A 288358-nucleotide genomic window follows, 5' to 3' on the forward strand; every position below is an offset into this window, starting at 1 on the left:
TGCGTCAAGCTGTAGGTACGCAGGTGAGGGGGGGGGGGGTGTAAAAAGTACGCCTGCGTACAGGGAGGGGGGGAGGGGTCAAGTTTTGACGGATTTTTGCGTACCTACTAAATGGATGGCGCCTTACACAGCTGAACCTGATCGCAACAGCGATCATCCCAGCGGTGACGTGGCGCTGTCCATGGTACCCAAGAGCTGTCCGTGGTGGTGTCATTGGACCCACTCGTGGGTTCTGAGATGTACCGGTGGTGTCTACAATTAGCACCCTGGATCTCCCAATGGTATCCTGGATCTAAATATGGTATCCTGTATCTCCACATGGTATCCTGGATCTCCACGTGGTATCCTGGATTTCCACATGGCGTCCTGGATCTCCACGTGGTATCCTGTATCTCCACGTGATATCCTGGATTTACACGTCACATCCTGGATCTCCACGTGATATCCTGGATTTGCACGTGATATCCTGGATTTACACGTGGTATCCTGGATCTCCACATGGCGTCCTGGATGTCCACATGGCGTCCTGGATTTACACGTGATATCCTGGATTTACACGTGATATCCTGGATTTACACGTGGTATCCTGGATCTCCAAATGGGGTCTTGGGTCTCCACATGGCGTCCTGGATCACCACATGGCGTCCTGGATGTCCACATGGCGTCCTGGATCTCCACGTGGTATCCTGGATCTCCACGTGGTATCCTGGATCTCCACGTGGTATCCTGGATCTCCACGTGGTATCCTGGATCGCCACGTGGTATCCTGGATTTACACGTGGTATCCTGAATTTACACGTGGTATCCTGGATTTACACGTGGTATCCTGGATCTCTACGTGGTATCCTGGATTTCCACGTGGCGTCCTGGATCTCCACATGGCGTCCTGGATGTCCACATGGCGTCCTGGATCTCCACGTGGTATCCTGGATTTCCACGTGGTATCCTGGATTTCCACGTGGTATCCTGGATTTACACGTGGTATCCTGGATCTCCACGTGGTATCCTGGATCTCCACGTGGTATCCTGGATCTCCACGTGGTATCCTGGATTTACACATGGTATCCTGGATCTCCACGTGGTATCCTGTATCTCCACGTGGTATCCTGGATCTCCACGTGGTATCCTGGATCTCCACGTGGTATCCTGGATTTACACGTGGTATCCTGGATCTCCACGTGGTATCCTGGATTTACACGTGGTATCCTGGATCTCCACGTGGTATCCTGGATCTCCATGTGGTATCCTGGATTTACACGTGGTATCCTGGATCTCCACGTGGTATCTTGGATTTACACGTGGTATCCTGGATCTCCACGTGGTATCCTGGATGTCCACGTGGTATCCTGGATCTCCACGTGGTATCCTGTATCTCCACGTGGTATCCTGGATTTACACGTGGTATCCTGTATCTCCACGTGGTATGCTGGATCTCCACATGATCTGTTCCTGTACAGCTTCTTTTGTGGTTCTTCAATCGCTGCTGCTACTGCTGTTACCCATGGTTACCGACTCTACCCATGGTCCTCTGGCACTACCCATGCTGACCCTGCGATATCACTGCCCGCTCCACCACCCCCACTACCCCCACCCCCCTTGCCCCCCCCCCCCCCCCCCACACCTTGGACGCGAGGTCACAGAACTCTCCGCTGCTGGACAGGGGCGAGCGAGTGAGAGCTGCGGACACTCCGTTGGCGAGGAGTGGCTTGGGCCCCTGGGAGGAGACGAGGGGGGTGCCGGCGGCACCTCGGGAGCCCCACACCACCTCGCCTCGTGCCTTCTTTCGGCTCATGCTGCCCGGTGCGTGTGTGTGTGTGGGGGGGGGGGGAGGGGGAGGGGGGCTCTCAGAGCATGGGTGGGGAGGTGAGTGGGAGGGGGGGAAGGTCTGTCGTCGTATCTGTTGACAGGGAACACGCCTGTGTCTGACTGCCTGCCTGTGTGTGTGTGTGTGTACAAAACACGCGCGCACACGTGCACAGCAAATACCCTCGGTTAACGGGAGGGGGAAGTGGAATAGGTTCATGAAAGGTGGGATTACGAATATCGAAAGGACGCAATGAATCGCAAGCGATTTACAGAAGTTTAACACGTTGTAGTAGTAGCAGCAGCAGTGCTTACGCGACCAATATTATCCATCATAGATGACAGGATCGCCCGGCCTTTCTCGTTATCCTGCGCCTCCACCACCACCACCACCACAGACTACTACTACTACTACCATTGTAAACCCGTGATAGAGGATTTTGGGGTTAGATCGCGTCAATATAAAAGTGTCGTCAAACCCGCCACCACCCGACACGGGCCAATTCGTTCAGGGTTTTGTCACGGGAAACAAAACGTGCCAATTAGTTGGTTTTGTGTGTTTTTGTTTTGTTTTACACCAGAGGAATCAGATGAGCTATAAAGCTCTTTGATTCAACGGATGGTCCAGCGTTAAGAAATGCGACGACGTGTTGGCGAAACGACGTTGAAAGGGGAAGCCGTACATCGGATCTGTTGTTGCTGTGAGTGAGTGGCACGGCGACTGAGGTTTGCACGAACTGCACACAAAGACAAAGATCCCCCGTATAGCCTGAACAGACTGTTGGGGCAAGTGCTGTTAGCGAGTAGCAACTACGAAGGCCGCCACGGCGCACGAGGGGGGTGGGTGGCCAGCACCACGCCCGGCCGCCTTTGTCTCCCTAGTGGCGATGTTTACACACCGCACCAGGTACTCATTTGAGGCTGGGTCGACCTAGGGTAGGCCCAGGACCGGTTCAGATAATCGTCACTGATGGTGTTGGCCGTGAGCGGGAATCAAACTCGGGTAGCCAGGTTCGTAGTGCAACGCGCTAACCGCTACACTACCACTCCTCCCACACATTTAACACACATACATGCATAGATACATCGACATGCAAACACTACACACACACACATATAACCGCATGAACATGTTATACACAGCTGATATGCATTGTACATGATCACACTTAGTGATTTCATCTGATAAGCACAAACTGGCAAATATTTACGCAGGCACAAATGCACACATACAGGCATACATAAATATGCATACCGTCAAACACAACACGCAACACACACAACCACGCAGCACACAGCTGATTATACATTGTACGTGATAACCCTAAGTGATGTCATCTCCATCTATCGTGCCTCGTTCGGTGATAATAATAGCTCCGATATAGCTCCAATTGCATGGGCAACGTATAATGGCCAGCCACTTACTGCCAATTGCACACATTACTTTGTCATCATTAAACGGCAGGCCACACAAATATAGGGGCGCTTCGAGGAAATATGTGAACACTTCTGAGAATTTGCAACGATAATAACCGCGAGAAATGTGCGTGCTTCCTGGGGTGCCCTAGAAACCACCTAGAAGAAGATTCCAGGCCACGCGTTGACAACGATGGCGATCAAGTGGGAGAGATCCCTTTTACTTTTTTGAAGCTCTGAACGTTGCATTCGTTATCACGTTGCAGCGTATTAGCTAGCGTCCGTTCTTTTTTCATTGAAAACGATGGTCCCGTGGAGGTGTTAAACATTTTTTTGAAGCACCCTGTGTATACCAGGGCATGAACCAGGGTCGGCTCAAAGCCAAACCAATATTCGTCTGACCTAACGGCCTCATGAAATATCGCATAAACACACACACACACGAAAAAAAGACCCCCCCATCACAACACGAAGAGCACAAGCACGTGACGGCCGATTAGATAGAAAATACAGTTATCGCTGAAACATGTTTTTTTATTTCTTGTATATTATGTCGGTAAAATATATGTATATTTTTAAAAGATTAATTTAAGAGACCGCTGCTAATGCATTTGCAGTGTGGTGTGTGAATAACACTGCCGTTTAAACCTGAGCACAATAATAAAATCAACACTGCGTTTTTGTGGCCTCAACAAAGGGAACGACACATATAATTGGCGACGTTTCGGGTAATGCCCCCTTTCTTCATAGCACATGCCGTATTAGATTTAAAAGTAACTGACGAATAAAATCCACAGACTGACACAAATGCGCACAGCACCAACACAGGGAACGCATTCGCGAAGAGCTAAAAGACAAAGATTTCCCCGTGTAGCCTCGATCAGACTGTTGGGGCAAGTGCTCTGAGCGAGCACCCATGAAGGCCGGCACGGGTAGTGGGTGACCAGCGCCACGCCCGGCCGCCTTTGTCTCACCCATTGGAGATGGGTTTTTTTACACACACATTTAAAGACTCAGTCGACCGCGGCAGAAGGCATCACCGACCGGTTCAGATGCTCGCTGTCGCAGATGTTGGCCGTGAGCGGGCATCGAACTCGGATCGTCGGGTTCCCTTCGCGCCGCAGAGCGCTAACCGCCGCGCCACCGCTCCTCATGTACGTGCCCCCCCCCCCCCCCCCCACCACGGAGCCATGGGGCAGTGTTTGAATTACATTGTGTGTGTATATATTATTATGCATGTGCGTACGTTTGAATGTGTTAGCTCTGAACGGACCGCAATTGCCCTCCACTGCCCCGGCTTTTCGCCGCCGTTAACAAGCAACAGCAGCAGCAGCGGTGGTAGAAGTGATGGTGGTGGTGGTCATACATCAGCTGCTTATTGATCGCTTGTATTACACGTACAACGCAACCAGCACGCACACACACAATGTAATGAATTGGTTTAACGAGCGCACCTGAAACGAGACGAGTGGAGGTCGCCTCCGTCTGCGAGCGTCTCTCCTCTCCTCCCGCTCCCCCTCGTCCCCGCTATTTATTGGACTCTGCGTCTCCCCGCTCGATCTCCCTCCTCTCTCTGCACCTCCCACCCCTCCTCTCTCTCTCTCCCATTCCCCCCCCCTTCTCTCTCTCTCGCTCCCACATTCTCTCTCTCTCTCCCTGTGTCTCTCGCTCCTTACCTACACCCATTCACATCTGTCCACCACCTCCCCATTCTCTGTCTCCCTCTACTTCTGCACACACTCCCCCCTGGATCTGCTCTTTTTTTTTTTTAAATCCCTCGAAGTAGGGAGCTCTCCGTCGCCCTGGGGAGATGTCCATGGTATAATGTCTGTGGTATCAAGGTGAGATGTATATGAAATCAATACATGTTCCGTGGGTACCAGCGAGCTAACCATGGTACTAAGCAGCAGCCCATGGGACGAGGGAGCTGGTCATGGTATCAGGGAGTTCGGGAGCTGACCATGGAATCATTGAGCTGCCAATGGTACTAGGGAGCTTACTGTGGTATCATTGATATGTCCATGGTGCTAAGGAGCGGACCGTGGTACTAGGGAGCCGACCATAGTACTAGGGAGCCGACCATAGTATCATTGAGCTGACCAGGGCACTGAGGAGCTAACCATAGTATCATTGAGCTGACCAGAGCACTAGGGAGCTGACCAGGGCACTAGGGAGCTGACCAGGGCACTAGGGAGCTGTCCACGGGACTCAGGAGCTGTCCACGGGACTCAGGAGCTGACCAGGGCACTAGGGAGCTGTCCATGGTACTCAGGAGCTGACCAGGGCACTAGTGAGCTGTCCATGGTACTCAGGAGCTGACCAGGGCACTAGGGAGCTGTCCACGGTACTTGGGAGCTGTCCATGGGACTCAGGAGCTGACCAGGGCATTAGGGAGCTGTCCATGGTACTCAGGAGCTGACCAGGTCACTAGGGAGCTGTCCACGGTACTCAGGAGCTGACCAGGGCACTAGGGAGCTGTCCATGGTACTCAGGAGCTGACCAGGGCACTAGGGAGCTGTCCACGGTACTCAGGAGCTGACCATGGTACTCGGGAGCTGACCATAGTATAACTGAGCTGACCAGGGTACTAGGGAGCTGTCCATAGTACTGGGCAGCTGACCATGGCACTGAGGAGCTAACTATATAATCATTGAGCTGACCATGTTACTAGGGAGCTGTGCATTGTATCAATGAGCTATCCATGGAAATCGGAAGCTGACCATGACATCAATGAGCAATGGTAAACGGGAGCTATCCATGGTATTAAAAAGCTGACCGGAGTATCCTTGAGCTGTTCATGGTACCAAGATGTCCATGCTGTAAACAATCCTCTCCATGGTATGCAGGAGGTGCCCCGCGGAATAAGGAAGGTGTACATGGTGTCGGGGAACTGTTTGTGGTAACCAGGCATCTGTCCACTGTATCAACGAACTGCCTATGGTATCAGGCGAGTGTTTATGATATCAAAACGGTGTCTGTGGTTACGCAGGAGCTCTCTACGGTAAATGGAGCTGTCGTGCACAGTATTAAGGAATAGCTCAACGGTATCGTAGATGTGTTTGTCGTATCTGTGATCCCCTCGCCTCCTCCCTTCGTCTCTATTTACACGATGATAAGATAAGGCGCTATTTTAGTTTGTGTGTGTGTGTGGTTTTGCGATCTCACAGTCAACAAGAGGGGAACTCACCCAGCACGGCAACCTAATGCCGACGATGCATTTGCAGAAATTAAACCGATTCAACGATTACTCCGGAAGGCAAGACGCCCCCAGACGTGTGCTCATTGCCAATAACAGTGACACATATCTGGTTTCACACACACACAGACACCCACCCACACATACCCACTGACATAGACCAAGGTCCCCCGGTATAATTTTTTTTAATAGACCAAGGTCCCCCGGTATAATTTTTTTTAACAGACTGTTGGTGCAAATGCTGCTATCGAGACTTCGGGAAGGCCGGAACCGCACGGAAAGAAGATGTGGTGACCAACACCACGCCCGGCCGCCTTTGTCTCCCCAGTGCTGATGTTCATACACCATACCAGGTACTCATTTGAGTACAGTACTATCTGCTGCAAAAAAAATATCCTCCGTATAGCCTGAACAGACTGTTGGGGCAAGTGCTGTTAGCGAGCACCTATGAAGGCCGGCACGGCACACGAGGGGGTGGGTGGCCAGCACCACGGCCGGCCGCCTTTGTCTCCCCAGTGGCGATGTTTACACACCGCACCAGGTACTCATTTGAAGCTGAGTCGACCTAGAGGAGGCCAAGGACCGGTTAAAATAATCGTCACCGGCGTTGGCCGTGAGCGGGAATCGAACCGGGGTCGCCAGGTTCGTAGCGCGTGTAACATGAATGTTACACACACGCACGTAATTAATAAAAAACTAGACAATTCTCTTCGTACCAAATTTCAGAAAACATACGATATCTCGAACGTATTTGAAAGAGCAATCACATCCGCTACGTTCCAAGTGCAGAGCGGGATCTGTTGAAGAATGCCAGCGAGGACATACGGCTGCCCAATCGTAAACAACACAGACAATACAACTCAATTTCTTCTGGCAATATTCCAAGTATGATAGATGTGTCATTTTATATATATAATGTAGGGTTTTTCGAGGCCAATACCGTGATTCAGAAATTGATTATTCTTCGCTGGCTCAGATCGCGTGCTCGAGTACAATTGTTGTGTCGTATAACCGTCCTCCACCCGACGCGGACAAATCATAGAGCTGTCACGTGATTAACAAACGTGCAGATTCATCACCGCTTCAGCAGCTCCCACGTGTTAACATCCGCATTGCTCCCCAACATATCCTGAAGCATCCGTACGGCGGGTATGTATGGTATATACACACGTACATATACTCACACAGAGACCCATAGACTCACACAGAGACCCATAGACACACACAGAGACCCATAGACTCACACAGAGACCCATAGACTCACACAAAGACCCATAGACTCACACAGAGACGCACAGACTCACACGGAGACCCATAGACTCACACGGAGACCCATAGACTCACACGGAGACCCATAGACTCACACGGAGACCCATAGACTCACACGGAGACCCATAGACTCACACAGACACCTATAGACTCACACGGAGACCCACAGTTTTGCTGTCCTCCCGCACCTCCGATTAGCGCGGGTGGCTACGTACGGTGCGAAAGAATTTCGACGTACACACGTACACACGTACACACGTGCACACGTACACACACGTACACACGTACACACGCGTACACACACGTACACACACGCGTGCATAGGGGCCCACCCCAAGAGCTCACCGCTCTTGTGCTCCACCTGGTGGACTCATCCGGTTGCGCATCCACCCGACTGGGTCCACCGGGGGGGCGGTGGGGGGGGGGGGGGGGCACGACGGGGGGGGGTAGGTCACGAAGTTTTAAAAAAACAACAAACACAGTACCAAAATATGATAATAGGTTTTCCCCTTTATTTTCTGGCACCAATGCAGATGTTAAGATGTTAAAACACCAAACTGAAATCTTTTACAAGGAATCATGTCTGCATTAGACCAGAGGACGCCAAAAGGCCTTTCGGCGTCCTCTGGTCTAGCACCGTTTTGAGACGAGGCTCAAAAGAAAGCCGTCTCTGGTGTGGACCAATCAGTTTCGAAGACAATGCATCATCATAGATTATCAGAGTGTGTTTTTTTTTGTTTGCATTCTGACCACAAGCGTTGTGGTTAATGCAGAACGTGATTCCTCGTAAATCAAAAAAAATATTTCAGTTTGGTGTTTTAACATCTTAACACAACTGTTTTGTTGCCAGAAAAAAGGGGAAAACCTATTCTCACCAAGACATCCAACTCCGTGGCTTCATCGAAAAAAACCAAAAAGAACACCGCAGGGAGTACAAAATATAGGAAAAGTAAATTATTCACTTTAAAAAAATACTTTTTAAAGTAATTTTTTTTAAGTAATTTTTTTTTTACCCGGCAAAGCCCACTGAGCTTATTCGTTCGTGTTTTTTTTTCTTTTTCTCAGACGCGACCTGGCAAGTCTCGATGGCATCAATGAGCCGCAAGGAGAGCCCCTGCCAACGATTTCCCGAGCTCTGTGGTCCTCTTGAGGTGGCATCGGCCGACGAATGCGCGTCTATGTGCGTGCGGGAGGAAGCCGGGGCACCCGGGAAAAGTAAACGGAAAAAGAAAACCCCCACGCGCTGCGAGGGGGTAACGCTCGATCCCGTACAGGTGGAACAGGTTGGAGTTCCACGTTGGATCCCGCGAACATCTTAATCCGGTCGTGCGGAAGGAGAGGAAGGGAGTTTCACGACACCCTCTGTTGGTGATCCACAAATCCGCTCGCTTCTACGTCCACAGTGCTGGGTTAGAGGCAGCCCATGTGCAGCAGCAGCAGCAGCGTAGCCACCACCACCACCACCCGGCTAAAATAATATAAAACAATATACTATGCTATTACTACCACTACATTTTTAAGTTACCAGGTAAGGCCCACTGAGCTATGTAGCTATTTTTCACAAGTGACCTGGCCACACATTATAGCGCAATGAAGTGGCTTATCATCATCATCATCTGTAATTTTATAGAACCAGCCAAATACTCTAAACTCAGGTTTCTGAACGTGCAGGGACAAACCGGAGGACCCGGAGAAAAATCCACACGACCACGGAGAGAGAGAGACACGCAAACTCCAAAAATACAGCAGCAGGCGTCAGGGTCGGGATCGAGATCGAACCCACGACATCCTGCATACCAGGCGAGGTAGTTAACATCTCCTAGCCACCGTGATGATGATGATGATGAGAGAGAGAGACGCAGATTACAAATACACAGCAGGCGTCAGGGTCGGGATGGAACCCACGAACCTCCTGCTGTATACCAGACGAGGTAGTTAACATCTCCTAGCCACCATGATGATAATGATGATGAGAGAGAGAGACGCAGATTCCAAATACACAGCAGGCGTCAGGGTCGGGATTGAACCCACGAACCTCCTGCATACCAGGCGAGGTAGTCAACATCTCCTAGCCACCGTGATGATGATGATGAGAGAGAGAGAGACGTAGATTCCAAATACAGCAGCAGGCGTCAGGGTCGGGATTGAACCCACGAACCTCCTGCTGTATACCAGGCGAGGTAGTTAACATCTCCTAGCCACCGTGATGATGATGATGATGAGAGAGAGAGACGCAGATTCCAAATACACAGCAGGCGTCAGGGTCGGGATGGAACCCACGAACCTCCTGTTGTATACCAGGCGAGGTAGTTAACATCTCCTAGCCACCATGATGATGATGAGAGAGAGAGAGACGCAGATTCCAAATACACAGCAGGCGTCAGGGTCGGGATTGAACCCACGAACCTCCTGCTGCATACCAGGCGAGGTAGTTAACATATCCTAGCCACCGTGATGATGACGATGATGAGAGAGAGAGACGCAGATTCCAAATACACAGCAGGCGTCAGGGTGGGGATGGAACCCACGAACCTCCTGCTGTATACCAGGCGAGGTAGTTAACATCTCCTAGCCACCGTGGCAATGATGTAGGAGAGATGGGGTTTGGAACACTGAGCAGCATTTGCATCCAGACGTGGGTTCTCAGTGCTTGCAAGAGGACACTCGCAATGAAGGACGGCGTGGGCGGGTAGCGGGCTGGAGAGCTGTGCATGCAGGCTTGCGAGACAGACTGCGCACGAGATACAACTTGATATGGAGCTTTCGTGACTGTAGGAATTACCAAAGTGTACACGAGATGCCCTAGATTAGTGGCTCTTAACTGCAGCCTTGTGTCCCTTTGGTTCCCGATCGTAATGTTAATAGATACATAGGCGTGGACGAGACAAAGTAAATTTGTATTTAAAGCTTTCGTGACTGCAGTAATTCATATTCTTGGTTCTTTCGGTAAAGTCAATAGGTCTCTGTATGAGGGAAACAATTAAATAATATATATTGTTTTATATATTATATATTTATTATTTCATTGTTTCCCTTCAACGTGACTTTACCGAAAGAACCAAGAATATGAGACAAAGTAAGTTGTGACCCACGTGTCCCGTGGCTTGATTTGTGTGTTTGCGATGATTTTTTTTACCTTCGAACAAAAATCTGCCCACGTCTCGCTACGCGACCAGAGAGGGCGTCTCGCGTCGCCCTGCGTGATGCACCCCAGGCCGAGAGGAACCACTGCCTCCTTCGATGGTTGCGGGATGACGGGACGAGTCGTTAAAGAGTTAAACGCGAAACTCTGACACCACTTCGAGTGTAACTTCCCTTTAGAGCAGGGGTGGGGAACGTGCGGCCCGCGGGCCGTGTGAGTCCCCGCGAAATCATTTGGGTCTCTGGCCCTGCCAAGGCAACCGCAGGCGAGACTCGAAATTCAACAAATCTAGGGAGAGCAAAACCTGGAAAAGCAGTTGCGAGTAGCGACAACATCGTCAATAGCCGGCTAACATCATCACCACGCCTCGCCAAAGAGAAGCAAGTCCCAGCCCCATCGCATTAGGGGCGAGTTCATTAAATGTTTGACCACAATTTTGCATGGCCCGCGAATGATGTTATATAAATATCCAAATGTCCCTTGGCAGAAAAAAAGGTTTCCCACCCCTGGGTTAGAGTCAAGTCCTCCACAAACATCGCGCTATCGAGCGCGGGTAAGACCCCGGTGTTCCTGAGAAGGCCGTGCCCACCACCGTGACCCATTCATCAATTCGTTCATTCATCCGACGCACGCATTTCTATTTGACACAACAAAAAAATGTGGGGGGAGGGGGTGGAGGGGGGAGGGTGGAGGGGGGTACGCGCGGTCAAATGCGCGCTCGACGATACCTCGTCAACAGGAGTCTCTGGGGGCGTTCGTTATCATCAGTCGACACCTCCCGGCATGCACGTGGACAACTCACGTGGTCGAACGATGCCCGTTGGGGTACCCGCGGACGCCTGGACTCGCGATCCAGAGAATTCGGCGAGTCGGTTGTAAATAATGGCGGTGGTGGTGGGTGGGGGGGCGGGGTGGGGGGCAGGCGAGTTTTTATTGCCCACCCCTCCCTCCGAATGGGGGGCAAGGTCCCGCGCCTCCGATGAGCACGGATGCCGACGCACGGCCGCGAAAGAAGTCCAACGCAGGCAGGCGCTGGTTTCTCTGATCCCACGCGCGGCCACCGAACGCCTCTGTCCGCCCACCACCAGCGGTGTCGTTTGGTTCCACCGCTGTTCGGTCTATGTTCGGCAGGTAGCGTGCGGGTGATGGGGCAGGAGCGTGGGTCCACTCCAGCCTCTGCCGTGGCAAGATGCCCGAGCAACCGAGGTAGCGGCAAGAAAGGGTGACCCAGATCGGGGTTCTTCATTCGCAAGGAGCGCCCCCCCCCACCCCCGCGGGTCACTGGCAGTTAACCTGGTGGACTTTCGTGCGGGGCCCCTGACGTGCGCGTCACCCAAACAATGCACGGGATCCGTGTGTGCGAGGGGGAAACACTCTATCCCAGCGTTCTTCATTTGCAAGGCCACCCCTGGTGACCTTTCGTGCAGGGCGCCTGACGTGCGTCCCCCCAAACAATACACAAATGATGACAACACCCCACCCCTCCCACCCCCCCGTCATCATCATCATCATGATCGTGCTGCTGAAAATCTGCGAAGGCAACCGGTCTCTACCCACCGTTGCCCCTCCCGTAAATGCAACCGGTCTCTCCAGCTGGTGCCCGCCCGTCGGCGAGCGCTGTGTGGACTCACGGTGAAGCTGATTCCGACGGTGGCCGTGAAGGAGCCGGGGATGAACTTGCCCTGGTCGAACTGCACGAGCAGGGACGTCTTGCCCACACTGCTGTCGCCCACAAGGATGGTCTGTAGGGGGCAGCGCACACCTCCGATTAGCGCGGTTGGCGACGCACGGTGCGAAGGAAGTTCAAAATATAGACTCACACAGAGACACATAGACTCACACAGAGACACATAGACTCACACAGAGACAGATAGACTCACACAGAGACACATAGACTCACACAGAGACACATAGACTCACACAGAGACACATAGACTCACACAGAGACACAGAGACTCACACAGAGACATATAGACTCACTACAGAGACACAGACTCACACCGAGACACATAGACTCACACAGAGACACATAGACTCACACAGAGACACATAGACTCACACAGAGATACATAGACTCATACATAGACACATAGACTCACACATAGACACATAGACTCACACATAGACACATAGACTCACACAAAGACACATAGACTCACACAGAGACACATAGACTCACACAGAGACACATAGACTCACACATAGACACAGACTCACACAGAGACACATAGATTCACACATAGACCCATAGACTCACACATAGACACATAGACTCACACATAGACACATAGACTAACACAGAGACACATAGACTCACACAGATACACATAGACTCACATAGAGACTCATAGACTCACACATAGACACAGACTCACACAGAGACACATAGACTCACACAAAGACACGTAGACTCACACATAGACTCACACAGAGATACATAGACTCACACAGAGACACATAGACTCACACAGAGACACATAGACTCACACAGAGATACATAGACTCACACATAGACACATAGACTCACACATAGACACATAGACTCACACATAGACACATAGACTCACACAAAGACACATAGACTCACACAGAGACACATAGACTCACACAGAGACTCATAGACTCACACATAGACACAGACTCACACAGAGACACATAGACTCACACAAAGACACGTAGACTCACACATAGACTCACACAGAGATACATAGACTCACACAGAGACCCACAGACTCACACATAGACACATAGACTCATACAGAGACACATAGACACACAGAGACCCATAGACTCACACACAGACACATAGACTCATACAGAGACACATAGACTCACATAAAGACCCATAGACTCACACATAGACACATAGACTCACACAGAGACACATAGACTCACACAGAGACCCATAGACTCACACATAGACACATAGACTCACACAGAGACACATTGACTCACACAGAGACCCATAGACTCACACAGAGACCCATAGACTCACACAGAGACCCATAGTCTGTTGTCCTTCCCCCGCACCTCCGATTAGCACGGTTGGCTACGTACGGTGCGAAAGAAGTTCAACATACATAGATAGACATACACGGGTGCAGCTGGGCAATGGCGGGAGGAAGGGTTAGGGTGAAGACTCCCAGTGGGGGCGCCACGGTGGCTAGGAGATGTTAACTACCTCGCCTGGTACACAGGAGGTCGTGGGTTCTATCTCTCTAGCATCATCATCATCACGGTGGCTAGGAGATGTTAACTATCTCGCCTGGTACACAGGAGGTCGTGGGTTTGATCCCAACCCTGACGCCTGCTGCTGTATATTTGGAGTTTGCGTGTCTCTCTCTCATCAACATCACGGTGGCTAGGAGATGTTAACTACCTCGCCTGGTATACAGGAGGTCGTGGGTTTGATCCCAACCCTGACGCCTGCTGCTGTATATTTGGAGTTTGCGTGTCTCTCCCTCTCATCATCATCACGGTGGCTAGGAGATGTTAACTACCTCGCCTGGTGTACAGGAGGTCGTGGATTTGATCCCAACCCTGACGCCTGGCTGCTGTATATTTGGAGTTTGCGTGTCTCTCTCTCTCTCCCCGTAGTCGCGTGGATTTTTCCCGGGGTCCTCCGGTTTTTTCCCTCCACGTTTAGAAACGACGTCACGCGTTTAGAGTTATTTGGCCGCTATAAATTTACACGGGATGATTACGAGCCCACTTCGTTGAGCGATCATTTGCGATCACCAGATCGATTCTGAGAAGAGCTATATAGCTCAGCTGCGCCTTACCTGGTAAAATAAAAGTATGATAATTGTTTTTTTACCCTTTTATCTTGCAACAAAACTGACACCTTCTTTTTACAAGGAGTCATGTTTACATTGACCACAATACCTGCGGTCGGAACGCAAACATAAAACAACAACTCTGATAATGTATGTGGCATTGTCCTTGAAATTAATTGGTCCACACCCGAGACAGCTTTCTTTAGAGCCTCGTCTCACATTGGTGTTGGACAAGAAGATGCCAAAAGGCGCACAACTCAAAGACAATGCCACCATCAGAGTATGAGAGCTCGAGGGTAAGGTTTCCAATGGTGAAAATAAAAGTAGTTTAATAGTTGGAATAGTCTAGGCAGGGCAAAAGTCACGGTCTTCACAGTGGCCAACACCGCCACACCACAAATACAAAAACCACCCCGTATAGCCTTCACACACTTTTGGGGGCAAGTGCTGTGAGCGAGCAGCACCTAAATGAAGGCGATGTTAAAGGCCTAATGGGGGCCCGGTACCGCTGCAGAACTTCGCTTGCGAGCGGGACTCCAACTCGGCTCGCCCGGGTCTCGCAGCTCAGCGCGCTAACCGCAGCGCCACCGCTCCCTGCGTTCACTCAACCCTCCATCTCACGCTCGCTGGCTCGGCTTTTGCACAAAATCGATTCGCCTCCCGCCGTCGCCCCTATCCAGCGACCCCACGAACCCCTGACAAGCCCCGTCATCGAAACAACCGCCGCTTGAAAAATCCCAACACGAGCGCATTCGGTCAGGCGCGCGTGCGTGAGTGCTTATTGTTGCTGGCCCCGTGGCGTTTTGTGGCCTGGCAGGCCCTGCGGTTCTGCAGCCGTTTGATTTCTCGAGTCGAGAGGTCCCCAGCAGCGGACGTGTACTGCAGAGAGGGTGTTGAGACAGTACTTGATGCGCCGTATCTGTCAATGCGATCGGCCTTGCTCTGTAGCTTGAATGCCATTAAAATTAATTGCTTGTAAATTTAGCAATAAGCTGGCTTTTACCCCACCCCTCCGCTTCTCCTCCCACCCCCCAGATAATTATATTATTGTTAATATTATCGATAGCAGCTATTAAAATATAGCAGCACTATCGGGTATTAGCACAGCGAATGGGATGCTGAGACGCTGTCATCCAGCAGTGGATTGACCGTGGCTGATGATGACGATGTTGATGTGTTTACAGAATCAGTACAGTTCCGTACGTTGCATCGATTCCAAATGAGTTCATCACAATCGATTCCACTCGTCCGCGGCAGTAGAGAGGAATCGATTTCTCTCTAACGCAGTTAAATCGATTCAGCACCACCCCCAGAGTGGACATCGACACAAATTACATTAGCGGGCCAGCACATTGTAAATCATAGCCCGAATGCGCGCGCGGACTCTAAATACATACAGCGGACACGCACGCCCGAGACCCATCCCCATCCAATACCTTGTGAATTTGCTCCTCGTTATAAACGGGGGGTTGTTGGGCATTGCAGCCGGGTTCGGGTTCGAGTCCAGACCCTGGCGAGTCACCCGCGTCTCCCGGCATGACGCTGGCTGGCTCCCAGCGTTGGATAATTCGAGATTCCAGAGAGTGGGTGGGGTGTGCTCAGCAAGCACGTGCGTCCATGAACGCGTGCATGACGGCTGGAGTCGATTTGCGAGTGGGCGGGCGAGTGGGGTGACTGGGGTGGGGTGGACCGACGGACGGCAGATATGGGAGGAGTGAATGAATGGTATTGGGTTGAATGAGTTTCATTTGTGGTTTGGGAATGGATGGGTGGGTTGGGTGAATGAATCGATGGGGACATGATTGAATCGATGGGTGGGTGCATTATTGCGTGAATTATTGGAGGAGCGAATGAGTAGATGGGTGAATGTGTTCGGTTATTGATGGATGGATGGGTGAATTAATTAATGGATACATGATTGAATCGGTGGGTGGGTGCATTATTGTGTGAATTATTGGAGTGAATGAGTAGATGGGTGAATGTGTTAGGTTATTGACGGATGGGTGAATTTATTGACGTGGGTAAATTCATATTCAATTGGGTGAAATTAATCAGTAAATTGATTCATTCACTGACGAATTAATAATTGAATTAACTGATCGATTTTTACAAGTGTTTACTATTGAACAAATCGATAAGTACACGAACGGCGTCGTGAAAGGATATACCGAGTAAACATGCAGACAAAATATAAAATATAACAATTGGTTTGACCCTTTCTACCAATGAAATAGAAGGTATAAAGATGTTAAAACACCAAAAATAATCCTCCTTTTCAAGGAATCCTGTCTGCATTAACTACACACACAGTACATGTGGTGAACATGCAAATAAAAAAAAAACATGCTTTAATCATATACTTGCATTCCCTTTGAAACTGATTGGTCCACACCAGAGACGCCTTTCTCTCAAGGAATCCTGCAGACAGGTATTCCTTGAAAAAGAATCCTGTTTGTTGTTTCAACATCGTAAACAAAAAAAGGGTAAAAACCTATTGTTATATTTTGACACTTCCAAGAAAGGTCGCAATTTTTTTTTAAATAATATTTTTTTTACACAGAACCGCCCCGCCACCTCGCGGCTATAAACGCTACACCCCCCCCCCAGACCACGTGAAGGCGGCCCGTCGAATTGAACCACGGAAGTTCGATCCCCAGCCACGGCGAACATCGGTGGCGAGTGGAAGACGCGAACCGGGTTCTGTCTGTGCGTGATGCCCAAAGTCTACGAGCGCGGAATACGCCCGTGGGTCTTATGCACGTAGCTACGTCAGACTTTGGGTTCGGAATAAGGGGCCGTCCATAAATGACGTCACGCACTTGGGGGGGGGGGGTCAGACATTTGTGATGATGTGTGACAAGGGGGGAGGGGGGGTTTGAGAAATGTGACGTCACATCAAAATGCGCAACTTTAAATAAATATAGAATTGTTATAACAACACTAATTGTTATAAGAACACTACCTACAACATCAGAGTGCAGCGCCACATTAAATACGCAATTCAATGGCAATAGTTTAAAGCGAAACATGTTTTATTTTCAAAATGGAAATATATATTTTTTTGGGGGGGGGGTCGGGGGCAGAGCTTTGTGACGTCATATTTGAGGGGGGTCTGACTTTTTGTGACGCCGTGTGACGAGGGGGGGGGGTCAAAAATCCTCCAAAATCGCGTGACGTCATTTATGGACGGCCGCTAAGCTGCATGCTAGTCTCTGCGTCCTTTATCAATGGGTCTTATGTAATCGATGTTAGTGTCGCGTGAGCTTATGGGTTCAGTGCTGCTTAAGCTATCCCAGTCTATGGGTCCCTGTGTAGGTCTACGGGTTCGCTTGTAAGCTATGCATGTTCGATATGGGCGATTCCTTCCTGCAAAATGTTATTGTTCAAATGGAAGTGTTATGGATCCTTTGTAAGTGCTGTACAGTGTGTGAGTCGTGTCAATCTATGTAAGTCTATTATGCCTTTGTAAGTGTGGGCTCTTTATAAGCCGATGCGGCTCATTTAAGCTATGTAAATCCGACATACTATACGCCCGTGGGTCTGCATGTAAATACAGTGAAACCTTTGATTGCGAGCATAATTCATTCCGGAAACGTGTTTGTAAATCCAAAGCACTCGTATATCAAAGCACTCCTATATCGGGTTAAACTAAAACTGAACTTCTTATTTTACTACGCTATTTATTTTATTTTACCAGGTAAGGCCCACTGAGCTATAGAGAGACTTGGCCGTCACGAATGATAGCTCGAGGAAAGTGGGCTCATCATCATCATAGTCATCATCGTCATCATCATCGTCATCATCATCGTCGTCATCATCATCGTTATCATCATGGTCATCATCATCGTCATCATCATCGTCATCATCGTCATCATCATCGTCATCATCATCGTCATCATCGTCGTCATCGTCATCATCTTCATCATCATCGTCGTCATCATCATCATCGTCATCATCATCGTCATCATCATCATCGCGTGGACATTTAGAGCAGTAGCCAAATAACTCTAAACGAGTGATGTTCATTCTACACGCGGAGAAAAATCCACGCAACAACGGAGAGAGAGAGACACGCAAACTCCAAATATACAGCAGCAGGCGTCGTTAGTGTCGGATCGAACCAACAACCTCCTGTACACCAGGCGAGGTAGTTAACATCTCCTAGCTACCGTGATGATGATGATGAGAGAGAGACACGCAAACTCTAAATATACAGCAGGCGTCGGGATCGAACCTACGACCTCCTGTAAACCAGGCGAGGTAGTTAACATCTCCTAGCCACCGTGATGATGATGATGAGAGAGAGACACGCAAACTCCAAATATACTGCAGCAGGCGTCGGGATCGAACCCACGACCTCCTGTACACCAGGCGAGGTAGTTAACATCTCCTAGCCACCGTGATGATGATGATGACAGAGAGACACGCAAACTCCAAATATACAGCAGCAGGCGTCGGGATCGAACCCACGACCTCCTGTAAACGAGGCGAGGTAGTTAACATCTCCTAGCCACCGTGATGATGATGATGAGAGAGAGACACGCAAACTCCAAATATACAGCAGCAGGCGTCGGGATCGAACCCACGACCTCCTGTACACCAGGCGAGGTAGTTAACATCTCCTAGCCATCGTGGCGCCCCCTAATATCGCTGGCTGGAACAGAGGCGTTTGCGGCAAGGGCTCAAAGAAAACTCGCGCCCATTGTTCACAACTTCCGCGCCGGGCGGCGTAATGGAACCCGGGCGCCTTCTCTGCATTGCGAGCCGAGGAGCGCCTCGCAATGAATCGCACCCCAGGTGCCCGAAGCGAGGTGGAAGGCAGTGTTCTTCGCTCATCTTCAGACATCGGCAGTGTGAGTGAGGAGGGGCAGCCACACATTTGAAAACCCATTTGGGGGTTTGCGACAGCACCACTGAGGATGATGATGTGGGGTGGTGTTGACGCTCTTTGTGCATTGTGTGGGGGGGGGGGGGGTGGAGGCTGCACGCCAGAGGCCGCACTAAAGGCCGCCAGTGGACCCGCGCGGGGGCCTTGCAAATGAAGAACGCTGGGATAGCGTGTTGCACCCTCGCACGTACGGGTCAGGTGTATGTATTGTCGGGTGGAGGCCGGGCGTCATGGGCCGCACTAAAAGCCACCAGGGGCCCGTCAGTGGGCCCGCGCGGGGGCCTTGCAAATGAAGAACGCTGGGATAGCGTGTTGCACCCTCGCACGTACGGGTCAGACGTATGTATTGTCGGGTGGAGGCCGGACGTCATGGGCCGCACCAAAGGCCGCCAGGGGACGCCAGTGGCCTGCGCTGGCTTGCAAATGAATAACATGCGTCCAGTGTTGGAGGCAGACACTTCTAATAATAACAGCAACAATAACAATCGTGACTTAAAGCTTGCGTGACCGCAGAAGTTCATATTCGCTGGGTCTTTCGGTAAAGTCACGTAGATAGGTTCAAAATAAAAATAATAATAATAATTAAAAATAAAAAACCAAAAAAAACTCACGACGTTTCGATCGCAACACAAGTGATCGTCATCAGGAGCAACGTTGTTGGTTTTTTTATTTTGTTTATTTTATTACACCCTGCCCAAGCAGCTTTCTCGCTATTTTTTCACCTGATGGCGATTGCTGACGTTGCGATCGAAACGCCGTGACATATTTGTATTCTTCTTTTCTATCTACGTGGCTTTACCGAAAGACCCAAAGAACATGAATATTGTATTCTTCTTTGAAACCTCTGTGCGTGACTTGAGCCGAAAGACCCAAACAACGACAACAACAACGACAACAACAACAACAACGACAATAACAACGACAACAACGACAACAACAACAACAACGACAACAACGACAACGACAACAACAACAACAACGACAACAACGACAACAACAACAACAACGACAACAACAACGACAACAACGACAACAACAACAATAACGACAACAACAACGACAACAGCAATAACGACAACAACAACAACAACGACAACAACAACAACGACAACAATGACAACAACAACAATAACGACAACAACAACGACAACAACGACAACAACAACGACAACAACAACGACAACAACGACAACAACACAACGACAACAACAACAACAACGACAACAATGACAACAACAACAACAATAACGACAACAACAACGACAACAACGACAACAACAACGACAACAACAACGACAACAACGACAACAACACAACGACAACAACAACGACAACGACAACAACAACAACGACAACAACAACAACGACAACAACAACAACGACAACAACAACAACAACGACAACAACGACAACAACAACAACGACAACAACGACAACAACAACGGCAACAACGACAACAACAACAACGACAACAACAACGACAACAACGACAACAACAACAACAACGACAAGAACAACAACGACAACAACAACGACAACAACGACAACAACAACAACGACAAGAACAACAACAACGACAACAACAACGACAACAACGACAACAACAACAACGACAAGGACAACAACAACGACAACAACAACGACAACAACGACAACAACAACAACGACAACAACAACAACGACAACAACGACAACAACAACAACGACAACAACGACAACAACAACAACAATAACGACAACAACAACGACAACAACAACGACAACAACAACAACAACGACAAGAACAACAACGACAACAACGACAACAACAACGACAACAACAACGACAACAACGACAACAACAACAACGACAACAACAACAATAACGACAACAACAACGACAACAACAACGACAACAACAACAACAACGACAGCAACAACAACAATAACGACAACAACAACAATAACGACAACAACAACGACAACAACAACGACAACAACAACGACAACAACAACGACAACAACAACAATAACGACGACGACAACAACAACAATAACGACAACAACAACGACGACAACAACAACAACAATGACAACAACAACAACAACAATAACGACAACAACAACAACGACAACGACAACAACAACAACGACAACAACAACGACAACAACAACAACGACAACAACAACAACAACGACAACAACAACGACAACAACAACAATAACGACAACGACAACAACAACGACAACAACGACAACAATAACGACAACAATAACGACAACAACAACAACGACAACAACGACAACAACAACGACAACAACAACAACGACAACAACAACGACAACAACAACAACAACGACAACAACAACAACAACAATAACGACAACAACAACGACAACAACAACAATAACGACAACAATAACGACAACAACAACGACAACAACGACAACAACGACAACAACTCAGCACCCCAGGGCATCGTGCGGTGTTGGGATGATTGCTCAATAAATATCCCGTCGACTTTGCGCAATCATCTCGGGGGGAGGGATGTGGTGGTGGTGGGGTGATGGGGGATATGGTGGGGGGGGGTATGGTGGGGGGTATGGTGGGGGTATGGTGGGGGGTATGGTGAGGTGGCGGGTATGGTGGGGGGTGTGGTGGGTGGGTATGGTGGGGGGGGGGGTGGTGGGGGGGTTAGGCGGTCCCAGGTGAGTGGGTGAGGTGAGTGGCTGTTGGGATTGCGAGAGAAGTGGGTGGGGGCATGAGGGGGGGGGTGTGGTGGGGGGGTGATGGTGGTGGTGGAGGGGTGGTGGTGGTGGTGGAGGTGTGGTGGTGGTGGTGGAGGGGTGGTGGTGGTGGGGGGGTGATGGTGGTGGTGGAGGGGTGGTGGTGGAGGGGTGGTGGTGGTGGGGGGGGGGGTGGTGGTGGTGTGGTGGTGGTGGAGGGGTGATGGTGGTGGGGTGGTGGTGGTGGTGGTGGGGGGAGGGTGGTGGGGGGGGGGTGGTGGTGGGGGGTGGTGGTGGGGGGGGTGGTGGGGGGGTGGTGGGGGGGTGGCGGTCATCGCGCTCCGCTACCAAGCCTGCGACCCCAGCTCCACTCCCGCTCACGGCCACCAAACCACCATTGAGGGGTTATTTGAACCGGTGCTGGGGCATCCTCCCCTAGGTTGACTTAGCCTCAAATATCACACGAGCGCCGCGGTGCCATCTCTAAACATCGCCACGAGGGAGACAAAGACGGCCGGCCCGCCATTCCGGGGCAAGTGCTCGTTCGACAGCACTTGCCCCGACAGCCTGCTGAGGCCACACGGGACACCTTTATCTTTGGTGTTGGCAAGGTGCATTGCTGTGACGTAGGCGTGTGGGAGGCTGGTGCGTGGATGTGTGGTGGGTGGATGAGTGGTGGGTGGGTGAGTGGTGGGTGGATGAGTGGTGGGTGGGTGAGTGGTGGGTGGATGAGTGGTGGGTGGATGTGTGGTGGGTGGATGAGTGGTGGGTGGATGAGTGGTGGGTGGATGTGTGGTAGGTGGATGAGTGGTGGGTGGATGAGTGGTGGGTGGATGAGTGGTGGGTGGATGAGTGGTGGGTGGGTGTGTGGTGGGTGGATGAGTGGTGGGTGGATGAGTGGTGGGTGGATGAGTGGTGGGTGGATGAGTGGTGGGTGGATGAGTGGTGGGTGGGTGAGTGGTGGGTGGATGTGTGGTGGGTGGATGAGTGGTGGGTGGATGCGTGGTGGGTGGATGAGTGGTGGGTGGATGAGTGGTGGGTGGGTGAGTGGTGGGTGGATGCGTGGTGGGTGGATGAGTGGTGGGTGGATGATTGGTGGGTGGATGTGTGGTGGGTGGATGAGTGGTGGGTGAATGAGGGGTGGGTGGATGTGTGGTGGGTGGATGAGTGGTGGGTGGGTGAGTGGTGGGTGGCTGAGTGGTGGGTGGATGAGTGGTGGGTGGCTGAGTGGTGGGTGGATGAGTGGTGGGTGGATGTGTGGTGGGTGGATGAGTGGTGGGTGGATGTGTGGTGGGTGGATGAGTGGTGGGTGGATGAGTGGTGGGTGGATGTGTGGTGGGTGGATGAGTGGTGGGTGGATGTGTGGTGGGTGGATGAGTGGTGGGTGGCTGAGTGGTGGGTGGATGTGTGGTGGGTGGCTGAGTGGTGGGTGGCTGAGTGGTGGGTGGATGAGTGGTGGGTGGCTGAGTGGTGGGTGGATGTGTGGTGGGTGGCTGAGTGGTGGGTGGCTGAGTGGTGGGTGGATGAGTGGTGGGTGGATGAGTGGTGGGTGGATGTATGGTGGGTGGATGAGTGGTGGGTGGATGAGTGGTGGGTGGATGTGTGGTGGGTGGATGAGTGGTGGGTGGATGAGTGGTGGGTGGATGTGTGGTGGGTGGCTGAGTGGTGGGTGAATGAGTGGTGGGTGGATGAATGGTGCGTGCCTCTGCTGCGATCATCTGACGTGGCCCATGGATTGCACACGTGTGTGTGTGTGAGTGTGTGTGAGTGTGTGAGTGTGTGTGAGTGTGTGTGAGTGTGTGTGCGTGAGTGAGTGTGTGAGTGTGTGTGTGCGTGTGTGTGTGTGCGTGTGTGTGTGAGTTTGTGTGAGTGTGTGTGCGTGTGTGAGTGTGTGAGTGTGTGTGCGTGTGTGTGTGTGAGTGTGTGTGCGTGAGTGTGTGTGAGTGTGTGTGTGAGTGTGTGAGTGTGTGTGTGCGTGTGTGTGTGTGAGTGAGTGTGTGAGTGTGTGTGTGAGTTTGTGAGTGTGTGTGCGTGTGTGTGAGTGTGTGTGAGTGAGTGTGTGAGTGTATGCGTGTGATTGTGTGTGAGTGTGTGTGAGTGTGTGAGTGTGTGTGAGTGTGTGAGGGTGTGTGTGCGTGTGTGTGTGTGAGTGAGTGTGTGAGTGTGTGTGTGAGTGTGTGAGTGTGTGTGCGTGTGTGTGTGAGTGTGTGAGTGTGTGTGTGCGTGTGTGTGTGAGTGTGTGCGTGTGTGTGTGTGAGTGTGTGAGTGTGTGTGTGAGTGTGTGTGAGTGTGTGTATGCGTGTGTGTGTGAGTGAGTGTGTGTATGCGTGTGATTGTGTGTGAGTGTGTGTATGTGTGCGTGAGTGTGTGTGAGTGTGTGTGCGAGTGTGTGTGTGTGTGAGTGTGTGAGTGTGTGTGCGTGTGAGTGTGTGTGTGTGCAAAACAACCCCCTACCTCCTCGTGGTGCCGGACGACAACTCTGTCGTGGACAGTGCTGTGGGGGGAGGGCCAATTCCGATTGGCTCCTCCCCTCATGGCGTCTGTGTCCACCACAGTGGCTAAACGGGGGCTCTGGACGCGTGCGAGGGGCTGGTAACCCCTCCACCTTCAATTAATTACCACTAAACCATGAATGAAATATGTAACTAATAAGCTTGTGCCGGAGGCCCCGGGGGGACAGGCGTCTATGACGTCTCCTGGCCAAACCCGAATTGGCGGAGCCAGGGGATTGAATCTCTACCCTCGGGGCTCCTCCAGAAACAACGAAAAGTCACAACGGATGGCCACGTGGAATGTTCGAACGTTCACTGCGGAGGAGAGGCTGTCACTACTCTGTCGGGAGCTGGACCGGTACCGCCTGGATCTCTGTCGCATTCAGGAGGTCCGGTGGACTGCTTCTGGCTCCTGCCACCATGAGGGATGGACAGTCCTCTACTCGGGGCAGCAGACTGCCAAACAACAGTGTGTGGCTCTTTTGAACAAAAGAATGAAGGGGGCGTGGGAGCGTGGCGGTGAGGTGTGGGAAGCTGTAAGCCCCAGGCTACTTTGGGCTCGCCTTCCCATCAACCGGAGGCGAGGAGTGTTGGTCGTGGTTACTTATGCCCCCACCGAAGACGAACATCCGTGGAGAGATGCAGGCAAAGCCGATGAGTCAGATGACTTCTATGACCTCCTGTCACAGGTGCTGGCTAAAGTGGCCCCTCGGGATAGAGTTATCTTGTTGGGTGACTTCAATGCCCGAGTTGGTCATGAGGCTGTCACCTGGTCTGGAGTGATTGGAGGGCATGGGCCAGATCAGCTCAATAACAACGGTAGGAGGCTGCTAGATTTTTGTGCAGCCCATGGGCTTGTAATTACCAACACGCTGTTCTGGCATCGGCGCATCCACACAACATCATGGATGCATGCCGGGTCCAAGCAAGAACATCTGCTGGACTACATAGTGACGGACCAGCAGATGCGAGCCAATGTCCTTGACACCAGGACCTACAGTGGAGCTGATCTGCCCCCTGACCATCGACTAGTCATCTGTAAGATGCCCCTGCCATTCTTCCGCTCCGATGGTGGGTTTATACCCAGGACCCCATTCCAACCTAAAGTGGCCTGGTCTCAGTTATCTGATGAAAGTTGTAAGCGAGAATTTCATCATCGCTTGCGGTTGGGGTTGGCTCGTCCCCCACTCCTCCTGATGTCGAGGGATAAAATGGGCGAGGTTTAGGACTGTGACTCATGCAACTGCAATGGCTGCTTTGGGCACGCGGTCCAGACCTCCCCAGAGACCCTGGCTGACAGAGGAGGTGTTCAGGGTGGTTGAGAAAAAGCGACAGGCCCACTGTCATCGGCTACAGAATCCCACGTCAGAGAATGAGGAGGCTTACCGCAGGCTTCGCTCGGAGGTTCGGAGAGCCGTGAGGCGCTGCAAGGATGGGTGGTGGTCGTGGGTTGCTGAGGAGATGGAGTCTGCCTCAGTGGCCCGCGATCACAAATCTCTATTTAACTCCATTAAAAAGTAACCTGCAGCGCGACACCTATTACCATCATTAGGGGAAAAAACGGTGATCCAATCTTCGACCCCCAGAAACAGGTTTGCAGATTTGCTGAGCATTTCTGTGAGGTCCTGGTGGAGGGGAATTCCCTCAGCCAGGAAAACATCGTGGCACAAAGTAAGGATGACCCTGCTGAGGCTGCGGTGCCTCAAATATTGGAATAAGTCACCCCCTGTGAGTTGCTGGCTGAAGTGCCATCTGTTGAGGAAGTACTGAAGGCGATCCGGAGTCTGAGACCAGGAAAGGCAGCGGGCAGAGATGATCTCCCAAGCCAAATGCTGAGGGAGGGTGGCGTTTGTGCACAGACTGCCCTACATGACATCATAACAACAGTCTGGACCACTGGACGGGTTCCGCAGGATTGGAAGGATGCTCTGGTGGTCCCCCTCTTTAAGAAGGGGGACCGCACAGACTGTAACAACTAAAGGGGCATCTCACTCCTCAGTGTGCCGGGAAAGGTCCTGGCAAGGATTATTCAACATCGCCTTGCCAGGCACGCTGAGTAGAGGCTTGTGGAGCCCCAATGCGGTTTCAGGAAAGGGCGGTCCTGCACAGATGCCATATTTTCTGTCCGTCTGCTACAGCAGAGGTCTAGGGAATTCCAGCAAGACCTACATCTCTACTTTATTGCCCTGGTCAAGGCCTATGATACCATCAGTAGGCTTGGGCTCTTGGTTGTTCTTCGTGCTTTTGGAGTCCCTGACCCTCTGCTCACGATCATTAAGGACCATCATGATGGTGAGCGGGCCCGGGTAAAACTACGTGGCCGGGAGTCATAGCCATTCCCTGTACACCTTGGGGTGCGACAGGGATGTCCTCTGACTCCCACATTAATTAACATCTATTTTGACTACGTAATTCGTGAAGCCTTCAATAGCTGTACCGGGGGAATCTCCCTATGGTACAGATATAATGGGAGGTTGATTGATGCCCGGGTGCGGTCAAGGGATGGCTCCCTATTGCTCAACCACGTTATGTATGCCGATGATTTGGTAATAGCTGCTCATTCAGAGGAGGAGTTGGAGACGCTGCTGCTGAGACTGGAGCGTGCCACTAAGAGATGGGGCCTTACCATCAGGCCCACTAAAACTAAGCACCTGCCTGGGTATTTTGTACCATCGGACACTCTACCCCCACAACTCCCAATCGGTGATGGGGCAGTTGTGGAGAGAGTGGAGAGTTTCCCATACCTGGGCAGTGTGCTTATGACCGGCTCCAATTTAACAGCAGAGGTCTCACTCCGAATGAGTTGAGCGGCAATATATTTTCATCGGTTGCGTAACGCTGTGTGGAAGCTACCTGGTCTGTCGCTCCGCACTAAGCTTCAGGTCTTCTCGGCCACGGTCATTCCCTCCCTTCTCTACGCTTGAGAAACGTGGACCCCCCTAATGGAACATAATCGCCGGTTAGAAACATTTAGGGTAGCCTGCCTACGATCCATCCTGGGTTTAACCAGGCTGGATTGTGTGAGGAGCTCACAAATCTTTGAAAGATCTGGACAGGGTCCCATCGGTGAGCTCCTCCGGCAGGCAAGGCTTCGTTGGCTGGGTCGTGTAGCCCGCATGCCCAGCCACCGCATGCCGAAACAGCTTTTGTTCGGCCGGATCGAGGGGGCTAGACGGGCGCGGCACGGGCTAGAGAAGAGATGGAGTGATGTGGTACAGGAGGACGTGGAGCTGAGTGGACTTGCCGATGACTGGTACCAGCGGTGTCAAGATCGGCCTCTGTGGAGGAGGCACGTGAAGGACGCTGCTGGGCAGTTGGAGGCAGTCGCCCTCCAACAACAACGGAGGGCGGAGGAGCGACGCTCACAACAACGAGCGGAACGCCGGGTGGCTAAAGCACAGCAGGTTGGCACAGTAGGGGGCACAGGTGGTGCATCAGCCAGTCATCTCAGTCAGGCGACCCGTGGCACTTGGGTCTGCTCCGTGACCTCCTGCCAGCGGGCGTTCGACACTTCACGTGGCCTCAAGGTGCACATGGCCTGGCACAAACGTCGTGGTGACGTCACCGCCACTTAGTGGCGAATGGCGGTTGTTGGTGCTGGTGGTGGTGCTGGTGCTGGTGGTGGTGCTGGTAGTGCTGGTGGTGGTGCCAGTGGTGCTGGTGCTGGTGGTGCTGGTGGTGGTGCTGGTGTGATCTTTGTCTTCGCTACGAAATGTTCGTGACAATTCTCTGCGACACCGACGTCTCACGCGTGGCACCGCCGCGATAAGTCGACGGATCGCCCCATCTCCGATCGTTCGTCGCCGGGGGGAAGGGGGGAAGGGTGGAATGGGGGGGGGGGGGGTCCCAGCATTGCCAAGCAATCAATGCTCACGCCAAATCTGGGCCGTTGACCGTGCTGTCCGTTCACGAAAGACTCGTCGTGTTGGCTGAAACATTCTTCAAGGGAGTACCGCAGAGCCTGGACAAATGTTGGTAGCACCGGCTGCTGCTGGTGCTGCTGCTGATGATGATGATGCTTCTGATGCCTTTACAGCTTTCGGTGTGATTTATAGGCGAATGTGCGAGATGCGGGAGCTAAAGGGTGCAAAAAGAAACTGAACTTTTAAAAAATATATATATAAAACGAAGCCTCCTCAACCCTGAGCACCAGTGACTCAAGTTGGTCTCGGATATAGGTTGGGCGTCTGGCCGGGTCCCAGCGAATTCCATTCAGTCGTCTCACACCCGCCCACCACCCACCCACCCATTCATCCACCACCCATCCACCAACACATCCACCCATTCACCCATCCATCCACCCATTCATCCACCACCCATCCACCAACACATCCACCCATTCACCCATCCATCCACCCATTCATCCACCACCCATCTACCAACACATCCACCCATCCAACACCCATCCATCCACCCATTCACCCACCACCCATCCATCCACCACCCACCCACCCACACATCACCCATCCACCACCCACCTATCCACCACCCACCTATCCACCACCCATCCACCACCCAGCCCCCCAATCCCTTCCCCTGGGCGATTCCCGGGTCGCGGCGTCGAGGAGGTACCACGAGGTTCGTTTGTGGATCGTCACCGGGCTCACGGCCACACCGCAGTGCCACCACCACCACCGCCACCACCGCCACCGCCACCACCACCACCGCCACCACCGCCACCACCACCGCCACCACCACCACCGCCACCACCACCACCACCACCGCCACCACCACTGCCACCACCGCCACCACTGCCACCGCCACCACCGCCACCACCACCGCCACCACCGCCCCGTATCGCGTGAGATGTTTGGCGATCTCGCCCTCGTGTGCCGGAGAGCCGGCGGGTTCGATCCCGACCCTGGCGATGCCTGTTGTAAATATATAAACAGGGTGCTTCAACAACAACAAGAAAGAAATACACAACTTAGTGGGCTTCACCTGGTCAAATAAAACAATAGTTTAGCTTAGTTTTTGTTTTTGTGTGTTCGTTTGGAATGCCCGAATCTCAGAGGCGTCGTAGCAAGCGAAGTTTGGTGCCAGGTTTCGGAGCATTCTGTGGAAGTGGAATGCCGGCTGTGCATAGGATTCGGGCTGTGTGTTGGCGAGTCCAGGTGATGGAGATGTCAAGAGTTCGTGATGATGGTGACGACGTAGGCGCGATGGCTCTTTGCGTCGATGGAAAGAGACTTTGTGGTCACCCTAAAGACAAATATCCCCCCCCCCGTGTAGCCTCAACAGACTCTTGGGGCAAGTGCTGTTAGCGAGCGCATCTGAAGGCCGGCACGGCACACACAATGGGGGTGAGTGACCAACCCCACGCCCGGCCGCCTTTGTCTCCCCCAGTGGCGATGTTAACTACACACCGCACCGGGTACTCATTTGAGGCTGAGTCGACCTAGGGGAGGCCCAGGACCGGTTCAGATAATCCTTCACCGGTGTTTGGCCGTGAGCGGGAATCGAATTCGGGGCGCGCCGGGTTCGAAGCGCAGCGTAGCGCTAACCGCTACACCACCGCTCCTCACTCTGCACACGCAGACACACACGCAGACACGCAGACACACAGACACACACAGACACACATACGCAGACACACACGCACACGGGCGACTAAATTTATTCCCTGGCCTCATTTGGCACTCGGCACACAAAGCGGCGTCGTCTCGCCAAGAGATTGAACCAAACAGCAGGGGTGGGGTATAGGCTAAGTACAGGTAGGTAGGGTTGTTTTGCATTCTTTGAAAAAACAACAATCACAACCAATATCTCTCTCGCGCGCGTGAGCCCACTCACTTGCCAGCGGGATAATTGCATCGATATCCGCGCCCTGATGACTCACCATCACACTCATCATCATCATCATGCATAATGTCAATGTTAATTTATATTTGCTTAATTATCACCTTCGAATAAACCCAACACAACCCCGAGCAGAGGGCCCGTCGAGTCAAGTGGCCAAGTTGGCACTGGTTGTCCAGCACGAGCCACCTTGCATGTTGATGGAGTCCACGAGAGGGACAGGGGGGGGGGGGGTGAGCGAGAGGGGAGAAAGACGAACAATGTTGGTACGATGGACGCTTAGTCGCTGGGGCATTACGTAATCGTTATTTGTACGTACACTGGACGAGGAATCCGATGAGCGGCGAAGCTCTTTGGGTGTGATGTGGAAACATCGCCGCTGGGGAGACAAAGGCGGGCGGGCGTGGTTTCTGGCCATCCACCCCCTCGTGTACCACGGTGCCTTGCTTGACAGGTGCTGCTTGCTAACAGCACTTGCCCCAACAGTCGGTTAAAGGCTACACGGGAGGGGGGGGATCATTGTCTATGCGGTTAGTGAGTAAGTGGTCTGTGGGTCTCCATGTCAGTCTGTGGGTCTCTATGTAAGCCTGTGGGTCTCTATGTGAGTCTGTGGGTCTCTATGTGAGGCTGTGGGTCGCTATGTGAGTCTGTGGGTCTCCATGTCAGTATGTGGGTCTCTGTGTGAGGCTTGTATGTGTGTGAGTCTGTGGGTCTCTATGTGAGTCTGTGGGTCTCTATGTGAGTCTGTGGGTCTCTATGTGAGTCTGTGGGTCGCTATGTGAGTCTGTGGGTCTCTATGTGAGTCTGTGGGTCTCCATGTCAGTATGTGGGTCTCTATGTGAGGCTTGTATGTGTGTGAGTCTGTGGGTCTCTATGTAAGTATCTGGGTCTCTATGTGAGTCTGTGGGTCTCTATGTAAGGCTTGTATGTGTGTCTGTGGGTCTCTATGTGAGTCTGTGGGTCTCTATGTGAGTCTGTGGGGCTCCATGTCAGTATGTGGGTCTCTACGTGAGGCTTGTATGTGTGTCTGTGGGTCTCTATGTGAGTCTGTGGGTCTCCATGTCAGTATGTGGGTCTCTATGTGAGGCATGTATGTGTGTGAGTCTGTGGGTCTCTATGTGAGTCTGTGGGTCTCTATGTGGGTCTCTATGTAAGCCTGTGGGTCTCTATGTGAGTCTGTGGGTATAGATGTCAGTATGTGGGTCTCTATGTGAGGCTGGTATGTGTGTGAGTCTGTGGGTCTCTATGTGAGTCTGTGGGTCTCTATGTCAGTATGTGGGTCTGTATGTGAGGCTTGTATGTGTGTGAGTGTGTGGGTCTCTATGTGAGTCTGTGGGTCTCTATGTCAGTCTGTGCGTCTCTATGTCAGTCTGTGGGTCTCTATGTCAGTCTGTGCATCTCTATGTCAGTCTGTGGGTTTTTATGTGAGGCTTGTATGTTTGTGAGTCTGTGGGTCTCTTTGTAAGCCTGGGGGTCTGTATGTGAGTCTTTGGGTCTCTATGTGAGTCTGTGGGACTCTATGTTAGTCTATGGGTCTCTATGTGAGTCTGTGGGTCTCTATGTAAGCCTGTGGGTCTGTATGTGAGTCTGTGGGTCTCTATGTGAGTCTGTGGGTCTCTATTTGAGTCTGTGGGTCTATGTGAGACTTTTATGTGTGTGTGCGGGTGGCATGCGCCTCACACACACTCAGTCAGAGACGAGGTAGTCAATCGCTTTATTATCTCTCGCGTCCATGCCACCAACTCCGGCCCCCTCTCTCTCTCACGACACCGCTGTCGTACGATCCCGGACCAGACACGACCCTGTACCGCGTTGCACCGACGGCGTCGTCGGGGACAGCCAATCGCTGTCCGGCAGCGCAATGACGACGGCGACGACGAGACAACTCCCAGAACCGGTAGCCCGGAGCTCTCGCTCTCCGCTGCTTTTATTCCCCTCGGCGCGGCTTGGCTCCGCCCTGGCCACGCCTCCTCCCTTCACGAACCCTCCAGAGGTTTTCAGGGGCTGCCACACGAGGTCTATCGTGATTCTTCTTTTTTTCTCATCGTCCTATTCCTTGATCTTCTTTTAGTGACGTTCTGGTCCACTCAGTAGGGACGGGTGGATGTGGTGGAGATGGGGGGGGGGTGCAGTAGTTTTCCACTTGGCTGGTGTCACCACAGCGAGGGATGATCGTGAACACGACAGTCAAACCAGTTCGCGAATTTGAAAATAAAAAGTGGAGCCAAAACTTAATGAATGAATTTTGTGCAGACTCTGACAGATCGGGTTGAGATGATGAACTCACTGAACTTCAGAAGCCGGCTGATTAATCAAAACTGGGTCTCTATGTCAGTCTGTGGGTCTCTGTGTGAGTCTGTGGGTCTCGATGTCAGGGTGTGGGTCTCTATGTCAGTCTGTGGGTCTCTATGTGAGTCTGTGGGTCTCTATGTGAGTCTTTGGGTCTCTATGTGAGTATGTAGGTCTGTATGTGAGTCTGTGGGTCTGTTTGTGAGTCTGTGGGTCTCTATGTGAGCATGTGGGTCTCTATGTGAGTCTCTGGGTCTCTATATAAGACTGTGGGTCTGTATGTGAGTCTGTGGGTCTCTATGTGAGTCTGTGGGTCTCTATGTGAGTCTGTGGGTCTCAATGTCAGTATGCGGGACTCTATGAGAGTCTATGGGTCTCTATATGAGGCTGTGGGTCTCTATGTGAGTCTGTGGGTCTGTATATGAGTCTGTGGGTCTCTATGTGAGTCTGTGGGTCTCTATGTGAGTCTGTGGGTCTCTATGTCAGGATGTGGGTCTCTATGTGAGTATGTGGGTCTCTATGTGAGTCTGTGGGTCTCAATGTCAGTATGCGGGTCTCTATGAGAGTCTATGGGTCTCTATGTGAGTCGGTGGGTCTCTATGTGAGTCTGTGGGTCTGTATATGAGTCTGTGGGTCTCTATGTGAGTCTGTGGGTCTCTATGTGAGTCTGTGGGTCTCTGCGTAAGCATGCGGGTCTCTATGTAAGCCAGTGGGTCTGTATGTGAGTCTGTGGGGACTCTATGTGAGTGTGTGGGTCTCTATGTGAGTCTGTGGGTCTTCATGTCAGTATGTGGGTCTCTATGTGAGGCTTGTATGTGTGTGAGTCTGTGGGTCTCTATGTGAGTCTGTGGGTCTCTATGCGAGTCTGTGGGTGTCTATGTGAGGCTTGTATGTGTGTGAGTTTGTGGGTCTGTATATGAGTCTGTGGGTCTCTATGTGAGTCTGTGGGTCTCTATGTGAGTCTGTGGGTCTCTACGTGAGCATGCGGGTCTCTATGTAAGCCAGTGGGTCTTTATGTGAGTCTGTGGGTCTCTATGTGAGTCTGTGGGTCTCTATGTGAGTCTGTGGGTCTCAATGTCAGTATGCGGGTCTCTATGAGAGTCTATGGGTCTCTATGTGAGGCTGTGGGTCTCTATGTGAGTCTGTGGGTCTGTATATGAGTCTGTTGGTCTCTATGTGAGTCTGTGGGTCTCTATGTGAGTCTGTGGGTGTCTATGTCAGGATGTGGGTCTCTATGTGAGTATGTGGGTCTCTATGTGAGTCTGTGGGTCTCAATGTCAGTATGTGGGTCTCTATGAGAGTCTATGGGTCTCTATGTGAGTCTGTGGGTCTCTATGTGAGTCTGTGGGTCTGTATATGAGTCTGTGGGTCTCTATGTGAGTCTGTGGGTCTATATGTGAGTCTGTGGGTCTCTACGTAAGCATGCGGGTCTCTATGTAAGCCAGTGGGTCTGTATGTGAGTCTGTGGGTCTTCATGTCAGTATGTGGGTCTCTATGTGAGGCTTGTATGTGTGTGAGTCTGTGGGTTTCTATGTGAGTCTGTGGGTCTCCATGTCAGTATGTGGGTCTCTATGTGAGGCTTGTATGTATGTGAGTCTGTGGGTCTCTATGTGAGTCTGTGGGTCTCTATGTGAGTCTGTGGGTCTCCATGTCAGTATGTGGGTCTCTATGTGAGGCTTGTATGTGTGTGAGTCTGTGGGTCTCTATGTGAGTCTGTGGGTCTCCATGTCAGTATGTGGGTCTCTATGTGAGGCTTGTATGTGTGTGAGTCTGTTGGTCTCTATGTGAGTCTGTGGGTCTCTATGTGAGTCTGTGGGTTTCTATGTGAGTCTGTGGGTCTCCATATCAGTATGTGGGTCTCTATGTGAGGCTTGTATTTGTGTGAATCTGTGGGTCTCTATGTGAGTCTGTGGCTCTCCATGTCAGTATGTGGATCTCTATGTGAGGCTTGTATGTGTGTGAGTCTGTGGGACTCTATTTGAGTCTGTGAGTCTCTATGTGAGTCTGTGGGTCTCCATATCAGTATGTGGGTCTCTATGTGAGGCTTGTATGTGTGTGAGTCTGTGGGTCTCTATGTGAGTCTGTGGGTCTCTATGTGAGGCTTGTATGTGTGTGAGTCTGTGGGTCTCCATGTCAGTATGTGGGTCTCTATGTGAGGCATGTATGTGTGTGAGTCTGTGGGTCTCTATGTGAGTCTGTGGGTCTCTATGTGAAGCTTGTATGTGTGTGAGTCTGTGGGTCTCTATGTGAGTCTGTGGGTCTCTATGTGAGGCTTGTATGTGTGTGAGTCTGTGGGTCTCTATGTGAGTCTGTGGGTCTTCATGTCAGTATGTGGGTCTCTATGTAAGCATGTGGGTCTCTATGTGAGTCTGTAGGTCTCCATGTCAGTATGTGGGTCTCTATGTGAGGCTTATATGTGTGTGAGTCTGTGGACCTCTATGTGAGTCTGTGGGTCTCTATGTGAGGCTTGTATGTGTGTCTGTGGGTCTCTATGTGAGGCTGTGGACCTCCATGTCAGTATGTGGGTCTCTATGTCAGGCATGTATGTGTGTGAGTCTGTGGGTCTCTATGTGAGTCTGTGGGTCTCTATGTGGGTCTCTATGTAAGCCTGTGGGTCTCTATGTGAGTCTGTAGGTCTCTATGTCAGTATGTGGGTCTGTATATGAGTCTGTGGGTCTCTATGTGAGTCTGTGGGTCTATATGTGAGTCTGTGGGTCTCTACGTAAGCATGCGGGTCTCTATGTAAGCCAGTGGGTCTGTATGTGAGTCTGTGGGTCTTCATGTCAGTATGTGGGTCTCTATGTGAGGCTTGTATGTGTGTGAGTCTGTGGGTTTCTATGTGAGTCTGTGGGTCTCCATGTCAGTATGTGGGTCTCTATGTGAGGCTTGTATGTATGTGAGTCTGTGGGTCTCTATGTGAGTCTGTGGGTCTCTATGTGAGTCTGTGGGTCTCCATGTCAGTATGTGGGTCTCTATGTGAGGCTTGTATGTGTGTGAGTCTGTGGGTCTCTATGTGAGTCTGTGGGTCTCCATGTCAGTATGTGGGTCTCTATGTGAGGCTTGTATGTGTGTGAGTCTGTTGGTCTCTATGTGAGTCTGTGGGTCTCTATGTGAGTCTGTGGGTTTCTATGTGAGTCTGTGGGTCTCCATATCAGTATGTGGGTCTCTATGTGAGGCTTGTATTTGTGTGAATCTGTGGGTCTCTATGTGAGTCTGTGGCTCTCCATGTCAGTATGTGGATCTCTATGTGAGGCTTGTATGTGTGTGAGTCTGTGGGACTCTATTTGAGTCTGTGAGTCTCTATGTGAGTCTGTGGGTCTCCATATCAGTATGTGGGTCTCTATGTGAGGCTTGTATGTGTGTGAGTCTGTGGGTCTCTATGTGAGTCTGTGGGTCTCTATGTGAGGCTTGTATGTGTGTGAGTCTGTGGGTCTCCATGTCAGTATGTGGGTCTCTATGTGAGGCATGTATGTGTGTGAGTCTGTGGGTCTCTATGTGAGTCTGTGGGTCTCTATGTGAAGCTTGTATGTGTGTGAGTCTGTGGGTCTCTATGTGAGTCTGTGGGTCTCTATGTGAGGCTTGTATGTGTGTGAGTCTGTGGGTCTCTATGTGAGTCTGTGGGTCTTCATGTCAGTATGTGGGTCTCTATGTAAGCATGTGGGTCTCTATGTGAGTCTGTAGGTCTCCATGTCAGTATGTGGGTCTCTATGTGAGGCTTATATGTGTGTGAGTCTGTGGACCTCTATGTGAGTCTGTGGGTCTCTATGTCAGGCTTGTATGTGTGTCTGTGGGTCTCTATGTGAGGCTGTGGACCTCCATGTCAGTATGTGGGTCTCTATGTGAGGCATGTATGTGTGTGAGTCTGTGGGTCTCTATGTGAGTCTGTGGGTCTCTATGTGGGTCTCTATGTAAGCCTGTGGGTCTCTATGTGAGTCTGTAGGTCTCTATGTCAGTATGTGGGTCTCTATGTGAGGCTGGTATGTGTGTGAGTCTGTGGGTCTCTATGTGAGTATGTGGGTATCCATGTCAGTATGTGGGTCTCTATGTGAGGCGTGTATGTGTGTGAGTCTGTGGGTCTCTATGTGAGTCTGTGGGTCTCTATGTCAGTCTGTGCGTCTCTATGTCAGTCTGTGGGTCTCTATGTGAGGCTTGTATGTGTGTGAGTCTGTGGGTCTCTATGTGAGTCTGTGGGTCTCTATGTCAGTCTGTGCGTCTCTATGTCAGTCTGTGGGTTTCTTTGTGAGGCTTGTATGTGTGTGAGTCTGTGGGTCTCTATGTGAGTCTGTGGGTCTCTATTTAAGCCTGTGGGTCTGTATGTGAGTCTGTGGGTCTCTATGTGAGTCTGTGGGTCTCTATGTGAGTCTGTGGGTCTCTATGTGAGTCTGTGGGTCTCTATGTAAGTCTGTGGGTCTGTATGTGAGTCTGTGGGTCTCTATGTGAGTCTGTGGGTCTCTATGTGAGTCTGTGGGTCTCTATGTGAGGCTTTTATGTGTGTGTGCGGGTGGCATGCGTCTCACACACACTCAGTCAGAGACGAGGTAGTCGCAGGGGGCACCGTCCTTCGCTTTATTATCTCTCACGTCCACGCCACCAACTCTGGCCCCCTCTCTCTCTCTCACAACCCTGCTGTCGTACGATCCCAGACCAGACACGACCCTGTACCGCGTTGCACCGACGGCGTTGACCGGGACAGCCAATCGCTGTTCGGCAGTGCAATGACGACGACGACGACGAGACGAGACCACTCCCAGAACCGGCAGCCCGGAGCTCTCGCTCTCCGCTGCTTTTATTCCCCTCGGCGCGGCTTGGCTCCGCCCTGGCCACGCCTCCTTTCTCGAACCCTCCAGAGGGTTCCTGGGGCTTCCACACGAGGTCTATCGTGATTCTTCTTTTTTTCTCATCGTGCTATACTTTAATCTTCTTTTAGTGACGTTCTGGGCCACTCAGTAGGAACGGGTGGATGTGGTGTAGACGGGGGGGGGGGGGGGGGGTGCAGTAGTTTTCCACTTGGCTCGTGTCACCACAGCGAGGGATGATCGTCAACACGACAGTCAAACCAGTTCGCGAATTTGAAAATAAAAAGTGGAGCCAAAACTTAATGAATGAATTTTGTGTAGACTCTGACAGATCGGGTTGAGATGATGAACTTACTGAACTTCAGAAGCCAGTTGATTAATCAAAACTGGGTCTCTATGTCAGTCTGTGGGTCTCTGTGTGAGTCTGTGGGTCTCTATGTGAGTCTTTGGGTCTCTATGTGAGTCTGTAGGTCTGTATGTGAGTCTGTGGGTCTGTATGTGAGTCTGTGGGTCTCTATGTGAGCCTGTGGGTCTCTATGTGAGTCTCTGGGTCTCTATGTAAGACTGTGGGTCTGTATGTGAGTCTGTGGGTCTCTATGTGAGCCTGTGGGTCTCTATGTGAGTCTCTGGGTCTCTATGTAAGACTGTGGGTCTGTATGTGAGTCTGTGGGTCTCTATGTGAGTCTGTGGGTCTCTATGTGAGTCTGTGGGTCTCAATGTCAGTATACGGGTCTCTATGAGAGTCTATAGGTCTCTATGTGAGGCTGTGGGTCTCTATGTGAGTCTGTATATGAGTCTGTGGGTCTCTATGTGAGTCTGTCGGTCTCTATGTGAGTCTGTGGGTCTCTATGTCAGGATGTGGGTCTCTATGTGAGTATGTGGGTCTCTATGTGAGTCTGTGGGTCTCAATGTCAGTATGCGGGTCTCTATGAGAGTCTATGGGTCTCTATGTGAGTCTGTGGGTCTCTATGTGAGTCTGTGCGTCTGTATATGAGTCTGTGGGTCTCTATGTGAGTCTGTGGGTCTCTATGTGAGTCTGTGGGTCTCTACATAAGCATGCGGGTCTCTATGTAAGCCAGTGGGTCTGTATGTGAGTCTGTGGGGACTCTATGTGAGTCTGTGGGTCTCTATGTGAGTCTGTGGGTCTTCATGTCAGTATGTGGGTCTCTATGTGAGGCTTGTATGTGTGTGAGTCTGTGGGTCTCTATGTGAGTCTGTGGGTCTCTATGTGAGTCTGTGGGTCTCTATGTGAGGCTTTTATGTGTGTGTGCTGGTGGCATCCGTCTCACACACACTCAGTCAGAGACGAGGTAGTCGCAGGGGGCACCGTCCTTTGCTTTATTATCTCTTGCGTCCACGCCACCAACTCGCTCCCCCTCTCTCTCTCTCTCACCACCCCGCTGTCGTACGATCCCGGACCATACACGACCCTGTACCGCGTTGCACCGACGGCGTCGACGGGGACAGCCAATCGCTGTCCGGCAGCGCAGTGACGACAGCGACGACGAGACGAGACCACTCCCAGAACCGGCAGCCCGGAGCTCTCGCTCTCCGCTGCTTTTATTCCCCTCGGCGCGGCTTGGCTCTGCCCTGGCCACGCCTCCCTTCTCCAACCCTCCAGAGGGTTTCAGGGGCTGCCACACGAGGTCTATCGTGATTCTTCTTCTGTTTTTTCTCATCGTCCTATTCATGAATCTTCTTTTAGTGACGTTCTGGTCCACTCAGTAGGGACGGGTGGATGTGGTGGAGAGGGGGGGGGGGTGCAGTAGTTTTCCACTTGGCTCGTGTCACCACAGCGAGGGATGATCGTGAACACGACAGTCAAACCAGTTCGCGAATTTGAAAATAAAAAGTGGAGCCAAAACTTAATGAATGAATTTTGTGCAGACTCTGACAGATCAGGTTGAGATGATGAACTCACTGAACTTCAGAAGCCGGCTGATTAATCAAAACTGGGTCTCTATGTCAGTCTGTGGGTCTCTATGTAAGTCTGTGGGTCTCGATGTGAGTCTGTGGGTCTCTATGTGAGTCTGTAGGTCTCTATGTCAGTATGTGGGTCTGTATGTGGGTCTGTGGGTTTCTATGTGAGTCTGTGGGTCTCTATGTGAGTCTGTGGGTCTCTATGTAAGCCTGTGGGTCTCTATGTGAGTCTGTAGGTCTCTATGTCAGTATGTGGGTCTGTATGTGGGTCTGTGGGTTTCTATGTGAGTCTGTGGGGCTCTATGTGAGTCTTTGGGTCTCTATGTGAGTCTGTGGGTCTCCATGTCAGTATGTGGGTCTCTATGTGAGTCTGTGGGTCTCTATCTCAGTATGTGGGATTCTATGTGCGTCTGTGGGTCTCTATGTGAGTGTGTGGGTCTCTACGTGAGTCTGTGAGTCTCAAAAGAATGTCTTTTGTGTTGACTCTGGCAGATCGGGCTGAGATCATGAACTATCTCAAGTTCAGAAGCCGGCTGATTAATCAAAACTGGGTCTCTACGTGAGTCTGTGGGTCTCTATGTCAGGATGTGGGCCTCTATGTGAGTCTGTGGGTTTCTATATGAGTCTGTGGGTCTCTATGTGAGTCTGTGGGTCTCTATGTGAGTCTGTGGGTCTCAATGTCAGTATGCGGGTCTCTATTAGTGTCTGTGGGTCTCTATGTGAGTCTGTGGGTCTCTAAGTGAGTCTTTGGGTCTGTATGTGAGTCTGTGGGTCTCTATGTGAGTCTGTGGGTTTCTACGTCAGTATTCGGGTCTAAATGAGAGTCTATGGGTCTCTATGTGAGTCTGTGGGTCTCTATGTGAGTCTGTGGGTCTCTATATGAGTCTGTGGGTCTCTATGTCAGGATGTGGGTCTCTATGTGAGTCTGTGGGTCTCTATGTGAGTCTGTGGGTTTCTATGTGAGTCTGTGGGTCTCAATGTCAGTATGCGGGTCTCTATGAGAGTCTGTGGGTCTCTATGTGAGTCTGTGGTCTCTATGTGAGTCTGTGGGTCTGTGTGTGAGTCTGCGGGTCTCTATGTCAGTATTCGGGTCTCTATGACAGTCTGTGGGTCTCTATGTGAGTCTGTGGGTCTCTATGTGAGTCTGTGGGTCTCTATATGAGTCTGTGGGTCTCTATGTCAGGTTGTGGGTCTCTATGTGAGTCTGTGGGTCTCTATGTGAGTCTGTGGGTCTCTATGTGAGTCTGTGGGTCTCAATGTCAGTATGCGGGTCTCTATGAGAGTCTGTGGGTCTCTATGTGAGTCTGTGGTCTCTATGTGAGTTTTTGGGTCTGTGTGTGAGTCTGTGGGTCTCTATGTGAGTCTGTGGGTCTCTACGTCAGAATTCGGGTCTAAATGAGAGTCTATGGGTCTCTATGTGAGTCTGTGGGTCTCTATGTGAGTCTGTGGGTCTCTATATGAGTCTGTGAGTCTCTATGTCAGGATGTGGGTCTCTATGTGAGTCTGTGGGTCTCTATGTGAGTCTGTGGGTTTCTATGTGAGTCTGTGGGTCTCAATGTCAGTATGCGCATCTCTATGAGAGTCTGTGGGTCTCTATGTGAGTCTGTGGTCTCTATGTGAGTCTGTGGGTCTGTGTGTGAGTCTGCGGGTCTCTACGTCAGTATTCGGGTCTCTATGACAGTCTGTGGGTCTCTATGTGAGTCTGTGGGTCTCTATGTGAGTCTGTGGGTCTCTATATGAGTCTGTGGGTCTCTATGTCAGGTTGTGGGTCTCTATGTGAGTCTGTGGGTCTCTATGTGAGTCTGTGGGTCTCTATGTGAGTCTGTGGGTCTCAATGTCAGTATGCGGGTCTCTATGAGAGTCTGTGGGTCTCTATGTGAGTCTGTGGTCTCTATGTGAGTTTGTGGGTCTCTATGTGCGTCTGTGGGTCTCTATGTGAGTCCGTCGGTCTCTATGTGAGTCTGTGGGTCTCTATGTCAGGATGTGGGTCTCTATGTGAGTATGTGGGTCTCTATGTGAGTCTGTGGGTCTCAATGTCAGTATGCGGGTCTCTATGAGAGTCTATGGGTCTCTATGTGAGTCTCTGGGTCTCTATGTAAGACTGTGGGTCTGTATGTGAGTCTGTGGGTCTCTATGTGAGCCTGTGGGTCTCTATGTGAGTCTGTGGGTCTCTATGTCAGGATGTGGGTCTCTATGTGAGTCTGTGGGTCTGTATATGAGTCTGTGGGTCTCTATGTGAGTCTGTGGGTCTCTATGTGAGCCTGTGGGTCTCTATGTGAGTCTCTGGGTCTCTATGTAAGACTGTGGGTCTGTATGTGAGTCTGTGGGTCTCTATGTGAGCCTGTGGGTCTCTATGTGAGTCTCTGGGTCTCTATGTAAGACTGTGGGTCTGTATGTGAGTCTGTGGGTCTCTATGTGAGTCTGTGGGTCTCTATGTGAGTCTGTGGGTCTCAATGTCAGTATACGGGTCTCTATGAGAGTCTATAGGTCTCTATGTGAGGCTGTGGGTCTCTATGTGAGTCTGTATATGAGTCTGTGGGTCTCTATGTGAGTCTGTCAGTCTCTATGTGAGTCTGTGGGTCTCTATGTCAGGATGTGGGTCTCTATGTGAGTATGTGGGTCTCTATGTGAGTCTGTGGGTCTCAATGTCAGTATGCGGGTCTCTATGAGAGTCTATGGGTCTCTATGTGAGTCTGTGGGTCTCTATGTGAGTCTGTGGGTCTGTATATGAGACTGTGGGTCTCTATGTGAGTCTGTGGGTCTCTATGTGAGTCTGTGGGTCTCTACGTAAGCATGCGGGTCTCTATGTAAGCCAGTGGGTCTGTATGTGAGTCTCTGGGGACTCTATGTGAGTCTGTGGGTCTCTATGTGAGTCTGTGGGTCTTCATGTCAGTATGTGGGTCTCTATGTGAGGCTTGTATGTGTGTGAGTCTGTGGGTCTCTATGTGAGTCTGTGGGTCTCTATGTGAGTCTGTGGGTCTCTATGTGAGGCTTTTATGTGTGTGTGCTGGTGGCATCCGTCTCACACACACTCAGTCAGAGACGAGGTAGTCTCAGGGGGCACCGTCCTTCGCTTTATTATCTCTTGCGTCCATGCCACCAACTCGCTCCCCCTCTCTCTCTCTCTCACGACCCCGCTGTCGTACGATCCCGGACCATACACGACCCTGTACCGCGTTGCACCGACGGCGTCGACGGGGACAGCCAATCGCTGTCCGGCAGCGCAGTGACGACGGCGACGACGAGACGAGACCACTCCCAGAACCGGCAGCCCGGAGTTCTCGCTCTCCGCTGCTTTTATTCCCCTCGGCGCGGCTTGGCTCTGCCCTGGCCACGCCTCCCTTCTCCAACCCTCCAGAGGGTTTCAGGGGCTGCCACACGAGGTCTATCGTGATTCTTCTTCTGTTTTTTCTCATCGTCCTATTCATGAATCTTCTTTTAGTGACGTTCTGGTCCACTCAGTAGGGACGGGTGGATGTGGTGGAGAGGGGGGGGGGGTGCAGTAGTTTTCCACTTGGCTCGTGTCACCACAGCGAGGGATGATCGTGAACACGACAGTCAAACCAGTTCGCGAATTTGAAAATAAAAAGTGGAGCCAAAACTTAATGAATGAATTTTGTGCAGACTCTGACAGATCAGGTTGAGATGATGAACTCACTGAACTTCAGAAGCCGGCTGATTAATCAAAACTGGGTCTCTATGTCAGTCTGTGGGTCTCTATGTAAGTCTGTGGGTCTCGATGTGAGTCTGTGGGTCTCTATGTGAGTCTGTAGGTCTCTATGTCAGTATGTGGGTCTGTATGTGGGTCTGTGGGTTTCTATGTGAGTCTGTGGGTCTCTATGTGAGTCTGTGGGTCTCTATGTAAGCCTGTGGGTCTCTATGTGAGTCTGTAGGTCTCTATGTCAGTATGTGGGTCTGTATGTGGGTCTGTGGGTTTCTATGTGAGTCTGTGGGGCTCTATGTGAGTCTTTGGGTCTCTATGTGAGTCTGTGGGTCTCTATCTCAGTATGTGGGTTTCTATGTGCGTCTGTGGGTCTCTATGTGAGTGTGTGGGTCTCTACGTGAGTCTGTGAGTCTCAAAAGAATGTCTTTTGTGTTGACTCTGGCGGATCGGGCTGAGATCATGAACTAGCTCAAGTTCAGAAGCCGGCTGATTAATCAAAACTGGGTCTCTACGTGAGTCTGTGGGTCTCTATGTCAGGATGTGGGTCTCTATGTGAGTCTGTGGGTCTCTATGTGAGTCTGCGGGTCTCTATTAGTGTCTGTGGGTCTCAATGTCAGTATGCGGGTCTCTATTAGTGTCTGTGGGTCTCTATGTGAGTCTGTGGGTCTCTAAGTGAGTCTTTGGGTCTGTATGTGAGTCTGTGGGTCTCTATGTGAGTCTGTGGGTCTCTACGTCAGTATTCGGGTCTAAATGAGAGTCTATGGGTCTCTATATGAGTCTGTGGGTCTCTATGTGAGTCTGTGGGTCTCTTTATGAGTCTGTGGGTCTCTATGTCAGGATGTGGGTCTCTATGTGAGTCTGTGGGTCTCTATGTGAGTCTGTGGGTTTCTATGTGAGTCTGTGGGTCTCAATGTCAGTATGCGGGTCTCTATGAGAGTCTGTGGGTCTCTATGTGAGTCTGTGGTCTCTATGTGAGTCTGTGGGTCTGTGTGTGAGTCTGCGGGTCTCTACGTCAGTATTCGGGTCTCTATGACAGTCTGTGGGTCTCTATGTGAGTCTGTGGGACTCTATGTGAGTCTGTGGGTCTCTATATGAGTCTGTGGGTCTCTATGTCAGGTTGTGGGTCTCTATGTGAGTCTGTGGGCCTCTATGTGAGTCTGTGGGTCTCTATGTGAGTCTGTGGGTCTCAATGTCAGTATGCGGGTCTCTATGAGAGTCTGTGGGTCTCTATGTGAGTCTGTGGTCTCTATGTGAGTTTGTGGGTCTGTGTGTGAGTCTGTGGGTCTCTATGTGATTCTGTGGGTCTCTACGTCAGTATTCGGGTCTAAATGAGAGTCTATGGGTCTCTATGTGAGTCTGTGGGTCTCTATGTGAGTCTGTGGGTCTCTATGTGAGTCTGTGGGTCTCAATGTCAGTATGCGGGTCTCTATGTAAGCCTGTGGGTCTCTATGTGAGTCTGTAGGTCTCTATGTCAGTATGTGGGTCTGTATGTGGGTCTGTGGGTTTCTATGTGAGTCTGTGGGGCTCTATGTGAGTCTTTGGGTGTCTATGTGAGTCTGTGGGTCTCCATGTCAGTATGTGGGTCTCTATGTGAGTCTGTGGGTCTCTATCTCAGCATGTGGGTTTCTATGTGCGTCTGTGGATCTCTATGTGAGTGTGTCGGTCTCTACGTGAGTCTGTGAGTCTCAAAAGAATGTCTTTTGTGTTGACTCTGGCAGATCGGGCTGAGATCATGAACTAGCTCAAGTTCAGAAGCCGGCTGATTAATCAAAACTGGGTCTCTACGTGAGTCTGTGGGTCTCTATGTCAGGATGTGGGTCTCTATGTGAGTCTGTGGGTTTCTATGTGAGTCTGTGGGTCTCTATGTGAGTCTGTGGGTCTCTATGTGAGTCTGTGGGTCTCAATGTCAGTATGCGGGTCTCTATTAGTGTCTGTGGGTCTCTATGTGAGTCTGTGGGTCTCTAAGTGAGTCTTTGGGTCTGTATGTGAGTCTGTGGGTCTCTATGTGAGTCTGTGGGTCTCTACGTCAGTATTCGGGTCTAAATGAGAGTCTATGGGTCTCTATATGAGTCTGTGGGTCTCTATGTAAGTCTGTGGGTCTCTATATGAGTCTGTGGGTCTCTATGTCAGGATGTGGGTCTCTATGTGAGTCTGTGGGTCTCTATGTGAGTCTGTGGGTTTCTATGTGAGTCTGTGGGTCTCAATGTCAGTATGCGGGTCTCTATGAGAGTCTGTGGGTCTCTATGTGAGTCTGTGGTCTCTATGTGAGTCTGTGGGTCTGTGTGTGAGTCTGCGGGTCTCTACGTCAGTATTCGGGTCTCTATGACAGTCTGTGGGTCTCTATGTGAGTCTGTGGGTCTCTATGTGAGTCTGTGGGTCTCTATATGAGTCTGTGGGTCTCTATGTCAGGTTGTGGGTCTCTATGTGAGTCTGTGGGTCTCTATGTGAGTCTGTGGGTCTCTATGTGAGTTTGTGGGTCTCAATGTCAGTATGCGGGTCTCTATGAGAGTCTGTGGGTCTCTATGTGAGTCTGTGGTCTCTATGTGAGTTTGTGGGTCTGTGTGTGAGTCTGTGGGTCTCTATGTGAGTCTGTGGGTCTCTACGTCAGTATTCGGGTCTAAATGAGAGTCTATGGGTCTCTATGTGAGTCTGTGGGTCTCTATGTGAGTCTGTGGGTCTCTATATGAGTCTGTGGGTCTCTATGTCAGGGTGTGGGTCTCTATGTGAGTCTGTGGGTCTCTATGTGAGTCTGTGGGTTTCTATGTGAGTCTGTGGGTCTCAATGTCAGTATGCGGGTCTCTATGAGAGTCTGTGGGTCTCTATGTAAGTCTGTGGTCTCTATGTGAGTCTGTGGGTCTGTGTGTGAGTCTGCGGGACTCTACGTCAGTATTCGGGTCTCTATGACAGTCTGTGGGTCTCTATGTGAGTCTGTGGGTCTCTATGTGAGTCTGTGGGTCTCTATATGAGTCTGTGGGTCTCTATGTCAGGTTGTGGGTCTCTATGTGAGTCTGTCGGTCTCTATGTGAGTCTGTGGGTCTCTATGTGAGTCTGTGGGTCTCAATGTCAGTATGCGGGTCTCTATGAGAGTCTGTGGGTCTCTATGTGAGTCTGTGGTCTCTATGTGAGTTTGTGGGTCTGTGTGTGAGTCTGTGGGTCTCTATGTGAGTCTGTGGGTCTCTACATCAGTATTCCGGTCTATATGACAGTCTGTGGGTCTCTATGTCAGTCTGTGGGTCTCTATTTGAGTCTGTAGGTCTCTATGTGAGTCTGTGGGTCTGTATAAGTCTGTGGGTCTCAATGTCAGGGTGTGTGTCTCTATGTCAGTCTGTGGGAATCTATGAGAGTCTGTGGGTCTCTATGTGAGTCTGTGGTCTCTATGTGAGTCTGTGGGTCTCTACGTCAGTATTCGGGTCTCTATGACAGTCTGTGGGTCTCTATGTCAGTCTGTGGGTCTCTATGTGAGTCTGTGGGTCTCTATGTGAGTCTGTGGGTCTCAATGTCAGTATGCGGGTCTCTATGAGAGTCTGTGGGTCTCTATGTGAGTCTGTGGGTCTCTAAGTGAGTCTGTGGGTCTGTATGTGAGTCTGTGGGTCTCTATGTGAGTCTGTGGGTCTGTACGTCAGTATTCGGGTCTCTATGAGAGTCTGTGGGTCTCTATGTGAGTCTGTGGGTCTCTATGTGAGTATGTGGGTCTCTATATGAGTCTGTGGGTCTCTATGTCAGGATGTGGGTCTCTATGTGAGTCTGTGGGTCTCTATGTGAGTATGTGGGTCTCTATGTGAGTCTGTGGGTCTCAATGCCAGTATGCAGGTCTCTATGAGAGTCTGTGGGTCTCTATGTGAGTCTGTGGTCTCTATGTGAGTCTGTGGGTCTGTGTGTGAGTCTGTGGGTCTCTATGTGAGTCTGTGGGTCTCTACGTCAGTATTCGGGTCTCTATGACAGTCTGTGGGTCTCTATGTCAGTCTGTGGGTCTCTATGTGAGTCTGTAGGTCTCTATGCCAGTATGTGGATCTGTATGTGAGTCTGTGGGTTTCTATGTGAGTCTGTGGGACTCTATGTGAGTCTGTGGGTCTCGATGTAAGCCTGTGGTTCTGTATGTGAGTCTGTGGGGCTCTATGTGAGTCTTTGGGTCTCTATGTGAGTCTGTGGGTCTCCATGTCAGTATCTGGGTCTCTATGTGAGTATGTGGGTCTCTATGTCAGTATGTGGGTCTCTATGTGCGTCTGTGGGTCTCTATGTGAGTGTGTGGGTCTCTATGTGAGTCTGTGGGTATGTATAAGTCTGTGGGTCTCAATGTCAGGGTGTGGGTCTCTATGTCAGTCTGTGGGTCTCTATGTGAGTCTGTGGGTCTCTATGTGAGTCGTTGGGTCTCCATGTCAGTATATGAGTCTCGATGTGAGGCTTGTATGTGTGTGAGTCTGTGGGTTTCTATGTCAGAATGTGGGTCTGTATGTGAGTCTGTGGGTCTCTATGTGAGTCTGTGGGTCTGTATGTGAGTCTGTGGGTCTCTATGTGAGTCAGTGGGTTTCCATGTCAGTTTGTGGGTCTCTATGTGAGTCTGTGGGTCTCTATGTGAGTCTGTGGGTCTCAATGTCAGTATGCGGGTCTCTATGAGAGTCTGTGGGTCTCTATGTGAGTCTGTGGTCTCTATGTGAGTTTGTGGGTCTGTGTGTGAGTCTGTGGGTCTCTATTTGAGTCTGTGGGTCTCTACATCAGTATTCGGGTCTCTATGACAGTCTGTGGGTCTCTATGTCAGTCTGTGGGTCTCTATGTGAGTCTGTAGGTGTCTATGTGAGTCTGTGGGTCTGTATAAGTCTGTCGGTCTCAATGTCAGGGTGTGGGTCTCTATGTCAGTCTGTGGGAATCTATGTGAGTCTGTGGGTCTCTATGTGAGTCTTTGGGTCTCCATGTCAGTATGCGGGTCTCTATGAGAGTATGTGGGTCTCTATGTGTGTCTGTGGGTCTCTAAGTGAGTCTGTGGGTCTGTATGTGAGTCTGTGGGTCTCTATGTGAGTCAGTGCGTCTGTACGTCAGTATTCGGGTCTCTATGAGAGTCTTTGGGTCTCTATGTGAGTCTGTGGGTCTCTATGTGATTCTGTGGGTCTCTATGTCAGGATGTGGGTCTCTATGTGAGTCTGTGGGTCTCTGTGTGAGTCTGTGGGTCTCTATGTGAGTCTGTGGGTCTCAATGTCAGTATGCGGGTCTCTATGAGAGTCTGTGGGTCTCTATGTGAGTTTGTGGTCTCTATGTGAGTCTGTTGGTCTGTGTTTGAGTCTGTGGGTTTCTACGTCAGTATTCGGGTCTCTATGACAGTCTGTGGGTCTCTATGTCAGTCTGTGGGTCTCTATGTGAGTCTGTGGGTCTCTATGTGAGTCTGTGGGTTTCAATGTCAGTATGCGGGTCTCTATGAGAGTCTGTGGGTCTCTATGTGAGTCTGTGGGTCTCTAAGTGAGTCTGTGGGTCTGTATGTGAGTCTGTGGGTCTCTATGTGAGTCTGTGGGTCTGTACGTCAGTATTCGGGTCTCTATGAGAGTCTGTGGGTCTCTATGTGAGTCTGTGGGTCTCTATGTGAGTATGTGGGTTTCTATATGAGTCTGTGGGTCTCTATGTCAGGATGTGGTTATCTACGTGAGTTTGTGGGTCTCTATGTGAGTCTGTGGGTCTCTATGTGAGTCTGTGGGTCTCAATGCCAGTATGCGGGTCTCTATGAGAGTCTGTGGGTCTCTATGTGAGTCTGTGGTCTCTATGTGAGTCTGTGGGTCTGTGTGTGAGTCTGTGGGTCTCTATATGAGTCTGTGGGTCTCTACGTCAGTATTCGGGTCTCTATGACAGTCTGTGGGTCTCTATGTCAGTCTGTGGGTCGCTATGTGAGACTGTAGGTCTCTATGTCAGTATGTGGGTCTGTATGTGAGTCTGTGGGTTTATATGTGAGTTTGTGGGACTCTATGTGAGTCTGTGGGTCTCTATGTAATCCTGTGGGTCTGTATGTAAGTCTGTGGGGCTCCATGTCAGTATCTGGGTCTCTATGTGAGTCTGTGGGTCTCTATGTCAGTATGTGGGTCTCTATGTGCGTCTTTGGGTCTCTATGTGAGTGTGTGGGTCTCTATGTGAGTCTGTGGGTATGTATAAGTCTGTGGGTCTCAATGTCAGGGTGTGGGTCTCTATGTCAGTCTGTGGGTAGCTATGTGAGTCTGTGGGTCTCTATGTGAGTCTTTGGGTCTCCATGTCAGTATGTGAGTCTCGATGTGAGGCTTGTATGTGTGTGAGTCTGTGGGTTTCTATGTCAGGATGTGGGTCTGTATGTGAGTCTCCATGTCAGTACGTGGGTCTCTATGTGCTTCTGTGGGTCTCTATGTGAGTCTGTGGGTCTGTATGTGAGTATGTGGGTCTCTATGTGAGTCAGTGGGTTTCCATGTCAGTTTGTGGGTCTTTATGTGAGTCTGTGGGTGTCTATGTGAGTCAGTGGGTCTCCATTTAAGTTTGTGGGTCTCTATGTGAGTCTGTGGATCTCTATGTCAGTATGTGGGTCTCTATGTGAGTCTGTGGGTCTCAATGTCAGTATGCGGGTCTCTATGAGAGTCTGTGGGTCTCTATGTCAGTCTGTGGTCTCTATGTGAGTCTGTGGGTCTGTGTGTGAGTCTGTGGGTCTCTATGTGAGTCTGTGGGTCTCTACGTCAGTATTCGGGTCTCTATGTCTGTCTGTGGGTCTCTATATCAGTCTGTGGGTCTCTATGTGAGTCTGTGGGTCTCTATGTGAGTCTGTGGGTATGTATAAGTCTGTGGGTCTCAATGTCAGGGTGTGGGTCTCTATGTCAGTCTGTGGGTCTCTATGTGAGTCTGTGGGTCTCTATGTGAGTCTTTGGGTCTCCATGTCAGTATGTGGGTTTCGATGTGAGGCTTGTATTTGTGTGAGTCTGTGGGTTTCTATGTCAGGATGTGGGTCTGTATGTGAGTCTCCATGTCAGTACGTGGGTCTCTTTGTGCGTCTGTGGGTCTCTATGTGAGTCTGTGGGTCTGTATGTGAGTCTGTGGGTCTCTATGTGAGTCAGTGGGTCTCCATGTCAGTTTGTGGGTCTCTATGTGAGTCTGTGGGTCTCTATGTCAGTATGTGGGTCTCTATGTGCGTCTGTGGGTCTCTATGTGAGTCTGTGGGTCTCTACGTGAGTCTGTGAGTCTCTAAAGAATGTCTTTTGTCTTGACTCTGGCGGATCGGGCTGAGATCATGAACTAGCTCAAGTTCAGAAGCCGGCTGATTATTCAAAACTGGGTCTCTACGTGAGTCTGTGGGTCTCTATGTGAGTCTGTGGGTCTTTATGTCAGTATGCGGGTCTCTATGAGAGTCTGTGGGTCTCTATGTGAGTCTGTGGGTCTCTATGTGAGTCTGTGGGTCTGTATGTGATTCTGTGGGTCTCTATGTGAGTCTGTGGGTCTCTACGTCAATATTCGGGTCTTTATGGGAGTCTGTCGGTCTTTATGTGAGTCTGTGGGTCTCTATGTGAGTCTGTGGGTCTCTATATGAGTCTGTGGGTCTCTATGTCAGGATGTGGGTCTCTATGTGAGTCTGTGGGTCTCTATGTGAGTCTGTGGGTCTCAATGTGAGTCTGTGGCTCTCAATGTCAGTTTGCGGGTTCTCTATGAGAGTCTGTGGGTCTCTATGTGAGTCTGTGGGTCTCTATGTAAGTCTGTGGGTCTGTATGTGAGTCTGTGGGTCTCTATGTGAGTCTGTGGGTCTCTACGTCAGTATTCGGGTCTCTATGACAGTCTGTGGGTCTCTATGTCAGTCTGTGGGTCTGTATAAGAGTCTGTGGGTCTCAATGTCAGGGTATGGGTCTCTATGTCAGGCTGTGGGTCTCTATGTGAGTCTGTGGGTCTCTATGTGAGTCTGTGGGTCTCTATGTGAGTCTGTGGGTCTGTATGTGAGTCTGTGGGTCTCTATGTGAGTCTGTGGGTCTCTACGTCAATATTCGGGTCTTTATGGGAGTCTGTCGGTCTCTATGTGAGTCTGTGGGTCTCTATGTGAGTCTGTGGGTCTCTATATGAGTCTGTGGGTCTCTATGTCAGGATGTGGGTCTCTATGTGAGTCTGTGGGTCTCTATGTGAGTCTGTGGGTCTCAATGTGAGTCTGTGGATCTCAATGTCAGTTTGCGGGTTCTCTATGAGAGTCTGTGGGTCTCTATGTGAGTCTGTGGGTCTCTATGTAAGTCTGTGGGTCTGTATGTGAGTCTGTGGGTCTCTATGTGAGTCTGTGGGTCTCTACGTCAGTATTCGGGTCTCTATGACAGTCTGTGGGTCTCTATGTGAGTCTGTGGGTCTGTATAAGAGTCTGTGGGTCTCAATGTCAGGGTATGGGTCTCTATGTCAGGCTGTGGGTCTCTATGTGAGTCTGTGGGTCTCTATGTGAGTCTGTGGGTCTCCATGTCAGTATGTGGGTCTCTATGTGAAGCTTGTATGTATGTGCGTCTGTGGGTCTCTATGTAAACCTGTGGGTCTCCATGTCAGTATGTGGGTCTCTATGTGAGTCTGTGTGTCTCTATGTGAGTCTGTGGGTCTCCATGTCAGTATGTGGGTCTCTATGTGAAGCTTGTATGTATGTGCGTCTGTGGGTCTCTATGTAAACCTGTGGGTCTCCATGTTAGTATGTGGGTCTCTATGTGAGACTTGTATGTATGTGAGTCTGTGGGTCTCTATGTGAGTCTGTGGGTCTCCATGTCAGTATGTAGGTCTCTATGTGAGGCTTGTATGTGTGTGAGTCTGGGTCTGTATGTGAGTCTGTGGGTCTCCATGTCAGTCTGTGGGTCTCTATGTGAGGCTTGTATGTGTGTGAGTCTGTGGGTCTCTATGTGAGTCTGTGGGTCTCCATGTCAGTATGAGGGTCTCTATGTGAGGCTTGTATATGTGTGAGTCTGTGGGTCTCTATGTAAGCCTGTGGGTCTGTATGTGAGTCTGTGGGTCTCTATGTGAGTGTGTGGGTCTCCATGTCTGTATGTGGGTCTCTATGTGAGGTTTGTATGTGTGTGAGTCTGTGGGTCTCTATGTAAGCCTGTGGGTCTCTATGTAAGCCTGTAGGTCTCTATGTGAGTCTGTGGGTCTCTATGTGAGTTTGTGGTTCTCTATGTGAGTGTTTGGGTCTCCATGTCAGTATGTGGGTCTCTATGTGATGCTTGTATGTGTGTGAGGCTTGTATGTGTGTGAGTCTGTGGGTCTCTATGTAAGCCTGTGGGTCTCTATGTAAAGTCTGTGGGTCTCTATGTGAGTCTGTGGGTGTCTACGTGAGTCTGTGGGTCTCTATGTGAGTCTGTGGGTCTCTATGTGAGGCTTGTATGTGTGTGTGCGGGTGGCATGCGTCTCACACACACTCAGTCAGAGACGAGGTAGTCGCAGGGGGCACCGTCCTTCGCTTTATTATCTCTCACGTCCACGCCACCAACTCTGGCCCCCTCTCTCTCTCTCACAACCCTGCTGTCGTACGATCCCAGACCAGACACGACCCTGTACCGCGTTGCACCGACGGCGTCGACCGGGACAGCCAATCGCTGTCCGGCAGTGCAATGACGACGACGACGACGAGACGAGACCACTCCCAGAACCGGCAGCCCGGAGCTCTCGCTCCCCGCTGCTTTTATTCCCCTCGGCGCGGCTTGGCTCCGCCCTGGCCACGCCTCCTCCCTTCTCGAACCCTCCAGAGGGTTCCAGGGGCTTCCACACGAGGTCTACCGTGACCGTTGCCCCAGTTCCTCCGCCCTGCCGGCACAACCGCCAAAATGCTCAGCGGCGTGTGCACTAAGTGTCCATCTGCAGTTGCAGCCGCTGTACAGGAGTCAGCGCTGTGTCACTACACATATGTAGTGACTGACTCGGAGACACTAAGAGTAGGATGGCACTCTGGTTTATTAACACGGCCTGACAGTAACGCTTAGTAACTAAAGTTCCCAGTCAGGACAGCTGGTAGACTGCCGCACTGGTGATGCCGAGATGGTGAAGACGGAGATGACGGTGAAGACTCCAGCAGCAGCAGCAGCACAACGGGGATCCCACTCCGCATGACAGCCCCGGGGTCCCCTCCCGGAGCCCCTCTTATACTGTCAGCGTGGCCTACCTACATGACTTTACCGAAAGAACCACAGAGTAATGTTCTCTTGTCGAACACTGGTGGAGACACGAGGCCATTACAAGGAGGCTGTAGCTGTGGTGTAGGCCAAGGAGTTTCAAAGACAATGCCTGCATTATTATTATCAACGCGCGTTTGTTTGGCATGCTTTACCACAAGCGTGTGTGGGTAATACAGACCTCACGCCTTGCGATAGGCGCCTGGGTCTCTATGTGAGTCTGTGGGTCTCTATGTGAGTCTGTGGGTCTCCATGTCAGTGTGTGGGTCTCTTTTGAATATCTTAACACCTCCTGCATTATTATTATTATGACTTTTAAAATGTCCCTTCCCACCAAACAGCTTCCCGATATGGGTTCTTAAGTTGGGTGACACGGCAACAGCATCAGCGCAGCCATTGGCAGCTGAACCGGTTTAATGATGATATTATTGGAGTTGATTTGTGGATTGATCGGTTGCGATTGGCAGGTTTGATTAAATAATGGGGGGGAAAAAATAATTATTGGCTTTTGCTTTTCCGGAATCTTCATAATACTGTGGCAATAATAAAAAAAAATGTTGCAGTAGATAAGATTGTTCTTATTCTTATATTTTGTTTTTCTACCTACGTAAACTTTACCGAAAGAACCAAAGACCATGGATTCCTGCAGTCACGAAAAGCTTCAAATCAAGATTTTCTTATTCCTCTAGTTTTCTTATTGTTCTTTAACATTCTTGTTTCTTATTCGTTTTCTTCGTCTTCTTTTCCTCTTATTCTTTTAATTATTTTTTTATCTTTTTATTCTTCCTCTTTTTAGTCTTCGTCTTCTTTTCTTGATCTTGTTTTACTTCTTATTCTTCTTCTATAATTATTCTTCTTTTAAATTATTATTATTTTTCTTGTTGTTCTTTTAATCATTCTCATTTTTCTTGTTCTTCTTCTGTTTTTTCTCATCGTCCTATTCATTAATCTTCTTTTAGTGACGTTCTGGGCCACTCAGTAGGGACGGGTGGATGTGGTGGAGAGGAGGGGGGGGGGGTGCAGTAGTTTTCCACTTGGCTCTTGTCACCACAGCGAGAGATGATCGTGAACACGACAGTCAAACCAGTTCTCGATATTGAAAATAAAAAGTGGAGCCAAAACGTAAAGAATTAATTTTGTGTAGACTCTGACAGATCGGGTTGAGATCATGAACTCACTGAACTTCAGGAGCCAGCTGATTAATCAAAACTGGGTCTCGATGTGAGTCTGTGGGTCTCGATGTCAGGGTATGGGTCTCTATGTCAGTCTGTGGGTCTCTGTGTGAGTCTGTGGGTCTCTATGTGAGGCTGTGGGTCTCAATGTCAGTATGTGTGTCTCTATGCGAGTCTGTGGATCTCTATGTGAGTCTTTGGGTCGCTATGTGAGTATGTAGGCCTGTATGTGAGTCTGTGGGTCTGTATGTGAGTCTGTGGGACTTTATGTGAGTCTGTGGGTCTCTATGTGAGTCTGTGAGTGTCTTTGAGTCTGTGGGTCTCTATGCGTGTCTGTGGGTCTCTATGTGAGTCTGTGAGTTTCTATGTGAGTCTGTGGGTCTCTATGTCAGTATGTGGGTCTGTATGTGAGTCTGTGGGTCTCTATGTCAGTATGTGGGTCTGTATGTGAGTCTGTGGGTCTCTATGTGAGTCTTTGAGTGTCTTTGAGTCTGTGGGTCTCTATGCGTGTCTGTGGGTCTCTATGTGAGTATGTGGGTCTCTATGTGAGTCTGTGGGTCTCTATGCCAGTCTGTGGGTCTCTATGTCAGTATGTGTGTCTCTATGTGAGTGTGTGGGTCTCTATGTGAGTCTGTGGGTCTCTATGTGAGTCTGTGTGTCTCTATGTGAGTCTGTGGGTCTCTATGCGAGTCCATGGGTCTCTATGTGAGTCTGTGGGTATCAATGCGAGTCTGTGTGTCTCTATGTGAGTCTGTGGGTCTCTATGTACGTCTGTGGGTCTCTATGTGTGTCTGTGAGTCTCTATGTGAGTCTGTGGGTCTGTATAAGAGTCTGTGGGTCTCGATGTAAGTCTATGGGTCTGTATGTGAGTCTGTGGGTCTCTATGTGAGTCTGTGTGTCTCTATGTGAGTCTGTGGGTTTACGTAAGTCTGTGGGTCTCTATTCTATGTGAGTCTGTGGGTCTCTATGTGAGTCTGTGGGTCTCTATGTGAGTCTGTGGGTTTCTATGTTAGGATGTGGGTCTCGATGTTAGGATGTGGGTCTCTATGTGAGTTTGTGGGTCTCTATAAGAGTCTGTGGGTCTGTATGTGAGTCTGTGCGTCTCTATGTGAGTCTGTAGGTCTCTATGTGAGTCTATGGGTCTCTATGAGAGTCTGTGGGTCTGTGAGTCTGTGGGTCTCTATGTGAGTCTGTGGGTCTCTATGTGAGTATGTGGGTCTGTATGCGAGTCTGTGGGTCTCTATGCGAGTCTGTGGGTCTCTATGTGAGTCTGTGTGTCTCTATGCGAGTCTGTGGGTCTCTATGCGAGTCTATGGGTCTCTATGTGAGTCTGTGGGTCTCAATGCGAGTCTGTGTGTCTCTATTTGAGTCTGTGGGACTACGTAAGTCTGTGGGTCTCTATGTGAGTCTGTGGGTCTCTAAGTGAGTCTGTGGGTTTCTATGTTAGGATGTGGGTCTCTATGTGAGTTTGTGGGTCTCTATGAGAGTCTGTGGGTCTGTATGTGAGACTGTGCGTCTCTATGTGAGTCTGTGGGTCTCTATGTGAGTCTATGGGTCTCTATGTGAGTCTGTGGGTCTCTATGTAAGTATGTAGGTTCTCTATGCGAGTCTGTGGGTCTCTATGTGAGTCTGCGGGTCTCAATCTCAGTATGCGGGTCTCTATGTGAGTCTGTGGGTCTCTATGTGAGTCTGTGGGGCTCTATGCGAGTCTGTGGGTCTCTTTGTAAGTCTGTGGGTCTGTATGTGAGTCTGTGAGTCTCTATGCGAGTCTGTGGGTCTCTATGTGAGTCTGTGGGTCTCTATGTGAGTCTGTGGGTCTGTATGCGAGTCTGTGGGTCTCTATGTGAGTCTTTGGGTCTCTATGTGAGTCTGTGGGTCTCTATGTGAGTCTGTGGGTCTCTATGTCAGTATGTGTGTCTCTATGTGAGTCTGTGGGTCTCTATGCGAGTCTGTGGGTCTCTATGTGAGTCTGTGTGTCTCTATGCGAGTCTGTGGGTCTCTATGCGAGTCTATGGGTGTCTATGTGAGTCTGTGGGTCTCAATGCGAGTCTGTGTGTCTCTATTTGAGTCTGTGGGTCTACGTAAGTCTGTGGGTCTCTATGTGAGTCTGTGGGTCTCTAAGTGAGTCTGTGGGTTTCTATGTTAGGATGTGGGTCTCTATGTGAGTTTGTGGGTCTCTATGAGAGTCTGTGGGTCTGTATGTGAGTCTGTGGGTCTCTATGTGAGTCTGTGGGTCTCTATGTGAGTCTATGGGTCTCTATGTGAGTCTATGTGTCTCTATGTGAGTCTGTGGGTCTCTATGTAAGTATGTGGGTTCTCTATGCGAGTCTGTGGGTCTCTATGTGACTCTGCGCGTCTCAATGTCAGTATGCGGGTCTCTATGTGAGTCTGTGGGTCTCTATGTGAGTCTGTGGGTCTGTATAAGAGTCTGTGGGTCTCGATGTAAGTCTATGGGTCTGTATGTGAGTCTGTGGGTCTCTATGTGAGTCTGTGTGTCTCTATGTGAGTCTGTGGGTTTACGTAAGTCTGTGGGTCTCTATTCTATGTGAGTCTGTGGGTCTCTATGTGAGTCTGTGGGTCTCTATGTGAGTCTGTGGGTTTCTATGTTAGGATGTGGGTCTCGATGTTAGGATGTGGGTCTCTATGTGAGTTTGTGGGTCTCTATAAGAGTCTGTGGGTCTGTATGTGTGTCTGTGGGTCTCTATGTGAGTCTGTAGGTCTCTATGTGAGTCTATGGGTCTCTATGAGAGTCTGTGGGTCTCTATGTGAGTCTGTGGGTCTCTATGTGAGTCTGTGCGTCTCTATGTGAGTCTGTGGGTCTGTATGCGAGTCTGTGGGTCTCTATGTGAGTCTATGGATCTCTATGTGAGTCTGTGGGTCTCTATGTGAGTCTGTGGGTCTCTATGTCAGTATGTGTGTCTCTATGTGAGTCTGTGGGTCTCTATGCGAGTCTGTGGGTCTCAATGTGAGTCTGTGTGTCTCTATGCGAGTCTGTGGGTCTCTATGCGAGTCTATGGGTCTTTATGTGAGTCTGTGGGTCTCAATGCGAGTTTGTGTGTCTCTATTTGAGTCTGTGGGTCTACGTAAGTCTGTGGGTCTCTATGTGAGTCTGTGGGTTTCTAAGTGAGTCTGTGGGTTTCTATGTTAGGATGTGGGTCTCTATGTGAGTTTGTGGGTCTCTATGAGAGTCTGTGGGACTGTATGTGAGTCTGTGGGTCTCTATGTGAGTCTGTGGGTCTCTATGTGAGTCTATGGGTCTCCATGTGAGTCTATGGGTCTCTATGTGAGTCTGTGGGTCTCTATGTAAGTATGTGGGTTCTCTATGCGAGTCTGTGGGTCTCTATGTGAGTCTGCGGGTCTCAATGTCAGTATGCGGGTCTCTATGTGAGTCTGTGGGTCTCTATGTGAGTCTGTGGGTCTCTATGCGAGTCTGTGGGTCTCTATGTAAGTCTGTGGGTCTGTATGTGAGTCTGTGAGTCTCTATGCGAGTCTGTGGGTCTCTATGTGTGTCTGTGGGTCTCTATGTGAGTCTGTGGGTCTGTATGCGAGTCTGTGGGTCTCTATGTGAGTCTATGGGTCTCTATGTGAGTCTGTGGGTCTCTATGTGAGTCTGTGGGTCTCTATGTGAGTCTATGGGTCTCTATGTGAGTCTATGGGTCTCTATGTGAGTCTGTGGGTCTCTATGTAAGTATGTGGGTTCTCTATGCGAGTCTGTGGGTCTCTATGTGAGTCTGCGGGTCTCAATCTCAGTATGCGGGTCTCTATGTGAGTCTGTGGGTCTCTATGTGAGTCTGTGGGGCTCTATGCGAGTCTGTGGGTCTCTTTGTAAGTCTGTGGGTCTGTATGTGAGTCTGTGAGTCTCTATGCGAGTCTGTGGGTCTCTATGTGAGTCTGTGGGTCTCTATGTGAGTCTGTGGGTCTGTATGCGAGTCTGTGGGTCTCTATGTGAGTCTATGGGTCTCTATGTGAGTCTGTGGGTCTCTATGTGAGTCTGTGGGTCTCTATGTCAGTATGTGTGTCTCTATGTGAGTCTGTGGGTCTCTATGCGAGTCTGTGGGTCTCTATGTGAGTCTGTGTGTCTCTATGCGAGTCTGTGGGTCTCTATGCGAGTCTATGGGTCTCTATGTGAGTCTGTGGGTCTCAATGCGAGTCTGTGTGTCTCTATTTGAGTCTGTGGGTCTACGTAAGTCTGTGGGTCTCTATGTGAGTCTGTGGGTCTCTAAGTGAGTCTGTGGGTTTCTATGTTAGGATGTGGGTCTCTATGTGAGTTTGTGGGTCTCTATGAGAGTCTGTGGGTCTGTATGTGAGTCTGTGGGTCTCTATGTGAGTCTGTGGGTCTCTATGTGAGTCTATGGGTCTCTATGTGAGTCTATGTGTCTCTATGTGAGTCTGTGGGTCTCTATGTAAGTATGTGGGTTCTCTATGCGAGTCTGTGGGTCTCTATGTGACTCTGCGCGTCTCAATGTCAGTATGCGGGTCTCTATGTGAGTCTGTGGGTCTCTATGTGAGTCTGTGGGTCTGTATAAGAGTCTGTGGGTCTCGATGTAAGTCTATGGGTCTGTATGTGAGTCTGTGGGTCTCTATGTGAGTCTGTGTGTCTCTATGTGAGTCTGTGGGTTTACGTAAGTCTGTGGGTCTCTATTCTATGTGAGTCTGTGGGTCTCTATGTGAGTCTGTGGGTCTCTATGTGAGTCTGTGGGTTTCTATGTTAGGATGTGGGTCTCGATGTTAGGATGTGGGTCTCTATGTGAGTTTGTGGGTCTCTATAAGAGTCTGTGGGTCTGTATGTGTGTCTGTGGGTCTCTATGTGAGTCTGTAGGTCTCTATGTGAGTCTATGGGTCTCTATGAGAGTCTGTGGGTCTCTATGTGAGTCTGTGGGTCTCTATGTGAGTCTGTGCGTCTCTATGTGAGTCTGTGGGTCTGTATGCGAGTCTGTGGGTCTCTATGTGAGTCTATGGATCTCTATGTGAGTCTGTGGGTCTCTATGTGAGTCTGTGGGTCTCTATGTCAGTATGTGTGTCTCTATGTGAGTCTGTGGGTCTCTATGCGAGTCTGTGGGTCTCTATGTGAGTCTGTGTGTCTCTATGCGAGTCTGTGGGTCTCTATGCGAGTCTATGGGTCTCTATGTGAGTCTGTGGGTCTCAATGCGAGTTTGTGTGTCTCTATTTGAGTCTGTGGGTCTACGTAAGTCTGTGGGTCTCTATGTGAGTCTGTGGGTTTCTAAGTGAGTCTGTGGGTTTCTATGTTAGGATGTGGGTCTCTATGTGAGTTTGTGGGTCTCTATGAGAGTCTGTGGGTCTGTATGTGAGTCTGTGGGTCTCTATGTGAGTCTGTGGGTCTCTATGTGAGTCTATGGGTCTCCATGTGAGTCTATGGGTCTCTATGTGAGTCTGTGGGTCTCTATGTAAGTATGTGGGTTCTCTATGCGAGTCTGTGGGTCTCTATGTGAGTCTGTGGGTCTCAATGTCAGTATGCGGGTCTCTATGTGAGTCTATGGGTCTCTATGTGAGTCTATGGGTCTCTATGTAAGTATGTGGGTTCTCTATGCGAGTCTGTGGGTCTCTATGTGAGTCTGCGGGTCTCAATCTCAGTATGCGGGTCTCTATGTGAGTCTGTGGGTCTCTATGTGAGTCTGTGGGGCTCTATGCGAGTCTGTGGGTCTCTTTGTAAGTCTGTGGGTCTGTATGTGAGTCTGTGAGTCTCTATGCGAGTCTGTGGGTCTCTATGTGAGTCTGTGGGTCTCTATGTGAGTCTGTGGGTCTGTATGCGAGTCTGTGGGTCTCTATGTGAGTCTATGGGTCTCTATGTGAGTCTGTGGGTCTCTATGTGAGTCTGTGGGTCTCTATGTCAGTATGTGTGTCTCTATGTGAGTCTGTGGGTCTCTATGCGAGTCTGTGGGTCTCTATGTGAGTCTGTGTGTCTCTATGCGAGTCTATGGGTCTCTATGCGAGTCTATGGGTCTCTATGTGAGTCTGTGGGTCTCAATGCGAGTCTGTGTGTCTCTATTTGAGTCTGTGGGTCTACGTAAGTCTGTGGGTCTCTATGTGAGTCTGTGGGTCTCTAAGTGAGTCTGTGGGTTTCTATGTTAGGATGTGGGTCTCTATGTGAGTTTGTGGGTCTCTATGAGAGTCTGTGGGTCTGTATGTGAGTCTGTGGGTCTCTATGTGAGTCTGTGGGTCTCTATGTGAGTCTATGGGTCTCTATGTGAGTCTATGTGTCTCTATGTGATTCTGTGGGTCTTTATGTAAGTATGTGGGTTCTCTATGCGAGTCTGTGGGTCTCTATGTGACTCTGCGCGTCTCACTGTCAGTATGCGGGTCTCTATGTGAGTCTGTGGGTCTCTATGTGAGTCTGTGGGTCTGTATAAGAGTCTGTGGGTCTCGATGTAAGTCTATGGGTCTGTATGTGAGTCTGTGGGTCTCTATGTGAGTCTGTGTGTCTCTATGTGAGTCTGTGGGTTTACGTAAGTCTGTGGGTCTCTATTCTATGTGAGTCTGTGGGTCTCTATGTGAGTCTGTGGGTCTCTATGTGAGTCTGTGGGTTTCTATGTTAGGATGTGGGTCTCGATGTTAGGATGTGGGTCTCTATGTGAGTTTGTGGGTCTCTATAAGAGTCTGTGGGTCTGTATGTGTGTCTGTGGGTCTCTATGTGAGTCTGTAGGTCTCTATGTGAGTCTATGGGTCTCTATGAGAGTCTGTGGGTCTCTATGTGAGTCTGTGGGTCTTTATGTGAGTCTGTGGGTCTCTATGTGAGTCTGTGGGTCTGTATGCGAGTCTGTGGGTCTCTATGTGAGTCTATGGATCTCTATGTGAGTCTGTGGGTCTCTATGTGAGTCTGTGGGTCTCTATGTCAGTATGTGTGTCTCTATGTGAGTCTGTGGGTCTCTATGCGAGTCTGTGGGTCTCTACGTGAGTCTGTGTGTCTCTATGCGAGTCTGTGGGTCTCTATGCGAGTCTATGGGTCTCTATGTGAGTCTGTGGGTCTCAATGCGAGTTTGTGTGTCTCTATTTGAGTCTGTGGGTCTACGTAAGTCTGTGGGTCTCTATGTGAGTCTGTGGGTTTCTAAGTGAGTCTGTGGGTTTCTATGTTAGGATGTGGGTCTCTATGTGAGTTTGTGGGTCTCTATGAGAGTCTGTGGGTCTCCATGTGAGTCTATGGGTCTCTATGTGAGTCTGTGGGTCTCTATGTAAGTATGTGGGTTCTCTATGCGAGTCTGTGGGTCTCTATGTGAGTCTGCGGGTCTCAATGTCAGTATGCGGGTCTCTATGTGAGTCTGTGGGTCTCTATGTGAGTCTGTGCGTCTCTATGCGAGTCTGTGGGTCTCTATGTAAGTCTGTGGGTCTGTATGTGAGTCTGTGAGTCTCTATGCGAGTCTGTGGGTCTCTATTTGTGTCTGTGGGTCTCTATGTGAGTCTGTGGGTCTGTATGCGAGTCTGTGGGTCTCTATGTGAGTCTATGGGTCTCTATGTAAGTCTGTGGGTCTCTATGTGAGTCTGTGGGTCTCTATGTCAGTATGTGTGTCTCTATGTGAGTCTGTGGGTCTCTATGCGAGTCTGTGGGTCTCTATGTGAGTCTGTGTGTCTCTATGCGAGTCTGTGGGTCTCTATGCGAGTCTATGGGTCTCTATGTGAGTCTGTGGGTCTCAATGCGAGTCTGTGTGTCTCTATTTGAGTCTGTGGGTCTACGTAAGTCTGTAGATCTCTATGTGAGTCTGTGGGTCTCTAAGTGAGTCTGTGGGTTTCTATGTTAGGATGTGGGTCTCTATGTGAGTTTGTGGGTCTTTATGAGAGTCTGTGGGTCTGTATGTGAGTCTGTGGGTCTCTATGTAAGTATGTGGGTTCTCTATGCTAGTCTGTGGGTCGCTATGTGAGTCTGCGGGTCTCAATGTCAGTATGCGGGTCTCTATGTGAGTCTGTGGGTCTCTATGTGAGTCTGTGGGTCTCTATGCGAGTCTGTGGGTCTCTATGTAAGTCTGTGGGTCTGTATGTGAGTCTGTGAGTCTCTATGCGAGTCTGTGGGTCTCTATGTAAGTCTGTGGGTCTGTATGTGAGTCTGTGGGTCTCAATGTCAGTATGTGTGTCTCTATGCGAGTCTGTGGATCTCTATGTGAGTCTTTGGGTCACTATGTGAGTATGTAGGCCTGTATGTGAGTCTGTGGGTCTGTATGTGAGTCTGTGGGACTTTATGTGAGTCTGTGGGCGCTCTATGTGAGTCTGTGAGTGTCTTTGAGTCTGTGGGTCTCTATGCGTGTCTGTGGGTCTCTATGTGAGTCTGTGGGTCTCTATGTGAGTCTGTGGGTCTCTATGTCAGTATGTGGGTCTGTATGTGAGTCTGTGGGTCTCTATGTCAGTATGTGGGTCTGTATGTGAGTCTGTGGGTCTCTATGTGAGTCTGTGAGTGTCTTTGAGTCTGTGGGTCTCTATGCTTATCTGTGGGTCTCTATGTGAGTCTGTGGGTCTCTATGTGAGTCTGTGGGTCTCTATGCGAGTCTGTGGGTCTCTATGTCAGTATGTGTGTCTCTATGTGAGTGTGTGGGTCTCTATGTGAGTCTGTGGGTCTCTATGTGAGTCTGTGTGTCTCTATGTGAGTCTGTGGGTCTCTACGTGAGTCTGGGGGTCTCTATGTAAGTCTGTGGGTCTCTATGTGTGTCTGTGAGTCTCTATGTGAGTCTGTGGGTCTGTATAAGAGTCTGTGGGTCTCGATGTAAGTCTATGGGTCTGTATGCGAGTCTGTGGGTCTCTATGTGAGTCTGTGTGTCTCTATGTGAGTCTGTGGGTTTACGTAAGTCTGTGGGTCTCTATGTGAGTCTGTGGGTATCTATGTGAGTCTGTGGGTCTCTATGTGAGTCTGTGGGTTTCTATGTTAAGATGTGGGTCTCGATGTTAGGATGTGGGTCTCTATGTGAGTTTGTGGGTCTCTATGAGAGTCTGTGGGTCTGTATGTAAGTCTGTGGGTCTCTATGTGAGTCTGTAGGTCTCTATGTGAGTCTATGGGTCTCTATGAGAGTCTGTGGGTCTGTGAGTCTGTGGGTCTCTATGTGAGTCTGTGGGTCTCTATGTGAGTCTGTGGGTCTGTATGCGAGTCTGTGGGTCTCTATGTGAGTCTATGGGTCTCTATGTGAGTCTGTGGGTCTCTATGTGAGTCTGTGGGTCTCTATGTCAGTATGTGTGTCTCTATGTGAGTCTGTGGGTCTCTATGCGAGTCTGTAGGTCTCTATATGAGTCTGTGGGTCTCTATGTGAGTCTGTGTGTCTCTATGCCAGTCTGTGGGTCTCTATGCGAGTCTATGGGTCTCTATGTGAGTCTGTGGGTCTCAATGCGAGTCTGTGTGTCTCTATTTGAGTCTGTGGGTCTACGTAATTCTGTGGGTCTCTATGTGAGTCTGTGGGTCTCTAAGTGAGTCTGTGGGTTTCTATGGTAGGATGTGGGTCTCTATGTGAGTTTGTGGGTCTCTATGAGAGTCTGTGGGTCTGTATGTGAGTCTGTGGGTCTCTATGTGAGTCTGTGGGTCTCTATGTAAGTATGTGGGTTCTCTATGCGAGTCTGTGGGTCTCTATGTGAGTCTGCGGGTCTCAATGTCAGTATGCGGGTCTCTATGTGAGTCTGTGGGTCTCTATGTGAGTCTGTGGGTCTCTATGCGAGTCTGTGGGTCTCTATGTAAGTCTGTGGGTCTGTATGTGAGTCTGTGAGTCTCTATGCGAGTCTGTGGGTCTCTATGTAAGTCTGTGGGTCTGTATGTGAGTCTGTGGGTCTCTATGTAAGTCTGTGGGTCTCTATGTGTGTTTTTGGGTCTCTATGTGAGTCTGTGGGTCTGTATAAGAGTCTGTGGGTCTCGATGTAAGTCTGTGGGTCTGTATGTGAGTCTGTGGTTCTCTATGTGAGTCTGTGTGTCTCTATGTGAATCTGTGGGTCTACGTAAGTCTGTGGGTTTCTATGTGAGTCTGTGGGTCTCTATGTGAGTCTGTGGGTATCTATGTTAGGATGTGGGTCTCTATGTTAGTTTGTGGGTCTCTATAAGAGTCTGTGGGTCTGTATGTGAGTCTGTGAGTCTCTATGTGAGTCTGTGGGTCTCTATGTGAGTCTATGGGTCTCTATGTGAGTCTATGGGTCTCTATGAGAGTCTGTTGGTCTGTGAGTCTGTGGGTCTCTATGTAAATATGTGGGTCTCTATGTGAGTCTCCATGTCAGTATGTGGTTCTCTATGTGCGTCTGTGGGTCTCTATGTGAGTCTGTGTGTCTCTATGTGAGTCTCTGGGGCTCCATGTGAGCCTGTTGGTCTGTATGTGAGTCTGTGGGTCTCTATGTGAGTCTGTGGGACTCCATGTCAGTGTGTGGGTCTCTATTTGAGTCTGTGAGTCTCTATGTCAGGATCTGGGTCTGTATGTGAGTCTGTGGGTCTCAATGTCAGGGTGTGGGTCTCTATGTGAGTCTGTGGGTCTCTATGTGAGTCTGTGGGTCTGTGAGTCTGTGGGTCTCTGCACTAGTCTGTGGATCTCAATGTCAATATATGGGTCTGTGTCTGTGGGTCTCCGTGCGGGTCTGTGGGTCTCTTAATCGTGCCGCTGGTGCATTGGGCTCACGCAATCACCTCGCTCTGGTTAAGAACCCGGTCACTAATCAAGTGCACAGTCTCTCTCCCCGTGATCGCGTGGATTTTTCTCTCCGGGCTCTCCACTGTTTGTCCCCTCCACATTTACAAACAGCACCATCACGTTTTTCGAGATGTTTGGCTGCCTCTTCACATTGCCACACGATGTGCCGCATCGAACGAGCAATCATTTATGATGGCCAGGTAGCTTCTGATAAATGTCTACATAGCTCAGTCGTTGGGGGGGAGGGGGGGGGCCTTAGTTGGTAAAATAAAAAATAAAGTTTTAATGGTTGCGAGTTGCCACCTATGAAGGCCGGCACGGCGCAACAGGGGTTTGGGTGTCCGGCACCACAAACGGCCGCCTTTGTCTCTCCAGCACACAGCGACACCACGCATTCGTTTTGAGGCCGAGTCGACCTAGGGGAGGGCCCAGGACCGGTTCAGATCTCCCGTCACTGGCGTTAAGCCGTGAGCGGGAATCGAACTCGGGTCGCCGGGTTTCGTAGTGAAAGCGCGCTAAGCGCTGCGCCACCGCTCCTCACTACGGACCACACACACACACAGACAAAGATCCCCCGTGTAGCCTGTAACAGACTGTAGGGGCAAGTGCTGTTAGCAAGCAGCACCTGTGAAGGCCGGAACGGCGCACAAAGGGGTGGGTGGCCAGCAACCACGCCCGGCCGCCTTTGTCTCCCCAGTGGCGATGTTTACACCGCACCAGGTCCTCATTTGAGACCGAGTCGACCTAGGGGAGGCCCAGAACTACTAACCACACACGCGCGCGCGCTCGCACACACACACACACACACGCGGGAGACGCCGGGAATAATATATGATTATTTATTAAATTTATATCAATTTTACAGCGAATACAACATGTACAACGCGTGAAAGCCTTCTCGGCGGGATTAATCCTAAAGCAGCACGACAAGATATAAAAGTACATTTACTCTAGCGGTGAGGACCACTCCGCATACAGTATGGAGGGGGTCAGAACGGCCACAACTCACACGCAGGAGACATCCTCATCTCCCCCCCCACCACCACCACCACCACCCCACCACCACCAGCAGCGCAAATCTCGCCGGCCGCCCGGATGGTGAAGCACGGCCGGGGACGCGGGAGCTACGGAGCGCCCGCTAAGCTCGCGCCCGTGTCCGACGTTTCGCTGCGCGTGCGCCCGTGGGCGGGGGACGCTTTCCTTCCGGCTCCCGACGTTTCGCCGCCGCCCCCCCCCCCCGCCCGGGGCTGGGGGGGGGGGCAGCTTCAGCTCCCCCCGCGCCCCGGGGGGGGCGGCGGCGGGCACGGGCGGCGAAACGTCGGAGCGGGGCCAAATCGGCGAGTTCCCCGCCCCGGCGGCGCTCTCGCGCGGCCAGAGCGCCGCCGCGGGGTGCCGACACAGCACTGGGGCAGGGGGCAGGGCCGTGCCCGCGTAGGGCCCCCTGGGCACGGCCGAGGGTGGGCGGCAGGGCAGCGATGGCGAGGAGGGGAAGGATGGGGGGAGGTGAGGGTGGGGGGGAACCGACGGCCATCCAGTCGCGGGCCACGCCAAGTAAGCAGCAAGAAGAGTGGCTCCCAAGAGCCATAATAATGCTAGGTGGGAAGGGAGTGGTGGTGGTGGTGCAGCATTGCCGGTGCCCACGTGAGCCACGCCACTCCAACGCCTTCGCCCGAGCAAAGGGCCGGAGCGCTCGGCACTCGTCCGACGGCGGCGGTGCCATCGGGCTGCGACAGGGTGAAACGAATCCGCGCGGCAAGGGGGCCCACGGGTGCCGCGTCAATGCCAGCATTCCCTGTATGGGCAACGCAGCGCTCCATTGCTCTGTATGGCGGGCCTAACACACGAGCAAAATCCATCATTCACTCCGCCGCGGATGATTCGTTTCCTCCCGTGACTAGCGCCAGCGCGCTTTGCACGGACGGCGCGTCGGCGATCAACAACCTCATCGCCGTTGAATCGCTCGCCAGCCTGGGGCCCCCCCCCTAATGCCCGGGTTGTTGGCTGAAGTCGTAAGAGCTTGTTTTTTGTTTGTTTTTTAACGCTTCTCAGACTTCGACAGGTTTGTAAAGCGTTAACAGTGCAATCACTCCGTTGTGGGGGGGGGGGGGGGGGGGTAGGGTAGGGTGGGGGGGTCCGTTGTCTTACACAAAGACAAAGGCTCTATCCCCCACCACTGGAAAGCCTCAACAGACTGTTGGGGTAAGTGCTGTGTGTGTCATCTCGTGGTGGACGGGGGGGGGGGGTGTATGTGGGGGGAAGTTCCAGCTTATCGGTGACCTAACAAACCCTGCCCATTTTGACCGATGCTCCGCAATCGACCCGACGAACGGACGTCGAAAGCACGACTCTCCGTACGCGCGTCTGTCTCCACGCACGAATAAATACACTCGAGCCCACCCAGCCTGGCGGCTTTTCCAGACCGGCGACACTAACGGCACAAACACACGCACACGCGCACACGCACACACACACACAACCGCCATTCGCCACTAAGTGGCGGTGACGTCACCACGACGCTTGTGCCAGGCCATGTGCACCTTGAGGCCACGTGAAGTGTCGAACGCCCGCTGGCAGGAGGTCACGGGGCAGACCCAGCAGGTGCCACGGGTCGACTGACTGAGATGACTGAGCTGATGCACCAACTGTGCCCCCTACTGTGCCAACCTGCTGTGCTTTAGCCACCCGGCGTTCCGCTCGTTGTTGTGAGCGTCGCTCCTCCGCCCTCCGTTGTTGTTGGAGGGCGACTGCCTCCAACTGCCCAGCAGCGTCCTTCACGAGCCTCCTCCACAGAGGCCGATCTTGACACCGCTGGTACCAATCATCGGCAAGTCCACTCAGCTCCACGTCCTCATGTACCACATCACTCCATCTCTTCTCTAGCCCGTGCCGCCCGTTTAGCCCCCTCGATCCGGCCGAACAAAAGCTGTTTCGGCATGCGGTGGCTGGGCATGCGGGCCACATGACCCAGCCATCGCAGCCTTGCCTGCCGGAGGAGCTCACCGATGGGACCTTGCCCAGATCTTTCAAGGATTTGTGAGCTCCTCACACAATCCAGCCTGGTTAAACCCAGGATGGATCGTAGGCAGGCCAGCCTAAATGTTTCTAACCGGCGAAGATGTTCCATTAGGGGGGGGGGGGGTCCACGTTTCGCAAGCGTAGAGAAGGGAGGGAATGACCGTGGCCGAGAAGACCTGAAGCACACACACACGCACGCGCACACACACACACACACGCCCACACCCGAGCAACGCGCGTATCGTAAGGCAAGCCAAAAATTACTCCGCGCATCGATTCTCCCCGACCCTTCCTCGGCTCCGTCGGCAGTAGCGTCTGCCGACAGTTTAACAACAAACAAAAAACTCGGGACACGTCAAACTCGGCACCCCGTTCCGTTGAACCCTCCCCCCCACCGCCCCCGCCTCATGCACCACCACCACCACCACCCCGCATCTCTCGAGATGCAAGCGGCCTCACTGGGATCCGGGGGCGGGGGGGGAGACCCCAACTCCGGGCTTCCGACTTTGGCTTCGTGCCGGGAACGTGGGATTCGACTGGAGCACGGCGGAGCTCACCGTAATATAATGCCCCTCTAGCTCTCTCTCTCTCTCTCTCCGCCTCTCTCTCCGGTCGGCGAATAACCGGAAACGCATAAACGACGACGACGACGACGACAAACAACGCGACCACAAACGATAAACTGCACAAGCGTTCTCTCCCAAAGTGGTTCCGAACCCGCACGTGCGCGCGCGACGATACAATCGTTCCATCGTTCAGTCCCCCCACACCGCCACCACCACCGCCATCGTCGCCCGTGAACACAAACGACAACGCAAACGCGCGATTCGCCTCGATGTACGCGGCCTTCGCTAAACACTTTTGTGTGGGGGGGGTGTCGTGGGGGGGGTGTCGGGGGGGGGGTGTGGGGGGGTGGAGAGGGTGGCGCAGACCGCTCGGCACAATCTGGCCGCCACCGTACATTCATTTAATCGACCTCTGACCTTCACTCGCTCGGGGTGCGGGGGTGGGGGGTAGGGGGGGGTGGAAGAGGGGGCGGGGGGGGGGATGCGTGACCACGTGACCACGTGACCACGTGACCACGACAGCGCGCGCGGGGGGAGGGGGGGACGGCTCGGACCGGTGCCCATTTGCCAAACGGGAAGAAACATCTCGGAAGCGAAGCCGGGCGGTCGCGGCGAGGACGCCGGGCGTCTTGCCAGCGGCGTCGTCATGGGGGACCTGTGTGTGTGTGTGTGGGGGGGGTGCTGCCGATGGGCTACAGGGCGGTGGGCACCTGCACCAGGGCTCCGCCCCCCCGCCCCCCCCCCCGGCTCCCGGGGGGGCCAGTGACGAGGGGGGAGGGGGGGGGCCTGGGCAGTTCCGTTTCCTTGCCACGGGATTCCGATGGCGGCCGAGCGATGGGACTCGCGCTACGCCCTGCCCCCCACCCAACGTTGTTTCCACCAGGCGAAATCTCAACACCCTCATCGATCGTCGTAGACGGCAAGACGGGACCCCCACAGCAGCCCCCCCCCCCAACACCAGTCCCCCCCCCCCCCTACGCGCCACCGATGCCGCCAGAGTTTTTTTGTTTGTTTCCCCCCCCCCCCCCGCCGGGGCTCCAATTAAATAAAAAATATACATGTAGGGAAAGAAAAAAAGAAAGAGAGAAAAATTTCGCCTTGCGAAAATTAAGTCGCGCACAACGTCGGGACGGAGCTTGATGCTTCGCCGCTAAGCGAGACCTGTTGGCGCGACGGAGGTGCGCACTGGTGACCGCGTAACCAACGTCGCGGGTGGCGGTGCGCGTTTTGTTATCGCGATGGGGGGAGGGGTGGAGGTCAATGCAAGTTGACCCCCACCCTACCCCTCCCACCGCGATCGATTCTCAGCCAGGGTGGTGGAGGCTTCGGTGCCTCCGGCTCAAGGGAGCCCTGGGGCCGGTCCCAAGCGCCGCAACTCTGGCCACCCGCCTTGGCTGCGTTATTAGAATCTTGACGTCAAAATTGGAATCTTGGGGAAAAAGAAAAAAAATTCCCGCGGCAGCGGCCGAGACCGATTCAGGCGGCGGGAACGGCTCCGGCGTTCCCCCCCACCCCCCTCCCTCCCGTGTCCGTTCGCCACCGACGTCAAACACCGCTCCGGCGAGACGAGTTTACGCGTGGGGGGGGGGGCAGGGGCGGCGGCGGGGGGGGCGGGTTGTCTGCTTCTCGCCTTCCAAGCTTCGGGTCGCCGCCACGCCCCAAGGTCTCCGCCTCTCGCGAGTTCGTCTCGGGTCGCACGGAGCGGCAACCGCGCGCGGCGCCGGCTGGGTCAAGTCGCTCTCCCGCCACCCCCCGCCCCCCCCCCCCCGTTCGGGAAGGTTCCCAATGGTCAGCGCGTTCAGGTCGGGGGTTAATGCCGGGGGAGACGAACACACGTGACCCACACTGGGTAGCGAGGCCGCGACACGATAGCCCGAAGAGAAACCGCAAACGTATTTCACGCGTTTTCTTGAACGGGGCCGTGCGTGCCGGACTCCGCCGTGGCGACTGGCTGGGGGAGGTGGGTGGGGGGGGGGCACGGGGAAGTGGAGGAGGAGGAAGGGGGGGGGGTTGGAGGAGCAGCGGGGAATGTTCAATCTCGTCACGGTACAATTACGCAAATAATATTAACCACTTTTCCCGTATCTTAAGTTTCGTGCTCGCGCTTCTAAACAAGTGCTGAACGTTAACGGACGACACGGCGATTACACGGACGCACAAAGACAAAGACCCACCCCCCCCCCCCTGAACAGCCTCAACAGGCTGTACAGGGGGCTGCTAGCGAGCACTTACGAAGGCCGGAACGGCGCACAAAGGGGGTGGGTGGCCAGCAACCACGCCCGGCCGCCTTTGTCTCCCCAGTCGCGATGTTTACTACACACCGCACCGGGTACTCATTTGGAGGCCGAGTCGACCTAGGGGAGGATTCCAAGAGCCCGGTTTCAGAAAATCGTCACCGGTGTCGGCCGTGAGCGGGAATCGAACTCGGGGTCGCTGGGTTCGTAGCGCGGCATAGCGCTAACCGCCGCGCCACCGCTCCCCGCGTACAGACGCACGTGCGCGCACACACACACGTGGCAGGGATGGCCGAGAGCGTGGGGGACAAATAGCGGGCAGTGAGAAATAAACCCGGCAGACATGTACCTATAGTAATAGGTTTTACCCTTTTGACTGGCACAAAAACTGACACCTTTATTCAAGGCATCGTGTTTGCAATAACCACAACACAAGCAGTCAAAATGCAAACAAAAGAGACAACTCTGATAATAATATTGGCACTGTCCTTGAATTTGATTGGTCCACACCCGAGACGGCTTTTCTTAGAGCCCAGTCTCCACTGGTGTTGGACCAAAAGACGCCAACACCAGTGGAGACTAGGCACTAAGAAAAGCCGTCTCGGGTGTGGACCAATCAAATTCAAGGACAGTGCCAATATTATTATTGTAGTTGTCTCTTTTGTTTGCATTTTGACTGCTTGTGTTGTGGTTATTGCAAACATGATGCCTTGAATAAAGGTGTCAGTTTTTGTGCCAGTCAAAAGGGTAAAACCTATTACTATATCTTGTTACTGGCAAAGGAGGTCTCATAATGTAAAAAACATGTACCTACTTCCTATATTTCCTGACGTAACTAGCACAGCGTACACCTCATTTCTCTCTCGCTTGTGTTGTTGTTGTAGTAGTAACTTTGTGTTTGTTTGTTTATCGTTTTTTTTGTTCCCACCGCTGGAGCGGAGCTCCGTCGAGAGCGCGCGCGCGCGAGAGGTGGTGCCGCGGGGGACGTAAAAACCGGACCGCCCCACCTCTCCCCACCACCACCACCACGCCTTCTGTAAGCCTCGACAAGCCGCACAACGCACACGCACGTGCACGCTAGCTGCCAACAACTACAACCGGGGTTTCGCGAGTTCGGGAACGGGCGGCGGTGCCGGCGGCGACGATTCTGCAATCCCCCCCCCGCCCCTCCCCCCGCGAGCGTGCGGCCGCTAGCTCGCTCGCTCGCTGTCCGATTCCGGTGAGAGGTGTTTAGCGTGGCGGCGGTGGCGGCGGGCCAGCAGCTGACCGAGCATGACGATGAACATGTTACGCGGCGGAGGGGGGAGGAGGAGGAGCGGAGGTGCAGCGATGATTGCGAGGACAGGACGTGACGCTCACTCACAGGACGCCCAGAGGGCACGACGCTACCCCGGGGGGGGGGGGGGGGTTGGTGGTGGCGATGATTTGGGGGGGGGGGGTGAGGTCGTCACGCCGAACAACAACAACGACGACAACAGACAAACGAACAACGAACCACAACAACGCCGCTAGCGGCGGCGGCGGCGGCACCAGCAGGCGCCGGTCACGACCCGGAATTCGGAGAGAAGAGGGGGAAGGAAGGAACAAAAGAAATCCGATCGTCCGATAAACGAGCGCGGTCGGCTACCTACGGCGCGAGCGGAAGTTCGACTCGCCTACGTCCGTCGCCAAGCATGCACGGTCCGCTCGCTACCGCAGGAGGTGGAGGTGGCGGGGGGGCCGAAAATGCGTTAAAAGACGACAACAGTGACACGAGAAGATAAAAGGGCAACGAAAAACAGACGGTGACGGAACTTTACACTCCCCGCCACCCCCGCCACCCTCGCCCCCCGTCTCTCACTGCCAAGAACTTCCCGAGGATCGGCACGCACGAACTCCTCCCGGGGGTACACGGCGGACAGAGAGGAGAATCCCTCGGTGCGTAGCGGGCGAGATGCGGTCCTCGCTCAGCCAACAGAGGAGTGCAGGTTGGGGAGCGCAGCTGAGCGGAGGTTGCCCACAAACGAAGGTGGTGGGGGGGGGAATCGGAACGGGCGCCGTGTCGATTCTCTCAGCCGTCGGCGAAAAGGAAAAATAATCAGTCCCCGGGCGGTCCGAATGCAGAAAAGCAAAACAGCGGAGGAATTACCTAGAACGCAATTCCCACGGAGCGCCGCCGCCGTCGCCCGTAATGAGAGCGTCGCGCGGCCTGCGAGCGCTCAACCGGGGCCCATCCATCCCCCCCCCCACACACCCCGCCTGTAGGGGGGTGGGCGAGGGGTCGGCTACCGGGTTCCACTCGGCGAGGGCACGGCTGGGACGTGGCCCGAGTGGCCCCCCGTCGGCGCCGGCGTTAACTCGCCACGCCGGCCGCATCGCCACCGCGGCCTCCCACGCATCGCCACCGCGACGCGATTCAACGTCGCCCCGATGATGCCCGCGGTCGCCCCCTGTCCCCACCCTCCCTCGCGACGACAAACCAACAAACACAAAAATACACCGGCAAAGCGCCGTGCGAAGAAGCGCGAAAGGACGAGGTGGTGGGTGGGTGTGGGGGGGTGGGGCGACGAGGAGGAGGGGGGGGGGAGACAGTGGAGCGATGCTCCTCAGAGCCCGACTTAAACAATCGGGGATTGCCACCACAACCTTTCCACAGGAAAGTATATTAAAAATAAAACAGCGCGGCTCTCTGTCCATCGTCTCGAGAGCTCGTCGTCCACCTCACCCCCATCCCCCCTCGTCGTCCACCCGACCCCAATCCCCCATCGTCGTCCACCTCACCCCCATCCCCCCTCGTCGTCCACCTCACCCCCATACCCCCATCGTCGTCCACCTCACCCCCATCCCCCCCATCGTCGTCCACCTCACCCCCATCGTCGTCCACCTCACCCCCATCCCCCCCTCGTCCACCTCACCCCCATCCCCCCTCGTCGTCCACCTCACCCCCATACCCCCATCGTCGTCCACCTTACCCCCACCCCCCCATCGTCGTCCACCTCACCCCATCGTCGTCCACCTCACCCCCATCCCCCCCTCGTCCACCTCACCCCCATCCCCCATCGTCGTCCACCCGACCCCAATCCCCCATCGTCGTCCACCTCACCCCCATCCCCCCCTCGTCGTCCACCTCACCCCCATCCCCCCATCGTCGTCCACCTCACCCCCATCCCCCCCATCGTCGTCCACCTCACCCCCCATCGTCGTCCACCTCACCCCCATCCCCCTCTCGTCGGGCCGCCCGCCGGTAACCGCCAGCGCGCTCGCGGTCTCAGCGTGGCGACGGCCGCGACTCGCTGGCCCCGACTCGCTGGCCCCGACTCGCTCCCCCCGCCCCGCTCCCCCCGCCCCGCTCCCCCCGCCCCGCTCCCCCCGCCCCGCTCCCCCCGCCCCGCTCCCCCCGCCCCGCTCCCCCCGACTCGCTCCCCCCGACTCGCTGGCCCCGCCCCGCTCCCCCCGCCCCGCTCCCCCCGCCCCGCTCCCCCCGCCCCGCTCCCCCCGCCCCGCTCCCCCCGCCCCGCTCCCCCCGCCCCGCTCCCCCCGCCCCGCTCCCCCCGCCCCGCTCCCCCCGCCCCGCTCCCCCCGCCCCGCTCCCCCCGACTCGCTCCCCCCGACCCGCTCCCCCCGACCCGCTCCCCCCGACCCGCTCCCCCCGCCTCCTCCCTGCGGCAGGCCCACGTGACGCGGCCGGTAGTTTTCCACGGGGCGGGGAGTGGGTGGGGGGGATATCAGGTGTGCGCCGCTTGCGGGCGTCACACCCAGGTGAGGAGGGGGGGGGGTGAGGAGGGGGGGGCGGGTTTTGGTGCCATCTTGGCAGCCGACGAGAGCGAGCGAGAGAGGCCGCCGGCATCGCTTGAAAGCGGCGTCGGCGGCGCTTGGCGGGCAGTCACCCCCCCCCCCCTCACCCCCCCCACCTCACCCCCCCCCCCCCCGCCGGGAGAGACTCACGCCGCCGGGCGATGCCAATTGTGGGGGCGGTGAACCGTGGGAGTCGCGACGACGTTTCGCAATCCGCGACGACGCCCGACCGCGGGGGCACGGGTTGCCCCGCCGTCGTGAGTACGGTTCGACGGGCCGCTCGGCACGTGGAACCTTGCGACGCGGTGGGGGTGGGGTGGGGGGGGGCGACGGGAGACGGTTGGCTTCGGGGGGGGGGGGGGGGGTCGGGCGTGGTGCCGGGCGACGGCTATCCGGGGTGGGTTCAGGTGATCGCTCGGGGTTCACGCAAAGGGTTCAAAGCGCTCGGGGTTCCACGTGAAGGGGGGTTTCACGTGAAGGGGGAGTTCCACGTGAAGGGGGAGTTCCACGTGAAGGGGGGTCCACGTGAAGGGGGGCTCCACGTGAAGGGGGGTTCCACGTGAAGGGGGGTTTCACGTGAAGGGGGGTTCCACGTGACGGGGGGTTTCACGTGAAGGGGGGTTTCACGTGAAGGGGGGTCCACGTGAAGGGGGGTCCGCACGCTCGCCCTTCGAAACGGCCGGGTCCGCGGGAGCGGTCACGGATCATGCGAGCGAACCTCGGCCAGGCTCGCAGAGTTTTTACATTTTTCACTCCGCGGTTGAAAACCTCGTCACCCCCTCCCACCCTCCCCCCACCCCACAATGGCGGCAGTAGCAGCGGCGAGTCGGCAGTGGCGGCCGCCAGGTTTCTTATCGGTCGCCCCCCCATCCCCCCTCCCACGGCTAATGCTCACGGAGCAAAGAAACTAAAGAGCCGACCCCCCCCCCCCGCCCCTATCAACTACAACACACAGCGGGCGCACAACGCAAACACAACCCACGGCCGGCGGCGTCTCACCGGGACGGCCGTCTCAGCCGGGACGGCCGTCTCACCGGGACGGCCGTCTCACCGGGACGGCCGTCTCACCGGGACGGCCGTCTCAGCCGGGACGGCCGTCTCACCGGGACGGCCGTCTCACCGGGACGGCCGTCTCACCGGGACAGCTGTCCTCACATCGCTCGCCACCGCTGCATCGCCGCCGGAGGCCCGGACCGATTGAATCCACGACGCGCTGCAGCTTCCTGTGCACCCTTCCCCCGCCACCCCCCACCCCCCCACCCGGCGAGAGAGAGAGGGGGCGGGGGGGGGGCAACGTGGGCCCCAAGGGGCGGGCGACGGATGAACGCGGGCGACGATGGCGACGAGGAGAACCGTGATGACGCTAGGGCGGGCGGGAGGCCGATCCATCGGCCGTTGCGGCCGACGAGCAGACGAGACGGGCTTGACGACGGCCAGACGAGTCGGCGGCGGCGGGGGTGGCGGCGGTGGGGGCGGGGGGGACGAGAAGCCGACGCCAGACGGACGATCGGTCCCGCCGGGGGCGAGACGGACAAGAGACGACGGCTGGGCGGGGCTGGGCGGGGCTGGGCGGGGCTGCCGGTCGACGGCTCACAGCGAGCCGTGCTTGGCCTCGTACTTGCCCACGATGTTGCGGAAGCGGCCCAGGTCGCGCTTCAGCTCGGCCATCTCCTGCCGCAGCACCGAGTTCTCCTTCTCGAGGAAGGCGGCGCGCACCGCGATCTGGTTCTCCTTGAGCCGCCGGGCGTCGCGCGACCGCTTGGCCGCCACGTTGTTCTTCCTGCGGCGGGCCCAGTACCTGTCGTCCTGCACGCGCGAAACGACGCACGCGCGCAACGTGGTGCGTGGTGCGTGGTGCGTGGTGCGTGGTGCGTGGTGCGTGGTGCGTGGTGCGTGGTGCGTGGTGCGTGGTGCGTGCCGTGTGCGAGCATGGGGTACATACGGAGGGGGGGCAGAGCGGGGTGGGGGTGGGGGGAGAGAGAGCGCGTGAATAGCCACGCGCCGCACACGGACAAACGGGTCCCCCCCCCCCCCCCCGCCCGCGATGGACGTGGGGATCCCACGGATGCGGGGGGAGAGAGCGGGGGCGGGAGAGGAGAGAGGAAGCGGAGGCAGGTTTTGTAACGGCCCGAATCCAATTGAGGGTTGGTCACGTTTATGACGATGATTATTGTTGTCGTTGAAATTCCATTCGTTTTTTTTTTTCCCCATCGAGTGCGTTGCGTTTTAATTTGCCGTGCCGGTCCGCGATCACCGTGACGCATCGGCCGCCAGGCACGGGTCTCGCAGGCCGGGGGCCGGCCATCGACAACGGAAGGCGCCGTTGTGCTTTCAAACAGGCGGTGACGCTCCGGCTGTCCGCCTGACGCCGCTGCTTGTTGTTGTTGCAACTAGCAGCGAAACGTCACGACACTCGAATTGCAAATGTTGCAGTGGGTTCCACACAACCGGTGTGCGCCCGAACGAATTGACCCACGTTTTGTTTACGCGTCAAACCTTGGCAACCGACTGCGTCGGGGGAGTGGTGGCCGGTTTAACGACGCATTTTATATTGACGCGATCCAACCCAAAAACCGCCATTATGGGGGCGGATATCGTCTGCCAGTAGGGGAGGGGGACGATGATTACTCCTTTGTGAGATTCCCCAATGGGAGCATTTAGCGGCGTGCATTCACATATATTTATAAAAACGAAAAGAGGTCTCAAATTTGGCAAACACGTGGAATGCGTGACGCCGGCATGCGATGGGCCCCACCCTGCTTCGAAGGACACCACGGCGAATCTTTAACGGTGGACGACGTTGCGTTAACGAGCGCGCGGACGCGGACGCGGCCCACCCCGACGGATTCGAACCGCGAGAGGAAACCTCCGCCCACTAGCGAAGACGCGCACCTCCGGAAAAACAGATCGGCCGCTGCCAATGAAAGTTACACGCTGCGCGCATGCACACGCACCAAAATTTATTGCGTCACGATCCAGAGAACGCAAAACCGCGCGCCCTCCGATTGCCGCTGGTTTGGCAACGTACGGCGCGAAGGAGGATCAAAAGTGCATCACGCGCACGCGCACTGGAAGCTCTCCTTTTTCCATGATAATTAGGGTAAAGCAATTATGAGGTACACCCCCCCATGTGGGCCAGAGTACACAAATCTAATGCTCACGGAGCAAAATTGTGACCACGGCCACAATTGTAGCCGTGGTCACAAACGTCAACGGAGAAAACGGATCGTAAGTCGCGACTCTCGCTCTGCTGAGGGCGGCTGCTAGGGGTTACGTAATTATCCCCAGCTGGACCAGCCAATCAGATGCAAGGGACAAACACGACAACACGGCCGCCGTGATGTCACACGTACGACACGACCGCCGTGATGTCACGCGTACGACACGACCGCCGTGATGTCACGCGTACGACACGGCCGCCGTGATGTCACACGTACGACACGGCCGCCGTGATGTCACACGTACGACACTACCGCCGTGATGTCACACGTACGACACGACCGCCGTGATGTCACGCGTACGACACGACCGCCGTGATGTCACGCGTACGACACGGCCGCCGTGATGTCACACGTACGACACTACCGCCGTGATGTCACACGTACGACACTACCGCCGTGATGTCACACGTACGACACTAACGCCGTGATGTCACGCGTACGACACGACCGCCGTGATGTCACGCGTACGACACAGCCGCCGTGATGTCACACGTACGACACGACCGCCGTGATGTCACACGTACGACACGACCGCCGTGATGTCACACGTACGACACGACCGCCGTGATGTCACACGTACGACACTACCGCCGTGATGTCACACGTACGACACTACCGCCGTGATGTCACACGTACGACACTACCGCCATGATGTCACATACGACACGACCGCCGTGATGTCACACATACGACACGACCGCCGTGATGTCACACATACGACATGACCGCCGTGATGTCACACGTACGACACTACCGCTGTGATGTCGCACGTACGACACTAACGCCGTGATGTCACACGTACGACACGACCGCCGTGATGTCACGCGTACGACACGACCGCCGTGATGTCACACGTACGACACTAACGCCGTGATGTCACACATACGACACTACCGCCGTGATGTCACGCGTACGACACTAACGCCGTGATGTCGCACGTACGACACTACCGCCGTGATGTCACGCGTACGACACTAACGCCGTGATGTCACGCATACGACACTAACGCCGTGATGTCACACGTACGACACGACCGCCGTGATGTCACACGTACGACACTACCGCCGTGATGTCACACGTACGACACGACCGCCGTGATGTCACGCGTACGACACGACCGCCGTGATGTCACGCGTACGACACGGCCGCCGTGATGTCACACGTACGACACTACCGCCGTGATGTCACACGTACGACACTACCGCCGTGATGTCACACGTACGACACTAACGCCGTGATGTCACGCGTACGACACGACCGCCGTGATGTCACGCGTACGACACAGCCGCCGTGATGTCACACGTACGACACGACCGCCGTGATGTCACACGTACGACACGACCGCCGTGATGTCACACGTACGACACGACCGCCGTGATGTCACACGTACGACACTACCGCCGTGATGTCACACGTACGACACTACCGCCGTGATGTCACACGTACGACACTACCGCCATGATGTCACATACGACACGACCGCCGTGATGTCACACATACGACACGACCGCCGTGATGTCACACATACGACATGACCGCCGTGATGTCACACGTACGACACTACCGCTGTGATGTCGCACGTACGACACTAACGCCGTGATGTCACACGTACGACACGACCGCCGTGATGTCACGCGTACGACACGACCGCCGTGATGTCACACGTACGACACTAACGCCGTGATGTCACACATACGACACTACCGCCGTGATGTCACGCGTACGACACTAACGCCGTGATGTCGCACGTACGACACTACCGCCGTGATGTCACGCGTACGACACTAACGCCGTGATGTCACGCATACGACACTAACGCCGTGATGTCACACGTACGACACGACCGCCGTGATGTCACACGTACGACACGACCGCCGTGATGTCACATGTACGACACGACCGCCGTGATGTCGCACGTACGACACTACCGCCGTGATGTCACACGTACGACACTACCGCCGTGATGTCACACGTACGACACTAACGCCGTGATGTCACACGTACGACACTACCGCCGTGATGTCACACGTACGACACTACCGCCGTGATGTCACGCGTACGACACTAACGCCGTGATGTCGCACGTACGACACGACCGCCGTGATGTCACACGTACGACACTACCGCCGTGATGTCACACGTACGACACTACCGCCGTGATGTCACGCGTACGACACGACCGCCGTGATGTCACACGTACGACACGACCGCCGTGATGTCACACGTACGACACGACCGCCGTGATGTCACACGTACGACGCGACCGCCGTGATGTCACACGTACGACACTACCGCCGTGATGTCACGCGTACGACACGACCGCCGTGATGTCACGCGTACGACACGACCGCCGTGATGTCACACGTACGACACTACCGCCGTGATGTCACACGTACGACACGACCGCCGTGATGTCACACGTACGACACGACCGCCGTGATGTCACACGTACGACACGACCGCCGTGATGTCACATGTACGACACGACCGCCGTGATGTCGCACGTACGACACTACCGCCGTGATGTCACACGTACGACACTACCGCCGTGATGTCACACGTACGACACTAACGCCGTGATGTCACACGTACGACACTACCGCCGTGATGTCACACGTACGACACTACCGCCGTGATGTCACGCGTACGACACTAACGCCGTGATGTCGCACGTACGACACGACCGCCGTGATGTCACACGTACGACACTACCGCCGTGATGTCACACGTACGACACTACCGCCGTGATGTCACGCGTACGACACGACCGCCGTGATGTCACACGTACGACACGACCGCCGTGATGTCACACGTACGACACGACCGCCGTGATGTCACACGTACGACGCGACCGCCGTGATGTCACACGTACGACACTACCGCCGTGATGTCACGCGTACGACACGACCGCCGTGATGTCACGCGTACGACACGACCGCCGTGATGTCACACGTACGACACTACCGCCGTGATGTCACACGTACGACACGACCGCCGTGATGTCACACGTACGACACGACCGCCGTGATGTCACACGTACGACACTACCACCGTGATGTCACACGTACGACACGACCGCCATTGCGTCCCCCAGGCAACATGGCTGGCGGGATGGCATTGTTAATTTGCGTCGGCCAGTCTGTGGCTAAGGCTTAGTGTATTCACGTAATCCACGTCGACTGCGGTTATTAAAGTTATAAAAAGTTTGTTTCGTTATTAACCGTGTTACTTTGTAAACAATTATCGGACACAATCAACCCGTAAGACTTCACCTGCTTCTTTTTTCCCCAAGCATTACGACATTTCTAGGGTTGCCGCAAGCCATCCCCGCATGCTCCGGCCTCCGGAATCTCAGCGGTTCTGGATCGGTGGACCGCATCATGGTCACGGTGAACCCTCAGGGAGAGAGAGAGAGACCTTTGGGCCTCAAGATCTCAGTGGACAATGTCTCCGATGGGGCCGTTACGAACCGCTGAAAACATTTCGATAGGCTGGCATTTTGGCTCCGAATAGCTCCTCCTGTTAGACGAACACAGGCAGTTGCCGGTTCCGTGGGGCGGGATTAGTTAGGCCCTCTCATGGAGGAAGGCACACAACCAACTATCTGCTCAGATCTGTCTGTCTGTCCGACCTACCGACAGACAGACAGAGAGAGAGAGAGAGAGAATGACAGATGGAACAAGAGCCCGAGAGAAATACACACGGACAGGCAATGCCGACGGCGAGAACAACAGACAGGCAGAATGAGAGGCAGACTGGCCGATAGGCATCGAGACAGAGAAACAGGCAGACTGACAGTCCGACAGCCCGTTTGACTGTCTCTCTGTCGGTGCGTGTCCATCCCTCAGTACGTCTGTCTGTCCGTCCGCCTCTCCATGTTACCATCTCACGTGTCGTGTGTGCCCGTGGTGTGTTGGTCGGCCTGTCCGTCTAATCTGTCTGATCCCGGTGGACCTCAAGGTGAGAAGAGGGCCGAGGATGGGTGACCACCGGGCAGACCCAGCGACAGGCCGACAAGGGGACAGGGCAAGCCCAGCCAAACCGCTAAGACTTGGCGGACAGACTGACCGATTTCACCGACGGACAGACTGGTCTGTCTGTCTGTCAATCATTCCGTCTGTCTGTCCGACCTGTCTGAGCGGCTGGCCCGGCAAACAAGACACACAGAGCGACTTGCAAGCCATCCGTCTGTCTGTCTGTCTGCCCGCCAGTCCGTGCGGCTGGCCGGCAAACAAGACGGGCAGGCATACCGACCGCAGGCGGTCCCGTCTGCCTGTCGGCCGGGCCCGTTCCGTCTGTCGCTCGGTCTACCCAGCAGCCGACACCCTCACCCCTCTTCTCACCTTGAGGTCGACGGGGATCAGGTTCTTCTTGGCCTTCTTCACGATGGGCTGCGGCTTGAGCTCCTCCTCGCTGAACTTGCGCCTCCGCGGGTCAAACATCTCCTGGCCCGGCACGGAGGAGAGCGCGAGGTCGACGGGGTCCGGGTCGTAGCCGATGGACACCTCGATGCTCTCGGGGTCGATGGGACTGGGCGTGTTGCGAGGCTCGCCTGGCGAAAACAGCGACACACGCGCGCCGAGAGAGGCAAGGTCGTCATCGTCGTCATCGTAACAGGCGATCATTTTCGTCGCCGCGGCCGCGGCGGCGATCGTCTTCGTTGTCTGTGTCCACGTGCGTAGTACTCAAATTGCAAATGTTGTAGTGGGTTGACTCTCCAACACAACAACCGGCGTTGTGCTGCGCTAGTGACGACGTGGCACGTTTTGTTGCACGTGACGCAGCCTTACCCATTGGACGCCCCCTTACTCATTGGACGCCGAACTTATTTCGCACCGTAAGTTGCGCCAACCACGTTAATCGGAGGTGCGGGGGAAGGTCAACAAACTGAACACAACAAAAAGCAGTTCTAAAGAAATGAGTTTGTCGATCTCGATGATGATTTTAAAGTGGCACAGCTCCCAGTGGCTTCCGAACATCGAAAGGGAAGAGCGTTCCAGACGGCCGCCGAAGCGCATCTGAAGGCGCCGCGCGATGCGGCGACCCCCACCGTCTTTGTCCGGTGGCCAGTCGCAAGACACTGCTTCGAGGATGACGACGACGACGACGACGGTAATAATTACATTTCGATTTAAAGCTTTCGTGACTGCAGTAATTCATATTCTTAGCTCTTTCGGTAAAGTCACGTTGAAGGGAAACAATAAAATAATAAAATATATCCACATATACAAGCACAGAGACAATTTCAACCGAGAAGATGGATTCTGGCTTAGCAATCATTGGAAGGATTTGATAAACCATTTCAGGTCTTAATTGATTGTTCACGCTTACGGTGGCTTTCAGACAGCATACATTAATTTTTCGTCCCCCCCCTCCTCTTTTCAGAACATAAATGGACTCGTCCTTCTAAATAAACTGCCAAATCGCTGCGCGTGACGCTGACGGTTTTTTATAAATAAATACACCGTTTAAAATAAATAAATTAATGCAAACCGACACACCTGATGATGACCGTTTGTGTTATGGTCGAAACGTCGTGAGAATTTGTATTGTTTTATATATTTTATTATTTTTATTGTTTCCCTTAGCTCTTTCGGTAAAGTCACGTTGAAGGGAAACAATAAAATAATATAAAAAAATTATCACGACGTTTCGACCATAACACAAACAGTCATCAATGATGACCGTTTTTTATTGTTTAATATATGTATTTTATTATTTTATTGTTTCCCATCAACGTGACTTTTCCGAAAGAGCTAAGAATATGAATTACTGCAGTCACGAAAGCTTTAAATCAAGACGATAATAATTTACACGGAGGGTTTCGCGACCACTATCATCCACAATAGTTGCTTTTGGGGGGTGAGATCGTGTAAATGTAATGCGTCGTTAAGCCCGTCACCGCCTGACACGGCCAATTGGTAAAGTTTGTCACGTAAACAGAACCTGGACAATTTGTTACGAGTACAGCAACACCGGTTGTGCGCTGGAGAGCCAAGCCACAACATTTACAATCTTGAGTACGACGTTTCACCAGTAACAGGAGCACTTCTCCACAAATCTGGCTGTCTGCCTACAAAAGCCAACAATGGCACACACGAGGGGGGTAAGGTGGGTGGGTGGCCGGCACCAGAATGAGTCGATCTTTTGAGTTAGACCCACGGAGTGATCTGGGCGGGCCACATTTGTTTGTGTCGTTAAAGCAGCGGTCCCCAAACTTTTTTGGCACCAGGGACCGGTTTCGTGGAAGACAATTTTTGTTCACGGACCGGGGGACGTGGGGGGGGGGGTTCATCATTGGGTCTTTCCCCCTTTTCAAAGAAGCTCTCCAGCTACGTTTGTGTTTGTTACTCATTGTGGCTACTAGGGGTTAGAGCTTGTGGGCTTACTCACTGTGGTTACTAGGGGTTAGAGCTTGTGGGCTTACTCACTGTGGCTACTAGGGGTTAGAGCTTGTGGGCTTACTCATTGTGGCTACTAGGGGTTAGAGCTTGTGAGCTTACTCATTGTGGCTACTAGGGGGTTAGAGCTTGTGGGCTTACTCATTGTGGCTACTACCAGGGGTTAGAGCTTGTGGGCTTACTCATTGTGGCTACTACCAGGGGTTAGAGCTTGTGGGCTTACTCATTGTGGCTACTACCAGGGGTTAGAGCTTGTGGGCTTACTCATTTTGGCTACTAGGGGTTAGAGCTTGTGGGCTTACTCATTGTGGCTACTAGGGGTTAGAGCTTGTGGGCTTACTCATTTTGGCTACTAGGGGTTAGAGCTTGTGGGCTTACTCATTTTGGCTACTAGGGGTTAGAGCTTGTGGGCTTACTCATTGTGGCTACTGGGGGTTAGAGCTTGTGGGCTTACTCATTGTGGCTACTAGGGGTTAGAGCTTGTGGGCTTACCAACACTGTGACTGAGTGCGCAGTGCTGGAAAGAGGCGCGGACGGGAGTGGTGAATAATAAAATAATGGGGGGCGGGCCACGTGATCGAACTCACCGCCCTCACCTCCTGCTGCTGTGCGGCCCTGGTTCATAACAGGCCACGGACCGGTACCGGTCTGTGGCCCGGGGGTTGGGGACCCCCCTGCGTTAAAGAACCCTCCACACCACACAGCAAAGGCAATCCAATTTAAATGCGTCAAGTGATTTCGCAAGATTTTTTTACGACACGTCGGCAGCTTTATTTATTTGCTCAGGCAATATTTATTTACTTACTTAAATGTTCCCCCCCCCCGCCTCTTTTTTATTCACCCCTTCCTCCCGGCTCTACTCTCACACGACGCAGGAAGTCGGGATTCCACGGGTGATTTGATTTTTTTTAAAATCCCGGACCTCCTGCATCCCACGTGTCCTGGCCGACGTCCGACGCAGCGGCGCACGGAGAGCCGCGCGTACCCCAGCCGCTCGAAGCCGCCGGCGGATGGAACGATTGCCCCTTTGACCGGCGCCGGTCGAGCGAGCCAAACCGATGGCAAAAAAAACCGGACGCGTCGTTACCACGCCCCACCTGGTTAACCGCCGCATCTGGCTGTGCAGTGTTCAATTCGTTTGGCTTTGCAGGGTGGCAGAGGGTTCTTGAAGACACCAATCTGGCCGCCCCCCCGGATAACCACGGCGGTCGAAGCCCCCCCCACCCCCACAACCACCTCGACCCCCCCCACCACCACCCCCCACCACCACCCCCCCCACACACAACCCCCACAAAAAAATCCAACCGCGAATCGTCACGTTGGCTGCGGAAAACCCTAACTGTGTGGTCGAGTCGCGCGGGCATTCAGTCGCGTGAGATTTTTGCCATTCGGGCTGCTCCTGCTGCTGATGCTGCTGCTGCACCAAACGCATGGGGGAAGTACGGGGAGGTGGGGGGGGGGAGACGTGTGCGCCGCACGTGACCTCGACCGGCATCTGGCGCAGGAAGGAGGAAACCGGCGGAGGGTGCCGCGGTTATGGCCGGGGCGGGGCCCGGCGCTGCCAAAAAAAAAACCGCGGATGCGCTGGGACGCCCCTTGGTGGCGTTGCAGTCCGCCTTGGCAGGTCCAACCGCTTCGCTGCGCTGTTTTTTGTTGCTTCGTTAACCCCGAGCCTAGCGGGCGCACGGGGGCGCCGCGGTGGCGAGATGTTAGCTACCTCGCCTGGATTGCAGGAGGTCGTCGGTTCGATCCCAACCCCCGACACCTGCTGGATATTTGGAGTTTGCGCGCGTCTCTCGCTCTCGCTCGCTCTCCCCGTGGCCGCGTGGATTTTTATCCGCGTCCTCCGGTTCTTCAACCTCCGCAATGAGAATCAGCGTCGGCGCGTTTTTAGAACATTCGGAGAGCTGTAAAAACATCTCAGCGGGCCTTTACCTGGTCAAATAAAAATGCCGTTACAGTTTATTTGGCTACGGGAGGAGGAAACCGCGGAAGCCAGGCGGGGACACGCGTGCCGAATAGTTGGAGAAAATCCAAACTCCGCGCGGAAAATTTAAAAAAAAATCCCGAGTTGGAATTCGAACACGGGGAAATGACCTGTTGTAAAATCGCGCGAGCGGTTAGCAGCCGCTCCTCTGCCTGCCCTTGCCACCCTTAAACAGCAAAACCTTGGATTGCGAGCATAATTAGTTCCGGAAACCGTGTTTGTAATCCGAAGCACTCGTACATCAGTCGTGATCACGTGACGCTCGGCAGTACAAAGCGTGCACACGTATCGCAAGACCCTCGCTCGTTTATCAAACTAATATTTAGTTACAAATGTTTGCTCGTCTTGCAAAACACTCGCAGACCAAGTTGCTCGCGATCCAAGCTTTTACTTTGTATATACGTCGAGTGGAGCGTTGCTGAAACGTGTTAGACCCAGCAGACCCACCCAGCCCACCCAGCGCTGGTGACAAAACACGTTCGCTTGTCTCTCTCGAAATAGCATGAATACAAAATGATTCATCTCACCGGAAAACGCAAGCATTTTTTTCTTAAACGCAGCTATACATTTTGGGGTGTCGGGCGAGTACGGGGCGGTAATTTAGATTTTAGGCTTAGGGTGGTCTAATCCGTGGTAATTAACAAAAGTTCATTTTTGAAGTTAAATGTCAAAACATTCATTCGCGTCCGACACAGAACGTGACGGTAAAACGTTCATCACAAAGCTTTCTGGGTTAGGTGGCGCGAGCGGAAATGTGCCGTGACCCTCCAACACCCGACGAAGCGAGGAAAAAGTTTCGTCGCGTAAACAACGCGCCAATTAGTTACCACCTCAGCCCACCGGCGGTGCTTTGGAGGGTAAATCCACAACACTCGCAATTTGAATATAAAGTTGTTGTCGTCCGCCGTCCGCCGTCCGGATCGACACGGCATTTGCGTCGCAGCCCCGCGGGGAACAACCGCGTGGACCGTCACGGACCGGCACGGGACCCCACTCCGAGAACCACTTTGCTCAAACGCCAGCGGATCCTAACCCTGGGGTGCATCACGTGCAGAGCTGCGCGAGACGCCCTCTCTGGCGGGGTAGCGAGACATGCCCAGAAATTTTTGTTTGGAAGCTAAATAAACTAAAACCGTGGATCGCGAGTAACCTGGCCTGCGAGTGTTTTGCAAGACGAGCAAACATTTGGTACGTAAATATTAATTTGATAAACGAGCGAGGGTCTTGCGATACGAGTGGTAGAAGTACGTGTGCACGTTTTGTGTACTGACGAGCGTCACGTGATCACAACTGATGTACGAGTGCTTTGGATTACAAACACGGTTTCCGGAACTAATTATGCTCGCGATGCAAGGTTTTTACTGCAATCGAAAACACAAATTAAGCACGGTGGCACGTAAAGTTACCACTTTACTTCGTTTCGTCAAACCCCTGCGTATTTAATTCACGTTTTTTTTACATTTTTAAACGATTGCAAGGCTGCAGAAAAAGGTTAAGAATCGCTGATCCGCTGCGGATGAATTGAGCAACGTCTGTCTGCTCACTATTTACTTGGAATCCAGTGACGCCATTCCGAACTGCCTCTCACACCTCGCACCGTCACTACGGCTCCCGCGCCTATTCTTGGGGTCTTTTGGTAACGTCACGTACATGGGTTCAAAGATCGCAACGCAAGCGGTCGTGTTGCCATCGAAACGGCGCGGTTTTCTGTGCGTTACTTTTGTTATTTTCATTCGAACCCATCCACGTGAATTTACCGAAAGGCCCCAAGAAATATGAATTCCTGCAGTCACGAAAGCTTCAGGTCAAGGGCCCCACCCCCCACCCCGTTCTGAAAAGGCGCCTCATGGTTAAACCCTCCGAATGAGAATCTCTCATTCATCCTGGAGAAATCCGATCAGCTGCGAGGCTCTTTCCTCACCCCTCTCTCTGTCTAGTGTCACCTTCCGACTGCATTCATGCGCCTGTCCAAATCCCCTCCCCTTCCACCTCCCTTCCCCCTCCCCGGATGCTAAATTCTGGAACTCATCCATGGCCCAGCGGTCTACCCCCCCCCCCCCAGCCAGCCCCCGATATTGCAGAGATTCGCGGTTCGATTCCAGCGGCAGCCCCGGTTAATACTGCGGTGCTGCGCATCAACCGTAATACTTGCTGCTGCTGCTGCGCGCCGTCTGCTGAACTCACGGTGGAGGTTACAAATCCGGCGGTGTCGTTCGCCACGGGGTGGAGGCGGCCATTGGAAGTGAAAAAGTCTCAAAAATGAAAATTTGAACAAAAAAGAAACTCTAGATTTGAAGCTTTCTTGACTGCAAGAATTCACGCTCTTTGGTTTTATTCGGTAAAGCCACGTAGGTAAAAAAAAAACAATTAAAACACGACGCTTCAATGAAGCGCATGTCGTCCCGACAGTTCGGTGCCTTCACCTGAAGAAGGTCACTTGTGTTGTGACGGAAACGCCGTGATTCAAATGTTTCTTTTAATTTGTTTTTTTTTTACCTACGTGACTTTACCGAGTAAAACCAAAGAGTATAAAAAAAAAATAAAACTCACCGGAGGGCGAGCAACGGCGGTCGTCCAGAACAGGACCCGAAGCAAAACGCCCCGAGATCCACAACCAGGGAGCGGGCAACGCGGGCGACTCCGCGGCTCACTCCGGGCGCACCTATCTGGCACGACCACCTTGAAAGTGAAATCGCAAGTTGTTGCTCTGCATCTACATCGGCTGGCCGTCATGGCCCGCGCAACTCGACAATTCACACCAGCAAAGTTCCTCCCAAGTGAGATTGGCGCAGCTCGCAACCATCGCTCCCCAACAAAAGCTCGCGAATTAAGTGGGAAAAAAATGGATCTCCTTGCCTGCTCAAATGATCATCGTGGCACTGGTGCTCTCGCTTTGTGGTTCACAGCCCTGCACACCCAGTGGAAGACATTGCTCATTACCTATGGTGGGGCAGGGGGGGGGGGGGTCGATGTTTAGCTTCCCCCGAACAAAGCGGTCATCATTTTATCGACCCCCCCCCCCCCCCCGGGAGGGATGATGATGATGATGGGCCGAGTCAACCACCTACCAAACCAGGATGTGAACTTGCGACCTCCCCCATTGCAAGCCGCTCGCTCCAAACCACTGAGCCACTCCTTCCCCCCGGGTCACAGCAACGGTCGCCACGGTGGCTCGGAGATGTTAACGACCTCGCCCCGTACACAGGAGGTCACGAGCTTCATCCTGACCCTGAAGACGCCTGCTGTATATTTGGAGTTTGCGTGTCTCTCTCTCTCTCTCACCGTCTTTTCCCTCCACATTTAGAATCAACGTCAACGCGTTCAGAGTTATTTGGCCGCCAAACGTTTCCACGTGAAGATAAGCCGCGAACTGTGTTGAGCGATCATGTGTGATGGGCAAGGGTCGCCTCTGAAGAACTACTACGTAGCTAGGTGGGTCTTCTTACCATGTAATACAGGCAGTCCCCGACTTACGATAGTCCCCGACTTACGGTAGTCCCGACTTATGGAAATCCCCGACTTACGACGACCCCCGGCTTACGACGGTCTCCGACTTACGATAGTCACCGACTTACGGTAGTCTCCGACTTACGGTAGTCCCCGACTTACGATGGTCCCCGACTTACGACATTTCGATCTTACGATGGCGATACGACAAAATTGTTAAATATTTTTTATTTCGCGCGGCAGGCAAACGCAGCAGCGTACGACGAGGTACGAATCTTGGCGAGTACAGTACAATATGATACGTTACGATACGTACAATGCATGTATGGTGCGTAGCTTAAGCGATTTCATGTTAGGGTTACCACGATACGTTCAATGCACGTTAAAAGTTTTTTTTTAGCAGATAGGAGGATTGTTTCCTGAAAAAAGACTTTCTATTAAATTGCAGTTCATATAGGTAGGCTAAGAATTTACCTTGTTTTTTTTTTACTTTACATTTGACTGCAATACAGTATTGTCATTAATACATACATACCGAATATAGTTTATACAGTACGGTACTGTAAATTGCTCTGTTTAGCTCAATTATCACCATTCTTTAAGACCCCTGGGTAGGCTAGGTCATTTTCGACTTACGATGGGGTCGTCGTAACGCATCTCCGTCGTAAGTCGGGGACTACCCTGTATCGTAAGTCGGGGACTACCTGTATTAACAACATAGTCTAGTATGAGTTCCAAGCTGCCCGTCGCGTCATTTGGCTGCCCCGTGTGGACAACCGCTGACTGACCCACGCTGCCAATGAGCGAGCCTGGTGGTGGTGGTTGTTGTTGTTGTGGTTTTATTTGCTCGCACGGTTTTTTATTTCCAACGGGGCCCGTCACCGCCGTCGCTCTTGGCGGCTTAACAACTGCGGTCAGAGTCCACAGGGGCGCCGCCCCCCACAGGGGCACCGCCCCCCACAGGGCCGCCAATGAAGCTGCCTCGCCAGGGTCCCAACCCCCCATCCCGCTCACTCACCTACAGCCCCATCAACCAACACACACACACACACCTACAGCTCCATCAACCAACACACACACCTACAGCTCCATCAACCAACACACACACCTACAGCTCCATCAACCAACACACACACCTACAGCTCCATCAACCAACACACACACACCTACAGCTCCATCAACCAACACACACACAGCTCCATCAACCAACACACACACCTACAGCCCCATCAACCAACACACACACACACACACCTACAGCTCCATCAACCACCATCACCTACAGCCCCATCAACCGACACACACACACCTACAGCCCCATCAACCACCATCACCTACAGCCCCATCAACCAACACACACACCTACAGCCCCATCAACCACCACACACACCTACAGCCCCATCAACCACCATTACCTACAGCCCCATCAACCAACACACACACACCTACAGCTCCATCAACCACCATCACCTACAGCCCCATCAACCAACACACACACCTACAGCCCCATCAACCACCATTACCTACAGCCCCATGAACCAACACACACACACACCTACAGCCCCATCAACCACCATCACATACAGCCCCATCAACCAACACACACACCTACAGCCCCATCAACCACCATTACCTACAGCCCCATCAACCAACACACACACACACACACACCTACAGCTCCATCAACCACCATCACCTACAGCCCCATCAACCAACACACACACACACCGACAGCTCCATCAACCACCATCACCTACAGCCCCATCAACCAACACACACACACCTACAGCTCCATCAACCACCATCACCTACAGCCCCATCAACCACCATCACCTACAGCCCCATCAACCAACACACACACACACCTACAGCTCAATCAACCAACACACACACCTACAGCCCCATCAACCACCATCACCTACAGCCCCATCAACCAACACACACACCTACAGCTCCATCAACCACCATCACCCAACACTCACACCTACAGCCCCATCAACCACCATCACCTACAGCCCCATCAACCAACACACACACACACCTACAGCTCCATCAACCACCATCACCTACAACCCCATCAACCAACACACACACCTACAGCTCCATCAACCACCATCACCCAACACTCACCTACAGCCCCATCAACCACCATCACCTACAGCTCCATCAACCAACACACACACCTACAGCCCCATCAACCAACACACACACCTACAGCCCCATCAACCAACACACACCTACAGCCCCATCAACCAACACACACACCTACAGCAACCACCATCACCTACAGCCCCATCAACCAACACACACACCTACAGCCCCATCAACCACCATCACCCGACACACACACAAACCTACAGCCCCATCAACCAACACACACCTACAGCCCCATCATCCACCATCACCTACAGCTCCATCAACCAACACACACACCTACAGCCCCATCAACCAACACACACACACCTACAGCCCCATCAACCAACACAGACACACACCTACAGCCCCATTAACCACCATCACCCAACACACACACACCTACAGCCCCATCAACCAACAAACACACACCTACAGCCCCATCAACCACCATCGCCCAACACACACACACACCTACAGCCCCATCAACCACCATCACCCGACACACACACACACACCTACAGCTCCATGGACAACATTACCCGCCCAACCCCAACATCACCACCCACGAAACCCAAGCATCAGCACCTCCACAGACGGTAAACAGGGCTACGGCCCGTAGCCCATCACCAACTAGCACCTCCCTGCATCCGCGCGCAGTCTCCGAAGCCGCCGTGAACACAACACACACACACGTGCCAACACGAATTGCCCTCCGTCAGCAGCAAAGACTTCAAAAGCTGCCCTCGCTTTGGGCGGCGCGCAGTGCTTACACACAGCTGTATCGTCAGCACGCGTGGCCAGCAATAGGGTAGCACGGTTGTGATGCAGGGCAATGGGCAGCAATAGGGCAGCACGGTTGTGATGCAGGGCGATGGGCAGCAATAGGGTAGCACGGTTGTGATGCAGCGCTATGTGTATCAATAGGGTAGCACGGTTGTGATGCAGGGCTATGTGCATCAGTAGGGTAGCACGGTTGTGATGCAGGGCTATGGGCAGCAATAGGGCAGCACGGTTGTGATGCAGGGCTATGTGTATCAGCAGGGCAGCACGGTTGTGATGCAGGGCTATGGGCAGCAGTAGGGCAGCACGGTTGTGATGCAGGGCTATGGGCTTCATACTTGGGGGTGGAGGTGGGGAAATGGGGGCGCGAGGGGGGGGGGTGTGTCCTTGTAGACCTGTGCGAGCTGCGTTGTGATTGGCCGCCCGGACCCAGCTGGAACCGCTCTCAGCCAATGGGTGTGAAGCGAAGGGGGGCTTTAGTGGTTGAGGTGGTGATGGTGGGGATGTCAAGGAGGGGTTGGCATTGACCAGCAAGATGAATCCCAACTGGGGCGATGCCTCTGCGCGTGCGAAACATTTGGGCGGGTGGGCGGGTGGGGGTTTGACGCAAACACGGGAATCGGTGCGGCGAAACTCGGGGGGGGGGGGTGGGGGCGGGGGGACGTACCGATGCGGACCGTGCACGTGCGTCTAAAACAAATTTTTGTTTTACAAACACGCGCCAGCCGGGCAAACGTGTCGCGATGCCACGCTTCGCTCGACGTCCGGGAGACCGTCGGCAGCGACAACCCTCGGCGAAAGCCGTCAGGCCGTGAATCGCTCCCACCGCCGCCGGACGAACGCCCCCCGTCACGTCGACACGTCGACACGCTCGCCTCGACCATTCGGGGAGTGTCCCCCCGCCCCCCACCCTCTCATCGGTGCCGAGTGGCACGGAGCCTGGGGCCAGTGTTTTTTTGTGTGCGTGTTTGTGTGTTTGTGTGTGTGCGTGGACAGGCCCGAAGTGCTGACGATGAACGCCGGGGAAGTCGAAAACCCCGGGTTTTGGGCCACGCCGCACGAGACAAAAAACACTGCCACTCTACCCTTGCAGATACCGCTTGCGAATTGAATGGCTCGTGGCATTGACGACGTTTCGGCCTCTCACACCTCCTCGCCGTTAACGTCGCGACACCGGGGAGTCATCGTCGTCACGGCAATTACCAACGTAACGGAGGGCGCGCGCGACGAGGTGTTTTATTTAATAATCTCGCGTGCGCTAGGTGCCAGGATCGTAATTTTGTGTTCTCATCTCCGCATGAAACGAGAGTTTGGCGCGGGCCATCACGTCCAGCGGCGGATCGACCGCTGGACGGTGGCGCTTCATCGGATTCATCCGGCGGTGGATTGACCGCGGCCCCCCCCCCCCCAAAACACCCCACCCCAGCACCCCCCACCTCCACCCACCTCCCTCTCCCCCCACGGAATACCCACGCCCCCCTCGCCACCGCACACCGCCACCACCACCGCACACCGCCACCACCACCGCACACCGCCACCACCACCGCACACCGCCACCACCACCGCACACCGCCACCACCACCGCACACCGCCACCACCACCCCATAACACCACCACCACCCCATAACACCACCACCACCCCATAACACCACCACCACCCCATAACACCACCACCACCCCATAACACCACCACCACCCCATAACACCACCACCACCCCATAACACCACCACCCCATACCACCACCGGCAAATTCCTGGCACAGCCTTCGACTCGGCAGTGCCACCCCTCTCGCTCCTCCTCCTCCATCCTCCTCCGTCAGTTTGTCGATCACGTGACCACGGTGGGGCCGTGGGGGGGGGGGGTCAAGTTCAGGTTCTGACAGCCAAGGAAACCTCCTCCCCCGCGCCAACGGAACGAGGAATCGGTCCCCGCCTCGCGCGCAGCGGCGGCCTCTCCCATCACGGGAGGAGGCCTTCGCATCGGACAGGGGGCGCTTTCAGATGCATGGCATGCGCGCGTTTTGATCTTCTTTCGAACCGAATGTAACCGTGCTAACCGGAAGTGCACGGCGCCCGTGCGGCCGTCTGGAACGCCCTTCCTTCCGATATCGTGAAGGAAGGGCGCTTTGAAATCGTCTGGATTTGCAAACGCATTCGTCGAGAACTGCTTTTTTGCGTTTTAGTTTTGTCGCCCTTCCACGCACCTCCGGTTAGAGCACGGTCGGCTACGTACGGTGCGAGAGAAGTTCAAGGCGCGTACGCGCACGCACAAACAGCCGCACTCGCTCCCACCCCCCCCCCCCCCGCTGTTCTGCGTGGATGTCCTGCTGGGACTCCGGTTTCGCCCCGTAGTTACGACGATGACAGCGCCACGATGGAACGACCTAAAACAATTCTAGATTTGAAGCTTTCCAGCGCAGTCTTCGAGGCAGTCTGGTCCCTTCTGTGGCCAAAACGTCGTGATTTTTGTTGTTTTATTGTTTTTTAGCTACGTGACTTTACCGAATGGAACCAAAGAGTACGGACCCAAGACAAACACAAAAAACCAAAACCGCTAAAATGCGAACCGGGCCTCGCATCGGCCCCAAGCAACATCCCAACGCGGCGAAATGATTCCCTGCAAATTCACCCGCGGTCGCGTTTTAACGCACTGCGCCAAAACAATCCAAGACTCAACCCCCCCCCCCGCCCCCGCCACACTTCACCCATCCAAGTACAAAAGACTTGGCAGGACCCTCCTGTAAGCGAGTCTTGGGAACCACCAGAGGCTTTCCCCAGGTAAAGCAACGAGCGTAGCCCAGGTAAATAAAACAATTCGGAATTGTCCGTAAAGGGATGGGGGTGGGGGGGTAGAGGGTGGTCACGACCCGGGTTCGGTTCCCGCTCAAGGCCACCACCAACGCCGTTGACGGATTATCTGAACCAGCCCCGGTGTGGTGTGGAAACAGCCGCCACCGGCGGGGATATTTGCCGGGCCACTGACCTCTGTCGTGTGTGCTGTGCCAGCCCTAATTAGATGCTGCTGCTGCTGGTACGCGTGAGTGGCACTCGGTCTCAAAAGTCTATTGAGCCTCCAATATGAGTGCAACTTGAGGGTTTAATGGTGCGTTGCTGCGAGGGGGGGGGGGGCAAAGGGTTAACGTCCAACAAGCTCAATGTTATCCAAAATAGAAGTTATTGGGTGAGATCGTGTGAATAGAAATGTGTCGTGAAACCCGCCACCCACCCGACACAGCCAATGGGGGAGGGGTTTGTCACGTGAACAAAACGTGGCCGGTCCGTGACGAGTAGAGCACACGCCGGCTGTGTGTTGGAGAGTAAACCCACGACAACATTCACAATTATAGTGTAGTGTATAAAGTAGTGTATAGTGTAGTGTATAGTGTATAGTAGTGTATAGTGTAGTGTATAGTGTAGTGTATAGTAGTGTATAGTGTAGTGTATAGTGTAATGTATAGTGTATAGTGTAATGTATAGTGTATAGTAGTGTATAGTGTAGTGTGTAGTGTAGTGTATAGTGTAGTGTATAGTGTAGTAGTGTAGTGTACAGTAGTGTAGTGTACAGTAGTGTAGTGTACAGTAGTGTAGTGTATAGTAGTGTAGTGTACAGTATAGTGTAGTGTACAGTATAGTGTAGTGTACAGTATAGTGTAGTGTATAGTGTAGTGTATAGTAGTGTAAAGTAGCGTAGTGTACAGTAGTGTAGTGTATAGTAGTGTAGTGTATAGTAGTGTAGTGTATAGTAGTGTAGTGTAAAGTAGCGTAGTGTACAGTAGCGTAGTGTATAGTAGCGTAGTGTATAGTGGTGTAGTGTATAGTGTAGTGTAGTGTATAGTGGTGTAGTGTGTAGTGTAGTGTATAGTGTAGTGTATAGTAGTGTAGTGTATAGGAGTGTAGTCCATAGTGTAGTGTATAGTAGTGTATAGTGTAGTGTATAGTAGTGTATAGTGTACAGTGTAGTGTAGAGTGCAGTAGCGTAGTGTACAGTAGTGTAGTGTATAGTAGTGTAGTGTATAGTAGTGTAGTGTAAAGTAGCGTAGTGTACAGTAGTGTAGTGTATAGTAGTGTAGTGTATAGTGTAGTGTAGTGTATAGTGTAGTGTAGTGTATAGTGTAGTGTATAGGAGTATAGTGCATAGTGTAGTGTATAGTAGTGTATAGTGTAGTGTATAGTGTACAGTGTAGTGTAGAGTGCAGTGTACAGTGTAGTGTAGAGTGCAGTGTGTAGTGCAGTGTACAGTGTAGTGTATAGTGTAGTGTATAGTAGTGTATGGCGTAGTTGTATAGTAGTGTAGTGTATAGTGTAGTGTACAGTGTAGTAAATCCACTACAACATTTAAAATCCGAGTAAGCCGTGACGTTTTCGCCGGTAACTACAACAACCACAACCAGCAGCAGCAGAAGCAGCATCAGGCAGACAGCCACAGAGTTGGGGAGAAAATACTCCTGCTGTTTCGGTCTTAAATCGACACGGGCTGGGATTGCGAGCCAATCTGGGTGCGAAGGGCTAAAAAGGGGGGGGGGTGGGGTTTGTTAATGTTTGCATATAAATTACAATGGATATCCATTACCGGTTGGCTTATATCCATAGGGAAATAACCCAACCGGTAGTGTTGGTCGCGTAAGCCGACGGTGGCGTTCAGGCTCAAGACCACAAAGCCCCCCCCGATGAGGATCAAGGTTTCTGGTGCCGCCCACGACGACCGATGCAAGTTGGGAACCGCCATTTCTTATTTGTCATTACAATTATTATTGTTATCGTAATTTTTATCTCCTTGTGCTTTCGTTCTCCGTGCAAATTTGAAGACCCCCCCCCGGTGGCGGAAATCTCTCTCCTCTTTCTCTCTCTCGCTCTTCTCCTCTCTATCTCTCTCTAGCTCTCTCTCTCTAGCTCTCTCTCTCTCTCTCTCTAGCTCTCTCTCTCTCTAGCTCTCTCTCTCTCTCTAGCTCTCTCTCTCTCTAGCTCTCTCTCTCTCTAGCTCTCTCTCTCTCTAGCTCTCTCTCTCTCTCTAGCTCTCTCTCTCTCTAGCTCTCTCTCTCTCTAGCTCTCTCTCTCTCTAGCTCTCTCTCTCTCTCTAGCTCTCTCTCTCTCTCTAGCTCTCTCTCTCTCTCTAGCTCTCTCTCTCTCTCTAGCTCTCTCTCTCTCTCTAGCTCTCTCTCTCTCTCTAGCTCTCTCTCTCTAGCTCTCTCTCTCTAGCTCTCTCTCTCTCTCTCTAGCTCTCTCTCTCTCTCTAGCTCTCTCTCTCTCTAGCTCTCTCTCTGCAGCCCGAAGTTGAACCCGGACAGCGTGACCTTTACGGAAGCGGTGAGAGGACACCTGGTCACGGCGGACATCGCACTCGCCGGCACCAGGCTGAGGCTCGTCAAGCCGTGACAGGGAGTCGTTCTTCGCGGGCGCACTGCGGGACGCACTGGGGGAGGCCGCCGCGGACGGGGTGATCACCGTCGTGGGCGGGGATTTTAACTGCACCCTAAACCCGGCCCTCGACCGCAACGGCGTTGAACCCCACCCGGAGGCCGCGAGGGCACTGGCCGAAATCGTGAACAGACAGCGGTTACTTGACGCGTGGCGCCTCCAACATCCCGCGCAGCGCCAATACACGTGGTGCAGGTGCGGCGCTCAGGGGCGGATCAGCCTCGCGAGGCTCGACCGACTCTGCATCAGCCCGGACGGGGCCAACCTGCTCGGCGAGAGTCGGGTGGTCCCGACGGGTTTCTCTGACCACCACATGGTCACCGCACGGCTGCATCCCCCCCCTGGTCGAGCGGCGCAGCCCGTACTGGCGACTCGACCTGCGTTTACTGGAGAACGCCGATTTCCAGGCGGCCTTCAGGGCCCTCTGGAGGGAGTGGGAAACGCGCAGGGGGGCCTTTGAGTCCCCCCCTACAATGGTGGGATAACGGGAAGGCCCAGGGGTGGCGACGCTGTGCCGGCATTTCGCGAGCCAGCACGCGGCGGTCGGGCGGGAGGGGGAGGACCGACTGCGGAACGAGCTGCTGGCGCTGGAGGCGGAGCTGGGCTCCCCCCAGGCCAGGGCAACCCACCACGCACTCCTGGAGCAGCAGCGGCTGCTCAGGGCAGTATCGGACCAGGCAGCCTATGAGGCTTTCGTAAAGCAGAGGATGCAGCATCTCGTCCAGATGGACGCGCCGACAAAACTCTTCTTCAGGCAAGGGGGACGGCCGAGTACCAGGAACGTCATCTCCAGGTTACAGGCCCCCGGCGGAGAGACTCACACCAGCGACGCGGGCATCGCAGGGGTCGTCCAGGGCTTCTTTGGGGCACTGACCACCGCGGAGGGCGTCCAAGGGGAAGCCCTGAACGAACTGCTGGAGGGCGTCCCCACACTGACCCCCCCCCCCGCGAGGGAGCAGCTGGAGGGAGCGCTCACCCTCCGGGAGCTGGAGGTGCCAGTGAGGGGCCTCGCTGCGGGGAAGACGCCGGGGATCGACGGCCTGCCGGCCGAGTTCTTTAAGATCTTCTGGAGCGAACTCGGGCCTTCCCTGAGCAAGGTCCTGAACGCGAGCCTAGCGGCGGGAGAGATGCCGCACAGCAGCAGGAGGGCGGTGGTGACGCTGCTGCCCAAGAAGGGGGACCTCGGCTGCATCGCCAACTGGCGGCCGGTGTCCGTCCTCTGCACGGACTACAAAATAGTGGCCAGGGCGCTGGTCAACCGGCTGAAGAGCGCGGCCGGGAAGGTGATAGTCTGACCAGACGTACTGCGTTCCGGGACGCTCCATCCACGACAACATAGCCGTGGTACGGGACGTGGTGGAATTGGCGACGGCCCACGGGATAGAAACGGGCCTCCTCTTCCTGGATCAGGAAAAGGCGTTTGATCGGATGGACCACGGGTACCTGTACGCAGTGCTCAAAGCCTTTGGGTTTGGCGAACAGTTCGTGGAGTACATAAGGCTTCTTTACACAAATGCGTCGAGCCTGATGAAGGTGAACAATAAACTCAGAGCCCCTCTGGCGGTCACGAGGGGTATCAGGCAAGGGTGCCCACTCTCGGGACTGCTGTATGCGCTCTGCAACGAGCCGCTCCTGTGCAGGCTGAGGCGCACCCTGTCTGGCCTCCAGATCCCGGGGCCGGGAACCGCCGAGGTCCGGCTCTCGGCGTACGCGGACGACCTCTGTGTGGTGATTAACGATGCGCGCGACGTGGAGGCGGTCCGCGGGGCGGTCCGCCTCTATGAAGGCGCCTCCCTCTGCGAGGCTGAACTGGGCGAAGTGCGAGGCGCTGGCCCTGGGGCCAAGGGTTGCGGTGCGCGCCCTGGCGCTCCCGGGAGGTGTGGAGTGGGGAACGGGGGGCGTCAAGTACCTCGGGGTGCACCTGGGCGACCCCGCCACCGGGGCGAAGAACTGGGCCGAGGTGGCAGACAAAATCGCGGAGAAACTGAAAACGTGGGCCAGGCTCTCTCCACAGATGTCGTATAGGGGTAGAGTCCTCGTGGTGAACAACCTGGCGGCGGCTCTGTTATGGCACAAAGCAAAAGTGCTCCACCCGCCGGAGTGGCTGATGGTTCGAACGCAGAGCGCCTTCACCTCCTTCGTTTGGCACGGGCGGCACTGGCAGAGGCCGGGCCGTCCTCTGTCTGCCGGTGGAGGAGGGAGGCCAGGGCCTTGTCAGTGTCGCCAGCCGGGTGATGGCTTTCAGAATCCAACACATACAGCGTCTGGTGTACGGGGAGGGGGAGCAGCCCTGGCGGTCCCTGGCCCTCGGCCTGCTTAGACAGGCCGGGCGGCTGGGGTACGGCCAGGAGCTCTTCCTGACCGACATGGGGCTCGTCGACCAGGCCCCGCTATCGACCTACTACCGCAGCCTCCTCGACGCGTGGCGCAGCATCGAGTGGGCTAGGCTCCCCGAGGGGTACGGCGCGGCCCTCTTTGTGAGGGAGCCGCTGTTTGCTAACCATCTTTTCCACGGACTGAGCGCGGAACGCACCCTGGCCCTGCGGTTCGTGGCGGGGGGCGTCAGGACGGTCGGCGACCTGCTGAACCCCGGCCGGCGGTCGTGGCAGACGGCGCTGGCGATCGCGGAGGCGGCCGGGCTCCGCACCGTGCTCGCGGGTGCCGGGGTGCTCCGGGTAGTCCTGCGGACGATGCGGGGACTCGCGGTGAGACTGGAGGATGCGGGCGGCGGGGAGGGCCCTTCCTTCCCCCCGCTGGCTCTCTCCTGCCACGCCCCCCCCGGCCGCGAGGACGCCGGGAAGCTGTTGAAGCTGGAGGGGTGCAGGGGCGTGCCGTTGAAAGGCGCGCACAAGAAGAGCGTCTACGCCGTCCGTGTCAGGGCCCTGCTCATCGGGGACCTGGGCGACCTGGCGGACACGAAGTGGAGAGGGCACTTCGCGGCGCTGTGCGACGACCCCCCCCCCCAGTGGCGGGACCTTTACCGCCCCCCCACGACCAAGCGATGCGGAGACCTACAGTGGAGGCTGGTGCACCAGACTCTGCCAACCGCGGTGTGGGTGAGCCGGGTCGCGCCGGGGGCCTCGAACAAGTGTGCATTTTGCGAACAGACGGAGGACATCGTTCACCAGTACCTCCAATGCAAGAGGCTGGCGCCGTTGTTTCGTTTTATAGCGCGGACATTCAAGAGGCTGGACATCCCACTCCGGGAGAACAGTTTCGTGTACGGGGTGACGGGGGAGACGAGCGACAAACGAGACGTCGCGAACTTCGTGTGTGCTCAGGCCAAATTGGCCATATACACGACGCGCAAACGGAAGCTGGAGGGAGACGGCGGTGGCGGAGGGGTGCTGGCGGCAACCCAGGCCCTGGTGGAGGCGCGGCTCGGACTTGAGTTCGCATATTACAGGCACACCGGCGGGAAGGGCGAATTCCTGGCGAAGTGGGGGCGCGCGAGGACCGCCCTGTGGCGAGTTGAACGGGGCGCGCTTGTCTTCATGTTTGACCCCCTCCCCGACCCCCACCCCGACCCCCCCCCCCTGCCCCCCCCTGCCCCCCCCCCTGACCCCCCCCCCACCACGCGCCTGGCGTGGATGATGCCTGAGCGCGTACGATGGACACGGGAGTTTTCTTTCCACTGATTTGCTGTGGGTGACGGCGTGCGTGCCGCCGCCCAGTGTGGTTTTTGGTTTCCCCCAATGAGTCGCAGGCTGAGTTGTATTACTACACCAAGGCTTCGCTGCACGTACAGCAGGAAGCCTGAATAAAGGTGACTAAAAGTCAAAAGTCTCTCTCTCTCTAGCTCTCTCTCTCTCTCTAGCTCTCTCTCTCTCTCTAGCTCTCTCTCTCTCTCTCTCTAGCTCTCTCTCTCTCTAGCTCTCTCTCTCTCTCTAGCTCTCTCTCTCTCTCTAGCTCTCTCTCTCTCTAGCTCTCTCTCTCTCTAGCTCTCTCTCTCTCTAGCTCTCTCTCTCTCTAGCTCTCTCTCTCTCTCTAGCTCTCTCTCTCTCTCTAGCTCTCTCTCTCTCTAGCTCTCTCTCTCTCTCTAGCTCTCTCTAGCTCTCTCTCTAGCTCTCTCTCTAGCTCTCTAGCTCTCTCTCGCTCTAGCTCTCTCTCTCTCGCTCTAGCTCTCTCTCTCTAGCTCTCTAGCGAGCGGCACGACCCTCCGGCGTCGCTCGAACAGCCACGCGTGGAAGCGGGGGGAAGCGGGCAAGGCGGAACTACCGCCGAGAGAAGGTGGGGAGGGGGGGGGGGACACCTGGCACACGCAACGGTGCCGGCTGCGAGCGTCCGACGTCCATGAAGGGGGTCGGGGCCGGCTTGTACCGTCGGACACGCCGTGCCAAAACCCTCTTTGCACATCGGGTGTGCGCTTACGCGCAGTGGGTGGGGGAAGGGCGGCTGTTGATGGTGTAAAGTGACGGCGGATCCACAAATATAAATAAATAACCACGTGACAGCAAGCGCGTGCCTCCCCCCGGCAAAACACCCCCAACCTCCCCCCTGCCCGCCCCACGCCGCCGCCCTCAAATCTCACGCAGGTGAATCCACGTGGGGCCGAGACGAGACAGGAGGGAGGGAGGAGGAGGAGACAGCGAGCGAGAGCGATAGAAGCGACGGTGGTGGGGAGAGAGGAGGAGGAGGGAGGGAGGGGGGGGGCGAGAGTGGATGAGAGGAGGAGATGGAGGAGAGCCGGGGAGGGGGGCGAGGGCAGAACTGAGAGGAGAAAGGCGGGAGCCGCCAGAAAGCCGTGGGGGGGGGGAGGGAGTGGGTCACAGGGCCCCTCCCCGCCCGTCTCTGTCCCACACCCCACACGTGCCACGAGAGCGGTGTGGAAATTTCCAAGAGCGCAGCGGAGGCTGCGTTTGTTCCTCCGCCGCCGCCGCCGCCGCCGCTAGCGGCTTTAGAGCTGGGACGACGGTGGCACACGGGCGGGGGGACACGACGGCTCTCGCCGCCGCCGCTGTTGCTTCGCTCGCACGCGCAGCGCTAATCGAACCAGACGTGGTGTCAAAACAACAAGTCAAAAAAAAAACGGGCTTTGTAGCTCATCGGATTTACCCTCTGCACAGGCACACACACACACACCACCCAACTATAAATATATAGTCTGCAGATTCTGCGTGAACGCTCTCGCCTAACCACTCTCGCTCGCTCGCTCGCCGTCTGTCCATTCCCCCCCCCTCCTCCTCCTCTTCTCTCTCTCGCTCGAGAGAGAGAGAAGAGGAGAGAAAAGAAGATGAGTTGCCGGCCCAGGAAAATCGAACGAGCAATGACTTTTTTGTTGTTGTTGCTGGCTGCTGCTGCTGTTGTTGCTGCTGCTGTTGCTGCTGCAGCTGTTGTTGCTGCTGTTGTTGCTGCTGCTGTTGTTGCTGCTGGCTGTTGTTGTTGCTGCTGCTAGCTGTTGTTGCTGCTGCAACTGTTGTTGCTGCTGCTGTTGCTGCTGCTGGCTGCTGCTACTGTTGTTGCTGCAACTGTTGTTGTTGCTGCAACTGTTGTTGTTGCTGCTGCAACTGTTGTTGTTGCTGCTGCAACTGTTGTTGTTGCTGCTGCAACTGTTGTTGTTGCTGCTGCAACTGTTGTTGTTGCTGCTGCAACTGTTGTTGTTGCTGCTGCAACTGTTGTTGCTGCTGCAACTGTTGTTGTTGCTGCAACTGTTGTTGTTGCTGCTGCAACTGTTGTTGTTGCTGCTGCAACTGTTGTTGCTGCTGCAACTGTTGTTGTTGCTGCAACTGTTGTTGCTGCTGCAACTGTTGTTGCTACTGTTGTTGCTGCTGCTACTGTTGTTGCTGCTGCTACTGTTGCTGCTGCTACTGTTGCTGCAACTGTTGTTGCTGCAACTGTTGTTGTTGCTGCAACTGTTGTTGCTGCTGCAACTGTTGTTGTTGCTGCTGCTGCAACTGTTGTTGCTGCTGCTGCTGCAACTGTTGTTGCTGCTGCTGCAACTGTTGTTGTTGCTGCAACTGTTGTTGTTGCTGCAACTGTTGTTGTTGCTGCTGCAACTGTTGTTGTTGCTGCTGCAACTGTTGCTGCTGCAACTGTTGTTGCTACTGTTGTTGCTGCTACTGTTGTTGCTGCTGCTGTTGTTGTTGCTGCAACTGTTGTTGTTGCTGCAACTGTTGTTGTTGCTGCAACTGTTGTTGCTGCTGCTGCAACTGTTGTTGCTGCTGCTGCAACTGTTGTTGCTGCTGCTGCAACTGTTGCTGCTGCTGCTGCAACTGTTGCTGCAACTGTTGTTGCTGCTGCAACTGTTGTTGCTGCTGCAACTGTTGTTGCTGCTGCAACTGTTGTTGCAACTGTTGTTGTTGCTGCAACTGTTGTTGTTGCTGCAACTGTTGTTGTTGCTGCTGCAACTGTTGTTGTTGCTGCTGCAACTGTTGTTGTTGCTGCTGCAACTGTTGTTGTTGCTGCTGCAACTGTTGTTGCTACTGTTGTTGCTGCTACTGTTGTTGCTGCTACTGTTGTTGCTGCTGCTGCAACTGTTGTTGCTGCTGCAACTGTTGTTGCTGCTGCTGCAACTGTTGTTGCTGCTGCTGCAACTGTTGTTGCTGCTGCTGCAACTGTTGTTGCTGCTGCAACTGTTGTTGCTGCTGCTGCAACTGTTGTTGTTGCTGCAACTGTTGTTGTTGCTGCAACTGTTGTTGTTGCTGCTGCAACTGTTGTTGTTGCTGCTGCAACTGTTGTTGTTGCTGCTGCAACTGTTGTTGTTGCTGCTGCAACTGTTGTTGTTGCTGCTGCAACTGTTGTTGTTGCTGCTGCAACTGTTGTTGTTGCTGCTGCAACTGTTGTTGCTGCAACTGTTGTTGCTACTGTTGTTGCTGCTGCTACTGTTGTTGCTGCTACTGTTGTTGCTGCTGCTACTGTTGCTGCTACTGTTGCTGCTACTGTTGTTGTTGCTGCAACTGTTGTTGCTGCAACTGTTGTTGTTGCTGCAACTGTTGTTGTTGCTGCAACTGTTGTTGTAGCTGCAACTGTTGTTGTTGCTGCAACTGTTGTTGTTGCTGCAACTGTTGTTGCTGCTGCTGCAACTGTTGTTGCTGCTGCTGCAACTGTTGTTGCTGCTGCTGCAACTGTTGTTGCTGCTGCTGCAACTGTTGCTGCTGCTGCAACTGTTGCTGCAACTGTTGTTGCTGCTGCAACTGTTGTTGCTGCTGCAACTGTTGTTGCTGCTGCAACTGTTGCTGCAACTGTTGCTGCAACTGTTGTTGTTGCAACTGTTGTTGCTGCAACTGTTGTTGCAACTGTTGTTGCTGCTGCAACTGCTGCTGCAACTGTTGTTGCTGGCTGTTTTTGCTGCTGCAACTGTTGTTGTTACTGCAACTGCTGTTGTTGCTATTGTTGCTGGCTGTTGTTGCTGCTGCAACTGTTGTTGTTACTGCAACTGCTGTTGTTGCTATTGTTGCTGACTGTTGTTGTTGCTACAACTGCTGTTGCTGTTGCTGCAACTGTTGTTGTTGCTGCAACTGTTGTTGTTGCTGCAACTGTTTTTGCTGCTGCAACTGTTGTTGCTGCTGCTGCAACTGTTGTTGCTGCTGCTGCAACTGTTGTTGCTGCTGCTGCAACTGTTGTTGCTGCTGCTGCAACTGTTGTTGCTGCTGCTGCTGCAACTGTTGTTGCTGCCGCATTCGTTCGCCAAAGACGCGGCCACCGTCAGAGTTTCTTGTTGCTTGTTACCACGAGAGTGGCGGATAAGGGGAGATGAGAGCGAGCGAGACGATGGGACGCTTGGGGGTGGGTGGGGGTCTGGGGGGCGGGGGTCTGGGAGGCGGGGGTCTGGGGGGGGGGTCTGTGGGGGGGAGTCTGGGGGGGGGGTCTGGGAGTCTGGGGAGTCGCGGGGGTGCAGTACAGAGGGGGGTGGTTGGTAGTAGTGGCGGTGGCAGTGGTGGTGGGAGCTATTATTTATTTATTATGTCTATTTTTTGACATTATTATTGTGTCTCACCCCTCCCCTCCGTCTCCTATTCCTCCCCACCCCCAAGTTTTGTTTTGTTTTGCGGGAAGTGTGCTGGAAGAGGATGTGCGTAAACCGACGGAAGTGGCCGCGACAGCCCCCCCCCCCCATCTGGACCCTCCCCCCATCTCGACCCCCCCTCCATCTCGACCCCCCCTCCATCTCGACACCCCTCCATCTCGACCCCCCCCTCACCCCCATCTCGACCCCCCCCTCCCCCCCATCTCGACCCCCCCCCTCCCATCTCGACCCCCACTCCCCCCCCATTTGGATAAATGTGACGATGCACCGATGGGGAATTAAAGATAGGACAATTCTCCCCGGCAGTGGCGTGGCGACTGTGGTCATCCACAACGTGGAACGTCGCAATGCCCCCGCATGATGATGGTGATAGTGATGATGGTGATGATGATGATGGTAATGATGGTAATGATGGTAATGATGGTGATGATGGTGATGATGATGATGGTGATGATGGTGATGATGATGATGGTGGCGATGGTGGTGATGATGGTGATGGTGGCGATGGTGGTGATGATGATGATAGTGATGATGATGGTGATGATGATGATGATTGTGGTGATGATGGTAATGATGATGGTGATAGTGATGGTGATAGTGATGATGATGGTGATGATGGTGATAGTGATGGTGATGATGATGGTGATGATGATGATGGTGATGATGATGATTGTGGTGATGATGATGATGGTGGTGATGGTGATGGTGATGATGATGATTGTGATACTCTCCGCCGTACGCTGGCGCAGTTTGCCTAGGCTTCACCCCACCTTGAATGTGAAATTGAAGCCGCTGCTCTGCATCTGCATCGGCCGCGTTTTGTGTTGGGTGTTGATGTCCTTGCCCCGGCACCTGCGGTTAGCGCGGCTGGCTATGTACGGTGTGGAAGAAGTTCAACATACATAGACTCACACAGAGACCCATAGACTCACACATAGACCCATAGACTCACACATAGACCCATAGACTCACACAGAGACCCATAGACTCACACAGAGACCCATAGACTCACTACAGAGACCCATAGTCTCACTACAGAGACCCATAGACTCACTACAGAGACCCATAGACTCACACAGAGACCCATAGTCTCACTACAGAGACCCATAGACTCACACAGAGACCCATAGACTCACACAGAGACCCATAGACTCACACAGAGACCCATAGACTCACACAGAGACCCAGTGTCACACAGACCCATAGACTCACACAGAGACCCATAGACTCACACAGAGACCCATAGACTCACACAGAGACCCATAGACTCACACAGAGACCCATAGACTCACACAGAGACCCATAGACTCACACAGAGACCCATAGACTCACACAGAGACCCATAAACTCACACAGAGACCCATAAACTCACACAGAGACCCATAGACTCACAGAGACCCATAGACTTACAGAGACCCATAGACTCACACAGACCCATATACTCACACAGAGACCCATAGACTTACACAGAGACACATAGACTCACACAGAGACACATAGACTCACTACAGAGACCCATAGACTCACACAGAGACCCATAGACTCACTACAGAGACCCATAGACTCACACAGAAAACCATAGACTCACTACAGAGACCTATAGACTCACTACAGAGACCCATAGACTCACACAGAGACCCATAGACTCACTACAGAGACACGTAGACTCACACAGAGACCCATAGACTCACACAGAGACACATAGACTCACACAGATACCCATAGACTCACTAGAGACCCAGACTCACTACAGAGACCCATAGACTCACACAGAGACCCATCGTTTGTCCTTCCCCGGCACCTCCCGATTAGCACAACCATCTCTGTACGGTGCTAAAGATGTTTAACATACACACGTGCTGAAGCGCAACCCCTGTCGATGCCACCGCTTGCGACTTGCCCACCACGGCCTGTGCTGGGGCAAAGCATGCCCACACCTCCACCCACCCACACCTCCACCCACCCACACCTCCACCCACCCACACCTCCACCCACCCACACCTCCACCCACCCACACCTCCACCCACCCACACCTCCACCCACCCACACCTCCACCCACCCACACGGTCAATAGCGCGACCTCTCCGCTGTCCACCAAAGCACTGGCACGGGCGTGTCGCAAGGAAGCCCCCTATCCATGCCATCCTCTCTCGAATATCCACCAATCAGTGGCAATGTGGACAATGTGGGCAATGTGGGCAACCCCTCCCCCCCCACGTCCATGCCATCCTCTCTCGATTGTCCACCAATCAGTGGACAATGTGGGCAACCCCCCCCTCCCCCACGTCCATGCCATCCATTCAATTGTCCACCAATCAGTGGCAATGTGGGCACCCCCCACGTCCATGCCAACCATTCAATTGTCCACCAATCAGTGGACAATGTGGGCAACCCCCCCCCCCACGTCCATGCCATCCATTCAATTGTCCATCAATCAGTGGACAATGCGGGCACCCCGCACGTCCATGCCATCCATTCAATTGTCCACCAATCAGTGGACAATGTGGGCAACCCCCCCCACGTCCATGCCATCCATTCAATTGTCCACCAATCAGTGGCAATGTGGGCACCCCCCATGTCCATGCCATCCATTCAATTGTCCACCAATCAGTGGACAATGTGGGCAACCCCCCCCCCCCCACGTCCATGCCATCCATTCAATTGTCCACCAACAGTGGCAATGTGGGCACCCCCCATGTCCATGCCATCCATTCAATTGTCCACCAATCAGTGGCAATGTGGGCACCCCCCATGTCCATGCCAACCATTCAATTGTCCACCAATCAGTGGACAATGCGGGCAACCCCCCCCCCCCCCTCCCCGACCGCCCCCCTCCCAACGTTCATGGCCACCGCCGTCCATCGCCGAGTGTCCACCAAAATGAGCAGGACCAGACGTGCGTGGCTGGCAACATCGCACGCAATGCCAATGGGTTTGCAGGCCGCTGCAACAACCCCCCCCACTACCCCACCATCATCCCTGCACACCACCACCCCCCCCACAATCCTCTCTCTTTATGCCAAGCAGGTCCCTGGCAGAAAGCGGGGGCCGTGGGTAGCGAGGGGCGGGTGCGGCGGCTGTGGAAGGGGGGAGCGAGAGGAGGAGGAGAGAGAGGAGGGGGGGGGCGGCTTCTGCTGGTAGAGTTGAAGGGGGGGGGGGGCAGGCTGGAGCTGTGGTGGTGTATGTGTGTGGGGGGGTAGGGCTCGCGTCGTTCGTGTGTGTTGGAGGAGGGGGGGAGCGAATACTATGTTCTAGGCGCGCTGCCAAGCAGGAAGGCTGGGAGTCGAGCCAGCCCCGCGGCTTTTGAGTGCGGTGAAGTCATCCAAAAAACGGGAACATTCCGTTCCCTCGCAAACCAATCACCCATGTGACTTGGCCGGGCGCCAAGTCTCGGGGCTTCCGAGAGAGCGCTCGCTCTCTCCTCTCTCGCTCTATCTCGGGCGCTCTCTCTCCTCTCTCTCTCGCTCTCCTCCTCCTCTCTATCGCTCTCCTCTCGCTCTCCTTCTCTCTCTCTCTCGGGCGCACTCTCCTCTCTCTCCTCTCTCGCTCGCTCTCCTCCTCCTCCATCGCTCTCCTCTCGCTCTCTCCCCTCTCTCCTCCCCCCTCTCTCTCCCCACAGCGCGCCCGTGTAACCGGGCATAGGAGGCACCGCTTATTGCTCTGCCATCCGATTCTAAAACACGCGCATGCTATGATGATGCGCTATGCCTGGCCATGCAAATGCTGTGCCATCCAATTATACAACACGCTCATGCTGTGATGCACGCTATGCCTGGCCATGCTGCACCAGGCTATGCCAGCCTATTCTACAACATGCTTATAGTAGGATACACTATGGCCTGGCTACACAATGATATGCAATGTTATGCCAGGCTATGCCATACGACAATATGCGAAAACAATGCCACACTATGCAAGGCGACGCTATGCCATGCTTTGTGATTCGATGCCATGCTGTGGGTGCTGTGGCACACGTGACGCCAGGCTATGATGCAATGCTACACCATGCAATGTCACAGCATTCTGCGACACGTGACGCCAGGCTATGCAATGCTACAGCATTCTGCGACACCAGGCTATGATGCAATGCTACAGCATGCAATGCCACAGCATTCTGCGACACGTGACGCCAGGCTATGCAATGCTACAGCATTCTGCGACACCAGGCTATGATGCAATGCTACAGCATGCAATATCACAGCGTTCTGCTACACGTGACGCCAGGCTATGCAATGCTACAGCATTCTGCGACACCAGGCTATGATGCAATGCTACATCATGCAATATCACAGCGTTCTGCTACTCGTGACGCCAGGATATGCAATGCTACAGCATTCTGCGACACGAGACGCCAGGCTATGATGCAATGCTACAGCATGCAATATCACAGCGTTCTGCTACACGTGACGCCAGGCTATGCAATGCTACAGCATTCTGCGACACCAGGCTATGATGCAATGCTACATCATGCAATATCACAGCGTTCTGCTACACGTGACGCCAGGCTATGCAATGCTACAGCATTCTGCGACACGTGACGCCAGGCTATGATGCAATGCTACAGCAGGCAATATCACAGCGTTCTGCGACACGTCACCCCAGGCTATGATGCAATGCTACAGCATGCAATATCACAGCGTTCTGCGACACGTGACGCCAGGCTATGCAATGCGACACATGCTATAACCATGACACACACTATGCACCGCTATGCTATGCTCATCTTGTATGCATCCTGGCGGGGTGCCTGGGAGGGTCGGGGGTCACAAGTGGTACCCAGACATTGACGCTACGACCACCCCCTTCCAAGGCGTACACCGATGAGCGCGGAAGAGTAGGCCAAGCGCCCTTCGGCGCTATCAATCAATTGCAGGCCCCGCGCCATCGCCTCGACCACTGGTCCGGCCGTCTCAAGGGACGTCCCTCCGAACGTCGGGGGGGGGGGGGGGCCCATGACGTTCTGCGCGCGAGACGGTGGGCGGGCCAACGAGCGAGCGGGCGAGCGAGGGGATAGGTGGGCGAGCGAGGGGATAGGTGGGCGAGCGAGCGAGGGGTGGGCGAGCGAGTGACAGGTGGGCGACCCGAGGGATAGGTGGGCGAGCGAGGGATGGGCGAGCGAGCGAGGGGTGGGCGAGCGAGGGGTGAGCGAGCGAGGGACGGGCGGGCGAGTGACGGGTGGGCGAGCGATGGGCGAGCGAGCGGGCGATGCGCGAGCGATGGGCGGGCGAGCGGGGGGTGAATGCGACGATCGCCTCTTCCGACGACTCCGGCACGGTTTTCGCAAAAATGTCCCGGCGTCTCACTGCGGCCGCCACCCCCACCCACCTCCTCCTCCAATCGACCATCCACTCCCCCACCCCCCCCCACCCAAAACAAAACAACTCACACCGCTGGGGTAGACGTGCCACTCCCAGCCAGCCTCACACCTACGCAGACGGGGGGCCCCCAGCGATTGTGAGCGAGTCGACTTGCTGGGGCCGCGTGGTGACGTGTTGTGTGCGCCAAGGGGCAAGGCACCGTCCGTCGCTCGCTCGCTGGCTTCGCGTTCTCTCGCGCGTCAGAACGGTCCCATTTTTGGTTGCAGAAGTTTTAGGAAGATGCCACTTTTAGCCAAGGGAGGGAGGCGGTGGGGGTTGGGGGTTGGGGGTTGGGGTGGTCACAGTCGGGTGGGGTGGGGGTGGTGGCGGTGCTTCTGCGGTTAAGAGCGAGGTTCCACGAACTGAACCTCCACCCGCCACTCAAAGGGGGCTCTCTCGGTGTCGGTGGTTTGATTGGATTGGGGGAGGTGGGTGGTGGTGGTGGGGGGGGTGGTGGTGGTGGGGGGGTGGTTATGTTTCGGAGATATGAGATATAAGAGATATAAGAGATATATGAGATATAAGAGATATAAGAGATATATGAGATATATGAGATATAAGAGATATATGAGATATAAGAGATATAAGAGATATATGAGATATATGAGATATGAGATATATGCGTTCCCGCGATTTCTTAATGACGACCAAAGCGGCCCGCGTCACGTGTTGACGATGACGCAACGGTGCTGGTGGCGGCGGTGGTGGTGGCAGTGGCGGTGGTGGTGGTGATGGTGGTGGAGAGAGTGGTTGGCGTGGTGATGGTGGTGGTGAGAGTGGTTGGCGTGGTGGTGGTGAGAGTGGTTGGCGTGGTGGTGAGAGTGGTTGGCGTGGTGGTGATGGTGAGAGTGGTTGGCGTGGTGGTGGTGGTAAGAGTGGTTGGCGTGGTGGTGGTGGTGAGAGTGGTTGGCGTGGTGGTGGTGGTGAGAGTGGTTGGCGTGGTGGTGGTGGTGAGAGTGGTTGGCGTGGTGGTGGTGGTGAGAGTGGTGGTGGTGGTGGCAGTGGCGGTGGTGGGGGTGGTGGTGGCAATGGCAGTGGTGGTGATGGTGGTGGTGGTGGCAGTGGCGGTGGTGATGGTAGTGGTGAGAGTGGTTGGCGTGGTGGTGGTGGTGGTGAGAGTGGTTGGCGTGGTGGTGGTGGTGGTGGTGGCAGTGGCGGTGGTGGGGGTGGTGGCAGAGGCGGTGGCAACAGTGGTTGTGGGGATGGTGGCGGTAGTGGAAGGGGAGGTAGCCGTGGTGGCAGCGGTGGTGGCGGCTGGCAGAACAACAAAAACTACCGCATGGCAGCGTGCCAAGCTCAGCGTCACTTTCCTTGCATGCGATCACCAACCTTGATATTGCTTGCTGTACAAGTGCAATTGTTAATGACAACATTAATTTTGTAGGAATGCTGGTCATAATTAAGAGGTTGCATTGGGCGGTGGTGCAAAAACATCGTCGTCACGATCACCACCATCATCATCATCATCAGCAACCAGGGTCTATCCACAGCTGGATGAAGGCCTCCCCCCACCGCCCCCCTCCCCACGCAAGCCGCCGCCCCACCATCTCGCACGCTCGGCTCGCCATCCTGCGAAGCAGGCGGTCCGACCTAGCGCCCACGGGCTGTGTACACAGCACCAACGACGGACTTTCGCCGGCAGTTTTTTGTACGGAGGGACCGAATTTTTTATTTTTTTTTAATTTGCCGCCGCCCCTGCCGTCCGCGGTGCCACGGGCGCACACGCGCAGCGCTGTGTGGGCCACTGCTCAGACGGTGCTCGCAGAGGCAACGATAACGGCAACGCCAAGGGAAGCGACTGGCCTAGCGAGCGAGCGAGCTACCAGGCGAGTGAGTGGGTGGGTGGGGGGTGTGGTGAGCGAGTGAGCGAGCGAGCGAGCGATGAATTGAGCGAGCTGATGAGCGAGCGAATGATCAAGCGCACGAACAAGTGATGAACTATAACGAGTGATCAATTAGAGTGATCAATTAGAGCGAGCGAGTCAGTGAGTGAGCACGAGAATGAGCAAATAATCATCAACGGGCGAGTCATCAAGTTTGTGAGCGAGCGAGCTAGCGATCGAGTGAGCGATTGTACAAGGACAACCGGCCCCGAGCACTAAATCCGCTCATCGTCGTATTATTCCCCCCCTTCGACAGCTCACACACACACACGCACTCGCTAGTACACGCCGTTCCAATTCCCCAATGCATCCCCCTCCTCATCATCCCCCCCCCCGCCACCGCCACCCTCTCCGAAAGCACAGCACCCCCCACTGCCCCCTTTCTCAGAACACATCTAACTCCCGCCGCCGCCGCCGCCATCCAATCACCCCAGCTTCCACCTGAGCAGCGATTTGGGTGGGCGGGCGGGCGGGCTGGCTGGCTGGCTGGCTGCAGGGCAAAAAAGTATGGCCCATCACGCTTTTTCACCAGCAAGCTGCTGGCGGCGTGCCAGAGTTGCTAGGACGGCGTGTGCTCTGCTGTCGAGGACAAAAGGTTGTGGTGGCAGCGGCGGCGGCGGCGGCGGCGTTAGCTTTAATATTTATTATTTTGATCACTCGCTATCGCGATGCGTGCCGCACGCTGCTTGCGAGCTTTCGGCCGTGACACGCACTGGACCAATCGGGACGTCGCGCCGGGGGCCGGTTGCGAAATTAGCGAAGGCGCGAGATTGTTCAAGCCACCACAACCGCCGCAACCGCTGCCACGTCCGCCCGGCAGTGTAAATTGGTTCAAGTGATGGGCATGTTGCGCGTGTGGGGGGGGGGGGTAAAAGTGTTGGTGCGAAGCACCCCTTCTTCCAAGACGCCTTGGCCAGCGTGGAAGAGTAGGCCAAAATACCTCTGTCCCCCCGCCCTAGAGCTGTCTAGCCGGAGGCCCTTTCCGACGGCGGTGGAGCGAGCGAGCGAGCAAATTTTCGGCGACTGCCCCTTTAGCTCTCGCTCCCCGTACGCGCCCCTTACGACTCGCACGAGAGTGAAAGAGCGCCCGAGTAGGGGGAGGGGGGGGGAGGGGTGATGGGGAAAATAAAAATAAACAAATAAATAAACAACAGAAAACACGGCGGACGCCGGCACGGCCCGGCTGTGTTTGTGCTCTGAAATAATAATAACACTAATAAGTAGAATAATTTAGTTTTTTTTTTTTTTACAAATAAAACGACTACTCCGACCAGGGCGGGGCGCTAAACTACAGGACACGTGCACTCTCACCACCGTCCGATAGCCGGATCTCGCTCGGGTACCTCCCCGGTGGGGGGGGGGGGGGGGAGGTGTAGCGGGGTGGTGGCTCGTTGCTCTCGGACGGACGGAAAGTGCCGGGCGGCGTGGCCAAGCAGCGGCACAACAGAGATGGGGGAGGGGGGGGGGGAGATCGTCTTCATATCGATAGTCTCTGCTGCACCCCCATGGTCTGGAGCTCCCGTTCCTCCCCCCACCCCTCAGCCCCCCCGCCCCCCAACAATCCGTGCTGTTGGGCTCCCTGTCACCTTCCTTTGTATTCCCCGCTTCCGCCTGGGACTGACCCTGCCTATATGGCTCTCTGTAAAATATACTACACGCACGCACGCATGCACGCTCGCTCCCCGTGTCACGGGCGAATGGGCAGACGCAAAGAGAGTCCAGGCCGACGGGGTGGACGGGGCTGGCGAGAGGAAAGACCGTACGTGATGGGACAGACGGACTGGCGAGTGGACAGGCTGGAATTGATGGCCAGGCCGATTGGTCGGGAGGAGGAGCGGGGGGGGGGGGCGTGATGATGACTACCCACACTCGACACACACCCGACGCACGGTGGCTTTTTGGAAGAGCAACAGCAGATGCAAGCAAAACAACAACAACAACAAAAACAACAACAACAACAGTAGAAGATCTGCTTGGCTCTTTCGGTAAAGTCACCACGTAGAAGGGAAATAATAAAATAATAAAACATAATAAAATAAAATTCTCACGACGTTTCGGCCACAACACAAGTAGCCTTCCTCAGGTGAAGAGACAGAACTGTCGGCAAGACAGCGCTTCGATGAACACCGCTAAGCTTGGCAGCATCTTTTAAGCTTGGGTGGGAGGAGCAGAGCGCCTTGACAAAGGAGTTTACATATCAACAGGAGAATTTAGCATTGAAGTGGCTGTGTTAATGTGTTGTATTAGCAGGGTGTTAAAGTCAGAAATTAGCATGTAACTGGGAGATTAGCATGATGTTAGTGTGAGGGATTAGCATGTAACTGGTCACGGAAGTAGCTATGTTAAAGTCAGGATTTACATATCAACAGAGGCATTTAGTATATTGACGCTAAATAACTGCAACTACCCAACTATCATACAATAAACCGATGTGAAAGAACTAAGTATAAACTACATCAATATAATCAATGTACTCAATATATTCTCCAATAAGCTGAGCTATTAACATAAAGTAACTGGGTATACACTACACTATATAATGAATACCATATAGTAAACTGATAAAAAACGAAAATATAAACTACATCAATATTATCAATAAACTCAATATACTCTCCAATCAGCTGAGCTACTAACAATAAGTCATTATACATTACAATCCTACGTCGAAAAAAGTGGCGTTTTTTTATATTTTTTCCTCAACGTTAGCACCACGGAAAGCGGCGAGCTTTGTTCAGACGGACGAGTCCATCTATGCTCGGAACGGAGGAGGGGGGGAGAGAGAGAAACAGCCACGATGCGCTGCTCTGTCCTGTGTTGCGTTACAACTATGTTATAAACTAGACTACTATACATTACAATGTTATACCTTCCAATCTAAACTACATTGTATAATATCGTATATACACAGCCCAATGTAATCTCGAACATTATGCATTATATTGATATGCCTCCAACTAAACTTTTTTCTACATTACACGACTATACACCGTAATATACACTGCCATAGACAAACCCCACCATTGAATTATACAATGTGTTACTATATACTACCCTATACTTTAGACTATAAAAATGTAATATTACACTATGTATTATTCTACCAACCCTACTGTATACCACACTGCTGTATATTCACCATACAATTACGATACTATATATTGCCTTATGGATTATGTTAAACATTACACTGTTATACTATTTATTATTATATAACATGCTATAAACCATAGCATTGACCGTCGTGTGAAAGGTATTAAGAGGCAGTGTCAGCGAATGGACTGCGGTCTGAAAGTCACCGTAAAATACAATAAATCAAGAACCGAAATGGTTTATCACACCCTGATAATCTATCACATTAACACAGCTACTTCAATGCTAAATTATTCTGTTGATATGTAAACTCCTTTGTCAAGGCGCTCTGGCTCCTCCCACCCAGCTTAAAATACGCTGCCAAGCTTAGCAGTATATTCTTGGTTCTTTCGGTAAAGTCACCACGTAGAAGGTGAAACAATAAATAATAAAAATATAAAACAATAAAATTCTCACGACGTTCCGACTGCAACACAAGCAATCATCATCAGGTGTGAAAATTTTGTTCAAATTTTCTTGCTGTGGTTTTCACACCTGATGATGATTGCTTGTGTTGCGGTCGAAACGTCGCGAGATTTGTATTGCTTTGTATTTTTATTATTTTATTGTTTCCCTTCTACGTGGTGACTTTACCGGAAGAACCAAGAAGATGAATCCCTGCAGTCACGGAAGCTTTAAATCAAAATTTAACAGAAGAAGATGTTTATGTTTTTTTTTCTTTTAGCCCGGGATGAGCGCGGCCAAGGAATTTGTACAAAACACATGGCAGGTCGTAAGCGAGGAAAATCCATGTCACCTGGGGCACAACGCTCATTTGCCTGGCTCGGGCTATTCGGAGGGAGGGAGTGGCGGCGGCCCCTGGTTCGAAATGCGTTTTGACCCCGAGTGCTTGCCGGGGGAAACGCTCGCGAGAACGAAACCGACAGCTGGAGATGCGGAGGGGCGGAAACTGCTGACGGGGGACGCGGTGGGACAGAGACGCAGGGGGACCTGATGAGACAGACGGTGATGTGACGAGGCGGGGCAAGGCCACGCAAGCGAGATAGAGGAATGCAGAGAGGATAGGCAGAGACGGGCAGAGGGAGTGGAGAGTAAATGCAAGGACGTGGTGGACACGATGGGACGGACGGACGGAGGACAAAGCGCGGACATTAAGAGACAAACAAAACGTCACCGTGTCAGCCGCAGCACGGCACCGCGTGCGTACCCCAATCCCTCCGGGCCGAGCGGCCTCTGTCGCCACTACCAACGGCCACCGGTTGAGTAACTTAAGGTCACACTCATTACACACACACACACGCGGAAAGTTGCTCGCCACAAATGAACCACAAAGACCTCGCTGGTCTCGTCAAGGAGCTATGAACCGCCGTCGCGCGAACTTCCCCGCTCACCCTCGCAGCGGCGGCGGCGGCATTTGGCTCGGCCGTCGAACAAAGAGGGCGGCCGACGCACCGCGCGGCGCGTTCAGACGCGCTTCCGCGGCCGTCTGGAACGCTCTTTCCTCCCGATATTAGGAAGCCACTGGAGCTGCGCACTTTGAAATCATCGTCATCGACATGTAGATTGACAAACTTCTATCTGTAGAGCTGCTCGTCGGTGCGTTCAGTTTGTTTGCCGTCCTTCCCAAAGCGCCTCCGACGACCGCCGTCAGGCACGTCAGGCACGTCAGGCACGTCAGGCACGTCAGGCGCGTCAGGCACGTCAGGCACGTCAGGCACGTCAGGCACGTCAGGCACGTCAGGCACGTCAGGCACGTCAGGCGCGTCAGGTCCGTGCCCGCCGCGCGGCCGCATCGACCGGGGGGCCCCTCCGCATCCGAGCAGCCGCTTACCCCTGGCCGCGGCTTGCGGCGGCGGTGGCGCCGTGCGGCTGCTGAGGTCCACCACGGACGGGGAGCGAACCGGCGGGTCGAGCTGCCCGGATCCTCGACCCTGAATCTGGGGGGGGGGGGGGGGGGGAGAGGAGGTTAAGGGAAATGCCCAGCGACCGTTACGAGAGGCCAGCGGCAACACCGGCGGCCGCCGATCGACGCCAAGTGGCGGTGACGCCGCCGCGGCGGAGCCCGCGCCGGGCTAGGTGCACTTCAGAATCTGAATATTTATTTATAAACTGGGGGAAAGCGATGGGCTATGCCCAGCAGTTTCACAGATTGTCCAGTAGACTTTGAGGCTGGAGCGAGAAGCGTCGAAGGCTCTCGCCGTTGAGAGCAGGGGGAGCTCACGGGACAGGCCCAGCAGGGGCCGTGGGTTTGACCGACTGAGGTGACCACCTGACCGACTGAGGTGACCACCTGTGCCTCCCCCACTGCGCCAACTCGCTGCGTTTTCGCCGCCCGGCGCTCCGCTCGTTGTTGCGAGCGTCGCTCCTCTGATACTGCTGGAGGGCGACTGCCTCCGACTGCCTCCGACTGCCTCAGACTGCCTCCGACTGCCTCCGACTGCCTCCGACTGCCTCAGACTGCCTCCGACTGCCTCCGACTGCCTCCGACTGCCTCAGACTGCCTCAGACTGCCTCAGACTGCCTCAGACTGCCTCAGACTGCCCCCGACTGCCCAGTAGCGTCCTTCACGAGCCTCCTCCTCCTCCGCAGAGGCCGATTTTGACACCGCTGGTGCCGGTTCATCGGCAAGTCCACTCAGCTCCACATTCCTCCTGTACCACCCATGAGCCCATTTCCTCCCTGGTCCATTCCCGGAACCCATTAACACATCAGACAAAGACCCTTTAAACAAACTGTTAGGGGCAAGTGACATTCGCGAGCACCGATTTTGTTGAATCTCAAGCAGCCAGACTATGGCAACCAAGGCAACTGTAGGAGTCATTATAAATTGCCCGAGGCTTGAATACAGACCGGGGGAGGTACCATTTGGGGTTGTTAGGGTTCAACTTTTACTGGCCGAGGCAACATTAGGACTCCCTTATGAATTCAATGTTTTTGTCTTTCAGGCTTACACAGGCCTAGGGGCCAGGGGGTTCGGGCACACGACCCTTCAACAGGGAGAAGAACTGAAAAGATAAAATTTGCCTTTGACCAAAACGGCCGCGTCTCGCGCAGAGACACTCGTACGCACAAACACAGCGGCAGGCGTGTGGACACGACAACGACAACAACAACAACACATTCCGAATTAAACAAACTAAATAGGCGATGGAATACATTTCGTTTCGTTACTCTTGGACAACGCAATCCGTGAGTGACTGTGCGGGACATTTTGTCGTCCGTCACCAAGACATTTCCAGAGCGTGACCAGCCGCCACCCCCCCCCCCCCCCCCCGCCGCCCCCCCAATTACCTGCCGTATTTAAATCAATTATCTTTGCGCGAAATATCGTTTGAGATTTTCCTTCTAACAACGGGGGGAGGGGGGGGGGTGGGGGGGGGCTCGTAGGCTTGACGACCTCGGCTCCGGGCCAACGCGGAGGATTCTCGGGGCTCAAATCGCTGCCCGCGTCTCCAAAAACAGCCAGGCCAAGGGAGAGGCTTCACGGCCTCCTCAACGTTTATTTGCCCGAAGCTCTAAAAGGTCAAATGCGAGGACGCGTTAACGGCGTGGAACACGAAGACACGGCGGAGGGAGCTTCTACGCGGCAGCAGCCCACCTCGCCTCCTCGCAGCTCTCCTATCGCTGCGACCCGCGGGCTAGCGGTTCCCGAGGACCTCGCACGTTGACTCCTCCACCCGCGTTGGGGGGGGGGGGGGGAAATCGCGTTCCACCAGGTCACCGACACGTTCTTCTGGTCTGGAAGGGATTTTTCTCCGGGGTCCTCCGGGAGACAAAGGCGGCCGGGCGTGGTGCTGGACACCTCCGCGTGCCGTGCCGGTCTTCACCGGGTGCTCGCTACCAGCACTTGCCCCGACAAGTCTGTTACTACAGGCTATACGGGGGACCATGGTTGTGTGCGTGTGTGGAGTTTGTATTCTCTCCCCCGGTCTTCATGGGTTTCTTCCGGCTACTCTGGTCTCCTCCATAGCTAAAGAGCCCCCCCACCACCACCACCACCACCCCCAACACCACCCCCACCCCTACCACCCCCACCACCACCCCCACCACCCCCACCACCACCCCCACCACCACCCCCACCACCACCACCCCCACCACACCCACGTCCACATTTAGAATCAATATCGCGCGTTCGGAGTTATTTAGCCCGCAGTACATTTCCCCGCGATCGTGATGGCGATGACCACGGCGACGACGCGCTATCGTTCTGAGAGGGAGCTACGCGGCTCCGTGCGCGTACGTCCACACGCACGCACGGTTTAACTTCTTGATTTAAAGCTTTCGTGACTGCAGTAATTCATATTCTTAGCTCTTTCGGTAAAGTCACGTTGAAGGGAAACAATAAAATAATAAAATATATATATAAAACAATTTTATTGTTTTATATATATTTTCCCTTCAACGTGACTTTACCGAAAGAGCTAAGAATACGGTTTAACTTCTTTCGCACCGTGCGCAGCCAACCGTGCTAGTCGGAGGTGCGGGCTAATCGAAAGGTAAAACCCAAAATAAAAACAACAACAACCCCGTTTAGTTTTACAGTTGCATAGTTTTGTAAAACGCGTTCGAGGGCGCCCCCCCCCCCCATCCCATCCCCCTTGCCCCACGGATGGTGAAAAAACGCGGGCGCCCACCTCCGCGTGCATTCCGGCGGGCGTCACGACCGTGGCATTGGCGGAGGGCAGGCCTGCTCCTCCTCCTCCTCCTCCTCCTCCTCCTCCTCCACCGCCTCCTCCGCCTCCTCCACCGCCGCCGCCGACCGGCAGGAGCATGGTCACGGTGCCGGGCTGCAGCGACGACGGCGGAATGGTCGAGGACAGCGACGACGGCAGTGGCTGCGGGATGGCGGACGACGACGACGACGACGACGATGACGATGATGACGCCGGCGGTAGCGGCAGAGGTGACTGAGTCGCCGGCGCCGGCTGTTGCTGCTGCTGCTGCGGCACGAGGGCGGCCGGGACGGCGGCCGACGAGCCCGGAGCGGGCGGGATGCCGTTCTCGGACAGGAACTCGTCCAGGTCCATGTACTCGAGCTGGAAGTTGTCCATGTAGGGCAGCGTCTTGTCCCACAGCGTCGGGCCCAGGAACGCGGAGGCCATCATGTTGCTGCCCGTCGCCTCGTCCTCAATGCTCTTCTCCTTGTCCTTGCCTGAGCGCAACAACGCACGGACAAAGGTCAAAGGTTTTCTCCCGCCACCCCGCCCCGCCCCCCCCCCCTCCCCCACCGTGGAAAAAACATTTTAATAAATAATACGTACAAAAAATATATTAAATAATAATAATAATATCACGGCCGCGTAGCTTTCACGCTGGGTGGTGGCGCAGTGGTCACGCTCGTCTCGACTCGCAGCAAGGAGCGGCCTGGGCCTCACTGGCGGGGCCAGGGGGGGGGGGGTTGGCACGGGCCCCCCCAAATGATCCCATCGAAATCCCTAATTTCGATCGGATCATTGGGGGGGTTTTTAGTAATAAATCGGCATTTTGCGACCCCCACTACCACTGTGTAAGCATATTATTACGTGGCCAGGCACTCTACGAGATGATAGGATAATAGCCCAGTCCATAATTGGCAATAAGTAACGGCAAAGCGGTTTATAAGCGACTCACAGAATTGCGCGCGGTCGCGTCTACAGAGTCCACGACTTCCCTGAAGGCATCGACACCTTCAGCGAGCGCGATGCCGATCACTAACAACGCGGTTCGCAATTGGACCCCTCGGTCGATGCGCTGCCCCATCGCCGCACACGCGTCGAATACAAATCAAGGGACAAGTCCTCACTTACTAACAAGTCCTCACTTACTAACAACTCCTTACTTACTAACAACTCCTTACTCACTAACAGCGCCTTACTCACAACTCCTACTCACTAACAAGTCCTTACTTCCTAACAACTCCTTACTTACTAACTCCTTACAAGTCCTTACTAACTAACAACTCCGACTCACTAACAAGTCCTTACTAACTAACAACTCCTCTATCGTTTTTCATTGCTGGAGGGGGGTTGCCCCCCCCCCCCCACACCTACCTAAAAAATCCTGGCTCCGCCTAGCTGGGTTCGATTCCCGACTTGGGTGCCTCCCTTCCTCCCCGTGATACCGTGCCGGCCTTTGTAGGCGCTCGCAGAGCCTAACGGTCTGTTAAAAGGCTATAAGGGGGGATTGATGTTTGTGAGCGTGTGTGTGCGTGCGTGCGAGTTGGAATCGGCGGCCCCAGCAGCTATCGCCCTCCGCTATGAACCTGGCGACCCGAGTTCGATTCCCGCTCACGGCCAACACCGGTGGCGATTGTTTGAACCCATCCTGGGCCTCCCCCTAGGTCAAATGAGTACCTGGTGCGATGTGTAAACATCGCCACTAGGGAGACAAAGGCGGCCGGGCGTGGTGCTGGACACCTCCGTGTGCCGTGCCGGTCTTCACCGGGTGCTCGCTAACAGCACTTGCCCCGACAAGTCTGTTACTACAGGCTATACGGGGGACCTTTGTTGTGCGCGTGTGTGGAGTTTGTATTCTCTCCTCCGGTCTTCATGGGTTTCTTCCGGCTACTCTGGTTTCCTCCATAGCTAAAGCGCCCCCCACAACCCGCCCCCCACAACCCGCCCCCCACAACCCGCCCCCCACAACCCGCCCCCCACAACCCGCCCCCCACAACCCGCCCCCCACAACCCGCCCCCCACAACCCGCCCCCCACAACCCGCCCCCCACAACCCGCCCCCCACAACCCGCCCCCCACAACCCGCCCCCCACAACCCGCCCCCCACAACCCGCCCCCCACAACCCGCCCCCCACAACCCGCCCCCCACAACCCGCCCCCCACAACCCGCCCCCCACAACCCGCCCCCCACAACCCGCCCCCCACAACCCGCCCCCCACAACCCGCCCCCCACAACCCGCCCCCCACAACCCGCCCCCCACAACCCGCCCCCCACAACCCGCCCCCCACAACCCGCCCCCCACAACCCGCCCCCCACAACCCGCCCCCCACAACCCGCCCCCCACAACCCGCCCCCCACAACCCGCCCCCCACAACCCGCCCCCCACAACCCGCCCCCCACAACCCGCCCCCCACAACCCGCCCCCCACAACCCACCACTCCCACAACCCACCACTCCCACAACCCACCACTCCCACAACCCACCACTCCCACCACCACCCCCCCCACATAATGTAAACTGTTATTGGCCAAACCATACATCCCAGTGCTCAAACATTAACCTCAAATCACTCAATACTGGGATCGCGCACAGAATCAGAATGTGTATTTATACTCGAGGAAATCCGATGGGCTGTAAAGCTCTTTTTCACAGATGTCCATCGCTGCCCAATTTCCGAAAACCCGGGATAGAGCCCCCTGAATGAAACATCTTTGAACTCAGGTGAGGGTTGGGTAAACAAGTGAAACAATGACGATGACGATAATAAATCGGATACATCGCAGATCGGAGCACCGTAGGGGCGCATGCGCGTCGTCATCGCCATCGCCCGATCCTGCTGCTGGATGACGGGCCTGACCAAGGCCCTGTAAAAAGTTCCCCCGAAGGCTGCAAAAACCAAACGCGAGAGCCGGGAGGGCGACACCGGGCCGAAATAGGCCAAGGAATCAAGCGGCAAGGAAATAATGAGGTTCAGAAGAACAGATCCCGCGTGAAGTCACGTGGAATGAGAATAAGAGAATAAAATAATAAATTAAAATGACACAATAAAATTCTCACGACGTTTCGGCCACAACACAGGCAGCCTTGTGTTGTGGCCGAAACGTCGTGAGAATTTTATTGTGTTATTTTATTTTATCAATTTATTATTTCATTCTCATTCTACATGACTTTACCGAAAGAACCAAAGAAGATGAATCCTTGCAGTCACGAAATAACAGAACTGTCGGGACGACAGAGCTTCAATTAACGCTGCTAGTTCTGTTCTTTCACCTGAAGAAGGCTGCTTGTGCTGTGGCCGAAACGTCGTGAGAATGTTATTGTGTTATTTTATTATTTTATTCTCATTCTACGTGACCTTACCGAAAGAACCAAAGAAGATCTATTTTATTTTGTTATTTTATTTTCATTCTACGTGGTGACCTTACCGAAAGAACCAAAGAAGATGAATCCTTGCAGTCACGAAAGCTTCAAATGGAAATTTAAGATCCTGTGTATGTAACATTTACTTAAGGGATTGTTAATGTGCCACCGGGGGGGGGGGGGGGTCGTGCATTGTCCCAAGAAACGTTTCTTGGGGCAAAGGCTTTTTGGCAGAAGACTTCAAACGGCGCATTTCGCTCGAGCGCTGCAATAACAGCGACATCCGTAACACATATTCAACGCAACGTCTATATAATATAAACCTCGTGTTTAATATAAATGGGGGGGGGAGGGGGGGTGCGTGCGGCGGCGGCGGCGGCGGCGGGGGGGGGGGGGGGTCACGTGACCCGGCGGGTCTGTGGCGCGTTCGCCGCTTTGCCGCAGGGCGCCTCGCGGTTAAAATCCGGCAGGCCGCCCCGGTTAACACCGCGGCGCGTCTTCTCCGTGCACACAAACGCGCCCGTGGGAGAGGGTGCCGCCGCTTGCCGGCATCGCGGTCCCAAAGTGCGACACAAAATTGGACGGACCAACGACGGTAAATTACCCGGCAGGGAATTTACGTCGCAGCCGCCGTCACCGCCCCAACTCGCCGACCCTCGGCTGCGGCAAGAGTTCGCGGCGCGGGGGTGCCAGCCGCTACGCTGCCGTTCCCCCCCCCCCCCCCCCGCGTTCAAAGGCAAAAGATCCCCCCACACCCCACGGGTATGGCCTCAGCAGGCTGTCGGGGGGCAAGTGCTGTTAAGCGAGCGCCTACGAGGGCTGGAACGGCGCACGAGGTGGCTGGGAGGACAGCACCACGCCCGGCCGCCTTCCGTCTCCCCGGTGGCGACGTTTAGACGTCGCAGCAGGTACTCAATTGCGGGCCGAGTCGACCCAGGGTGAGGCCCAGGACCGGTTCAGACAATCGTCACCGATATTGGCCGTGAGCGGGAAGTCAAACTCGGGCTGCACTACGCTTTGCCGTTCCCCCCACCCACGTCCGCTCACTCGCCAAATCGATCAGCCACCCGCTAACCACGGCAAGCTGCAGGTCGCAACAACGCTTCTCTCTCTCTCTCTCTGCGTCTGCCCCTCGCACCGCAGCAGCATAATACCACCGCTGGATTCGAGAAACATGTTCGCTCTTATCCGTTTACATTTTTGATCGTGTCGGTTCGCAACCGGTTTCGGGCTTTCGGGCACGTGCTCAGCAGTGGAGTTAAAAATAAATAACAAATACAAAGTCTCCCCCCCCCCCCGCCCCCCCCCGTATAGCCTCGACGTGCTTTTGGGGCAAGTGTGCTCCGCGAGCACCTATGATGCGGGTTGGGTGGCCCAGCTCCACGCCCGGCCGCCTTTGTCTCCCCGGCGGCGACGTTTACACACTGCACCGGGTACTCATTTGAGGCCGAGTCCACCTAGGGGGGGGCCCAGGACCGGTTGAAATAACCGTCACCGGTGCTGGCCGTGAGCGGGAATCGAACTCTGTTTGCTGGGCACGTAGCGCGACCATGCATCCCATGCACAAGCACGCACACACACGTGTACACACACACGTGTACACACACACACACAACAAAGATCCCCCATATAGCCTTAACAGACTGTAGGGACAAGTGCTGTTAGCGAGCACCTATGAAGGCCGGTAACGGTACACGAGGGGGTGGGTGGCCAGCACCACGCCCGACCGCCTTTGTCTCCCTAGTGGCAATGTTTACACACTACACCAGGTACTCATTTGAGGCTGAGTCGACCTAGGGGAGGCCCGGGACCGGTTAAGATAATCGTCACTGGGTGTTGGCCGTGAGCGGGAATCGAACCCGTGTCGCCAGGTTCATAGCGCACACGCACGCACGCACACACACACGCACACACACACGCACACACGCGCGCACACACGCACGCACACACACACGCACACACACACACGCACACACACGCACGCGCACGCGCACACACGCACGCGCACACACGCACAATTGTAGCCACGGGCTGCCCGCAAACTCTGCCGGTCCGGGCTGGCCGACGATCATTCTTCGAGAGCGTCGGCGATTGTGGCTGCTGCGGCGATGGTGGCGATGACCAGCGGGTGATAGAGGGAGGGAGGGAGGGGGTTGCTCACACACCCCCCCCCCTCTCCCCTCAAATGCGGGACGTGGGGCTGGGCTCAAGACATTTTGGGGGGGAGGGGGGTTGTGTAAACAGGGGTGATGGATGTGAGCACACACCCCCCCCTCTCACCTCTCCCTCCCTCCCCTCACTCTCTCCTCTCGAGGAATTAAGTCAAAACTGCCCTTGTTGCTGTCCGCCTCGCTCGCCCGCGTCTGAGTGACGCGTGAGAAGACCCCGTTACCTGCAAGCCCCTTACCACTGCCCTACCTTATCACAGACCAACTCGGACCTTATTTGGTCACCACCACCCCCCCCCCGCCGCCGCCGTGCCCCTTATAAATCTCAACGTTCATCCTACAAAGTCCCATCACAAGCGAGGAACACAAGCAAATTGACCCTTTTTTGCCCCTATTGAAAGGGCTGTACGTCGTGTGGATCTGAACACTCCCTGCACAAGTCTGCGGGCTAAACCGTATGGGTTGACACGGAACGAGACCCACAACAGTACACCGCCACTGTGGCCTGCACTCCTCCAACGGAGGAGGAGGAACGGGGTCACGGCCTTCTCACTCTCACTGAAGCCCTCTCGTCGTGGCCAGCAGCAGCAGCAACAGCACCTCAACATTGGCATCGAGCCCGTGAACACACTGCTATCCGCAAGAAGAGCAAGAATAGCATCGTCTATGGGTCGGTCCAGTGTCAGTCTATAGGGTCCAGTGTTAGTCTATAGGGTCCAGTGTTAGTCCATGGGCCCAGTGTTAGTCCATGGGCCCAGTGTTAGTCCATGGGCCCAGTGTTAGTCTATAGGTCCAGTGTTAATCTATGGGACCAGTGTTAGTCCATGGGCCCAGTGTTAGTCCATGGGCCCAGTGTTGGTCCATGGGCCCAGTGTTAGTCTATAGGTCCAGTGTTAATCTATGGGACCAGTGTTAGTCCATGGGACCAGTATTAGTCCATGGGACCAGTATTAGTCCATTGGCCCAGTGTTAGTCTATGGGCCCAGTGTTAGTCTATAGGTCCAGTGTTAATCTATGGGACCAGTGTTAGTCCATGGGACCAGTATTAGTCCATTGGCCCAGTGTTAGTCTATGGGTCCAGTGTTAGTCTATGGGTCCAGTGTTAGTCTATGGGTCCAGTGTTAGTCTATGGGACCAGTGTTAGTCCATGGGACCAGTATTAGTCCATTGGCCCAGTGTTAGTCTATGGGCCCAGTGTTAGTCTATAGGTCCAGTGTTAATCTATGGGACCAGTGTTAGTCCATGGGACCAGTATTAGTCCATTGGCCCAGTGTTAGTCTATGGGTCCAGTCTTGGTCTATGGGTCCAGTGTGAGTCTATGGGTCCAGTGTTAGTCTATGGGTCCAGTGTGAGTCCATGGGTACAGAGTCAGTCTATGGGTCCAGTGTTAGTCCATGGGTCCAGTGTTAGTCTATGGGTCCTGTGTGAGTCTATGGGTCCTGTGTGAGTCTATGGGTCCGGTGTGAGTCTATGGGTCCAGTGTTAGTCTATAGGGTCCAGTGTTAGTCTATGGGTCCAGTGTTAGTCTATGGGTCCAGTGTTAGTCTATGGGTCCAGTGTTAGTCTATGGGTCCAGTGTTAGTCTATGGGTCCAGTGATAGTCTATGGGTCCAGTGATAGTCTATAGGTCCTGTGTTAGTCTATAGGGTCCAGTGTTAGTCCATGGGCCCAGTGTTAGTCCATGGGCCCAGTGTTAGTCTGAGTGAGTGTTTTCGACTCTCAAGTAAACCCACAGTAGTCCACGCTCCTTCAACGCAGTAGGAGGAGCGACACGACACGAACTCTATCTCTCTGTGTCTCTCTCTCTGTGTGTCTCTCTCTCTGTGTCTCTCTCTCTGTGTCTCTCTCTCTCTGTGTGTCTCTCTCTCTGTGTGTCTCTCTCTCTGTGTGTCTCTCTCTCTGTGTGTCTCTCTCTCTGTGTGTCTCTCTCTCTGTGTGTCTCTCTCTCTGTGTGTCTCTCTCTCTGTGTGTCTCTCTCTCTGTGTGTCTCTCTCTCTGTGTGTCTCTCTCTCTGTGTGTCTCTCTCTCTGTGTGTCTCTCTCTCTGTGTGTCTCTCTCTCTGTGTGCGTCTCTCTGTGCGTCTCTCTGTGCGTCTCTCTGTGCGTCTCTCTGTGCGTCTCTCTGTGCGTCTCTCTGTGCGTCTCTCTGTGTGTGTGTGTCTCTGTGTGTGTGTGTCTCTGTGTGTGTGTGTCTCTCTCTGTGTCTCTCTCTCTCTGTCTCTCTCTCTGTGTGTGTCTCTCTCTCTGTGTGTGTGTCCCTCTCTCTGTGTCTCTGTGTGTGTGTGTGTGTGTCTCTGTGCGTGTGTCTCTCTCTGTGTCTCTCTCGTTGTGGCCAGCAGCAGCACGACCTCGACATTGGCGTCACCGAGCTACTGAACACAAACCTGTCAACCCCTTATCAGTGCCCTACCTTATTACAGACCAACTCAGACCTTACTGGTGACCCCGTGCCCCTGATAAATCTCAACGTTCATCCTACAAAGTCCCATCACAAGAGAAAAACCGACAAAAAAAATAATACGTATTTTTTTTTATGTTGCCTGCATTGAAACGGCTGTACATCCCTAAGGACCTGAAAACTCAATTTCCCTGAACAAGAATACGGGCCGAACCGTTTGGATTGACACGGTATGTGAACATCACCGCTAACGTTACGCGCATTTACGGAATATAATAACTCCGCCACTTGGGGTTTTACATTTTTTACTCTTTGGTTTTTTCGGCAAAGTCACGTAGAAATAAGAAATAATAAAATCACATAATAGCATACGACGTTTCGATTGCAACGCAAGCAATCATCATCGGGCATAGAAGAGCTAAATTTAAGAGAGAGAGGAAACACAGAACCGCAGACATATATATACAGACACCTAAGTGGAGGGAGTTAAAACAGAGACACAAAGAGAGACACAACGCATGGAGCACAGAGAGACGGGGGTCTCTGTGCCGAGGCCTTAGCATGTAGGGGGAGACAAAGAGAGATGGAGAAGCACATCGAATCGGAATCGAACAAGATATAGTAAAATTTGGAAGCAGTATAATGCAACACAGAGGGCCGGTCAAAACACAATTAACGCATGGTCTGGCTGATTAATTGTGTTTTGACCGATCCTCTTTACCGAAAAAAACTAAGAGTAATTCCTGCAGTCACGGAGGCGCCAAATCAAGTTTTTTTTTTACATTTGTTGTTTGTTACAGGGGCGTGAACTCGAGGGTTGCGTCACAACGGCCCCCTTAAACGATGATGGGGGTTCCTGGTTGTGCCGCGAGTTGGTTGTCTGTGCCGATGTCCGGCATTTCGACCCCACGTGCTGGGAAAAATAATAATAAAGAGGCTTCAGTTGCACTTTCATCGTAAGCCATTCCACGGCATCCGCCCGAGGAGAGAGCCGAGTGGGGTAGTCCGCTTGTTCCACCAGAACACGCGTGGTCGCGTTGGGGTAGCTGAGTGGGGTAGTCCGCTTGTTCCACCAGAACACGCGTGGTCGCATTGGGGTAGCCGAGTGGGGTAGTCCGCTTGTTCCACCAGAACACGCGTGGTCGCGTTGGGGTAGCTGAGTGGGGTAGTCCGCTTGTTCCACCAGAACATTCGTGGTCGCGTTGGGGTAGCTGAGTGGGGTAGTCCGCCCGTTCCACCAGAACACTCGTGGTTGCGTTGGGGTAGCTGAGTGGGGTATTCCGCTTGTTCCACCAGAACACTCGTGGTTACGTTGGGGTAGCCGAGTGGGGTAGTCCGCTTGTTCCACCAGAACACGCGTGGTCGCGTTGGGGTAGCCGAGTGGGGTAGTCCGCTTGTTCCACCAGAACACTCGTGGTGGCGTTGGGGTAGCTGAGTGGGGTAGTCCGCTTGTTCCACCAGAACACTCGTGGTCGCGTTGGGGTAGCTGAGTGGGGTAGTCCGCTTGTTCCACCAGAACACTCGTGGTCGCGTTGGGGTAGCTGAGTGGGGTAGTCCGCTTGTTCCACCAGAACACGCGTGGTCGCGTTGGGGTAGCCGAGTGGGGTAGTCCGCTTGTTCCACCAGAACATTCGTGGTGGCGTTGGGGTAGCTGAGTGGGGTAGTCCGCTTGTTCCACCAGAACACTCGTGGTGGCGTTGGGGTAGCTGAGTGGGGTATTCCGCTTGTTCCACCAGAACACTCGTGGTTACGTTGGGGTAGCCGAGTGGGGTAGTCCGCTTGTTCCACCAGAACATTCGTGGTTACGTTGGGGTAGCTGAGTGGGGTAGTCCGCTTGTTCCACCAGAACACGCGTGGTCGCGTTGGGGTAGCCGAGTGGGGTAGTCCGCTTGTTCCACCAGAACATTCGTGGTTACGTTGGGGTAGCTGAGTGGGGTAGTCCGCTTGTTCCACCAGAACACGCGTGGTCGCGTTGGGGTAGCCGAGTGGGGTAGTCCGCTTGTTCCACCAGAACATTCGTGGTCGCGTTGGGATAGCCGAGTGGGGTAGTCCGCTTGTTCCACCAGAACATTCGTGGTTGCGTTGGGGTAGCCGAGTGTGGTAGTCCGCTTGTTCCAGCAGAACATTCGTGGTCGCGTTGAGGTAGCCGAGTGGGGTAGTCCGCTTGTTCCACCAGAACATTCGTGGTTGCATTGGGGTAGCTGAGTGGGGTAGTCCGCCCGTTCCACCAGAACATTCGTGGTTACGTTGGGGTAGCTGAGTGGGGTAGTCCGCTTGTTCCACCAGAACATTCGTGGTTACGTTGGGGTAGCTGAGTGGGGTAGTCCGCTTGTTCCACCAGAACATTCGTGGTTGCGTTGGGGTAGCTGAGTGTGGTAGTCCGCTTGTTCCACCAGAACACTCGTGGTTACGTTGGGGTAACTGAGTGGGGAAGTCCACTCGTTCCACCACAACACGCATGGTTGCGTTGGGGCAGCTGAGTGGCAAAGTCCACTCGTTCCACCTGAAACAAGCATGGTTGTGTTGGGGTAGCTGAGTGGCGAAGTCCGCTGGTTCCACCAGGGTCCAGCCATCAGCGACATGCGGCTGATGGATTGAGCTTCACCATGTTCGCAGTTTGAACTAATAACGAAACAACTTTTTTTTTGGTTTACCAGGTAAGGCCCCACTGAGGTGCCGTAGCTTCTTGTTCAGAAGCGACCACCTGGGCCCATCACAAAAACGACAGATCAACCAAGCGGCTAACGCACGTGGAAACGCATCGCAGCCAAGTAACTCTCAAACGCGTGACGTCGATTGTAAACGTGGAGGGGGGAAAAAAAAACGGAGGACCCGGAGGAAAAATCCACGCGACCACGGGGAGAGAGAGCGACACGCAAACTACAAATATACAGCAGCAGCATGGGGTCAGGGTCAGGATCGAACCCACGACCTCCTGTATACCAGGCGAGGTAGTTAACATCTCATAGCCACCGTGATGATGATGAGAGAGAGACACGCAAACTCCAAATATACAGCAGGCGTCAGGGTCGGGATGGAACACACGACCTCCTGTATATCACGCGAGGTAGTTAACATCTCCTAGCCACCGTGATGAAGATGAGAGAGGGAGAGAGAGACACGCAAACTCCAAATATACAGCAGCAGGCGTCAGGGTTCGGGATGGAACCCACGAACCTTCCTGCACAGCAGGCGACGGACATAACGTCTCCTAGCCACCGTTTGTTGGCGTCCCATCTACGTGGGGGGGAAAATCTCCACATCTCCTCCTCCCGGAGAGTGGCACGGGTGTCGAGAGTGACACGGGGTCGAGAGTGACGCGGGGGTCGAGAGTGGCGGGGGTCGAGGGTGCGGTGCCCACCGTCGCTGCGACAAGCACCGTCACCCGGGGTTTCTCTCGGCGTGGCGACCGACTCGAGCACCTCGGCCCCTCGGCATGCCACGCGGGGGGTTGTCGCCTCTGTCGCGCGGAACCGCCGCGTCCGCGGCCACAACCGGTTCTTGTTGCGCACGCAACATTCGCTCGACCGTGCGCGCTGGGGGTTGGAATTCACTCGGGCACGCGGTCTATGCGGTCGGGCGTGGGACAACGACGCGTGTGTACCGTACGTGCGTGTGTGTGTGTACCGTGCGTGTGTGTGCGTGTGTACCGTACGTGTGTGTGTGTGTGTGTACCGTACGTGTGTGTGTGTGTACCGTACGTGTGTGCGTGCGTGTGTGTGTGTGTACCGTACGTGTGTGTGTGTGTACCGTACGTGTGTGCGTGCGTGTGTGTGTACCGTACGTGTGTGTGTACCGTACGTGTGTGTGTGTACCGTACGTGCGTGTGTGTGTGTGTGTACCGTACGTGCGTGTGTGTGTACCGTGTGTGTGTGTGTGTACCGTGCGTGTGTGTGTACCGTACGTGTGTGTGTGTGTACCGTACGTGTGTGTGTGTGTACCGTACGTGTGTGTGTGTGTGTGTACCGTGTGTGTGTGGTGTGTGTGCTGTGCGCGCTGCTCGGCAGGCAGCGGACCCGCGCAGATGCAGACACACGGAGAGGATGCATGCTGAGTTTCAACATTGTGTACTGTGTGTGTGTACATTCAGACACACAGATACAGCATTGTGTACTGTGTGTGTGTACTATTCAGACACAGAGATACAACATTGTGTGCTGTGTGTGTGTGCTATTCAGACACAGAGATACAACATTGTGTACTGTGTGTGTGTGCTATTCAGACACAGAGATACAACATTGTGTACTGTGTGTGTGTACTATTCAGACACAGAGATACAACATTGTGTACTGTGTGTGTGCTATTCAGACACAGAGATACAACATTGTGTACTGTGTGTGTGTGTGCTATTCAGACACAGAGATACAACATTGTGTACTGTGTGTGTGTGTGTACTATTCAGTCACAGAGATACAACATTGTGTACTGTGTGTGTGCTATTCAGACACAGATATACAACATTGTGTACTGTGTGTGTGTGCTATTCAGACACAGAGATACAACATTGTGTACTGTGTGTGTGTGTGCTATTCAGACAGAGATACAACATTGTGTACTGTGTGTGTGCTATTCAGACACAGAGATACAACATTGTGTACTGTGTGTGTGTGTACTATTCAGACACAGAGATACAACATTGTGTACTGTGTGTGTGTGTGTGCTATTCAGATACAGAGATACAACATTGTGTACTGTGTGTGTGTGTGTGCTATTCAGATACAGAGATACAACATTGTGTACTGTGTGTGTGTGTGTGCTATTCAGATACAGAGATACAACATTGTGTACTGTGTGTGTGTGCTATTCAGACACACAGATACAACATAGTGTACTGTGTGTGTGTGTGCTATTCAGACACAGAGATACAACATTGTGTACTGTGTGTGTGTGTGCTATTCAGATACAGAGATACAACATTGTGTACTGTGTGTGTGTGTGCTATTCAGATACAGAGATACAACATTGTGTACTGTGTGTGTGTGTGTGCTATTCAGACACACAGATACAACATTGTGTACTGTGTGTGTGTGTGTACTATTCGGACACAGAGATACAACATTGTGTACTGTGTGTGTACTATTCAGACACAGAGATACAACATTGTGTACTGTGTGTGTGTGCTATTCAGACACAGAGATACAACATTGTGTACTGTGTGTGTGTACTATTCAGGCACAGAGATACAACATTGTGTACTGTGTGTGTGCTATTTAGTCAGAGATACAACATTGTGTACTGTGTGTGTGTGCTATTCAGACACAGAGATACAACATTGTGTACTGTGTGTGTGCTATTCAGACACAGAGATACAACATTGTGTACTGTGTGTGTACTATTCAGACACAGAGATACAACATTGTGTACTGTGTGTGTGTGTACTATTCAGACACAGAGATACAACATTGTGTACTGTGTGTGTGTACTATTCAGACACAGAGATACAACATTGTGTACTGTGTGTGTGTGTGTGCTATTCAGACACAGAGATACAACATTGTGTACTGTGTGTGTGTGCTATTCAGACACAGAGATACAACATTGTGTACTGTGTGTGTGTGTGCTATTCAGTCAGAGAGATACAACATTGTGTACTGTGTGTGTGTGTGTGCTATTCAGACACAGAGATACAACATTGTGTACTGTGTGTGTGTGTGTGTGCTATTCAGACACAGAGATACAACATTGTGTACTGTGTGTGTGTGTGTGCTATTCAGTCACAGAGATACAACATTGTGTACTGTGTGTGTGTGCTATTCAGACACAGAGATACAACATTGTGTACTGTGTGTGTGCTATTCAGACACAGAGATACAACATTGTGTACTGTGTGTGTGTGCTATTCAGACACAGAGATACAACATTGTGTACTGTGTGTGTGCTATTCAGACACAGAGATACAACATTGTGTACTGTGTGTGTGTGCTATTCAGACACAGAGATACAACATTGTGTACTGTGTGTGTGCTATTCAGACACAGAGATACAACATTGTGTACTGTGTGTGTGTGTGTGCTATTCAGACACAGAGATACAACATTGTGTACTGTGTGTGTGTGTGTGTGCTATTCAGACACAGAGATACAACATTGTGTACTGTGTGTGTGTGTGCTATTCAGACACAGAGATACAACATTGTGTACTCTGTGTGTGCTATTCAGTCACAGATATACAACATTGTGTACTGTGTGTGTGTGCTATTCAGACACAGAGATACAACATTGTGTACTGTGTGTGTGTGCTATTCAGACACAGAGATACAACATTGTGTACTGTGTGTGTGCTATTCAGACACAGAGATACAACATTGTGTACTGTGTGTGTGTGTGTGCGCGATTCAGACACAGATATACAACACTGTGTACTGTGTGTGTGTGTACTATTCAGACACAGATATACAACATTGTGTACTGTGTGTGTGCTATTCAGACACAGAGATACAACATTGTGTACTGTGTGTGTGCTATTCAGACAGAGATACAACATTGTGTACTGTGTGTGTGCTATTCAGTCACAGAGATACAACATTGTGTACTGTGTGTGTGTGCTATTCAGACACAGAGATACAACATTGTGTACTGTGTGTGTGTGTGCTATTCAGTCACAGAGATACAACATTGTGTACTGTGTGTGTGTGTGTGCTATTCAGACACAGAGATACAACATTGTGTACTGTGTGTGTGTGTGTGTGCTATTCAGACACAGAGATACAACATTGTGTACTGTGTGTGTGCTATTCAGACACAGAGATACAACATTGTGTACTGTGTGTGTGTGTGCTATTCAGACACAGAGATACAACATTGTGTACTGTGTGTGTGTGTGCTATTCAGACACAGAGATACAACATTGTGTACTGTGTGTGTGCTATTCAGACACAGAGATACAACATTGTGTACTGTGTGTGTGTGTGCTATTCAGACACAGAGATACAACATTGTGCACTGTGTGTGTGTGTGCTATTCAGACACAGAGATACAACATTGTGTACTGTGTGTGTGTGTGTGTGCTATTCAGACACAGAGATACAACATTGTGTACTGTGTGTGCTATTCAGACACAGAGATACAACATTGTGTACTGTGTGTGTGTGTGCTATTCAGACACAGAGATACAACATTGTGTACTGTGTGTGTGTGCTATTCAGACACAGAGATACAACATTGTGTACTGTGTGTGTGTGTGCTATTCAGACACAGAGATACAACATTGTGTACTGTGTGTGTGTGCTATTCAGACAGAGATACAACATTGTGTACTGTGTGTGTGTGTGCTATTCAGACACAGAGATACAATATTGTGTACTGTGTGTGCTATTCAGTCACAGAGATACAACATTGTGTACTGTGTGTGCTATTCAGACACAGAGACGCAACATTGTGTACTGTGTGCGTACTATTCAGACAGAGATGCAACATTGTGTACTGTGTGTGCTATTCAGACACACAGATACAACATTGTGTACTGTGTGTGCTATTCAGACACACAGATACATTGTGTACTGTGTGTGCTATTCAGACACACAGATACAACATTGTGTACTGTGTGTGTGTGCTATTCAGACACAGAGATACAACATTGTGTACTGTGTGCGCTATTCAGACACAGATATACAACATTGTGTAATGTGTGCGCTATTCAGACAGAGATGCAACATTGTGTACTGTGTGTACTATTCAGACAGAGATGCAACATTGTGTACTGTGTGTGCTATTCAGACACACAGATACAACATTGTGTACTGTGTGTGTGTGCTATTCAGACACACAGATACAACATTGTGTACTGTGTGTGTGTGCTATTCAGACACACAGATACAACATTGTGTACTGTGTGTGTGCTATTCAGACACACAGATACAACATTGTGTACTGTGTGTGTGCTATTCAGACACACAGATACAACATTGTGTACTGTGTGTGTACTATTCAGACACAGAGATACAACATTGTGTACTGTGTGTGTACTATTCAGACACAGAGATACAACATTGTGTACTGTGTGTGTGTGTACACCGTGTGCGCTGTGTCTACACCGTGTGTGCTGTGTGTGTGTCTACAGTGTGCTGTGTGTATGTGTACACCGTGTATGTGTGTGCTGTGTGTGTGCTGTGTGTGTGTGTGTACACCGTGTGTGTGTCAGTACACCGTGTGTGGGGTGTGTATGTGTGTGTGTGTGCAGACCGTGTATGTGTGTGTACCGTGTGCGCTGTGTGTGTGCCGTGTGTGCTGTGTGTGTGTGCTGTGTGTGTGTGCTGTGTGTGTGCTGTGTGTGTGTGTGCTGTGTGTGTGCTGTGTGTGTGCTGTGTGTGTGCTGTGTGTGTGTACACCGTGTGTGTGTGTGTACACCGTGTCTGCTGTGTGTGCTGCTCGGCAGGCAGCTCTCTCCCTCCCGTAGTCTCGCTTTGCGAGCCGTTTCGTTTTGGAAAGTATCTACTACTCCCGACTACCACCACGTAACGCGAGGGATACCTGCTCAGTAAAGAGTTGCCGGGTGGGTGATGCAGCTGCTGCTGCTGCTGTTGGTGTTTGTAACATAGCCCTGCCTATGAGCCTGCGTGCACAAGCGATAATAGCCGACAAAAACAGCCTGCAGCAGCAGCAGCAACAGCAGCAACCGCTGTGCAAGTAAATTGCCTCGACAACCAACTCACAAAGTTAAAAAAATGATATTCCTTGCTCCAACAATCAACGTCGGCCGTACGAAGTAGCTGGCTGGACACGCGAGCTGTTGGCAAAACAAACCAAAAAAAAAATCGCTTTCCCAATCCGGAAGCACCCGGGGGCGCTTCGGCGGCGGCGGGGGGGGGGCAGGCGAAACGTCGGACTTCACGCCAATCTGCACGTGCGAAGGTGGGGGCCTGGCACGCCATCAGCCGCAGCAGCAGCTACAATCCGCTCGCACATTGAGGAACGAGTGAATAGAGAGCGCCACAAGCCACGGGGATGGGAAACACCGCCACCCCCACCACCACCACCTCGTCTTTTAACTTGAAACGGCAGAATTGGAAGAATGTCAGAAAATGTTGCTGAAATATGAAAACGTCGGCTTCAAGTCTCGTCTCGCAGAAGAGATGACTTCTCATTTCGGGCAAGCCACCTTGACCGTCATTCGAGGACATGCACACAAAATTAAACACGAAGGGTAAAACAATCTCACCCCTCACCCTCCTTCACCCCCCAACCCTCCACATCGCCTGTAACATTTTGTTGGGGGGCAAGTGCTGTTAGCGAGCACCTATGAAGGCCGGAACGGTACACGAGGGGGGTGGGTTGGCCAGCACCACGCCCGACCGCCTTTGTCTCCCCAGTGGCAATGTTTTTATCCACCGCACCAGTTACTCATTTGAGGCTGAGTCGACCTAGGTGGAGGCCCGGGACCGGTTCAGATAATCGTCACTGGGTGTTGGCCGTGAGCGGGAATCGAACCCGGGTCGCCAGGGTTCATAGCGCAGCGTAGCGCTAACCGCTACACCACCGCTCCCCACACACACACACAGACACACACGCGCAACACAACACTCACATGTTTACACATCAACACGCATGCATACAAACAAACATGCACGCGGAGACAAAGATCCACCCCCGTGTAGCCTCAACAGACCGTCAGGTGCAAGTGCTGTTAAGCGAGCAGGTAGCAGCACCTATGAAGAGCGGCACTGTGGGGGATGGCTGGTGGTGGGGTGGGTCTGGGTGACCAACACCAAAACACCAAAGACAGAGAACCCCCGTGTAGGCTCAACAGACCGTCAGGGGCAAGTGCTGTTAAGCGAGCAGGTAGCAGCACCTATGAAGAGCGGCACTGTGGGGTTTAGTTGGGGGGGGTGGGTGTGGTGTGGGTGGGGTGTGGTGTGGTGGCGAGCACCACTCACCCACGCACTTGCACTTGAGACTCCGTGCCAGGAGGAGTTGGCACGTCGAGATGGCCGTTCAGACCGCAAATTAGCATATCCCCAGCAGTGGCCGTCTGCACGTGTGGGGGAGTGCAAGTGCGTAGAGCCGTGTAGTGTAAAGGCCATTACGGTGGATTTTTGTCTTTGTGTAAGTGTATGCAAGTGTATGTATGCGTAGTGGGGAGCGGTAGTGTAGCGGTTAGCGCTACGCTGCGCCACGAACCTGGCGACCCGGGTTCGATTCCCGTCTCACGACGATTATCTGAACCGGTCCCGGGGCCTCCCCTAGGTCGACTCGGCCTCAAATGAGTACCCGGTGCGGTTTGTAAACATATTGTCAGTGACTCCCCACGGCACCTGGCGGCCTGTCACGTGGCCTCCTTCGACACTTCACGTGGCACTCAAAGTGCACCTGGCCTGGCACGGGCGCTGTGGTGACGCCGCGAATGGAGGCTGTTGCTGCTGCTGCTGCTGTTGTTGTTGTTGTGGGCGGCATGGCCTAAAACCCACAACAACTTTGTGCACTTTGCCCCAACAGTCTGCGTAGGCTACACGGGGGATCTTTGTCTGTGCACAGAGTGGTTGTGTGGGTTGAAGTAAAACACCTGGGGGGAGTGGGGGGGGGTCTGACCCGTGCCCTCTTGCCACACTTCAAAGCGCACCTAGCCTGGCACAAGAGCTGCTGCTGGTGGTTATCACCACTTGGCGATCGATGCCCGTGTTGACGTCGCCGCCACTAAGGGACGTCAACACGTTGCCTGTGCCAGGCTAGGTGCACTTGGAGGCCACGTGAAATTGTCGAAGGCTCGCTGACAGGAGGAGGTCACGGGACAGACCCAGCGGGTGCCATGGGTTGACTGACTGCATCTACCAGCTGTACCCCCCTACTGTGCCAGGCTAGGTGCAGGAGGTCTCGGGACAGACCCAGCAAGTGCCATGGGTTGGCCGACTGAGATGACCACCAGCTGTACCCCCCTACTGTGCCAGGCTAGGTGCAGGAGGTCTCGGGACAGACCCAGCAGGTGCCATGGGTTGGCTGACTGAGATGACCACTGGTAGATGCACCACCAGCTGTACCCCCCTACTGTGCCAGGCTAGGTGCAGGAGGTCACGGGACAGACCCAGCAGGTGCCATGGGTTGGCCGACTGAGATGACCACTGGTAGATGCACCACCAGCTGTACCCCCCCCCCCACTACTGTGCTAACATATCAAGCTATCACACACGCACGCGTGTACTAATAAAAACAGATGCAATAACAGACACAAATACGAAGACGAGATCACCAATCAAAGACAATGCATCATATATTATCAGAGTGTGGTTTTTCTTTGCATTCTGACCGCAAGCATTGTAGGTTAATTCAGACATGATTCCTATTATTATTCTTGGTTCTTTCGGTAAAGTCACCACGTAGAAGGGAAACAATAAAATAATACAAATATAAAACAATAACATTCCCAGTTTGGTGTCTTAACATCTTAACACAACTGTTTTGTTTCCAGAAAAAAAGGCAGGAAACCTAGTTTTAGTTTAAATGTTTATACAAGTTCAAGTATATGGATCTGTTAGAACTGGCTCTTTTTTTTTAAACTGTAAAATAAACACATGCCCACGTTTTCCTCTTGTACAACGTCCAGAGACGCTATCGCAATTCAAACTGTATACGCCATCCGATAAACGCACATCGGATTACAGTACATTAATCATTCACCGATTGGTAAAAAAAAGATAATATAAAAAAATATTTTTTTTAATTTCAGCCCTAGGTAGGATTCGAACCTCCAACCTCCGCATTCGAGGGCGCGCGCCTTCACCACTCGGCCACGGAGCTCGTGCCAGACCCCCCCCCCCCCTAGAAATCCGATGAGCTATAAAGCTCTTTTCACCAGACGTCCAGTAGGTTGGGGGAACGGAGTCAACAACGTTACAACGAATACAAAAACAGGACGGGGGGGGGGGGTGCAAAGTATAAATGTAAACAAATCACTTACTATATAAAAAAATACGTGTAAATATACACACAGAAACAAAACTATGAATTAAAAAAAAATCTTACCAGCTCAAGCCGAATGCAAGCTAATCAATTATTTTTTTGTGAGAAGAGTAACCACCCCCCACTCCCCACCCTCCACCCCCCCCCCAAACTCCCGTTCTCACCAGAGTCGGCTCCGGGCTTGAGGCTGAGCGGGTTCTCCAAGAGAGACTTGAGGACGCTGTTCATTCCCACAAAGTTGGGTCCGGGCTGCTTTGAGGATGGAGGCGGAGGAGGCGGAGCGGGAGACGACATTGCCCCGAGGCTCCCGCTGGCTTGTGGCTCGCGAATGCGGCGGGGGTTATTCAAAGCCGGCAAAGGGCGACTCTCGCCGCTGTCACTCTGGCAACCCACCGTTGCTCAATGCGAATTGGTAATTGTGTTGTTGTTTTGATGTATATATAGTGATGCAAATTGCGTGCGTTGCGTAAGTGACTATGTTATAGTTTTTTTTGTTGGTTTCGGATTAAAATAATGAATTCGCTTTAACAAACACGCACACACAAAAAAAATATTCACAGACACCGTAACCGTGCACGCGAGGTCACTGCGAGACTTCTTCCTGTGAGTGAGCGTCGTGCTAGGGCGAACCTTTTATATGCGGCGCGTGCGGCGGGGCGGGGCCTGTCGTGGGTGGGCGGGGACTTGCAAATTAGTGGGTGGGGCTTATCATCAAATACTGTAGGGAAGAGGGGGGGTCTCTCACCGGCGGGGTGGGGGCCTGTCATCGGTGGGCGTGGCTTGCAATCAGTGGGGCGGGGATTATTGTTTGTGGGCGGGGTTTGTCATCAGTAGGCGGAGCTTGTTATCAGTGGGCGCGGGGTTGGTCGCGAGGCGGGGGAGGGGATCACCAGCTGGGCGTGGCAACTCGTGCGCGAGACCCCCCCCCCGCCATTTAAAACCCGGGCTCGACGCGGGGAGGTGGGGTGGAACTCAGTTGTGGGCGGAGTTTATCAGTGGGCGGGGCTCACTTTTATTAGGCGGGGGGGCGACCCCGTGAGCGATTAAGTAGTGGGGCCGGGCTTAGTGGTGAGCGGGGATTGACGTGGGCGAGACCATTTGATGGGGGGCAGGGGGGGAGTGCTCAATAAGGGGCGGGGCTCGTCAAGGATCGGGGCGGGGCTCGCCAAGGGGCGGGGCTTGCCAATCAGATCATATTTGCTAACTTACCACTTGCTACTGACTGACAGCGTCAGCAGTGGTGTACGTGCAACAATTAATACAATGACACATTCAACATGTTCGTCAATAATAATAATGCTGCTGTGGTTTTAATAAGAACCCCAAAAATATATATAATAGGCGACGTTCTAAGGGGCCGTCCATAAATGACGTCACGCACCTAGGGGGGAGGGGGGGGGGTCAAACATTTGTGACGATGTGTGACGAGGCGGGAGTTCAGAAATGTGACGTCACATCAAAATTGCGCAACTTTAAATAAATATAGACACAACACATTCTACTTAATTAAATAGACTTTTAAATAAATGTTTTCTCCTACAACATCAGAGTGCAGCGCCACATTAAATACGCACTACAATGACAATAGTTGAAAGCGATTTAAAGCACGCTTTATTTTAAAAATGGAAATATGGTTTTGGGGGGGGGGGGGAGCAGAGCTTTGTGACGTCATATTTGAGGGGGGGGGGTCTGACTTTTTGTGACGCCGTGTGACGAGGGGGGGAGGGGGTCCAAAATCGCGTGACGTCATTTATGGACGGCCCCTTAGAGCAGTGGGTTCTTCTTTCCCCAGGGGGTGCGCGATGCCCTTTCTGGGGGTAGCGAGACATGGGCATATTTTATTTTTTTCAGAAGGTTAAATAAATAAAACCCGCCCACTAATTAAGCACGGGGATCCATGCTCTTTGGGTTATTTCGGTAAAGTCACGTAGTAGGTATAAAATAAAATAAATTAAATCACGACGTTTCGGGGGGGGGCCCCCGACACAAGCGTCCGTCAGCAGGTGGGACAACCGCGGCGAAACGAGCTAATTTTTTTTTTAAATAAATATTAATTTGATAAACGAGCGAGGGTCTTGCGATACGAGTAGTAGTAGTACGTGTACACGCTTTGCACTGCCGAGCATCACGTGATCACAACTGATGTACGAGTGCTTTGATATACGAGTGCTTTGGATTACAAAACACGTTTCCGGAACGAATTATGCTCGCATATCCAAGGTGTTAGTGTATAGCCTCTTGTTACAAGCAGCCCCCTTTTGCCCACTTCAGCAATATTTCTTGCCGTGGTTGTCCCACCTGCTGACGGACGCTTGCGTTGTGCGCCCGAAACGTCGTGATTTAATTTATTGTATTGTATACCTACCACGTGACTGCTACAGAAAGAACGCAAAGAGCGTGGATCCCTGCAGTCGCAGAAAACTTCAAATCTAGATTAAGCACTGGGCACGTAAAAGTTACAACTTACTTTGCGTCTCGACTTAAAGCTTTTGTGACTGCAAGGATTCGTCTTCTTTGGTTCTTTCGGTAAAGTCACGTAGAATGACGATAAAATAACAAGATAAAATAAGACAATAAAATTCTCACGACGTTTCGACCACAGCACAAGCAGCCTTCATCAGGTGAAAGAACAGAACTGTCGGGACTGTTTGAAGCGCTGTCGTCCCGACAGTCCAGTTCTTTCACCTGATGAAGGCTGCTTGTGTTGTGGCCGAAACGTCGTGAGAATTTAATCGTCTTATTTTTATTTTATTATTTTATTCTCATTCTACGTGACTTTACCGAAAGAAGCAAAGAATATTACTTTGTGTCATCAAACCACTGTGTATTTATTAACGTCGTAGTTTCATTTTTTTTTGTCGACTGAGAGCCAAAGGGATACAAGGCTGCGGTAAAGGGCTAAGGGCCACTGCGTTAGACGGTCACCGGCATCATCGTCGCGCGGCGCTTTCAGATGCCCTTCTGCGGTCCGTCTGGAACGCTCTTCCCTTCCGACATTAGGAAGCGACTGGAGCTGTAGACTTTTAAATCATCTCGATTGACGAACTCATTTCTTTAGAACTGCTTCTTGTGTTTCGTTTTGTTGTCCTTTCAACGTACCACCGATTAGCGCGGTTGGCTACGTACGGTGCGAAAGAAGTTCAACGTGCACACGTAGACTCGCGCAGAGACCCACAGACTCACACAGAGACACATAGACTCACACAGAGACACATAGACTCACACAGAGACACATAGACTCACACAGAGACACACAGACTCACACAGAGACCCATAGACCCACACAGAGACACATAGACTCACACAGAGACCCATAGACTCACACAGAGACCCATAGACTCGCACAGCGACACATAGACTCACACAGAGACACATAGACACACAGAGACCCATAGACTCACGCAGAGACACATAGACCCACACAGAGACACATAGACTCACACAGAGACCCATGGACCCACACAGAGACACATAGACTCACACAGAGACCCATAGACTAACACAGAGACCCATAGACTCACACAGAGACACATAGACTCACACAGAGACACATAGACTCACACAGAGACCCACACACTCAGAAAGAGACACATAGACTCACACAGAGACACATAGACTCACCACAGAGACGCACAGACTCACACAGAGACACATATACTCACACAGAGACCCATAGACTCACACAGAGACACATAGACTCACACAGAGACACAGACTCACACAGAGACCCACAGACTCGCCCAGAGACACATAGACTCACACATAGACACATAGACTCACACAGAGACCTATAGACTCACACAGAGACACATAGACTCACACAGAGACACATAGACTCACACAGAGACCCATAGACTCACACAGAGACCCATAGACTCACATAGAGACCCACACAGACGCACACAGAGACCCATAGACTCACACAGACACCCATAGACTCACACAGAGACCCATAGACCCACACAGAGACCCATTGACTCACACAGAGACACATAGACTCACACAGAGACCCATAGACTCACACAGATACCCATAGACTCATATAGAGACCCACACAGACGCACACAGAGACCCATAGGCACACACAGAGACCCATAGACTCACATAGAGACCCTAGACCCACATAGAGACCCATAGACTCACACAGAGACCCATAGACCCACACAGAGACCCATTGAATCATACAGAGATCCATAGAGACCCAGACACTCACACAGAGACCCATAGACTCACACAGAGACTCATAGACCTACACAGAGACCCACAGACTCACACAAAGACCCATAGACCCACACAGAGACCCATTGACTCACACAGAGACCCATAGAGACCCATAGACTCACACAGACCCAAAGCTCACACAGAGACCCATAAACTCATACAGAGACCCATAGACTCACACAGAGACCCATAGACTCACACAGAGACCCACAGACTCACACAGAGACCCATAGACTCACACATAGACCCATAGACTCACACAGAGACCCGTAGACTCACACAGAGACCCATAGACTCACACAGAGACCGATAGATTCACACAGAGACCCATAGACTCGCAAGGAGACCCATAGACTCACATAGAGACCCATATACTCATACAGATACCCATAGACTCACACAGAAACCCGTAGACTCACACAGAGACCCATAGACTCACACAGAGACCCATAGACTCACACAGAGACCCATAGACTCACACAGAGATCCATATACTCACACAGAGACCCATAGACTCACACAGAGATCCATAAAGTCACACAGAGACCCATAGACTCACACAGAGACCCATAGACTCACACAGAGACCCATAGACTCACACAGAGACCCATAGACTCACTAGAGAGACACATAGACTCACACAGAGACACATAGACTCACACAGAGACCCATAGACCCAAACAGAGACCCATTGACTCACACAGAGACCCATAGCGACCCATAGACTCACACAGAGACCCATAGACTCACACAGAGACCCATAGACTCACACAGAGACCCATAGACTCACTACAGAGACACATAGACTCACACAGAGACCTATAAACTCACAGAGACCCATAGACTCACACAGAGACCCATAGACTTACACAGAGACCCATAGACTCATACAGAGACCCATAGACTCACACAGAGACCCATAGTCTCACACAGAGACCCATAGACTCACACAGAGACCCATAGACTAACACAGAGACCCTAGACTCACACATAGACCCATAGACTCACACAGAGACCCATAGACTCACACAGAGACCTATAAACTCACAGAGACCCATAGACTCACACAGAGACCTATAAACTCACAGAGACCCATAGACTCACACAGAGATCCATAGACTCACACAGAAACCCGTAGACTCACACAGAGACCCATAGACTCACACAGAGACCCGTGGACTCACACAGAGACCCATAGACTCACACAGAGACCCATAAACTCACATAGACCCATAGACTCACACAGAGAGCCATAGACTCACACAGAGACCCATAGACTCACACAGAGACCCATAGACTCACACAGAGACCCATAGACTCACACAGAGATCCATAGACTCACACAGAGACCCATAGACTCACACAGAGATCCATAAACTCACACAGAGACCCATAGACTCACACAGAGACCCATAGACTCACACAGAGACCCATAGACTCACACAGAGACCCATAGACTCACACAGAGACCCATAGACTCACTAGAGAGACACATAGACTCACACAGAGACACATAGACTCACACAGAGACCCATAGACCCAAACAGAGACCCATTGACTCACACAGAGACCCATAGAGACCCATAGACTCACACAGAGACCCATAGACTCACACAGAGACCCATAGACTCACACAGAGACCCATAGACTCACTACAGAGGCACATAGGCTCACACAGAGACCTATAAACTCACAGAGACCCATAGACTCACACAGAGACCCATAGACTCACACAGAGACCCATAGACCCACACAAAGACCCGTAGACTTACACAGAGACCCGTAGACTCACACAGAAACCCATAGACTCACACAGAGACCTATAAACTCACAGAGACCCATAGACTCACACAGAGACCAATAGACTCACACAGAGACCCATAGACTCACACAGAGACCCGTAGACTCACACAGAGACGCCTACGGACTTACACAGAGACCCATAAACTCACACAGAGACCCATAGACTCACACAGAGACCCATAGAATCACACAGAGACCCCTACAGACTCACACAGACACCCATAGACTTACACAGAGACCCATAGACTCACACAGAGACCCATAGACTCACACACAGACACATAGACTCACACAGAGACCCATAGACTCACACAGAGACCCCTACAGACTCACACAGAGACACATAGACTCACACAGAGACCCACAGACTCACACAGAGACCCACAGACTCACACAGAGACACATAGACTCACACAGAGACACATAGACTCACACAGAGACCCGTAGACTCACACAGAGACCCGTAGACTCACACAGAGACCCATAGACTCACACAGAGACCCATAGACTCACACAGAGACCCATACACTGACACAGAGACCCGTAGACTCACACAGACCCATAGACTCACACAGAGACACATAGACTCACACAGAGACCCACAGACTCACCCAGAGACACATAGACTCACACATAGACACATAGACTCACACAGAGACCTATAGACTCACACAGAAACCCGTAGACTCACACAGAGACCTATAAACTCACAGAGACCCACAATTTGTTGTCCTTCCCCCGCACCTCTGATTAACACGGTTGGCTACGTACGGTGCGAAAGAAATTCAACATACGGTGCATGCATTAGGGAGGCCGGAGATTGGGGCGTGGGTGAAAACACTCGGTTGAAGTAAAATTCAACAAGAGGGTGGAATAACGGAAGCCAGTGTATAAATGTGTGTGGTTTAAGAACCGCTGATCTCTAGCAACGATTGATTCTTCTGCACTGCCCTCTGCTGTCAGACTAACATGGCAAGTGTAGTCACGTAGAATGAGAATAAAATAATAAATTGATAAAATAAAATAACACAATATTCTCACGACGTTTCGGACACAACACAAGCGGCCTTCATGTGTTGTGGCCGAAACGTCGTGAGAATATCATTGTGTTATTTTATTTTATCAATTTATTATTTTATCCTCATTCTACGTGACTTTACCGAAAGAACGAAATAAGATTAATCCTTGCTGTCACGAAAGCTTTAAATCGAAATTTAACCCAACTCTATTAAATTATAATCATAACATCAACATAACCGTTGATCGTCGCTCGTTTATCCGGCTGCTTCCCAACATTATCCGGTTGCTTTCAACATTATCCGGCCCCTTGCAACATTATCCGGCTGCTTGCAACATTATCCGGTTGCTTCCAACATTATCCGGTTGCTTCCAACATTATCCGGCTGCTTCCCAACATTATCCGGTTGCTTCCAACATTATCCGGCCCCTTGCAACATTATCCGGTTGCTTCCAACATTATCCGGTTGCTTTCAACATTATCCGGCCCCTTGCAACATTATCTGGTTGCTTACAACATTATCCAGTTGCTTACATTATCCAGTTGCTTACAACATTATCCAGTTGCTTACAACATTATCCAGTTGCTTACAACATTATCCAGCCGCTTGCAACATTATCCAGTTGCTAACAACATTATCCGGTCGCTTCCAACATTATCCGGTTGCTTCCAAAAAGTCAAAGAGATCTCTCCCACTTATTCTTGGTTCTTTCGGTAAAGTCACGTAGAAGAAAAATAATAAAATAATAATTTTTTAACAATAAAATTCTCAACGACGTTTCGGCCACAACGCAAGCAGCCATCCTCAGGTGAAGAACACAGAGGCTGTCGGAAAAACAGCGTCCTAATGAACATGTGTCATCAATATGCTAAATTCCTCTGTCGATATGTAAACTCCTTTAGTATATTGATGGCAAATGTTCATCAATATGCCAAATTCCTCTGTCGATATGTAAACTCCTTTAGCATATTGATGAACATGTCATCAATATGCTAACTTCCTCTGTTGATATGTAAACTCCTTTAGCATATTGATGAACATGTCATCAATATGCTAACTTACTCTGTTGATATGTAAACTCCTTTAGCATATTGATGAACATGTCATCAATATGCTAACTTACTCTGTTGATATGTAAACTCCTTTGTCAAGGCGCTCTGCTCCTCCCAACCAGCGTCACAAAAGGTCAGACCCCCCCCCCCCAAGTATGACGTCACAAAGCTCTGCCCCCCCCCCCCAAAACCATATTTCCATTTTGAAAATAAAACATGCTTCAAGTCGCTTCAAACTATTGTCATTGTAGTGCGTATTTTTAATGTAGCGCTGCACTCTGATGTTGTAGGTAGTGTTGTTATAACACAATTAGTGCTATATTCTTAGTTTTTTCGGTAAAGTCACGTTGAAGAGAAGCAACAAAATAATAAAATATATATAAAACAATAAAAAATTATCACGACGTTTCGACCATAACTCAAACGGTCGTCTTCAGGTGTGTTGGTTCGCATAAATTTATTTTTAAACGGCGCATTTATTTATTTATAAAAAAAACGTTAGCGCCACGCGCAACGATTTGGCAGTTTACCCAGGACTAGTCCATCTATATTCTGAAAAGAGGAGGGGGGAGACATTTTTTATAATGTATGCTGTTTGAAAGCCACTGTAAGCGTGAACAATCAATTAAGACCTGAAATGGTTTATCAAATCTTTCCAATGATTGCTAAGATAGAATCCATCTTCTCGGTTGAAATTGTCTCTGTGCTTGTATATGTGGATAGCCTCATGAACGAATCTCTCATGGAAGCCAGATGGCTTACAAAGAACCTCTGTCTTGGAAAAGTCAATGTCATGTGAGCCTACTGAATTAGAACAATGATCTGCCACGGCCGAGGTGTTGGTCCTACCGTGTTTAAGGTCTGCTTTGTGTTCACGAATGCGGTCCGAGACATGGCGTTTGGTTTCTCAATAAAGTCGTAATTAATCGCAGTAACAGTTCTATTTCCGATGGTCTGAAATCCGTTTTAGCTAAAGGTCTAAACTTTGCAGTCACACCTAAACACATACCAGTTAATGATATAATTGCCCAAGTAGACGTTGCTCTCAGGGGCCTGGGTCACATCGCTGACCATGACGTAACCTGGGCTTGGCTGTCCTCTGGACAGCACGGTCCATGCACCTGATGAAGGCCACTTGTGTTGTGGCCGTAACGTCGTGATTTGTGTTGTTTTATTTTTTTTTACCTACGTGGTGACTTTACCGAATAGAACCAAAGAGTATGCTGTAACGTTCTTAACCAGTGGCCCCTACTGGACATCCATAAACAAAAAAAAATGTTTTTGTTGTTGCTTTACAGCCCCTCGGATGCCTCCTGCAGTAAAAAAAAAAGACTGGCAAGGCTTGAGACTACCAACCGAAGGTGAATGAGCAACGTTCCGATTGTAAGTGCTCGGGAGCAAAAGAGGCGCTGATGAAGAGGTGGATCCCAACGTGGAGCAGCCCGAGTGGAGGAAAAAAGGAGTTTGTGGTTGAGCGGGGCCTGCAGCAAATGTTGTTATAAAAAAATATTAAAACGCACGTTTTGAACTTGGCACAGTGAAGCAATTGTATTTTTGTTTTTCATTTTGCTATACGGCCCCAGACAGTACGAAAAAAAATCGCTAATCTTCGACACCCGGTCGTTCGTGAAAGTTGAAGGGCGGTATAGTACTAGAGTAATAGAGCAAGTGCAGAATCACTGAGCCGGAGTCGATAGCTTGCAAGCGTTTATCGCGGGGCCCTTGAAAGTGCGGGGCCCGTAGCATGATGATACTTTTGCTACGAGGAGCATCGGGCACTGCGTGTGAGCGGTGGTGCAGCGGTTAGCGCTGCGCCATGAACCTCGGTGACCCAAGTTCGATTACCCGCTTAGGGCCAACGCCGGTGACGATCATCTCAACCGGTCATGGGCCTCCCCTAGGTCGACTGAGCCTCAAATGAGCACCTCGGTGCTGTGTGTAAAAAACATCGCCACCTGGGAGACAAAGACGGCCCAGGCGTGGTTGCTGGCCACCCACCCCCTCGTGTGCCACCGTGCCGGCCTTCAAAGGTGCTCGCTAACAGCACTTGGCCCCCAACAGTCTGTTACAGTCTATCGGGGGGGGGGGGGGGGGGGGGTGGATCGTTTGAGTGGGTGAGTGTGTTGTTGTGAGCTGCAGTGTTGGTCGTGGTCGAACACCGCGTGGATGAGACCAGTCAGTCCGGTGGACGGAGCGATCAATGGGTTGAAGTTCACGGCGAACACGGCAACGGCGGTAGCAGCGACAGAAGAGCGAGGGACGGCGGGGAGGGAAAATCGTCGAGTTCTGGATCACCAATCAGGCAAAAGTCGAGGCAGACGCACCCCACTGTTACCTTCAACGGTTTTATTGCCCGTCAAACCATCCACGCAGGGCACATCCCGCGGCAAGCACCGGGGCATCAGGAAAGAAGGGCTACGTAGCCCGGTGGGGCGTTTGTTGGTAAAATAAAATCGAATAAAAACTTCGATTATTTTTAGCCTTGATTGCAGCGGGCTGCCATACACCAACGGAGGTTGCGAGTCGCTGCCCTTCGCAAGGTCGAAGGGATTCCTCATCTCGAGCTGGGCCCGCCGATTATTTAAGTGAAGTATTTCGTGCTGCTGCTGCTGCTGCTGCTGCGGGAAGCGTTTGGCCGACGCCGTTTCACCTGCGGCAAGAAACCGCGGAACACGGCGTAACCGGAACACAAACTCCACTCAAGCAAGCGGGCACCCGGGTCGGGAGTCGAACCCCAGGGCCCCTCTTTACCGTGTGGCACGGGCCTCGCTCACCACTGGGCCGCGCCGATAGCCGTGCAGGCCAGGGGGTCGGCAAAAACCCGCGGCACTTCGAGGACAGTCCGGCGACGTTGTTAACTCAAGGGTCCCACCGTCTCCTATCCGCATTGCATTGCGGCTCGTGAGATATCGGGCTTTTTGCCGACCCCCTGGGGTCCAGGCCCATCTGACCTCTCCGGTTGGCCGAGTAGTGACATTCGCGGCAACTTTGGAAGGAAGGATGCATCATCGCCACATCTCGCCGCATCTTCTGGAGCTTTCTTTCGGAAGCTGGCAAACCACCCTGGGCCTGGGGCCAACCGCGCGGCTGCAATGTCACCCCCTCCCGTTGCGATGACGTACAGCGCGCGCGCATCATCAAAACGCAAACGCGGAGAGGGAAAAAACGAAATGAAGCAAAACTTCATATTATTGGTTCTTTCGGTAAAGCCACCACGTAGAAGGGAAACAATAAAATAATACAAATATAAAACAATTTCCCTTCTACGTGACTTTACACCACTGTTATATTCTTGGTTCTTTCGGTAAAGTCACCACGTAGAAGGGAAACAATAAAATGATAAAAAATATAAAACAATACAATTCTCATATTCTTGGTTCTTTCGGTAAAGTCACCACGTAGAAGGGAAACAATAAAATAATACAAAATTATAAACACAGTACAATTCTCACATTCTTGGTTCTTTCGGTAAAGTCACCACGTAGAAGGGAAACGATAATTCAATCGTCACCATTGCTTGCGTTGCAGTCGAAACGTCGTGAGAATTTTATCGTTTCACATTTTTATTATTTCATAGTTTCCCTTCTACGTGGTGACTTTACCGAAAGAACCAAGAATATATAACAGTGGTGTAAAGTCACGTAGAAGGGAAATTGTTTTATATTTTTATTATTTTATTGTTTCCCTTCTACGTGGTGACTTTACCGAAAGAACCAAGAATATAACAGTGGTGTAAAGCCACGTAGAAGGGAAATTGTTTCATATTTTTATTATTTTATTGTTTCCCTTCTACGTGGTGACTTTACCGAAAGCACCAAGAATATAACAGTGGTGTAAAGTCACGTAGAAGGGAAATTGGTTTATATTTTTATTACTTTATTGTTTCCCTTCTACGTGACTTTACCGAAAGAACCAAGTATATATAACAGTGGTGTAAAGTCACGTAGAAGGGAAATTGTTTCATATTTTTATTATTTTATTGTTTCCCTTCTACGTGGTGACTTTACCGAAAGAACCAAGACTATGAATCCCTGCAGTCACGAAAGCTTTCAATCAAAAGAAGCCGACCTCGTCGGTTGCCGAGGTTCCCGCATGGCCTAGGGCTCGTGGCCACCGGTTTCGGCGGCGCCCACGGTTGTCCGTGACGCCTTCGCGAAATAAAAAAAAACGCCGAGCTTGCCGCTACGCCCCTCCTGAACGAAACTACCGGCGGGCCGTTCCCGCAGCGCATTTCCCGACATTCAGCGGTGTTAACCGGGGTGGTGGTGGAGAGGGGAGGGGGGGGAGATCCCCCCACACCACAACTCGCAAAACGTCTCGGAAACAGGAGAAAGAGGGGGGAGAGGTTAAGGCGAGGACGTCGCCGCCGCCGCCGCCGACGACGACGAAGAGGTGGCGGCCGCCTTCTCCCTGGCCAGCTCGAGGCGATAGCCCCGCAGGAGCACGTTGAGGAGCGTCGACTCCGGGTCGCGCCGCCGCGTCACCAGCGGCGGGTACGGGTTGCCCGCTAGCTCCATCACGGCCATCTGGGCGCGGTCCGTGTTGGTGCGGTTCGGGATCTGGTGCACCGTCACGTAGCCGCCCTCCACGCTCCGGAAGCGCGGGGCCAGGACTTTGAAGAGCTTCGGGACCAGGTCCTTCTCCTGGCAGGGGGAGGAGGAGAGGCGGTGAAGGGTGGGGGGCGGGGGGGGGGGGTAAGCGATCGCGTTCGGCTGTGCGTTTAAATCCCCCCCCCCCCACCCCCACCCGTCGATTTGTCGATCCAGGAGTGACGGGACTTATTTGAAAGATTACGGAACTTATTAAAATGTTTGTTTGGGATCGATCGCGGAATGGTTAATGCGTTTAGTTTGTCGTTGTCCTTCCCCCCCCCCGCACCTCCGATGAGCACGGCTGGCTACGTACTGCGCGAAAGAAGTTCAACATACATACGCGTTGTTAATATTGTTCGCGAAAGGCTACGCATTAAACCGAAACGATATTATATGTATATTTTTTCTAAAATTATAATTACGCTGCTTTACCCAGAGAAGCATCACCGAGGATCAACACTCTAGACTGGAACATCCGGTGATTAAAGAGCTTCATGGCTCATCGGATTCCTCCAGGCAGTCTAAATAAAGATTCTGATTTTGCGGGGATGGTCCTGACAAGTTTTCGCGGGAGGATGACGATGTTGCTGCTCCTGCTGTGCGTGTGATCCCAATGGATGGAATTTTTCAGCACTGCAATATTTCGCCAAGGCCATTTTCTTTTAGTCGTGGGGGGAATCTGGAGAACTCGTCAATGTTTTTATTTTTATTTTACCAGGTCAGGCACCAAACTGAGCTCTTTTTCAGAAGCGGCCTGCCCAGCGCAGATGATAGCCAGGCGAAGTGGCTTATCGTGCGGAAGTTTACAGCAGAAAAATTACTCTGAACGCATGGTGATGTGGATTCTAAGTGTGCAGGGAAAAAAACGGGGGACCCGGAGAAAAATCCACAGGACCGCCGGGAGAGAGACAAGCAAACTCTAAATATACAGAATCAGAATATTTATGTATACTGGAGGAATCCGGTGAGCTATGAAGGGGTTTTAAAAGCTCTTTTTCACAGATGTCCAGTACAGCCGGCGTCAGGGTCGGGATCGAACCCACGACCTCCTGTATACCCAGCGAGGTAGTTAACATCTCCTAGCCACCGTGATGATGATGAGAGAGAGAGAGACACGCAAACTACAAATATACAGCAGCAGGCATCAGGGTCGGGATCAAACCCACGACCTCCTGCACACCAGGCGAGGTAGTTAACATCTCCTACCCACCGTGATGATCATGAGAGAGAGACACGCAAACTCCAAATATACAGCAGCAGGCGCCAGGGTCGGGATCAAACCCACGACCTCCTGTACACCAGGCGAGGCAGCCAACATCTCCTGGCCACCCTGGCGCCCTACAGAGCGAGGCGGTGCGTCGCACACTGGGGGCCTACCGTGAGCCAAAAGCTGGCGATCTTCATGGCAGTTTCATCCCCGTCACCGCGCTTGGCGTAGTCGATGAGCTGCGGGGGGGGCACGCGGGGGGAAGAGGGGAGAGAGGAGAGGTTTGAAAACACAGGGCACGCACGGCGGTCGGCGTCAACGCGGCAGGGTCACGATCGACCCCACGACCTCCTGTAGACCAGGCGAGGTAGTCAACATCTCCTAGCCACCGTGATGATGATGAAACAGAGACACGCCATCTTGCCACCGTGACCTGCCGACGGACCAACTGCGGCGTATCCGTTGACACTGCAGGCTGGGCAGAGGGGGCGTGGGGGGAGGGATGGCCACGGCGGGAGATCGAACCAGAGCCGGCGACCTCCGGTGGTGCGCTAGCCGCGACGCCCATGGCAACGGCCGCCCCCCTTGGGGGTCACCATGCCGACGGCGATGGTAACTGGGGCAGGGGGGGAGATGAGCGGCGGCTTAGCTTAGAGACGAGGCGACCGCGCGGTGGGGAGGTGGCATCGATCGCGCTTGGCGGGTGGCGGCTGCCCAACGGCGCCAATCTCCTTACTCCAGTACGTGTTGAGCACAGGGACTCCTCTCCTTACGGACATTCGACTTGCGAACTTTCAGAGATACGAACAAAAACCGGTCCGTGTGTCCAGTTGCCCGTTCGGAACCGAGTCGTAAGTTTCAACCGAAGCGCAATAAATGGCGGTGGTGGCATCTGCATCTGCAGAGCGTGAAGAACCAGTGGCGTCTGCATCTGCAGAGCGTGAAGAATCAGTGGCATCTACATCTACACAACGTGAAGAACCAGTGGCATCTACATCTGCAGAACGTGAAGAATCAGTGGCATCCACATCTGCAGAACGTGAGGAACCAGTGGCATCTACATCTGTAGAACGTGAAGAACCAGTGGCATCTACATCTGCAGAACGTGAAGAACCAGTGGCATCTACATCTGCAGAACGTGAAGAACCAGTGACATCTACATCTGTAGAACGTGAAGAACCACTGGCATCTACACCTCCAGAACGTGAAGAACCAGTGGCATCTACATCTGCAGAACGTAAAGAATCAGTGGCATCTACATCTGCAGAACGTGAAGAACCAGTGGCATCTACATCTGCAGAACGTGATGAACCAGTGGCATCTACATCTGCAGAACGTGATGAACCAGTGGCATCTACATCTGCAGAACGTGAAGAACCAGTGGCATCTACATCTGTATAACGTGAAGAACCAGTGGCATCTACATCTACAGAACGTGAAGAACCAGTGGCATCTACATTTACAGAACGTGAAGAATCAGTGGAGTCTACATCTGCAGAACACAAAGAACAAGTGGCATCTACATCGGCACAACATGAAGAACCAGTGGCATCTACATCTGCAGAACGTGATGAACCAGTGGCATCTACATCTGCAGAACGTGAAGAACCAGTGGCATCTACATCTGCAGAGCGTGAAGAACCAGTGGCATCTACATCTGTAGAACGTGATGAACCAGTGGCATCTACATCTGCAGAACGTGAAGAACCAGTGGCATCTGCATCTGCAGAGCGTGAAGAACCAGTGGCATCTACATCTGCAGAGCGTGAAGAACCAGTGGCATCTACATCTACAGAACGTGAATAACCAGTGGCTTCTACATTTGTATAACGTGAAGAACCAGTGGCATCTACATCTACAGAACGTGAAGAACCAGTGGCATCTACATCTGCAGAACGTGAAGAACCAGTGGCATCTACATTTGCAGAACGTGAAGAACCAGTGCCATCTACATCTGCAGAACGTGAAGAACCAGTGACATCTACATCTGCAGAACCTGAAGAACCAGTGACATCTACATCTGCAGAACCTGAAGAACCAGTGGCATCTACATCTGCAGAACCTGAAGAACCAGTGACATCTACATCTGCAGAACCTGAAGAACCAGTGGCATCTACATCTGCAGAACCTGAAGAACCAGTGACATCTACATCTGCAGAACATGAAGAACCAGTGGCATCTACATCTGCAGAACGTGAAGGGCCAGTGTTGTCTACGTCTACAGGAGATGATACAACTTGTAAAGCCATTCCCCGTGTTGAGTGTACACGCCGTACAACATATTTGGAAACATATTTGGAATCAACAGGAATGAAGTCGAACAAATCGACTTACGAACAGACCTCTGGAACCTAACTGGTTCGTAATAAGAACAGGAGTCCCTGTGTCGGTCCCGGGTTTGAGTTCGTGAGCCGTGCGAGTGATGGATAATGGCTTCGCAAGTGGCGCGGTGCCCTAGGCTGTCCGGCGTGGTTACTAAAACGATTCAACTAAAACTCCCATCATAGAGGTTTGTGGGTTAGATCGTGTAAATATAAATGTGTCGTTAAACCCACCACCTCCAATTAGTAAGGTTTGTCACGTAAACAAAACATGCCAATTCTAACATCATCATCATGAGGACAGCCATAGCTGTAGACAGTCGGAGTCTGCCTAATGCTGCTCGTTGTTGTTGTAATTATTGGCGAAACGTCACGGGACTCGAATTGTAAATGTTGTAGTGGGTTTACTACACTATACACTACGCTATACACTACACCACTATACACTGCACTACTATACACTACACTATACACTACACTACTATACACTACACTATACACTACACGACTATACACTACACTATACACTACACTATACACTGCACTATACACTGCACTACTATACACTACACTATACACTACACTATACACTACGCTATACACTACACTACTATACACTACACTATACACTACGCTATACACTACACTACTATACACTACGCTATACACTGCACTATACACTGCACTATACACTACACTATACACTACACTATACACTACACTATAATTGTAAATCTTGTAGTGGGTTTACTCTCCAACACACAATCGGTGTGCGCTGAACTAGAATACTACACTTTACACTACACATTACACTTTACATTACACTACACACTCCACGATACACTATACACTACACTCTAATTGTAAACGTTGTAGTGGGTTTACTCTCCAACACACAATCGGTGTGCGCTGAACTAGAATACTACACTTTACACTACACATTACACTTTACACTACACTATACACTCCACGATACACTATACACTACACTATAATTGTAAACGTTGTAGTGGGTTTACTCTCCAACACACAATCGGTGTGCGCTGTACGAGTAACGAACTGGCCACGTTTTGTTCACGTGACAGATCTTACTAATTGGTTGTGTCGGGTGGTGGCAGGTTTAACGACACATTTATATGTCCGCGCTCTAACCAGGAAACCTCTATTATGGATAACTCGCCTCTTGCCCGTCCAAGGATGGGTGTATTGCAGTATGCTAGATTTGAAGCTTTCGTGACTGCAAGGATTCATGCTCTTTGATATTATTCGGTAAAGCCACGTAGGTAAAACAAATTAAAATAAATTTAAATGAAATGAAACAATTAAAACACGACGTTTCGGAGGCAACGCAAGCTTCCGTCTTCAGGTGGGACCAGTCACAGCAAAATCGCTGCGCGGCGATTTTGCTGTGACTGAAGACGGAAGCTTGCGTTGCCTCCGAAACGTCGTGTTTTAATTGTTTTATTTCATTTAAATTTATTTTAATTTGTTTTACCTACGTGACTTTACCGAATAAAACCAAAGAGTGTGTATTGCAGTACATCTGAAACTTTGCAAAGCGTAAAGCACAGGGCGCGACGTGATGTATTCATTGCATGAGTGCGCGTGCAGTTTGTAAGGGCGCGGTGACGCGGACCTATTTCATTGAAAGGTTATAATCACCTTGTTCATCACGACGTCCTTTTTACTTCGATGTCTCAACAGCAGCGTCACGGAGATCACGTGACGTGATGAGGGTTCTGCCTTTGTAGTGAGGGTTGTGAGTTGACGCCGAGGGGGGGGGGGGGAGGAGGCGCCTCGCCCCCCCCATGTGGAGTGACGTCCGCCGCTAATTATTATGAATGGGGGGGGGGGGGGTGTGCATTTGGAGGACGTCATCTGCTCATGATTATTAATGAGGGGGGCTGTTCAATGTTGAGTGACGTCACCTACTCATGATTATTAATGAGGGTTGGGGGGGGGTGTCCATTTGGAGGACATCACCTGCTCATGAATATTAATGAGGGGGGCTGGTCGATGTGGAGTGACGTCACGAGCGTTAAGGACAGACGTTCCTGGGTGATTATAGGAGGTATATTGGTCGTGAAAGCCTACTCCTACTAGGTGTTAAATTAAACAAATTGTTTTTTTTATTTTACCAGGTAAGGCACCACTGAGCTGTCCATATTTTTTTCAGATGCGACGTGGGCATCACAAATGATAGCTCACCCAAGTGGCTCATCGTCGCGTAGGAATTTATAGCAGCGGCCAAATAACCCCTAAACACGCGACGTTGATTCTAAAACGTGGAGAGAGAAAAACCGGAGGAGCCGGAGAAAAATCCACGCGACCACGGTGATAACGACACGCAAACTCCAAATACAGCAGCCAGGCGTCAGGGTCGTGGTCGACCCCACGATCTCCTGTATAATAGGCGAGGGAGATAACATCTCCTAGCCACCGTGATGATGATGAGAGAGACACGCAAACTCAAAATATACAGCAGCAGGCATCAGGGTCGGGATCGAACCCACGACCTCCTGTACACCACGCGAGGTAGTCAACATCTCCTAGCCACCGTGATGATGATGATGGAGAGACACGCAAACTCAAAATATACAGCAGCAGGCGTCAGGGGTCGTGATCGACCCCACGACCTCCTGCATAACAGGCGAGGTAGTTAACATCTCCTCGCCACCGTGGTGAGGGTGGCCACAGGCACTGCACTGTGGCTCACCAACCGTGGATGTCCCACGCGTGGGAGGGGCGTGCCCAGCAGCGGGGGGGGGGGGGGGGACGCCGCTATGAAGTGGGCGATGGAAGCAACCGCGGTTGCTTTGGCAGATACGGGGAAGTGGTGGGGCCCTCGATGGCTCTATGAGAGCCAAAGATCTCCTGTGCAGCCTTAACAGACTGTTGGGGCAAATGCTGTTATTAGCGAGTAGCAGCACCTATGCAAACCGGCGCTGTGGCACGCGAGGGGGTGTTGCCGGCACCACGCCCCGCCACCTTTGTCTCCCCTGTGCTGGTGTTTAGCACACACTGCACCAGGTTCTCGTTTCAGGCTGAGTCGAGGCTAGGTAAGGCGCAGGACCGGCTCAGGCATCCGTCACTGGCGTTGGCCGTGAGCGGAAATCGAACTCGCGTCGCCGGGTTCGTAGCGCAGCGTGCTAACCGCTGCACCACCGCTCCCTATTGCTTCGCGGGTGACAGCAGTATGAAAAAAAACAAGCACGGACGGACACAAGGACACGCACGCACACACGGACACACGCACGCACACACGGACACACGCACGCACAGACGGACACACGCACGCACGGACACATGCACACATGCAAACAGACGCACACACACACACACAGACAAGTACACACACAAAGGTCCACCGTATCGCCTTAACAGACTGTTGGGGCAAGTGCTATTAGTGAGCACCTATGAAGGCCGGAACGGTACACGAGGGGGTGGGTGGCCAACACCAACGCCTGATGTTTACACATCGCACCGGGTACTCATTTGAGGCTCAGTCGACCTAAGGGAGGCCCAGGGACCGGTTCAAATAATCGTCACTGGCGTTGGCCGTGAACGGGAATCGATCTCGGGTCGCCGGGTTCATAGCGCAGCGCGCTAACCACTACACTAGCGCTCCCCACACACACAGACACACACACGGCTCTCCCAAGCCTTGTTCAGCCAGTCCGAGTCAAATATCTCTCTTCACGTGGCTTTACCCAAAGCCTATTCCGCTGACACGGGAGGGAATTAGCGCCATGTGCTGGAGTTGGCGGGGGCACTGGGCGGGAAGGGGGGGGGTGGGGGTGAACGGGGTCGGGTGGGGGAAACCATGGCGTCTTCGTGTGTTTCAACCGGGAGATAATCCCGGCTGATCGGATTGCGGGCGAGACGGTGGGCGGGTGGCTGGCCCGGTGGGCGGGAGGCTGGCCGGGCGGGCAGGCGGCTGGCCAGGCGGGCGGCTGGCCGGATGGGCCGCTGGCCGGATGGGCCGCTGGCCGGTTGAGCGGCCGGGTGAGCGGCCGGGTGCACTATAGCACCACTGTCACCGCACCGCGACTTACAGAGCGGCGCTACCTCAACGCGGCTCTCGCGAACGATCGTGTGACGGCGCTCACGGGGCACCACGGTGGCTAGGAGATGTTGACTGCCTCGCCTGGTACGCAGGAGTTCGTGGGTTCGACCCCGACCCTGACGCCTGCTGCTGCTGTATATTTGGAGTTTGCGTGTCTCTCTCTCTCTCTCTCACTCTCCCCGTGGTCGCGTGGATTTTTCTCTGGGTCCTCCAGTTTTTACCTTCACATTGGGAATCGACAACGCGCATTTTTATTTATTTCGCGGCTATGAATTTCCACGTGATGATAAGCCACTTCGTTGAGCTATAATTTGCGATAGCCTGGTCGCTTATGAAAAAGAGCTACATAGCTCAGTGGGCCTTACCTGGTAAACGAAAATACTTTATACTTTTCGTTCAGTTTACTCCACTGCCGGTGCTGATGATGAATGGATTGCAATGATGGTGGTGGTGGTGCAGTAGTTATAATGATAAACGAGCACATTCCGTGTTGGCGCTATTGTTTACTCCACTGCGGGTGCTGATGATGAATGGATTTATTACCATGATGATGATGATGGTGGTGCAGTAGTTATAATGATAAACGGGCACATTCCGTGTTGGCGATATTGTTCGTGGAGCACGGGGCCATCGTTGTGATGGAGGGCGCTGCTGCATTTTACAAAAGCAGTTGCCGGTAGATTCAATTTGAACTATTTAACTATTAAGTAGTGGTGAGTTGAATTGGAGTAGTGCAGAGTGGTGAGTTGAATTGCAATAGTGAGTAGTGGTGAGTTTCATTGCAGTAGTGCAGAGTGGTGAGCTCAATTGGAAGAGTAGTGGTGAGTTGAATTGTAGTAGTGCAGAGTGGTGAGTTGAATTGCAGTAATGCAGAGTGGTGAGCTCAATTTGAAGAGTATTGGTGAGGTGAATTGCAGTAGTGCAGAGTGGTGATCTCAATTGGAAGAGTAGTGGTGAGTTGAATTGTAGTAGTGCAGAGTGGTGAGTTGAATTGCAGTAATGCAGAGTGGTGAGTTGAATTGTAGTAGTGCAGAGTGGTGAGTTGAATTGCAGTAATGCAGAGTGGTGAGCTCAATTGGAAGAGTAGCGGTGAGTTGAATTGCAGTAGTGCAGAGTGGTGAGTTGAATTGCAGTAGAGAACTCAAGAGACCAGGGCAGCCTCATTTGCAACAGTGACCTAGATACGAGCCCGCTGCTGCTGTTCTAGTTCTGCGTACGTACGCACGGACACACGTTGCCAACGCGCTGACACAAACAATCAAAAGCCATCGCCCGCTCGCCACCGTCACCGCTCTCGCGAACCCAATTAGAAAAAACGAGGGCTTTAGGCAAAAGCCGAACCGGCGCACAAGCCAAGAGCACACGGATTAGCGGGGGCATCGGGGGCCACTGTGCGGCCGCGTTTGCGTTCCGAGTCACGTGCTACGGGACCCGTGTTCATCATCTCCGCCGGGAGGCTTTTTGAAGGCCGGATTTTGGAGGATAATGACGCCGATGACGCCGGGCCAGCGGCACAGGTGAATCCATCTGCCGGGTCATGGTGAAGGGATAGAAAGGGGGGGGGGGGTGGGGGACGGTTGCGTGGGTAGGTGGGTAACGGAGCGCGTGGAATGGCCTTGACAGTACTTTTCACCGTTGCTCAGCGCTGATTCAAACGCGAAGTGTGCCGCGGCTCTGCGCTGCTGCGACCATTCGGGGGCCGGCGAGAGAGAGCATGAGTGGAGGCGCCATGGAAACGGTTGACAGAGAGACGGAGAGACGTACGTACGTATGTTGACCTTGTTCCGCACCGTATGTCGCCATCCGTGCGAATTGGGAGGCGCGAGATAGACGGGTCACACATTTTTTTTTTATATATAGGACAGCTCAGGACCGGAGAGAGCACACTCGGAATTACACCGAGAGGCAGAAAGAGGAACACAATGGATTAGAGAAACACACACTGCTAATGGTATCTTTCTTAGACTGTTATGGTGGGTAAGTGGGCTTGGGCAAGGATAGGTCATGGCTCAAAAGCGAAGATGGGTCCATGTCCATGACTAATCACGCAGTGGCAGCCAAGCAATGAGGGCGTCCACCGTGTAGATGGAGCGATGGAATCGGCTCGTTAGAACCTCTGTTTGTTTAAGTTTGTTGTACTTCCTCCGCACCTCCGATTGGCACGGTTGGCTACGTACGGCGCGAAAGAAGTTCAACGGACACACGAACACGACTAAGGTGGACCGTTACATAGCAGCAATGTGATTTGATCATGGCTTGTGGCGGGCCTTTATCCAGCAGTGGATTGATCATGGCTGGTGATGATGCTGACAGCTTGGCCCGTTCAGGATGCGTGCTTTTTTCCAAAAGTCACAAAACAGCACAAAAGCAACATTCCAACTGTCCAGCCACACTGTGAATCCTAGTTTAATATCAAATTAGCCTGTCCAAGTCTACGCGTCTCTATGCACGTCTAAGGGTCTATACGCGAGTTACTGGTGACCGGGCTGAGACCATCAAATCAACGCACTTGAGAACCCAGTTTAACCGCTACTCAGTCAATGTGAGCCACGGGTCCCCACGGAAGTCTACGCATCTCTGTGCGAGTCATTTGAGCCCAGGCTGCGACCATGCCGGTCTAAACACAAGTCAGACAAGTCTACGGGTCTCTATGTCTAAGGGTCTCTATGAAAGTCTATGGGATTCTATGTGAGTCTATGGGTCTCTATGTGAGTCTATGGGTCTCTACGTGAGTTTACGGGTGTTGGACACCCACCTCGTGCTCGCTAACAGCACTTGCCCCAACAGTCTGTTGAAGGCTATACGGGGGTTCATTATTTGTTTTGTTCATGCGAGTCTATGGCTCTCTAAGTCGACACGTCTATGGAAGCCTATGGGTATCTGTGTGTCTGCCGGCCAAGTCTTAGCTCAATGGGCTTCACTTGGGGAAATAAACTTCTGATTCTGTGTTAGTCACTGGTGATCTGGCTGAGACCATCAACTGATTGCAAAATAAACTTGAAACCTGAAGCTCTTACACAAGTGACAATTAACCTAACAAAAACACACGGACACGCTCACACGCAATGTAACTTGGTATTGGGCCAAACACCCTCCTAACGCCGGAGAATTATATTATCTACAATTTACTCAATTTTGGACAAAGTCGCCCCCTACTGCAAGACCCTGGGTGTTAAAAAGTCTCGACGGGCGAGGCTTGAGAAAACGAGCGTAACAATAACGAAAGAAATAAGTAATATTTAAAAATACTTTTTTTTTAAAACACGCTTTAATGAAATGTACCGTACTAGTAGTGGCAGAACTCCACGACTCCAGGAAGTGGCCCCCGAAGCTCGCCACAACGTAAGTAACCGTGGTGATTTACAGCCAACGTCGGTTGAGCGTGGATAATTAGACCCAAGCCGAAAAATAACATATAAAAAAGATCGTTTAAATTTTTTTTTTCTTTTTAATGATAGAATATCGTATTGTCATCAGTATGACATACGTATACCAAGTTTGCAGTCGATAGCACATTGGCAAGTGGGTTAAAATTGAGTTACAAGATTTGAGGATAGGACAACAGACAGAGTGAGTTAAACAAAAGCGTGTAAAAGAATGTACAGAAAGTGTTGGATTCCAAGTATTTTCCGCCGGGTGACCTCTGGCTTTTCCCCTCCACATTTAGAAACATGCCTTTGTAGACTATTTGGCTGTTATGAATGTGCACGTGATAAGGCAACTTCGCTGAGCTATCATTTGTGGCCAGGTCGCCTCTGAAAAAGAGCTACATGAATATATACCTCAGCGGGCCTTGCCTGATGAAATAAAAACAATAGTTTAGTTTCAAATTGAGCCACCATGCAATACACCAAGAGTACTGATTACTTCAACTTACAACTTGCACAGCTTTGGAACCTGGCACTACCCACAATTGCCCAAGCTCTGCAGTCCTCTATGTCAGTGTTCTTCATTGCAAGGCCCCGCGTGCCACTGGCGGGCCCCTGGTGGCCTTTAGTGCGGCCCCCAACAATACAAAAATATTGACAACAACCCCCTCCCATCATCATCATCATCGTGGTGCTGTCACAAACCCAATGGTTACAAATGTGTGGCGGCCCTCCTCCTCACACCGATGATGTTTTATCGGCGAAAGTGCACCTCCCACCTCGGCCAAATCCCGACCCTGAAAATGAGCGAAGGACACTGCTCTATATGCGACGTGGTTATCAGAAATAAAATATTTCTTTACACTGGAGGAATCCCATAAGCTACACAGCTCTTTTTCACAGATGTCCAGTAGGGGCAGAGGGTAACAACAACAACGACAACAAACAGCGACAAAAACCACGATGGGAGTGCAAAGTACAAGAAAGGTGAACAAATCACCCAAACACATACCAATAACACTAAACCCACCCTACCAGGCAAAGCCCAGTGAGATATGACCTTATTTTTCAGAATCGACCTGGCCACAAATGAAAGCTCAACAAAGTGGGCCCCCATCATGTGGGCATTTATAGCAGGCGAAAAAAGAAATGTAAATCATCTCAAAGCGTGTTCCCAAACGTGGAGGGGGGAAAACAAAAAAATACCGGAGGACGGTGCAAGCCACGGCGCGCAGACGCACGGTTGATTCCTGCCGGGCGTTCGGGCCCGGCCCGCGGCGACTCCGGCCACACCACGTCCACGAATGCGTGACCGCCAATGGCCTTGCCGACAGGCCACGGGGCCACCTAACTCCAGGCCATGCCTGCGGGCGAGCTCGGGTAGAAGCGTGCGTCTAGAACCGTTGAGGAGTTTATTTGGCTACCGCTGCACATTTCCACGTGTTTTAGCCAAACTCGTAGAGGTTATTACTGGTGGCCGGGTCAGGTAGTTGTGAGGCGAGGTGGGGGGTGATAGTTGGGTGGGGGGGGGTAACAGTTGGGTAGGGGGGTGATAGTTGGGTGGGGGGGTGACAGTTGGGTGGGGGGTGATAGTTGGGTGGGGGGGTGACAGTTGGATGGGGGGTGATAGTTGGGTGGGGGGGTGACAGTTGGGTGGGGGGTGATAGTTGGGTGGGGGGTGATAGTTGGGTGGGGGGGTGACAGTTGGATGGGGGGGTGACAGTTGGGTGGGGGGGTGACAGTTGGATGGGGGGGTGACAGTTGGGTGGGGGGGTTACAGTTGGGTGGGAGGTGACAGTTGGGTGGGGGGTGACAGTTGGGTAGGGGGGTGACAGTTGGATGGGGGGGGTGACAGTTGGGTGGGGGGGTGACAGTTGGGTGGGGGGTGACAGTTGGGGGGGTGATAGTTGGGTGGGGGGGTGACAGTTGGGTGGGGGGGTGACAGTTGGATGGGGGGGGGGGTGACAGTTGGGTGGGGGGGTGACAGTTGGGTGGGGGGGTGACAGTTGGGTGGGGGGGTGACAGTTGGGTGGGGGGTGATAGTTGGGTGGGGGGTGATAGTTGGGTGGGGGGGGGTGACAGTTGGGTGGGGGGGGTGACAGTTGGGTGGGGGGGGTGACAGTTAGGTGGGGGGTGATAGTTGGGTGGGGGGGTGATAGTTGGGTGGGGGGGTGACAGTTGGGTGGGGGGGGGGGTGACAGTTGGGTGGGGGGGGGGGGTGATAGTTGGGTGCGGGGTGATAGTTGGGTGGGGGGGTGATAGTTGGGTGGGGGGGTGATAGTTTGGTGGGGGGGTGATAGTTGGATGGGGGGTGATAGTTGGGTGGGGGGGTGACAGTTGGGTGGGGGGTGATAGTTGGGTGGGGGGTGATAGTTGGGTGGGGGGGTGACAGTTGGATGGGGGGGTGACAGTTGGATGGGGGGGTGACAGTTGGGTGGGGGGGTGACAGTTGGATGGGGGGGTGACAGTTGGGTGGGGGGGTTACAGTTGGGTGGGAGGTGACAGTTGGGTGGGGGGTGACAGTTGGGTGGGGGGGTGACAGTTGGATGGGGGGGTGACAGTTGGGTGGGGGGGTGACAGTTGGGTGGGGGGTGACAGTTGGGGGGGTGATAGTTGGGTGGGGGGGTGACAGTTGGGTGGGGGGGTGACAGTTGGATGGGGGGGGGGGTGACAGTTGGGTGGGGGGGTGACAGTTGGGTGGGGGGGGTGACAGTTGGGTGGGGGGGTGACAGTTGGGTGGGGGGTGATAGTTGGGTGGGGGGTGATAGTTGGGTGGGGGGGGGTGACAGTTGGGTGGGGGGGGTGACAGTTAGGTGGGGGGTGATAGTTGGGTGGGGGGGTGATAGTTGGGTGGGGGGGTGACAGTTGGGTGGGGGGGGGGGGTTGACAGTTGGGTGGGGGGGGGGGTGATAGTTGGGTGCGGGGTGATAGTTGGGTGGGGGGGTGATAGTTGGGTGGGGGGGTGATAGTTTGGTGGGGGGGTGATAGTTGGGTGGGGGGGTGACAGTTGAGTGGGGGGTGATAGTTGGGTGGGGGGTGATAGTTGGGTGGGGGGGTGATAGTTGGGTGGGGGGTGATAGTTGGGTGGGGGGGTGACAGTTGGGTGGGGGGGTGATAGTTGGGTGGGGGGGTGATAGTTGGGTGGGGGGGTGATAGTTGGGTGGAGGGGGTGATAGTTGGGTGGGGGGTGATAGTTGGGTGGGGGGGTGATAGTTGGGTGGGGGGGTGATAGTTGGGTGGGGGGTGATAGTTGGGTGGGGGGGTGATAGTTGGGTGGGGGGGTGATAGTTGGGTGGGGGGGTGACAGTTGGGTGGGGGGGTGATAGTTGGGTGGGGGGGTGATAGTTGGGTGGGGGGGTGACAGTTGGGTGGGGGGGTGATAGTTGGGTGGGGGGTGATAGTTGGGTGGGGGGGGGGGTGACAGTTGGGTGGGGGGGGGGGGTGATAGTTGCGTGCGGGGTGATAGTTGGGTGGGGGGGTGATAGTTGGGTGGGGGGGTGATAGTTTGGTGGGGGGGTGATAGTTGGGTGGGGGGGTGACAGTTGAGTGGGGGGTGATAGTTGGGTGGGGGGTGATAGTTGGGTGGGGGGGTGATAGTTGGGTGGGGGGGTGATAGTTGGGTGGGGGGGTGATAGTTGGGTGGGGGGGTGACAGTTGGGTGGGGGGGTGATAGTTGGGTGGGGGGGTGATAGTTGGGTGGGGGGGTGACAGTTGGGTGGGGGGGTGATAGTTGGGTGGGGGGTGACAGTTGGGTGGGGGGGTGATAGTTGGGTGGGGGGGTGATAGTTGGGTGGGCAGGGCGTGAATAGTAGATGGGGAGTTTTATAGTGGGGGGGGGTGATGGTTGGGGGGTGGGGGGGTGACAGTGGGGGGGGGGGTGACAATTGGGGGGTGACAATGGGGGGGTGACAATGGGGGGTGGGGTGACAATGGGGGGGTTGACAATGGGGGGGGGACAATGGGGGGGGGACAATGGGGGGGGGGGGGACAATGGGGGGGGGTGACAATGGCGGGGGGGGGGGGACAATAGGGGGCGGGTGACAACGGGGGTGACAATCGGGTGGAGGGGTGACAGTTGTGGGTGTTGGGTGGGGGGCGGTCGCCCACCTTCTCGGCGTAGGTGGCGGCCTCCCTCGCGCGCGCCCCCGTGGTCTGCACGCGCTCGTGCCGCACGAGGCCCGTGACGAGCAGCCGCAGGAGGTCGAGGCGCGCGCCCGGCTCGCGCCCCAACTGCCGCCGCGCGCGCCCGTGACGCATCAGCAGCAGCTGCGTCAGCCTCATCGATTTTCTGTTTTTGGATGTCGACGAATTCTTATTTTTCTTCGCCTCACGAAAGGTGAGCCAACTAAGAACAAGAAGAAGAAGGAGAAGCCTCCCAGGAGCGAAGTGAGCCTCACTCCCTTCAACGCGTGCGCGCCAAATGACCCCAACGCGTCCCGTAGCCGGGGGGTGGGAGGGTCGCGAAGGGGACACTCGCGAAGCCACGCGCGGCCATCTTGGTTAAGGGTTTATTTTTCACGGACGCTTGTGTTGCAATCGAAACGTCCGTGGTTTATTTTATTTTATACCTACGTGACTTTTTACCGAAGTAACCAAAGAGTATGCGTTCTCTTTTTTAAAACTTTTTTTACTCGGTCGCACGACACGAGGTGATTAATTTTAACGACTGTCATCTCGCGTGTGGGTTTTTTTCTTCGATATATTCATGAATAAAACGGTTCCTACGTACGATGGTTGTTAAGCGCCTTACGGGTTTTTTTTTTTAAAATCGATATAAATTTTGGTATGAGACGCCGGATATTACGACACGCGTCACAGAGTGGCGGGTGTCGCTCCCTGAGTAAGATGGCGGCCGACGGCGTTGGCCGAGAGGTGTGGAGGTTGTGTGTCACGTGACACTTCGTGTACGGGTCGCCAAACTGGACCCCAAAAAAAAGTCGATTGTATTACTAATAAAAATAAACGCTTTCTCACAAATATACATTTAACGTGTTCCTTATTAGTGTTTGCTCTGCGGCGCGGTGGCCAAGTGGTAAGGCGTCGGTCTCGTAAACCGAAGACCGCGGGTTCGAACCCCGCCCGTGCCTCGACCGTAGATATTTTAAAATAAAAACTAATCATTCCCCCCCCACACCCTTTGCGTTTTAAACTAAAAAATAATAATTTGAAGCGTTTTTAAATATACAGCTGATCATCATCGATATTATCCGGCGGTCCCGGGACCGATCTGGCCAAATTTGCTCCAATTCTTTTTTTTTAAATCTATGGTTGATTTCAGGGTTAAAATATTACATACACTACATTATACACTGCATACAACTTCAACTGTGAAAATACTGCGCGTGTTTAATGCATCACCCCACGCAGTGTCAGAATATGTATTTGTATTGCGGGAGAAATCCGATGAGCTATAAAGCTCTTTTCCAACAGATGTCCCAGTATCGGTACGGGGGGCTCAGCAAGTTGCAAAAACAAACGATACACACAAACCCGATATGAGTTTAAAATAGATACAATGGTAAGAAAGACAATAGATATGAACACGTAAGGGGCCGTCCATAAATGACGTCACGCGATTTTGGACGATTTTTTACCCCCCCCTCCCTCCCCTTCGTCACACGACGTCACAAAAAGTCAGACCCCCCCATCAAATATGACGTCACAAAGCTCTGCCCCTCCCCCCCCCCAAATATAAAACATGCTTCAAATCTTGATTTAAAGCTTTCGTGACTGCAGTAATTTATATTCTTAGCTCTTTCGGTAAAGTCACGTTGAAGGGAAACAATAAAATAATAAAATATATATAAAACAATAAAAAAATTCTCACGACGTTTCGACCATAACACAAACGGTCGTCATCAGGTTATGGTCGAAACGTCGTGAGAATTTTTATTGTTTTATATATATTTTATTATTTTATTGTTTCCCTTCAACGTGACTTTACCGAAAGAGCTAAGAGTATGCTTCAAATCGTTTTAAACTATTGTTGTCATTGTAGCGCGTATTTAATGTGGCGCTGCACTCTGATGTTGTAGGAGAAAACATTTATTAAAAAGTCTACGTGCTGTTTATATTGATTCAAAGTTGCGCATTTTGATGTGACGTCACATTTCTCAAACCTCCCCCGCCCTCCCTCGTCACACATCGTCACAAATGTCTGACCCCCCCACCTCCCCCAGGTGCGTGACGTCATTTATGGACGGCCCCTGATAAGTACACTAATTATATAAGTCCGATTAATTAAGATTGGTGGCAAGGCAGCAAAATCAATAACAAAACGGTCCCAGACCACACCAAGATAACCCTTTCTGCCAATAAAGCAGGTGTTAACATGTTCAAACGCTGAACAGAAATCAAGATTCTGATGTCAATGTTACATGTTTCTCCTATACAATTGGACGTCGCAATGCGATTGGCATTCGGTTCATAGGATCACAGGTCAGAACGCGGCGGCTAAGCAGGCGTTGAGCCTGGACAGCGTTTGGATGGACAACCACCACCGTGCATAACAGGCGCTATAGGCTGCTGCGAGGCCACTTAACGGGCGGCAGAGGGCATCACAGTGCAATCCATGCACACTTAGCGCGGTCGTCTACGTAGGGTGCGAAAGAAGTGCAGCATGCATCGGGGACGAGCAGCCAGGGGAGGCAGGGGAAGCACAGCCTCACCCGTCATGCCAAAAGTTTAAAAAAAAAATAATGAACAAAAATTTAAGATTTTTCCACTGATCTGTGTTGTAAATGTCATTTCTGTACGATTCCAATCATTTTTTTTTATCGTCAAAATCGCCAAAATTGCGGAGCTCCGCTGCAAATACTGCAGTAAGAGACGAGAGGTGAGGCAGCGTCGAGCTCAGCCTCCCCTCTGATTGCGCAACCCCTCAGTAACTGGATGGAGCACGGGCAATAAGCGCGTGCCTGCTACTATCTCTCAGTATGTCACCAATGTAATGTTTGTAGACCCCTTCATTTCATGTACCTCGCCTTCCATACTCGGGGTAACTTATTTCACGTGTGTGTTTAAAGATATTTAGGCCTCGCTGGTCTCGTCGTGAAACTGCAATGAAAAAGAACCAGGGGGAGGCAGCTATCACATCTGCCTCACTGAGGGGGACGTGTCTAACACGCCCCCCTCAGTGAGGACACGCCCCCTCTGTGAAGCCACGCCCCCTCAGTGTGTTAATCCGGCTCTGACACTAGATGACGAACGCATGTGTTGCGATCGAAACGTCGTGATTTATTTTATTATATATTTATTTTTGACTAGCTTTACCACCCGACTTCGTCCGGGACTTGGATTCACCACGCCCGGCCGCCTTTGTCTCCCCACACCAGTTAATTGTTTGAGGCTGAGTCGACCTAGGGGAGGCGCAGGACCGGTTTAAATTATCGTCACCGCTGGTGGCCGTGAGCGGGAATCGAACCCGCGTGGCCGGGTTCGTAGCGCGGCGTAGCGCTAACCGCTACACTACAATGCGTTACGCTTCCACGTGCGCGGGTCACGTGACAAATTTGACGTCACAGCTCACTTGCCGTGCAAAAAAATAAATGCATTATTGAGCTCCCCCCCCCCCCCCTAAAAAAATACAAAAGTCTATTTTTATAATTTTTGCATGGTGTACAGTCTAGAAAGTACCCACATGGCAAATCTCCAGTTTGTTGCATGTCGGGAAGTACGCTAAACATTTTGAACACACATAATCACAACTTTGCATTTTATATATACGGAGACTACGTGATGACTTTACCTAAAGAACCAAAGAGTATGGATTCCTGCAGTCACGAAAGCTTCAAATCAAGAATGTATTTGTACTGTTTGTTGTTGTAACGCTCTTACCCTGTGCCCCTGCTGGACATGTGTGAGAAAGAGCTTTATAGCTCATCGGATTCCTCCAGTATTCATACATATTCTGATTCTAAATGACAGTGGCCTTAACAAGGGTGAATATATAAGAAGTAGACTTCTCAAGCAATGGCCCTTCTTTCTATCTATGTGCTCTGAAGAAGCTCCATTGTCCGAAACGTAGCTTATATATTTATGTTAAGACCGCTTGAAGCAGACTGTTGGGCCAAGTGCTGTTAGCGAGTAGCGCGTATGAAGTCAGTGACAATACTGTTATTAGGGAATGTTGAGTTTTAATTTTTCCCGATAACGTCCGCTAGAGGACGCTATAGCTACGCCCAGGACAACCTTCTGTGACAGGCTCTCATTCAGGGCCATTTCCTGAAACGTCGCCAATAATAACCATATATATAATAGCCTTATGCGGTCCTAATGACAGGGCATATAGCGGTTGTTATATTTTATTTTAGCATATCACAAAAGTGTTATTGCATTTACTTAACAAATGTTCAAATGTGACTTCAATTAACACGCACGGGTGAGGCATGGATTCTCTTTTCAAATTGTCAGACTTTTTTTCCCTTCAAAGATGACAGGCGTCTAACCTTTGAAAAATCCGTCAATTATGCTTCCCCCTCAATTCAGTCAATGTTTCCCGACACTTTTAAATGTCATCCAAGTAGACGATACAATATATTAATGCTATTATATATAAAAGATTAACTTAAATATTAAACGTGTTTTTTTTCTCTCTCATGCCAGTATGAAAATGAATATGACAACCCAATGTGGCCTGACTTTTGGGCTAACCTGTATATATGTCCCTCCTTTTAATGCCACCGTGTTACTGATGACTACGCTGAGTGGTATCGGACTGTACATGTGCTTGTGCAATACTGCCAACGCATCCATAGCCTCATCGAGCATTTTAAACAATAAAGTTTTTTAAAAATGTATTTTGCCAGCTAAGGCCCCACTGAGGCATGTAAGCTCTTTTTCAGAAGCGACCTGGCCATCACAACGAAGTGGTTTATCATCATCATCATCATGTGGACATTTATAGCAGCCGAATTGCTCTAAACGCGTGACGTTTATTCTAAATGTGGAGGGAAAACCCGGAGGACGCGGAGAAAAATCGACGCGACCACGGGGGAGAGAGAGCGGCACGAAAACTCCCAATGTTGTGAAAATAGAACGGACCAGACCACACGTGGTCATTAACCAAGAAAATGGAACAAACACTGCCAAAGTGTGCAAAGAAGCGTGGAGATATTCGCGCTTGGAATTAATTACACTTGGGTGACAGAGAGATGAACACCCGGGACTAGAGAGCGTGAAATATTGCCCGCGGCAACATTCAAAGCCGTTAAGAACATTAAGTGGCTCATGTAAGAACAGGTCATCATGGCTGCAGGGAACGATGGCCGATCGATGGTCAAGACGAATAACGGAATTGCAGCCAAGGCACGGAACGCCGCGGCGTTCGAGGGAGGAACGCACAACGAATTTTGACGGAGCGATGTCATCAGCTCCCTTGCGAGGTGGATTGGATTTTTGCATCTGGGAATTGCGAGATGTCATCAGCCAGCAGTGGGTTGACCACGGTTGTTGATGATGATTATGATAGTTCAAATTACTATACGCATATATTTTGCAAATGTTTGCTTACTGAGCGAACAACAGTACAGAGAAGACGAGACAAAATTTGATACTAACATTTTTTTTTTGCCCGTGGGGAGATTCTTATTTCGAATATAATGGCTGCACATTCTACGCACCCGACACGTGAAAGCTAAAGGGGCGGCCCTGCAATGTCTTGCTCTCGCCACTGCTGGCGGAAGAACCTCCGCTAGGGGAAGCTCTATAGATGGAACTCGGCCTACTCTTCGACGCTGGCAAGACGTCTCGGTAGAAGTGGCAGTGCCCACGCACTCAGTCTACCGATTGGCTCACGACAACGATGGCAACTTGTAATGTTCAACAGCATTCGCTCGCTGTCTCGCAGAGAGAGAGGACGACTCAGAGAGAGAGAGAGAGAAGAAGACAGCGAACAACTCCGAGCGCCAGGAGGAGGAACCACGGATGAGCGGGGAGGCTGCAGCAACAGCAGCAACCAGGCGTCTGGAAGCCGACGCTAACGGCGCTACCAACAATTTCCCAAGCTCTGCGGTCCTCTACATATTAAGTTATTTACAGCCGATCGCTGAATGAGTGTTTAACATGCGGGAGGAAACCGGCAGCACCCGGAGAAACCCCACGCGTGCGAGGGGGCAACGCTCTATCCCGTACGGACGCAACAGAGAGTCCACATTTGCCGTGGCGCCATCTGCAAATGCAGAGGGTACGAAGCGTAATCAACGCCCACGGGAAGAAAGGGGTCAGTGTGGAACAGATGGAGATTAGTCCACATCTTTTGCTGTTGTTGTTGTTGTTGCTGTACCCCCCACCCTGCCGGACGAGCCAATGGGCACGGCTCCTCCTCGAAACCCACGGAGAAGAAGGGAGGCGCACACACACCCCCCTCCCCCATCCGTGTGCGATCCACCAACCCCGCGGTGAACACGCTCCGACTGATGGGGTGGGCACAGGCGGGGTTGGTGGTGAGGGTGGGAGGCGGTGGGATGGTGGGGAGGGAGGGATGGTGGGGAGGGATGGTGGGAGGGATGTTGGGGAGGGGGGGATGGTGGGGAGGGAGGGAGGGATGGTGGGAGGGATGTTGGGGAGGGGGGGATGGTGGGAGGGATGGTGGGGAGGGAGGGATGGTGGGAGGGATGGTGGGGAGGGAGGGATGGTGGGAGGGATGGTGGGAGGGATGGTGGGGAGGGATGGTGGGAGGGATGGTGGGGAGGGAGGGAGGGATGGTGGGGAGGGATGGTGGGAGGGATGGTGGGGAGGGAGGGAGGGATGGTGGGGAGGGATGGTGGGGAGGGAGGGATGGTGGGGAGGGAGAAGGGGTTAATAAAAGTTGCACCATTCGCTTCAGCTGCCGCTCCTGGAGGTAGAATTGCTGCTGCTACTGCTGCAGCCACACGTTCATTTTAACCCCTCGAGCAAAACGCCTGAGATGCAATAGACGACGATCATCTTTCTCCGGACTGTCCAATATGCCCCCCTCCCCTGCCCCCCCCCCCTGCCCCCCACCAATTGCACGGACAAATCGCCGACAAGATTGACCGCTGCGTGAGCTTCGGGCAGGTGATCCGGTCAAGGTCACCGGGGGTCAAACGGGATCACGACGCATCCGCCCGCGGCGCCGCAGGGAGCGCATAGTGGCCTCGTGCCAGACACAGACGGCGACTCTGGGTAGAAGTCTCGCGGCGGGTTGGGGGGGGGAGATGGAGGGGAGGGGGGAGGGGGGGAGAGGGGGGAGAGGGAGGGGTGGAGGTGGAGGAGGGGGTGGAATGAGTGCATGAGCTAGCGGGGACGGGAGAGAGAAGGAGAGGGAGAATGAATGAATGAATGGAGGGAGAATTGATGCACGAGGGAGGTAGGCATACGGGAATGAATAGGGGGGGGAGGGGAGTGACTGAACGAATGAAGGAGGCAGGAGATAGGATGGGAGAAAGCACGGAGGAGGAAGGGCGAGAGAGAATGCAATTTTGAAGGAGGGGATGGAGAGTGTTTATAGTTGGAGGGAGAATGAATGATTGAGGGATGGTGAATGAATGAACGGAAGAAGGGGAGATTGGGAGGGGGTGTGTGGAGGCGAGGGAGCGTGGCAGAGAGGTGAAGGAGGAAGAGAATGATGGAGGAGAAGATGTAAAGAGGGATGGGGTGGTTCAGCTGTAGGGGTGGGTGCGGGAGGGAGAGACGGGAGAGGGCTAATTGGGGGAATGAGAACATTAGTGGGACGGAGGGAGAGGGTGAAACGAATGAATGAAAGAGCGAAGGACTCGCGGGGAGATTGAAGGATTGAAGTGGGCGAGGTGTGTGTGGGGGGCATTGGGTATCGTTCCAGAGAGATGAAGGCGTTGAGGGAGGGGGTATAGAGGGAGGGGTAGGGTTGAAGGGAGGGGGCGGGGAATGGGTGGAGGAGGGGGGGGGTGTAGACGAAGGGGGGGGGGAGATGGCTGTGTGGGGGGGGGGGGTAGACGGAGGGGAGGGGGTGGCTGTGTGGGGGGGGTGTAGACGGAGGGGGGGGTGTAGACGGAGGGGGGGTGGCTGTATAGGGGGGAGGGGTAGACGGAGGGGAGGGGGTGGCTGTGTGGGGGGGGGGGTAGACGGAGGGGAGGGGGTGGCTGTATAGGAGGGGGGGGGGTAGACGGAGGGGAGGGGGTGGCTGTGTGGGGGGGGGGGGTAGACGAAGGGGAGGGGGGTAATTTAAGCGCTGTCTGTGACGTCCCCTCCATGCGATTCCTGGAAACTCAGTGCAAGTCGCCAGCCTCGTGTGCGGCAGCAGAGCGGCGAGAGCGAGACGCGAGCGGCGAGAGACGCAAGCACACGGGGCAGACTACGGGGACGATGAGAGCCGACGAGTGGGGGGGGGGGGGAGGATGGTGGATGGTGGACAGAAGCGTGGACACGCTGAGAGACAGAACGAATCGTAGACACGGGGAGACAGAGAGACGCAGGAAGGGCGGTGGGCACGCGCGCACGCAGACAGAGGAGACACGCGTAGACACGCGGAGGGAGAGACACACACGCAGGCAGACAGACTTACACATTAGAACGCGGTGACACGGAGAGACGAGGAGTGACAGCGGACACGGCAGACACGAGCGAGTGAAGCGCACACAAGCACGTGTGGCTCTCCATTTGCGGGCACTTTCTAGGCATCACCAACACACACACACGTGTTGTGTGTGTGTGTACCACCGTGTATCTCTCTCTGTCTCTCTTCGTGTCTGTCTCTCGATGTCCGTGTGGCTCTGTCTGTCTGTGTGTCTCCGTGTCTCTCAGTCTGTCTCTCTGTGACTCTGTCTGTCTGTCTGTCTCCGTGTCTATCAGTCTGTCTCTCTGTCTCTCTGTGGCTCTGTCTGTCTGTGTCTCTCAGTCTGTCTATCTGTGGCTCTGTCTGTGTGTCTCCGTGTCTCTCAGTCTGTCTCTCTGTGGCTTTGTCTGTGTGTCTCCGTGTCTCTCTGTCTCTCTGTGACTCTGTCTGTGTCTCCGTGTCTCTCAGTCTGTCTCTCTGTGACTCTGTCTGTGTGTCTCCGTGTCTCAGTCTGTCTCCCTGTGACTCTGTCTGTGTGTCTCCGTGTTTCTCAGTCTGTCTCACTGTGGCTCTGTCTGTCTGTCTCCGTGTCTCTCTGTCTCTCTGTGGCTCTGTCTGTCTGTCTCCGTGTATCTCTGTCTCTCTGTGGCTCTGTCTGTCTGTGTCTCCGTGTCTATCAGTCTGTCTCTCTGTGGCTCTGTCTGTGTGTCTCCGTGTCTCTCAGTCTGTCTCTCTGTGGCTCTGTCTGTGTGTCTCCGTGTCTCTCTGTCTCTCTGTGACTCTGTCTGTCTGTGTCTCCGTGTCTATCAGTCTGTCTCTCTGTGACTCTGTCTTTGTGTCTCCGTGTCTCTCAGTCTGTCTCTCTGTGACTCTGTCTGTCTGTGTGTCTTTGTGTCTCTCAGTCTGTCTCTCTGTGACTCTGTCTGTGTGTCTCCGTGTCTCTCAGTCTGTCTCTCTGTGACTCTGTCTGTGTGTCTCCGTGTCTCTCAGTCTGTCTCTCTGTGACTCTGTCTGTCTGTGTGTCTTTGTGTCTCTCAGTCTGTCTCTCTGTGACTCTGTCTGTGTCTCCGTGCCTCTCAGTCTGTCTCCCTGTGGCTCTGTCTGTCTGTGTGTCTCTCTGTCTATCTGTGGCTCTGTGTGTCTGTGTCTCTCAGTCTGTCTCTCTGTGGCTCTGTCTGTGTGTCTCCGTGTCTCTCTGTCTCTCTGTGGCTCTGTCTGTGTGTCTCCGTGTCTCTCAGTCTGTATCTCTGTGGCTCTGTCTGTGTGTCTCCGTGTCTCTCAGTCTGTCTCCCCGTGGCTCTGTCTGTGTGTCTTTGTGTCTCTCAGTCTGTCTCTCTGTGACTCTGTCTGTGTCTCCATGTCTCTCAGTCTGTCTCTCTGTGACTCTGTCTGTGTGTCTTTGTGTCTCTCAGTCTGTCTCTCTGTGACTCTGTCTGTGTCTCCGTGTCTCTCAGTCTGTCTCTCTGTGACTCTCTCTGTGTCTCCGTGTCTCTCAGTCTGTCTCTCTGTGACTCTGTCTGTGTGTCTTTGTGTCTCTCAGTATGTCTCTCTGTGGCTCTGTCTGTGTCTCCGTGTCTCTCAGTCTGTCTCTCTGTGGCTCTGTGTGTCTCCGTGTCTCTCTGTCTCTCTGTGGCTCTGTCTGTCTGTGTCTCTCAGTCTGTCTATCTGTGACTCTGTCTGTGTCTCCGTGTCTCTCATTCTGTCTCTCTGTGACTCTGTCTGTGTGTCTCCGTGTCTCAGTCTGTCTCCCTGTGACTCTGTCTGTGTGTCTCCGTGTCTCTCAGTCTGTCTCTCTGTGACTCTGTCTGTCTGTCTCCGTGTCTCTCAGTCTGTCTCCCTGTGACTCTGTCTCTCTGCGTGTCTCCGCGTCTCTCAATCTGTCCCTACGTGTCTCTCCGTTCCTCCGTATTCCTCTCCATCTGTCTATCACACCGTGTCTCACTCCTCCCCCCCCTGCCACCCTAAACTCTCCCTGCCTTGCTCGCTCTGCCTCCCACGATCCTCGTCTCACTCCCTGTCTGTCTCCCGAGATTCCCAAGCGGATCCTTCTCGCGACGAGAGCCATCACCATCGGCATCACCATCATCGCCGCCGTCCTCATCGATTGACAGGTGAGTGACTTTCACCCGATTACAACCAGACTACACCTCGCGCGGTTGACTTATTTTGACACGCCACCATGCACCATCGCACGGAAAGACAGACAGACAGACCGAGAGACCTTCCCTTGGATCGATACAGGCGGGGGGGGGGGTTGGTGGGGGTGTCCCTGCACGTGATTGTATTACACCGATTAGTAACGGTACGAAAGAAGTTTCAACATTACAAATGCGCAGCCCTGCAACGGCCTTTATCACAGCAATTCGATTTCCAGACAGAGCATTAGGGATACCCATGGTGTTCAGCGGGGGGTCGAGCCTGGATAGCCGTTCGGTGGATGACAACCACATCCACCACTACATCCACCACCACCACAACCACCACCACAACCACCAACCACAGCCACCACCACCACCACCCCCCACCCACCATGCATCGCGTGAAGCTAAACGTGCCGTTAAACCCGTCGGGTGGTGGCGGGTAGAACGACACATTCATATTGCCGCGATCTACACCCCCACCAAACAATAACTCCCATCCCCCCCCCGCCTCGCCTATATGATGGAACCTGCAGTGCGTCTCACTGTGCACAATAAAACGACTCAATTTGGATCTCACACACGCACACAAACAAAGACAAAGATCCCATTTCTCCCCCGTATAGCCCATGGGGCAAGTGCTGTTAGCGAGTAGCAATAGCTCCGAAGGCCGGCACGGAACACGCGCGGGGGGGTGGGTGGCCAGCACCGCGCCCGGCCGCCTTTGTCTCCCCCAGTGGCGATGTTTACTAGACACCGCACCAGGCACCCACTTGAGGCTGAGTCGACCTAGGGGAGGTCCAGGACCGGTTCAGATATTCGTCACTAGGTGTTGGTGGCCGTGAGCGGGCATCTCAACAGCAGCAGCAGCAGCTGTAACGTCAGAATCAGAACCAGTATTTATACTGGAGAAAATCCGATGAGCTGTAAAGCTCTTGTTCACAGATGTCCAGTAAAGTCGCCCCCCCTCGTGGCGGCAGCAGGAGGAATGCCTCCGGCAGGGTCGTTCTTGCAATCAAGACAGAGCCACAGAGAGACAGGCTGGGAGACACACAGACAGAGTCACAGAGAGACAGGCTGGAAGACACACAGACAGAGTCACAGAGAGACAGGCTGGGAGACACGGAGACACACAGACAGAGTCACAGAGAGACAGGCTGGGAGACACGGAGACAGACAGAGTCAGAGAGAGACAGACTGGGAGACACGGAGACAGACAGAGTCACAGAGAGACAGGCTGGGAGACACGGAGACACACAGAGTCACAGAGAGACAGACTGGGAGACACGGAGACAGACAGACAGAGTCACAGAGAGACAGGCTGGGAGACACGGAGACAGACAGACAAGACAGAGAGACAGGCTGGGAGACACGGAGACAGACAGAGTCACAGAGAGACAGGCTGGGAGACACGGAAACAGACAGACAAGACAGATAGACAGGCTGGGAGACACGGAGACAGACAGAGTCACAGAGAGACAGACTGGGAGACACGGAGACACACAGAGTCACAGAGAGACAGACTGGGAGACACGGAGACAGACAGAGCCACAGAGAGACAGGCTGAGAGACACGGAGACACACAGAGTCACAGAGAGACAGGCTCGGAGACACGGAGACACACAGAGTCACAGAGAGACAGACTGGGAGACACACAGACAGAGTCACAGAGAGACAGGCTGGGAGACACGGAGACAGACAGACAAGACAGAGTGACAGGCTGGGAGATACGGAGACACGGAGACAGACAGAGCCACAGAGAGACAGGCTGGGAGACACGGAGACACGGAGACAGAGTCACAGAGAGACAGGCTGGGAGACACGGAGACACACAGACAGAGTCACAGAGAGACAGGCTGGGAGACACGGAGACACACAGACAGAGTCACAGAGAGACAGGCTGGGAGACACGGAGACACGGAGACAGAGTCACAGAGAGACAGGCTGGGAGACACGGAGACAGACAGACAGAGAGACAGGCTGGGAGACACGGAGACAGACAAGACAGAGTCACAGAGAGACAGACTTGGAGACACGGAGACACACAGACAGAGTCACAGAGAGACAGGCTGGGAGACACGGAGACACACAGACAGAGCCATAGAGAGACAGACTGGGAGACACGGAGACACACAGACAGAGCCACAGAGAGACAGACTGGGAGACACGGAGACACACAGACAGAGTCACAGAGAGACAGGCTGGGAGACACGGAGACACTCAGACAGAGTCACAGAGAGACAGGCTGGGAGACACGGAGACACACAGACAGAGTCACAGAGAGACAGGCTGGGAGACACGGAGACACGGAGACAGAGAGACAGGCTGGGAGACACGGAGACAGACAGACAACACAGAGAAACAGGTTGGGAGACACGGAGACACTCAGACAAGACAGAGCCACAGAGAGACAGGCTGGGAGACATGGAGACACACAGACAGAGTCACAGAGAGACAGGCTGGGAGACACGGAGACACTCAGACAAGACAGAGAGACAGACTGGAATACACGGAGACACTCAGACAGAGTCACAGAGAGACAGGCTGAGAGACACGGAGACAGACAAGACAGAGTCACAGAGAGACAGGTTGGGAGACACGGAGACACTCAGACAAGACAGAGAGACAGACTGGGAGACACGGAGACAGACAAGACAGAGTCACAGAGAGACAGGCTGGGAGACACGGAGACAGACAGACAGAGTCACAGAGAGACAGGCTGGGAGACACGGAGACAGACAGACAGAGTCACAGAGAGACAGGCTGCGAGACACGCAGACACACAGACAGAGTCACAGAGAGACAGGCTGGGAGACACGGAGACACTCAGACAAGACAGAGAGACAGGCTGGGAGACACGGAGACAGACAGACAAGACAGAGAGACAGGCTGGGAGACACCGAGACAGACAGACAGAGTCACAGAGAGACAGGCTGGGAGACACGGAGACACTCAGACAAGACAGAGAGACAGACTGGGAGACACGGAGACAGACAGATAAAACAGATTCACAGAGAGACAGGCTGGGAGACACGGAGACACTCAGACAGAGTCACAGAGAGACAGGCTGGGAGACACGGAGACACTCAGACAGAGTCACAGAGAGACAGGCTGAGAGACACGGAGACAGACAAGACAGAGCCACAGAGAGACAGGCTGGGAGACACGGAGACACTCAGACAAGACAGAGAGTCAGGCTGGGAGACAAGGAGACAGACAGACAAGACAGAGAGACAGGCTGGGAGACACGGAAACAGACAGACAAGACAGAGAGACAGGCTGGGAGACACGGAGACACTCAGACGAGACAGAGAGACAGGCTGGGAGACACGGAGACACTCAGACAAGACAGAGAGACAGGCTGGGAGACACGGAGACAGACAGACAAGACAGAGCCACAGAGAGACAGGCTGGGAGACACGGAGACAGACAGACAAGACAGAGAGACAGGCTGGGAGACATGGAGACAGACAGACAAGACAGAGCCACAGAGAGACAGGCTGGGAGACACGGAGACAGACAGACAAGACAGAGAGACAGGCTGGGAGACACGGAGACAGTCAGAAAAGACAGAGCCACAGAGAGACAGGCTGGGAGACACGGAGACAGTCAGACAAGACAGAGAGACAGGCTGGGAGACACGGAGACACGCAGACAAGACAGAGCCACAGAGAGACAGGCTGGGAGACACGGAGACAGTCAGACAAGACAGAGCCACAGAGAGACAGGCTGGGAGACACGGAGACACTCAGACAAGACAGAGTCACAGAGAGACAGGCTGGGAGACACGGAGACACTCAGACAAGACAGAGAGACAGGCTGGGAGACACGGAGACACTCAGACAAGACAGAGAGACAGGCTGGGAGACACGGAGACAGACAGAAAAGACAGAGAGACAGGCTGGGAGACACGGAGACAGACAAGACAGAGCCACAGAGAGACAGCCTGGGAGACACGGAGACAGACAGACAAAACAGAGAGACAGGCTGGAGATACGGAGACAGACAGACAAGACAGAGAGACAGGCTGGGAGACACGGAGACATTCAGACAAAACACAGAGACAGGCTGGGAGACACGGAGACAGACAGATAAGACAGAGAGACAGGCTGGGAGACACGGAGACAGACAGACAAGACAGAGAGACAGGCTAGGAGACACGGAGCCAGTCAGACAAGACAGAGCCACAGAGAGACAGGCTGGGAGACACGGAGACAGACAGATAAGACAGAGTGACAGAGAGACAGGCTGGGAGACACGGAGACACTCAGACAAGACAGAGTCACAGAGAGACAGGCTGGGAGACACGGAGACACTCAGACAAGACAGAGAGACAGGCTGGGAGAAACGGAGACACTCAGACAAGACAGAGCCGCAGAGAGACAGGCTGGGAGACACGGAGACAGACAGACAAGACAGAGAGACAGGCTGGGAGACACGGAGACAGTCAGACAAGACAGAGAGACAGGCTGGAAGACACGGAGACAGACAGACAAGACAGAGAGACAGGATAGGAGACACGCAGACAAGACAGAGCCACATAGAGACAGGCTGGGAGACACGGAGTCAGACAGACAAAACAGAGAGACAGCCTGGGAGACACGGAGACAGACAGACAAGACAGAGAGACAGGCTGGGAGACACGGAGACAGACAGACAAGACAGAGCCACAGAGAGACAGGCTGGGAGACACGGAGACAGACAGACAAGACAGAGAGACAGGCTGGGAGACACGGAGACAGACAGACAAGACAGAGCCACAGAGAGACAGGCTGGGAGACACGGAGACAGACAGACAAGACAGAGAGACCGGCTGGGAGACACGGAGACAGACAGACAAGACAGAGCCACAGAGAGACAGGCTGGGAGACACGGAGACAGACAGACAAGACAGAGAGACAGGCTGGGAGACACGGAGACACTCAGACAAGACAGGCTGGGAGACACGGAGACACTCAGACAACACAGAGTCACGCGGGACACGGCCAGATGATCATTTTTGTTCATTTTTTTAGACGGTAAATAATAGAGAACACGAATTGTGCACGGGGCGCCCGTAAGATACGGCTCACTTTGGTTTCATCAAACTCTCGGCATCTCTGAACATTGGACACCTTTTAAGCGATTGGAATCACCGCTCGTAGGCTCAGAATGGAGAATCTTTATTTAGTGTGCATGTCGGAATCCCGTGAGCATTCAATCTTTTGTCCTTGTTTGTTCTCGAGAGACGTTCCAGCGTCCGTATGGTCGGGTCAGCCAAAGTTTGACAATAGCGAACAACACCTAAACAGCACGCAACGAGTGTGGTGAGGGCTAGGGAAGAAGGAGGCTCACTCAGCGTGTCCCTGGGGTATAAAACACGCGACAAATTAGAGATGCCCGACATATATGAAGCAACAGCCGGTTAGCCTGTGACCGTAATTCCAATAGGAAGCGGTCACTCGCTCATATTAAATGCCAATTTCAGTCAGATGTAGGGAATGCGTTCACCTGGAGAGCGTCACGTGGAGTGGTGACGCTGCGGTCAGCGCACTATGCAACTGAACCGGCGCAGCATGAGTTCGAATCCTGGCCACGGCTAACGTCAGTGGCGAGCGATAGCTGAACCGGTCCTGGGCAGCCTCCACCATCTGCCCACCCCCCGCGGGGAACCAACCCGAATTGATTGACCAGCGTGGTGAAGTATGGTCAAACGTCCACCGTGATCGACACGGCTCAGGAGGAATTCATCCAAATCATGGCTTGCGAGATGTTTCATGGAACATTATTTCACGTTGTGGCAGCATTGCGCTTTCCATTCCCCCGTAAATAATTCGTCCGTAAAAAATATAAAATTCCTTCGCAGGCCATTTGGCACAAATCCTGGTAGCGAGCACCTATTGATGTGGGGGGGTCTGGTTGGTGGGGTCACCATCACGCCCGGCCAACTTAGCCTCCCTGACGTTTAAAGACCGGTAACTAGGCGACTCATTTTCGGCTGAGTCGACCTAGAGGTGAGAGTCGCAGAACCCGTTCGGATCATCACGTGCGTGACGTGTCCTCATGTGGATTGGGTCACGTGTTGGAGGCAGACCGCTTCCCCGAGCCCGTGTCGGAATTCCTAGAAAGAGTCACTGTGGATATTTGCAAAACCCGGAGCGAGAAATCCGGAGCGGGGAGCGCCGGGTTTGGCCCATTATAACACACGGAGCGGATTTACGGACCCGGACTGTCACACACACACACACAGGCAAAGATCCCCCGTATAGCCTTAACAGACTGTTGGGGCAAGTGCTGTTAGCGAGCACCTATGAAGGCCGGCACAGCACACGAGGGGGTGGGTGGCCAGCACCATGTCCGACCGCTTTTGTCTCCCCAGTGGCGAAATTTACTGCACACCGCACCAGGTACTCATTTGAGTCCGAGTCGACATTGGGGAGGCCCAGGGACCGGTTCAGATAATCGTCACCGGTGTTGGCTGTGAGCGGGAATCGAATTCGGGTCGCCGGGTTCGTAGCGCAGCGTAGCGCTAACCGCTACACCACCGCTCCTCATGCACACACGCACACAGACGCACGCATAAAGACGCACGCACAAAGACGCACAGACACACACAGACACACACAGACACACACAGACACACACAGACACACACAGACACACACAGACACACACAGACACACACAGACACACACAGACACACACAGACACACACAGACACACACAGACACACACAGACACACACAGACACACACAGACACACACAGACACACACAGACACACACAGACACACACAGACACACACAGACACACACAGACACACACAGACACACACAGATAAAAAGTTCCCCCGTATAGCCTTAACAGACTGTAGGGGCAAGTGCTGTTAGCGAGCACCTATGAAGACCGGAATGGTACACGAGGGGGTGGGTGGCCAGCACCACGCCCGACCGCCTTTGTCTCCCTAGTGGCAATATTACACACCGCACCAGGTACTCATTTGAGGCTGAGTCGACATAGGGGAGGCCCGGGACCGGTTCAGATAATCGTCACGGGTGTTGGCCGTGAGCGGGAATCGAACCCAGGTCGCCAGGTTCATAGCGCAGCGCGCTAACCGCTACACTATCGCTCCCCAATACACACACAGACACACACAGACACACACACAGACACATACACAGACACACACAGACACACACTCACAGAAAAACACACACAGACACACACAGACATACACACAGACACACACACAGACAGACACATATATAGACATACACACAACAACAACCGCCATTCGCCACTAAGTGGCGGTGACGTGACCACGACGCTTGTGCCAGGCCATGTGCACCTTGAGGCCACGTGAAGTTTCGAACGCCCGCTGGCAGGAGGTCACTGGGCAGACCCAAGTGCCACGGGTCGACTGACTAAGATGACTGAGATGACTGGCTGATGCACCACCTGTGCCCCCTACTGTGCCAACCTGCTGTGCTTTAGCCACCCGGCGCTCCGCTCGTTGTTGTGAGCGTCGCTCCTCCGCCCTCTGTTGTTGTTGGAGGGCGACTGCCTCCAACTGCCCAGCAGCGTCCTTCACGAGCCTCCTCCACAGAGGCCGATCTTGACACCGCTGGTACCAGTCAACGGCAAGTCCACTCAGCTCCACCTCCTCCTGTACCACATCACTCCATCTCTTCTCTGGCCCGTGCCGCGCCCGTTTAATGATCGTGAGCAGTGGGTCAGGGACTCCAAAAGCACAAAGAACAACCCAGAGCCCAGGCCTACTGATGGTATCATAGGCCTTGACCAGGTTAATAAAGCAGAGATGTAGGTCTTGTTGGAATTCCCTACACCTCTGCTGTAGCAGATGGACAGAAAATATGGCATCTGTGCTAGACCGCCCTTTCCTGAAACCGCATTGGGGTTCCGCAAGCCTCTCTTCAGCGTGCCTTTCAAGGCGATGTTGAATAATCCTTGCCAGGACCTTTCCCGGCACACTGAGGACTGAGATGCCCCTGTAGTTGTTACATTCTGTGTGGTCCCCCTTCTTAAAGAGGGGGACCACCAGGGCATCGTTCCAATCCAGCGAACACGTGCAGTGGTCCAGACTGTTGTTATGATGTCATGTAGGGCAGTCTGTGCACAAACGCCACCCTCTCTCAGCATTTCTCTTGGGAGATCATCTCTGCCCGGTGCCTTTCCTGGTCTCAGACTCCAGATCGCCTTCAGTATTTCCTCAACAGATGGCACCTCAGCCAGCCACTCACAAGGGGTGACTTCTTCCAATATATGAGGCACTGCAGCCTCAGCAGGGTAATCTCCACTTTGTGCCACGATGTTTTCCTTGCTGAGGGATTTCCCCTTCCCCAGGATCTCACAGAAATGCTCAGCAAATCTGCAAACCTGTTCCTGGGGGTTGGAGATTGGATCACCGTTTTTTCCCCTAATGATGGTAATAGGTGTGGTGCTGCAGGTTACTTTTTTGATGGAGTTAAATAGAGATTTGTGATCGCGGACCACTGAGGCAGACTCCATCTCCTCAGCAACCCGCGACCACCACCCATCCTTGCAGCGCCTCACGGCTCTCCAAACCTCCGAGCGAAGGCTGCGGTAAGCCTCCTCATTCTCTGATGTGGGATTCTGTAGCCGATGAGAGTGGGCCTGTCGCTTTTTCTCAACTATCCTGAACACCTCCTCTGTCAGCCAGGGTCTCTGGGGAGGTCTGGACTGCGTACCCAAAGCAGCCCTTGCAGCTGCATGAGTGACAGTCCTAAACATCGCCCATTTACCCTCGACATCAGGAGGAGTGGGGGACGATGCCAACCCCAGCCGCAAGCGATGATGAAATTCTCGCTTGCAACTTTCATCAGTTAACTGAGGCCAGGCCACTTTAGGTTGGAATTGGGTCCTGGGTGTACACCCACCACCGGAGTGGAAGAATGGCAGGCGCATCCTACAGATGACAAGTCGATGGTCAGTGGGCAGATCAGCTCCACAATAGGTCCTGGTGTCAAGAACATGGGCTCGCATCCGCTGGTCCGTCACTATGTAGTCCAGCAGATGTTCTTGCTTGGACCCGTCATGCATCCATGATGTTGTGTGCATTCGCCGATGCCGGAACAGATGGTTGGTAATTACAAGAACATGGGCTGCACAAAAATCTAGTAGCCTCATACTGTTGTTATTGAGCTGATCTGGCCCATGCCCTCCAATCACTCCAGACCAGGTGCCAGCATCATGACCAACTCGGGCATTGAAGTCACCCAACAAGATAACTCTTTCCCGACGGGCTACTTTAGCCAGCACCTGTGACAGGAGGTTATAGAAGGCATCTGACTAATCGGCTTTGCCTGCATCCCTCCACGGATGTTCGTCTTCGGTGGGGGCATAAGTAACAACGACCACCACTTCTCGCCTCCGGTTGATGGGAAGGCGAGCCCAAAGTAGCCTGGGGCTTACAGCTTCCCACACCTCACCTCCACGCTCCCACGCCCCCTTCATTCTTTTGTTCAAAAGAAGAGCCACACCCTGTTGTTTGGCAGTTTGCTGCCCCGAGTAGAGGACTGTCCACCCCTCATGGTGGCAGGAGCCAGAACCGGTCCACTGGACCTCCTGAATGCCACAGAGATCCAGGCGGTACCGGTCCAGCTTCCGACAGAGGAGTGGCAGCCTCTCCTCCGCAGTGAGCGTTCGAACATTCCACGTGGCCTCCCGAAGTGGCTTTTCGTTGTTTCTGGAGGAGCCCTGAGGGTAGAGATTCAATCTCCTGACTCCGCTAATTGGGGTATGGCCAGGAGACGTCATAGACGCCTGCCCCCCCCCCCCCCCCCCCGGGGCCTCCGGCACAAGCTTCTTAGTTACATATTTTAGTCGTAGTTTAGTGGTACATTTTTGAAGGTGGAGGGGTTACCAGCCCCTCGCACCCGTCCAGAGCCCCCGTTTAGCCCCTGTGGTGGTCACAGACGCCATGAGGGGAGGAGCCAATCGGAATTGGCCCTCCCCCCACATCACTGTCCACGACAGAGTTGCCCGTCCGGCACCGCGATTAGGTAGGGGGTTGTTTTGCCAGACACACACACTCACACACACGCACACGTTCACACACACGTTCACACACACACACGTTCACACACACTCACACACACGTTCACACACACACTCACAACAACAACAACTGCCATTCGCCACTAAGTGGCGCTGACGTCACCACGACGCTTGTGCCAGGCTATGTGCACCCTGAGGCCACGTGAAGTGTCGAACGCCCGCTGGCAGGAGGTCACGGGGCAGACCCAGGTGCCACGGGTCGACTGACTGAGATGACTGGCTGATGCACCACCTGTGCCACCTACTGTGCCAACCTGCTGTGCTTTAGCCACCCGGCGCTCCGCTCGTTGTTCTGGGCGTCGCTCCTCTGCCCTCCGTTCTTGTTGGAGGGCGACTACCTCCAACTGCCCAGTAGCATCCTTCACGAGCCTCCGCCACAGAGGCCGATCTTGACACCGCTGGTACCAGTCATCGGCAAGTCCACCCAGCTCCACGTCCTCCTGTACCACATCACTCCATCTCTTCTCTAGCCCGTGCCGCGCCCGCATTGCCCCCTCAATCCGGCCGAACAAAAGCTGTTTCGGCATGCGGTGGCTGGGGATGCGGGCTACATGACCCAGCCATCGCAGCCTTACCCACCGGAGGAGCTCACCGATGGGACCTTGCCCAGATCTTTGAAGGATTTGTGAGCTCCTCACACAATCCAGCCTGGTTAAACCCAGGATGGATCGTAGGCAGGCCAGCCTAAATGTTTCTAACCGGCGAAGATGTTCCATTAGGGGGGTCCACGTTTCGCAATCGATGAAAAGATATTGAGACTCGACTGATTCGGAGTGAGACCTCTGCTGTTAAACTGGAGCCAGTCATAAGCACACTGCCCAGGTATGGAAAACTCTCCACTCTCTCCACAACTGCCCAATCACCGATTGGGAATTGTGGGGGTGGAGTGTCCGATGGTACAAAATACCCAGGCAGGTGCTTAGCTTTGGTGGGGCTGATGGTAAGGCCCCACCTCTTAGTGGAACGCTCCAGTCTCAGCAGCAGCGTCTCCAACTCCTCCTCTGACTGAGCAGCTATTATCAAATCATCAGCATACATAACGTGGTTGAGCAATAGGGAGCCATCCCTTGACCGCACCCGGGCATCGATCAGCCTCCCATTATATCTGTACCATATGGAGATTCCCCCGGTACAGCTATTGAACTATGTGGTCAAAATAGATGTTAAATAATGTGGGAGCCAGAGGACATCCCTGTCGCACCCCAAGGTGTACAGGGAATGGCTCTGACTCCCGGCCACGTAGTTTTACCCGGGCCCACTCACCATCATGAAGGCCCTTAATGATCGTGAGCAGAGGGTCAGGGACTCCAAAAGCACGAAGAACAACCCAGAGCCCAGGCCTATTGATGGTATCATAGGCCTTGACCAGGTCAATAAAGCAGAGATTTAGGTCTTATTGGAATTCCCTACACCTCTGCTGTTGCAGATTGACAGAAAATATGGCATCTGTGCAGGACCGCCCTTTCCTGAAACCGCATTGGGGCTCCGCAAGCCTCTCCTCAGCGTGCCTGGCAATGCGATGCTGAATAATCCTTGCCAGGACCTTTCCCGGCACACTGAGGAGTGAGATGCCCCTGTAGTTGTTACAGTCTGTGCGGTCCCCCTTCTTAAAAAGAGGGACCACCAGGGCATCCTTCCAATCCTGCGGAACCCGTCCAGTGGTCCAGACCGTTGTTATGATGTCATGTAGGGCAGTCTGTGCACAAACGCCTCCCTCCCTCAGCATTTCGCTTGGGAGATCATCTATGCCCGCTGCCTTTCCTGGTCTCAGACTCCAGATCGCCTTCAGTATTTCCTCAACAGATGGCACCTCAGCCAGCCACTCACAAGGGGTGACTTCTTCCAATATATGAGGCACTGCAGCCTCAGCAGGGTAATCTCCACTTTGTGCCACGATGTTTTCCTTGCTGAGGGATTTCCCCTTCCCCAGGATCTCACAGAAATGCTCAGCAAATCTGCAAACCTGTTCCTGGGGGTTGGAGATTGGATCACCGTTTTTTCCCCTAATGATGGTAATAGGTGTGGTGCTGCAGGTTACTTTTTTGATGGAGTTAAATAGAGATTTGTGATCGCGGACCACTGAGGCAGACTCCATCTCCTCAGCAACCCGCGACCACCACCCATCCTTGCAGCGCCTCACGGCTCTCCAAACCTCCGAGCGAAGGCTGCGGTAAGCCTCCTCATTCTCTGATGTGGGATTCTGTAGCCGATGAGAGTGGGCCTGTCGCTTTTTCTCAACTATCCTGAACACCTCCTCTGTCAGCCAGGGTCTCTGGGGAGGTCTGGACTGCGTACCCAAAGCAGCCCTTGCAGCTGCATGAGTGACAGTCCTAAACATCGCCCATTTACCCTCGACATCAGGAGGAGTGGGGGACGATGCCAACCCCAGCCGCAAGCGATGATGAAATTCTCGCTTGCAACTTTCATCAGTTAACTGAGGCCAGGCCACTTTAGGTTGGAATTGGGTCCTGGGTGTACACCCACCACCGGAGTGGAAGAATGGCAGGCGCATCCTACAGATGACAAGTCGATGGTCAGTGGGCAGATCAGCTCCACAATAGGTCCTGGTGTCAAGAACATGGGCTCGCATCCGCTGGTCCGTCACTATGTAGTCCAGCAGATGTTCTTGCTTGGACCCGTCATGCATCCATGATGTTGTGTGCATTCGCCGATGCCGGAACAGATGGTTGGTAATTACAAGAACATGGGCTGCACAAAAATCTAGTAGCCTCATACTGTTGTTATTGAGCTGATCTGGCCCATGCCCTCCAATCACTCCAGACCAGGTGCCAGCATCATGACCAACTCGGGCATTGAAGTCACCCAACAAGATAACTCTTTCCCGACGGGCTACTTTAGCCAGCACCTGTGACAGGAGGTTATAGAAGGCATCTGACTAATCGGCTTTGCCTGCATCCCTCCACGGATGTTCGTCTTCGGTGGGGGCATAAGTAACAACGACCACCACTTCTCGCCTCCGGTTGATGGGAAGGCGAGCCCAAAGTAGCCTGGGGCTTACAGCTTCCCACACCTCACCTCCACGCTCCCACGCCCCCTTCATTCTTTTGTTCAAAAGAAGAGCCACACCCTGTTGTTTGGCAGTTTGCTGCCCCGAGTAGAGGACTGTCCACCCCTCATGGTGGCAGGAGCCAGAACCGGTCCACTGGACCTCCTGAATGCCACAGAGATCCAGGCGGTACCGGTCCAGCTTCCGACAGAGGAGTGGCAGCCTCTCCTCCGCAGTGAGCGTTCGAACATTCCACGTGGCCTCCCGAAGTGGCTTTTCGTTGTTTCTGGAGGAGCCCTGAGGGTAGAGATTCAATCTCCTGACTCCGCTAATTGGGGTATGGCCAGGAGACGTCATAGACGCCTGCCCCCCCCCCCCCCCCCCCGGGGCCTCCGGCACAAGCTTCTTAGTTACATATTTTAGTCGTAGTTTAGTGGTACATTTTTGAAGGTGGAGGGGTTACCAGCCCCTCGCACCCGTCCAGAGCCCCCGTTTAGCCCCTGTGGTGGTCACAGACGCCATGAGGGGAGGAGCCAATCGGAATTGGCCCTCCCCCCACATCACTGTCCACGACAGAGTTGCCCGTCCGGCACCGCGATTAGGTAGGGGGTTGTTTTGCCAGACACACACACTCACACACACGCACACGTTCACACACACGTTCACACACACACACGTTCACACACACTCACACACACGTTCACACACACACTCACAACAACAACAACTGCCATTCGCCACTAAGTGGCGCTGACGTCACCACGACGCTTGTGCCAGGCTATGTGCACCCTGAGGCCACGTGAAGTGTCGAACGCCCGCTGGCAGGAGGTCACGGGGCAGACCCAGGTGCCACGGGTCGACTGACTGAGATGACTGGCTGATGCACCACCTGTGCCACCTACTGTGCCAACCTGCTGTGCTTTAGCCACCCGGCGCTCCGCTCGTTGTTCTGGGCGTCGCTCCTCTGCCCTCCGTTCTTGTTGGAGGGCGACTACCTCCAACTGCCCAGTAGCATCCTTCACGAGCCTCCGCCACAGAGGCCGATCTTGACACCGCTGGTACCAGTCATCGGCAAGTCCACCCAGCTCCACGTCCTCCTGTACCACATCACTCCATCTCTTCTCTAGCCCGTGCCGCGCCCGCATTGCCCCCTCAATCCGGCCGAACAAAAGCTGTTTCGGCATGCGGTGGCTGGGGATGCGGGCTACATGACCCAGCCATCGCAGCCTTACCCACCGGAGGAGCTCACCGATGGGACCTTGCCCAGATCTTTGAAGGATTTGTGAGCTCCTCACACAATCCAGCCTGGTTAAACCCAGGATGGATCGTAGGCAGGCCAGCCTAAATGTTTCTAACCGGCGAAGATGTTCCATTAGGGGGGTCCACGTTTCGCAATCGATGAAAAGATATTGAGACTCGACTGATTCGGAGTGAGACCTCTGCTGTTAAACTGGAGCCAGTCATAAGCACACTGCCCAGGTATGGAAAACTCTCCACTCTCTCCACAACTGCCCAATCACCGATTGGGAATTGTGGGGGTGGAGTGTCCGATGGTACAAAATACCCAGGCAGGTGCTTAGCTTTGGTGGGGCTGATGGTAAGGCCCCACCTCTTAGTGGAACGCTCCAGTCTCAGCAGCAGCGTCTCCAACTCCTCCTCTGACTGAGCAGCTATTATCAAATCATCAGCATACATAACGTGGTTGAGCAATAGGGAGCCATCCCTTGACCGCACCCGGGCATCGATCAGCCTCCCATTATATCTGTACCATATGGAGATTCCCCCGGTACAGCTATTGAACTATGTGGTCAAAATAGATGTTAAATAATGTGGGAGCCAGAGGACATCCCTGTCGCACCCCAAGGTGTACAGGGAATGGCTCTGACTCCCGGCCACGTAGTTTTACCCGGGCCCACTCACCATCATGAAGGCCCTTAATGATCGTGAGCAGAGGGTCAGGGACTCCAAAAGCACGAAGAACAACCCAGAGCCCAGGCCTATTGATGGTATCATAGGCCTTGACCAGGTCAATAAAGCAGAGATTTAGGTCTTATTGGAATTCCCTACACCTCTGCTGTTGCAGATTGACAGAAAATATGGCATCTGTGCAGGACCGCCCTTTCCTGAAACCGCATTGGGGCTCCGCAAGCCTCTCCTCAGCGTGCCTGGCAATGCGATGCTGAATAATCCTTGCCAGGACCTTTCCCGGCACACTGAGGAGTGAGATGCCCCTGTAGTTGTTACAGTCTGTGCGGTCCCCCTTCTTAAAAAGAGGGACCACCAGGGCATCCTTCCAATCCTGCGGAACCCGTCCAGTGGTCCAGACCGTTGTTATGATGTCATGTAGGGCAGTCTGTGCACAAACGCCTCCCTCCCTCAGCATTTCGCTTGGGAGATCATCTATGCCCGCTGCCTTTCCTGGTCTCAGACTCCGGATCGCCTTCAGTATTTCCTCAACAGATGGCACCTCAGCCAGCCACTCACAGGGGGTGACTTCTTCCAATATTTGAGGCACCGCAGCCTCAGCAGGTTCATCCTCACTTTGTGCCACGATGTTTTCCTGGCTGAGGGATTTTCCCTCTCCCAGGACCTCACAGAAATGTTCAGAAAATCTGCAAACCTGTTCCTGGGGGACGGAGATTGGATCACCGTTTTTTCCCCTAATGATGGTAATAGGTGTGGCGCTGCAGGTTACTTTTTTGATGGAGTTAAATAGAGATTTGTGATCACGGGCCACTGAGGCAGACTCCATCTCCTCAGCAACCCGCGACCACCACCCATCCTTGCAGCGCCTCGCGGCTCTCCGAACCTCCGAGCGAAGGCTGCGGTAAGCCTCCTCATTCTCTGACATGTGATTCTGTAGCCGATGACAGTGGGCCCGTTCGATTTTTCTCAACCATCCTGAACACCTCCTCTGTCAGCCAGGGTCTCTGGGGAGGTCTGGACCGCGAACCCAAAGCAGCCATTGCAGCTGCATGAGTCACAGTCCTAAACCTCGCCCATTTACCCTCGACATCAGGAGGAGTCGGGGACGATGGCAATCCCAGCTGCAAGCGATGATGAAATTCTCGCTTGCAACTTTCATCAGATAACTGAGACCAGGCCACTTTAGGTTGGGTTGGGGTCCTGGGTGTACACCCACCACCGGAGTGGAAGAATGGCAGGCGCATCTTACAGATGACTAGTCGATGGTCAGAGGGCAGATCAGCTTCACGGTAGGTCCTGGTTTCAAGGACATGGGCTCGCATCCGCTGGTCAATCACTATGTAGTCCAGCAGATGTTCTTTCTTGGACCCGGCATGCATCCATGATGTTGTGTGGATGCACCGATGCCGGAACAGCGTGTTGGTAATTACAAGCCCATTGGCTGCACAAAAATCTAGCAGCCTCCTACCGTTGTTATTGAGCTGATCTGGCCCATGCCCACCAATCACTCCAGACCAGGTGCCAGCATCATGACCAACTCGGGCATTGAAGTCACCCAACAAGATAACTCTTTCCCGACGGGCTACTTTAGCCAGCACCTGTGACAGGAGGTTATAGAAGGCATCTGACTAATCGGCTTTGCCTGCATCCCTCCACGGATGTTCGTCTTCGGTGGGGGCATAAGTAACAACGACCACCACTTCTCGCCTCCGGTTGATGGGAAGGCGAGCCCAAAGTAGCCTGGGGCTTACAGCTTCCCACACCTCACCTCCACGCTCCCACGCCCCCTTCATTCTTTTGTTCAAAAGAAGAGCCACACCCTGTTGTTTGGCAGTTTGCTGCCCCGAGTAGAGGACTGTCCACCCCTCATGGTGGCAGGAGCCAGAACCGGTCCACTGGACCTCCTGAATGCCACAGAGATCCAGGCGGTACCGGTCCAGCTTCCGACAGAGGAGTGGCAGCCTCTCCTCCGCAGTGAGCGTTCGAACATTCCACGTGGCCTCCCGAAGTGGCTTTTCGTTGTTTCTGGAGGAGCCCTGAGGGTAGAGATTCAATCTCCTGACTCCGCTAATTGGGGTATGGCCAGGAGACGTCATAGACGCCTGCCCCCCCCCCCCCCCCGGGGCCTCCGGCACAAGCTTCTTAGTTACATATTTTAGTCGTAGTTTAGTGGTACATTTTTGAAGGTGGAGGGGTTACCAGCCCCTCGCACCCGTCCAGAGCCCCCGTTTAGCCCCTGTGGTGGTCACAGACGCCATGAGGGGAGGAGCCAATCGGAATTGGCCCTCCCCCCACATCACTGTCCACGACAGAGTTGCCCGTCCGGCACCGCGATTAGGTAGGGGGTTGTTTTGCCAGACACACACACTCACACACACGCACACGTTCACACACACGTTCACACACACACACGTTCACACACACTCACACACACGTTCACACACACACTCACAACAACAACAACTGCCATTCGCCACTAAGTGGCGCTGACGTCACCACGACGCTTGTGCCAGGCTATGTGCACCCTGAGGCCACGTGAAGTGTCGAACGCCCGCTGGCAGGAGGTCACGGGGCAGACCCAGGTGCCACGGGTCGACTGACTGAGATGACTGGCTGATGCACCACCTGTGCCACCTACTGTGCCAACCTGCTGTGCTTTAGCCACCCGGCGCTCCGCTCGTTGTTCTGGGCGTCGCTCCTCTGCCCTCCGTTCTTGTTGGAGGGCGACTACCTCCAACTGCCCAGTAGCATCCTTCACGAGCCTCCGCCACAGAGGCCGATCTTGACACCGCTGGTACCAGTCATCGGCAAGTCCACCCAGCTCCACGTCCTCCTGTACCACATCACTCCATCTCTTCTCTAGCCCGTGCCGCGCCCGCATTGCCCCCTCAATCCGGCCGAACAAAAGCTGTTTCGGCATGCGGTGGCTGGGGATGCGGGCTACATGACCCAGCCATCGCAGCCTTACCCACCGGAGGAGCTCACCGATGGGACCTTGCCCAGATCTTTGAAGGATTTGTGAGCTCCTCACACAATCCAGCCTGGTTAAACCCAGGATGGATCGTAGGCAGGCCAGCCTAAATGTTTCTAACCGGCGAAGATGTTCCATTAGGGGGGTCCACGTTTCGCAATCGATGAAAAGATATTGAGACTCGACTGATTCGGAGTGAGACCTCTGCTGTTAAACTGGAGCCAGTCATAAGCACACTGCCCAGGTATGGAAAACTCTCCACTCTCTCCACAACTGCCCAATCACCGATTGGGAATTGTGGGGGTGGAGTGTCCGATGGTACAAAATACCCAGGCAGGTGCTTAGCTTTGGTGGGGCTGATGGTAAGGCCCCACCTCTTAGTGGAACGCTCCAGTCTCAGCAGCAGCGTCTCCAACTCCTCCTCTGACTGAGCAGCTATTATCAAATCATCAGCATACATAACGTGGTTGAGCAATAGGGAGCCATCCCTTGACCGCACCCGGGCATCGATCAGCCTCCCATTATATCTGTACCATATGGAGATTCCCCCGGTACAGCTATTGAACTATGTGGTCAAAATAGATGTTAAATAATGTGGGAGCCAGAGGACATCCCTGTCGCACCCCAAGGTGTACAGGGAATGGCTCTGACTCCCGGCCACGTAGTTTTACCCGGGCCCACTCACCATCATGAAGGCCCTTAATGATCGTGAGCAGAGGGTCAGGGACTCCAAAAGCACGAAGAACAACCCAGAGCCCAGGCCTATTGATGGTATCATAGGCCTTGACCAGGTCAATAAAGCAGAGATTTAGGTCTTATTGGAATTCCCTACACCTCTGCTGTTGCAGATTGACAGAAAATATGGCATCTGTGCAGGACCGCCCTTTCCTGAAACCGCATTGGGGCTCCGCAAGCCTCTCCTCAGCGTGCCTGGCAATGCGATGCTGAATAATCCTTGCCAGGACCTTTCCCGGCACACTGAGGAGTGAGATGCCCCTGTAGTTGTTACAGTCTGTGCGGTCCCCCTTCTTAAAAAGAGGGACCACCAGGGCATCCTTCCAATCCTGCGGAACCCGTCCAGTGGTCCAGACCGTTGTTATGATGTCATGTAGGGCAGTCTGTGCACAAACGCCTCCCTCCCTCAGCATTTCGCTTGGGAGATCATCTATGCCCGCTGCCTTTCCTGGTCTCAGACTCCGGATCGCCTTCAGTATTTCCTCAACAGATGGCACCTCAGCCAGCCACTCACAGGGGGTGACTTCTTCCAATATTTGAGGCACCGCAGCCTCAGCAGGTTCATCCTCACTTTGTGCCACGATGTTTTCCTGGCTGAGGGATTTTCCCTCTCCCAGGACCTCACAGAAATGTTCAGAAAATCTGCAAACCTGTTCCTGGGGGACGGAGATTGGATCACCGTTTTTTCCCCTAATGATGGTAATAGGTGTGGCGCTGCAGGTTACTTTTTTGATGGAGTTAAATAGAGATTTGTGATCACGGGCCACTGAGGCAGACTCCATCTCCTCAGCAACCCGCGACCACCACCCATCCTTGCAGCGCCTCGCGGCTCTCCGAACCTCCGAGCGAAGGCTGCGGTAAGCCTCCTCATTCTCTGACATGTGATTCTGTAGCCGATGACAGTGGGCCCGTTCGATTTTTCTCAACCATCCTGAACACCTCCTCTGTCAGCCAGGGTCTCTGGGGAGGTCTGGACCGCGAACCCAAAGCAGCCATTGCAGCTGCATGAGTCACAGTCCTAAACCTCGCCCATTTACCCTCGACATCAGGAGGAGTCGGGGACGATGGCAATCCCAGCTGCAAGCGATGATGAAATTCTCGCTTGCAACTTTCATCAGATAACTGAGACCAGGCCACTTTAGGTTGGGTTGGGGTCCTGGGTGTACACCCACCACCGGAGTGGAAGAATGGCAGGCGCATCTTACAGATGACTAGTCGATGGTCAGAGGGCAGATCAGCTTCACGGTAGGTCCTGGTTTCAAGGACATGGGCTCGCATCCGCTGGTCAATCACTATGTAGTCCAGCAGATGTTCTTTCTTGGACCCGGCATGCATCCATGATGTTGTGTGGATGCACCGATGCCGGAACAGCGTGTTGGTAATTACAAGCCCATTGGCTGCACAAAAATCTAGCAGCCTCCTACCGTTGTTATTGAGCTGATCTGGCCCATGCCCACCAATCACTCCAGACCAGGTGCCAGCATCATGACCAACTCGGGCATTGAAGTCACCCAACATGATGACTCTATCCCAAGGGGCCACTTTAGCCAGCACCTGTGACAGGAGGTCATAGAAGGCATCTGACTCATCGGCTTTGCCTGCATCCCTCCACGGATGTTCATCTTCGGTAGGGGCATAAGTAACCACGACCACCATTCCTCGCCTCCGGTTGATGGGAAGGCGAGCCCAAAGTAGCCTGGGGCTTACAGCTTCCCACACCTCACCGCCACGCTTCCACGCCCCCTTCATTCTTTTATTCAAAAGAAGAGCCACACCCTGTTGTTTGGCAGTCTGCTGCCCCAGTAGAGGACTGTCCACCCCTCATGGTGGCAGGAGCCAGAGCCGGTCCACCGGACCTCCTGAATGCCACATAGATCCAGGCGGTACCGTCCGGCACCACGAGGAGGTAGGGGGTTGTTTTGCCGGACCACACACACACTCACACACACACACTCACACACACACGTTCACACAAAGACAAAGATACCCCGTATCATCTTCTTCTTCTATTGGCCAGCCCCCAGAGGTCTGGGACAGTCCAATTGCTATTGGCCAGCTCACAGAGGTCTGGGACAGTCCAATTGCTATTGGCCAGCTCCCAGAGGTCTGGGACTGCCCAATTGCTATTGGCCAGCTCACAGAGGTCTGGGACAGTCCAATTGCTATTGGCCAGCTCCCAGAGGTCTGGAACTGCCCAATTGCTATTGGCCAGCTCACAGAGGTCTGGGACAGTCCAATTGCTATTGGCCAGCTCCCAGAGGTCTGGAACTACTCAATTGCTATTGGCCAGCTCCCAGAGGTGTGGGACAGTCCAATTGCTATTGGCCAGCTCCCAGAGGTCTGGGACTGCCCAATTGCTATTGGCCAGCTCACAGAGGTCTGGGACAGTCCAATTGCTATTGGCCAGCTCCCAGAGGTCTGGAACTGCCCAATTGCTATTGGCCAGCTCACAGAGGTCTGGGACAGTCCAATTGCTATTGGCCAGCTCCCAAAGGTCTGGGACAGTCCAATTGCTATTGGCCAGCTCCCAGAGGTCTGGGACTGTCCAATTGCTATTGGCCAGCTCCCAGAGGTCTGGGACAGTCCAATTGCTATTGGCCAGCTCACATAGGTCTGGGACAGTCGAATTGCTATTGGCCAGCTCCCAGAGGTTTGGAACAGTCCAATTGCTATTGGCCAGCTCACAGAGGTCTGGGACAGTCCAATTGCTATTGGCCAACTTCTCGAGGTCTCGGACTGCCCAATTGCTATTGGCCAGCCCCCAGAGGTGTGGGACAGTCCAATTGCTATTGGCCAGCTCACAGAGGTCTGGGACAGTCGAATTGCTATTGGCCAGCTCCCAGAGGTCTGGGACAGTCCAATTGCTATTGGCCAACTTCTCGAGGTCTGGGACAGTCCAATTGCTATTGGCCAACTTCTCGAGGTCTGGGACTGCCCAATTGCTATTGGCCAGCCCCCAGAGGTGTGGGATAGTCCAATTGCTATTGGCCAGCTCACAGAGGTCTGGGACAGTCCAATTACTATTGGCCAGCTCCCAGAGGTCTGGCACTGTCCAATTGCTATTGGCCAGCTCCCAGAGGTCTGGGACAGTCCAATTGTTATTGGCCAGCTCCCAGAGGTCTGGGACAGTCCAATTGCTATTGGCCAGCCCCCGAGGTGTGGGACTGTCCAATTGCTACTGGCCAGTTCACAGAGGTCTGGGACAGTCGAATTGCTATTGTCCAGCTCACAGAGGTCTGGAACTGTCCAATTGCTATTGGCCAACTCCTCGAGGTCTGGGAATGTCCAATTGCTATTGGCCAGCCCCCAGAGGCGTGCGACAGTCCAATTGCTATTGGCCAGTTACCAGAGGCCTGGGACTGGCCAATTGCTATTGGCCAACTCCCAGAAGTCTGGGACTGTCCAATTGCTATTGGCCAGCTACCAGAGGTCTGGGACTGTCCAATTGCTATTGGCCAGCTCCCAGAGTTCTGGGACTGTCCAATTGCTATTGGCCAGCTCCCGGAAGTCTTGGACTGTCCAAATGCTATTGGCCAGCTACCAGAGGTCTGGGACTGTCCAATTGCTATTGGCCAGCTCCCAGAGTTCTGGGACTGTCCAATTGCTATTGGCCAGCTCTCAGAGGTCTGGGACTGCCCAATTGCTATTGGCCAGCCCCCAGAGTTCTGGGACTGTCCAATTGCTATTGGCCAGCTCCCAGAGGTCTGGGACTGTCCAATTGCTATTGGCCAGCTCCCAGAGTTCTGGGACTGTCCAATTGCTATTGGCCAGCTCCCAGAGTTCTGGGACTGTCCACTTGCTATTGGCCAGCTCCCAGAGTTCTGGAACTGTCCAATTGCTATTGGCCTGCTACCAGAGGTCTGGGACTGTCCAATTGCTATTGGCCAGCTCCCAGAGTTCTGGGACTGTCCAATTGCTATTGGCCAGCTCCCAGAAGTCTGGGACTGTCCAATTGCTATTGGCCAGCTACCATAGGTCTGGGACTGTCCAATTGCTATTGGCCAGCTCCCAGAGTTCTGGGACTGTCCAATTGCTATTGGCCAGCTCTCAGAGGTCTGGGACTGCCCAATTGCTATTGGCCAGCTCCCAGAGTTCTGGAACTGTCCAATTGCTATTGGCCAGCTTCCAGAAGTCTGGGACTGTCCAATTGCTATTGGCCAGCTACCAGAGGTCTGGGACTGTCCAATTGCTATTGGTCAGCTCCCAGAGTTCTGGGACTGTCCAATTGCTATTGGCAAGCTACCAGAGGTCTGGGACTGTCCAATTGCTATTGGCCAGCTCCCAGAAGTCTGGGACTGTCCAATTGCTATTGGCCAGCTACCAGAGGTCTGGGACTGTCCAATTGCTATTGGCCAGCTCCCAGAGTTCTGGGACTGTCCGATTGCTATTGACCAGCTCTCAGAGGTCTGGGACTGCCCAATTGCTATTGGCCAGCTCCCAGAGTTCTGGGACTGTCCAATTGCTATTGGCCAGCTCTCAGAGGTCTGGCACTGCCCAATTGCTATTGGCTAGCTACCAGAGGTCTGGGACAGTCCAATTACTATTCGCCAGCTCACAGAGGTCTGGGACAGTCCAATTGCTATTGGCCAGCTCCCAGAGGTCTGGGACTGTCCAATTGCTATTGGCCAGCTCCCAGAGGTCTGGGACACTCCAATTGCTATTGGCCAGCTCCCAGAGGTCTAGAACTGTCCAATTGCTACTGGCCAGCTCTCAGAGGCCTGGGACTGTCCAATTGCTATTGGCCAGCTCCCAGAGGTCTAGAACTGTCCAATTGCTATTGGCCAGCTCCCAGAGGTCTGGGACTGTCCAATTGCTATTGGCCAACTCCCAGAGGTCTAGAACTTTCCAATTGCTATTGGCCAGCTCTCAGAGGCCTGGGACTGTCCCAGTTGCTATTTGCCAGCTCTCAGAGGTCTGGGACTGTCCATTTGCTATTGGCCAGCTACCAGAGGTTTGGGACTGTCCACTACCTCTGGTAGACCTGCGTAGCTTATCCGATATCACGTGAGTCACTTTAAATTCGGAGTGTGGGAGGAAATCTGAGTGACAACAACAAAAAACGCCAAAGTACGAAGGGGAAACCCAGGTCCCTCTTCAGGAAAATTCGGCACTGATGTTAGCCGTGATTAGGGATTGAAATCGGGGAACCAGGCTTACACACACACACATCCAGACTCATACACACCCACTCATGCAAAGATCAATCACATAGCCTTGGCAAGCTGTTGGGGCAGGTCCTGTGAGCGAGCACCTATGGCACGTACACACCCAGCCGCCTTTGTCTCCACAGTGGCGATGTTCACACCACCGCACCAGCTACTAATTTGAGGCTGAATTGACCTAGGGAGGCCCAGAACCGGTTCAGATAATCGTCACTGCTGTTGGTCGTGAATGGTAAGCGAACCCGGGTCGCTTGGCTCGTTTCGCAGCGCGCTAACCACTACACTACCGCTCCCGACACACGCACACACATACACACTCGTACAAACACATACACACACATACACACTCGTACACACACATACACACTTACACGTACACACACTCGGACACACACTCATACACACACTCACACACACACACGCCCCCACACATCCACACGCACACTCACACATAGACTCACACGCATACACACACACACTCATGCATACACACACTCACCCATACATACACACACTCACAAATACACTCACCCATCGCCACACACACTCACATATACATATACACACACTCACCCATACACACACTAACACATACACACACACATACAACAACAACCGCCATTCGCCACTAAGTGGCGGTGACGTCACCACGACGCTTGTGCCAGGCTATGTGCACCCTGAGGCCACGTGAAGTGTCGAACGCCCGCTGGCAGGAGGTCACGGGGCAGACCCAGCAGGTGCCACGGGTCGACTGACTGAGATGACTGGCTGATGCACCACCTGTGCCCCCTACTGTGCCAACCTGCTGTGCTTTAGCCACCCGGCGCTCCGCTCGTTGTTCTGAGCGTCGCTCCTCCGCCCTCCGTTGTTGCTGGAGGGCGACTGCCTCCACCTGCCCAGTAGCGTCCTTCACGAGCCTCCTCCACAGAGGCCGATCTTGACACCGCTGGTACCAGTCATCGGCAAGTCCACTCAGCTCCACGTCCTCCTGTACCACATCACTCCATCTCTTCTCTAGCTCGTGCCGCGCCCGCCTAGCCCCCTCAATCCGGCCGAACAAAAGCTGTTTCGGCATGCGGTGGCTGGGCATGCGGGCTACATGACCCAGCCATCGCAGCCTTCCCCGCCGGAGGAGCTCACCGATGGGACCTTGCCCAGATCTTTCAAGGATTTGTGAGCTCCTCACACAATCCAGTCTGGTTAAACCCAGGATGGATCATAGGCAGGCCAGCCCAAATGTTTCTAACCGGCGAAGATGTTCCATTACGCTTGCGAAACGTGGACCCCCCACGTTTCGCAAGCGTAGAGAAGGGAGGGAATGACCGTGGCCGAGAAGACCTGAAGCTTAGTGCGGAGCGACAGACCAGGTAGCTTCCACACAGCGTTACGCAACCGATGAAAAGATATTGCCGCTCGACTGATTCACACACACCCACACACACTCACACATACACACAGTCACCCATCCACCCACACACACTCACATATACACACACTCACCCATCCACACACTCACTCACATATACACACACTCACCCATCCACACACTAACTCACATATACACACACTCACCCATCCACACACTCACACATACACACACTCACACATACACACACTCACACATACACACACATACACACACTCACACACACACTCACACATACACACACTCACACATATACGCACTCACACATACACACAGTCACACATACACGCACTCACACCCACACACACACATACACACACACAGTCACACACATACACACATACACACACTCACACACACGTACACACATACACACACTCACGCATCTCCACAGCTCGAGTCTCGTCCCGCCTCTGCATGGAGAAGGCCGCTGTGGACCGACCATACCGCCGCGTTCCCACGACTGCTTCCATTGGCAGGCCGGCCCGGCTTCTTCAACCGGGTACAAGAGGGCCGATCCTGGATTCTCACGCGGCAGCTATACAAGAGGGTGGGGAGGGGGGGCTGGGGGGGCCTGGGGGAGGGGGGGGCTGGGGGGGCCTGGGGGAGGGGGGGGGGGCTGGGGGCCTGGAGGGGGCCCTGGTGAGGTGGCCTAGGGGAGAGGCTGGGGAAGGGTCCTGGTACAGCTGGGGAAGCTAGGGGGGGGGCCTGGTGGGGCTGGGGGGGGGCTGGTGGGGCTGGGGGGGCTGGGGGCTAGGGGGGCCTGGTGGGGCTGGGGGGGGGGCTGGTGGGGCTGGGGGGGGGCCTGGTGGGGCTTGGGGGGGCCTGGTGGGGCTGGGGGGGGCTGGTGGGGCTGGGGAAGGCTGGGGGCTAGGGGGGCCTGGTGGGGCTGGGGGGGGGGGGCTGGTGGGGCTGGGGGAGGCTGGGGGCTGGAGGGGGGGGCTAGGGGGGGCCTGGTGGGGCTCGGGGGGGGGGGTGGCTGGGGGGGGGGGGGCTTGGCTTACCAGCGGACGACCAAGTGAACAATGCTGTGCACGAGGCGTCGGGAATTTTTTGGGTCAGATGAGTCGTGCGAGAGATGATCAACTGGCCCAGAAAGTCCCGACGGCACGTGTCACGTGTCACACCGAGCGGCTGCCTGACGACCACCGCGCGTGGGAGCCCCCCCCCGCCCTTCCGCCCCCCCCCAGAGACAGCTGGGATTGGGAGAGGGGGGGGGCGAGGCCCGGTTCGAGTCCGGGTCGCGTGTGCAGTGGAGGTGGGGGAAGGGGCCGCTGTGAACGTGGCAGGATTAGCTCGCTTTGCGCGTGGCACGCCGCAGGCGATTGTGACGATGGCGATGGCGGTCCGGGGCAGCGACAGGGCAAGCGCGATGAAGACGGACGCGCGGATGGGCAACGCGGATGGACAGGTACAGACATTCACGACCAAGGTTTGTTGGGTTTGTTGGGTTATAAATGTTGCGTCGTCACCCTCCGCCGCCCGACACGGCCAATTAGTGAGGGATTTGTCACGTAAACAAAACGCGCCAATTAGTTACTAGTGTAGTGTATAGTGTAGTGTATAGTGTAGTGTATAGTGTAGTGTATAGTGTAGTGTATAGCAGGGTAGTGTACAGTGTAGTGTATAGTGTAGTGTATAGTGTAGTGTATAGTAGTTTAGTGTATAGTGTAGTGTACAGCAGGGTAGTGTAGAGTGTAGTGTATAGTGTAGTGTATAGTGTAGTGTAAAGTAGTGTAGTGTATAGTGTAGTGTATAGCAGGGTAGTGTATAGTGTAGTGTATAGCAGGGTAGTGTATAGTGTAGTGTATAGTGTAATGTATAGTCTAGTGTAAAGTAGTGTAGTGTATAGTGTAGTGTAAAGTAGTGTAGTGTATAGTGTAGTGTATAGCAGGGTAGTGTATAGTGTAGTGTATAGTGTAGTGTACTACTCCAGCCCACCGGTACGTGAATTTGAGTAGCACCATGGCGTTTCGCCGGTAATTACATCAACCACCATCATCGCGTGATTTGAACAGAATCAATGTTGTGGATTGACTCTCCAACGCACCGGTGGGCTGAAGTAGTACACTACACTATACACTACACTGCTATACACTCCACTATACACTACACTATACACTACACTGCTATACACTCCACTATACACTACACTACTATACACTACACTATACACTACACTATATACTACACTGCTATACACTACACTATACACTACGCTACTATACACTACACTGCTATACACAACACTGCTATACACTACACTATACACTACACTACTATACACTACACTGTTATACACTACACTATACACTACACTGCTATACACTACACTGCTATACACTACACTATACACTACACTACTATACACTACACTACTATACACTACACTGCTATACACTACACTATACACTACATTGCTATACACTACACTGCTATACACTACACTATACACTACACTGCTATACACTACACTACTATACACTACACTGCTATACACTACACTATACACTACACTGCTATATACTACACTGCTATACACTACACTATACACTACTATACACTATACTATTAACCAATTGGCACGCGTTGTTTACGTGACAAGCCTTACTGGACGTGTCGGGTGGTGGAGGGTTTACGACACAACATTATACCTACGCGATCTAACCCAACAAAAACCTTGATCATGAATAATATTGGTGGCGAAAGCCGGCTGATGGTCGGACGGACTTTTGTGCGACGAACAGACAGGCACACAAGTGAAGGGATGTACATCCAGGCGGGTGGACATGGGGGGTCCTACAGGCGGACAGACTCTCAGGCAGGGAAACGGACGGAGAGACAGAGAGAAGGATCGGGAGACAGAGAGAGAAGGATCGAGAGACAGAGAGAAGGATCGAGAGACAGAGAGAAAGATCGAGAGACAGAGAGAAGGATCGAGAGACAGAGAGAAGGATCGGGAGACAGAGAGAAGGATCGAGAGAGAGAGAAGGATCGAGAGACAGAGAGAAGGATCGAGAGACAAAGATAAGGATCGGGAGACAGACAGAAGGATCGAGAGACAGAGAGAAGGATCGAGAGACAGAGAGAAGGATCGAGAGAGAGACAGAGATAAGGATCGAGAAACAGACAGAAGGATCGAGAGACAGACAGAAGGATCGAGAGATAGACAGAGAGAAGGATCGAGAGACAGACAGAAGGATCGAGAGACAGACAGAAGGATCGAGAGACAGACAGAAGGATCGAGAGACAGACAGAGAGAAGGATCGGGAGACAGACAGAAGGATCGAGAGACAGAGAGAAGGATCGATAGACAGACAGAAGAATCGAGAGACAGACAGAAGGATCGAGAGACAGACAGAAGGATCGAGAGACAGACAGAGAGAAGGATCGGGAGACAGACAGAAGGATCGAGAGACAGAGAGAAGGATCGAGAGACAGACAGAAGGATCGAGAGACAGACAGAGAGAAGGATCGAGAGACAGACAGAAGGATCGAGAGACAGAGAGAAGGATATAGAGACAGAGAGAGAGAGAAAGATCGAGAGACAGAGAGACAAGGATCGGGAGACAGACGGGACATTCGGCTATGCAGACAGAGGAATGGAGGAGACGACACGCAGGCGGACAGGCGCGCGTTAATTATAATCACGGCGTAAAATATAGGGTGGCGAGTATTCTGTGTGAGTGGCGTCTCGTGTGTGTGTGTGTGAGCGACTCGACGTCGATAGTGGGTTTCCTGGTGCGGTGTGCAGTGAACAGCATCGCTTGGGAAGACAAAGGCGGCCGGGCGCGGGTGCGCTGGGCACCCACCCACCTCCCACCCCCCACCCCTCGTGCCGGTCTCCGTAGGTGCTGCTACTCGCTCACAGCAACTTGCCCTTGGCAGTCTGCCAAAGAGGCTACACGTGGTGGTGGCGGGGGGGGGCTTTACCTTTGTGTTTGTGTGAGTGTGTGGGGAGCGGTGGTGCAGCGGTTAGCGCTACGCTGCGCTACGAACCCAGCGACCTCGAGTTCGATTCCCGCTCACGGCCAACACCACCAGTGACGATCATCTGAACCGGTTCCTGGGCCTCCCCTAGGTCGACTCGGCCTCAAATGAGTACCCGGTGCGATGTGTTAAACATTGTCAGTGGGGAAGACAAAGGCGGTCGGGCGTGGTGCTGGCCACCCACCCCAGCCCTCGCGTACCGTCCCGGCCTTTATAAAGGTGCTGCTCGCTAACAGCACTTGCCCCTACAGTCTGTTAAGGCTACACGGGGGAGCTTTGTGCTTCACTCCGCGTGTGTCCGCGTCTCTCTCTGTCCGTTCACAAATTAAATCAGCGGCGCACGATCACATTTCACGACGCCAGCGACGACAGCAACAAGACGCATTTGTCAAATGACACTGACTTGTAGGGCCATTGCCCCGAAACGTCGAACATTATGCAATCTTCCCTTTTTAAGACCGCACACAACACACACACGATGCTATAGGCGAGTGTGTTTAGCTCTCCACGTCTTAGCTGTATGATACAGTGCGCGTGTGTGTGTGCATGAGTCCATTGTCAGTGGGGAAGACAAAGGCGGCCGGGCGTGGTGCTGGCCACCTACCCCCACGCATTCCGTGCGGGCCTTCATACCTAGGTGCTCGGCTAACAGCACTTGCCCTAAGAGTCTGTTACAGGCTATACGGGGGGGGGGGGTCTTTGTCTTTGGTGCGGTGCGTAAACATCGCCACTGGGGGAGACAAAGGCGGCCGGGCTTGGTGCTGGCCACCCACCCCCCTCCTGTGCCACAGTGCCGACCTTCATCAGCCCTGCCACTCGCTAACAGCACTTGCCCCAACAGGATGTGAAGGCTACACGGTGGAGCTTTGTCTGCGTGTGTCCGTGTGTGTGTTGGGTGCGGTGTGTAGTAAACATCGCCACTGGGGGCGGGGGGGAGACAAAGGCGGCCGGGCGTGGTGTTGATGACCACCCACCCCCTCGTGTGCCGTGCTGCTCCTCGCGAACAGCACTTGTCCCACAAATGTGTTACAGGCTACGCGGGGGAGCTTTGTCTGTGCGTGGGTGGGTGAGAGAGAGGAGCGTGTGGGAGGAGGAGGAGGCGATGCCCGCGTTTGGCAACGTTCCCAGACCCGTGACCCACTTCCCCACTGACAACGCTTCTGATTCTGTATAAAAATCTGAAAGCTTTTGCCAAAGATACAGACGCGCACACGCACGCACACACACACGCGCGCGAGCATATACACACAAAGATCCCCCGTATAGCCGCGACACGCTGTTGCGGCAAAGTGCTGTTAGCGGCCACCTTTGTCTCCCCAGGAGCAAATTTTAACGCACCGCACCAGGTACTGATTTGAGGCTGAGTCGACCTAGGGGGAGGCCCAGGACCGCTTCAAATTATCGTCACCCGGTTATGTTGGCCGTGAGCGGGAATCGAACTAAGGTCGCCGTGTTCGTAGCGCAGCGCGCTAACCGCTGCGCCACCGCTCCCCCAACACACACACACAGCACACACACGCACACACACGTTTCCACGCATCTCGTAGTTCCACGTATCCGCAACTGTACCGCAGAACCCCGCGAACCTCGAATGCAGCGACAGTGCGAACCGGTTCCGGAACCATCTTCTAGGTAAACTCGGCCTCAAACGAGCGCCAGTCGCGGTGCTGCGAATAAAATCATCGTGGGGAGACAAAGGCGGCCGGGGGCGGTCGCTAAACAGCGCTTAGCCCCGACGGCGTGGAATGGCTACGCCGTCGGGGTCTTTGTCTTGAGCGGCGTGTGGGTTGGAGCGGTGGCGCAGTGGTTAGCGCGCTGCACCACAAACCCGATGACCCCCCCTCCCACCCCACCCCATGCACGGCTAACGTTAGTGGCGAGCGACATCTGCTGGGCCGTCTCCTAGATCGCCTTAAACGGTGTGAGTAAGAGGGAAAAACAAAACCCTCAGCGCTAGAGAGACAAAGGCGGCCGCGCGTGGTTGCTGTCCACGTAAGCACCACCCCCCACCCCCAACAACCCTGCTAGGCCCTCTCTTGCTCCCTTACCGGCCTGAAATCGTTGCCAAACTTAACAGCACTTGCCCCAACATTCCGGCTGGCTACATGGGCCATCTTTGTCTCTTTTTATTTAAATGTCGTATCGTTGTTGTGTGCTCGTACGGGCACAGATTGAACTTCTCACTCGATGTGTTCCGGAAAACCCCTCAGCGATAGGAGGCTGCCTTTTAAGTTCGGGATTTCGGCGTAAGGGCACTAACCGCCGGAGTCAAAAGGTTGTGCATATCCGTAGTGCTACGACTGATATGAATGCTACATTGCTGTGCCCTCTATTAATGACGTAATTACATAGTGGGCACCACGGTGATGAATGTTAACTAGCTCGCCTGGTGTACAGGAGGTCGTGGGTTCGATCCCGATCCTGACGCCTGCTGCTGCTGCTGTATATTTGGAGTTTTCGTGTCTCTCAACATCATCATGGTGGCTAGGAGATGTTAACTACCTCGCCCGGTATACAGGAGGTCGTGGGTTCGATCCCGACCCTGACGCCTGTTGTTGCTGTATATTTGGAGTTTGCGTGTCTCTCTCTCATCATCATCACGGTGGCTAGGAGATGTTAACTAGCTCGCCTGGTGTACAGGAGATCGTGGGTTCGATCCCGACCCTGACGCCTGCTGGTGTATATTTTGAGTTTTCGTGTCTCTCATCATCATCACGGTGGCTAGGAGATGTTAACTACCTCGCCCGGTATACAGGAGGTCGTGGGTTCGATCCCGACCCTGACGCCTGCTGCTGTATATTTGGAGTTTGCGTGTCTCTCTCTCATCATCATCACGGTGGCTATGAGATGTTAACTACCTCGCCCGGTATACAGGAGGTCGTGGGTTCGATCCCGACCCTGACGCCTGCTGCTGTATATTTGGAGTTTGCGTGTCTCTCTCTCATCATCATCACGGTGGCTATGAGATGTTAACTACCTCGCCCGGTATACAGGAGGTCGTGGGTTCGATCCCGACCCTGACGCCTGCTGCTGCTGTATATTCGGAGGAGGTGTCTCTATCCCCCGTGGTCGCGTGGATTTTTCTCCGTGTCTTCTGATTCCCCCCCCCCCCTTACACATACTAAATTAGAATCAACATCACGCGTTTTTAAGAGTTAATTGGCTGATGTAAATTTCCACACGAAGACGATTACAAGCCATTGCGGTTGAGCTATCGTTGGTGATGGCCAGGTCGCTTCAGAAAGAGATCACAAAAAGATATGTAGTTTGAGTTTACGTGACCAGGTTCACAGGAACATTAACGATGAAATATTAACGGACTTAATTGGCGTTCAACGCAGCAACATTTCACTTGTGCTAAGAAGCTACCGCTGGCTGTGTCGATGGAGCAGCCAGCGTCTTCTTGACGACAGCCTTGCGATATGATAATTATCGATTACTCGAATAGAACGATTAACTTAAACAAGCAGTTGTTAATTCCTCTCGTAGCTAACTTAGTATAGGTCGCATCGATGCTAAAAGACAGTGCGTAATGGATATGGCTTGCCAACACAATTCCAGGAAGAATTTTCCGCCTGAAATGAATCACTGCTGACGTGTGGGAGGGTTGATGAGTGGGAATGGATGTTTGTCTGTCTGTGTGTGTCTGTCTGTGTGTGTGTCTGTGTGTGTGTCTGTGTGTGTGTGTCTGTGTGTGTGTCTGTCTGTGTGTGTCTGTGTGTGTCTGTCTGTGTGTGTCTGTGTGTCTGTCTGTCTGTGTGTCTGTGTGTGTGTCTGTCTGTGTGTGTCTGTGTGTGTCTGTGTGTGTGTGTCTATGTTTGTGTCTGTCTGTGTGTGTCTGTGTCTGTCTGTGTGTGTGTCTGTGTGTGTCTGTGTCTGTGTGTGTGTGTCTGTGTGTGTGTCTGTCTGTGTGTGTCTGTGTGTGTGTCTGTGTGTGTCTGTCTGTGTGCCTGTCTATGTGTGTCTGTGTGTGTGTCTGTGTGTGTGTCTGTCTGTGTGTGTCTGTCTGTGTGTGTCTGTGTGTGCCTGTCTGTGTGTGTGTGTGTCTGTGTGTGTGTCTGTCGCTGTGTGTCTGTGTGTGTGTCTGTCTCTGTGTGTATGTGTCTGTCTGTGTGTGTTTGTCTGTGTGTGTGTCTGTGTGTGTGTCTGTCTGTGTGTGTCTGTGTGTGTGTCTGTCTGTGTGTGTCTGTGTGTCTGTGTGTATGTCAGTGTGTGTGTGGGGAGCGGTGGTGTAGTGGTCAGCGCACTGCGCTACGAACTCGGTGTCCTCGAGTTCGATTCCCGCTCACGGCCAGCGCCGCTGACGATTATCTGAACCGGTCCTGAGGCCTCCCCTAGGTCGACTCAGCCTCAAATGAGTACCTGGTGCGCTGTGTAAACATCGCCACTGGTGAGACAAAGGCGGCCGGGCGTGGTGTTGGCCACCCACCTCCTCCTGTGCTGTGCCGGCCTTCATAGGTCCTGGTTGCTAACAGCACTTGCCCCTACAGTCTGTCAACGCTACACGGGGGATCTTTTTCTTTTTTTGTGTGTGGGGAGCGGTGGTGTAGTGGTTAGCGCACTGCGCTACGAACCCGGCGCGTTCGAGTTCAATTCCCGCTCACGGCCAACACCGCTGACGGTTATCTGTAATGGCTCTGCGTCCTCCTCCCCTAGGTCGACTCAGCCTCAAACGAGTACCCGGTGCGCTGTGTAAACGTCGCCCCTGGGGGAGACAAAGGCGGCCGGGCGTGGTGCTCCCCGTTCGTGTGTTAGTTCATCCGTCTCTATATTAGACAGGTGATATATTTGATGATGCACACACATCGGATGTTACGGCCGGAGTTGTGTTCTTTGTGAACGTTTAATGGATGTGTTCGTGTATCGCGGATTGAACGAACTCTGGCGACAGCTAAAACATCGCCACGGGGGGGGGGGGGGGAACGGGGGATACAAAGGCGGCCGGGCGTGGTGGCTGGACACACAACAAAGACAAAGGAACCACGCGTATAGCCTCAACACACTGTTGGGGCAAGCACTGTAAGAGCACCTCTGAAGGCCGCCACTGTGTGCGCATTAAGAAGGGGGGTCGGGGGTGGGTGGTCAGCACCACGCCCGGCCGCCTTTGTCTCCCCGGTGGCGATGCTTGACGCACCGCACTACGTACTCATTTTATGCTGAGTCGACCTAGGGGGAGGCCCAGGCCACCAGCGATGGTGGCCGTGCGGGCTTCGCGGGTGCTCACGACGGCACTTGCCCCAATTGTCTCTCGAGGCTGGCTAATATTGGTGAGGAACCTTTGTCTTTGGTGGTGAGGAAGCGCTGCGGTGGGGGGGGGGGGGCGTGAGATGGGGGGGGCGGTGGGGAGGGATGAAGTGGGGAGGGGGGGGGTGAGTGTGGGGGGGGTCATCAAGAGAATGCAGGAAAAATGAAGGAGCTTTGGGGGCATGTATGTCCCACTTTGTCAATCATAATGCCCCTAAAAATCCTTAATGCTTCTTGCAGATAACGCCAGAGTCACGGGTGGTGGTGGGTGGGTGGTGGTGGGTGGTGGGTGTGGGTGGGTGGGGATGGTGGTGGTGGGTGGTGGTGGTGGGGGTGGGTGAGGATGGTGGTGGTGGGGGTGGTGGTGGTGGTGTTGGTGGTGGATGGTGGTGGTGGGTGGTGGTGGGGGTGGTGGTGGGTGGTGGGTGGTGGTGGTGGGGGTGGTTGATGGGTGGGTGGTGGTGGTGGGGATGGTGGGGATAGTGGGGGTGGTTGGTGGGTGGGTGGTGGTGGTGGGGAGCGGTGGTTGTAGCGATTATCCCTCTACGCTACGAACCCGGCGACCCAAGTTCGTTTCCTGCTCACGGCTGAACGCCAGTGACGAATATCTGAAGCAGTCCTGGGCCCTCCCCTACGTCGACTCAGCCTCAAATGAATGGCTGGTGCTGTGTGTAGTAAACATCGCCGCTGGGGAGACAAAGGCGGTCGGGAGTGGTGCTGGCCACCCACCCCCTTTGTGTGCCGTGCCGGCCTTCAAAGGTGCTACTCGCAAACAGCACTTGCCCCGACATTCTGTTTAGGCTGTCCAGGTTGGGGGTGTGGGGAGGGGGTGAATCTTTGTCTTTTATTTTTAAGAGTGTTGGTGGGGTGGGGGGTAAAATGTGTACTGCTTTCGACGATGTCTGTCCGACGTTGAAGACCGGGCCCAAAAGAACAACAACCTCCACTCGACAGCTTTGACGCCCTGCCCCGCCAGCAGGGCAGTGGAGTGAGCAGTTACAGGGCTGCGCCTTCACCCTCGACACAACCACGTGCAGCTCACAAACATCACCAACAGCAAGCGGCAGCGTGGCCGAGACGTCAACGCGGCGCTTTGTGCCAGGCTAGGTGCACTTCAAGAAGCCGTCACGTGTCGCGTCCAAGTTCACCGACCGAGATGTACTACTGTATGTCCACACGCACACACACACATAATAAGCTTTCACTTCGATGTGATAGAGATGAACACAGTTTATATGCATTCACACGTAAAGTATTGACGCAAAATTAGAATTTTGTGTGTGTGTGTAATAATTATTAAACCAGTTGGAAATTCCACGTGTCCATGGCCGGGACCGGTCTGTTCAAAGGACGGGAGCTTATTGAGCCTCGCTGCGTGGTTCCACGTGGTTAAAGGCTCACAAAGTGGTACTTAACTTTACTCACCCCTGGAGAGATATCGTTGATGATGATGGTGGTGGTGATTTTACGCCTGATTTTGGTTGTGATGATGATTGTAGGGGTATTCATGATGAATCTGGTGATGAACATAACAGTGATGATGATCGCGGTGATCACGATGAGCGGGATATTGACAATGATCGTAATGATGATACCGATGATAACACTGTGTTAAGAAATACATTGTTCCTGGGTAGGAAGTGTTATTTCTTAATTTCTTATGCCTCAAGAGTATAGAAATTGTTGCTATTATTCCCCACAAACTTTGCTTCCGTGACCAGGACATCGATATATATATTTTTTAAAATGTCCCTCTTTACAATGAGAACACATGGTGTGCATTTGTGGCATTTGTGGCATTCGTTCACGTAAAGTCCTGGTCACAAAAGCAAAGTTTGTGGGGAATAATAATAATAGCAACATTTTCTATACTGTTGAAGCATAAGCAATTAAAAAATAATTATCACTTAGTACCCAGGAACAAAAATTGTGTTACGTAGTGTAATGATTGCGATTATGTACTGACGGTTGCGAAGTTGATTATGATGATGATGATGATGATTTTGATCATTATAATGACGATGGCGAGGAATACCATCATGATTGTGGTGATGATGGTTCATGATCATGATGATGATGCTCATGATGATGATGATTATAACGGTGGCGATGATCATAGCGATCGTGACAATGATATTGGTCGCTTTGCCGACGATGTTGATTACTATTGTAGTGGTGATGATGATGATTATGACGAGAATGTTATTGATTCCAATAAACATTATGAAGTCACGTAGTCATACCGTGTCAACCCATACGGTTTGCCACTATACACTACACTATACACTACACTACTATACACTACACTATACACTACACTACTATACACTATACACTACACTATACACTACACTATACACTACACTACTATACACTACACTACTATACATTACACTACTATACACTACACTATACACTACACTATACACAACACTACTATGCACTATGCTATACACTACACTATACACTACACTACTATACACTACACTATACACTACTATACCACACCGTGTCAACCCGTACGGTTTGCACTAAACACTACACTACTAAACAATACACTATACACTACACACTACACTAAACACTACACTACTTTACACTACACTACTATACACTACACTATACACTACACTACTATACACTACACTATACACGACACTAAACACTACACTACTATACACTACTATACACTACACTATACACTACACTACTATACACTACACTATACACTTCTATACACTACACTATACACTACACTACTATACACTACACTATACACTACACTATACACTACACTAAACACTACACTACAATACACTACGCTGCTATACACTACACTGCTATACACTACACTATACACTACACTAAACACTACACTACTATACACTACTATACACTACACTATACACTACACTATACACTACACTATACACTACACTATACACTACACTATACACTACTATACACTACACTACTATACTATACACTACACTATACACTACACTATACACTACACACTACACTAAACACTACACTACTATACAATACTATACACTACACTATACACTACACTAAACACTACACTACTATACACTACTATACACTACACTATACACGACACTACTATACACTACACTATACACTACACTATACACTACTATACACTACACTATACACTACACTAAACACTACACTACTATACACTACACTATACACTACTATACCACACCGTGTCAACCCGTACGGTTTGCCCCGTATTCTTGTACACTGCACTAAACACTACACTACTATACAATACACTATACACTACACACTACACTAAATACTACACTACTTTACACTACACTACTATACACTACACTATACACTACACTACTATACACTACACTATACACTACACTAAACACTACACTACTATACACTACACTATACACCACACTACTATACACTACACTCTACACTACACTATACACTACACTACTATACACTACACTATACACTACACTATACACTACACTATACACTACACTATACACTACACTATACACTACACTACTATACACTACACTACTATACACTACACTGCTATACACTACACTATACACTACACTAAACACTACACTACTATACACTACTATACACTACACTATACACTACACTATACACTACACTATACACTACTATACACTACACTACTATACTATACACTACACTATACACTACACTACACACTACACTAAACACTACACTACTATACACTACTAAACCCTACACTATACACTACTATGCACTACTATACACTACACTATACACTACACTAAACACTACACTACTATACACTACTATACACTACACTATACACTACACTACTATACACTACACTATACACTACTATACACTACTATACACTACACTATACACTACACTAAACACTACACTACTATACCCTACACTATACACCACACTACTATACACTACACTATACACTACACTATACACTACTATACACTACACTATACACTACACTACTATACACTACACTATACACTACACTAAACACTACACTAAACACTACACTACTATACACTACTATACACAACACTATACACTACACTATACACTACACTATACACTACTATACACTACACTATACACTACACTATACACTACTATACACTACACTATACACTACTATACACTACTATACACTACTACCATGTCCACCCATACGGTTTGCCACATATTCGTGTACAGGGAAATTGAGTTTTCAGGTCCATGCAGCGTATCGTCGTTTCAATTCGGGCACACAAATAACGTTGTCCCTTTGCGTTTCTCCCTTGCGGTGGGACTTTGTAGGATGAACGTTGAGACTAACGAGGGCACGTGGGTTACCAACAAGGTCTGGAATAAGGCAGCCACTGATAAGGGGTTTGACGGGCACGCGGAGTGCGCAGATCCCGGCAAAATAATTGAAGCTACGCCGCTCACGTTTTGCCGTTCAGCCGTCTCATCAGCAGGGCAATGGCATGCTTGAACTAATGGTGGTCAAGTGCCAGATGGTTAGAAGGCAAGAAGGGGGACACTCTCTCTCTCTCTGTGTGTAGAAAACTTCAGGTCGGTTCGCCAGCAAATAATTCAAGCGAGCACGACTCCTCTGCTTGCTGAAGAGACAGCGATCGCCGAGGCGCAGAGATCGAGAGATTGAGAGAGAGAGAGACACGTGGAGTTACTTGCGCCGGGACCAAATGCAAAATCCACTTTTGTGGAGGGGCAATTATGAGCAGGAGGAGTCTTTATTAAGCGCCCCACAGAAACTATCGCGTGTGTCAAACCCCCACCCACCACCACCATGGTCTCTGAACGGTGCACAGAATGCGTTTAATAAAAAAAAACATTGTACAGATATCATTATTCGTCGAGTCGCTGTGGTTGGCTCTGCGCCTCCGAAACGTGTCGTCTCACGTCCAAGCGTGCGTGCGAGTGTCTTGTTTGTCTTACGTGGGACGTCTCCGTACATGTGCACGTGTGTTGTGTGTTGTGTGTGTGAGTGGGGGGAGCGGTGGTGTAGTGGTTAGCGCTACGATACCGCTACGAACCTGGCCACCCGGGGTTCGATTCCCGCTCACGGCCAACGCCGGTGACGATTATCTGAAACGGTCCTGGGCCAAGCCGAGGTCGACTCAGCCTCAAATGAGTACCCGGTGCGGTGTGTAGTAAACATCGCCACTGGGGAGACAAAGGCGGCCGGGCGTGGTGCTCGCCGCCCACCAACCTCGTGTGTGCCGTGCCGGCCTTCACAGGTGCTGCTCGCTCATAGCACTTGCCCCTACAGTCTGAGAAGGCTATACGGGGGATCTTTGTCTTTGTTCTATGCGTGTCGACTGCATTGTGCAGTCCACAGAGATGCATTTTAATGAAGGGAATATACCGTGCCCCTGTGTGTCTCTCTGTCTCTCTGCATGTGTCTCTCTGCCTGTGTGTCTCTCTGTCTCCCTGCATGTGTCTCTCTGCCTGTGTGTTTCTCCGACTCTCTGCATGTGTCTCTCTGCCTGTGTGTCTCTCTGTCTCTCTGCATGTGCGACTGTGTGCGTCAATCTTGTATTGACGTCTGTCTCGATGTGACTCTCTGTCTGTCTCAATGTGTCTCCCTGTGAGTGTGTTAGTGTGTCTCTGTGTCTGCCTCTCTGTGTCTCCCTGTCTCCACGTGTCTCTCTGTGTCTCTCTGTCTCCACGTGTCTCTCTGTATCTCCCTGTCTCTCTGTCTCCCTGTCTCCACGTGTCTCCCTGTCTCCACGTGTCTCTCTGTCTCCACGTGTCTCTCTGTGTCTCTCTGTCTCCACGTGTCTCTCTGTGTCTCCCTGTCTCCACGTGTCTCTCTGTGTCTCTGTCTCCACGTGTCTCTCTGTGTCTCCCTGTCTCCACGTGTCTCTCTGTGTCACTCTTTCTCCACGTGTTTCTCTGTGTCTCCCTGTCTCAAAGTGTCTCTCTGTGTCTCTCTGTCTCCACGTGTCTCTCTGTGTCTCCCTGTCTCCACGTGTCTTTCTGTGTCTCCCTGTCTCTCTGTCTCCCTGTCTCCACGTGTCTCTCTGTCTCCACGTGTCTCCCTGTCTCCACGTGCCTCCCTGTCTCCACGTGCCTCCCTGTCCCCACGTGTCTCTACGTTTCTCTCTATCTCCACGTGTCTCTGTGTGTCTCTCTGTCTCCACGTGTTACCACGTGCCTCCCTGTCTCCCTGTCTCTCGGTGTCTCTAAGTCTCCACGTGTCGCTCTGTCTCCACGTGTCTCCACGTGTCTCGCTGTCTCTCTGTGTCTCTCTGTCTCCACGTGTCTCTCTGTGTCTCTTTGTCTCCACGTGTCTCTCTGTGTCTCTGTGTCTCTAAGTCTCCACGTGTCTCTCTGTGTCTCTTTGTCTCCACGTGTCTCTCTGTGTCTCCCTGTCTCCACGTGTCTCTCTGTCTCCACGTGCCTCTTTGTGTCTCCCTGTCTCCACGTGTCTCGTTGTGTCTCCCTGTCTCCACGTGTCTCTCTGTGTCTCCCTGTCCCCACGTGTCTCCACGTGCCTCCCTGTCTCCACGTGTCTCTGTGTGTCTCTCTGTCTCCACGTGCCTCCCTGTCTCCCTGTCTCTCGGTGTCTCTAAGTCTCCACGTGTCGCTCTGTCTCCACGTGTCTCCACGTGTCTCGCTGTCTCTCTGTGTCTCTCTGTCTCCACGTGTCTCTCTGTGTCTCTTTGTCTCCACGTGTCTCTCTGTGTCTCTCAGTCTCTAAGTCTCCGCGTGTCTCTCGGTGTCTCTAAGTCTCCACGTGTCTCTCTGTGTCTCCCTGTTTATCTGTCTCCCTGTCTCCACGTGTCTCCCTGTCTCCACGTGTCTCGCTGTGTCTCCCTGTCTCCACGTGTCTCTCTGTGTCTCCTTGTCTCTCTGTCTCCCTGTTTCCACGTGTCTCTCTGTCTCCACGTGTCTCTCTGTCTCCACGTGTCTTTTTGTGTCTCCCTGTCTCTCTGTGTATCCCTGTCTCCACGTGTCTCTCTGTCTCCACGTGTCTCTCTGTCTCCACGTGTCTCTTTGTGTCTCCCTGTCTCCACGTGTCTCTCTGTCTCCACGTGTCTCCACGTGTTTCTCTGTCTCCACGTGTTTCCCTGTCTCTCTGTGTCTGTACGTCTCCACGTGTCTCCACGTGTCTCTCTGTCTTCACGTGTCTCTATGTCTATCTGTGTCTCTAAGTCTCCACGTGTCTCTCTGTGCCTCCCTGTCTGTCTGTGTATCCCTCTCTCCACGTGTCTCTTTGTGTCTCCCTGTCTCCACGTGTTCATCTGTGTCCCTATCTCCACGTGTCTCCTTGTCTCCACGTGTCTCTCTGTCTCTAAGTCTCCACATGTCTCTGTGTCTCCCTGCCTCCACGTGTCTCCACGTGTCTCTTTGTCTCCACGTGTCTCCCTGTCTCTCGGCGTCGCTAAGTCTCCACGTGTCTCCACGTGTCTCTCTGTCTCCACGTGTCTCTCTGTGTCTCCCTGTCTCAAAGTGTCTCTCTGTGTCTCTCTGTCTCCACGTGTCTCTCTGTGTCTCCGTGTCTCCACGTGTCTCTCTGTGTCTCCCTGTCTCTCTGTCTCCCTGTCTCCACGTGTCTCTCTGTCTCCACGTGTCTCCCTGTCTCCACGTGCCTCCCTGTCTCCACGTGCCTCCCTGTCCCCACGTGTCTCCACGTTTCTCTCTGTCTCCACGTGTCTCTGTGTGTCTCTCTGTCTCCACGAGTCTCCACGTGCCTCCCTGTATCTCGGTGTCTCTAAGTCTCCACGTGTCGCTCTGTCTCCACGTGTCTCCACGTGTCTCGCTGTCTCTCTGTGTCTCTCTGTCTCCACGTGTCTCTCTGTGTCTCTTTGTCTCCACGTGTCTCTCTGTGTCTCTGTGTCTCTGTGTCTCTAAGTCTCCACGTGTCTCTCTGTGTCTCTTTGTCTCCACGTGTCTCTCTGTGTCTCCCTGTCTCCACGTGTCTCTCTGTCTCCACATGTCTCTTTGTGTCTCCCTGTCTCCACGTGTCTCGATGTGTCTCCCTGTCTCCACGTGTCTCTCTGTGTCTCCCTGTCTCCACGTGTCTCCACGTGCCTCCGCGGCTCCCTGTCTCTCGGTGTCTCTAAGTCTCCACGTGTCTCTCTGTGTCTCCCTGTTTCTCTGTCTCCCTGTCTCCACGTGTCTCTCTGTCTCCACGTGTCTCTCTGTCTCCACGTGTCTTTTTGTGTCTCCCTGTCTCTCTGTGTATCCCTGTCTCCACGTGTCTCTCTGTCTCCACGTATCTCTCTGTCTCCACGTGTCACTTTGTGCCTCCCTGTCTCCACGTGTCCCTCTGTCTCCACGTGTCTCCACGTGTTTCTCTGTCTCCACGTGTCTCCCTGTCTCTCTGTGTCTGTAAGTCTCCACGTGTCTCCACGTGTCTCTCTGTCTCCACGTGTCTCTCTGTCTATCTGTGTCTCTAAGTCTCCACGTGTCTCTCTGTGTCTCCCTGTCTCTCTGTGTATCCCTCTCTGCACGTGTCTCTCTGTGTCTCCCTGTCTCCACGTGTCTCTATGTGTCTCCCTGTCTCCACGTGTCTCTCTGTCTCTAAGTCACCACGTGTCTCTCTGTGTCTCCCTGTCTCCACGTGTCTCCCTGTCTCCACGTGTCTCCCTGTCTCTCGGTGTCGCTAAGTCTCCACGTGTCTCTCTGTCTCCACGTGTCTCCACGTGTCTCGCTGTTTCCACGTGTCTCCCTGTTTCCACGTTTCTCCCCGTGTCTCTCTGTCTCCACGTGTCTCTCTGTCTCTCTGTGTCTCTAAGTCTCCACTTGTCTCCACGTGTCTCTCTGTCTCCACGTGTCTCTCTCTGTCTCTCTGTGTCTCTAAGTCTCCACGTGTCTCCACGTGTCTCTCTGCCTCCACGTGTCTCTCTGTCTCTCTGTGTCTCTAAGTCTCCAGTGTCTCCACGTGTCTCTCTGCCTCCACGTGTCTCTCTGTCTCTCTGTGTCTCTAAGTCTCCAGGTGTCTCTCTGTGTCTCCCTGTCTCCACGTGTCTCCAGGTGTCTCTAAGTCTCCATGTATCTCCCCGTGTCTCTCTGTCTCCACGTGTCTCTCTGTCTCTCTGTGTCTCTAAGTCTCCACGTGTCTCCACGTGTCTCTCTGTCTCCACGTGTCTATCTCTGTCTCTCTGTGTCTCTGTCTCCACGTGTCTCTCTGTGTCTCCCTGTCTCCACGTGTCTCCCTGTCTCTCTGTCTCCACGTGTCTTTCTGTGTCTCTCTGTCTCCACGTGTCTCCCTGTCTCTCTGTCTCCACGTGTCTTTCTGTGTCTCTCTGTCTCCACGTGTCTCCCTGTGTCTCTCTCTGCCCGCCTGTCTCCACGCGTGCCTGAAGCTTCACCCCAAGACGCCACACGCCACGCGTCACGTGACAGCTCGGCGCCACAAACCCCAATGAACCGAGCCCCTCCCCCCTCCCTCCACATCCTCCGTTCAAATTCCCTTACGGCCCCTCCCCCCCATCCCCCAAACATCCCCCCCCACCGCCCCTCCCCCCCCCCAATTTCCCTTCCCCCACCCCCCAGTCCTCCCCCAGTCCCCCCCCCCCAGTCCCGATTTTCTAAGAATTTCGCGTCTGGCTCAGAGCCAAACAGCAGGGCGAGACGGGGAATTTAACCCTAGCATCGCCCTCACATCTCCCTCACATCTCCTGCCTACCTACACATCTCCCTCACATCTCCCTCACATCTCCTACCTACGTACACATCTCCCTCACATCTCCCTCACATCTCCTTTACACTTCCATCACATCTCCCTCCCATCCCCCTCACATCTCCCTCACATCTCCCTCACATCCCCTGCCTACCTACACATCTCCCTCACATCTCCCTCACATCTCCTGCCTACCTACACATCTCCCTCACATCTCCCTTACATCTCCTTTACACTTCCATCACATCCCCTGCCTACCTACACACCCCCTCACACCCCCCTCACATCTCCCTCACATCTCCTGCCTACGTACACATCTCCCTCACATCTCCCTCACATCTCCTTTACACTTCCATCACATCTCCCTCCCATCCCCCTCACATCTCCCTCACATCTCCCTCACATCCCCCGCCTACCTACACATCTCCCTCACATCTCCCTCACATCTCCCTCACATCTCCTGCCTACCTACACATCTCCCTCACATCTCCCTCAAATCACCTGCCTACCTAAACATCCCCCTCACATCCCCTTCACATCTCCCTCACATCTCCTGCCTACCTACACATCCCCCTCACATCTCCCTTACATCTCCTTTACACTTCCATCACATCCCCTGCCTACCTACACACCCCCTCACACCCCCCTCACATCTCCCTCACATCTCCTGCCTACCTACACATCTCCTATGTGTGTGTGTACATATCTCCTGTACATCTCCTGTATATCTCTGCATCTCCTATACGGCGGGAGGGGGGGGTGTGTCTTTACAGCATGACTTACTCACATGTATCACAAAGACAAAGATCCCCCATGAAGCCTTAACGGACTGTTGGGGCAAGTGCTGTTAGCGAGCACCTATGAAGGCCCCGCCCGGCCGCCTTTGTCTCACCCCACCCCTCCCCCCCAGTGGCGATGTTTCCCACACACAGCACCAGGTACTCATTTGAGGCTGAGCCAGCCTAGGGGAGGCCCAGGACCGGTTCAGATAATCGTCACTGATGTCGATAGCCGTGAGCGGGAATCGAACTCGGTTCGCCGGGGTTCGTAAGCGTGAGCGCTAACCGCTGCACCACCGCTCCCCATACATATATCTCTCACACACACGCACGTGTGTATATATATATTCATACATATATTTATATTTTCACACGCACGAAACGAAACGGATTCGGAAAAACGCGTCCACAAAAACGGGGAGACGGAGCCGTGGAAATCATCCCCGGGGGGGGGGGGGGGGGGGACAGGAGCCCGCGTGGCTGGGCAGGTGTCGGACGGAGACGCAGGGAGGGGAGGGAGGTCTTCATCCAGCAGTGGATCGAACATGCCTCGCGTGGCCCATGCACAGCGGTCAAAGGGCGCTGGTGCTACAAACCCGGCGACCCCAGCCACCACCCACCCCCACACCCCTTACCTGGATAACCTGAGTTCGACTCCCGATAACGGCGAAGATTAATAACACGATGTAACACGATTTTTGTTCCTGGGTAGTACGTGTTATTTTAGAATTGCTTCTGCCTCTAAAGTATAGAAAGCGGCTGCTATTGTTGTTCTCCCACAAACTTTGCTTTTGCGACCAGCTCTTAACGTGAAGGAATGACGCAAACGCGCACCACGTGTTCCCATTGACAATAAAATAGGTGCACGTCAAAATATCAATGTTCTGGTCACAGAAGCAAAGTTTTTGGGGAACAATAGCCGTTTCCTGTAACTGCGAGGCATAAGCCATGAGGAAATATCATTTACAACCCAGGAACAAATGGTTTTGTTTTGTTACGAAGTAATATTTTATTGTCTGCACCGGTCCTGGGCTCTCCCGCCTCAGTCAATTCAGCCTCGAATCCCGCACAGTGTATAATGAATATCATCAGCACCGGGGGGGGGGGGGGGGGGAGAGACAAAGGCGGCCGGGCGTGGTGCTGCCTGGTCACCCCCGTCTCGTTCGCCGTGCCGGCCTTCGTAGGGTGCTGCTGCTGCTGCTACTCGCTGACAGCACTTGCCCCGACAGCCCGCTGAGGCTATACGATGGGTGGGTGGAATCTTTGTCTGTTGTACACAAATGCAGAATCGTACGTCTGCTTAAAGACTATTAACTGCACTGTTAAATGGAAACAGTTTTTCGTGGAAGTAAAAATCTTGTTTCTTTTCAACCGCGGTGATTAACTCACGCGAGTGTATATACACAGGCACACACACACACACACAGGCACACACATAAAGATAAAGACAAAGGCAACCCGCGTGGTTCACGCAGGCCGTTGGGGGCAGGTGCTGACAGCTCGGAGCCACCTATGAAGGCCCGGCCCGGCACGGCACGCGAGCGGGTCTCCCTGCGGCGCTGACGTTCACCTCTGCACGCACCGCATCCCAGGTGCTCATTTAAGGCCGAGTTGACCTACGGGCGGACCTAGGATCGGTTCAGATATTCGTCGCCCGATTCGTAGCTCAGTGCGCTAGGCCCACGCGCGCACACGCGGCATGGCGCTTGTACCAGGCTAGGTGCGCTCCGAGGCCATCACGTGAAGTGCAGAAGCCTCTCGCTAATGGCAGGAGGTCACGGGACAGACCCAGTAGGTGCCATGGGTTGACTGACTTAGATGACTGGGCAGATGCATCAGCTGTGCTCCCCACTGCGCCAAATCGCTGCGTTTTAGCCGCCCGGCGCTCCGCTCGTTGTTGTGAGCGTCGCTCCTCCGCCCTCCGTTGTTGCTGGAGAGCGATTGCCTCCAACTCTCCACTAGCAGCGTCCTTCACGAGCCTCCTCCGCCGATCTTGACACCGCTGGTACCGGTTATCGGCAAATCCACTCAGCTCCACGTCTTTCTCGACCACATCAGCTCCACCTCTTCTCTAGCCCGTGCTGCGCCCGTTTAGCCCCCCCCCCCTCTACCCGGCCAAACAGAAGCTGTTGGGCATGCGGTGGCTGGGCATGCGGGCTACATGACCCGGCCAAGACAGCTTCGCCTGCCAGAGGAGTGCACTGATGGGACCACGTCCAGATGTTCCAAGCATCTGCGAGCTGTATGTACGTGTGTGTATGTATGTATGCATGCTGAACTTCTTTCGCACGGTACACAGCCAACCGCGCCAATCGGAGTTTCCGGGATAATGCCGCGATGCTATCGCAGGCGAGCGCCGTTGGTTGACTTAGAAGCCCATCGGATGCACACGAGTCTAGCAGCTTCCTCCTGCAAAGGATAACAATGCATGGGCGATCCAGTCTCTTTAAACCCAGGATGGGTCGTAGGCAGGCCAGCCACTCACAGGAGTTGGCGACTTCCTCCTAACCCGTTGCGTGGGTTGAAGGGTTCCTGAAGGATTCCTCTTCCTCCAAGACCTCAGGAATAAATGTAAAGAAATTCAGACCTCAGGAAGATATGTTCAGAAATTCAGATCTCAGGGAGAATTTGTTCAGAAATTAAAACCTCGAGAAGATATTTTCAGAAATTCAGATATCAGGAAGATACGTTCAGAAATTCAGACATCAGTAAAGAAACGTTCAAAAATTCAGACCTCAGGAAGAAACGTTCAGAAATTCCTGGGGGTGGATGGCTGGGAGACCGGGCCACCATCCTTAACTTCCCACGCCTGGTTCACAGGAGGTCGTGGGTTCGATCCCGGCCCTGACGACGCCTGCTGCTGCTGCTGTATATTTCTGTTTTCTTTCCCCGTTATCGCGTGATTTTGTCTCTGGGCGCCTCCGGGTTTCGCCCTCCACATTTAGAATCAACGTCGCGCGTTCGGAGTTATTTTTGCCGCTTGCAATACATTTCCGCGTTGTCACGAGATAAGCCCACTTCAACGACCTATCGTTTGTAACGGCCGGTTGGCTTCTGAAAAAGAGCTCACCTGGACCCTTACCTAGTAAAAAACATCATCACCATCATCATCATCATTTTTCAGTTCAGTTTCAGGATGAAAATGTAACCGGCGCTGCAAATCTCTTTGATGTTCGATGGAAATCAAAGGGCGATTCAACACCGCCGCTCGATCCCGGAGGCAATTTCTCTTCCATCTTTCTCGGCGACCACCGCTCTCCGTACCTCCAGGCGTGGTTAGGGCTGCGGGAAACCTCCTCCTCCTCGTCCTCCTCCTTCTCATTCTTGGGAGAGTGAGGGAGGGTGGAGTGGAAGGGGGTTGAAGGGATGTTCACGATGGTGGGAATTTGGGACCCGCCAACGTCGTTTCGACCAGCCGGTACAGCTCCTCTCTCAGCTTTCTCTACTGGGTAACTCAATGCAGCAGCAGCAGCAGCTGTATGTATGTGCGTATGTTGAGCTTTTGTCGCACCGTACGTAGGCAACGGCGCTAATCGGAGGTGTCAGGGAAGGACAGCAAATTATGGGTCTCTGTGTGAGTCTATGGGTCTCTGTGCGAGTCTATGTGTCTCTGTGTGAGTCTATGGGTCTCTCTGTGAGTCTATGGGTCTCTGTGTGAGTCTATGGGTCTCTGTGTGAATCTATGGGTCTCTGTGTGAGTCTATGGGTCTCTGTGTGAGTCTATGGATCTCTGTGTGAGTCTGTGGGTCTCTGTGTGAGTCTGTGGGTCTCTGTGTGAGTCTGTGGGACTCTGTGTGAGTCTATGGGTCTCTGTGTGAGTCTATGGGTCTCTGTGTGAGTCTATGGGTCTCTGTGTGAGTCTATGAGTCTCTGTGCGAGTCTATGTGTCTCTGTGTGAGTCTATGGGTCTCTCTGTGAGTCTATGGGTCTATGTGTGAGTCTATGGGTCTCTGTGTGAGTCTATGTGTCTCTGTGTAAGTCTATGGGTCTCTGTGTGAGTCTATGGGTCTCTGTGTGAGTCTATGGGTCTCTGTGTGAGTCTATGGGTCTCTGTGTGAGTCTGTGTCTTTGTGTGAGTCTATGGGTCTCTGTGTGAGTCTATGGGTCTCTGTGTGAGTCTATGGGTCTCTGTGTGAGTCTGTGGGTCTCTGTGTGAGTATGTGGGTCTCTGTGTGAGTCTATGGGTATCTGTGTGAGTCTATGGGTCTCTGTGTGAGCCTGTATTGGTCTCTGTGTGAGTGTATGGGTCTCTGTGTGAGTCTATGGGTCTCTGTAGTGAGTCTATGGGTCTCTATGTGAGGAGTCTATGGGTCTCTATGTGAGGAGTCTATGGGTCTCTGTGTGAGGAGTCTATGGGTCTCTGTGTGAGCCTGTGTTGGTCTCTGTGTGAGTCTATGGGTCTCTGTGTGAGTCTATGGGTCTCTGTGTAAGTCTATGGGTTTCTGTGAATCTATGGGTCTCTTTAGTGAGTTTTTGGGTCTCTTTGTGAGTCTATGGGTCTCTGCGTGAGAATGGGTCTCTATGTGAGGAGTCTATGGGTCTCTTTGTGAGGAGTTTATGGGTCTCTGTGTGAGTCTATGGGTCTCTGTGTGAGGAGTCTATGGGTCTCTGTGTAAGTCTATGGGTCTCTGTGTGAGTCTATGGGTCTCTGTGTGAATTCTATGGCACTCTGTGTGAGTCTATGGCTCTCTGTGTGAGTCTATGGGTCTCTGTGTGAGTCTATGGGTCTCTGTGTAAGTCTATGTGTCTCTGTGTGAGTCTATGTGTCTCTGTGTGAGTCTATGGGTCTCTGTGCGAGTCTATGGGTCTCTGTGTGAGTCTCTCGGTCTCTGTGCGAGTCTATGGGTCTCTGTGTGAGTCTATAGGTCTCTGTGTGAGTCTATGGGTCTCTGTGTGACTCTATGGGAATCTGTGTGATTCTATGGGTCTCTGTGCGAGTCTATGGCTCTCTGTGCGAGTCTATGGCTCTCTGTGTGAGTCTATGGGTCTCTGTGTGAGCCTATGTAGGTGTATGTACGTCGAACTTCTTTCGCACCGTACGCAGCCAACCGTGCTGATCGGAGGTGCGTGATGACGCACCCGACTGAGCTGCACGCAAGTGCAGCAGCTTCCTCCTGCTCACCTTGAGCTGATGATCTGTCCCGCGCCTTTCAAATCACTATCGTCATCATCCATTCGGGCCGGAATCGAACTCAGGGCCACAGGTTCGTAGCGCAGCGCGCCATCCTATACCAAATAACCCCTCCACATCTGACGCACGAACATATACACTCACACTGATAAAGACAAAGATTACCCGCGTAGCCTGTAACAGACTGTTGGGGCAAGTGCTGTTTGCTAGGGGAACCTATGAAGGGGGTGGGTGGCCAGCACCATGCCAGGCCACCTTTGTCTCCCCAGTGGCGATGTTTAACACATCGCACCGGGCACTCATTTGGGGCTGAGTTGACCTAGGGGAGGCCCATTGACCGGTGCAGATAATCGTCAGCGGGTGTTGTCCGTGAGCGGGGAATCGAACCCGGGGTCGGCGATTCCGATCGGCAGCGCTAACCACTACACCACCGCGGCTCCACGCTGACACTCACACACACACAGAGAGAGAGAGGCGCACCTCCATCTACCCCCACCTCTATTCCGTCTCACGTGGAAGCAGCAGACATCACCACAACAGCGATGTAAGGGGAAACTTTAGGTGGGTGGTGGGGGGGGGGTAGATGGGGGGGAGGAGGGGGGTGTAACGATTCAGCCCAAACCCCCTCCGCTCTACCGCCCCCCCCCCAACCCTCGCCCGCCCACACCCCCGGAAGTGATGTCCGAGAAGAGATTCGTCTTCAGGTCGCGGTGAGCGCAGAGGCCGCACGTGGCTGCCGGGTTGGGGTGGGGGGGGAGAGAGGGGGGGGGGTATGTCACGTGAGCCATTACACAGGACACACGAACGATTACAGCTACTCACGGACGAGTTAGGTTCCACAGGTCTGTTCGTAAGTCGATTTTGTTCGTGAGTCCAACGTTGCTCTAGGGAATAGCATTAAAAGTTCTACAGTCGCCTGTACGCGTAGATGCCACTGGTTCTTCACGTTCTGCAGATGTAGATGCCACTGGTTTTTCACGTTCTGCAGATGTAGATGCCACTGGTACTTCATGTTCTGCAGATGTAGATGCCACTGGTTCTTCACGTTCTGCAAATGTAGATGCCACTGGTTCTTCACGTTCTGCAGATGTAGATGCGACTGGTTCTTCGTGTTCTGCAGATGTAGATGCCACTGGTTCTTCACGTTTTGCAGATGTTGATGCCACTGGTTCTTCACGTTCTGCAAATGTAGATGCCACTGGTTCTTCACGTTCTGCAGATGTAGATGCCACTGGTTCTTCACGTTCTGTAGATATAGATGCCACTGGTTCTTCACGTTCTGCAGATGTAGATGCCACTGGTTCTTCAAGTTCTGTAGATGCAGATGCCACTGGTTCTTCATGTTCCGCAGATGTAGATGCCACTGGTTCTTCACGTTCTGCAGATGTAGATGCCACTGGTTCTTCACGTTCTGTAGATGTAGATGCCACTGGTTCTTCACGTTCTGCAGATGTAGATGCCACTGGTTCTTCACGTTCTGCAGATGTAGATGCCACTGGTTCTTCACGTTCTGTAGATGTAGATGCCACTGGTTCTTCACGTTCTGGAGATGTAGATGCCACTGGTTCTTCACGTTCTGTATATGTAGATGCCACTGGTTCTTCACGTTCTGTAGATGTAGATGCCACTGGTTCTTCATGTTCTGCAGATGTAGATGCCACTGGTTCTTCACGTTTTGCAGATGTAGATGCCACTGGTTCTTGACGTTCTGCAAATGTAGATGCCACTGGTTCTTCACGTTCTGCAGATGTAGATGCCACTGGTTCTTCGTGTTCTGCAGATGTAGATGCCACTGGTTCTTCACTTTTGCAGATGTTGATGCCACTGGTTCTTCACGTTCTGCAAATGTAGATGCCACTGGTTCTTCACGTTCTGCAGATGTAGATGCCACTGGTTCTTCAAGTTCTGTAGATGTAGATGCCACTGGTTTTTCATGTTCCGCAGATGTAGATGCCACTGGTTCTTCACGTTATGCAGATATAGATGCCACTGGTTCTTCACGTTCTGTAGATGTAGATGCCACTGGTTCTTCACGTTCAGCAGATGTAGATGCCACTGGTTCTTCACGTTCTGCAGATGTAGATGCCACTGGTTCTTCACGTTCTGTAGATGTAGATGCCACTGGTTCTTCACGTTCTGGAGATGTAGATGCCACTGGTTCTTCACGTTCTGTAGATGTAGATGCCATTGGTTCTTCACGTTCTGTAGATGTAGATGCCACTGGTTCTTCACGTTCTGTAGCTGTAGATGCCACTAGTTTTTCACGCTCTACAGATGTAGATGCCACTGGTTCTTCACGCTCTGCAGATATAGATGCCGCTGGTTCTTCACGTTCTGCAGATGTAGATGCCACTGGTTCTTCACGTTCTGCAGATGTAGATGCCACTGGTTCTTCGTGTTCTGCAGATGTAGATGCCACTGGTTCTTCACGTTTTGCAGATGTAGATGCCACTGGTTCTTCACGTTCTGTAAATGTAGATGCCACTGGTTCTTCACTCTCTGCAGATGTAGATGCCACTGGTTCTTCACGTTCTGTAGATATAGATGCCACTGGTTCTTCACGTTCTGCAGATGTAGATGCCACTGGTTCTTCAAGTTCTGTAGATGTAGATGCCACTGGTTCTTCATGTTCCGCAGATGTAGATGCCACTGGTTCTTCACGTTCTGCAGATGTAGATGCCACTGGTTCTTCACGTTCTGTAGATGTAGATGCCACTGGTTCTTCACGTTCTGCAGATATAGATGCTACTGGTTCTTCACGTTCTGCAGATGTAGATGCCACTGGTTCTTCACGTTCTGCAGATGTCGATGCCACTGGTTCTTCACGTTCTGTAGATGTAGATGCCACTGGTTCTTCACGTTCTGGAGAGGTAGATGCCACTGGTTCTTCGTGTTCTGCAGATGTAGATGCCACTGGTTCTTCACTCTCTGCAGATGTAGATGCCACTGGTTCTTCACGTTCTGCAGATGTAGATGCCACTGGTTCTTCAAGTTCTGTAGATGTAGATACCACTGGTTCTTCATGTTCCGCAGATGTAGATACCACTGGTTCTTCACGTTCTGCTGATGTAGATGCCACTGGTTCTTCGTGTTCTGTAGATGTAGATGCCACTGGTTCTTCACGTTCTGCAGATATAGATGCTACTGGTTCTTCACGTTCTGCAGATGTAGATGCCACTGGTTCTTCACGTTCTGTAGATGTAGATGCCACTGGTTCTTCACGTTCTGGAGATGTAGATGCCACTGGTTCTTCACGTTCTGTAGATGTAGATGCCATTGGTTCTTCACGTACTGTAGATGTAGATGCCACTGGTTCTTCACGTTCTGTAGATGTAGATGCCACTAGTTCTTCACGCTCTACAGATGTAGATGCCACTGGTTCTTCACGCTCTGCAGATATAGATGCCACTGGTTCTTAACGTTTTGCAGATGTAGATGCCACTGGTTCTTTGTGTTCTGCAGATGTAGACGCCACTGGTTCTTCACGTTCTGTAGATGTAGATGCCACTGGTTCTTCACGCTCTGCAGATGTAGATGCCACTGGTTCTTCACGCTCTGCAGATATAGATGCCACTGGTTCTTCACGTTCTGCAGATGTAGATGCCACTGGTTCTGCACGTTCTGTAGATGTAGATGCCACTGGTTCTTCACGTTCTGTAGATGTAGATGCCACTGGTAATTCACGTTGAACAGATGTAGATGCCACTGGTTCTTCACGTTCTGCAGATATAAATGCCACCACCGCCATCGAATGTTCGTAAGCAGAGGCGTCCCTGCACACACGATGCACGCACTGATATTTAATCGGGCAAAGACAAAGATCCCCCGTATAGCCTTTGCGAGTTCCAATGAAGGCCGGCACGGGGCAAGAGGGGGTGAGGTCGGTGGTCAACACCCACGCCCGGTCGCCTTTGTCTCCACAGTGCTGATGTTTAAAGCAGTTTGCACCGCACCAGGTACTCATTAGAGGCTGAGTCGCGGAACCCGGCCACACGAGTTCATGTCTATGAACGTGTCTCTGTCTCTCTCTATGAATGTTGTCTACGGGGTGTGTCTAAGTGCATGTCTATGAACGTGTCTCTCTCTTTCTCTCTATGAATGTTGTCTACGGGGTGTGTCTGAGTGCATGTCTATGAACGTGTCTCTCTCTCTCTATGAATGTTGTCTACGGGATGTGTCTGAGTGCATGTCTATAAACCTGTCTCTCTCTCTATGAATGTTGTCTACGGGGTGTGTCTGAGTGCATGTCGATGAACGTGTCTCTGTCTCTCTATGAATGTTGTCTATGGGGTGTGTCTGAGTGCATGTCTATGAACGTGTCTCTTTCTCTATGAATGTTGTCTACGGGGTGTGTCTGAGTGCATGTCTATGAACGTGTCTCTCTCTCTATGAATGTTGTCTACTGGGTGTGTCTGAGTACACGTCTATGAACGTGTCTCTCTCTCTATGAATGTTGTCTACTGGGTGTGCCTGAGTGCATGTCTATGAACGTGTCTCTCTCTCTCTCTATGAATGTTGTCTACTGGGTGTGTCTGAGTGCATGTCTATGAACGTGTCTCTCTCTCTATGAATGTTGTCTATGGGGTGTGTCTGAGTGCATGCCTATGAACGTGTCGCTCTCTCTGTATGAATGTTGTCTACTGGGTGTGTCTGAGTGCATGTCTATGAACGTGTCTCTCTCTCTCTATGAATGTGGTCTACTGGGTTTGTCTGAGTGCATGTCTATGAACGTGTCTCTCTCTATGAATGTTGTCTACGGGGTGTGTCTGAGTGCATGTCTATGAACGTGTCTCTCTCTATGAATGTTGTCTACTGGGTGTGTCTGAGTGCATGTCTATGAACGTGTCTCTCTCTCTATGAATGTTGTCTACGGGGTGTGTCTGAGTGCATGTCTATGAACGTGTCTCTCTCTCTCTTTGAATGTTGTCTACTGGGTGTGTCTGAGTGCATGTCTATGAAGGTCTCTCTCTCTACGAATGTTGTCTACGGGGTGTGTCTGAGTGCATGTCTATGAACGTGTCTCTCTCTATGAATGTTGTCTACGGGGTGTTTCTGAGTACATGTCTATGAACGTGTCTCTCTCTCTATGAATGTTGTCTACTGGGTGTGTCTGAGTGCATGTCTATGAAGGTGTCTCTCTCTATGAATGTTGTCTACGGAGTGTGTCTGAGTACATGTCTATGAACGTGTCTCTGTCTCTATGAATGTTGTCTATGGGGTGTGTCTGAGTACATGTCTATGAACGTGTCTCTGTCTCTATGAATGTTGTCTATGGGGTGTGTCTGAGTGCATGTCTATGAACGTCTCTCTCTCTCTATGAATGTTGTCTACGGGGTGTGTCTGAGTGCATGTCTATGAACGTGTCTCTCTATCTATGAAAGTTGTCTACTGGGTGTGTCTGAGTGCATGTCTATGAACGTGTCTCTGTCTCTCTCTATGAATGTTGTCTACTGGGTGTGTCTGAGTGCATGTCTATGAACGTGTCTCTCTCTCTATGAATGTTGTCTACGGGGTGTGTCTGAGTGTATGTCTATGAACGTGTCTCTCTCTCTATGAATGTTGTCTACGGGATGTGTCTGAGTGCATGTCTATGAACGTGTCTCTGTCTCTTTCTATGAATGTTGTCTACTGGGTGTGTCTGTGTGCATGTCTATGAACGTGTCCCTCTCTCTCTATGGATGTTGTCTACGGGGTGTGTCTGAGTGCATGTCTATGAACGTGTCTCTCTCTATGAATGTTGTCTACGGGGTGTGTCTGAGTGCATGTCTATGAACGTGTCTCTGTCTCTATGAATGTTGTCTATAGGGTGTGTCTGAGTGCATGTCTATGAACGTGTCTCGCTCTCTCAATGAATGTTGTCTACTGGGTGTGTCTGAGTGCATGTCTATGAACGTGTCTCTCTCTCTCTATGAATGTTGTCTACGGAGTGTGTCTGAGTGCATGTCTATGAACGTGTCTCTCTCTTTCTCTCTATGAATGTTGTCTACGGGGTGTGTCTGAGTGCATGTCTATGAACGTGTCTCTCTCTCTATGAATGTTGTCTACGGGATGTGTCTGAGTGCATGTCTATAAACCTGTCTCTCTCTCTATGAATGTTGTCTACGGGGTGTGTCTGAGTGCATGTCTATGAACGGGTCTCTCTCTCTATGAATGTTTTCTACTGGGTGTGTCTGAGTGCATGTCTATGAAGGTGTCTCTCTCTCTCTATGAATGTTGTCTACGGGGTGTGTCTGAGTGCATGTCTATGAACGTGTCTCTCTCTCTATGAATGTGGTCTACTGGGTGTGTCTGAGTGCATGTCTATGAACGTGTCTCTCTCTATGAATGTTGTCTACGGGGTGTGTCTGAGTGCATGTCTATGAACGTGTCTCTCTCTATGAATGTTGTCTACTGCGTGTGTCTGAGTGCATGTCTATGAACGTGTCTCTCTCTCTATGAATGTTGTCTACGGGGTGTGTCTGAGTGCATGTCTATGAAGGTGTCTCTCTCTCTATGAATGTTGTCTACGGGGTGTGTCTGAGTGCATGTCTATGAACGTGTCTCTCTCTATGAATGTTGTCTACAGGGTGTTTCTGAGTACATGTCTATGAACGTGTCTCTCTCTCTATGAATGTTGTCTACGGGGTGTGTCTGAGTGCATGTCTATGAACGTGTCTCTCTCTCTATGAATGTGGTCTACTGGGTGTGTCTGAGTGCATGTCTATGAACGTGTCTCTCTCTATGAATGTTGTCTACGGGGTGTGTCTGAGTGCATGTCTATGAACGTGTCTCTCTCTATGAATGTTGTCTACTGCGTGTGTCTGAGTGCATGTCTATGAACGTGTCTTTCTCTCTATGAATGTTGTCTACGGGGTGTGTCTGAGTGCATGTCTATGAACGTGTCTCTCTCTCTATGAATGTTGTCTACTGGGTGTGTCTGAGTGCATGTCTATGAAGGTGTCTCTCTCTCTCTATGAATGTTGTCTACGGGGTGTGTCTGAGTGCATGTCTATGAACGTGTCTCTCTCTATGAATGTTGTCTACGGGGTGTTTCAGAGTACATGTCTATGAACGTGTCTCTCTCTCTATGAATGTTGTCTACTGGGTGTGTCTGAGTGCATGTCTATGAAGGTGTCTCTCTCTATGAATGTTGTCTACGGAGTGTGTCTGAGTACATGTCTATGAACGTGTCTCTGTCTCTATGAATGTTGTCTATGGGGTGTGTCTGAGTACATGTCTATGAACGTGTCTCTGTCTCTATGAATGTTGTCTATGGGGTGTGTCTGAGTGCATGTCTATGAACGTCTCTCTCTCTATGAATGTTGTCTACGGGGTGTGTCTGAGTGCATGTCTATGAACGTATCTCTCTATCTATGAATGTTGTCTACTGGGTGTGTCTGAGTGCATGTCTATGAACGTGACTCTGTCTCTCTCTATGAATGTTGTCTACTGGGTGTGTCTGAGTGCATGTCTATGAACGTGTCTCTCTCTCTCTATGAATGTTGTCTACGGGGTGTGTCTGAGTGTATGTCTATGAACGTGTCTCTCTCTCTATGAATGTTGTCTACGGGGTGTGTCTGAGTGCATGTCTATGAACGTGTCTCTGTCTCGATGAATGTTGTCTACAGGGTGTGTCTGAGTGCATGTCTATGAACGTGTCTCGCTCTCTCTATGAATGTTGTCTACTTGGTGTGTCTGAGTGCATGTCTACGAACGTGTCTCTCTCTATGAATGTTGTCTACGGAGTGTGTCTGAGTGCATGTCTATGAACGTGTCTCTCTCTTTCTCTCTATGAATGTTGTCTACGGGGTGTGTCTGAGTGCATGTCTATGAACGTGTCTCTCTCTCTATGAATGTTGTCTACGGGGTGTGTCTGAGTGCATGTCTATGAACGTGTCTCTGTCTCTATGAATGTTGTCTACAGGGTGTGTCTGAGTGCATGTCTATGAACGTGTCTCGCTCTCTCTATGAATGTTGTCTACTTGGTGTGTCTGAGTGCATGTCTACGAACGTGTCTCTCTCTATGAATGTTGTCTACGGAGTGTGTCTGAGTGCATGTCTATGAACGTGTCTCTCTCTTTCTCTCTATGAATGTTGTCTACGGGGTGTGTCTGAGTGCATGTCTATGAACGTGTCTCTCTCTCTATGAATGTTGTCTACGGGATGTGTCTGAGTGCATGTCTATAAACCTGTCTCTCTCTCTATGAATGTTGTCTACGGGGTGTGTCTGAGTGCATGTCTATGAACGCGTCTCTCTCTCTATGAATGTATTCTACTGGGTGTGTCTGAGTGCATGTCTATGAAGGTGTCTCTCTCTCTATGAATGTTGTCTACGGGGTGTGTTTGAGTGCATGTCGATGAACGTGTCTCTGTCTCTCTATGAATGTTGTCTATGGGGTGTGTCTGAGTGCATGTCTATGAATGTGTCCCTCTCTCTATGAATGTTGTCTACGGGGTGTGTCTGAGTGCATGTCTATGAACGTGTCTCTCTCTCTATGAATGTTGTCTATGGGGTGTGTCTGAGTGCATGCCTATGAACGTGTCGCTCTCTCTGTATGAATGTTGTCTACTGGGTGTGTCTGAGTGCATGTCTATGAACGTGTCTCTCTCTCTATGAATGTTGTCTAATGGGTGTGTCTGAGTGCATGTCTATGAACTTGTCTCTCTCTATGAATGTTGTCTACGGGGTGTGTCTGAGTGCATGTCTATGAGCGTGTCTCTCTCTATGAATGTTGTGTACTGGGTGTGTCTGAGTGCATGTCTATGAACGTGTCTCTCTCTCTATGAATGTTGTCTATGGGGTGTGTCTGAGTGCATGTCTATGAACGTGTCTCTCTCTCTATGAATGTTGTCTACGGGGTGTGTCTGAGTGCATGTCTATGAACGTGTCTCTCTCTGTCTCTGTGAATGTTGTCTACTGGGTGTGTCTGAGTGCATGTCTATGAACGTGTCTCTCTCTCTATGAATGTTGTCTTCTGGGTGTGTCTGAGTGCATGTCTATGAACGTGTCTCTCTCTATGAATGTTGTCTACGGGGTGTGTCTGATTGCATGTCTATGAACGTGTCTCTCTCTCTATGAATGTTGTCTACTGGGTGTGTCTGAGTGCATGTCTATGAAGGTGTCTCTCTCTCTATGAATGTTGTCTACGGGGTGTGTCTGAGTGCATGTCTATGAACGTGTCTCTCTCTATGAATGTTGTCTACGGGGTGTGTCTGAGTACATGTCTATGAACGTGTCTCTCTCTCTATGAATGTTGTCTACTGGGTGTGTCTGAGTGCATGTCTATAAAGGTGTCTCTCTCTATGAATGTTGTCTACGGAGTGTGTCTGAGTACATGTCTATGAACGTGTCTCTGTCTCTATGAATGTTGTCTATGGGGTGTGTCTGAGTACATGTCTATGAACGTCTCTCTCTCTATTAATGTTGTCTACGGGGTGTGTCTGAGTGCATGTCTATGAACGTGTCTCTCTCTCTATGAATGTTGTCTACTGGGTGTGTCTGAGTGCATGTCTATGAACGTGTCTCTGTCTCTCTCTATGAATGTTGTCTACTGGGTGTGTCTGAGTGCATGTCTAGGAACGTGTCTCACTCTCTCTATGAATGTTGTCTACGTGGTGTGTCTGAGTGTATGTCTATGAACGTGTCTCTCTCTCTATGAATGTTGTCTACGGGATGTGTCTGAGTGCATGTCTATGAACGTGTCTCTGTCTCTCTCTATGAATGTTGTCTGCTGGGTGTGTCTGAGTGCATGTCTATGAACGTGTCCCTCTCTCTCTATGAATGTTGTCTACGGGGTGTGTCTGAGTGCATGTCTATGAACGTGTCTCTCTCTCTATGAATGTTGTCTACGGGGTGTGTCTGAGTGCATGTCTATGAACGTGTCTCTGTCTCTATGAATGTTGTCTACAGGGTGTGTCTGAGTGCATGTCTATGAACGTGTCTCGCTCTCTCTATGAATGTTGTCTGCTGGGTGTGTCTGAGTGCATGTCTATGAACGTGTCTCTCTCTCTATGAATGTTGTCTACTGGGTGTGTCTGAGTGCATGTCTATGTCTGTCTCTCTATGAATGTTGTCTACGGGGTGTGTCTGAGTACATGTCTATGAACGTGTCGCTCTCTCTATGAATGTTGTCTACTGGGTGTGTCTGAGTGCATGTCTATGAAGGTGTCTCTCTCTATGAATGTTGTCTATGGGGTGTGTCTGAGTACATGTCTATGAACATGTCTCTGTCTCTATGAATGTTGTCTATGGGGTGTGTCTGAGTACATGTCTATGAACGTGTTTCTGTCTCTAATAATGTTGTCTATGGGGTGTGTCTGAGTGCATGTCTATGAACGTCTCTCTCTATGAATGTTGTCTACTGGGTGTGTCTGAGTGCATGTCTATGAACGTGTCTCTGTCTCTCTCTATGAATGTTGTCTACTGGGTGTGTCTGAGTGCATGTCTATGAACGTGTCTCTCTCTCTATGAATGTTGTCTACGGGGTGTGTCTAAGTGTATGTCTATGAACGTGTCTCTGTCTCTATGAATGTTGTCTACGGGTGTGTCTGAGTGCATTTCTATGAACGTGTCTCTGTCTCTCTCTATGAATGTTGTCTACTGGGTGTGTCTGAGTGCATGTCTATAAAGGTGTCTCTCTCTATGAATGTTGTCTACGGAGTGTGTCTGAGTACATGTCTATGAACGTGTCTCTGTCTCTATGAATGTTGTCTATGGGGTGTGTCTGAGTACATGTCTATGAACGTCTCTCTCTCTATTAATGTTGTCTACGGGGTGTGTCTGAGTGCATGTCTATGAACGTGTCTCTCTCTCTATGAATGTTGTCTACTTTGTGTGTCTGAGTGCATGTCTATGAACGTGTCTCTGTCTCTCTCTATGAATGTTGTCTACTGGGTGTGTCTGAGTGCATGTCTAGGAACGTGTCTCACTCTCTCTATGAATGTTGTCTACGTGGTGTGTCTGAGTGTATGTCTATGAACGTGTCTCTCTCTCTATGAATGTTGTCTACGGGATGTGTCTGAGTGCATGTCTATGAACGTGTCTCTGTCTCTCTCTATGAATGTTGTCTGCTGGGTGTGTCTGAGTGCATGTCTATGAACGTGTCCCTCTCTCTCTATGAATGTTGTCTACGGGGTGTGTCTGAGTGCATGTCTATGAACGTGTCTCTCTCTCTATGAATGTTGTCTACGGGGTGTGTCTGAGTGCATGTCTATGAACGTGTCTCTGTCTCTATGAATGTTGTCTACAGGGTGTGTCTGAGTGCATGTCTATGAACGTGTCTCGCTCTCTCTATGAATGTTGTCTGCTGGGTGTGTCTGAGTGCATGTCTATGAACGTGTCTCTCTCTCTATGAATGTTGTCTACTGGGTGTGTCTGAGTGCATGTCTATGTCTGTCTCTCTATGAATGTTGTCTACGGGGTGTGTCTGAGTACATGTCTATGAACGTGTCGCTCTCTCTATGAATGTTGTCTACTGGGTGTGTCTGAGTGCATGTCTATGAAGGTGTCTCTCTCTATGAATGTTGTCTATGGGGTGTGTCTGAGTACATGTCTATGAACATGTCTCTGTCTCTATGAATGTTGTCTATGGGGTGTGTCTGAGTACATGTCTATGAACGTGTTTCTGTCTCTAATAATGTTGTCTATGGGGTGTGTCTGAGTGCATGTCTATGAACGTCTCTCTCTATGAATGTTGTCTACTGGGTGTGTCTGAGTGCATGTCTATGAACGTGTCTCTGTCTCTCTCTATGAATGTTGTCTACTGGGTGTGTCTGAGTGCATGTCTATGAACGTGTCTCTCTCTCTATGAATGTTGTCTACGGGGTGTGTCTAAGTGTATGTCTATGAACGTGTCTCTGTCTCTATGAATGTTGTCTACGGGTGTGTCTGAGTGCATTTCTATGAACGTGTCTCTGTCTCTCTCTATGAATGTTGTCTACTGGGTGTGTCTGAGTGCATGTCTATAAAGGTGTCTCTCTCTATGAATGTTGTCTACGGAGTGTGTCTGAGTACATGTCTATGAACGTGTCTCTGTCTCTATGAATGTTGTCTATGGGGTGTGTCTGAGTACATGTCTATGAACGTCTCTCTCTCTATTAATGTTGTCTACGGGGTGTGTCTGAGTGCATGTCTATGAACGTGTCTCTCTCTCTATGAATGTTGTCTACTGGGTGTGTCTGAGTGCATGTCTATGAACGTGTCTCTGTCTCTCTCTATGAATGTTGTCTACTGGGTGTGTCTGAGTGCATGTCTAGGAACGTGTCTCACTCTCTCTATGAATGTTGTCTACGTGGTGTGTCTGAGTGTATGTCTATGAACGTGTCTCTCTCTCTATGAATGTTGTCTACGGGATGTGTCTGAGTGCATGTCTATGAACGTGTCTCTGTCTCTCTCTATGAATGTTGTCTGCTGGGTGTGTCTGAGTGCATGTCTATGAACGTGTCCCTCTCTCTCTATGAATGTTGTCTACGGGGTGTGTCTGAGTGCATGTCTATGAACGTGTCTCTCTCTCTATGAATGTTGTCTACGGGGTGTGTCTGAGTGCATGTCTATGAACGTGTCTCTGTCTCTATGAATGTTGTCTACAGGGTGTGTCTGAGTGCATGTCTATGAACGTGTCTCGCTCTCTCTATGAATGTTGTCTGCTGGGTGTGTCTGAGTGCATGTCTATGAACGTGTCTCTCTCTCTATGAATGTTGTCTACTGGGTGTGTCTGAGTGCATGTCTATGTCTGTCTCTCTATGAATGTTGTCTACGGGGTGTGTCTGAGTACATGTCTATGAACGTGTCGCTCTCTCTATGAATGTTGTCTACTGGGTGTGTCTGAGTGCATGTCTATGAAGGTGTCTCTCTCTATGAATGTTGTCTATGGGGTGTGTCTGAGTACATGTCTATGAACATGTCTCTGTCTCTATGAATGTTGTCTATGGGGTGTGTCTGAGTACATGTCTATGAACGTGTTTCTGTCTCTATTAATGTTGTCTATGGGGTGTGTCTGAGTGCATGTCTATGAACGTCTCTCTCTATGAATGTTGTCTACTGGGTGTGTCTGAGTGCATGTCTATGAACGTGTCTCTGTCTCTCTCTATGAATGTTGTCTACTGGGTGTGTCTGAGTGCATGTCTATGAACGTGTCTCTCTCTCTATGAATGTTGTCTACGGGGTGTGTCTAAGTGTATGTCTATGAACGTGTCTCTGTCTCTATGAATGTTGTCTACGGGTGTGTCTGAGTGCATTTCTATGAACGTGTCTCTGTCTCTCTCTATGAATGTTGTCTACTGGGTGTGTCTGATTGCCTGTCTATGAACGTCTCTCTCTCTCTCTATGAATGTTGTGTACGGGGTGTGTCTGAGTGCATGTCTATGAACGTGTCTCTCTCTCTATGAATGTTGTCTACGGGGTGTGTCTGAGTGCATGTCTATGAACGTGTCTCTGTCTCTATCAATGTTGTCTACAGGGTGTGTCTGAGTGCATGTCTATGAACGTGTCTCGCTCTTTCTATGAATGTTGTATACTGGGTGTGTCTGAGTGCATGTCTATGAAAGTGTCTCTTTCTCTCTATGAATGTTGTCTACGGTGTGTGTTTGAGTGCATGTCTATGAACGTGTCTCTCTCTCTATTAATGTTGTCTACTGGGTGTGTCTGAGTGCATGTCTATGGACGTGTCTCTCTCTCTCTATGAATGTTGTCTACTGGGTGTGTCTGAGTGCATGTCTATGAACGTGTCTCTCTCTATGAATGTTGTCTACTGGGTGTGTCTGAGTGCATGTCTATGTCTCTCTCTCTCTATGAATGATGTCTACGGGCTGTGTCCGAGTGTATGTCTATGAACGTGACTCTCTCTATGAATGTTGTCTACGGGGTGTGTCTGAGTGCATGTCTATGAACGTGTCTCTCTTTCTCTATGAATGTTGTCTACTGGGTGTGTCTGAGTGCATGTCTTTGAACGTGTCTCTCTCTCTATGAATGTTGTCTACTGGGTGTGTCTGAGTGCATGTCTATGAACGTGTCTCTCTCTCTATGAATGTTGTCTACTGGGTGTGTCTGAGTGCATGTCTATTTGTCTCTCTCTATGAATGTTGTCTACTGGGTGTTTCTGAGTGCATGTCTATGAACGTGTCTCTCTCTATGAATGTTGTCTGCTGGGTGTGTCTGAGTGCATGTCTATGAACGTGTCTCTCTCTCTATGAATGTTGTCTACTGGGTGTGTCTGAGGGCATGTCTATGAACGTGTCTCTCTCTCTATGATTGTTGTCTACGGGGTGTGTCTGAGTGCATGTCTATGAACGTGTCTCTCTCTATATATGAATGTTGTCTGCTGGGTGTGATTGAGTGCATGTCTATGAACGTGTCTCTCTCTATGAATGTTGTCTACTGGGTGTGTCTGAGTGAATGTCTATGAACGTGTCTCTCTCTCTATGAATGTTGTCTACTGGGTGTGTCTGAGTGCATGTCTATGAACGTGTCTCTCTCTATGAATGTTGTCTACTGGGTGTGTCTGAGTGCATGTCTATGAACGTGTCTCTGTCTCTATGAATGTTGTCTACTGGATGTGTCTGAGTGCATGTCTATGATCGTGTCTCTCTCTATGAATGTTGTCTGCTGGGTGTGTCTGAGTGCATGTCTATGAACGTGTCTCTCTCTCTATGAATGTTGTCTACCGGGTGTGTCTGAGTGCATGTCTATGAACGTGTCTCTCTCTCTATGAATGTTGTCTGCTGGGTGTGTCTGAGTGCATGTCTATGAACGTGTCTCTCTCTATGAATGTTGTCTACGGGGTGTGTCTTAGTGCATGTCTATGAACGTGTCTCTCTCTCTCTATGAATGTTGTCTACTGGGTGTGTCTGAGTACATGTCTATGAACGTGTCTCTGTCTCTATGAATATTGTCTATGGGGTGTGTCTGAGTACATGTCTATGAACGTGTCTCTGTCTCTATGAATGTTGTCTATGGGGTGTGTCTGAGTGCATGTCTATGAACGTCTCTCTCTCTATTAATGTTGTCTACGGGGTGGGTGTGAGTGCATGTCTATGAACGTGTCTCTCTCTCTATGAATGTTGTGTACTGGGTGTGTCTGAGTGCATGTCTATGAACGTGTCTCTTTCTCTCTCTATGAATGTTGTCTACTGGGTGTGTCTGAGTGCATGTCTAGGAACGTGTCTCTCTCTCTCTATGAATGTTGTCTACGTGGTGTGTCTGAGTGTATGTCTATGAACGTGTCTCTCTCTCTATGAATGTTGTCTACGGGATGTGTCTGAGTGCATGTCTATGAACGTGTCTCTGTCTCTCTCTATGAATGTTGTCTACTGGGTGTGTCTGAGTGCATGTCTATGAACGTGTCACTCTCTCTCTATGAATGTTGTCTACGGGGTGTGTCTGAGTGCATGTCTATGAACGTGTCTCTCTCTCTATGAATGTTGTCTACGGGGTGTGTCTGAGTGCATGTCTATGAACGTGTCTCTGTCTCTATGAATGTTGTCTACAGGGTGTGTCTGAGTGCATGTCTATGAACGTGTCTCGCTCTCTCTATGAATGTTGTCTACTGGGTGTGTCTGAGTGCATGTCTATGAACGTGTCTCTCTCTAAGAATGTTGTCTACTGGGTGTGTCTGAGTGCATGTCTATGTCTGTCTCTCTATGAATGTTGTCTACGGGGTGTGTCTGAGTACATGTCTATGAACGTGTCGCTCTCTCTATGAATGTTGTCTACTGGGTGTGTCTGAGTGCATGTCTATGAAGGTGTCTCTCTCTATGAATGTTGTCTATGGGGTGTGTCTGAGTACATGTCTATGAACATGTCTCTGTCTCTATGAATGTTGTCTATGGGGTGTGTCTGAGTACATGTCTATGAACGTGTTTCTGTCTCTATTAATGTTGTCTATGGGGTGTGTCTGAGTGCATGTCTATGAACGTCTCTCTCTATGAATGTTGTCTACTGGGTGTGTCTGAGTGCATGTCTATGAACGTGTCTCTGTCTCTCTCTATGAATGTTGTCTACTGGGTGTGTCTGAGTGCATGTCTATGAACGTGTCTCTCTCTCTATGAATGTTGTCTACGGGGTGTGTCTAAGTGTATGTCTATGAACGTGTCTCTGTCTCTATGAATGTTGTCTACGGGTGTGTCTGAGTGCATTTCTATGAACGTGTCTCTGTCTCTCTCTATGAATGTTGTCTACTGGGTGTGTCTGATTGCCTGTCTATGAACGTCTCTCTCTCTCTCTATGAATGTTGTGTACGGGGTGTGTCTGAGTGCATGTCTATGAACGTGTCTCTCTCTCTATGAATGTTGTCTACGGGGTGTGTCTGAGTGCATGTCTATGAACGTGTCTCTGTCTCTATCAATGTTGTCTACAGGGTGTGTCTGAGTGCATGTCTATGAACGTGTCTCGCTCTTTCTATGAATGTTGTATACTGGGTGTGTCTGAGTGCATGTCTATGAAAGTGTCTCTTTCTCTCTATGAATGTTGTCTACGGTGTGTGTTTGAGTGCATGTCTATGAACGTGTCTCTCTCTCTATTAATGTTGTCTACTGGGTGTGTCTGAGTGCATGTCTATGGACGTGTCTCTCTCTCTCTATGAATGTTGTCTACTGGGTGTGTCTGAGTGCATGTCTATGAACGTGTCTCTCTCTATGAATGTTGTCTACTGGGTGTGTCTGAGTGCATGTCTATGTCTCTCTCTCTCTATGAATGATGTCTACGGGCTGTGTCTGAGTGTATGTCTATGAACGTGACTCTCTCTATGAATGTTGTCTACGGGGTGTGTCTGAGTGCATGTCTATGAACGTGTCTCTCTTTCTCTATGAATGTTGTCTACTGGGTGTGTCTGAGTGCATGTCTTTGAACGTGTCTCTCTCTCTATGAATGTTGTCTACTGGGTGTGTCTGAGTGCATGTCTATGAACGTGTCTCTCTCTCTATGAATGTTGTCTACTGGGTGTGTCTGAGTGCATGTCTATTTGTCTCTCTCTATGAATGTTGTCTACTGGGTGTTTCTGAGTGCATGTCTATGAACGTGTCTCTCTCTATGAATGTTGTCTGCTGGGTGTGTCTGAGTGCATGTCTATGAACGTGTCTCTCTCTCTATGAATGTTGTCTACTGGGTGTGTCTGAGGGCATGTCTATGAACGTGTCTCTCTCTCTATGATTGTTGTCTACGGGGTGTGTCTGAGTGCATGTCTATGAACGTGTCTCTCTCTATATATGAATGTTGTCTGCTGGGTGTGATTGAGTGCATGTCTATGAACGTGTCTCTCTCTATGAATGTTGTCTACTGGGTGTGTCTGAGTGAATGTCTATGAACGTGTCTCTCTCTCTATGAATGTTGTCTACTGGGTGTGTCTGAGTGCATGTCTATGAACGTGTCTCTCTCTATGAATGTTGTCTACTGGGTGTGTCTGAGTGCATGTCTATGAACGTGTCTCTGTCTCTATGAATGTTGTCTACTGGATGTGTCTGAGTGCATGTCTATGATCGTGTCTCTCTCTATGAATGTTGTCTGCTGGGTGTGTCTGAGTGCATGTCTATGAACGTGTCTCTCTCTCTATGAATGTTGTCTACCGGGTGTGTCTGAGTGCATGTCTATGAACGTGTCTCTCTCTCTATGAATGTTGTCTGCTGGGTGTGTCTGAGTGCATGTCTATGAACGTGTCTCTCTCTATGAATGTTGTCTACGGGGTGTGTCTTAGTGCATGTCTATGAACGTGTCTCTCTCTCTCTATGAATGTTGTCTACTGGGTGTGTCTGAGTACATGTCTATGAACGTGTCTCTGTCTCTATGAATATTGTCTATGGGGTGTGTCTGAGTACATGTCTATGAACGTGTCTCTGTCTCTATGAATGTTGTCTATGGGGTGTGTCTGAGTGCATGTCTATGAACGTCTCTCTCTCTATTAATGTTGTCTACGGGGTGGGTGTGAGTGCATGTCTATGAACGTGTCTCTCTCTCTATGAATGTTGTGTACTGGGTGTGTCTGAGTGCATGTCTATGAACGTGTCTCTTTCTCTCTCTATGAATGTTGTCTACTGGGTGTGTCTGAGTGCATGTCTAGGAACGTGTCTCTCTCTCTCTATGAATGTTGTCTACGTGGTGTGTCTGAGTGTATGTCTATGAACGTGTCTCTCTCTCTATGAATGTTGTCTACGGGATGTGTCTGAGTGCATGTCTATGAACGTGTCTCTGTCTCTCTCTATGAATGTTGTCTACTGGGTGTGTCTGAGTGCATGTCTATGAACGTGTCACTCTCTCTCTATGAATGTTGTCTACGGGGTGTGTCTGAGTGCATGTCTATGAACGTGTCTCTCTCTCTATGAATGTTGTCTACGGGGTGTGTCTGAGTGCATGTCTATGAACGTGTCTCTGTCTCTATGAATGTTGTCTACAGGGTGTGTCTGAGTGCATGTCTATGAACGTGTCTCGCTCTCTCTATGAATGTTGTCTACTGGGTGTGTCTGAGTGCATGTCTATGAACGTGTCTCTCTCTAAGAATGTTGTCTACGGAGTGTGTCTGAGTGCATGTCTATGAACGTGTCTCTCTCTCTATGAATGTTGTCTACTGGGTGTGTCTGAGGGCATGTCTATGTCTCTCTCTATGAATGTTGTCTACGGGGTGTGTCCGAGTGTATGTCTATGAACGTGTCTCTCTCTCTATGAATGTTGTCTACCGGTGGTGTCTGAGTGCATGTCTATGAAGGTGTCTCTCTCTCTCTATGAATGTTGTCTACTGGGTGTGTCTGAGTGCATGTCTATGAAGGTGTCTCTCTCTCTATGAATGTTGTCTACGGGGTGTGTCTGAGTGCATGTTTATGAACGTGTCTCTCTCTATGAATGTTGTCTACGGGGTGTGTCTGAGTGCATGGCTATGAACGTGTCTCTCTCTATGAATGTTGTCTACTGGGTGTGTCTGAGTGCATGTCTATGAACGTGTCGCTCTCTCTATGAATGTTGTCTACTGGGTGTGTCTGAGGGCATGTCTATGAACGTGTCTCTGTCTCTCTCTATGAATGTTGTCTACTGGATGTGTCTGAGTGCATGTCTTTGAACGTGTCTCTCTCTATGAATGTTGTCTGCTGGGTGTGTATGAGTGCATGTCTATGAACGTGTCTCTCTCTCTATGAATGTTGTCTGCTGGGTGTGTCTGAGTGCATGTCTATGAACGTGTCTCTATCTATGAATGTTGTCTACGAGGTGTGTCTTAGTGCATGTCTATGAACGTGTCTCTCTCTCTATGAATGTTGTCTACTGGGTGTGTCTGAATACATGTCTATGAACGTGTCTCTGTCTCTATGAATGTTGTCTATGGGGTGTGTCTGAGTACATGTCTATGAACGTGTCTCTGTCTCTATGAATGTTGTCTATGGGGTGTGTCTGAGTGCATGTCTATGAACGTCTCTCTCTCTATTAATGTTGTCTACGGGGTGTGTCTGAGTGCATGTCTATGAACGTGTCTCTCTCTCTATGAATGTTGTCTACTGGGTGTGTCTGAGTGCATGTCTATGAACGTGTCTCTGTCTCTCTCTATGAATGTTGTCTACTGGGTGTGTCTGAGTGCATGTCTAGGAACGTGTCTCTCTCTCTCTATGAATGTTGTCTACGTGGTGTGTCTGAGTGTATGTCTATGAACGTGTCTCTCTCTCTCTCTATGAATGTTATCTACGGGATGTGTCTGAGTTCATGTCTATGAACGTGTCTCTGTCTCTCTCTATGAATGTTGTCTACTGGGTGTGTCTGAGTGCATGTCTATGAACGTGTCCCTCTTTCTCTATGAATGTTGTCTACGGGGTGTGTCTGAGTGCATGTCTATGAACGTGTCTCTCTCTCTATGAATGTTGTCTACGGGGTGTGTCTGAGTGCATGTCTATGAACGTGTCTCTGTCTCTTTGAATGTTGTCTACAGGGTGTGTCTGAGTGCATGTCTATGAACGTGTCTCACTCTCTCTATGAATGTTGTCTACTGGGTGTGTCTGAGTGTATGTCTATGAACGTGTCTCTCTCTCTCTATGAATGTTGTCTACGGGATGTGTCTGAGTGCATGTCTATGAACGTGTCTCTGTCTCTCTCTATGAATGTTGTCTGCTGGGTGTGTCTGAGTGCATGTCTATGAACGTGTCCCTCTCTCTCTATGAATGTTGTCTACGGGGTGTGTCTGAGTGCATGTCTATGAACGTGTCTCTCTCTCTATGAATGCTGTCTACGGGGTGTGTCTGAGTGCATGTCTATGAACGTGTCTCTGTCTCTATGAATGTTGTCTACAGGGTGTGTCTGAGTGCATGTCTATGAACGTGTCTCGCTCTCTCTATGAATGTTGTCTACTGGGTGTGTCTGAGTGCATGTCTATGAACGTGTCTCTCTCTCTATGAATGTTGTCTACTGGGTGTGTCTGAGTGCATGTCTATGTCTGTCTCTCTATGAATGTTGTCTACGGGGTGTGTCTGAGTACATGTCTATGAACGTGTCGCTCTCTCTATGAATGTTGTCTACTGGGTGTGTCTGAGTGCATGTCTATGAAGGTGTCTCTCTCTATGAATGTTGTCTATGGGGTGTGTCTGAGTACATGTCTATGAACATGTCTCTGTCTCTATGAATGTTGTCTATGGGGTGTGTCTGAGTACATGTCTATGAACGTGTTTCTGTCTCTATTAATGTTGTCTATGGGGTGTGTCTGAGTGCATGTCTATGAACGTCTCTCTCTATGAATGTTGTCTACTGGGTGTGTCTGAGTGCATGTCTATGAACGTGTCTCTGTCTCTCTCTATGAATGTTGTCTACTGGGTGTGTCTGAGTGCATGTCTTTGAACGTGTCTCTCTCTCTATGAATATGGTCTACGGGGTGTGTCTAAGTGTATGTCTATGAACGTGTCTCTGTCTCTATGAATGTTGTCTACGGGTGTGTCTGAGTGCATTTCTATGAACGTGTCTCTGTCTCTCTCTATGAATGTTGTCTACTGGGTGTGTCTGATTGCCTGTCTATGAACGTCTCTCTCTCTCTATGAATGTTGTCTACGGGGTGTGTCTGAGTGCATGTCTATGAACGTGTCTCTCTCTCTATGAATGTTGTCTACGGGGTGTGTCTGAGTGCATGTCTATGAACGTGTCTCTGTCTCTATCAATGTTGTCTACAGGGTGTGTCTGAGTGCATGTCTATGAACGTGTCTCGCTCTCTCTATGAATGTTGTATACTGGGTGTGTCTGAGTGCATGTCTATGAAAGTGTCTCTTTCTCTCTATGAATGTTGTCTACGGTGTGTGTTTGAGTGCATGTCTATGAACGTGTCTCTCTCTCTATTAATGTTGTCTACTGGGTGTGTCTGAGTGCATGTCTATGGACGTGTCTCTCTCTCTCTATGAATGTTGTCTACTGGGTGTGTCTGAGTGCATGTCTATGAACGTGTCTCTCTCTATGAATGTTGTCTACTGGGTGTGTCTGAGTGCATGTCTATGTCTCTCTCTCTCTATGAATGATGTCTACGGGCTGTGTCCGAGTGTATGTCTATGAACGTGACTCTCTCTATGAATGTTGTCTACGGGGTGTGTCTGAGTGCATGTCTATGAACGTGTCTCTCTTTCTCTATGAATGTTGTCTACTGGGTGTGTCTGAGTGCATGTCTTTGAACGTGTCTCTCTCTCTATGAATGTTGTCTACTGGGTGTGTCTGAGTGCATGTCTATGAACGTGTCTCTCTCTCTATGAATGTTGTCTACTGGGTGTGTCTGAGTGCATGTCTATGTGTCTCTCTCTATGAATGTTGTCTACTGGGTGTTTCTGAGTGCATGTCTATGAACGTGTCTCTCTCTATGAATGTTGTCTGCTGGGTGGGTCTGAGTGCATGTCTATGAACGTGTCTCTCTCTCTATGAATGTTGTCTACTGGGTGTGTCTGAGGGCATGTCGATGAACGTGTCTCTCTCTCTATGATTGTTGTCTACGGGGTGTGTCTGAGTGCATGTCTATGAACGTGTCTCTCTCTATATATGAATGTTGTCTGCTGGGTGTGATTGAGTGCATGTCTATGAACGTGTCTCTCTCTATGAATGTTGTCTAATGGGTGTGTCTGAGTGAATGTCTATGAACGTGTCTCTCTCTCTATGAATGTTGTCTACTGGGTGTGTCTGAGTGCATGTCTATGAACGTGTCTCTCTCTATGAATGTTGTCTACTGGGTGTGTCTGAGTGCATGTCTATGAACGTGTCTCTGTCTCTATGAATGTTGTCTACTGGATGTGTCTGAGTGCATGTCTATGATCGTGTCTCTCTCTATGAATGTTGTCTGCTGGGTGTGTCTGAGTGCATGTCTATGAACGTGTCTCTCTCTCTATGAATGTTGTCTACCGGGTGTGTCTGAGTGCATGTCTATGAACGTGTCTCTGTCTCTATGAATGTTGTCTGCTGGGTGTGTCTGAGTGCATGTCTATGAACGTGTCTCTCTCTATGAATGTTGTCTACGGGGTGTGTCTTAGTGCATGTCTATGAACGTGTCTCTCTCTCTCTCTATGAATGTTGTCTACTGGGTGTGTCTGAGTACATGTCTATGAACGTGTCTCTGTCTCTATGAATGTTGTCTATGGGGTGTGTCTGAGTACATGTCTATGAACGTGTCTCTGTCTCTATGAATGTTGTCTATGGGGTGTGTCTGAGTGCATGTCTATGAACGTCTCTCTCTCTATTAATGTTGTCTACGGGGTGTGTGTGAGTGCATGTCTATGAACGTGTCTCTCTCTCTATGAATGTTGTGTACTGGGTGTGTCTGAGTGCATGTCTATGAACGTGTCTCTTTCTCTCTCTATGAATGTTGTCTACTGGGTGTGTCTGAGTGCATGTCTAGGAACGTGTCTCTCTCTCTCTATGAATGTTGTCTACGTGGTGTGTCTGAGTGTATGTCTATGAACGTGTCTCTCTCTCTATGAATGTTGTCTACGGGATGTGTCTGAGTGCATGTCTATGAACGTGTCTCTCTCTCTATAAATGTTGTCTACTGGGTGTGTCTGAGTGCATGTCTATGAACGTGTCTCTGTCTCTCTCTATGAATGTTTTCTACTGGGTGTGTCTGAGTGCATGTCTATGAACGTGTCTCTCTCTCTATGAATGTTGTCTACGGGGTGTGTCTGAGTGTATGTCTATGAACGTGTCTCTGTCTCTATGAATGTTGTCTACAGGGTGTGTCTGAGTGCATGTCTATGAACGTGTCTCACTCTCTCTATGAATGTTGTCTACTGGGTGTGTCTGAGTGCATGTCTATGAACGTGTCTCTCTCTATGAATGTTGTCTACGGAGTGTATCTGAGTGCATGTCTATGAACGTGTCTCTCTCTCTATGAATGTTGTCTACTGGGTGTGTCTGAGTGCATGTCTATGTCTCTCTCTATGAATGTTGTCTACGGGGTGTGTCCGAGTGTATGTCTATGAACGTGTCTCTCTCTCTATGAATGTTGTCTACCGGTGGTGTCTGAGTGCATGTCTATGAAGGTGTCTCTCTCTCTCTATGAATGTTGTCTACTGGGTGTGTCTGAGTGCATGTCTATGAAGGTGTCTCTCTCTCTCTATGAATGTTGTCTATGGGGTGTGTCTGAGTGCATGTCTATGAACGTGTCTCTCTCTATGAATGTTGTCTACGGGGTGTGTCTGAGTACATGTCTATGAACGTGTCGCTCTCTCTATGAATGTTGTCTACTGGGTGTGTCTGAGTGCATGTCTATGAAGGTGTCTCTCTCTATGAATGTTGTCTACGGGGTGTGTCTGAGTACATGTCTATGAACGTGTCTCTGTCTCTATGAATGTTGTCTATGGGGTGTGTCTGAGTACATGTCTATGAACGTGTTTCTGTCTCTATTAATGTTGTCTATGGGGTGTGTCTGAGTGCATGTCTATGAACGTCTCTCTCTCTATGAATGTTGTCTACGGGGTGTGTCTGAGTGCATGTCTATGAACGTGTCTCTCTCTCTATAAATGTTGTCTACTGGGTGTGTCTGAGTGCATGTCTATGAACGTGTCTCTGTCTCTCTCTATGAATGTTTTCTACTGGGTGTGTCTGAGTGCATGTCTATGAACGTGTCTCTCTCTCTATGAATGTTGTCTACGGGGTGTGTCTGAGTGTATGTCTATGAACGTGTCTCTGTCTCTATGAATGTTGTCTACGGGGTGTGTCTGAGTGCATTTCTATGAACGTGTCTCTGTCTCTCTCTATGAATGTTGTCTACTGGGTGTGTCTGAGTGCCTGTCTATGAACGTCTCTCTCTCTCTATGAATGTTGTCTACGGGGTGTGTCTGAGTGCATGTCTATGAACGTGTCTCTCTCTCTATGAATGTTGTCTACGGGGTGTGTCTGAGTGCATGTCTATGAACGTGTCTCTGTCTCTATGAATGTTGTCTACAGGGTGTGTCTGAGTGCATGTCTATGAACGTGTCTCGCTCTCTCTATGAATGTTGTATACTGGGTGTGTCTGAGTGCATGTCTATGAAAGTGTCTCTCTCTCTCTATGAATGTTGTCTACGGCGTGTGTTTGAGTGCATATCTATGAACGTGTCTCTCTCTCTATGAATGTTGTCTACTGGGTGTGTCTGAGTGCATGTCTATGAACGTGTCTCTCTCTCTCTATGAATGTTGTCTACTGGGTGTGTCTGAGTGCATGTCTATGAACGTGTCTCTCTCTCTATGAATGTTGTCTACTGGGTGTGTTTGAGTGCATGTCTATGTCTCTCTCTCTCTATGAATGTTGTCTACGGGCTGTGTCCGAGTGTATGTCTATGAACGTGACTCTCTCTATGAATGTTGTCTACGGGGTGTGTCTGAGTGCATGTCTATGAACGTGTCTCTCTTTCTCTATGAATGTTGTCTACTGGGTGTGTCTGAGTGCATGTCTTTGAACGTGTCTCTCTCTCTCTATGAATGTTGTGTACTGGGTGTGTCTGAGTGCATGTCTTTGAACGTGTCTCTCTCTATGAATGTTGTCTACTGGGTGTGTCTAAGTGCATGTCTATGTGTCTCTCTCTATGAATGTTGTCTACTGGGTGTGTCTGAGTGCATGTATATGAACGTGTCTCTCTCTATGAATGTTGTCTGCTGGGTGTGTCTGAGTGCATGTCTATGAACGTGTCTCTCTCTCTATGAATGTTGTCTACTGGGTGTGTCTGAGGGCAAGTCTATGAAGGTGTCTCTCTCTCTATGAATGTTGTCTACGGGGTGTGTCTGAGTGCATGTCTATGAACGTGTCTCTCTCTCTCTATGAATGTTGTCTGCTGGGTGTGTCTGAGTGCATGTCTATGAACGTGTCTCTATCTATGAATGTTGTCTACGAGGTGTGTCTTAGTGCATGTCTATGAACGTGTCTCTCTCTCTATGAATGTTGTCTACTGGGTGTGTCTGAGTACATGTCTATGAACGTGTCTCTGTCTCTATGAATGTTGTCTATGGGGTGTGTCTGAGTACATGTCTATGAACGTGTCTCTGTCTCTATGAATGTTATCTATAGCGTGTGTCTGAGAGCATGTCTATGAACGTCTCTCTCTCTATTAATGTTGTCTACGGGGTGTGTCTGAGTGCATGTCTATGAACGTGTCTCTCTCTCTATGAATGTTGTCTACTGGGTGTGTCTGAGTGCATGTCTATGAACGTGTCTCTGTCTCTCTCTATGAATGTTGTTTACTGGGTGTGTCTGAGTGCATGTCTAGGAACGTGTCTCTCTCTCTCTATGAATGTTGTCTACGTGGTGTGTCTGAGTGTATGTCTATGAACGTCTCTCTCTCTCTATGAATGTTGTCTACTGGGTGTGTCTGAGTGCATGTATATGAACGTGTCTCTCTCTATGAATGTTGTCTGCTGGGTGTGTCTGAGTGCATGTCTATGAACGTGTCTCTCTCTCTATGAATGTTGTCTACTGGGTGTGTCTGAGGGCATGTCTATGAACGTGTCTCTCTCTCTATGAATGTTGTCTACGGGGTGTGTCTGAGTGCATGTCTATGAACGTGTCTCTCTCTCTATGAATGTTGTCTGCTGGGTGTGTCTGAGTGCATGTCTATGAACGTGTCTCTATCTATGAATGTTGTCTACGAGGTGTGTCTTAGTGCATGTCTATGAACGTGTCTCTCTCTCTATGAATGTTGTCTACTGGGTGTGTCTGAGTACATGTCTATGAACGTGTCTCTGTCTCTATGAATGTTGTCTATGGGGTGTGTCTGAGTACATGTCTATGAACGTGTCTCTGTCTCTATGAATGTTGTCTATGGGGTGTGTCTGAGAGCATGTCTATGAACGTCTCTCTCTCTATTAATGTTGTCTACGGGGTGTGTCTGAGTGCATGTCTATGAACGTGTCTCTCTCTCTATGAATGTTGTCTACTGGGTGTGTCTGAGTGCATGTCTATGAACGTGTCTCTGTCTCTCTCTATGAATGTTGTCTACTGGGTGTGTCTGAGTGCATGTCTAGGAACGTGTCTCTCTCTCTCTATGAAAGTTGTCTACGTGGTGTGTCTGAGTGTATGTCTATGAACGTGTCTCTCTCTCTCTATGAATGTTATCTACGGGATGTGTCTGAGTTCATGTCTGTGAACGTGTCTCTGTCTCTCTCTATGAATGTTGTCTACTGGGTGTGTCTGAGTGCATGTCTATGAACGTGTCTCTCTCTCTATGAATGTTGTCTACTGGGTGTGTCTGAGTACATGTCTATGAACGTGTCTCTGTCTCTATGAATGTTGTCTATGGGGTGTGTCTGAGTACATGTCTATGAACGTGTCTCTGTCTCTATGAATGTTGTCTATGGGGTGTGTCTGAGAGCATGTCTATGAACGTCTCTCTCTCTATTAATGTTGTCTACGGGGTGTGTCTGAGTGCATGTCTATGAACGTGTCTCTCTCTCTATGAATGTTGTCTACTGGGTGTGTCTGAGTGCATGTCTATGAACGTGTCTCTGTCTCTCTCTATGAATGTTGTCTACGGGGTGTGTCTGAGTGCATGTCTAGGAACGTGTCTCTCTCTCTCTATGAATGTTATCTACGGGATGTGTCTGAGTTCATGTCTATGAACGTGTCTCTGTCTCTCTCTATGAATGTTGTCTACTGGGTGTATCTGAGTGCATGTCTATGAACGTGTCCCTCTTTCTCTATGAATGTTGTCTACGGGGTGTGTCTGAGTGCATGTCTATGAACGTGTCTCTCTCTCTATGAATGTTGTCTACGGGGTGTGTCTGAGTGCATGTCTATGAACGTGTCTCTGTCTCTATGAATGTTGTCTACAGGGTGTGTCTGAGTGCATGTCTATGAACGTGTCTCGCTCTCTCTATGAATGTTGTCTACTGGGTGTGTCTGAGTGCATGTCTATGAACGTGTCTCTCTCTATGAATGTTGTCTACGGAGTGTGTCTGAGTGCATGTCTATGAACGTGTCTCTCTCTCTATGAATGTTGTCTACTGGGTGTGTCTGAGTGCATGTCTATGTCTCTCTCTCTATGAATGTTGTCTACGGGATGTGTCCGAGTGTATGTCTATGAACGTGTCTCTCTCTCTATGAATGTTGTCTACCGGTGGTGTCTGAGTGCATGTCTATGTAGGTGTCTCTCTCTCTATGAATGTTGTCTACTGGGTGTGTCTGAGTGCATGTCTATGAAAGTGTCTCTCTCTCTATGAATGTTGTCTACGGGGTGTGTCTGAGTGCATGTCTATGAACGTGTCTCTCTCTATGAATGTTGTCTACGGGGTGTGTCTGAGTACATGTCTATGAACGTGTCGCTCTCTCTATGAATGTTGTCTACTGGGTGTGTCTGAGTGCATGTCTATGAAGGTGTCTCTCTCTATGAATGTTGTCTACGGGGTGTGTCTGAGTACATGTCTATGAACGTGTCTCTGTCTCTATGAATGTTGTCTATGGGGTGTGTCTGAGTACATGTCTATGAACGTGTTTCTGTCTCTATTAATGTTGTCTATGGGGTGTGTCTGAGTGCATGTCTATGAACGTCTCTCTCTCTATGAATGTTGTCTACGGGGTGTGTCTGAGTGCATGTCTATGAACGTGTCTCTCTCTCTATAAATGTTGTCTACTGGGTGTGTCTGAGTGCATGTCTATGAACGTGTCTCTGTCTCTCTCTATGAATGTTGTCTACTGGGTGTGTCTGAGTGCATGTCTATGAACGTGTCTCTCTCTATGAATGTTGTCTACGGGGTGTGTCTGAGTGTATGTCTATGAACGTGTCTCTGTCTCTATGAATGTTGTCTACGGGGTGTGTCTGAGTGCATTTCTATGAACGTGTCTCTGTCTCTCTCTATGAATGTTGTCTACTGGGTGTGTCTGAGTGCCTGTCTATGAACGTCTCTCTCTCTCTATGAATGTTGTCTACGGGGTGTGTCTGAGTGCATGTCTATGAACGTGTCTCGCTCTCTCTATGAATGTTGTATACTGGGTGTGTCTGAGTGCATGTCTATGAAAGTGTCTCTCTCTCTCTCTATGAATGTTGTCTACGGCGTGTGTTTGAGTGCATATCTATGAACGTGTCTCTCTCTCTATGAATGTTGTCTACTGGGTGTGTCTGAGTGCATGTCTATGAACGTGTCTCTCTCTCTCTCTATGAATGTTGTCTACTGGGTGTGTCTGAGTGCATGTCTATGAACGTGTCTCTCTCTCTATGAGTGTTGTCTACTGGGTGTGTTTGAGTGCATGTCTATGTCTCTCTCTCTCTATGAATGTTGTCTACGGGCTGTGTCCGAGTGTATGTCTATGAACGTGACTCTCTCTATGAATGTTGTCTACGGGGTGTGTCTGAGTGCATGTCTATGAACGTGTCTCTCTTTCTCTATGAATGTTGTCTACTGGGTGTGTCTGAGTGCATGTCTTTGAACGTGTCTCTCTCTCTCTATGAATGTTGTCTACTGGGTGTGTCTGAGTGCATGTCTATGAACGTGTCTCTCTCTCTATGAATGTTGTCTACGGGATGTGTCTGAGTGCATGTCTATGAACGTGTCTCTGTCTCTCTCTATGAATGTTGTCTACTGGGTGTGTCTGAGTGCATGTCTATGAACGTGTCTCTCTCTCTATGAATGTTGTCTACGGGATGTGTCTGAGTGCATGTCTATGAACGTGTCTCTGTCTCTCTCTATGAATGTTGTTTACTGGGTGTGTCTGAGTGCATGTCTAGGAACGTGTCTCTCTCTCTCTATGAATGTTGTCTACGTGGTGTGTCTGAGTGTATGTCTATGAACGTCTCTCTCTCTCTATGAATGTTGTCTACTGGGTGTGTCTGAGTGCATGTATATGAACGTGTCTCTCTCTATGAATGTTGTCTGCTGGGTGTGTCTGAGTGCATGTCTATGAACGTGTCTCTCTCTCTATGAATGTTGTCTACTGGGTGTGTCTGAGGGCATGTCTATGAACGTGTCTCTCTCTCTATGAATGTTGTCTACGGGGTGTGTCTGAGTGCATGTCTATGAACGTGTCTCTCTCTCTATGAATGTTGTCTGCTGGGTGTGTCTGAGTGCATGTCTATGAACGTGTCTCTATCTATGAATGTTGTCTACGAGGTGTGTCTTAGTGCATGTCTATGAACGTGTCTCTCTCTCTATGAATGTTGTCTACTGGGTGTGTCTGAGTACATGTCTATGAACGTGTCTCTGTCTCTATGAATGTTGTCTATGGGGTGTGTCTGAGTACATGTCTATGAACGTGTCTCTGTCTCTATGAATGTTGTCTATGGGGTGTGTCTGAGAGCATGTCTATGAACGTCTCTCTCTCTATTAATGTTGTCTACGGGGTGTGTCTGAGTGCATGTCTATGAACGTGTCTCTCTCTCTATGAATGTTGTCTACTGGGTGTGTCTGAGTGCATGTCTATGAACGTGTCTCTGTCTCTCTCTATGAATGTTGTCTACTGGGTGTGTCTGAGTGCATGTCTAGGAACGTGTCTCTCTCTCTCTATGAAAGTTGTCTACGTGGTGTGTCTGAGTGTATGTCTATGAACGTGTCTCTCTCTCTCTATGAATGTTATCTACGGGATGTGTCTGAGTTCATGTCTGTGAACGTGTCTCTGTCTCTCTCTATGAATGTTGTCTACTGGGTGTGTCTGAGTGCATGTCTATGAACGTGTCTCTCTCTCTATGAATGTTGTCTACTGGGTGTGTCTGAGTACATGTCTATGAACGTGTCTCTATCTCTATGAATGTTGTCTATGGGGTGTGTCTGAGTACATGTCTATGAACGTGTCTCTGTCTCTATGAATGTTGTCTATGGGGTGTGTCTGAGAGCATGTCTATGAACGTCTCTCTCTCTATTAATGTTGTCTACGGGGTGTGTCTGAGTGCATGTCTATGAACGTGTCTCTCTCTCTATGAATGTTGTCTACTGGGTGTGTCTGAGTGCATGTCTATGAACGTGTCTCTGTCTCTCTCTATGAATGTTGTCTACGGGGTGTGTCTGAGTGCATGTCTAGGAACGTGTCTCTCTCTCTCTATGAATGTTATCTACGGGATGTGTCTGAGTTCATGTCTATGAACGTGTCTCTGTCTCTCTCTATGAATGTTGTCTACTGGGTGTATCTGAGTGCATGTCTATGAACGTGTCCCTCTTTCTCTATGAATGTTGTCTACGGGGTGTGTCTGAGTGCATGTCTATGAACGTGTCTCTCTCTCTATGAATGTTGTCTACGGGGTGTGTCTGAGTGCATGTCTATGAACGTGTCTCTGTCTCTATGAATGTTGTCTACAGGGTGTGTCTGAGTGCATGTCTATGAACGTGTCTCGCTCTCTCTATGAATGTTGTCTACTGGGTGTGTCTGAGTGCATGTCTATGAACGTGTCTCTCTCTATGAATGTTGTCTACGGAGTGTGTCTGAGTGCATGTCTATGAACGTGTCTCTCTCTCTATGAATGTTGTCTACTGGGTGTGTCTGAGTGCATGTCTATGTCTCTCTCTCTATGAATGTTGTCTACGGGATGTGTCCGAGTGTATGTCTATGAACGTGTCTCTCTCTCTATGAATGTTGTCTACCGGTGGTGTCTGAGTGCATGTCTATGTAGGTGTCTCTCTCTCTATGAATGTTGTCTACTGGGTGTGTCTGAGTGCATGTCTATGAAAGTGTCTCTCTCTCTATGAATGTTGTCTACGGGGTGTGTCTGAGTGCATGTCTATGAACGTGTCTCTCTCTATGAATGTTGTCTACGGGGTGTGTCTGAGTACATGTCTATGAACGTGTCGCTCTCTCTATGAATGTTGTCTACTGGGTGTGTCTGAGTGCATGTCTATGAAGGTGTCTCTCTCTATGAATGTTGTCTACGGGGTGTGTCTGAGTACATGTCTATGAACGTGTCTCTGTCTCTATGAATGTTGTCTATGGGGTGTGTCTGAGTACATGTCTATGAACGTGTTTCTGTCTCTATTAATGTTGTCTATGGGGTGTGTCTGAGTGCATGTCTATGAACGTCTCTCTCTCTATGAATGTTGTCTACGGGGTGTGTCTGAGTGCATGTCTATGAACGTGTCTCTCTCTCTATAAATGTTGTCTACTGGGTGTGTCTGAGTGCATGTCTATGAACGTGTCTCTGTCTCTCTCTATGAATGTTGTCTACTGGGTGTGTCTGAGTGCATGTCTATGAACGTGTCTCTCTCTCTATGAATGTTGTCTACGGGGTGTGTCTGAGTGTATGTCTATGAACGTGTCTCTGTCTCTATGAATGTTGTCTACGGGGTGTGTCTGAGTGCATTTCTATGAACGTGTCTCTGTCTCTCTCTATGAATGTTGTCTACTGGGTGTGTCTGAGTGCCTGTCTATGAACGTCTCTCTCTCTCTATGAATGTTGTCTACGGGGTGTGTCTGAGTGCATGTCTATGAACGTGTCTCGCTCTCTCTATGAATGTTGTATACTGGGTGTGTCTGAGTGCATGTCTATGAAAGTGTCTCTCTCTCTCTCTATGAATGTTGTCTACGGCGTGTGTTTGAGTGCATATCTATGAACGTGTCTCTCTCTCTATGAATGTTGTCTACTGGGTGTGTCTGAGTGCATGTCTATGAACGTGTCTCTCTCTCTCTCTATGAATGTTGTCTACTGGGTGTGTCTGAGTGCATGTCTATGAACGTGTCTCTCTCTCTATGAGTGTTGTCTACTGGGTGTGTTTGAGTGCATGTCTATGTCTCTCTCTCTCTATGAATGTTGTCTACGGGCTGTGTCCGAGTGTATGTCTATGAACGTGACTCTCTCTATGAATGTTGTCTACGGGGTGTGTCTGAGTGCATGTCTATGAACGTGTCTCTCTTTCTCTATGAATGTTGTCTACTGGGTGTGTCTGAGTGCATGTCTTTGAACGTGTCTCTCTCTCTCTATGAATGTTGTCTACTGGGTGTGTCTGAGTGCATGTCTATGAACGTGTCTCTCTCTCTATGAATGTTGTCTACTGGGTGTGTCTGAGTGCATGTCTATGTGTCTCTCTCTATGAATGTTGTCTACTGGGTGTGTCTGAGTGCATGTATATGAACGTGTCTCTCTCTATGAATGTTGTCTGCTGGGTGTGTCTGAGTGCATGTCTATGAACGTGTCTCTCTCTCTATGAATGTTGTCTACTGGGTGTGTCTGAGGGCATGTCTATGAACGTGTCTCTCTCTATGAATGTTGTCTACGGGGTGTGTCTGAGTGCATGTCTATGAACGTGTCTCTCTCTCTATGAATGTTGTCTGCTGGGTGTGTCTGAGTGCATGTCTATGAACGTGTCTCTATCTAGGAATGTTGTCTACGAGGTGTGTCTTAGTGCATGTCTATGAACGTGTCTCTCTCTCAATGAATGTTGTCTACTGGGTGTGTCTGAGTACATGTCTATGAACGTGTCTCTGTCTCTATGAATGTTGTCTATGGGGTGTGTCTGAGTACATGTCTATGAACGTGTCTCTGTCTCTATGAATGTTGTCTATGGGGTGTGTCTGAGAGCATGTCTATGAACGTCTCTCTCTCTATTAATGTTGTCTACGGGGTGTGTCTGAGTGCATGTCTATGAACGTGTCTCTCTCTCTATGAATGTTGTCTACTGGGTGTGTCTGAGTGCATGTCTATGAACGTGTCTCTGTCTCTCTCTATGAATGTTGTCTACTGGGTGTGTCTGAGTGCATGTCTAGGAACGTGTCTCTCTCTCTCTATGAATGTTGTCTACGTGGTGTGTCTGAGTGTATGTCTATGAACGTGTCTCTCTCTCTTTATGAATGTTATCTACGGGATGTGTCTGAGTTCATGTCTATGAACGTGTCTCTGTCTCTCTCTATGAATGTTGTCTACTGGGTGTGTCTGAGTGCATGTCTATGAACGTGTCCCTCTTTCTCTATGAATGTTGTCTACGGGGTGTGTCTGAGTGCATGTCTATGAACGTGTCTCTCTCTCTATGAATGTTGTCTACGGGGTGTGTCTGAGTGCATGTCTATGAACGTGTCTCTGTCTCTATGAATGTTGTCTACAGGGTGTGTCTGAGTGCATGTCTATGAACGTGTCTCGCTCTCTCTATGAATGTTGTCTACTGGGTGTGTCTGAGTGCATGTCTATGAACGTGTCTCTCTCTATGAATGTTGTCTACGGAGTGTGTCTGAGTGCATGTCTATGAACGTGTCTCTCTCTCTATGAATGTTGTCTACTGGGTGTGTCTGAGTGCATGTCTATGTCTCCCTCTCTATGAATGTTGTCTACGGGATGTGTCCGAGTGTATGTCTATGAACGTGTCTCTCTCTCTATGAATGTTGTCTACGGAGTGTGTCTGAGTGCATGTCTATGAAGGTGTCTCTCTCTCTCTATGAATGTTGTCTACTGGGTGTGTCTGAGTGCATGTCTATGAAGGTGTCTCTCTCTCTATGAATGTTGTCTACGGGGTGTGTCTGAGTGCATGTCTATGAACGTGTCTCTCTCTATGAATGTTGTCTACGGGGTGTGTCTGAGTACATGTCTATGAACGTGTCGCTCTCTCTATGAATGTTGTCTACTGGGTGTGTCTGAGTGCATGTCTATGAAGGTGTCTCTCTCTATGAATGTTGTCTACGGGGTGTGTCTGAGTACATGTCTATGAACGTGTCTCTGTCTCTATGAATGTTGTCTATGGGGTGTGTCTGAGTACATGTCTATGAACGTGTTTCTGTCTCTATTAATGTTGTCTATGGGGTGTGTCTGAGTGCATGTCTATGAACGTCTCTCTCTCTATGAATGTTGTCTACGGGGTGTGTCTGAGTGCATGTCTATGAACGTGTCTCTCTCTCTATAAATGTTGTCTACTGGGTGTGTCTGAGTGCATGTCTATGAACGTGTCTCTGTCTCTCTCTATGAATGTTGTCTACTGGGTGTGTCTGAGTGCATGTCTATGAACGTGTCTCTCTCTCTATGAATGTTGTCTACGGGGTGTGTCTGAGTGTATGTCTATGAACGTGTCTCTGTCTCTATGAATGTTGTCTACGGGGTGTGTCTGAGTGCATTTCTATGAACGTGTCTCTGTCTCTCTCTATGAATGTTGTCTACTGGGTGTGTCTGAGTGCCTGTCTATGAACGTCTCTCTCTCTCTATGAATGTTGTCTACGGGGTGTGTCTGAGTGCATGCCTATGAACGTGTCTCTCTCTCTATGAATGTTGTCTGCTGGGTGTGTCTGAGTGCATGTCTATGAACGTGTCTCTATCTAGGAATGTTGTCTACGAGGTGTGTCTTAGTGCATGTCTATGAACGTGTCTCTCTCTCAATGAATGTTGTCTACTGGGTGTGTCTGAGTACATGTCTATGAACGTGTCTCTGTCTCTATGAATGTTGTCTATGGGGTGTGTCTGAGTACATGTCTATGAACGTGTCTCTGTCTCTATGAATGTTGTCTATGGGGTGTGTCTGAGAGCATGTCTATGAACGTCTCTCTCTCTATTAATGTTGTCTACGGGGTGTGTCTGAGTGCATGTCTATGAACGTGTCTCTCTCTCTATGAATGTTGTCTACTGGGTGTGTCTGAGTGCATGTCTATGAACGTGTCTCTGTCTCTCTCTATGAATGTTGTCTACTGGGTGTGTCTGAGTGCATGTCTAGGAACGTGTCTCTCTCTCTCTATGAATGTTGTCTACGTGGTGTGTCTGAGTGTATGTCTATGAACGTGTCTCTCTCTCTTTATGAATGTTATCTACGGGATGTGTCTGAGTTCATGTCTATGAACGTGTCTCTGTCTCTCTCTATGAATGTTGTCTACTGGGTGTGTCTGAGTGCATGTCTATGAACGTGTCCCTCTTTCTCTATGAATGTTGTCTACGGGGTGTGTCTGAGTGCATGTCTATGAACGTGTCTCTCTCTCTATGAATGTTGTCTACGGGGTGTGTCTGAGTGCATGTCTATGAACGTGTCTCTGTCTCTATGAATGTTGTCTACAGGGTGTGTCTGAGTGCATGTCTATGAACGTGTCTCGCTCTCTCTATGAATGTTGTCTACTGGGTGTGTCTGAGTGCATGTCTATGAACGTGTCTCTCTCTATGAATGTTGTCTACGGAGTGTGTCTGAGTGCATGTCTATGAACGTGTCTCTCTCTCTATGAATGTTGTCTACTGGGTGTGTCTGAGTGCATGTCTATGTCTCTCTCTCTATGAATGTTGTCTACGGGATGTGTCCGAGTGTATGTCTATGAACGTGTCTCTCTCTCTATGAATGTTGTCTACGGAGTGTGTCTGAGTGCATGTCTATGAAGGTGTCTCTCTCTCTCTATGAATGTTGTCTACTGGGTGTGTCTGAGTGCATGTCTATGAAGGTGTCTCTCTCTCTATGAATGTTGTCTACGGGGTGTGTCTGAGTGCATGTCTATGAACGTGTCTCTCTCTATGAATGTTGTCTACGGGGTGTGTCTGAGTACATGTCTATGAACGTGTCGCTCTCTCTATGAATGTTGTCTACTGGGTGTGTCTGAGTGCATGTCTATGAAGGTGTCTCTCTCTATGAATGTTGTCTACGGGGTGTGTCTGAGTACATGTCTATGAACGTGTCTCTGTCTCTATGAATGTTGTCTATGGGGTGTGTCTGAGTACATGTCTATGAACGTGTTTCTGTCTCTATTAATGTTGTCTATGGGGTGTGTCTGAGTGCATGTCTATGAACGTCTCTCTCTCTATGAATGTTGTCTACGGGGTGTGTCTGAGTGCATGTCTATGAACGTGTCTCTCTCTCTATAAATGTTGTCTACTGGGTGTGTCTGAGTGCATGTCTATGAACGTGTCTCTGTCTCTCTCTATGAATGTTGTCTACTGGGTGTGTCTGAGTGCATGTCTATGAACGTGTCTCTCTCTCTATGAATGTTGTCTACGGGGTGTGTCTGAGTGTATGTCTATGAACGTGTCTCTGTCTCTATGAATGTTGTCTACGGGGTGTGTCTGAGTGCATTTCTATGAACGTGTCTCTGTCTCTCTCTATGAATGTTGTCTACTGGGTGTGTCTGAGTGCCTGTCTATGAACGTCTCTCTCTCTCTATGAATGTTGTCTACGGGGTGTGTCTGAGTGCATGTCTATGAACGTGTCTCTCTCTCTATGAATGTTGTCTACGGGGTGTGTCTGAGTGCATGTCTATGAACGTGTCTCTGTCTCTATGAATGTTGTCTATAGGGTGTGTCTGAGTGCATGTCTATGAACGTGTCTCGCTCTCTCTATGAATGTTGTATACTGGGTGTGTCTGAGTGCATGTCTATGAAAGTGTCTCTCTCTCTCTATGAATGTTGTCTACTGGGTGTGTCTGAGTGCATGTCTATGAACGTGTCTCTCTCTCTCTCTATGAATGTTGTCTACTGGGTGTGTCTGAGTGCATGTCTATGAACGTGTTTCTCTCTCTATGAATGTTGTCTACTGGGTGTGTTTGAGTGCATGTCTATGTCTCTCTCTCTCTATGAATGTTGTCTACGGGCTGTGTCCGAGTGTATGTCTATGAACGTGACTCTCTCTATGAATGTTGTCTACGGGGTGTGTCTGAGTGCATGTCTATGAACGTGTCTCTCTCTCTATGAATGTTGTATACTGGGTGTGTTTGAGTGCATATCTATGAACGTGTCTCTCTCTCTATGAATGTTGTCTACTGGGTGTGTCTGAGTGCATGTCTATGAACGTGTCTCTCTCTCTCTCTATGAATGTTGTCTACTGGGTGTGTCTGAGTGCATGTCTATGAACGTGTTTCTCTCTCTATGAATGTTGTCTACTGGGTGTGTTTGAGTGCATGTCTATGTCTCTCTCTCTATGAATGTTGTCTACGGGCTGTGTCCGAGTGTATGTCTATGAACGTGACTCTCTCTATGAATGTTGTCTACGGGGTGTGTCTGAGTGCATGTCTATGAACGTGTCTCTCTTTCTCTATGAATGTTGTCTACTGGGTGTGTCTGAGTGCATGTCTTTTGAACGTGTCTCTCTCTCTATGAATGTTGTCTACTGGGTGTGTCTGAGTGCATGTCTATGAACGTGTCTCTCTCTCTATGAATGTTGTCTACTGGGTGTGTCTGAGTGCATGTCTATGTGTCTCTCTCTATGAATGTTGTCTACTGGGTGTGTCTGAGTGCATGTATATGAACGTGTCTCTCTCTATGAATGTTGTCTGCTGGGTGTGTCTGAGTGCATGTCTATGAAGGTGTCTCTCTCTCTATGAATGTTGTCTACTGGGTGTGTCTGAGGGCATGTCTATGAACGTGTCTCTCTCTCTATGAATGTTGTCTACGGGGTGTGTCTGAGTGCATGTCTATGAACGTGTCTCTCTCTATATATGCATGTTGTCTGCTGGGTGTGTTTGAGTGCATGTCTATGAACGTGTCTCTCTCTCTATGAATGTTGTCTACTGGGTGTGTCTGAGTGAATGTCTATGAACGTGTCTCTCTCTCTATGAATGTTGTCTACTGGGTGTATCTGAGTGCATGTCTATGAACGTGTCTCTCTCTATGAATGTTGTCTACTGGGTGTGCCTGAGTGCATGTCTATGAACGTGTCGCTCTCTCTATGAATGTTGTCTACTGGGTGTGTCTGAGTGCATGTCTATGAACGTGTCTCTGTCTCTCTCTATGAATGTTGTCTACTGGATGTGTCTGAGTGCATGTCTATGAACGTGTCTCTCTCTATGAATGTTGTCTGCTGGGTGTGTCTGAGTGCATGTCTATGAACGTGTCTCTCTCTCTATGAATGTTGTCTACCGGGTGTGTCTGAGTGCATGTCTATGAACGTGTCTCTCTCTCTATGAATGTTGTCTGCTGGGTGTGTCTGAGTGCATGTCTATGAACGTGTCTCTCTCTATGAATGTTGTCTGCTGGGTGTGTCTGAGTGCATGTCTATGAACGTGTCTCTCTCTCTATGAATGTTGTCTGCTGGGTGTGTCTGAGTGCATGTCTATGAACGTGTCTCTCTCTCTATGAATGTTGTCTACTGGGTGTGTCTGAGTGCATGTCTATGAACGTGTCTCTCTCTCTATGAATGTTGTCTGCTGGGTGTGTCTGAGTGCATGTCTATGAACGTGTCTCTCTCTCTATGAATGTTGTCTACTGGGTGTGTCTGAGTGCATGTCTATGAACGTGTCTCTCTCTCTATGACTGTTGTCTACGGGGTGTGTCTGAGTGCATGTCTATGAACGTGTCTCTCTCTCTATGAATGTTTTCTGCTGGGTGTGTCTGAGTGCATGTCTATGAACGTGTCTCTCTCTCTATGAATGTTGTCTGCTGGGTGTGTCTGAGTGCATGTCTATGAACGTGTCTCTCTCTATGAATGTTGTCTGCTGGGTGTGTCTGAGTGCATGTCTATGAACGTGTCTCTCTCTCTCTATGAATGTTGTCTGCTGGGTGTGTCTGAGTGCATGTCTATGAACGTGTCTCTCTCTATGAATGTTGTCTGCTGGGTGTGTCTGAGTGCATGTCTGTGAACGTGTCTCTCTCTATGAATGTTGTCTACGGGGTGTGTCTTAGTGCATGTCTATGAACGTCTCTCTCTCTATGAATGTTGTCTACTGGGTGTGTCTGAGTGCATGTCTATGAACGTGTCTCTCTCTCTATGAATGTTGTCTGCTGGGTGTGTCTGAGTGCATGTCTATGAACGTGTCTCTCTCTCTATGAATGTTGTCTGCTGGGTGTGTCTGAGTGCATGTCTATGAACGTGTCTCTCTCTCTATGAATGTTGTCTACTGGGTGTGTCTGAGTGCATGTCTATGAACGTGTCTCTCTCTCTATGAATGTTGTCTGCTGGGTGTGTCTGAGTGCATGTCTATGAACGTGTCTCTCTCTCTATGAATGTTGTCTACTGGGTGTGTCTGAGTGCATGTCTATGAACGTGTCTCTCTCTCTATGAATGTTGTCTACGGGGTGTGTCTTAGTGCATGTCTATGAACGTGTCTCTCTCTCTATGAATGTTGTCTGCTGGGTGTGTCTGAGTGCATGTCTATGAACGTGTCTCTCTCTCTCTATGAATGTTTTCTGCTGGGTGTGTCTGAGTACATGTCTATGAACGTGTCTCTCTCTCTATGAATGTTGTCTGCTGGGTGTGTCTGAGTGCATGTCTATTAACGTGTCTCTCTCTATGAATGTTGTCTGCTGGGTGTGTCTGAGTGCATGTCTATGAACGTGTCTCTCTCTCTCTATGAATGTTGTCTGCTGGGTGTGTCTGAGTGCATGTCTATGAACGTGTCTCTCTCTATGAATGTTGTCTGCTGGGTGTGTCTGAGTGCATGTCTATGAACGTGTCTCTCTCTCTCTATGAATGTTGTCTGCTGGGTGTGTCTGAGTGCATGTCTATGAACGTGTCTCTCTCTCTATGAATGTTGTCTGCTGGGTGTGTCTGAGTGCATGTCTATGAACGTGTCTCTCTCTCTATGAATGTTGTCTGCTGGGTGTGTCTGAGTGCATGTCTATGAACGTGTCTCTGTCTCTCTCTATGAATGTTGTCTGCTGGGTGTGTCTGAGTGCATGTCTATGAACGTGTCTCTCTCTCTATGAATGTTGTCTGCTGGGTGTGTCTGAGTGCATGTCTATGAACGTGTCTCTCTCTCTCTATGAATGTTGTCTGCTGGGTGTGTCTGAGTGCATGTCTATGAACGTGTCTCTCTCTCTATGAATGTTGTCTACTGGGTGTGTCTGAGTGCATGTCTATGTCTCTCTCTATGAATGTTGTCTACTGGGTGTGTCTGAGTGCATGTCTATGAACGTGTCTCTCTCTATGAATGTTGTCTACTGGGTGTGCCTGAGTGCATGTCTATGAACGTGTCGCTCTCTCTATGAATGTTGTCTACTGGGTGTGTCTGAGTGCATGTCTATGAACGTGTCTCTGTCTCTCTCTATGAATGTTGTCTACTGGATGTGTCTGAGTGCATGTCTATGAACGTGTCTCTCTCTATGAATGTTGTCTGCTGGGTGTGTCTGAGTGCATGTCTATGAACGTGTCTCTCTCTCTATGAATGTTGTCTACCGGGTGTGTCTGAGTGCATGTCTATGAACGTGTCTCTCTCTCTATGAATGTTGTCTGCTGGGTGTGTCTGAGTGCATGTCTATGAACGTGTCTCTCTCTATGAATGTTGTCTGCTGGGTGTGTCTGAGTGCATGTCTATGAACGTGTCTCTCTCTCTATGAATGTTGTCTGCTGGGTGTGTCTGAGTGCATGTCTATGAACGTGTCTCTCTCTCTATGAATGTTGTCTACTGGGTGTGTCTGAGTGCATGTCTATGAACGTGTCTCTCTCTCTATGAATGTTGTCTGCTGGGTGTGTCTGAGTGCATGTCTATGAACGTGTCTCTCTCTCTATGAATGTTGTCTACTGGGTGTGTCTGAGTGCATGTCTATGAACGTGTCTCTCTCTCTATGACTGTTGTCTACGGGGTTTGTCTGAGTGCATGTCTATGAACGTGTCTCTCTCTCTATGAATGTTTTCTGCTGGGTGTGTCTGAGTGCATGTCTATGAACGTGTCTCTCTCTCTATGAATGTTGTCTGCTGGGTGTGTCTGAGTGCATGTCTATGAACGTGTCTCTCTCTATGAATGTTGTCTGCTGGGTGTGTCTGAGTGCATGTCTATGAACGTGTCTCTCTCTCTCTATGAATGTTGTCTGCTGGGTGTGTCTGAGTGCATGTCTATGAACGTGTCTCTCTCTATGAATGTTGTCTGCTGGGTGTGTCTGAGTGCATGTCTGTGAACGTGTCTCTCTCTATGAATGTTGTCTACGGGGTGTGTCTTAGTGCATGTCTATGAACGTGTCTCTCTCTCTATGAATGTTGTCTACTGGGTGTGTCTGAGTGCATGTCTATGAACGTGTCTCTCTCTCTATGAATGTTGTCTGCTGGGTGTGTCTGAGTGCATGTCTATGAACGTGTCTCTCTCTCTATGAATGTTGTCTGCTGGGTGTGTCTGAGTGCATGTCTATGAACGTGTCTCTCTCTCTATGAATGTTGTCTACTGGGTGTGTCTGAGTGCATGTCTATGAACGTGTCTCTCTCTCTATGAATGTTGTCTGCTGGGTGTGTCTGAGTGCATGTCTATGAACGTGTCTCTCTCTCTATGAATGTTGTCTACTGGGTGTGTCTGAGTGCATGTCTATGAACGTGTCTCTCTCTATGAATGTTGTCTGCTGGGTGTGTCTGAGTGCATGTCTGTGAACGTGTCTCTCTCTATGAATGTTGTCTACGGGGTGTGTCTTAGTGCATGTCTATGAACGTGTCTCTCTCTCTATGAATGTTGTCTACTGGGTGTGTCTGAGTGCATGTCTATGAACGTGTCTCTCTCTCTATGAATGTTGTCTGCTGGGTGTGTCTGAGTGCATGTCTATGAACGTGTCTCTCTCTCTATGAATGTTGTCTGCTGGGTGTGTCTGAGTGCATGTCTATGAACGTGTCTCTCTCTCTATGAATGTTGTCTACTGGGTGTGTCTGAGTGCATGTCTATGAACGTGTCTCTCTCTCTATGAATGTTGTCTGCTGGGTGTGTCTGAGTGCATGTCTATGAACGTGTCTCTCTCTCTATGAATGTTGTCTACTGGGTGTGTCTGAGTGCATGTCTATGAACGTGTCTCTCTCTCTATGAATGTTGTCTACGGGGTGTGTCTTAGTGCATGTCTATGAACGTGTCTCTCTCTCTATGAATGTTGTCTGCTGGGTGTGTCTGAGTGCATGTCTATGAACGTGTCTCTCTCTCTCTATGAATGTTTTCTGCTGGGTGTGTCTGAGTGCATGTCTATGAACGTGTCTCTCTCTCTATGAATGTTGTCTGCTGGGTGTGTCTGAGTGCATGTCTATTAACGTGTCTCTCTCTATGAATGTTGTCTGCTGGGTGTGTCTGAGTGCATGTCTATGAACGTGTCTCTCTCTCTATGAATGTTGTCTGCTGGGTGTGTCTGAGTGCATGTCTATGAACGTGTCTCTCTCTATGAATGTTGTCTGCTGGGTTTGTCTGAGTGCATGTCTATGAACGTGTCTCTCTCTCTCTATGAATGTTGTCTGCTGGGTGTGTCTGAGTGCATGTCTATGAACGTGTCTCTCTCTCTATGAATGTTGTCTGCTGGGTGTGTCTGAATGCATGTCTATGAACGTGTCTCTCTCTCTATGAATGTTGTCTGCTGGGTGTGTCTGAGTGCATGTCTATGAACGTGTCTCTGTCTCTCTCTATGAATGTTGTCTGCTGGGTGTGTCTGAGTGCATGTCTATGAACGTGTCTCTCTCTCTATGAATGTTGTCTGCTGGGTGTGTCTGAGTGCATGTCTATGAACGTGTCTCTCTCTCTCTATGAATGTTGTCTGCTGGGTGTGTCTGAGTGCATGTCTATGAACGTGTCTCTCTCTCTATGAATGTTGTCTACTGGGTGTGTCTGAGTGCATATCTATGTCTCTCTCTATGAATGTTGTCTACTGGGTGTGTCTGAGTGCATGTCTATGAACGTGTCTCTCTCTCTATGAATGTTGTCTGCTGGGTGTGTCTGAGTGCATGTCTATGAACGTGTCTCTCTCTCTATGAATGTTGTCTACTGGGTGTGTCTGAGTGCATGTCTATGAACGTGTCTCTCTCTCTATGAATGTTGTCTACGGGGTGTGTCTGAGTGCATGTCTATGAACGTGTCTCTCTCTCTATATGAATGTTGTCTGCTGGGTGTGTTTGAGTGCATGTCTTTGAACGTGTCTCTCTCTCTATGAATGTTGTCTACTGGGTTTGTCTGAGTGCATGTCTATGAACGTGTCTCTCTCTCTATGAATGTTGTCTGCTGGGTGTGTCTGAGTGCATGTCTATGAACGTGTCTATGTCTCTCTCTATGAATGTTGTCTGCTGGGTGTGTCTGAGTGCATGTCTATGTCTCTCTCTCTATGAATGTTGTCTGCTGGGTGTGTCTGAGTGCATGTCTATGAACATGTCTCTCTCTCTATGAATGTTGTCTGCTGGGTGTGCCTGAGTGCATGTCTATGAACGTGTCGCTCTCTCTATGAATGTTGTCTACTGGGTGTGTCTGAGTGCATGTCTATGAACGTGTCTCTGTCTCTCTCTATGAATGTTGTCTACTGGATGTGTCTGAGTGCATGTCTATGAACGTGTCTCTCTCTATGAATGTTGTCTGCTGGGTGTGTCTGAGTGCATGTCTATGAACGTGTCTCTCTCTCTATGAATGTTGTCTACCGGGTGTGTCTGAGTGCATGTCTATGAACGTGTCTCTCTCTCTATGAATGTTGTCTGCTGGGTGTGTCTGAGTGCATGTCTATGAACGTGTCTCTCTCTATGAATGTTGTCTGCTGGGTGTGTCTGAGTGCATGTCTATGAACGTGTCTCTCTCTCTATGAATGTTGTCTGCTGGGTGTGTCTGAGTGCATGTCTATGAACGTGTCTCTCTCTCTATGAATGTTGTCTACTGGGTGTGTCTGAGTGCATGTCTATGAACGTGTCTCTCTCTCTATGAATGTTGTCTGCTGGGTGTGTCTGAGTGCATGTCTATGAACGTGTCTCTCTCTCTATGAATGTTGTCTACTGGGTGTGTCTGAGTGCATGTCTATGAACGTGTCTCTCTCTCTATGACTGTTGTCTACGGGGTGTGTCTGAGTGCATGTCTATGAACGTGTCTCTCTCTCTATGAATGTTTTCTGCTGGGTGTGTCTGAGTGCATGTCTATGAACGTGTCTCTCTCTCTATGAATGTTGTCTGCTGGGTGTGTCTGAGTGCATGTCTATGAACGTGTCTCTCTCTATGAATGTTGTCTGCTGGGTGTGTCTGAGTGCATGTCTATGAACGTGTCTCTCTCTCTCTATGAATGTTGTCTGCTGGGTGTGTCTGAGTGCATGTCTATGAACGTGTCTCTCTCTATGAATGTTGTCTGCTGGGTGTGTCTGAGTGCATGTCTGTGAACGTGTCTCTCTCTATGAATGTTGTCTACGGGGTGTGTCTTAGTGCATGTCTATGAACGTGTCTCTCTCTCTATGAATGTTGTCTACTGGGTGTGTCTGAGTGCATGTCTATGAACGTGTCTCTCTCTCTATGAATGTTGTCTGCTGGGTGTGTCTGAGTGCATGTCTATGAACGTGTCTCTCTCTCTATGAATGTTGTCTGCTGGGTGTGTCTGAGTGCATGTCTATGAACGTGTCTCTCTCTCTATGAATGTTGTCTACTGGGTGTGTCTGAGTGCATGTCTATGAACGTGTCTCTCTCTCTATGAATGTTGTCTGCTGGGTGTGTCTGAGTGCATGTCTATGAACGTGTCTCTCTCTCTATGAATGTTGTCTACTGGGTGTGTCTGAGTGCATGTCTATGAACGTGTCTCTCTCTATGAATGTTGTCTGCTGGGTGTGTCTGAGTGCATGTCTGTGAACGTGTCTCTCTCTATGAATGTTGTCTACGGGGTGTGTCTTAGTGCATGTCTATGAACGTGTCTCTCTCTCTATGAATGTTGTCTACTGGGTGTGTCTGAGTGCATGTCTATGAACGTGTCTCTCTCTCTATGAATGTTGTCTGCTGGGTGTGTCTGAGTGCATGTCTATGAACGTGTCTCTCTCTCTATGAATGTTGTCTGCTGGGTGTGTCTGAGTGCATGTCTATGAACGTGTCTCTCTCTCTATGAATGTTGTCTACTGGGTGTGTCTGAGTGCATGTCTATGAACGTGTCTCTCTCTCTATGAATGTTGTCTGCTGGGTGTGTCTGAGTGCATGTCTATGAACGTGTCTCTCTCTCTATGAATGTTGTCTACTGGGTGTGTCTGAGTGCATGTCTATGAACGTGTCTCTCTCTCTATGAATGTTGTCTACGGGGTGTGTCTTAGTGCATGTCTATGAACGTGTCTCTCTCTCTATGAATGTTGTCTGCTGGGTGTGTCTGAGTGCATGTCTATGAACGTGTCTCTCTCTCTCTATGAATGTTTTCTGCTGGGTGTGTCTGAGTGCATGTCTATGAACGTGTCTCTCTCTCTATGAATGTTGTCTGCTGGGTGTGTCTGAGTGCATGTCTATTAACGTGTCTCTCTCTATGAATGTTGTCTGCTGGGTGTGTCTGAGTGCATGTCTATGAACGTGTCTCTCTCTCTATGAATGTTGTCTGCTGGGTGTGTCTGAGTGCATGTCTATGAACGTGTCTCTCTCTATGAATGTTGTCTGCTGGGTTTGTCTGAGTGCATGTCTATGAACGTGTCTCTCTCTCTCTATGAATGTTGTCTGCTGGGTGTGTCTGAGTGCATGTCTATGAACGTGTCTCTCTCTCTATGAATGTTGTCTGCTGGGTGTGTCTGAATGCATGTCTATGAACGTGTCTCTCTCTCTATGAATGTTGTCTGCTGGGTGTGTCTGTGTGCATGTCTATGAACGTGTCTCTGTCTCTCTCTATGAATGTTGTCTGCTGGGTGTGTCTGAGTGCATGTCTATGAACGTGTCTCTCTCTCTATGAATGTTGTCTGCTGGGTGTGTCTGAGTGCATGTCTATGAACGTGTCTCTCTCTCTCTATGAATGTTGTCTGCTGGGTGTGTCTGAGTGCATGTCTATGAACGTGTCTCTCTCTCTATGAATGTTGTCTACTGGGTGTGTCTGAGTGCATATCTATGTCTCTCTCTATGAATGTTGTCTACTGGGTGTGTCTGAGTGCATGTCTATGAACGTGTCTCTCTCTCTATGAATGTTGTCTGCTGGGTGTGTCTGAGTGCATGTCTATGAACGTGTCTCTCTCTATGAATGTTGTCTACTGGGTGTGTCTGAGTGCATGTCTATGAACGTGTCTCTCTCTCTATGAATGTTGTCTACGGGGTGTGTCTGAGTGCATGTCTATGAACGTGTCTCTCTCTCTATATGAATGTTGTCTGCTGGGTGTGTTTGAGTGCATGTCTTTGAACGTGTCTCTCTCTCTATGAATGTTGTCTACTGGGTTTGTCTGAGTGCATGTCTATGAACGTGTCTCTCTCTCTATGAATGTTGTCTGCTGGGTGTGTCTGAGTGCATGTCTATGAACGTGTCTATGTCTCTCTCTATGAATGTTGTCTGCTGGGTGTGTCTGAGTGCATGTCTATGTCTCTCTCTCTATGAATGTTGTCTGCTGGGTGTGTCTGAGTGCATGTCTATGAACATGTCTCTCTCTCTATGAATGTTGTCTGCTGGGTGTGTCTGAGCGCCTCCCTCGATTCGCCCTCGATATGTGCCACACTGCTGCCACCCCACGTGACTCGTCCACTCGGCAAGGTGACCTCAGCGGGCGGGGTTGGGCAAGGGGGGGGTGAGGGGGCGGAGGGAGTGGAGGGAGGGAGGGGGGTGGAGGCGACACCCCCCCCCACACACCCCCACCCTTGTTTATTAACCTGCGGGATTGCGCATGCGCGGACTTACGTGACCCCTCCCAACAACACCTGTAGGGGAGGGGTCCCCCCCCGCCCCCGCCCCCCACAGAGCCCCCCCCCGCTAGCCCCGCCCCTCACCCCCCTAACCCCGCCCCCACTCGCCACACAACTTTCCAGGTAAGCTTCTGTGAGCTCTGCTCGTCAAGTCAAGGGTGACCCACACCTCGGATTAGCACGGATGGCTACGTACGGTGCGAAAGAAGTTCAACATGCCGCCGCCGCCGCTGCTGCTGCTGCTGCTGATGATGATCATCACCACCATGAAATGACACGGAAATTAGACCTTCCCATGACAGGGCCAGTTCATTCGTACAATTAAAACGGAAGTGAAAATAAGCGCAATTGCTTCTCCCAATTGTATTGACCGCGCATTGTATTCACAAGGCGATGATGATCGTGGTGCTGTTGATGATACCGCTGCTGCATATGATGCTGATGTCGATAATGCTGCATATGATGCTGCTGCTGATGATACTGAATATCATGTTGCTGTTGATGGTACCACTGGTGATGATGCTGATGTTGATAATACTGCTGCTGCTGCTGCTTATGATGCTGCTGCTGATGCTGCTGATGATGATGCTGCTGCTGCTGATGATGCTGATGCTGCTGCTGATGATGCTGCTGATGATGCTGCTGCTGATGCTGATGATGCTGCTGCTGCTGATGCTGCTGCTGATGATGATGCTGCTGATGATGCTGCTGCTGCTAATGATGCTGCTGCTGATGCTGCTGCTGCTGATGATGCTGCTGCTGCTGCTGATGATGCTGCTGCTAATGATGCTGCTGATGATGATAATGATGCTGCTGCTGCTGTTGCTGCTGCTGATGCTGCTGCCGATGTTGCTGCTGCCGATGATGCTGCTGCTGCTGATGCTGTTGCTGATGATGCTGCTGCTGATGATGATGCTGCTGCTGATACTGCTGCTGCTGATGCTGCTGCTGCAGCACCCGATAGCGATCATATCACTGCCCCCTTTTGAAGGCCGCTGCCGCTCCTGCTGCTGCCGATGATGGCGATGGTGTCGCTGATGGTGATGATGGTGATGGTAATGACCGTGATGTCTGTCTGGTCTTGGCCCAAAGCGCTCCCCTCTACCCCTCCCTCTCCCCACAATCTCCACGCGCGCACGCACCCATCGCTGCAGCTTGCAAAAGGCGGCAAAGTGATGTGCAGTCTGCATGAATAATGCGTTATTACGTGGAGAGGTCTATGTGCTGTGAAGAAGGGGCATGGTCCGAAACGTCGCCTGTTATATACTCCTCCTGTTAAGGCCACAAAGATAACAGACTGCAGGGGCAAGTGCTGCTAGCGAGTAGCACCTATAAAGGCCGGAATGGTACGCGAAGGGGTGGGTTGACAGCACCATGCCCGACCGCCTTTGTCTCCCCAGTGGCGATGTTTACACACCGCACCAGGTACTCATTTGAGGCTGAGTCGACCTAGGGGAGGCCCAGGACAGGTTCAGATAATCGTCACCGGTGTTGGCCGTGAGCGGGAATCGAACCCGGGTCGCCAGGTTCATAGCGCAGTGCGCTAACCACTATACCACCGCTCGCCACACAGACACACACACAGACACACAGACACACACACACAGACACACACTGACAGACAGACACACACACAGACACATACTGATACACACTGACAGACCCACACAGACACACACAGACACACACACACAGAGACACACACACACAGACACACACAGATGCACACTGACAGACCCACACAGACACACACAGACACACACACAGACCCACACAGACACACACAGACACACACACACTGACACACAGACAAACACACACAGACACACACTGACACACACTGACAGACACACACACGCACACACAGACACACAGACATACACACACAGGCACACACAGACACACACACACAGGCAGACACAGACACACACAGACACACACACAGACACACACTGACAGACACACACAGGCGCACACACAGGCACACACAGACACACACTGACACACACAGACACACACTGACAGACCCACACAGACACACACACACACACAGACACACACACTCTGACACACACACAGACACACACAGGCACACACAGACACACACACAGACACACAGACACACACAGACACACACAGGCACACACAGACACACACACACTGTGTTATCATCGCCACCACGTCATGTATGGGGTATAATTATTGTGATAATTTGAAGTTGTGACGCGAAACGGTGATCACTCGCTCTCTCGTAGGGAGATAAAGAGAGAGAGATGTCGACTCAGAGAGAGAGGACGACTCAGAGGACGACTCAGAGAGAGAGACTCAGAGAGAGAGGACGACTCAGAGAGAGAGAGAGAGTCAGAGAGAGAGGACGACTCAGAGAAAGGACGACTCAGAGAGATAGACTCAGAGAGAGAGACTCAGAGAGAGAGAGAGGACGACTCAGAGAGAGGACGACTCAGAGAGAGAGACTCAGAGAGAGAGGACGAGTCAGAGAGAGAGAGACTCAGAGAGAGAGAGGACGACTCAGAGAGAGAGGACGACTCAGAGAGAGAGGACGACTCAGAGAGAGAGACTCAGAGAGAGAGAAGACGACTCAGAGAGAGGACGACTCAGAGAGAGAGACTCAGAGAGAGAGGACGACTCAGAGAGAGAGACTCAGAGAGAGAGAGGACGATTCAGAGAGAGGGAGAGACTCAGAGAGAGAGGACGACTCAGAGAGACTCAGAGAGAGAGGACGACTCAGAGAGAGAGAGACTCAGAGAGAGAGGACGACTCAGAGAGAGGACGACTCAGAGAGAGAGACTCAGAGAGAGAGGACGACTCAGAGAGATAGAGAGACTCAGAGAGAGAGGACGACTCAGAGAGAGAGGACGACTCAGAGAGAGAGAGACTCAGAGAGAGAGGACGACTCAGAGAGAGAGAGACTCAGAGAGAGAGGACGACTCAGAGAGACTCAGAGAGAGAGGACGACTCAGAGAGAGGACGACTCAGAGAGAGGACGACTAAGAGAGAGAGACTCAGAGAGAGAGACTCAGAGAGAGAGACTCAGAGAGAGAGAGAGTACGACTTAGAGAGACAGATTCAGAGAGAGAGGACGACTCAGAGAAAGGACGACTCAGAGAGAGAGAGAGAGAGGACGACTCAGAGAGAGAGGACGACTCAGAGAGACAGGACGACTCAGAGAGAGAGAGGACGACTCAGAGAGAGAGAGGACGACTCAGAGAGAGAGAGGACGACTCAGAGAGAGGACGACTCAGAGAACGACTCAGAGAGAGAGGACGACTCAGAGAGAGAGAGGACGACTCAGAGAGAGGACGACTCAGAGAACGACTCAGAGAGAGAGGACGACTCAGAGAGAGGACGACTCAGAGCGAGAGGACAACTCAGAGAGAGAGGACAACTCAGAGAGAGAGGACGACTCAGAGAGAGAGGACGACTCAGAGAGAGAGAGGACGACTCAGAGAAGGACTCAGAGAGGGAGAGAGGACGACTCAGAGAGAGGACAACTCAGAGAGAGAGAGAGAGGACGACTCAGACAGAGAGTACTGTATCGTACCGTTTAGCCGCGCAGCTTAAGAAAGTAGTTAGTAACTGACAGCCCAGAAAGTGCGTTATAGCGGTGCACGTTCCACGTTATAGCGGTGAGCGTTGTAGCGGTGAGCGTTCCGAGTTGCGCTAAAAGTGTTCCCGAATGGAAGAGGAAGAAATAACAGCGAGGATATGCGCGGGCGGGGGGGTGGGGGATCATATCACGCGGTTCCTGATATCCGCTGTGTTATCCGCGACATCCCTCCTCGTATCCGCAAACTAAAATAATCGCGAAAAATCGCGGATTGTAGGAAAACTGTGGCCCGCCGGATCCTACATCTGACGCGGATAATAGGAGTAGCAGATAATGGGGTTGCGGATAACCGGTAAATTCACCCGCGTGTGTGTGTGTGTGGACCTCAAGGTCCTTTAAGACCGTAACACCTGGGAATGTCACGTGAGCCTCGTGCCCCCCTAGGTCGACTCAGCCTCAAACGAGTGCCTCAGCGCCGTGTATAGCCATCACGACTCGGGGAGACAAAGACGGCCGGGTCGTGGGATGGTCACGGCCACGCCGTCGTGTGCCAGGCGCTGGCTGACTGCACTTGCCCCGACAATCTGCTGAGGCTATACGATGGGGGGTGGGGGTGGGGGGTATCTTTACCTTTGCCTTCATCTACGAGTGTTGCGGAAACGACTGAACCGGGTTCTGGGCCACCCCTAGGTAGACTCGGCCTAAACAACAATACAAACAAAACCCCGCGAGGAACCTTGCGGTAAAGGCGGAAGCGCCGTGGTGCCGGTCACTCCAACCCCTCCGCCTTCATCACGAATCAGCACTTGCCCCAACCGACCATCGAGGCTATACTGGGGGGGGGGGAGAGGTATATTTGCCTTTGTTTGTCATCGCTGTGAACGATACCACGCGTGACACACACACGTGACACACACGCGTGACACACACGCGTGACACACACACGCGTGACACACACACGCGTGACTGCCACGCGTATTTGTATTCGCGTGCGGCGCTGCGCGCTTCGCGCCGGAGAGCTGGAGTACGAGCGCGCTTGTCTGCCCAAGTGCAGCGCTGAACGAGCGCTCTCCGCTGCAACGCAGGCGCATGCCCACACTGCGCGTGGGCATGCGCCTGCGCGCACACGCAGAGACACGTTGGGCTGGTCTGTGCGTACGCGCGTGTCTGTGTGTCTGTGTGTGTGTCTGTGTGAAGACGCGTGTGTGTGTGTGTGTGTCTGTGTGAACACGCGTGCGTGTGTCTGTGTGTCTGTGTGAACACGTGTGTGTCTGTGTGAACACGTGTGTGTGTGTGTCTGTGTGTCTGTGTGAACACGCGTGTGTGTCTGTGTGAAGACGCGTGTGTGTCTGTGTGAAGACGCGTGTGTGTGTCTGTGTGTCTGTGTGAACACGCGTGTGTGTCTGTGTGAAGACGCGTGTGTGCGTGTGTCTGTGTGAACACGCGTGTGTGTCTGTGTGAAGACGCGTGTGTGTGTCTGTGTGTGTCTGTGTGAACACGCGTGTGTGTCTGTGTGAACACGCGTGTGTGTCTGTGTGAAGACGCGTGCGTGTGTGTGTGTCTGTGTGAACACGCGTGTGTGTCTGTGTGAACACGCGTGTGTGTCTGTGTGTGTGTCTGTGTGAACACGCGTGTGTGTCTGTGTGTGTGTCTGTGTGAACACGCGTGTGTGTGTGTCTGTGTCTGTGTGAACACGCGTGTGTGTGTGTCTGTGTCTGTGTGAACACGCGTGTGTGTCTGTGTGAAGACGCGTGCGTGTGTGTGTCTGTGCGTACGCGCGCGCGTGCGTGCACGCGTAAGCGTGTCTGTGTGAAGACGCGTTTGTGTGCGTGCACGTGTGTGTGTGTCTGTGTGAACACGTGTGTGTGTGTGTGCAAGCGAGCGCGCATGTCTGTGTGAACACGCGTGTGTGTGTCTGTGTGAACACGTGTGTGTTTGTGTGTACGCGCGTGTGTGTGTGTCTGCACGTGTGTGTGTGTCTGTGTGAACACGCGTGTGTGTGTCTGTGTGTACGCGCGCGTGTGTGTGTCTGCACGTGTGTGTGTGTCTCTGTGTGAACACGCGCGCGCGTGCGTGTGTATCTGTGTGAACACGCGCGTGTGTGTCTGTGTGAACACGCGCGTGTATGCGTGTGTGTGTGTGATAGGGAGCAGATGAGTACTCTGTGGGGCCCGTTTGGCTCAGGTCCAGGCGAGACGCGGGCGCTATTCCAAGAATGGGGGCTGCCTCACTCCCATACCGAGAATTCGTGTCTAGCATCAGGCACGGTTCGAATTCATAATCACCTCTCTCCCTCCCCCTCCTCCACCCCCTCCACCCCTACCTAACCCCTCCTCCCCACCATTCACCACCCCAAAATTCGCCACTACCACGGCCACCCTTCCTTCTGCCGTCTCCTTCCGCCGACCGTCTCCCCCCCCCTCCGATGCTGCTTCTCGTGTCTCGCAGCTGTGGACACAATGTCTAGACACGCCCACAGCGTGTCTAGATGTGGCTAAGAGACACCCACAGCGTGTCTGGATGTGACTAAGAGACACCCACAGCGTGTCTAGATGTGACTAAGAGACACCCACAGCGTGTCTAGATGTGACTAAGAGACACCCACAGAGTGTCTAGATGTGACTAAAAGACACTCACAGAGTGTCTAGATGTGACTAAGAGACACCCACAACGTGTCTAGATGTGACTAAGAGACACCCACAGAGTGTCTAGATGTGACTAAGAGACACCCACAGAGTGTCTAGATGTGACTAAGAGACACCCACAGAGTGTCTAGATGTGGCTTAGCAACACCCACAGAGTGTCTAGATGTGGCTAAGAGACACCCACAGCGTGTCTGGATGTGACTAAGAGACACTCACAGAGTGTCTAGATGTGACTAAGAGACACTCACAGCGTGTATAGATGTGGCTAACAGACAGCCACAGAGTGTCTAGATGTGACTAAGAGACACTCACAGCGTGTCTAGATGTGACTAAGAGACACTCACAGAGTGTCTAGATGTTACTAAGAGACACTCACAGCGTGTCTAGATGTGACTAAGAGACACCCACAGCCTGTCTAGATGTGACTAAGAGACACCCACAGAGTGTCTAGATGTGACTAAGAGACACCCACAGCGTGTCTAGATGTGACTAAGAGACACCCACAGAGTGTCTAGATGTGGCTAAGAGACACCCACAGCGTGTCTAGATGTGACTAAGAGACACCCACAGAGTGTCTAGATGTGACTAAAAGACACTCACAGAGTGTCTAGATGTGACTAAGAGACACCCACAACGTGTCTAGATGTGACTAAGAGACACCCACAGAGTGTCTAGATGTGACTAAGAGACACCCACAGAGTGTCTAGATGTGACTAAGAGACACCCACAGAGTGTCTAGATGTGGCTTAGCAACACCCACAGAGTGTCTAGATGTGGCTAAGAGACACCCACAGCGTGTCTGGATGTGACTAAGAGACACTCACAGAGTGTCTAGATGTGACTAAGAGACACTCACAGCGTGTATAGATGTGGCTAACAGACAGCCACAGAGTGTCTAGATGTGACTAAGAGACACTCACAGCGTGTCTAGATGTGACTAAGAGACACTCACAGAGTGTCTAGATGTGACTAAGAGACACCCACAGCCTGTCTAGATGTGACTAAGAGACACCCACAGAGTGTCTAGATGTGACTAAGAGACACCCACAGCGTGTCCAGATGTGACTAAGAGACACTCACAGAGTGTCTAGATGTGACTAAGAGACACCCACAGCCTGTCTAGATGTGACTAAGAGACACCCACAGAGTGTCTAGATGTGACTAAGAGACACCCACAGAGTGTCTAGATGTGACTAAGAGACACCCACAGCGTGTCTAGATGTGACTAAGAGACACTCACAGAGTGTCTAGATGTGACTAAGAGACACCCACAGCGTGTCTAGATGTGACTAAGAGACACCCACAGCGTGTCTAGATGTGACTAAGAGACACTCACAGCGTGTCTAGATGTGACTAAAAGACACCCACAGCGTGTCTAGATGTGACTAAGAGACACCCACAGAGTGTCTAGATGTGACTAAGAGACACTCACAGCGTGTCTAGATGTGACTAAGAGACACCCACAGAGTGTCTAGATGTGGCTAAGAGACACCCACAGCGTGTCTAGATGTGACTAAGAGACACTCACAACGTGTCTAGATGTGACTAAGAGACACACACAGAGTGGCTAGATGTGACTAAGAGAGACACCCACAGTGTGTCTAGATGTGACTAAGAGACACTCACAGCGTGTCTAGATGTGACTAAGAGACACCCACAGTGTGTCTAGATGTGACTAAGAGACACCCACAGCGTGTCTAGATGTGACTAAGAGACACCCACAGTGTGTCTAGATGTGACTAAGAGACACCCACAGCGTGTCTAGATGTGACTAAGAGACACCCACAGAGTGTCTAGATGTGACTAAGAGACAGTCACAGCGTGTCTAGATGTGACTAAGAGACACTCACAGCGTGTCTAGATGTGACTAAGAGACACCCACAGCGTGTCTAGATGTGACTAAGAGACACCCACAGAGTGTCTAGATGTGACTAAGAGACACTCACAGAGTGTCTAGATGTGACTAAGAGACACTCACAGAGTGTCTAGATGTGACTAAGAGACACCCACAGTGTGTCTAGATGTGACTAAGAGACACTCACAGCGTGTCTAGATGTGACTAAGAGACACTCACAGAGTGTCTAGATGTGACTAAGAGACACCCACAGCGTGTCTAGATGTGACTAAGAGACACCCACAGCGTGTCTAGATGTGACTAAGAGACACAGCGTGTCTAGATGTGACTAAGAGACACCCACAGAGTGTCTAGATGTGACTAAGAGACACCCACAGAGTGTCTACAAGTGGCTAAGAGACACCCACAGAGTGTCTAGATGTGACTAAGAGACACCCACAGAGTGTCTACAAGTGGCTAAGAGACACCCACAGTGTGTCTAGATGTGGCTAAGAGACACCCACAGTGTGTCTAGATGTGACTAAGAGAGACACCCACAGAGTGTCTAGATGTGGCTAAGAGACACCCACAGTGTGTCTAGATGTGACTAAGAGACACTCACAGCGTGTCTAGATGTGACTAAGAGACACTCACAGTGTGTCTAGATGTGACTAAGAGACACCCACAGAGTGTCTAGATGTGAAACAAATACCCTGGAATGTTTCGACCTATTCTTCTTCTTTCGTACGGCATTGCGAAAAGCAGCAGTCTTTCCCCACCCCCCCTGAACGATCGTCACAAATGAATGCAAAGGTTCCTCGTCCGGCCTAACGAGGTGGTCGACGCAGTGGGAATCCCAGCCACACCGCCACCATCTGCATGGACGGAGCCTTCAACCGGCCACGTAGCTCGGACGGTTCGGACTTCTCCGCGGTAGCATTCGGCCGACTCTTTGATCTTCCACTCACAGAAACGTGCGCCCGCGCATCAGCCGCGTCGCGTTCGAGCGCTGTTCAGCGTGGTCCGTCGACGTCGTGGAAGAGAGATTCCCGGCGATTCCACCGTCGGATCGCGACCGATGTTTTTTTTGCGGGCATACGTCCATGGCCGCCTTACGGCTCGGAGCCACCGAGTGGCGGTGTCTCGGTTGCCGGAGGCGCGTATCGAGAACGGTTTTGTCCAGGATTTTAGCCTTGGGCGCGGTGGTTCCTGGAGAGACCAGGCGGGTGGGGGAACCGTTTTTTTATTTTTTTTCTGCCAAGGGACCATTTGGATATTTATATGACATCATTCGTGGGCCATACAAAATTATCAACTTAAAAATAAAGCCCGTTACATTCGGTCAGAACATTTAATGAACTCGCCCCTAATGCGATGGGGCTGGAACTCGCTTCTCTATGGCGAGGCGTGGTGATGATGTTAGCCGGCTATTGACGATGTTGTCGCTACTCGCAAATTGCTTTTCCAGGTTTTGCTCTCCTAGATTTGTTGAATTTCGAGTTCCCGCCTGCGGTTGCCTTGGCAGGGCCACATCAAATGATTTCGCGGGGCCTCACACGGCCTGCGGGCTGGACGTTCCCCACCCCTGCTTTAGATGCTGCTGCTGCTGCTCCTGCTGATGATGTTGTTGTTGCTGCCGATGCTGACGGCGGAACTTTTAACTGCACATGAGCAGCAATGGGCGGGTGTATCTGTCGAACGGATGAGACGCAATGCCATTTGAGTCACAACAAAAACACACTGAGTGGAAACGTGAGAGCCAGAGAACGCTGCAAGTTCGGTGCGGGTGCAAGTAGATGTGCGATTTGATTGAATCGGGAAGTCGCAAAATTACGTGACACCTAACAATAATAATGCATTTCATTTATACAGGGACTCCTCTACTTACGAACGAGTTACGTTGCAGAGGTCTGTTCGCAAGTCGATTTAATCGTGAATCCAACTTTACCTCTGTTGGTATCAAACGTGTTGTACGGCGTGTACACTAAACACAGGGAATGGCTTTACAAGTTGTATAATCTCATGTAGATAAAGATGCCACTGGCTCTTCGTGGTATGCAGATGTAGATGTCACTGGTTCTTCACGGTCTGCAGATGTAGATGGCACTGGTTCTTCACGTTCTGCAGATGTAGATGCCACTGGTTCTTCATGTTCTGCCGATGTAGATGCCACTGGTTCTTCATGTTCTGCAGATGTAGATGGCACTGGTTCTTCACGTTCTGCAGATTTAAATGCCACTGGTTCTTTATGTTCAAGATGTAGATGCCACTGGTTCTTTACGTTCTGCAGATGTGAATGCCACTGGTTCCTCATGTTCAGCAGATGTAGATGCCGCTGGTTATACACGTTCTGCAGATGTAGATGCCACTGGTTTTTCATGTTATGTAGATGTAGATGCCACTGGTTCTTCATGTTCAAGATGTAGATGCCACTGGTTCTTCACGTTCTGCAGATGTGAATGCCACTGGTTACTCATGTTCAGCAGATGTAGATGCCGCTGGTTCTACACGTTCTGCAGATGTAGATACCACTGGTTCTTTACGTTCTGCAGATGTAGATGCCACTGATTCGTCGCGTTCTGCAGATGTAGATGGCACTGGTTCTTCACGTTCTGCAGATGTAGATGGCACTGGTTCTTCACGTTCTGCATATGTAGATGCCACTGGTTCTTCACGTTCTGCAGATGTAGATGGCACTGGTTCTTCACGTTCTGTAGATGTAGATGCCACTGGTTCTTCACGTTCTGCAGATGTAGATGCCACTGGTTCTACACGTCCTGAAGATGTAGATGCCACTGGTTATTCACGTTCTGCAGATGTAGATGCCACTGGTTCCTCATGTTCTGCAAATGTAGATGCCACTGGTTTTCACGTTCTGCAGATGTAGATGCCACTGGTTCTTCACGTTCTGCAGATGTAGATGCCACTGGTTTTTCATGTTCTGTAGATGTAGATGCCACTGGTTCTTCATGTTCTGCCGATGTAGATGCCACTGGTTCTTCATGTTCTGCAGATGTAGATGGCACTGGTTCTTCACGTTCTGCAGATGTAGATGGCACTGGTTCTTCACGTTCTGCAGATTTAGATGCCACTGGTTCTTCATGTTCAAGATGTAGATGCCACTGGTTCTTCACGTTCTGCAGATGTGAATGCCACTGGTTCCTCATGTTCAGCAGATGTAGATGCCGCTGGTTCTACACGTTCTGCAGATGTAGATACCACTGGTTCTTTACGTTCTGCAGATGTAGATGCCACTGGTTCGTCGCGTTCTGCAGATGTAGATGGCACTGGTTCTTCACGTTCTGCAGATGTAGATGGCACTGGTTCTTCACGTTCTGCAGATGTAGATGCCACTGGTTCTTCATGTTCTGCAGATGTAGATGCCACTGGTTCATCACGTTCTGCAGATGTAGATGCCACTGGTTCTTCACGTTCTGCAGATGTAGATGCCACTGGTTCTTCACGTTCTGCAGATGTAGATGCCACTGGTTCTACACGTCCTGAAGATGTAGATGCCACTGGTTCTTCACGTTCTGCAGATGTAGATGCCACTGGTTCCTCATGTTCTGCAGATGTAGATGCCACTGGTTTTCACGTTCTGCAGATGTAGATGCCACTGGTTCTTCACGTTCTGCAGATGTAGATGCCACTGGTTTTTCATGTTCTGTAGATGTAGATGCCACTGGTTCTTCATGTTCTGCAGATGTAGATGCCCTGGTTCTTCACGTTCTGCAGATGTAGATGACACTGGTTTTTCATGTTCTGTAGATGTAGATGCCACTGGTTCATCACGTTCTGCAGATGTAGATGCCACTGATTCTTCACGTTCTGCAGATGCCACTGGTTGTTCACATGCTGTAGATGTAGATGCCACTGGTTCTTCACGTTCTGCAGATGTAGATGCGACTGGTTCTTCAGGTTCTGCAGATGTAGATGCCACTGGTTCCTCATGTTCAGCAGATGTAGATGCCGCTGGTTCTACACGTTCTGCAGATGTAGATGCACTGGTTCTTCACGTTCTGCAGATGTAGATGCCACTGGTTCTTCGCGTGCTGTAGATGTAGATGCGACTGGTTCTTCACGTTCTGTAGATGTAGATGCCACTGGTTCTTCACGTATTACAGATGTAGATGCCACTGGTTCTTTACGTTCTGCAGATGTAGATGCCACTGGTTCGTCACGTTCTGTAGATGTAGATGCCACTGGTTCGTCGCGTTCTGCAGATGTAGATGGCACTGGTTCTTCACGTTCTGCAGATGTAGATGGCACTGGTTCTTCACGTTCTGCAGATGTAGATGCCATTGGTTCTTCATGTTCTGCAGATGTAGATGCCACAGGTTCATCACGTTCTGCAGATGTAGATGCCACTGGTTCTTCACCTTCTGCAGATGTAGATGGCACTGGTTCTTCACGTTCTGTAGATGTAGATGCCACTT

General features: G+C 51.8%; 4 protein-coding genes, 1 long non-coding RNA gene and 1 other non-coding gene across 6 annotated transcripts in view; 3 read left to right on the plus strand and 3 right to left on the minus strand.

Moving 5' to 3' along the window:
• The window catches only part of LOC116955120 (ras-related protein Rab-37-like), a 62427-nt gene extending 46164 nt beyond the window's left edge, over positions 1-16263 (minus strand). Inside the window, exons 1-3 of the mRNA XM_076052875.1 lie at positions 16039-16263; positions 12458-12568; positions 1622-1897 (exon numbers count right to left, since the gene is read on the minus strand). Of these exons, the coding sequence (XP_075908990.1) occupies positions 1622-1897; positions 12458-12568; positions 16039-16140 (489 nt within the window). The 5' untranslated portion in view covers positions 16141-16263. The remainder of the gene's footprint in view (positions 1-1621; positions 1898-12457; positions 12569-16038) is intronic.
• Positions 6111-9463, plus strand: LOC142905736 (uncharacterized). The gene is made up of 3 exons (XR_012929759.1): positions 6111-6580; positions 6614-6768; positions 8750-9463. It is a non-coding gene; the product is annotated as an uncharacterized LOC142905736 (long non-coding RNA).
• A 58607-nt stretch (positions 16264-74870) lies between the features above and the next one.
• LOC116955104 (hepatic leukemia factor-like) lies at positions 74871-141392 on the minus strand. The gene is made up of 5 exons (XM_032976080.2): positions 140934-141392; positions 120936-121453; positions 118133-118238; positions 82180-82388; positions 74871-76421 (listed from the first exon to the last, which is right to left on the minus strand). Exons 1-5 carry the CDS (start codon positions 141061-141063, stop codon positions 76206-76208), a joined length of 1179 nt encoding a protein of 392 aa, XP_032831971.1. The 5' UTR covers positions 141064-141392; the 3' UTR covers positions 74871-76205.
• A 9803-nt stretch (positions 141393-151195) lies between these two features.
• MRPL17 (mitochondrial ribosomal protein L17) lies at positions 151196-168864 on the minus strand. Its single transcript, XM_032976141.2, has 3 exons — positions 168526-168864; positions 154834-154902; positions 151196-153507 (listed from the first exon to the last, which is right to left on the minus strand). Exons 1-3 carry the CDS (start codon positions 168697-168699, stop codon positions 153211-153213), a joined length of 540 nt encoding a protein of 179 aa, XP_032832032.2. The 5' UTR covers positions 168700-168864; the 3' UTR covers positions 151196-153210.
• Positions 168865-169433: 569 nt separating this feature from the next.
• Positions 169434-169505, plus strand: TRNAT-CGU (transfer RNA threonine (anticodon CGU)). The gene has a single exon. It is a non-coding gene; the product is annotated as a tRNA-Thr (tRNA).
• A 14719-nt stretch (positions 169506-184224) lies between these two features.
• On the plus strand, positions 184225-213241 carry LOC142905721 (uncharacterized). Its single transcript, XM_076052789.1, has 3 exons — positions 184225-184237; positions 200758-204855; positions 205675-213241. The coding sequence occupies exons 1-2, from the start codon at positions 184225-184227 to the stop codon at positions 201738-201740; spliced, it is 996 nt and encodes a 331-aa protein (XP_075908904.1). The 3' UTR covers positions 201741-204855; positions 205675-213241.
• The last annotated feature ends 75117 nt before the right edge of the window (positions 213242-288358 follow it).

This window comes from Petromyzon marinus, chromosome 58, assembly GCF_048934315.1.
Source record: "Petromyzon marinus isolate PM22_M1 ecotype Great Lakes invasive population chromosome 58, UKy_Petmar_22M1.pri1.0, whole genome shotgun sequence".
Taxonomy (NCBI): domain Eukaryota; kingdom Metazoa; phylum Chordata; class Hyperoartia; order Petromyzontiformes; family Petromyzontidae; genus Petromyzon; species Petromyzon marinus.

What these genes read in the sequence shown, in the direction of transcription:
- LOC116955104 (XM_032976080.2), bottom strand. Translation starts at nt 141,063, where the DNA reads ATGTCGTCTCCCGCTCCGCCTCCTCCGCCTCCATCCTCAAAGCAGCCC. An exon ending in CAAGCCCGGAGCCGACTCTG is followed by an intron (nt 121,454 to 140,933) that starts GTGAGAACGGGA and finishes TGTTGCGCTCAG; the next exon opens with GCAAGGACAAGGAGAAGAGC. An exon ending in GCCGCAAGCCGCGGCCAGGG is followed by an intron (nt 82,389 to 118,132) that starts GTAAGCGGCTGC and finishes TGTTTTCGCCAG; the next exon opens with GCGAGCCTCGCAACACGCCC.
- MRPL17 (XM_032976141.2), bottom strand. Translation starts at nt 168,699, where the DNA reads ATGAGGCTGACGCAGCTGCTGCTGATGCGTCACGGGCGCGCGCGGCGG. An exon ending in CCGCCACCTACGCCGAGAAG is followed by an intron (nt 154,903 to 168,525) that starts GTGGGCGACCGC and finishes CCCCCCCCGCAG; the next exon opens with CTCATCGACTACGCCAAGCG. An exon ending in TCGCCAGCTTTTGGCTCACG is followed by an intron (nt 153,508 to 154,833) that starts GTAGGCCCCCAG and finishes TCCCCCTGCCAG; the next exon opens with GAGAAGGACCTGGTCCCGAA.